General features: G+C 37.6%; 15 protein-coding genes, 5 long non-coding RNA genes and 3 pseudogenes across 23 annotated transcripts; 9 read left to right on the top strand and 14 right to left on the bottom strand.

Moving 5' to 3' along the window:
* Positions 1–2,327: 2,327 nt before the first annotated feature.
* LOC141350877 (interferon-induced very large GTPase 1-like) lies at positions 2,328–3,889 on the bottom strand. Its single transcript, XM_073856716.1, has one exon. It carries the CDS (start codon positions 3,813–3,815, stop codon positions 2,328–2,330), a length of 1,488 nt encoding a protein of 495 aa, XP_073712817.1. The 5' UTR covers positions 3,816–3,889.
* Positions 3,890–15,826: 11,937 nt separating this feature from the next.
* LOC129436781 (interferon-induced very large GTPase 1-like) lies at positions 15,827–41,156 on the bottom strand. The gene is made up of 2 exons (XM_073857803.1): positions 41,091–41,156; positions 15,827–20,818 (listed from the first exon to the last, which is right to left on the bottom strand). The coding sequence occupies exons 1-2, from the start codon at positions 41,127–41,129 to the stop codon at positions 16,106–16,108; spliced, it is 4,752 nt and encodes a 1,583-aa protein (XP_073713904.1). The 5' UTR covers positions 41,130–41,156; the 3' UTR covers positions 15,827–16,105.
* Positions 41,157–41,351: 195 nt separating this feature from the next.
* Positions 41,352–41,987, bottom strand: LOC141350876 (GTPase IMAP family member 6-like). Its single transcript, XM_073856715.1, has one exon. The coding sequence runs from the start codon at positions 41,985–41,987 to the stop codon at positions 41,352–41,354; it is 636 nt and encodes a 211-aa protein (XP_073712816.1).
* A 9,113-nt stretch (positions 41,988–51,100) lies between these two features.
* Positions 51,101–52,223, bottom strand: LOC129436775 (GTPase IMAP family member 6-like). Its single transcript, XM_055195028.2, has 2 exons — positions 51,966–52,223; positions 51,101–51,857 (listed from the first exon to the last, which is right to left on the bottom strand). The coding sequence occupies exons 1-2, from the start codon at positions 51,967–51,969 to the stop codon at positions 51,232–51,234; spliced, it is 630 nt and encodes a 209-aa protein (XP_055051003.2). The 5' UTR covers positions 51,970–52,223; the 3' UTR covers positions 51,101–51,231.
* Positions 52,224–55,417: 3,194 nt separating this feature from the next.
* tmem220 (transmembrane protein 220) lies at positions 55,418–58,242 on the bottom strand. The gene is made up of 6 exons (XM_073857808.1): positions 58,047–58,242; positions 57,871–57,903; positions 57,727–57,787; positions 57,152–57,275; positions 56,954–57,013; positions 55,418–56,830 (listed from the first exon to the last, which is right to left on the bottom strand). Exons 1-6 carry the CDS (start codon positions 58,137–58,139, stop codon positions 56,698–56,700), a joined length of 504 nt encoding a protein of 167 aa, XP_073713909.1. The 5' UTR covers positions 58,140–58,242; the 3' UTR covers positions 55,418–56,697.
* Positions 58,243–63,083: 4,841 nt separating this feature from the next.
* On the bottom strand, positions 63,084–67,252 carry LOC141351215 (uncharacterized). The gene is made up of 6 exons (XR_012359451.1): positions 66,991–67,252; positions 65,000–65,146; positions 64,590–64,685; positions 64,329–64,449; positions 64,134–64,248; positions 63,084–63,992 (listed from the first exon to the last, which is right to left on the bottom strand). It is a non-coding gene; the product is annotated as an uncharacterized lncRNA (long non-coding RNA).
* Positions 67,253–79,258: 12,006 nt separating this feature from the next.
* Positions 79,259–86,094, bottom strand: cygb1 (cytoglobin 1). Its single transcript, XM_055195030.2, has 3 exons — positions 85,791–86,094; positions 80,214–80,445; positions 79,259–80,037 (listed from the first exon to the last, which is right to left on the bottom strand). Exons 1-3 carry the CDS (start codon positions 85,916–85,918, stop codon positions 79,873–79,875), a joined length of 525 nt encoding a protein of 174 aa, XP_055051005.1. The 5' UTR covers positions 85,919–86,094; the 3' UTR covers positions 79,259–79,872.
* Positions 86,095–97,725: 11,631 nt separating this feature from the next.
* On the top strand, positions 97,726–149,222 carry LOC129436760 (sterile alpha motif domain-containing protein 9-like). Of its 3 annotated transcripts, XR_012359449.1 has the most exons (5): positions 97,726–98,052; positions 98,347–98,405; positions 98,509–98,564; positions 107,541–112,152; positions 149,168–149,222. XR_012359449.1 is itself a non-coding variant. In XM_055195005.2 (4 exons), the coding sequence occupies exons 3-4, from the start codon at positions 98,547–98,549 to the stop codon at positions 111,948–111,950; spliced, it is 4,428 nt and encodes a 1,475-aa protein (XP_055050980.2). In that variant the 5' UTR covers positions 97,726–98,052; positions 98,347–98,405; positions 98,509–98,546; the 3' UTR covers positions 111,951–113,918. The 3 variants fall into 3 exon arrangements, 2 of the variants coding, with proteins under 2 accessions (XP_055050980.2, XP_073713905.1); XM_055195005.2 differs by lacking the exon at positions 149,168–149,222 and having other exon boundaries at positions 107,541–113,918; XM_073857804.1 differs by lacking the exons at positions 98,347–98,405; positions 149,168–149,222 and having other exon boundaries at positions 107,541–113,918.
* Positions 99,483–102,038, bottom strand: LOC141351218 (uncharacterized). The gene is made up of 2 exons (XR_012359454.1): positions 101,673–102,038; positions 99,483–101,594 (listed from the first exon to the last, which is right to left on the bottom strand). It is a non-coding gene; the product is annotated as an uncharacterized lncRNA (long non-coding RNA).
* On the top strand, positions 119,318–121,268 carry LOC141350875 (sterile alpha motif domain-containing protein 9-like; annotated as a pseudogene).
* On the bottom strand, positions 125,265–128,087 carry LOC141349062 (histone lysine acetyltransferase CREBBP-like). The gene is made up of 4 exons (XM_073857810.1): positions 127,995–128,087; positions 127,788–127,905; positions 127,574–127,697; positions 125,265–126,239 (listed from the first exon to the last, which is right to left on the bottom strand). Exons 1-4 carry the CDS (start codon positions 128,054–128,056, stop codon positions 126,157–126,159), a joined length of 387 nt encoding a protein of 128 aa, XP_073713911.1. The 5' UTR covers positions 128,057–128,087; the 3' UTR covers positions 125,265–126,156.
* On the bottom strand, positions 128,102–140,164 carry LOC141351216 (uncharacterized). Its single transcript, XR_012359452.1, has 3 exons — positions 139,614–140,164; positions 131,176–131,266; positions 128,102–128,124 (listed from the first exon to the last, which is right to left on the bottom strand). It is a non-coding gene; the product is annotated as an uncharacterized lncRNA (long non-coding RNA).
* LOC141351217 (uncharacterized) lies at positions 131,277–137,901 on the bottom strand. The gene is made up of 5 exons (XR_012359453.1): positions 134,100–137,901; positions 133,839–133,920; positions 133,686–133,721; positions 133,410–133,500; positions 131,277–133,272 (listed from the first exon to the last, which is right to left on the bottom strand). It is a non-coding gene; the product is annotated as an uncharacterized lncRNA (long non-coding RNA).
* Positions 142,876–146,984, top strand: LOC141350874 (sterile alpha motif domain-containing protein 9-like; annotated as a pseudogene).
* On the top strand, positions 147,519–149,010 carry LOC141350873 (sterile alpha motif domain-containing protein 9-like; annotated as a pseudogene).
* Positions 149,223–155,814: 6,592 nt separating the features above from the next.
* Positions 155,815–172,737, top strand: LOC129436763 (ADP-ribosylation factor-binding protein GGA3). 2 transcript variants are annotated; one of them, XM_073857805.1, is made up of 17 exons: positions 155,815–156,081; positions 157,416–157,500; positions 157,581–157,656; positions 157,737–157,835; positions 158,570–158,693; positions 161,257–161,366; positions 161,492–161,566; positions 162,146–162,283; positions 162,640–162,721; positions 164,658–164,774; positions 164,893–165,132; positions 165,360–165,433; positions 165,644–165,792; positions 168,217–168,500; positions 168,625–168,794; positions 170,534–170,644; positions 170,724–172,737. In XM_073857805.1, exons 1-17 carry the CDS (start codon positions 156,033–156,035, stop codon positions 170,832–170,834), a joined length of 2,094 nt encoding a protein of 697 aa, XP_073713906.1. In that variant the 5' UTR covers positions 155,815–156,032; the 3' UTR covers positions 170,835–172,737. The 2 variants fall into 2 exon arrangements, with proteins under 2 accessions (XP_073713906.1, XP_073713907.1); XM_073857806.1 differs by lacking the exon at positions 155,815–156,081 and adding an exon at positions 156,824–156,871.
* A 152-nt stretch (positions 172,738–172,889) lies between these two features.
* Positions 172,890–183,696, bottom strand: LOC129436766 (nuclear pore complex protein Nup85). The gene is made up of 19 exons (XM_073857807.1): positions 183,418–183,696; positions 183,171–183,264; positions 182,463–182,619; positions 182,301–182,371; positions 182,184–182,227; positions 181,950–182,019; positions 178,644–178,765; positions 178,417–178,551; positions 178,199–178,321; positions 177,988–178,119; positions 177,792–177,898; positions 177,626–177,709; positions 177,456–177,521; positions 177,228–177,379; positions 176,998–177,115; positions 176,821–176,921; positions 176,402–176,553; positions 174,145–174,234; positions 172,890–173,088 (listed from the first exon to the last, which is right to left on the bottom strand). The coding sequence occupies exons 1-19, from the start codon at positions 183,448–183,450 to the stop codon at positions 172,990–172,992; spliced, it is 1,950 nt and encodes a 649-aa protein (XP_073713908.1). The 5' UTR covers positions 183,451–183,696; the 3' UTR covers positions 172,890–172,989.
* Positions 183,697–184,264: 568 nt separating this feature from the next.
* Positions 184,265–191,977, top strand: LOC129436780 (small ubiquitin-related modifier 2). The gene is made up of 4 exons (XM_073857811.1): positions 184,265–184,554; positions 186,465–186,599; positions 189,106–189,174; positions 191,292–191,977. The coding sequence occupies exons 1-4, from the start codon at positions 184,534–184,536 to the stop codon at positions 191,352–191,354; spliced, it is 288 nt and encodes a 95-aa protein (XP_073713912.1). The 5' UTR covers positions 184,265–184,533; the 3' UTR covers positions 191,355–191,977.
* Positions 191,978–195,058: 3,081 nt separating this feature from the next.
* LOC129436750 (jupiter microtubule associated homolog 1) lies at positions 195,059–211,333 on the top strand. Its single transcript, XM_073857809.1, has 5 exons — positions 195,059–195,242; positions 198,841–198,980; positions 202,590–202,699; positions 204,805–204,835; positions 210,896–211,333. The coding sequence occupies exons 1-5, from the start codon at positions 195,187–195,189 to the stop codon at positions 211,012–211,014; spliced, it is 456 nt and encodes a 151-aa protein (XP_073713910.1). The 5' UTR covers positions 195,059–195,186; the 3' UTR covers positions 211,015–211,333.
* Positions 211,334–224,013: 12,680 nt separating this feature from the next.
* On the bottom strand, positions 224,014–246,399 carry LOC129436749 (uncharacterized). Its single transcript, XM_073856714.1, has 9 exons — positions 246,357–246,399; positions 246,156–246,263; positions 245,476–246,042; positions 241,785–242,695; positions 237,390–237,514; positions 236,535–237,181; positions 236,032–236,104; positions 235,426–235,580; positions 224,014–224,722 (listed from the first exon to the last, which is right to left on the bottom strand). Exons 1-9 carry the CDS (start codon positions 246,397–246,399, stop codon positions 224,079–224,081), a joined length of 3,273 nt encoding a protein of 1,090 aa, XP_073712815.1. The 3' UTR covers positions 224,014–224,078.
* A 24,691-nt stretch (positions 246,400–271,090) lies between these two features.
* On the bottom strand, positions 271,091–272,115 carry LOC141350937 (uncharacterized). The gene is made up of 3 exons (XR_012359032.1): positions 272,076–272,115; positions 271,474–271,504; positions 271,091–271,345 (listed from the first exon to the last, which is right to left on the bottom strand). It is a non-coding gene; the product is annotated as an uncharacterized lncRNA (long non-coding RNA).
* Positions 272,116–281,050: 8,935 nt separating this feature from the next.
* Positions 281,051–282,358, top strand: LOC129436755 (GTPase IMAP family member 8-like; the record flags this gene model as incomplete). Its single annotated transcript, XM_073856713.1, has 2 exons — positions 281,051–281,633; positions 281,859–282,358. Coding segments are annotated over 2 exons (1,083 nt in total), but the record flags the coding sequence as incomplete, so codon positions are not given.
* Positions 282,359–282,374: 16 nt separating this feature from the next.
* Positions 282,375–288,127, top strand: LOC141350872 (interferon-induced very large GTPase 1-like). The gene is made up of 3 exons (XM_073856712.1): positions 282,375–282,413; positions 282,699–284,524; positions 284,587–288,127. Exons 1-3 carry the CDS (start codon positions 282,375–282,377, stop codon positions 287,474–287,476), a joined length of 4,755 nt encoding a protein of 1,584 aa, XP_073712813.1. The 3' UTR covers positions 287,477–288,127.
* The last annotated feature ends 231 nt before the right edge of the window (positions 288,128–288,358 follow it).

The raw sequence follows: 288,358 nt of genomic DNA, 5'->3' as shown, positions 1-288,358 counted from the left end.
TTTCATCTTATTGTTGAAAAGCATTTTGATGGGATGGTTATAGGTGCATTTCCAGAATGCTAAATGTTCCTGTGAGCACTGTGGGGGCCATTATCCGGACATGGAAAGAGCATCACTTCACCATAAACTGGCCACAATCAGGTGCTCCACGTAAGATCCCTGTCCGAGGAGTCCAAAGAATAATAAGGAGAGTTCTCCAAGAACCACTTGGGGAGAACTTCAGGAAGACCTTGCATCAGCATGTACTGTTGTTTCAAAGAAAACTATAAGCAATGCACTGAACCGCCATGACATCCATGCACACTCACCATGCAAGACACCATTGCTGAACAAAAAGCATGTTGAGGCTCGGTTAAAGTTTGCCAAAGAGCATTTGGAGAAGCCTGTGGATTATTGGGAGAATATAGTATGGTCAGATGAAAGCAAAATTGAACTTTTTGGCAGTCATTCTACACACCATGTTTGGAGAAGAAATGGAACTGACCACCACCCCAAGAACACCATACCAACAATTATGTTTGGGGGTTGAAGCATCATGGTTTGGGGCTGCCAAACCCGACCATTTGTGTGGAAGAATGGGCCAGAATCACTCCTGAGCAATGCAAACGACTGGTCTCTCCATACAAGAGGTGTCTAAAGCTGTAATCATCAACAAAGGCTTTTCTACAAAGTATTAAATAAAGTGTGTTCAATACTTTATTTCCTGTGTCATTTAACTTTATTTATTATGAGTCAACTTGTATACTTAAATGTTTTGATTTCTTTGTATGAATTCAATATTTGGCTTGATGGCGACATCTGGTGGAAATTTTTGTGTCAATAGCCCACTTATAAATCCCCTTACTGATAAAATGCTGATGTGTCAAATATGTATTTTCCCCACTGTATTTATGTGTTTTCTTTTTAATTAGATGTATTTATCTAAACATTCAACAGCTTCCTGTCTTGTGATTTGTCTCCATTCATCTGGAATATTTCCACAATTCTGAAATGTTTTTTTATAATGCTTTTCAAGATCTTTTTGAAATCTGCACACAAACCACTTCCAGTAAGGCAGCTCAGTGAGGTCAGGGGTGATGCTCCACTTTTTTAAACGTTCTCCTGCTGATCTATATTCTCTCCAGAGGACTATCCTGTCTGTGGAATCTGGATAAAAAGATGCAGTGTTGCTTGCTACTTGTGTTGTGCATATTTCAACAGACAGGTTTGTTGTGCCCCTGTACTTTATCCCATTAATTCCATCCACTCTATGAAAAGGAACACTGTGATCTTCATCATGATTCTCTATGGTGTTGGTGCAGATGGCTCTACAGAAAGGACACTGAACCCAACAGCACTGACAGAAATGAACAATCAGAATCTCATCTGGTCTGTTGTTAAGATCCAGTTTGTTATCAAATGTATCTGTGCTGAACTCTCTCCAGATGTCAAACATAGATGGAAGTCTTGTTATTATCACATCTGCTAAGAGTTTGAAATCAACATTATCATGTTTGACTCCACTGAAGTCCTTCACAGAGAATATCAGAACATCTGAGAGCTTCTGTGTGAAAAACTTCAACCACAAATCAACATCTCCACTCTTCACTTGAACATCTTCAGTAGATTCATGAGCTGCTGTCAGGATCTTCTGCTGCAGGACTTCAATGTTATAATTCATCTTGGGTTGAACACTGATACTGAACTGATCACTGATGTACTGATGGACTTCATCTCTGATGAAACTCTTGAAGTGATCTCTGGGATTATGAATGTAGTTCATGTTTTTGTCAAGGTTGTCCTCTTCTGCCAATTTCTTCAGGATGTGTTTCTCACGATTTGATCTGTTTCCATTCAGTGATGGGCAATTTGATCTGATTTCATCTGCTAAATCTCTGGCATTGTTTTTATACAGACTCTGTTCAATGGGTTCTTTCAGTTTCTGACAGATGATCTCACCAAAAATAGCAGCTGATGTTGCTCCTTTACAGTATTTCTGGAAAATACTATAGTATTCATCTCTCTTCTTCTTCAGATAGAGAACAGGATCATTGGCCTCTCTGAACATTCTGTGTTGATCAGTGAATGTCTTTTCTGCTCTCTTAAATATAGAAAATACCAAATCTATGAAGAATTCCTTTTTGAACACACATGTCACAAGACCTTCCTCATTTTCTTGAATTTTTGCCTTGATGTAATCTATTAGCTGTTGAATGCAGCTATTGTTGTAGCCCATCTTTGAAATAATATATGACTGAATCATTATGTCTGTTTGCTGAACAATGTCATTAACTAAAGCTGTTATTCTGATTTCAGTTTTATCAGAAAATGAACCTGAACTTTGTTTTTTAACAGATTCTAAAAATATCACTGTCCTTCCATTGGTCTACATTGAGACTTTCATAGATATCATTGAGGAGTGTTCTCACAGCTTTTAGTATGTTAATGTCTTTGATTGGAGGAGCATCTGTTGTAATATTCTTTACACACTTTTCCCAAAACAAATCAAATTCTCTCTTCAGAGTTTCTTCCTCATTTCCTTTGTCTTTGAGTTGTAATGCAAGTTCTTTGCTCTTTTCTAAGAGAGTGTTTTCATGTTGTGTCCTCTGATCATCAATCTTTCTCATCAGGTCTCGCTGTTGAAGAATTTCATTTAATTTCCTCTTTGTTTCTCTTAAAATGTTTTCTTGAACATCTTTGATTTTGATTTCAAATGATGTTTTCCACTGAATCAGTATATCAGCATGTGGGTCTTCGTCAAAGAAATCTGACATTAGTTTATTTACTTCATCAGTTTTTTCATTTAGTTCCATCTGAAGTTCAGTTTCGTCAATCTCATTAATTGCTTCATTTTCTATTTTATTATGCAGTTTGGTCTGAATTTCCATCATGGCACTGCGAAGAGTCCAGGTCCACTTGCTGTACTTTGTCTCCAGTCTCCTGTATACTGAAATCTCCAGAGAATTTCTGAAGCTGAACACAAATCGTTCATTCAGTAAAGCCTCCCAGAGATCTTTAATTCGCTCACGCAGGTGTGTCAACCGCAAACTATCTGATTTTGAGGCTTGTGAATTTATAGTTGTCTTTAGTTCTTGAATATTCTCACAGTAGTTTGGGTTTGGTGGTGCCATGGGTGGGTTCCCCTCCCATAGCTGAGCAAAATACTTTACATCATTACGTATATCAAAATCAATGACATCACTGAAACATTCTGCATTATCAACTTCATCTTCAGCAGCGAGTTTTGTCATCTCATCCAGTGTCTCCTGAAGTCGTCTCTTTCCCTGCATGTTTTTTTCTCCAGCTGTGACGTCTGAAACGTTCTGATGTACAAACATGCAGCTGGGATTCAGTTTGACCTTCTTCATCCTCAGAAAGGCCTGAACAACAATCTGAAGAATATCCTGCATCTCAGCTGGGTTTTCTCCAAAGATGTTGATCAATGTCAGATTACCAAGACCCACAACAAATGTGGCCAATTCATTGTCATGTTGTCTTGTGGATTTTCCATCAAATTCTAGAGCCCGAAGACCTTCAGTATCAACAACCAGAATATAATCAAACTTCATCTGATATTTCATCTCCTCTGATAATCTGATCAGCTGCATGAAAGCTCCTCTGGTACATCGGCCAGCACTGATGGCAAACTGAAGTCCAAACATGGCATTGAGCATGGTGGATTTCCCAGAGCTCTGAAGTCCTAAAACTGACAGCACAAAGACTCTCTGGTCTCCCAGTTTCTGTATGAGTTCATCTAGAACAGCAGTGATCCAGATCAGAGGAACATGAGCAGCATCTCCATCCATCAGCTCCAGTGGAAATCCACTGATCATCATCTCTGCTGCAAGGTTCGGGAGAGAAGAGAAATGAATCTGCAGATCTGTCTTATTCTTTTTCACAGATTAACATGATTCATAAAGTTCTCTTTGTTCTTTGAGTTGGTTCCTTTTATCATTTCCTTTGAGTTTTAATACTTCTGACCACTTTTCATCATACTTCTGATGTAGAGCAGAAAGATCAGCTGAGGTAAATTCATTCAGGAGGAATCTGAGCCATGTGAGGAAAAAACTTCTATTTGAAGCATATGAGTTCATTTCTTTTATAAACAACTTTATGAACTCACTTATGTGGGATTCATGTTGCTGTTCACGAATTTTCTTCATTTCTGTTTGTTTTCTGCTTATTTCTTCTTCTATGTGATCACGTTGAGGTTGATAAAGTTCTTTGTTTTTTTGACACCAAAGATGCCAGAGTTCACCCTGACAGGGCAGAAATGATTCTTTGATTTCTCTCAGATTTTTATTCTCCAGTAAACTCATCATCTGCTGTGCTGCTTCTCTTCCTTTTCTGCAGTCTTCATCATCTTAAAATTTTTATTTTATAACCTAGAGAGAACATTCCCTGTATTTTTTTTTTTAGATATAACGAATACACTTTAATAATGAATAAAGCTTCCAGGGCAGCGCAGTGAATGCCCACTGCTCCGTTTGTGTTCACTGCTGCTGCTATCCATCCGATTTTTGAGGAAATGAAGTGAAAACATCTTTAAATCCATTGTATTCCTTTATTAGTGCGCTCGTCTGATGTGCGCGCTCCACTGCTGCAGCACGCGCTTCTCTGCTCCGCTCCTCCAGAATGCACTTGCGAACTCGTGTCACTCGCGGTCGTTAATTCGACCTCAAAGATAAACATTATTTTACATTTAGTAACTTAAATATCAGAGAACAAATATACATTTTATTGGTTTTCGATCGATTTTAACGTCTAAATGAAGACACTATGGTGTTAAAAGCTTTTGATTGATGTAAAAACAAGAGATATACTAGGCGGCTAACTGTGGTAAGATTCGTTAAAGTGAATGAAATCTTTTAATTGTCATTTCTTTTTACCTCAAACAAAGACTACATTATTTAGCAAATCATTTTTATCTTTTTCTTTATTTAGTAACTTAAACTTAAATATGTGTGAACAAAACTATATTTTAACGATTTACGATCGATTTGACAAGGCTTATGAAGAGAGTATGATGTAGGGAGAAGCTTTTAATATTGTAGGCCAGGGATGGGCAACTTCGGTCCTGGAGTGCCGGTGTCCTGCAGAGTTTAGCTCCAACCATAATTAAACACCTGAAGGAGCCAATTAAGGTCTTACTAGGCATACTAGAAACTTTTAGGCAGGACCGAAGTTGCCCATCCCTGTTGTAGCCTATCTGAAAACGGATTGGCGACTAACTGCAATGGTAAGATCTGTAAAGTGTTTATTTATCTGTCAAGAAATGTCTGTTTTAAGTCCTCTATATAGTGTTAAAGTCATTATTTATATATTTTATAAAATACAATGTTGTCTAAATACAATATGTGATGCTGAGGTATTTTTTTATTAAAAATAAGCTCCAGTTCTTTGAACAATAAACCAGTGGCGGATGCAGAACGTGACATATGGGTGGGCATGGATTAAGTCTGGGTGGGCCTGAATCTATGGGTGTCACTTTTGAATAAGAAACTATAACAAGTCTATAAAATTCGTCAAAACTTCAGAACACTAATTTAAACAGCATGCACACACACCCGAACTGCACGTCACATTTTTGACATTATTGATACTTTAAATTGTAATGCAACGTGACATTTATTAAGCCTTTTTGGTCATAGCCTACAAAAAAGAACCTGCACACAGTGACAGGAAATATAAATGAACCCAAAAAAACCTTATACTTTTTTAAATAGCCTATTAAAGTTTTTAAATAAATACGGCTACTAAATGCTTAAAATGAAGCTTCTAACATCATATTCTCTTCATGCAAATCACTAAAAATATATTATCGTTCTCACATATTTAAGTTAACATACTAAATAAAAAAAGAAAAAGGGAATTGCTAGAATAATGTTAGACTCTGAGGTTAAACGAAATGACAAATAAAGAAACATTTAATATACTTTTTGATGAGCACAAGAGCAAGCCTACTCGTGAAGAGCGGAGCCGAGGAGCGCGCATATCAGACGTGAACGAAAGGAATAATGGATTTAATGCTTTCACTTCATTTCCTGACAGTTTCACTTGTTAGTGAGGATACTAATGGCTAACAATATGACGCCGAATTACATACAACATAATTACCTAATCTGAGAGAATGAAAACACATTACAATATTTTTTCCTCCGACCGACGGCCAAGGCGCAGATACATTTTTGTAGCCTGACAGGAATACGCCATAGCCCGAAATGGACGTCGGGCAAGCGATTTTGCGAGGTTTGTGTAGTAGAAAGTCTTTCTTTAAAGTGAATCTCGTTTTGTATAAATTGTATCTTAATATTAATCAATGTTTGATCAAACAATTGCTTCGATTTAATAAATAAGAAGCAAACCAAGAACGTCTGTGGTGTGGATTGAAGTGAACCCACTATATTTCCCCAGCCTACACGTCTTTCTGCTTTTAATGCATTTCTTAAATTAATGTCTCAATTACACAGTAGGCTTATAGGTTGTTATGATAGGCTATTTGTTGCTTAAAAGCAATAGGCTATATTGTATAAAGTGTAGCAATAAGCTACCCAGTCTCCGTGGCGTGACTTATAGTGCTGCTATATCGCTATATCAAACAACATCACTGTGATCAGATGTTTTCTTTCTATTTTTTACCCCGCTGTCATATTTGTTGTGTGTTTATGTTATTGAGAGGAAAGCGTGCAGCACATATTTATAACGTGTTGTTATTCAAAATACGTTTCCCACTTGCTTGCAAAAAAGTTCTCAAAGTGATCATGGCTGAAAGCTGCTCGGGAATATTTTTCTGATTATAACGCAACATTCAACTGCTTTAATAGTTTTTAAATAGTTATCAGGCTTACTTATAATTTTACTGTTTTTAACATAACATGCAATAGATAAAATACACCACATAAAGTAGTATACATGTCTAACTATACACAGTAGTATTTTTTTACATTTCTCATTGGGCGGGCCAGCTATCAGGCCCGCCCATAGCTCCGCGCCTGCAATAAACACTGTTTAACACATGATCTTCAATCAGATTTTTGCATTCAGCCATATCACAATATGGTTGTTATTTATGTAGTTATGTACTTTAATTTAGCATTTTTAGTCTGAGTATTTGCATAACAATATAGAGGTTAGGGGAACGTTAGAGCAACGTTAGGAGAGTTATGGGAACAGCCACATCGGACTCTTGTGTTGGATAAAACCACAAAATTGTAATCAACTGTGTAACAGAGCAAAACAAGGCAGTGCCTATTTGATGCATGTAAACTCAGGAGGACAAAAATGTTTTGGTTCAATTAAATTCAATATGTTTATTTGGTAAAAGGCACAACAACTTTTTAATGCAAAGTTCAAAGTCAATCACATATGCATACAAAGTAAAAGAGAGTTGAATTAAGAGATACATGCAAGAATTCTTATTATATCACCTGTTAGATCAGGTCTCCACACCAGACAAAATATTTACGATCCAGCCCCGAACGCCAAATATAAATTTACTCGTTTAATAGTCTTCTGAGTTAAGATGTTGATCGATCAAAGCTAGAGAAGAACACAAGCAGGACATGAGACAAAGTTTACGATGATAAAATTGGAACTGAGTTTTATTGATGGACAGTCTCAGTCGCATATGTCTCAATGTTCAAACCTCGTCTAACCAGCATGAATTCAACATGCACTGTTATACCAAAACTGCTTAAAAGCAACATCCCACATACCTTGAGCTTCTTAAATGTTCTCTTTATCTATCTCTGTTTACACAGACAGGACAGCTCATGAGACTTCACAAATATAAGACTGAACAACAATGAAATCAATTAGACTTATGAAATATTGAAATATAATGAATTAATAAATGAAAAGACAATATAAATGAATAAACAATAATATAATGATAATAATGAAATTGATAATAATAAATAATCAAATAAACAATTATATGGATAACTAATGATTATAAAATGATTATGTGAATAAATGATTAACAATAAACTAAAGAACACAAAAATAGAAACATTCTCCACGTAAGGATCTAAGGTACACTGTTAGACATTTCTGTAATTTTTACAGTTATTTACTGTATATCACCCAGTATTATACTGTAAACAATTTATACAGTACATAACTGTAATTCGCGTTGCATTTTGGGAATTTTCTGACATCATACATCATATACAGTAATTTACTGTATTTTTGAAAATTGCTGTACGCTACTGTATATTTTCTAACAGTCTTTTGGCGGTATATTCCTTATTCACAAAAATCCTTATTTTATTTTTCTCAAAATCATCCTTTTTGACAATTGTATACACACAGGCGTTGACTTATTTTAGCTAAGGAACCATGTAGCAGCACAGGTGTTCAGAGGACCGATTTCAGGTGTGCACATAAACTGAAGAGTTTTCAAACAAGACTTTCCCTGGGACAGCACAGCAGCGCTCTTTAGTTGAAGATACACGAGAGGAGAGAATGAAAGAAGACCAGCAAGGTAAAATAATCTATATAAGTTATTTATTATCAGACCCGCAGTTGTTGTTTACACGAACGGGACATTTTAAAACCGTTAACCGGACGCGTTGCTTAACGTATAACAGTAATATTAGTTTACCAAAGTCAGTATAAACCTAATTAATAATCATACTATGTGTATGCAAGCCTACGAGCACGCGCGGTGCGTTAAATTACACGCTAGTGTTTTTCTTTTGTAAAACTATTATGAAGAAATGCTTAACGTATCCTAATGTATACGTCAATGATATGAAAAGATCAGATTTAGTATATAACGTTACCCGAGAGAATAATTTATTAATATAAAAGCATATTTAAAAAAGTACCCTAAATTACATGAAGCTGGGAGGAAAACTCTTAATGTGTAAGTTACCACGTTGTGTTTATATTCTCATCCGCTTGGCTTTACCTGTTACATAAATTATGCGTTATTAATAAGGTGTATAACTACATTTTATCTTTCAAATTCCTTAAACTACGTTAAGCATTTTAGAAAGTCCCATGTGAACATAATAAGAGTTTGCTTAACATTTAGTTTTTGCAAACGACTTCAACGTATGAGCGTATATGTTATGTGTGTGTTGTGGCCAATCGGAAAAACATTATATTTTAAATGTGAATATGTTAGGCTGAAACCTAATTGGCATAAAATAAAGTTTTAAAATGTGTTTTTGTTTTGTATTAAATTGCTTTTGAGGCCAAGGTAGCTGTACAGTAAATATTCATCCTCGATCAGAAAACCATGTCCCACTGTCATAACAGACATGTGGCGATGGTGCAGTGATTCGAGTACAGTACATCTACTCTGGTTATCAATTCAAAACAGTATTTACTGAAAAATATGAGTGTTTAGCATCATGTATTAAATGTGTTAAATATGTCCTTTTTCCCTGCATTTATTCTGCTGTCTAAAATTCTTTGGGAGGATAAATTAAGGAGGATGTAACAAAATACACTGCAAGAACTAGAATGAGAGACAGGTGAGGATGAAGAGGACAACAGAATATCCATCCTTTCTTCACCACCTCACAGAGTTTGAGTGAAACAACTTGTATTAGGTGAGACACTTCTCAATAAGATACAGTATGTGCTGCATATATGGGTTAGTTAGGTCTCCCTAATTAACTAACAGCTGTAACAAACAGTACTGTAAAAAACTGTGGTTCAAAATAATTATGACCATCTTTCTTTTGCTTACAGGACTCACAGGATTACTTTATACCAAGACTGATTATTTATACCAGAAGTATGGTATTTTTTTTTTTTTTGAAGCTACTGTATTATTTCTTATGACAAATTATTTTGATGTGCATTTAGAACTGTAAGTTGGTAAGTACATTTACTGTATTTACTGTAAGTAAAGGCTAAAGAGTATATCTCCTCTAGTTCTAAGTTCTAGTTCTAAGTTCTAACAACGTTCCCAAAGGTCCCAATAATGTTGAGCCAACATAAAAGTGTCCCGTTTTTAAATTGTTTAGGAATGTTTCTTGATTGTGCGAATGTTAGAGGAATGTTACATTTTATTTTCAGACAATATCATGTTTAAATGTACTCACAATGTTTAAAATACATGTTTAGTATATTTTATGAATGTTTATATGCAATATTTTAACAGAACATTAAGAAATAATGTTTTACAACAGGTTGTAAATAATAGAATGTAATGTTTTTTTTTATCATTACAAGCAAAAACATTCATAACGTTATTGGGAACTTTCAAGGAACGTTCTTAGAACCTTTCTCTGTGGTTGAGCATTGTGTTAGCATCATAAAACGCCATGGGTTCAAACAAGGGAATGCACATGCGGATAAAAAATGTATACTTTGCATTGCACTGTATGTTATTTGCCTTTTTCCGTAAATGTGAAGATAAATGTAAAGACAGACAGTCATTGTTTCATTTTAAACCAGTTCTATTTTAAGAGAACTTAACTAGACTAAATAAAAGTGTCACAAAATTTTTAATTTTGCTATTATGATGCTGATTTTGAGGTGTTATGGGTTTTCTGGTTACAGTGGTAGTGGATCATGATCACCTCTCTAGCTTCAAAAGTAGGATGCAAAATGTATAACACCAAATCATTATAGCATAACTCCATGTAACTTGACATAATTTAAAGTCGTCTAAAGGCAGACATGATTGCGTGTGAAGTCCTATGCCAAAGACTCTCCAAATATTGCATACACATTCTTTCTGATGTGTATATTTTGTTGGTATATCCTGGTTGTTGCAGACCTGACAGTAAACTTGACTGTGAGCATCCTATCCATCAGGTATAGCTGTTTACTTGCATTACTCATTTAGAGAAATGACAGGTCAAAATTGATTTTATGGATTATATTTTCATCACCCCTTTTTGTATGTCTTTGGGACACTTGAAATATATAGCACGTATAATGTGGAGCCATAATGCGGTCACAGACTACTCCCATTGTAACTGGAAAACCAAAGAAAATCACTGTTTAAATTATAAAATTATATTTTTTGTATTAACTAAACATGTAATCAGTGTTATACGTATGTATGTTTATAATTTGTGTTATTTTAAATGTATTACTGCAAATGATTTGAAATGTGTATGTTTTAAATGTAATTTCACACAACTTCTTAAAGTATTTGAATTGTTTTAAATAAAGGCTTCAATATTGTCTCTTTGAATTAAATGTTAGCAGTATCTGTAGGTTAAAATGTAAAAATTAATTTTATCTAAAAATTATAGCTAATTTAAATATAATAAAAATGAATGTATAAAAAAAGAATAGTAGTATAGTATACAGTAGTATACTGTAAACCTGGGTTTTTTACGGTAGCACACTGTATTACATATTTACAGTAGCATTTAAATACTGTAAAATGGAAATACAGTTTAGAACTGTAAATCTTATTTACAGTAGCCTACTGGCAACAGTGTTGCCAGTAGGTTACTGTAAAAATCCCTGAAAATGTCTAACAGTGTAGGATCCATTACACCTAAAGCAATACCTCTTAACTCCATTACTAAGAAACCATTCATTTGATCATGCCACACCCCGTCCGAGTTTCATACATTGACTGCCAATTCCTTTTTTACGTTTAAATTCTTACAACTTGTCTATAAATAACCAAATACCTTGCACCTTTTTAATTGTTTTCATTATATGTGCATAAACATCAACTAGAGAATTTCATGCTAAAATCAACAAACTTTCTTAAGAAACCCCCTAAACAGTGCTTGTTAATATATCATCAGATATGCAAATATTACCAGGTTTACAAGATTTAAACCATCACGACAACAAAGTGTGTCACTTATACTATTAACTACAACTGTATTGCCTGGACATGTTTACGTCCATTCTAAGTGCCTTGTAGAGTGTGGCTTTTATGAAACAGACAATATTATTATCAGTGGTATTCAACTTCATGCCACAATTTCTTTTTTAGATTTGTACTAAGCTCAGAACATTATTTTACATGAATGATGGTGCATCTCACAGCCAGTCACAGACTACACAATGCTAGTTGGTTGCCTTTGATGTCTTGAGTCAACCTGGATGTATTAGTGTTAAGCAGTCATAGATTTGCAATGTCTGCTCTTCACTGATGTTCTTGTAGAGTTTACACTTCTGAGATTCACTTCATTTCACTTCTCTACTAAAGACATATTTCATAGGGAATTTTAATCAGTATTTGTGTGTGGTGTATTTTAATGCCTAAAGGTGCGGTGAATTAAGGAATTTTGTTATATATGAGGTCCTTAAATGAACATCCTGTAAGTTTCAAACTGAAAACATCCTTGTCACTGAAATATCAACTGTTTTTGACACCAAGCCCGGCAAGTGCCAGGTCTTGGAATGTGTGGCTCTATGATGTAACTGAGCAGTTAAAGGCCTCCTCCGCAGAGGAATGGCAATGACTACTTTTGTAGCCTCGGCCACTGGTTCGCACATGACAATAGGGAAGTGTCACGAGGCAAACTGAATAGAGCGTCCAAGCAACAAACATGTCGTTGAAGACTGCAAAAATTGTGCAGTGCCTGGTTGTGGAAGATTACAGTTGCTGCATAACCTTCCCTTGGAGTCTGATAATAGGAATGCGTGGTAGAAATTATTTTTAAAGAAGTTCCAGCTCACGTGGGTAAAACATTAATGTTTGTTCCCTTCATTGTACCGAGGATTCATTTGTAAACCAGCCACAGGAATGGTGCAGCAATCTTATGTAAGTAAAACATTTTTGTACTATGTATCACTATTGGTTTGTAAGAGATCGCTTGACATGTCCTGATTGTGTGTAACGTCTGTGTCTAACCACGCTGGAGCAATTAAGATTCTGATGCGCATTTACAGTAGGTACGTTTACATGCAACCAAATAACTTGTTTGTAATCATATTGATGGCTCAATTGTATTGAAAAACACCTTAATCAATACGATTGAGGGCGGTCGGATGCAAATTTGGATCGTATTGGTTATGTTTACCTGCACAACATTTTGTCAATCCGATTGAATTTAATATGATTGAAGGTTATGACGATACAGTTTACATGCATCCTAAACATTGCCATCTGATTAAAATGTTCGTTTACATGTACATTATTAAAGGTGCTCTAAGCGAATTCACGCGTTTTAGACCAGTGCTTTAAGTGGCCCAAAAGAGGTGCCGGTACTCTTATTTTTATTTATTTATTTATTTATTTTGCTGACTCAAATCCTATCTGAGGTAACAACAACTATTGAAGGGGTTTTATATAAAGCAGTCAACAGACGACCTTGTAAAAAATAATACATATTTTTATTAGTTTGTGGATTTGCTTGAGCTCGAAAAAGCTACTGAACATAAATAAAATGTGCAAAAGGATTTTAAAAAAATACCCTTAGAAAGAGCTACTGTAGAAAGAGCTATTGAACATAAATAAAATGTGCAAAAGGTAGGTATGCGAGTAAAATTTTCAACATGGTTAAATGCTAAAACTAGCTTGAAAAAAACTTTAAAATGACACCAAGACCATTGGGCTCTATCTTACACCCGGTGCAATGCAGCGCAATGTGCGACGCCAGTGTCTTTAGCTAGTTTCGACCCTGCGCAATTATCATTTTCACGTTTAGCGCCATGTTGTTTAAATAGCCAATGCATTTGTGCCCCTTTTTGTGCCCATGGGCGTTCTGGTCTAAAACGAGGTGTGTTCAGGCACATTGTTGGCGCGTTGCTATTTTGAGGCAACTAAAATAGACTACGCCATTGACCAACTTAAACCTGCTCTAAAGTCAATAGCAATATGTTTTTTGTTATTTAAAGAGCGCATTAGTAATATGCGCCTATAAACGGGACGACAACGCAGGTTTGCTTATCACGTCAAATATGAAAGGTTAAAGGATTGAAATGTAAAAGATTATTATTGAGTCTCTTGGACATAAATGAGGACTAATTATGAGACGTTAGAAGGCGCAAAGAGCTGCTTCACCTGTAGCCTGGTAAGTAAATAAATGCTTTGCTTTAAACAAATGCATCTGTTTTTAAATGTTTTTAATGCTACCTCACGGATTTATTGTATATGATGACTCTGTACCTGTGGATATGGTAAGATGACAAACAATTTTAAGTAATGCTTAAAAAAACTTGTGACGCTGTCCAAGTGCTGAAACGTGCGAAGAGCCGTTTGTAAATTCTTTAAAAATACTTCATTTGTAACAAACAGGAGATAGAGTACAAACTTTTCTTAGATATGATATTGGATAGCCATACATTTAAAGCATTTTAAAGCCTGCTTTTACTTCCATGACTAAAAGAAAATGGGTTTTAAAGGTTTTAATAAAAAAAAACAATTTCAATACAAGTGAAAAACAACACAATTATTTAATATTAATCTTAAACTGGGGATCTTCTTCCTCCTCTTAGTTTTCAGTTTACAAAGTCCGTCGTCTAAATAGGGATTAGACATAGCGCCAGCGCAACTGGCTTTTAATGGGGATGAGAGCTGAGAAACTCATCATCACATTAGCTGTGTCCCTATTCAAAGGCTGCAACCTTTCAAGGACGTATTTTAAGACAGATTGCATCACAGTTACGCATCGAACGAATAAATCCTTAACAGCCGAGGCTATCTCAAGATTCATTGCGCGCCTGCACTGCTGCATATAACGGCTGGATATTCTAAAATAAAGAATTAAAACCTTATAAGGTTGCAGCCCTTGAATTCTCTGTGGGAAGAATTAGGAAGCTAGCATAAGGGTGCTCTGAAAAGCGGCAGGGCAGCCAAAGGATTAAAACCTGTGATATAAACAGCTGTGCAAATGAGCGTATCGGAACTCTAAAAGCACTGGGCAGCGGAGAGGTGGTGGTATGCTCAAGAGCTATATCTGGAAGTGGTGGTACTGAGTATCGGCACATACCGGCCCACTTAAAGCACTGTTTTAGACCATAAAACATTTTTTGTTAAATACAGCAAACATCTCCTCACTATCTGCTTGCTGCCTGTCCGCTGATCAAACTGTAAAAAAACGCGATCTCTGTAGACATCCTAAGCTCCACAAACTGCAAAAAAAAAAAAAAAAAAATTGTTGCCAAAACAGTGGGCAAACCTAGCACCAGAAATGATAACAAAGTGTTCCAGCCAATAAACAACAAGAGGATTAGGGGGTGGGGGATGGGCGTGTTCATGAAAGCACGGAAGGGAGGGGAGGAGCTAGCTACGCTCCGTTTGTTTGATGTTCAACATCAACAAAAAGTAACGTCACACAGATTTGCTTAAAGCGCCTTTAAGGTAGATTACTGGTGTCACGTGATGTACATTCTGCTGCGTTTATGTGTACTTTTAAAACATTAGGCTACTTAAAGCAATAAAATAGCATTGTGACTTTTGAAAAGTGTGTTTTCAACACCTATATCTGAACACAACTTAAGAACAACTTTCTTCAACTCGGTTTTTGACCTTTATCCAGAGAAAAAGCATGAACTCGACGAGAGATGCTGTCCGCAGCGAGGCGTTGCCAAGTCCTCTACTTTTTTTCCGAGTTTAGATTTGAGCTACTGTTTAAACTGTTTCCACCAGTTGTTTATTTCCTGCGGGTTCAAGATGAAAGTATTTCGTTCATTATTTATTAGTATTTGGGATGTGAATAGTCATTGAGATGCTTTTGGGCTAATTTTGAATGTCCATTTGGGATGGCTCTGATACGTGAATCTGGCAACCCTGGCTGTGCGCTTGCCAGACGTTTGGTTCGGATTCTATAGAATGTACATGTAAACCAACATTTTAATCAGATTGCAATCTTTAGGGTGCATGTAAACTGTATCGTCGTAACCTTCAATAATATTAAATTCAATCGGATTGACAAAATTTTATGCATGTAAACATAGCCAGTGTTGTTTACAGTAAAGCTAGTTTGCCAAGCAAAACTGTTATCCAGTCATAGCAGTGGGCATTTACCTCCAAGTCTTCAATGCGGCCTGTCCATCAAAACAGAGCGTTTCTCGAGCCAGCTTCAAATCCAGGGTACAAAACAGCCTTTATTTTTTGCTTTTGATGATTTAAATGTATAAACCATGCAAATGCCATAATAGACCTCAGACAACAGTATGAAGCAATAAAAATGCCAGATTCACCACACCTTTAACAAATTTACTAAAGTAATGTTTCATTTAATTAAATATACTTATCTAAACATTTGATAGCTTCTTGTCTTGTGATTTGTCTCCATTCATATGGAATACTATAATCAAATGTTTTATTGTAGTGGTTTGCCAGCTCTTGCTGGAATCTACACACAAACCACCTCCAGTAAGGCAGCTCAGAGAGGTCAGAGGTGATGCTCCACTTTGCATAAACTCCTCCTGCTCTTCTGTAGTTTTTCCATCTGATTGACTTCTCGTTTAGAAAAAAAGACTCACTGCTACTTACTGATGATGTGCAGATGTTAATACATAGATTTGTTGTTTCTCTGTAAAACCACCCATTAACACCAATAACACGATGGAAAGGAACACTGTGATCTCCATCATGATTCTCTATTGTGTTGGTGCAGGTGGCTGCACAGAACGGACACTGAACCCAACAGCACTGACAGAAATGATTAATCAAAATCTCATTTGGTCTGTCATTGAGATCCAGTTTATCATCAAATGTATCTGTACTGAACTCTCTGCTGATGTTAGACATTATAGATGAAAGTTCCTTTCTCATCACATCTTCTAAGAGTTTAAAATCATCAACATCATCATGTTTGACCCAACTGAAGTCCTTCATAGAGAATATCAGAACATCTGAGAGCTTCTGTGTAAAAAACTTCAACCACAAATCAGCATCTCCACTCTTCATTTGAACATTTTCAGTAGATTCATGAGCTGCTGTCAGGATCTTCTGCTGCAGGACTTTAATGTTCTGATTCATCTTGGGTTGAACACTGATACTGAACTGATCACTGATGTACTGACTGACTTCATCTATGATGAAATCCTTGAAGTGATCTTTTGGATCATTAATGTAGTTCATGTACTTGTCAAAGTTCTCCTCTTCTGCCAGTCTCTTCAGAATGTGTTTCTCTAGATTTGATCTGTTTCCATTCAGTGATGGACAGTTTGATCTGATTTCATCTGCTAAATCTCTGGCAGTCTGTTTATAGACACTCTGTTCAATGGGTTCTTTCAGTTTCTGACAGATGATCTCACCAAAAATAGCAGCTGATGTTGCTCCTTCACAGTATTTCTGGAAAATACTATAGTATTCATCTCTCTTCTTCTTCAGATAGAGAACAGGATCATTGGCCTCTCTGAACATTCTGTGTTGATCAGTGAATGTCTTTTCTGCTCTCTTAAATATAGAAAATACCAAATCCACTGAGAATTCCTTCTTGAAGGCATATTTCTCAGACTCTTCCTCATAATCTGTTATTTTTGTCTTGATGTGATCTGTGAGTTTCTGAATGCAGTTTATGTTGTAGCCCAACTTTGAAATATTAAAGGAATTAACCATTTTGTCTATCTGCTGTGTAATGTCATTGACTAAGGCTCTTATTTTTCTTTCATTTTTTTCAGAAAGAGAACCACCTGAAATTTGTTTGTATGTTTTTTTAACAGACCCTATAATGTTATGTGTTTTCTTTATGTATACATAACCTGAATAATTCTGTGTGGTGAAAATGTTTCTGTTCTCCTTCCATTGGTCTACAGGGAAACTTTCATAAATATCAGTGAGGATCTTTCTCACATCTCTCAGTATATCAATGGCTTCAATTGGAGTAGTATCTGTGATGATCTTCTTTACACACTCTTCCCAAAACAAATCAAAGTCTTTTTTCAATATTTCTTCATTGTTTGTTTTGTCTTTGAGTTTTAATGCAAGTTCTTTACTCTTTTCTAAGAGAGTGTTTTCATGTTGTGTCCTCTGATCATCAATCTTTCTCATCAGGTCTCGCTGTTGAAGAATTTCATTTAATTTCCTCTTTGTTTCTCTTAAAATGTTTTCTTGAACATTGTTAATTTTTATCTCAAATGATGTTTTCCATTGAATCAGTGAATCAGCATCTGGGTCTTTCTCAAAGAAATCTAACATTGATTTTTTCACTTCTTCACTTTTCTTCTTTAGCTCTCTTTGAAGATCTTCTTCCTCAATCTTTTGCATTGCTTCATTTTCTATTTGGTTGTGTAGTGTGTTCTCAATGTCCAGCATGGCACTGCGAAGAGTCCAGGTCCACTTGCTGTACTTTGTCTCCAGTCTCCTGTATACTGAAATCTCCAGAGAATTTCTGAAGCTGAACACAAATCGTTCATTCAGTAAAGCCTCCCAGAGATCTTTAATTCTCACTTGTAAGTGTGCCAGCCTCATACCAACTGATTTTGAGAATCGTGAAATTATAGTTTTCTTTAGTTCTTGAATATTCTCACAGTAGATTGGGTTTGGTGGTGCCATTGGTGGGCTTCCCTCCCACAGCTGAGCAAAATACTTCACATCCTTATGTACATCAAACTTAATGACATCACTGAAACATTCTGCATCACAAACTTCATCTTCAGCAGCGAGTTGTGTCATCTCATCCAGTGTTTTCTTTAATCGTCTCCTTCCCTCCATGTTTTTCTCTCCAGCTGTGACGTCTGAAACGTTCTGATGAACAAACATACAGCTGGGATTCAGTTTGACCTTCTTCATCCTCAGAAAGGCCTGAACAACAATCTGAAGAATATCCTGCATCTCAGCTGGAGTTTCTCCAAAGATGTTGATCAATGTCAGCTGTCCAAGACCCACAACAAATGTGGCCAATTCATTGTCATGATGTCTTGTGGACCTTACAGACTGTTCTGGAGCCCGAAGACCCTCAGTATCAACAACCAGAATATAATCAAACTTCATCTGATCTTTCATCTCCTCTGATACTCTGATCAGCTGCATGAAAGCTCCTCTGGTGCATCGTCCAGCACTGACTGCAAACTGAAGTCCAAACATGGCATTCAGCATTGTGGATTTCCCAGAGCTCTGAAGTCCTAAAACTGACAGCACAAAGACTCTCTGGTCTCCCAGTTTCTGTATGAGTTTATCTAGAACAGCAGTGATCCAGATCAGAGGAACATGAGCAGCATCTCCATCCATCAGCTCCAGTGGAAATCCACAGATCATCATCTCTGCTGCAAGACTCGGGAGAGAAGAGAAGTCAAACTTCAAATCTGTCTTATTCTTCTTCACAGATGAACATGATTCATAGATCTGACCGATCTCTCTCATGATGTGCTCCAAACCAATAGTTGCACTTTGAAGTTTTGTTTGTTCAGCTTTATCATGTTTTTTCAGTTTGAAGACTGTTGACCACTTTTCATCATACTTGCGATGTGGCTCAGAAAGATCAACTGATGTAAATTCATTTAGGAGGATTCTGAGCCATTTTAGAAAATATATATTAAAATTTTCTTCATGTGAGACCATTTGTTTAATAAAGATCTTTATAAACTCACTCATGTGAATTTCATGTTGCTGTTTACGAATTTTCTTCATTTCTGTTTGTTTTTTACTTATTTCTTGTTCTATGTCTTCCCCTCGAGGTCGATGAAGTTCTTTGTTCTTTTGACACCACAGATGCCAGAGTTCACCCTGAATGGGCAGAAATGATTCTTTGATTTCTCTCAGATTTTTATTCTTCAGTAAACTCATCATCTGCTGTGCTGCTTCTCTTCCTCTCCTGCAATCTTCATCATCTTCCTCATCTACTCTGATATCTGAGTGTTCAAACAAATTTTCAAGTCTGAACATGAAAGCTGATGCTGAAGATGAGAGACAATCATTTATAGCACTTCTGAGTTCTTCAGATACATCTGACTGATTTCTGTCTTTCAGACCAATTTTGTATTTTCCAATGTCTGTCTCCGTTATACTAGATTCATCCTCAGAAAAAAGGCAAATAAGTGGCTTTGAGTCACTGTAGAGATTTTCAAGTTTGATCATGTTTTTGTCATTCTCATCAATCTGTGACAGAAGAACAACATTGACTGAAGACATTTCAGTCAGAATCTGCAGTTGTTTCTCATGGACTCCTGCATCACCATGAAGATTACAGAAGGCAACACAGTTATTAAATTTATCAGTGTTTTTTCCAGATGGGCAGAACCAGGCGATCTCCACCACTCCATCCATCAGTAGTCTGGTTCTGCTGCTGCCTGGACAGTTCCTGTGGAAGAACGTGTTGTGTTTCTCATTGATCAGATTGTTCATCAGCTGAGACTTGGATGAAGACACAGAACTAAACCTGAAGAACGACACCATTGGAGTTTCTGCTTTGTACACTGGCTCTTCTTTACTGATAATGTCATTGTTAGTATTTCTCATCTTCCAGCTCTTGTTGATTTGTCTGAATGTCCAGAGAGGAAACTCAATCTGTTGTGTGAATGGATGAGGAACAAGAAGAGGAAGAGCAAACTGACACTGTGAGAGTTTAGTGACCATCAGCTGCTTTAGGAAACTATCAGCACAATTAAACACGGCCATCTGAACATCCATCAGGTGAACGGTGTCAGGTTTACTTACTCCCATATTAGACAAAGACATAGCTTTAAGAAAATTAACCTTTTGTTTTCTTGAGTCTTTGTCTGTTTGTTGTGTGTGATCCTGTGTTTTGGTCTCTTCAATTTTAATGTGTCTTGCCCTGTAGTTCATCATCAGTAGTTTCTGTAGATAATTCTTCACCAGCTCTTCTTCAGTACAAGACTCATGAGACTGTAATGAATGTATAGCTATCTGAAGAACATCTGCAGCTCTCAGTTTGTTCTGGTCTTTAAGTTGAAGTTTTTGAAGGAGATGCTCTAGTTTTTCTTTTGTAATTGTTTCTTGTTGTAGGTTTGGATCTGGATTGTTTGTTGCTGTTTCATTGCCTTCTCCCTGTTGAATACAAAAACAATATATATTTACAATATAAATTTATTCACACTTTAATTTTTCAAATCAAATCAGTTTTTAAATGAAGGTTTATAGTATGAAGGGAAAACAAATTCCAAACTCACATGGCCCTGTGTAAAAAAAGTGCTTCCCCCCCAGTTTCTCTAGCCTCACCCAGGCCTGATTAATGCCACACCTGTTCGCAATCAAGAAATTACTTAAATAGGACCTGTCTGACAAAGTGAAGTAGACCAAAAGGTCCTTAAAACCTACACATTGGGGACAAAGTAAAGTAGACCAAAAGATCCTCAAAACCTACACATTGGGGTGGTTTCCCGGACAGGGATAATCTTAAACAAGGACTAGGCCTTAGTTTAATTAGGAAATATAACTTGATTTAACAAACATGCCTTACAAAAACATTACTTATGTGCTTTTTGAGGCAAAACAAGGGGCACTGATGTATTTTAACCTCTTGAAAAGCACCCCCACTCTGGCCCAAACCATGAAAAAACCTACTTTCACTAAAAGGGCTGTTTTTACTAAACCATTTAGAGTATAAGATTAACTGGTATCATTAGATAGAAGGCACTTTGAGCTTCATTTTTCATGTTTCAAAATTATTTTAAGATAAAAATTTAAAAAGTTAGAGAGGCTAAAGTACATTGTAATAAATAACTTTTTAATACTAAAAATCTTAATGATAAATATGTGTGTGAAACCTAGAAATGCAATGATGCCAATGCCATAAGTCTAAAGAAGATATATTTCACGTTTGAAGTCAATAGGCCCAAAAATGAGGTAACTAGTGCCTTTTCTGAGTGCCAGTCAGCCCCAAAATAAAAGTCTTTTGTTTACCTGCATACACGTTCGTTCTTATTATTGTTTATACTTATGTAAGCGTATAAAAATGCTGTTTCCACACCAGGAAATAAAACGTCACACAAAGATCGTTGGATTCGTTATCTAATTGGCTACACATTCTGTCTATTAATATTTTCCATGAAGTCATTGGAGGAACGAGCGAGTCACGAGATTTGACAGGACTGTTTGGATACTCCCGCCTACTTTTAGAAACAAGTTTGACCGCTGGTTTTGAACGCGAGTGTAATCTCATATACAAGTGTTACGACGTAAATAGTCCTCAGAATGTATATTATAATCTATAATCTACAAGACGTGCATGTGAAATCTGATGTAAACAATGGACAATATATCTATATTTTACGGATTATACGCATTTGTGGACAAAAATGGTCATCGGATGTACTTTATTGGAAAGTTTTTATGGGTTATTCACTAGGGGTGGCACGGTTCACAAGACCCTCGGTTCTGTTCGTATCACGGTTCTATGGTCACGGTTCTCGGTTCAGTACGGTTCTTGTTGTTATTTTTTTTAACACTCCAGAAATGTATTATCTTATTGATGTATTAATTATCCATAATTTAGGATACGGTATTAAAAAAAGTTATATCATGTAATCATGCACAAACTGAATTTGACTTTAAGCACATTATTGGGAACATCCCTGAGGAAAGCCAGGCAAGATTTTGACACAGCGGGAAGACATTGATGATTTCAACATGCTTTTTATTTATTTGCCAAAAAAGAACATGTGTATTGCCATCTACATGAACTTTGTGTGCATTTTTAGCACACAAAGATAACTTGCATTTATCAAAATGCCAACTTCAATGTAGCTTTAAGATTTATCATTAAGAGGCTGCTTAAATACTGCAGAGAGAATATGTGAACGAGAGAGAAACATAACGTTTACACCTGTAATATTTAAATCCGTTTCTTTTGTCCACTTTTGACCATTTCTGTCCTGATTACTTTAAGGGGCAGTTTATGAAATAAGATCGCACAACATTCACACGCTAGCAAAATGAAACTACGCGGAAATCAGCCGCTTTCGTTTTATCAACGAAAGGTTAAAAATAGCGCTGAATACGAAAAGACGTAAAACAGTGTTCATTACCTCAGATTAGATAAATGGTCGGAGAGAAGGCTGTCGCGTGTGGCTGTATCTATTGTTTTATTTCCGCTGTCATCATAGGTAACATGAAATAAAAAATGTTTCCACACACCAAACTTATACGACGCTGGCGCATCCTCCAACTGCGGGCAGACTTCTTTTTCTCTCCCTCTTGCCATTTCTACACGTAACATGACCGGCAGCACTCACTCTCCACACCGGTCACCTCTTCTTTCGCGCTTTTCGCGAAAGGGGAACACGCTATCTGAGGTCACATACAGGGCACGAGGCTACATACATTGCGCATGCCATGAACCGTTGAACCGTACGACACACACGCGCTCCGAACCGAGACAAGCGAACTGAACAGTTCGGATTTTTTTCATGAACCGTGCCACCCCTATTATTCACACATCTGAAACAGACTGCTGTAAGGTTTTGTTCTGTTATCTTGTGTTCTGTTTGAAACCAATAATAAACTCCAACACAACAGTGATGACTTCATGAACTTCTTTACTAACAAAATTATGTTTATTAGGGAAAACATAGAAACTACGCAAGCAGCCACCACTCTACCCAATAGTACATTTTCCACTAGATTACCAAACGAACATCTTGAGTCATTTAAACCTACTACAATAGAAGAGCTCTCTAAATTAGTAACGTCATCCAAATCATCGTCCTATATACTAGACCCTGTTCCCACAAAATTACTAAAAGAGGTATTTCATGTAGTGTCAGACACGGTACTAAATATCTTTAACTCATCTCTAGAATTAGGATATGTTCCAACAGCTTTCAAACTAGCAGTTATTAGACCGCTCGTTAAAAAAACCAAACCTTGACCAGGGAGATCTTAATAACTTTAGACCAATCTCAAATCTACCTTTTCTTTCTAAAATATTAGAAAAAGTAGTGGCAAGCCAGCTATGCACATTCATAGCGAATAATAATACATATGAAAAGTTCCAATCAGGATTCAGGCCCCACCATAGCACAGAGACAGCGCTGCTTAGAGTTACAAATGACCTCCTATTAACATCCGATCGTGGTGAAATCTGAATTTTTATATTACTAGACCTCAGTGCAGCTTTTGACACAATATATCACACAATCTTACTCAATAGACTAGAAAACTATGTTGGCATCAGTGACAGGCGTAAGCCTGGTTTAGATCGTATCTAACCAATCGATATCACTTTGTTTATGTAAATGAGGAAGAGTCATATCACTCTCCCGTTAAATACGACGTACCTCAGGGATCAGTTCTAGGCCCTATCCTATTCTCGTTATATATGTTACCTCTAGGAGACATTATCAGGAAACATAACATAAGTTTTCACTGCTATGCGGATGATACCCAGCTTTACATCTTGTCGCATCCTAGCGTCCTTCTAGGAGTTTTTCCCATTGGGTTTTTTCCTAGGGTTTTTTATCGTCCCAGGGAGAGTCAGCCAAATTTGGCTTAACTTAGCACTTTACTGTATACGTTACATTATTAATATGTTCGCTTGTACGGTTTAACCTTAGCCGCTATATCTACTTCTTATATTATCTATTGATTTTCTGTGTTCTCCTCTACATCTTCTCATGTAAAGCTGCTTTGCAACAATTAACAGTTGTGAAAAGCGCTATATAAATAAAATTGAATTGAATTGAATTGTTATTAGGACTTTTATTTTGACACCCTGTTCTGTTCCCACTTTTATTTTGATACCATGCCATGTCGCACTTCACTTCCCACTTCCTGTTTGTTTTGTATAAAGCCAGTTCAGTCCTGTTACTCACTGCTGATTATTACTTTGTAAGTTAAGCCTGTTTGTTTAGCCTGTTATGCCTGTGTGACCTGTGTTCTGTTTTCTGTCTGCTTGTTTTTGACCCTAGCCTGATTTTTGGATATTGTTTGTTTTGCTGCCTGCCCTGACCTATTGCCTGATTTGGATTACGATTTGGATTGCCCCTTATTGGATGTGTTTGCTGGCCCTTTTGGGAATTATTTAATAAACCTCTTTTGCACATGGATTCTACTCTCCTTCGCTTTCTTTAAAGCAGCACCCACGTTACAGAATAATCAGCCTAACCAGAATCCAGCTGAGGATTGTAAATTTCCAACCAGCAACATGAATCCACTCTTTGCTCTGCTTGGACTACGCCAGAACAACCAACCCATTAAGGATTACGTCAAGGACTTCCTGGATCTAAGCTATCAGGTACATTATGATGATGACACGCTTAAGAACGTTTTTTATAATGCACTTTAATGCTCTTTTGTTGAGTGGTTCTTCCTTCAGCGTGGGAATTGTAGATGAGGAACACTGCAGCTCAACCACAGCCACCTCACATAAACCAGCTAAAGTCATGCCTGTGTTACCCAAGCCTGTTCAAGCCATGCCTGTCTCTAAGATGGCCACCACCATGCCTGTCTCTGCACCCAAGATGGGTGTCATGTTACCTGCACCTGTGTTTAAGATGGCTACCACCATTCCTGCACCTGAGATCCTAAGAGCCATTGTCACCACCACACCTGCATTAATGAGGGCTGTTGTTAACCCTGCACCTGCCATCAAGATGGCCTTCATACCTGCACCTGAGCCACTGCACAAGATGGCTGTCACACCTGAACCACTGCATAAAATGGCTGCCTCACCTAACTCTCCAGTTCACCCCTTAACCCGACGAGTGAGATCGAGTCTACTGGATACCCACATGGTATTAGGACTGACGTCCCAGATCTCATGTCAAGTTGTGTCCAGTCCTTTGATTTCTGCTGCTACCGAGGTATGCCTTATGAACATTGTACTTCCTGCATTTTCCATGGCCCTGTGGTGTGTGTGGTCTGCCTTCTGCTCTTTTGTTTCCTGTGTTCCTCAAGACCCTGAACCTGAATATTCTGATGCACCTTCTGTTACGGCTTGATACCATGACTAGAAGGTCCGAACCTGTGCCCTCCGCACCTCCCATCAAAAATGAGCCGCCTGAATCGCCTAGCTTACCTGAACCGCCTGAATTGCCAACCTACCTGAACCGCCTGAATCACCGGGTTCACCTTAGTCGCCTGATTCGCCGGGTTCACCCGAGTCGCCTGATTCGCCGGGTTCACCCGAGTCACCTGATTCGCCGGGTTCATCCGAGTCGCCTGGTTCCCCTAAGTCACCCGAGTCGTCTGGTTCACCGGATTCACCGTCAAGTTATGTTTCAGTTAGAGGGTTTAAAACACCTCCAGTGCCACCCTGGTCAGCAGAAGCTTCCCCAAGTTTTTTTGGGGGGTAGTACCCGGACGCAGGAAGGTGGCAGAGGACACCGAGGAGGAGGCTGAGGTGTACCCAGATCCCAGCCTGCCTCACGACCCTGGTCTATTCCTGCCCCATGACCAAGTTCCACGTCTGCCTCATGACCCAGTTCCCTGTTTACCCCATGATTCAGCTCCACGTCTGCCCCATGATCCAGTTCCACATCTGCCCCATGACCCAGGTCCAAGCCTTATTCTACGTCCGTAACCTGGGGCATTTCTACCAATACTTAAAATTAACAACATCTTTAGTATTAATAAGCAGTAGTTGGATTATACTGAGGCAAAAGTAGTTAATAGTTAGTTAATAGAGAGAATTGGACACTAAAGTGGGACTAGAATTATTGATGTACTTTTATATATTATTTCTTCGAGCCATTTCAAGCATTTCTTGAATCATTTACTAAATAGGATTTAGAAAGTAATTAGTAATAAGTAATTAAATACTTTTTGGAGAGAGTAATTTGTAAAGTAATCTAATTACATGATTTAAGATGTAATTAGTAACTAGTAACTAATTACTTTTTTTGAGTAACTTACCCAACACTGCCCAGGACCTCCTCTGCCCTCTGGACTGCCCTGCCTAAGCCAAGAGGTCCTCTTTTGCACATGGATTCTACTTTCCTTCGCTTTCTTTATAGCAGCACCCACGTTACAACTGCATTTGATTTCGCGATCGTTATTCCAAGACAAAGGTAAGGAGTCCCTTTTATATTTCGCATGTTGTCATCTGGACTTCTGTTACAAAATACTATATTTATGATGATAGAGCATCTGTATCTCAAAACAGAGACCATACACTGATGCTAAACCCGTAGACCTTTTAAACGATGTATAGTAATGTTAATATTATTATTGTTTGTAGACAGTAGGCTATATAAATATTGTTAGCAGTGTTATAAACTGACGTCTTTCCACCCCCGAGCTAGTGCGCGTCGAGAGGTTAAGATATGTCAGTGCAAGTTGTTTTCAGTTCGGACAGCTCTTACATTTATTTTAGTCTAGGACTAGTCTAATTCCTGTCCGGGAAACCGCCACATTATTTTGAGATCTAAAGAAATCCAGAAACAAATGGGAAGGTAATTGAGATATTTCGTTCTGGAAAAGGATATAAAGCCATTTCTAAAGCTTTGGGACTCCAGCGAACCACAGTGAGAGCCATTATACACAAATAGCGAAAACATGGAACAGTGATTAACAAGTTCAAGTTCAGTTGATTTGTACAGTACATTTAAACATGACTGCAGGCCAACCAAAGTGCTGTACAAGTAAAAACAAATAATACACAATAAGCACTAAAATAAGAAAAAAATCTATTAAGAAAAAGCCTATATACCATAAAAAACTGTTCTCATCAATTTACTTGAAGGCAGAATGAAACAGATGGGTTTTGAGACAAGATTTAAAAACAGATAAAGACGCCAATATAATATGAAGTGGAAGGCTGTTCCATAAAATCGAGCCTGCACTTCAAATGCTCATTCCCCCTAGATTTCAAATGAGAACATGGGATTTAAAGCAGGTGTGTATATATGTAGGAGCTCAGACAAATACTGGGGTACCAGGTTATTTAAGGATTTATAAACCAGAAGGAGAATTTTGAACACAATCCTCAAGTTTATAGGAAGCCAATGTAAATGGACTGCATTTATGTAGCGCTTTTATAGACCAATGGCCATCCAAAGCACTTTACAAGTTGCCTCACATTCACACACCGATGGCGGTGTCAGCCATGCAATGCGCCATCCAGCTCGTCTGTATCAGGTGGGCTTAGGTGTCTTGCTCAAGGACACCTTGACACTTGGTCAGGTGGAGCCAGGGATTGAACCACCAACCTTCCGATTTGTAGACAACCTACATGAACCACTGAGCCACTGCCGCCCCCAGTGGCTAAAGATTTAAGCAGCGGGGTGACGAGGTCATTTTTCCTCTTACCTGTCAGGAATCTCGCCACAGCATTTGGGGTGATCTGTAAGCGTGCCGTTTGGGATTGCGGAATGCCAAAGTAGAGAGAATTGCTGTAGCCCAGACGTGACTTGATGAGGGCATAGACAGCTGTTTACAGAGAACGTTTGGGTAGACAAGATTTAATTTTTTGATAAATAGCAGAGATAAAAAAAACTGGAACCAACTACCGCACTGATTTGTTTATTGAATTTTAAAGCACTGTCTATTTTCACAGTAAAAAAAATTCTGTAGAAATTACAGTTTTACTGGGTATTACTGGCAACTAGCTGCCAGTAACTTACTGTAGATTTTACATTTATGTTATTTACTGGCAACAGTTTGTTTAAAGTTAAATGAACAAGAAACATTTTCAGTCTTTATCCAGTGGCGGAACTAGAATTTTTTAATGGGGTGTCCAGGGGGTGGCCAAAGCTACTTTAGGGGGTCCATAGTCCATAAAAGAAAATGACATGTAACCATGTAACAAGAAAGCATAAATGAATCTTTTAATCGCATTAGATGTAAACATAATAAGGGTGAATTTGAAATCTTTCTACTGTATTTCTTACATCTGATTTACTGTCTGTTAAAGGGATTCACCCAAAAATATATCCATTAAATTCCATTATGTTGTTTTTATTCCTACTATGGAAGTCAATGGTTAACAGCTGTGTGCATACCATCATTTATCAAAATATCTTATTTTGTGTTCATTGGAAAAAAGAAATTCGTACAGGTTTGGAACAACATGAGGATGTAAAAATGATGACAGTATTTTCATTTTGTGAACTATCCCTTTAATGAAGCAAAAGATCAGGAAATCTAAACTCCATGATAAACCTTAAACTTACTTCAAATAGCAGAGCTTCAACACAAAGGATGTTTCGATTAATCTTTCTTTACGAAGATACAGAAGATGCAAAAGTTTTCTTTTTTCTTTTGATATTTAATTAACTTTAATGACAGACTTCAACAGGTTAGGCTAAGACCGAATGCAATAAAATGTTTATTCGTTTAAGACGTACAGTAACCAAATGTTTAGTATGAAAATCACCAAGACAGCTATTTTGACATATGAGCATTTGTCCGATTCAGCAAAAAAGACGCGAATATGAAGTCGTTTAAGCTCTGGCTGTGCACGCGCACTATCGGATATGCGCGTCGCGCTTTCAAGTTCAATGTGGCAATCCAGTCGAATTAACAATCATACAGTAGCCCATAAAGATCACATCAAGAATGAAAACATGGTGCTGGGTTTTGTTGTAAAAAGAATTGGCAATCTTAGTTCAGTCCACAAGACAATTACCACACTTCCAGCATATACGGTGAAAATAAATCATGTAGTATTAGCAGAATGTGCGACTTCACTTACATCATTTTAAAGATTCCAAGCATTATGTAGACATGACATTTATCTTCTGATGGTATGAAAAGTATTCGTTAATTTACAGTAATTTTTCTGACGCGTTTTTGAAAAGACGCCACTGATGGAGAGATAACAGAACGCGCATTATGTATATTTTCTTAATTTTGTGAAAAGCACAACATAAGTAGAGATTAAGTAAAAGTAGCGTATTAAATTTGGGGTGGCACACGGGGTGGCCAGTGACATGTCAAGGGTGTCTAGTGCCACCCTGGACACCCCTCTGGCTCCGCCACTGTCTTTATCTTCTACAGTAAGTTACTGGCAACCAGCTGCATAATTACAGCAAATTTTTACAGTGTAGATTCTGAACTACTGGCGGAGAAAATTGCTCAAAAACACCAAGGTCAATATCGTTTCTTGGTCTGTTTTCAGAAGGGTTAAAAACAATTACTTCGATTTTGTCCGAGTTCACGAAAAGAAAATTCTTGTCAAACCAGGATCGTGTCTCCTCAACACATGCTGTCAGGCTGGTTTTGTCACGGTAGGATAAGTCTATCATGACTTTCTGTGTTTTGTTTGTCTGTGTGACTGAAGCAGGAGTGTGTGCATGTCTGATCGCTAATGATCTGAGTGATTGCAGGTGTGCGTGATTGCTTTGCTCCAGCTGGCGGTAGTTACCCAGCCCGCATATATACTCACCAGTTCTCTCTTCTCACTGCCAGATGATTTCACTCCGTGCCAGTTCATGCCGCCCTGTCTTCGTGTGTTCCAGTTGTCTCGTCTTCATGTGGATTTATGCCTGTTTGTGTATCCGGTTTGTCTCCGTCACACAGCATTCACCCACAAGCACCTGGATCTGCCACCGTAGCCTTTGTCTGTCCTTGGACTGCCCATCATATCATCTGTTTCATATTCATTAATAAACTGTTAACCCTTCACCTGCATTTGCCTCCTATCTTTTATACCTGTCGTCATAGAATCATCTGGCCACATCATGGAAGCAGCAGGAAAAGGATCCCCGGCTCAGTTCGAAGAATTCATCATTGCAGCCATACATCGTTTCACCACGCAGGACAACAGGATTGAGGAACTGAGCCGGGCGATGAAGGATATGACAGACAAAGTGCCCGAGCTCACCCAAGCGATCCAACAGCTGCCGCTACCCACTGCGCCACCCGCACCGTCTGTTCCTCCCACTCCACCGGCGAGCGTTTCCCGTCAGGAACCGAAGTTATCCACGCCTGAGAAATATGCAGGTGATCCTGAGTTCTGTAGACCATTTCTATCACAATGTGCTCTACATTTCTTTCTCCAGCCTCAGACCTACACGACAGAGGAGAGCAAGGTTGGTTTCGTTTTGTCACTGCTGACCGGGAAGGCGGTGCTATGGGGAACAGCGGTGTGGGAATATCATGACCCGTGCACTCAGTCATTCGAGGCTCTCTCCGCCATGATGAAGAGGGTGTTTGATCGATCCGCGGTGGGAAGAGATGCAGCGAGGAAGTTGGCCGATCTCCGGCAGGGTAATCGCTCAGTCTCGGATTATGCTATTGAATTTCGCACGCTGGCCGCCGACACACACTGGAATTAAGAGGCGCAGTGGGATACTTTCCTGCATGGGTTAACCGGCCGCATTCAACCCGAATTACAAAACTGCGAAATACCATCATCTCTCACCGGTGTGATCGACGCCGCCATCCTAGCAGATATCCGTTTGAGAACCATTCCAGTTTACGATGATGAGGTTATGCTTCCCAGTCTTCAGGAAAGACCGTCACCCGTGAGAGAGAAAGCGGCCGGTTCCTCCATGCCCGATCCGGAGCCCATGCAGATGGGTCGAGCTCGGCTTTCCCGGGAGGAGAGGATTCGCCGCAGATCACTGGGTCTTTGCCTCTACTGCGGGGAGGCCGGACATCTACTCCACCGGTGTCCGGTAAAAGGCTGCGCTCGGGAGTAAATCTGGGACTACTCTCGGGCGGAATCTCCACCACAAAGACCTCAGCAACATCTACCCTCCTCCCGGTGAAGCTACGGTGGCATAAGACACATCTCACCTGTGATGCACTGTTGGATTCGGGAGCCGAGGGGAATTTAATCAACCATCATTTCGCACCTAGGCTCAAAGTTCCATTGACTGTACTTTCCAAACCCATTTCACCTTTTGCACTTAATGGAAGTGAACTTTCTGGTATCACTCATATCACGGACCCTGTCACCATATGTGTTTCTGGCAATCATTCCGAAACTTTACAGTTTTACGTGACGGTTTCCCCTCTGGCTCCCGTTGTTCTTGGACATCCCTGGCTGTTGAAACACAACCCGTCTGTCAACTGGAAGCTGGGTACTCTCACTGGTTGGAGTGAAGTCGTGTCTTGTCTCTGCATGTATACCTGTCTCTGCGTCTGTGTTTCAGGAGGAGACGATAGACTTAACTAACGTGCCCGCGGAGTACCACGACTTGAAGGGAGTGTTCAGTAAGTCTAAGGCCGCTTCTCTTCCTCCACATCGTCCCTATGACTGTGCTATAGAGTTACTGCCAGGTACGTCTCCGCCTTAGGGCAAGCTTTACTCTCTTTCTGTTCCTGAGATGGAGGCCATGGAGAAATATATTTCTGATTCTCTAGCAACAGGGTTCATTCGTCCTTCCTCTTCTTCCTCTTGTTAGCAAAAAGGATGGATCCTTGCAGCCTTGCATTGATTACCGGGGGTTGAATAACATTACGGTAAAGAATACGTATCCTTTGCCGTTAATGTCTTCAGCCTTCGAGAGGTTGCAAGGAGCCTCCTTCACAAAATTGGATTTACGTAATGCTTATAATTTGGTCCGCATAAGGGAGGGGGATGAATGGAAAACTGCATTTAACACCCTAGAGGCCATTTTGAGTATTGCGTGATGCCTTTCGGTTTATCGAACTCGCCGGCAGTTTTCCAAGCACTCGTTAATGACGTGTTGCAAGACATGGTAGATCAGTTTCTGTATGTCTACCTGGATGACATACTGATTTTTTCGACGTTTCTCCAGGAACATGTGCAACACGTACGACGAGTGCTTCTCAGATTGCTAGAGAATGGGCTTTTTGTCAAGGCGGAGAAATGCGAATTTCATGCACAGTCTGTTTCCTTTCTAGGGCACATCTTTTCGACTGAGGGTGTCCGTATGGATCCGGAGAAGGTTAAGGCTGTGGTGGATTGGCCATCTCCAGAGTCTCGCAAGGACCTGCAGAGATTTCTGGGGTTCGCCAATTTTTACCGGCATTTTATTCGCAATATCAGCCAACTAGCCGCGCCTCTGACCGCCTTGACCTCCCCTAGTACTGCGTTCAGGTGGTCGGATGCAGCTCAGGCTGCATTCTCCAAACTGAAAGGTTGTTTCGTTTCAGCCCAGATTCTCGTGGCCCCTGATCGTAAACGTCAGTTCATAGTGGAGGTCGATGCGTCAGATGTGGGGGTAGGAGCCGTGTTATCCCAACGCACATCTTCAGACGGGAAGGTGCATCCCTGCGCATTTTATTCTCATCGTTTATCGCCTGCCGAACGTAATTATGACAACTAATCGGGAGTTGTTGGCAGTTAAACTAGCACTGGAAGAATGGCGTCATTGGCTAGAGGGGTCGGGTGTGCCTTTCATAGTTTACACTGATCACAAGAATACATCAAATCTGTCAAACGTTTGAACTCTAGGCAGGCTCGGTGGCCATTATTTTTCGGTCGTTTCGATTTCACATTGTCCTACCGTCCAGGTTCTAAAAACACCAAACCTGATGCTTTATCCCGTGTTTCCACTCCCGAGCCCATTTTACCGGAGACTCTATTCATCTCCGTGCTCTCATGGGAGATCGAATCGAAGGTGACTAAAGCCTTAGAAGGGGTAAGCCCCGGCTCGTTGCCCACCGAACCGTTTATTTGTGCCAGAGGGACTGAGATCAGATGTACTGAAATGGAGTCATAATTCAGTGTAGCTTGCCATCCAGGGGTCAGTCGAACCAAATTTTTGGTTAAGCAACGATTCTGGTGGCCAGGGATGGCTCGTGACACACATGATTTTGTATTGGCTTGGTCGGTTTGTGCTGTGGGTAAGTCATCTAATCGTCCTGCCGATGGGTTACTCAGACCGCTGCCTGTCCCTTCGAGACCCTGGTCCCATATTTCGCTAGACTTTATTACCGCCCTCCCACCCTCCTAGGGTAATACGGTGATTTTAACCGTAGTGGACCGGTTCTCGAAGGCGGCACATTTTATTCCCTTGCCCAAATTGCCTTCAGCCAAGGAGACAGCGGTCGCTATCATTGATCACGTATTCCGGTTACATGGCCTCCCGACAGACGTGGTCTCCGATAGGGGTCCCCAATTCATTTCCAAATTTTGGCGAGAGTTTTGCAGGTTGCTAGGGGCTACGGTTAGTTTGTCTTCAGGGTTTCATCCCCAAACCAATGGTCAAACCGAACGAGCCAATCAGGATGTGGAAAGAGTGTTGCGATGTTTGGTTTCCAAGAATCCTTCCTCCTGGAGCCAACAACTCTCTATGGTGAAGTACACGCACAATTCATTACCAGTGTCAGCTACGGGCCTATCTCCGTTTAAGTGTAGCTTAGGGTACCAACCACCTTTATTTCCCAGTCTGGAATCCGAGGTCGCGGTCCCCTCCGCACACTCTTTCGTCCAGAGGTGCCGTCGCGCTTGGAGTAGAGCATGTGAGGCTATACCCCAAGCGAGACAGCGCACCAAGGCTAAGGCTGATCGCCACCGGTCGAAGCCTCCCGTTTATGTCATGGGTCAAAAAGTGTGGCTTTCAACTCAGAATATTCGGATGGGTTCCGTCTTGAATAAGTTGACTCCCAAATTTATTGGCCCATTTTCTGTTGCTAAGATCATTAACCCAGTAACAGTCCGCCTTAATCTTCCTCCTGTGTACAGACGAATTCATCCGGTTTTTCACATTTCCAAAAATAAACCCGTGTTTAAATCTCGTCTTAATCCGCCTGTCCCGCCCCCCCTCCGCCTCGTCTCGTAGATGGGGAACCAACTTATTCGATAAATAGTATTCTGGACTCTAGACGGAGGAGACGCGGATTTCAGTACTTGGTGGATTGGGAAGGTTACGGTCCGGAGGAGAGAAGTTGGGTCCCTGCCCGGGACATATTGGATCACTCCCTTATTGATGAATTCCATCAACAGGTCAAGGAGCCCGAGAACGTCAGGTGACGTCCTTGGGGGAGGGGGTACTGTCACGGTAGGATAAGTCTATTGTGACTTTCTGTGTTGTGTTTGTCTGTGTGACTGAAGCAGGAGTGTGTGCATGTCTGATCGCTAATGATCTGAGTGATTGCAGGTGTGCGTGATTGCTTTGCTCCAGCTGGCGGTAGTTACCCAGCCTGCATATATACTCACCAGTTCTCTCCTCTCACTGCCAGATGATTTCACTACAAGCCTGTTCTAAGCCGCTCTGTCTTCGTGTGTTCCAGTGTCTCCTCTTCGTGTGGATTTATGCCCGTTTGTGTATCCGGTTTGTCTCCGTCACACAGCATTCACCCACAAGCACCTGGATCTGCCACCGTAGCCTTTGTCTGTGTCACAGGTCGGAGCGGACCCGAGATAGCTAAAGGGTCACGCCCCTCCCTAGTGTCCACCTCGAGGAGGTTCCCAAGACCACCCCAATGACCAGACAAAGACGAGTATACTACGTTTAAAACACAACTTTATTAAATATTTAAAAGCAAGGGGGAAGGGGGAAAGGCAATATTAAAACAAGCTTCTTCTTCTCGCCTCCAGGACTATTTCGACTGTGGAGCGGGGGCTAGGACTCCTATCCAGGGCTTTCTTTGATCCGTGGCACCCTCCGCTTCTTCCTGGAGGCAGAACAGGGAAAACACAATTAGTGGCTTGGTCCAGTACGTTGTCACTACTTGCCTAATCCTCTTGTCTCTCTCTCTCTCTCGCCCTTAGGTTCTCTCTGCTGGGACTGCACTGGGCACTTGGGGGGTCTTCCACAATCCACAGAGGTAAGGGATTCACACCACTGAGACTTTTCGTCCTCCTTCAGGGTAATGCTGTAAACAGAGGTAGGTGATGCACCACAAAGGTGAGTTACTCACACAACTGGGGCTTTTCATTCTCTTCAGGGCGTTTACTGGAGCAGAGGTAATGTACACGTCACAGAGGTAAGTTATTCACACTACTGAGACTTTTCGTTCTCTTTCAGGGTAATGCACCACAAAGGTAAGTTACTCACAAGATCTAGCTCACCCAACGCTCCTCCGGGTAGTGGACTTTCACAGTGGCAGTTGTGTACCGTATACCTTCACCCGATGGGCCTCTAGGCGACAAGGATACTTCCCAGGCTACCTGGGCTGCTTGGGTGTCGTAGGGACATTTGGTCAGACTGCGCGGAGCCGAACGCTTCCCTGGCTCCCCCTCCTTTCCGGTTTCAGGGGTCCTGAGCTGGGGCGAACCCTCGATGAGGCTCCGCACACGGATGGTTCTTCTATGCAGATACGTTCACAATAATGACCCTTGGTCCATACGATACACACCAACCACTACTCACTCTGATCTCCAGCTAAGCTTCACCACTGCCTGCTCTCGGAATCGGCGCGGGCTCTCGCTAGCACACAGGGAATCCAAATTTAGTTGCCTTCTCTCATGTGATCCAGGCCTCAACGTGCTGGTACCTCTTCACAATTCGTACTGGGCCAGGAGCGGCTTCAGTCGCTATAAGCACAGCACCACACAGCAAGCTTTAGTGTACACACATAATGAAAGTCACAACTCACCCACAGCACTCTGCACACACTTCACGTGAATTATGGACTTAGCCAGCTAGGCTCAGACCCCTCGTGAGGCTAGTAGGGCATTGTTCTCCTCACAGGGAAAGAAAATGGCACGTAGTTATAATCGACAGACCCCTATATGCTCCTCTCGCCCGTGGGGCCCGAACTCTGCTGGTTAGACTCACAGCACAGGTTTAATGGATATACCCGCTTTTTCAGTGTGTTACATTCAGTTACTCAGATATAGAGGATGCTTTACCGGCTGGTTTCCTCACTCGTGCTCCACTGTTCATCCACAGCTCACCCACGTTTCCTTCCGTAGTGGGGCCGGAACTCTTCAACACACTCACAACATATGACAGGTAACTCTTCTTCTGAATATTTCGTATCAATACATTTACTGTTACTCACGCTTCATTGTTAACACACTGCCGGTCTTCTCTTCCTATCCCAGTTCTTCCGTTGTCCTCGATCTTCAGAAGCGCCAGCTCTGGTAAGTAATCCTCAAAACGTTTGCATGAGTCAACACATCCATACGCCAATATATATATAAGTTCCTTGTATCCAGCCCAGCCAAGAGTAAATCGCCAAATATTTCCTTCACCCAGTCGCCTTCAACCTCTTTCCTTCTATTCAGACGCGAACAGGCTTCCGTTGTCTTCCCCAAGGGATCGGTGTGGACCAAACACTCACAAGTCTGCACAGCAGCAACAAAGCACACCAAGAAGCACTTTTCGGTGTGGTGCTCCTTTAATTTTCCACAGCTCCTTCCTTTTCGCCTCTTTCGGCTGCCACACTCTTTCCTTTCGCTCTAAGCGGTCCGCGGATCAACGGCGCCCTTCGGCTCCTCCAAGGATAAAGCGTGTGGTTTGGGCCGCCCTAGGCGTGAAAGGAGCTCACCCCCAAAAACAACTCCGTTGCTTTGTGCTTCTTTGGCCCTTTTTATGTGGCTTGTCTTCACCCTCTCCTCCAATCATGGGTTGCTCCATTAATTCGCCACACCTGTTGCTTATTCCCTCATAATCTGCGTTGTCAGGGAAACCAGGAAGTAAAATGGTGTTTTTAAAATCGAGTCCGGGCGGAAACCATCTTCAGGCGGAACCTTTCTCCGCCACTTTTGGTTCCGCCCTATCATAGTCACCCGGTGACATCTGTCCTTGGACTGCCCATCATATCATCTGTTTCATATTCATTAATAAACTGTTAACCTTTCACCTGCATTTGCCTCCTATCTTTTATACCTGTCGTCACAGGTTTGATCTCGACAGTGGGATATAGATCTGCATGTCATCAGCGTAACCGTGAAAAGATACATTATATTTGCTGAATATTGAACCCAAGGGAAGAAGATAAAGAGAGAAGAGAGTGGGATCTAGCACAGATCTCTGAGGCACACCACAATTCAGATTGCGGACTGATGAGGTAAAACCTCCCGATTTCACCATAAAACATCTATTTGTTAGGAATGACTTAAAACAACTTAGGACCACCCCTCCTAAACCAATATCGGACTCCAAACGTGAGATAATTGTTGGATGGTTGCCAGTATCAAAAGCAGTGTATTAGTATTTTGAACATGAACGACCGATATGAACGAGGCAAACTACTTCTTTCGTGTTTTGTTTTTTTGGGAGAGTGAGCATGAGAATAATTTAATTATAAATATATATAAATATATACACTCCTGAACAAAATCTTAAAACCAGGAAAAACATTACAAATATTCGCATTTTGCACTAGTGGATCATAACCAGGTTATAAGTACTTCTTTAAAATCTCAAAAGAAGAAACAGGAGCAAGAGACAAAAAGTATAGAGTATGCCATTTATTAAAAACTGCATTTAAACTCAAATAGGCTGTTTATCAGCTGATCAAAAGTTTAAGACCATAGCTTAAAAAAGTTTAAATATGCACAAAAAATGTCCTTTATGTCATTGTCCTTCAGACAGTCAAACTGCAATGGCAAAGGCAAAAAGGCTGTCTGACTTTGAGCGTGGCAGGATTGTTGAGCTGCACAGGCAAGGGTTGTCACAGCGTGCCATCGCTGCTGAGGTTGGATGCAGTAAGACCTTAATTTTAAATTTCTTAAAAGATCCTGAGAGTTACGGGACAAAAAAGTCAAGTGGTAGACCCAAAAAAACGTTCTCCTGCACTGAGCCGGAGGATCCGGCGGGCTGTTCGTGAAGACACAGGCCAATCCTCAACCCAAATTAAGACCCTTAATGATGCTGACTGCAGCTCAATAACCATAAGACGGCATCTGCGAGAGAAGGGCTTCAAAAACAAAAAGCGTCTTCATTTGCAAGGGAGCACCAAACATGGGACATTGAAAGGTGGAAGAAAGTTTTAATCTCTGAAGAGAAAAAATGTAACCTAGGTGGTCCTGATGGCTTCCAACGTTACTGGCATGACAAGGAGATCCCACTAGAGATGTTTTCTACGTGGCACATGGGAGGAGGCTCCATCATGATCTGGGGTGCTTTTTCCTTCAATGGGAAGATGGAGCTTCAGGTTGTAAAGGGGCGTCAAAGGGCGGCTGGCTATGTGGACATGTTGCAGCGGGCATCCCTCTTGACTGAGGGCCCTCGTCTGTGTGGTAATGACTGGGTTTTTCAACAGGACAATGCTACAGTTCACAATGCCCGCCTTACAAAGAGTTTTTTCTAGGAGAATAACGTCACTCTTTTAGACCATCCTGCATGTTCCCGTGATCTAAATCCCATTGAGAACATTTGGGGATGGATGACAAGGGAAGTTTACAAAAACGGACGTCAGTTCCCAACTGTAATGCCTTTCGTGAAGCTATCTTCACCACATGGAGCAATGTTCCCACAAGCCTCCTGGAAACAGTCGCATCAAGCATGCCGAATAGAGTTTTTAAATTGATCAACAAGAATGGTGGGGCTACTCACTACTGTGTCCCTTTTGACACTTTTAGTTTTGTTATGGGGTATTTTTGGGTTAGGTCTTAAACTTTTGATCAGCTTTTGATCAACTCAAACAGCCTGTTTGAGTTTAAATGCAGTTGTCAATAAATTGCTTACTCTTTACTTGTTTTCTCTTGCTCCTGTTTTTTCTTTTGGGATTTTGAAGCAGTAGTTACTACCTGGTTATGATCCACAAGCGTAAAATGCGAATACTTGTAATGTTTTCCCTGGTCTTAAGATTTTGTTCAGGAGTGTATATAGACAAGCAAAGGGAAAATGTCATTCGACCAGAGTGTTTTCTCTGATCGGATAGCTATCTGATTTGTTAAAACTGTTCCATTTACATTTGGCCACATAAATGCGTCTTGGCAAAACGGATATGAATCTGATCTTTTACCCCCGCCCAAAATGCAAATACACTATTTATTACTCCGCCTTAAAAAATTTAAGATGACGTTTATGCAACAATATGCAGCACTTACTGTATGTTGTACTGTATGTTGGGCAGGGGACGCGCGTCTCCTTGCTCGGCATGAGCTGAAGCTCGCAGTACAGCACAGCAGGAGAGTGACAGGGCGATGATTTAATGCATGTCCATGACGGGAAAAGCATTCACAAAACTCTCTCTTAAAGTTTTATTTCTTTGTTTAATATCATTTGAGTTTGTCATTAGACTCTTTTGTTGATTCCAGGAAGCTTTTTACCCGCTGTCATCACTCCATAAAGCAATAAGCGTGTTGTCTTTGTTTGTTTGGCGCTCTTCCAGCTTTCTTGCGAGTGACATGCTTACGTTCGGGAGGAGTAAAGCGCTGACGTACAGTATGTGGTTTCATCAACCAGATGCATTTATACTTCTCTAGTTTTGTCTGAAATGCGTCCCAGACCACCTCCTGAAGTGGTTTGAGCGATCGGATTTAAATCCGTCTCTAAAAGTTTCAGAGGGCATTTACACCTGGTCTTTTTACGATCAGATAGCTATCCGATCAGAGAAAACGCATGAAGTGACCAGGTGTAAAAAGCCCCTAACTATCTATAATCCTCTATAACGTATGCGGCCGACAAATATGATTTCCGGAAGACGCACCCGAAAACCTGGCCAGGACGTGTCCTGGTCACCCTAATATACTGTATATATTAGGTCTGAAGCTCTTTTTCTTTTCTTGGAATCTTCCATCAAGGGTTTTCGCTGCTTCTTCCCCGGCTCTGCCATTTGCAACAATCGCTCGCCGTGTTTCGTTCGCCTGCCTCTGTGTTGTTTGCCGTAAAGTGATCCTGCTTCTCGCGATATCTGAGACTTTGCAAGACTGAAGGATGGCGGGTCGGATACAGCGAACTTGCAAGTGGGGTATTCTTCCTACAGGCGGTAGGGGCAGGCGAAAGAGTCTTCGTCCGTCCTGTAATGAGTCATTTAACCATATACCGACTTACGAAGATGATTTATTAGCATAAAAATGCTCCCTTGTGTCCCTTTAAAATCATGAACTGCAAATATGCCCAATTGAAACGCAACAATTGATCAAAAACTCCCATATATCATAATACGTTTTTACATTTGCATAAGGTGGTTTTAGGCAATTCGAAAATGGAATATTTTGTAAAACTGCAAATGGAAATGTTTTTTTGTTGCATGCTACAGGTCACCTGTAGACAAAAAAAACATTTATTGAATGACTTTTTTTACAAATACTACAACCATTGGTTAATTTAGCTTTTTAGCGATATTTAGAAAATATCTAAAAGGTTTTGCGCAAATCTGTAATGGATCCACCCAAGTCATGCGCTGGAGGTTGGCAAATACCAATATGGCCACTTGATGGCTATACAGTTTCAGAAATGCAGTTTAATAGAAACCCCAGTGATTCAGTTATATTTACGCAAGCACTAATTTAAGCCCTGTAATCACTTTTATCATAAAGATTACAGTAAGGTAAATGAAAATAAAGGATATTAATTGGTATTATTAACACAGTATATGTGAAATGTGTGTTTTAAGCACTTACCCTGTGTTTTTCTTGAGTTTCTACTGTGGTGTGTGCCATTCTGTCTTTATTAATTGTGGGATTGTTTTCTAAAAAAAATTAAATTGTTCATATTACATACAGGCAAAGACATATTCAGCATTTTGGATTTTGAAAGCGTACATGTCATGTACCACTACAGTTTTTTTTATGGTGTCAGTGAATACTGAATCAAAATGTTATTACAAAAATCAGAGATAAATGAACATATCAAAAAATATGTGAAACATTAGAGAATCAAATCTAACCAAATCTCGGACACTCACTTTTTTTCTGATCTTCTCTCGCTCTTAACTGTGTGTTGTACATCTCTTCAGTGTAGCACTGCCCATGATTCTCATTAAACAGACTGTCAATCCTTATCATCAGTTCTCTCATCTCTGATTGGTTGTTCATGGTTTTGCTGCAGGTGTGATATCTTCCTCCACATTTCTTCAGCAGCTCCTCCAGAACAGTGTTTTTCTTCAGATCATCTATTATAGAGTCAGACTCTTCTTCTCTCTCATAAGTGAAGAGAATCATCACAAACTGAAGAACACCATCACCAAACACTGACTGTAGCCATTCAAGACCCATCTTATCACCATCTGTTAACTTACCCAGACACACAACAAAGATGAAGGCCCAAATTTGATTTTCTTGCATTAGTTGACCGATGAGATGATCCACAGAGTCCAGGTGAAACTCAGTCTCATGAAGGTCAATCATGTTGATGACTGAGACATGATGTTCTGATATCTTTATTTGTATGGGATCAATCCTAGACATTTTTGCATCTTTAAGAGGAGCAGGTTCTTCTCTGAGTAGAATGTTGTCATGACTAAAATGAACTGATATAGAGTTTCCAAATAATGCAGCTGTCAAATTGGGAATTTCCATATCTAAAAAAAACATCACAAAGTTTTTTTTATATATTAAATACTGGATTTGTAACTGGACATAGGATTATGTGCTGTATAGAAAATACATATTTTTGTAAATTGTTAAAGTCTCCGTGTAGCCAATTATTTTATCATTTAAAACGCATCTTTGAGCAGTTGTGGCAGGTGGCTTCTCTTGTGAGGGGAGCAAATTTAAAATGTGTGTTTGAAATGTGTCAAGTGAACCTATGTGGATTATGCTACACGCGTCAAAAGGGTTTATAATATGATGTGTAAGATGCAAATTATCAAACCTTTATAAGCAAATAATACACCTAATTTTATATGTAATTCTTCGGAGCAATATAAACATGTGGTTTGTTATTTTATACTCCTTTTGTTATGTTAAACTCCAGGCACGTGCACACATAGGCATCTAAGGGGGCTTGAGCACCTGCCCTTTTTATTCCTGGAGAGAAAGTGTCCTTTTTTCCTGGGATGCTTGTTATTTTTGAAAAAATATATATATTCCTGTTTCTGTTTGCGCACAGCTTACCTTTTAACATGAATTCATTCAGTAATCATTTAAATGAGATGTAAACTCTTATAAAAAGAAAAATAGCGCTATTTGTGGTACACAAACGGTTAACAGATGAGTCCCGCCTCTCTAACCTACTTTGCTTTATGATTGGTTTTGTCTTTACTTGTGTATTGTAGGCTGCATTCGCGCTTGTAAGAAGTGCCAAAGCTCAGCCCAAATGAGACGCGATGTGCATGATTATGCAGGCAGCATATTTGCAAATTATTTTATGAGATTACATTGATTATATAGGATATCAATACATTTACAGCAATTCAAAGCCTGCTATTTGTACTTCTATGACTAAAAGAAAAAGGCTTTTAAAGGTTTTAATTCAAAAAAGTAAAATTGCATTAAAAATTTCAAAAAAAATTTTTAACATTATTCTTAAACTGGTGGTCTTCTTCCTCCGCTTAGTTTTTCAGTTTACAAGGTCCATCATCTAAATCAGGATTAGACATAGCGCCAGCGCAACTGGCTTTTAAAGGGGATGAGAGATAAGACTCTCATTGGTTTATTGCACGTTACGCCCAAAACACACCCATTACTCATTAGGAAAATATGTATAACCCTTTTGGAACGTGCGCACGCACAAACCATTTTTCCCGTCGTTAAATTAGCAAAAGTGGCAGCGGACATGCCCATTTAGACGCTGTGTGTTTTAGACGATGCACTTAGATCGTTAAAATAGGGCCCCATATATTTAAATAATGCAAATTAGGCCCTGCCTCCACTGTTTTAAGTTTTTTTTTTTGCATATGGTTTGTTTTAAATCATATAAAAAAACACCTTAGCTGTGTCTGAAACCGTTCCCTCATTCACGCATTCACTATTCCCTATATGGGGAATGACAATTGAGTCCACTATATGGGGAAGAAGCAAATGAAAATGAGTGAGCAATTTCGGACACGGACGTAAATATCATGCGTCATAAAGCTCTTGCGTAGATTCGTAAACCCTTACACCTGTGTGGCTTTATTGATTGTACTGTGAAGTGGTAAAGTTTACTTTCTTACTGTTTTTCACATTTGTCGTGTTTATTGTATTAGTTGATAATAAAGAGAGCAAAACAACTGCTTATAATATGTATTTACTGCTGTTTATTTATTTATTGTTTAATAAAAATGTGTAGTAGATTTTTAATAAAAGATAGCACAATTATTTTTCATTTGTTTATTTTCAAAAAGTAGAAAATAACTGACAACAAGAACTTACAAAAGTGTATAAACCTAAATGTTTGTTGTTTACTGTCAGTATCCATCAGCTTATTCATGTTACGCGTTCGTCTTCTGTTGCATCGTGGGAAATATGAGTTAAGCGAGTGTTCATCGAATGTACCCTCAAAATCAGAGTGCATTGTGGCTAAAAAGTATTGAATGAATGTAGGGAATGAAGTTGTTCACTCAGGTTTCGGACACCACAACTAAATGGCCGACACCCGACATAATGCACTATAAAGTCCAGTGTTTCCCAACCCTGGTCCTCGGGCACCCCTCCCAGAAAGCTTTAGATGTCTCCTTATTTAGCACACCTGATTTAACTCATCAGCTTGTTAGGGACACATGTTTACCATTTTAGAAGGAGGCTGATGAGTCGAATCAGGTGTTTTAAATAAGGAGACATCTAAATCTTTCTGGGAGGGGGTGCCCGAGGACCAGGGTTGGGAAACACTGATATAGTGGATAGGGAGCGGTTTCAGACACAGCTATAAACAACAATAGAAACTTGACTTTCACCACAGTGGGACTTTAAAAAAAATTATTTTTCAGAAATGTGAACATTCTGTAAATAACAGAAACATCAACCTATAATGTGGTTATAAAGTAACAAAGACTATAAAGTAAAAAAAATACTTCAATTGGTAACACCTAAAAATATTAGCTTTTTCAACTTAAAATTTCCCTTAAAGTGAGAAAATGTAAGTTGAAAAAAACTTAAATCTGTATTTTTTAAGTAGATCCAACTTTAACTTTTTAAATTTTACATTACAATCCCACTTTGATCAGAATAATTAACATCTTAATACAAAGCTGATAAGACTCAAATGATGTAGAAATGAGCAAAAAATCCTCGTTTTTTAAAGGGTGAGCAATATCTGCAGTTATTTGAATTAATCCTGGTTTTGTCAAATTACTGTGATCAGATAATATTTAATAATTGTGCAGCTCAAAAAGCTCTTGTGACAAAAGAACAACCAAAAACATAAATATTATGGAAACATGTTTTTACTAACACATTAAAGCAAAGCATATAAATAAAACAAATTACAAGCATTTACAGCAAAACATAACCATATGGTCAAGTATCTAATGTGCTGAGACCTTTGCACAAAACTGTGTATTTAACATGCAGTACACACATATTTATTTGATATTTAGATTTTAATGAAATGCCGATGCCATACCTGAATATGGATGTCTTCCCTTATTTCTTTGCATGGCAAAATAAAGTTCTTTGCTAGTTCTTTCTGTATACTTAAATGATAAGATGATAAGAGTGTAGTAGGACTTTGTGAAGGACCAGTCTGTACATGTTCTGCATTCCTACAATCCCTACCATGGCAGTAAGAAGTGAAACTCAGAACCTCCTATTTTCTGTTCATTAAACTAAGAAAAGTTATGTAAATCTTTAAAATGCATGTTTAACTGACATGACTGAATAAGATGTACCTAGAACAAGTTTCAGAATTTTAGCAGCTGTTCTTTTTTCTATCAAGGGTGTTCTGTACAATAAAATTGCCTCACAACACTAAAAGTTTTGAAGTTTAAGAAATCATTACAATCACACTTTCTGATAGTAGACATTGTCTTTTTCAAGGTGTTTTGAAACAACATTTGTGAAAAAGTATATAAATGTAGTTTAAATACTGTGCGTCAGAAACTATAAATTACCTTTTTCTTTAATTCTTCGTTTGTTTTTAATTCTGTGGTATGAAATATGTTAGTATTGTATGTATTCACTGTATTTAAGTTGTATTTACGCTATATTTTGTAGAATTTGTATGAATCTTTACACATATTCAATTTATAAAATGTAACACATATTTTTCATCTCTTTTGTAAATTTTAGAATCTGTTTACAAAATGATATTAATAGTTATTATTATTAGCCTATTATTATTATTATTATTATTATTATTATTATTATTATTATTATTATGTTAAAGTAAGATTTTGTCATATAGTGTCCATAATAGCGTGTTCCCTGGGTTCAAACCCATAACTATTTGCACTGCTAATGCAATGCTTTATCACTGAGCTATACAGGAGCAGTTATATATAAATTCATTATTATAGTACACTAGCTAGCTCATCATTTTGAAAACAGTATGTTCAGTTAAGTTACTTTGCACTTGAAGGTTAAAAAATAGAGCTTGAAAACTGATTAACTAAACTAAAGGAAAGTATAAGCTTGGTTGTTTGTTTTATGATAACTAGTACCTGGGGTTAGTTACTGGGTTAATAAGTTAAGAATTTATCAAATATATTTAATTTATATTCTCATTTCACAAAACAAGATAATTGTGCTTTTTCAGATTTAAGAAAACTAACTGGAGCTTGCTTTGTCTAAAGTTTATTTAGTTTAAGCAGATGAAATATTCTCTTGTAGGTCCTGGATGTGTTTGTGGATTTCAGGAGAATATTGTTTGTTTGTTTGCTTAATATCATAAACACACAAGATGCTGAAAGTTCAGCTGTGTCTTGTGAGGTGTTTACATTTGTGTTATCCGAGTTTCCCAGATTCTTGTGGACACCTGGGATTGAGTGCGTGGATGAGTGTAGAGCAGGAGGGCAGCGGTTTAAGTTTCAAAGGCAGCTGTGTTTTCAATTCCTTCAATTTGATCAGAACTTTAATGAGAAATAAAGAGTAAACATGAGCTTTATTTCAGGTGGAGGGCACAGGAAACACAGGAAAAATATTCAGTATTTTTGAGCTTACATAAGTCAGAAACCAGATATACACCTTTTTTATATAATGCAAAACTGAGAAAATGAAACAAAAATAGATTGTCAAAAAAAAGAGTATTGCTCAAACTGCAGAAAATACTTTCTTACTTCCTTACATATTTTGTCTTGTTTTCAGCACAAATAATACATATAAATGCCAATGAATGCAAAAAAGCAAAATGACCCAGAAGTCTAGTTTTTAGACAATAAACTAAAAATTACACAAATTTGTGCTTAAAACAAGCAACAAATCTTGAAATTTTCTTAAGCACTTAAATCAAGAATAATTTGCTTACCCCTTTGGTAGAATTATTTACTTAAATTGTATGGGGTTTTTTTGTCTAAAAACTAGTCATTTTGCTCTTTAAGAAAATACCTCTTGATTTAAATGCGGGGTGCATGATCTCTGAAAGCCAAAGTTGACATTTGAAATCACCTAAACAAACACACTCCTACCCCAATAGAATCTGTGGCCAGTTGCATAAACATAGCCTTGACGTTAAGACTGCGTCTTAAGAATGATTCTGACTAACTAGCAATTACTTAGGGCTAATCGGTCTTATTATTTGGATTTAAATTAGACCAATCTACCTTTCTATGTAACATACTTTACACAGTTATGAACAGTCTTGAAGAAAAAAATTCATGACTAACTTTTAAGACTAGTCTTAAAGTTTTATGCAGCCGGCCACTGGATCTTCTTTTGATAGACCCACCCCACGCATACATAACCCAGGCACTGATGTCAGTTAGTAGACACGCCCCTTACTGCTGATTGGCTACAAGTGTTTGGTTTTCGACCGACTCCCTTTTCCAAAGTGTTTTTCAAAAATCATGCACCCCGCCTTTAAGAATTTTAGATATTTCTACTGAAAACAAGACAAAAATACTAAGAAAGTCATTTTGCAGTGCAATTCTCAATAATACCTCAAAAATGGCGTTTTCACTTATGTTTCATTTAAGTATTGACATTGTTTTTTAAAAATGTCTGTTTCTAAAGAGCTATAACATAGCTCAGATCTTTTGAATTTGATGATGTTTGTTTGTTTTTTATAGATGTTGTCAGTGTAGTTTCCTTTGAGCAGTTGTTGAAATTATTTATTTAGTTTTACACTGCAAAAAAAAAATATTTTCAAGAAAAAAATGTCTTAGTATTTTTTTCTTGTTTTTGGTAAAAATATCAAAAAATCTTAAATTAAGATGCTTTTTCTTAATAAGCAAAACGACCCAAGAAAATAAGTCTTAAGAGCAAAAATTTCAAATTTAAGTGATTTTGTATTTTTGTGCATAAAACAAGCAAAAAAATGTGCTAATGGGGTAAGCAATTTTTTCTTGAATTTAGTGTTTAAGAAAAATGTTCAAGATTTTTTGCTTACCCCATAGGCAGATTTTTTTGCCTGTTTTATGCACAAAATCACTTTAATTTGATATTTTTTCCTAAAAACTAGACTTATTTTCTTGGGTGATTTTTATGGAAGAAAAAGAATGCCAAATGTTTCTGAAATAAATCAGCCTGTTGAATTGTACTACTTGAAAAAAATATGCGTTGTATTAACCGTGCTTGAATTTTAATGCATTGCATTTTTAGGGCTTGCATTTTTAAGGGCTGAAATTCAATATGGTTGCATATTTTTTAGCTGTGAATATTTCACTTCAAAAAATGTCAAACTATATTAAAAATTCAATAGTTCATATGCACCTTTCAGATTTCACTTCAAAATATTCAGTCTGTTTAAAAATACAATATAAAATATTCAGCAGGCAATTTTCTGTCCATTTAAATTCGCATCCAAAAATTCATGTCCAAAAATTCAGTGGTACAGATTTCAACATTTAACATCTGGGAACTGCAGGAAAAGCAGTAGAGAACCGAGCATAATCTCCATCTGCTGTTAATCTACCTCACCAGCAGGTGGTGCAAGCGTGTGTTGACGAAGAGTAGAGTTATGATCTTCTGTGTCACTATATATATGTGGAAAAGGCTGATTAACACTAAACTTTTACGCAAGTGAAGTGTCTAGCAATTTTTCCTTACACCTTTGTACACGTATGATGCTTTATCCACTGTAACGAATCCAGATGAAACTCTGTCACCGTTGGTTTTTATATTCAGTTTTAGGAAAACAACTGTAATATGCTCGGACAGAGAGTGTATTGTTTGGTTATGTTACTGATAGGATACTAAACTAGGATTTTAAATGCCATAAATGTCATATAATTAAATAGGAGCATTCTATCTGCTATTGGGCTTCGCTTCTCAAAAGTTAAGTTGATTGTAGATTCCATTGGTGGCAATCTACCATTAGACCTACGTTACGAGGCATTTGAGAAACAAAAACTGTTTTGTAACCATACTTAATAAAACATATGCAGGAGTTAACAATCCATGCTATCAGATTTGCAAACCCTACCCTCAGTTTTTACAATCTGTACCCACAAATTCATAAACTGTGTGCACGCTTTCGCAATACGTCCCTACGGTTTTGCAAACTGTATGACTACTCACGGATTTCTAGCCCCACCCTCATTTTAAAAATCGCTTTGTCGCTTTTAATCGTGCTTTCCATGCTTCCCATTCCTGTTGGATATTTTCAGGAATTACTGAAGTTTATACTGTGCTAAGATTGTTGTATGTTCTTTCCTAACTGGAAAATGCTTTACGTTGTACGTAATATTTTATTAAAAAAATATAATAATTTTATTCGGCTGCTACTTTCATTTGTGCATTTAAACACAGCATGCAATTTTATTTAACCATTTAAAGACTTATTTGGTTAATATGTTATTATTAAATAACTATGTAAAATTGCATTCAGCCAAAGAAAAAAATCAAAGAATCTTTGCATTCTCCTCTTAAAAAGTTAATACAGTAACGTCATTCAACTCTCTATCATTTTTTTAAAAATAAAATTTAGGAAATTCTGCCCACTGTAAAAAAAAGGTCCCGTGGATCATCACAGTATGCATAGTCCCGTGTGTGGGCTTATGTGAGGTAGAGGTCTTCATAGGTCCAAAAACCAGAGGTCCGGTTCGGGTCTAAAAGTTTCACGCATGCCCCTGACACGGGTCATATACAATAATCTGGTCTCGGGTTATTTAAAATGAATGTGTTTTTGCCAAACGGACCCAAGAAGCCATGAACTATCTTGTGTTTGTGTGCCAATGTCCTTTTCAAACCTCTCCTCTGTTTGCCAAGCCACTGGTTCGGGTGACGGGTCGGACTCGGGACAGAGTTGCTCTCATCTCGGATTTGAAAAGTAAAATACTTGTTATTAACATTTTTTTAAATATAATTTGTTTTGAATTTTATTATTTATTTTTAATAATTTTGTTCTCTATACTACTCATTTTCATTCTTTGAATTTTACACCATGCTTTTTTGACATGGGACAGGTTCCCAAAGACCGCCCCTTTGCACCTTGATTTTATATTTGGCAACTATCTTTTTTTCTGCTTGTTTGATCTTCAAGTGCTCGTTCAGCTGTTCTGTTGGAGTTCCAATATATCATCTAGCTTGATTTCTGACTGCTCCATTATCAAAGTAATATAATCTGACCCAGTAGTCAAGCTACTTCCACAGTACGTACTGAATTATCATGAAATGTCAGAACAGAACACACTCACTTTGCTTGAGTAGTTAAGTCAGGAGAAAAAACACCTGCTGGAGTTATGTCTGATTTATAGTCGTGCGTAAGCTCTACGCCGTAGGTTATCCGTAGCCTCTGAGTAGCTCTGCATAGCCTGACGTGCACCTCACAAAAATTTTAACAGCGCATCAGTTTTACGCGGAACGCAAGTGCTGTGATTGGTCCACCAGAATCCCTTCCATCAGGTAAAAAAACTGCGTCATAGGTATTTCCATTTGCAATGGTGAAAACAAAGATGGGTTAAGCTGAGGAGTGATTTAACTCGAACTGCAACAAAAGTCGCTGTTTATTTACTTCCATCACTTCTGGTCTTCTCAAATCATACACAAAAAGTTGCTGGGACATTCCACCATCTGGTTGGGCAAGAAAAAATCCTGACACCATTCTTACGAATGGAGATAACAGCAGTGTTATTCCATCCTGCCGACAACGCCAAAATGTTAGATCAGGTCTCCAAGCCAGAATCCCGCCCGAAAATATCAGTTACTCAGCAGAGCTGTTAATACCAAAATTAGTGTTTATCAGTCTACTGTCAGTCAAGAGGTTGATCGGTTAAAGCCAAAGAAGAGCAGAAGCAGGAGACAAAGTGTTATGATGGTAAAAAGTAACAGTTTATTGAACAATCTCAGTTGTGTATGTCTCAATGTATGTCTTCAACATGCATTGTTATACCAAAACTGCAAACAGTTTGCAAAACAGCAACATCCCATAAACCTTGGGCTTCCATAAACATTCCCCTTATCTGTCTCTATTCATACTGACAAAACAGCTCATGAAACTCCACAAACATGAGATTGAAGGACAATAAAAAAAACATAAGCAAGGAAAAATTAATAAAAAATGAAAATATAGAAATATAATAAATGAATGTATAAATGAATAAACAATAATATAATGATTAAAATAATCAAATAATCAAATAATAAAATTATAAACATATTACCTAATAGTCCATTTAAACCAAAACAGTATATTACATTTAAAGCCCACATGTATCACATAATTTTATTGAATAGTTCGTAAAAACTAAATCAAATTTCAAAATGTTTCATCAGAGTAAGAGGTTAATAAACATCAGGAAAACTGATCTCACTGCTTTAAAAACTTTTTCTGGTCTTCTCTTTCTCTTAACTGTGTGTTGTACATTTCTTCAGTGTAACACTTCCCTTGATTCTCATTAAACAGACAGTCAATCTTCTTTATCAGTTCTCTCATCTCTGATCTGTTGTTCATGGTTTTGCTGCAGATGTGATATCTTTCTCCACATTTGTTTAGAAGTTGCTCTACAACTGTGTTTTTCTTTAGATCATCTATTATAGTGTCAGACTCTTCTTCTCTCTCATAAGTGAAGAGAATTGACACAAACTGAAAAACACCATCACCAAACACTGACTGTAGCCATTCAAGACTCATCTTATCAGCATCTGTTAACTGACCCAGACGCACAACAAAGATGAAGGCGAAGATTTTACTTTTATACATTAGTTTACCAATGAGATGATTCACAAAGTCTTTGTAACATTTATTGTCATGCAGGTCAATCATGTTGATGACTGAGACATCACGTTCTGATATCTTTGTATGTACACGAACAATCCTGTAAAATTCTCCTTCTTCTTCAGGAGGTTTCTCTGACAGTAGACTGTTGGCATAGCCAAACTGAATTGATGTTGAGTTTCCAAACAGAACAAAAGTCAATTTGGGGATCTCTTGAGCTAGAAAAAGCATCAAATTCAGTATCAAATAAGGCATTTGTAGTTATAAACAGGCTGAGCATGTATACATTTTACTAACTGATTGTTGTAGTTGTTGTTTTTTCTTACCCATGTTTTTGGAGCCAAACCTCTTCTTTTCTTCTTTTTATTATGTGCCGTAAGGAAAATAATCGTTAAATATATTGAGGTAAGTCAAATCTGAATATGACTTCCCAAATCTCATCTGAGTTTTATAACATTTCTCTGTCAGTTGTGTCTCTTTTTAAAGGGTAAAACATGTACCTGTTCCGCATTCCATGAGACCAAGTGAAACTATGTGTTAGTCTTCTTATCTGTGTTTTCCAAATAAGTATAAAGTTATGTGAATGTAATGCTTGTTTAACTGGAAAAATGTCAAAGTGCTCTTTGATATTTTTCCAGTTAAATAAGCATTCATTTCATTCAAAATGAAGGTTCTTTTTGCATTCGCTATATACGCAGAAGTTAGAAGTTTTTATGGCCTTAAATGCCTCCTGACACACGGACTGTAGGGAACAGTTTACTATATCGTCGCTGTCCGATGAAAACCAAGTATGTCCATTTTGCCGATTTTGAGATTTTTTGACGGATTGAATGTCCAGGTTCATTTCCATATACAGTATACAGCTTCACATATCTAAATGGCCAATGAAAAGTTGTGAAATCATGTCATCTGATTTTCACGTATATCCATTTGGTGTCAAAGCTGTCAATCACGCTAATTAGTCATTCAGAGAACTTCACATTTTAATTTTCATATGAAAAATGTACCAGACCTTAAAGGAACAGTATATAAGAAATGTATATCAATTAATCATAAAATGGCCCTAATATGTCACTAGACATTAAGAAATCATTTTCATTTCAAATACTTATATCACTCACAAAAGTGGTCTGGCCAGGATATTGTCATTTAAAAAGCGGAGTTGCAGCCCTCAACTGATGTTTATGTTGTCATTTTGTGTATTGGCCACCAGTTGTGTGATTGCAGTACCAGTTTTAGCCACAAGTTTTGTGATTGCAATACTAGTTTTGGCCACAATCCTACATACTGTTCCTTTAAAGGCGCTCTAACGAATTCGAGCGTTTTAGGCCATAAAACATTTTTTGTTACATACAGTAAACATCTCCTTACTATCTGCTAGCTGCCTGTCCCCTGAACACACTGTAAAAAATGCACCTAGGCTCCACAAACGACAACAAAAACAAAGTGGCACAGCCTACAACCATGAAACATTACAAATGTGTTTTAGCCGATAAACGACAAGAAGGATCTGGGAGTGGGGTTTGGGGGGTTAGTACGTGAGGAAGCACGGAAGGGAGGGGCAAGGGGGAGAGAAAGGGGTGAGATAGAGGGAGGAGTTAGCTACACCCCGTTTTGTTTGACAACACTTGGAACGTCAACAAGAAGTGACGTCACACAGATTCGCTTAGAGCACTTGAATTAAAAATTACTCCTAGATTTTTCCCCAGAGCCATGTATGCTTAGAAATCTTGAACCAGCTTCACGAAGCTGGTGAGGGGTACCATTAAGCAAGACCTCTGTCTTATCACTATTGAGACACACAAAAAGTTTTGGGACATCCATGTTTTTATCTCAGCAATACAGTGTGTTATTAAAGGAAGATCCAAATTTTGATTAGGCTTAGAGTGAATATAAATATGAGTGTCTTCTGCATAAAAGTAATAATTAAGCCCAAGTGATCTTAAAAGCAATCCAAGTGGAAATATGTAAATGTTAAAAAGTAAGGGGGCCTAAGATTGAACCTTGAGGAACACCCATACATACAAAACCAGACCGGAATCCACTCATACATACAAACTGTTGACAATCAGAAAGGTATGATGTAAACCATGTAAAACAGTCCCACCAAAGACAGTTTCAGATGCTTAAGTAACAGATTGTGGTTGACGGTATCAAAAGCTAAGATACAGGAGGATCAAAATAGAAAGAGAACCAGAATGAAACAGAAACCAGACTAAAGCCGTTGGAAAAGATTATTTACTGTGAGATGACTATGTAGCTGCAAAGCCACAAGACGTTCCAGAATTTTTGCAAAAAATGTAGATTTGAAATAATTGTTTAAGTTGACCAAGTTGCCATTATGTTTTTTTTAAGACAGGTATTAAGCAGCAGATTTCAATATTGCTGGTACAACACTAGTATGCAGGGAGTCGTTAACAATGCTGAGGACAGCAGGACACAATGAATCCAAACAAGATTTAAACAAGCTTGTAGGGAGGGAATCAAGTAAGCAAGTAGTAACTTTCATACGCGATACCTCCCTAGTGAGCAGCTCAGAATCGATTTGAGAAAGGGTAGAAAGGGATGTGCCAGAGAAATTAGATGAGCAAAATGTGGAAGAGGAAACAGGTGCAGCATGAATAAGTTTATAAACATTGTCAATTTTAGAACTGAAAAATTAAGAAAATCATTACACAACTGATTTGAGACAAGTAGAGAAGTGCTAACATTAACTTTAAGAAGTTGGTTTATAGTGTGAAAAAGATGTCTAGGATTACTTTGATTGGCAGGGCATTTCCGTGTTCAAGGTCCAGGGTTCCCACGGGTCCTTGAAATTCTTGAAAGTTTGTGAATCTGAGGAAAAGATTCAAGGCCCTGGGAAGTTTTTGAAAATATACATACATGGATACAGATCATTGAAAGTGCTTGAATCTATTTTATGCAAGATGTTTTCTGGAAAAAAAGAGACGTTTTTTGACACATGAAAACGTCTCGGGTTACGTATGTAACTGTTGCTCTCTGAGAAGGGAATGAGACACTGCGTCTCTCTTGCCATACTTCCTGCGTCCCTGTAATGCCGTCATTGGAAATATTTCAGATAGCGATATACTTCCTGGCTCCCGCATCACCCTGTCTTTGTCGTTAAGCCTCACCATTGGTTGAATTTGATATACACATTCAGACGCACTTACCCCTAGTGTCACCGTAGTGACGCAGCGCGAGTTCCCTCGAAAGGGAACTGTAAAAATGTATCTTAAAAGGTAACACGATGAAACCTTGCTCTCACTTGAAATGTGTCACCACATTTAGTCCTTGAATTTGAGGGTATTGGACCTGGAAGTCCTTGAAATGTCCTTGAATTTGTAGTTAACTAAGGTGTGGGAAACCTGAAGGTCAGATATTATATTTCATAAAAGTCTAGTCAAAAAATTGCATAGCATTTTTTGTGCTTTCAAAAAAAAGAGTAAAAACCGAGAATCGAATCGTGACCTTAGAATCGAAAATTTTATCGAACCGAGGATTTGGAGAATCGTGACACCCCTAATAAACACATGTTAGCATGCTAAAATTATTACAATATGAGCAAGAGACTCATCTACACATAATACCTCATTATACCTCACATCAAACCTTACACACAAATTTAAGTACAGACAGGTTCAGTCAAAAAAACCTGTTGTATTAAGTTGTTTCAGTTACATAATTTTGACAATGTGCAAATATATTATATATTTATAACTAGGTAATATACATAAAACATTTGATCAGTACTTTACATTAAACTTACATATAAACAATGTTGATATTAGCTATGAAGTAAGGTGCAACATGAGTATTGACACCAGGGGCGTAGCTAGAATTTTATTTTTGGGGGGTCCCATCTTAAAATGAGGAGCAACTCACATATATGCATAACACCTATAAATAAAACAGTTTTAACACCTGTACACATTTAAAACAGCATATTTACTTCACCATTTCAGCAGAACATAAAGTAGACTCAGATGATGTAGATGGCACATTTTCTCCACCTTGCTCATCTTTCAGTGCTTTTTTGAAAAAGCGTAATATTGTACTTTACGCACCAACTGCCATTGGCACCGAATATTAATGAACTCTCATGCAAAGATGACAGCATGTGTAAATGAGGGGGCCAAGGCCCACCCAGGCCCCCCTCGTGGCTACACCCCTGATTGACACCATCTCATATATCTTTTGAGTTTTAAATGAAACTTCAGTTGTTTGTCTTTTTAAACAGTAAAGTTTGGACATGTTCTGCATTCTTACAATAACCTTACAGGAGAGCAATGAAAATGAAAGCATTCTTGTATCTGTTATAAGAAACTTTGTGTGAATAAAAAAAAGAATTTTTAACTGGAAAAGATGTAGAAGAACAAGCTTAAGATATGTTTTATGATTTAGAAATTTGTCTTTAGGCTTTTATCACATTCTCAAACCAATAGTTCCTGTTACAATGCCTTGCTTTGAAAATGTTTTTTTATACAACCCAGTGAAATGTCCAAGTATACTTAATTCACTTGAAACCACACTCTATCCTGAACCTCCTATGAGTCAATACATTACTGCCTTATGAATTTGTTTAAACAGCATATCAAAGTTTCCACAATCATTTTATCCTATAATGAAGTGTTATCACATCTGCATTTCACATTAAAGCTATCAAAACAGTGAGCACAACCATTGAAACTGACTTTGAATTGCACATGTGTTCAGTGTGAGTGGGTGATTTTCGTAACGTAGGCTCCTCCTGACTGACTGAAGATCAGACATGCTCAGAATCAGAGAATCATGTGAAATCCCTTTCCCTAAAACATAATACACATTGTTTCAGACAACATGATTCAAAATATAATAATCCAAAAAGTTGCTTTCTAAGTTAAATACTGTATGTTTAATTTCTGCATCACTTCAAAAATCTAGCTTTGATCTATAAAGTTTGTAAAGTCATTTTGATTTATAGAGCTCTTTTAAAACACTTTCACAGAGATAATACAGTGCTCAGGTTTTTTTGTTTTGTTTTTGGTCCATATAATGTGATTTATTCAGGGTTAAGGTTTAAATTGCAGTTGTACAGTGTTCAGGCCAATCTGATCTCAGTTCTGTGTTTATGTAGTAATACATCCATGTGATGAATGGAAACACAGTGATTCCCACAGCAGTGAACAGCCTGAGAGAGCCGACAGCGCCCCTACAGGACAAACACATTAATACAGCACATAATACAGCTGAAACTGCATGTGTTTGAATGATAAACTGTTATCATAGATCATAGATGAACATAAAATATACTGTAGATTAAAACTACATTTACCTTCCTGAATGTCTGCACACCAGCAACCAGAAAACTGTTAGCAGAAGTCCAGAAAATTCTCTGAGAGAGATTCAATTACCACAATAAGAGTTTCATTTCAATTATTCCTCAAACACAAACACCACATCAAACCAAGCACATCTTACAAATATTATTCAAGTTTAATATATGAAAACAACTCTGAATGATGAATGTTACCTTCCTTCCTCTTGTTGGAAGATGTTTGTAATTTCCTCTTTATGAAGATTCCAGCCCAGTAAAAACACAAATACAGTGGATACAAGCACATGAAGATCAGCAATTCTACTCCATAATAATGTCTCTGAAAAATAACACAAAACTATGTGACCCTGTTTGTAAAATCTAGACTAATATGTCTCATAATCTAAAAATGAGTTTCGAGCATGGTGTGAGCTCGAGGCCGGGCTTAGTTTTCCCCAAGTAGATTGTGGGATTGATGGCAACATTGGGCAGGAATTTTGTGGAAACTGGTGGTAACGCTTTCTCAAAATCTATATGAATAAGGTCTGGACATGATTTTTGGGGGGAATCACTGGTAGGTGTTTTATTATCTAAATCTCAATGTTAGAAAGCCACGCCCCCTTTGGAGCTAATTTAGCAGTTTCCGGCTCATATTTTAGAGATCTCTGTACTGCAGGTATTTTTGTTTTATTTTACTGCAGGTATGTCTTTGTAGCTGTGACCGACTATGTAATTCCTCCTTCTGTCCACTAGACGGCAGCGTTAACTAACTTTCTTTTCAAACTTCTTACCTGTTATTTGTTGTTGACAGCAAATCAGAAAACACAATCCAGCTGGAATAGCATAAGCAATCTGCATAAATGAAAACAATTTAACTATATGACTCGATTTACATAAGAAATGAGTCATATTTAGAGTAAAAACTGAAGAATTACCATCCACAAAACAGCGTCTGGATCATTTATCTGAAACAACAACGAGATCACGTGCTTATCAGAGAGCATTTAAACAAACACGCAAGTACTGTTAATTATAACTAAGTTACCTTTCATCTTAAATCACTGCTCACATTAACTGTTTATCTGCAGTAAATAAAATCATGATTTATCTGCACGTAAGATGCCAATGCGAAAAACAGAGACATGAATAAATTACAAACTCTCCAGACGATCTGAGAAAACTGAATGATCTTCTTGTTCGTCATTTTAATTCTTGTATATTTACGCTAATAATTTGTGTAAAACTGTTGCAAGCACAGTGAACTTTATAACTGTACGCCTTCCGCATATGACCGGAATGATGCATTGTGGGAAATGTAGTTTAAATACTGTGCGTCAGACACTAGATGACTTTTTTCTTTAATTCTTCGTTTGTTTTTAATCCTGTGGTGTGAAATATGTTAGTATTGTATTTATCTACTTTATTTAAGTTGTACATACGCTGTATTTTGTAGAACTTGTATGAATCTTTACACATATTCAATTTATAAAATGTAACGTATATTTTTCTTCTCTTTTGTAACTTTTACAAAAAATCTGTTTGCAATCTGTTTACAAAATTATATTAATAGTTGCTATTATTATTATTATTATTATTATATTAAAGTAAGATTTTGTCATAGTGTCCATAATAGGAGGGACCCCAGCAATTTTCTGTCAAGATTTCGTTGTTGTGTAAGTAAATAAATGAATTAATGTAGTGATTAAATATTATATTTAAACAAATGTGTTATTATGAACTGAAACAATTCATGATAACAACCAGCAGGTGGCGACAGCTGTCCAATTTTTAACCAGTTTCTTTGTCATTTCCTATAGATCATGTGTGTATGTGCAGTGTTTTTGTCAAATTGAGATTACTGTTATTCTTATAGATCCAGAAATTAATGTGATGAGAATTTGATAATGCAATTCATACTCACTTTATAATTATTACAAATGCAAAGAATATACCCATTTAAAATAAACAGAATAAATGTAATGATCACAAAATAACGTTTTATTTAGATATTTATTATGTAATCAAGATAAGAATGTAATTTGTGTACCAAATACACATTTTCTCTATAATGTACCATGTAATGCATAATGCACCACAAATAAATAATTACCATTATTAAAACCTTTGTTGAATTAAGGCTATACATCCTTGTCTGAGATATTTCTCAGCTAGATATTTCTCTTAAAAGTCGTTTGATGAATAAAGAAACAACATAAATAAGACAGTTGTTGATACACATTGAGTATATAAAGCAATATAATAAATAACATAACTTTGATAATTTTGTCTAGTAAGAGTTTTATTTAACTTTGGCAGATTGGTGTCTAAGCAAATCACAGTTTGAGACATGTATGGCCCATTTCAATTTGCTAAATTATTGCTGCCAGTGACAAGCAGTTACAAGTCTGTGTCTAAAATTAGATTTGTGAATAAGGCTTTTTTGTTAGAATAAAATTGAAGTTTGTCCTCTAGTTATATTTACATTTATGCATTTGGCAGATGCTTTTATCCAAAGCGACTTGCATTGCATTACATTTTTATTAGTATGTGTGTTCCCTGGGTTCAAACCCATAACTATTTGCACTGCCAATGCAATGCTTTAGCACTGAGCAATACAGGAGCAGCTATATAAAGCATTATTATAGAGATAGCTCATCATTTTGAAAACAATATGTTCAATTGAGCTTGAAGGTTACAAAATAGAGCTTGAAAACTGATTTACTATAAACTAAAGGAAAGTATAAGCTTGGTTATTTGTTTTAACTTTGGATAAATTAAGAATTTATCAAATAATTTATATTCTCATTCCACAAAACAAGATAATTGTGCTTTTTCGGATTTAAGAAAACTAACTGGATGCTTGCTTTGTCTAAAGTTTATTTAGTTTAAGCAGATGAAATATTCTCTTGTAGGTCCTGGATGTGTTTGTGGATTTCAGGAGAAGATTGTTTGTTTGTTTGTTTGTTTGATATCATAAACACACAAGATGCTGAAAGTTCAGCTGTGTCTTGTGAGGCGTTTACATTTGTGTTATCCGAGCTTCCCGGATTCTTGTGGACACCTGGGATTGAGTGCATGGATGAGTGTAGCGCAGGAGGGCAGCGGTTTAAGTTTCAAAGGCAGCTGTGTTTTCAATTCCTTCTGCAGAACTTCAATGAGAAATAAAATGTAAACATGAGCTTTATTTCCTGTGGAGGGCACCTATCAGGAAACACAGGAAATACATTCTGTATTTTCGAGCTTACATAAGTCAGAAACCAGATATACACCTTTTTTATATGCAAAATTGAGGAAATGAAACAAAAATAGATTGTCAAGAAAGAGTACTGCTCACACTGCAAAAAATGACTTCCTTACTTACATATTACATATTTTTGTCTTGTTTTCAGCACGTATAATAAAAATATAACTCCAGATGACTGCAAAAAAGCAAAAGGACCCAAAAAGAAAAGTCTAGTTTTTAGACAAAAAAACACCCCACCCATAAACACGCAACAATGTCGGTTAGTAGACACACCCCTTACTGCTGATTGGCTACAAGTGTGTTTTGGTACTCGGCCCAATTCCCTTTTCCAAAGTGTTTCTCAAAAATCATGCACCCCGCCTTTAAGAATTTTTTGAAATTTTTACTGACAAGACAAAAATACTAAGAAATTCATGTTTGCAGTGCAATTCACTTTCATACCTCTAGAAATGGCTTTTTTACTTATGTTTCATTTAAGTATTGAAATATTTTTAAAAAATATTTTTTGAGAGGAATAAAATTAAAATGTCTGTTTCTAAAGCTCTATAACATCAGTAACATAGCTCAGATCTTGTTTGTTTGTTTTTTACAGATGTTGTCAGTTTAGTTTTCTTTGAGCAGTTGTTGAAATTATTTCTTTAGTTGAAAAATGAAAAATGATTTTCAAATTTTTTTTGCCTTTTTTCGGTAAAAAACGAGAATTCTTAAATTAAGATGCTTTTTCTTGATGAGCAAAACGACCCAAGAAAATAAGTCTAGTTTTAAGAGCAAAACTATCAAATTTAAGGGATTTTGTGTATAAAACAAGCAAAAAAAACTTCCAATGGGGTAAGCTAATTTTTCTTGAATTTTTCTGGAATTTAGTGTTTGAGAAAAATGTTCAAGATTTTTTTGCTTACCCCATTGGCATATTTTTTTGCTTGTTTTCAGTAAACTTTTTCTTAACGCGCAAAAATTTTTTTTTTTCTTGAAAATCATTTTTTGCAGTGTATAATGGTGAACATGTCAAATAATCAGTGTTGGGCAGTACCTAAAACAAGCAAAAATATCCTTCAATGAGGTGAGAAAAAAAAATCTAGAATAAGTTAACTTTTTTCTTAAACCTTTAATTTAAGAAAAATGATCTCACCCCATTGGCAGATAATTTTGCCTGTTTTAAGCACAAATTGACTTAAATGGTATAATTTTTGGCTAAAAACTAGATTTTTTTCTTAGTTATTTTGGTCATCAAAAAACACATCTTCATTTAAGATTTTTTTAGATATATCTACTGAAAACAAGACAAAAATACTAAGTAAGAAAGTCATTTTTGCAATGTGTGCATCACGCTTCATGTAAAAATAAGTGCCTGCTGCAGACGCGTCTAAAAGGTTTATGATAAAAGAGACGCTCGCAGATACTCGCTGAATCTCATGTGTAATCAGAGTTTACTGTTAAGTGAGTGTCTTGCATGTATTTTGTGAACGAGAGCGTTTCTTTTATCATAAACTCTTTCGACGCATGTGCAGCAGGCACCTACCCTGACAAGACACATGATGCACATGCTTCACATGACGCAACAAACACATATTTCGAATTCGCGGCCCTCAGAAGAGAAGTCAACGGCCGCCAATGAGTTTAAGCCAATTGTACTCTTTATATACTTCTAACTTTCATCGATTTACAGATTGCCAAAATTACCCAATTACCAATTTTTTGAGTGTTATGGAAAAGTAATGCAACTGGTAGTGTAACTGATTGGCTGGGAGTAATAAGTAAATGAGTAGTAAAATATAAATAAGTAACTAGCCTAACACTGCAAATAATACATCATTACAGTTCACAAACAGGAATAGTTTGTCCCTGTGTCTGTTTTTATCATTTTGACATATTTTTATTAGTTTTTAGTAAATCGTTTCTAACATTTCTTTGGCTTTCATTGGATTTTCTGATCCATATCACAATAACATTGGTCATTCTGTCATGTTAAGCTGTGTCACTTTCAAACATGATCTGTCTGTCTGTATCTGTCTAACACTATGAGAAACTAATGCATTTTGATCTTAAGGTTGAGATATAAACACACTTACAGATAAAAGCAGTATGTAAAAGCATCGATCATTCACGAGATGAACTTTTTTTGTATAGACATTATCTGATATAAATACCATTAAGATGTTTTTTGAGTAACATATGTGTCAGTATCACACACCAGGATGCTGTGGTTTGTCTGGATGAAGATGATGATGATGGTGTGTGCTGGTCCTGTGTGCAGCCGATGATTCTTTTGTATGAATGATACAGGACTCTGCATCTGTATGCAGCACCTTTACTTCAAATATGAACCGGCCCTGGTCCTGAAATACATGGAGATCCTTTAAAAGTTGAAGGGTTTTTCTCAGGAATATATCAGCCAGTTCAAACCAGCCTGACTCAGTCAAATGTCAGATCTCTTGCAAACACATCTCTCCTCTCTCAGCTTTCTCTCTTTCTTGTGTGTTGCACGTTGGTCATCTTGTATCAGACTTGACAGTGTTATTAAATATTTCAGAAGGCTCGGTCGGCCTCCCAGAATCCCCTCGGAGAGTCTCAGATGTTTGAAGAAGATTTCCTCTTGTTATTGTTTGGAAGATGTTGCATCATTTTCATATGGCTTCTCTTTCGCGACGCTTGCGTCTGGCTGTCTGGAGATATTGAAGGAGAAAAACAAGGGTGTTATAACTCTAAAACAACATTTTTCAGGCCAAGGACCCCTTAATGGGTAGAGATGAGTGACCCTATTACATGTATTAAATTATTATTAACCTATTAATGCATAAACTTCATTTTAAAAAGAAATGCATTCAAACAGTATTTGGAGGACCCCTAGTAACACTACCACGGACCCCCTGTTAAAACCCATGCATACACAGCAAAATCACTGGTGTTAAAATAACACCCACGGTGTCAAATTTAACACCGGCAAAGTGTGTATATGTGTCCACACTACACTGTGTTAATTTAGTCAAAAGTGTAGTCTTAATTTAACAACACCCATTATATGTTAATTCAACACTCAATATTGTTAAATTTTACACTTTGTTCAACACTATTCATTGTTGTTTCCACACTACACTGGTGTTGGCACACAAATACAGTGTTAAAAATTAACACTCCTAATTTAAAGTCAACACCAGTGTAATGTGAATTCAACAATGTTAAGTGTTAAAATACTGATTAATAGCCACTTTTTTTGCTAATGGGTTGTTTCTATAAAAGACAAATGACAAGAAATATTGCAAAACCTCTTTTTATTAAAGTACATCACATTTAATATTTACATTGATACACGCAACACTTTGCATTTAACACTGCTTATTTAAATACCTCAGCTACAATTAGAAACAGAACACAGTATGGAATAATGAAAGTTATCTTATACCACAGCGCAGTGACATGAAAACCACTTATTATAAGGTCTTTAATAAATCAAATGAGAGTTAAAAAAAATTAGCCACCCTACCCTACTTGAATATTAAAATACACTGCAATTACCTTACTGGCAGGCAGAAATGCTTATCCTTCACAATACTAAAGATTTTTCCATAACAAAACAGACATTTCAATTCAAAAGACTTTTCATTTTTCTTAAATACGTTCCAACCTGGTATTTAGTTCTGTAGTTGTTTTACTCATGATGTAGTGGAAGGCTGCATCAGTGGTCTTCATCATGCAGGGAATGGCTTTTTGGTCCAGAATGATGCAAAAACTCTGGATGAAACTTCTGTTCCCAACGCAGAGCAGGCAGGGCTGTGCTGATCCATCCCCCTCAAAGCATGGATTGATGCTCATCACCTAAGAGTGTTTTAAAAGAGTGTATTTGATGAATGTATTTGATGTGTATTTATGAACTTGTATGCATTTACATGGGGTGAACAATGCAAGCAAACTAACTGCTGAATAAACAACTAGAACAAAATACCAAAAAAAACTTACACAGCACAATCAGTAGCTTCAGTTGCACATTGACCCTCTCCAGTCTTTCCTCCTTTCACAAATGAAGGCAAGAGGTGAATGAGTCAGGGAAGAGCTGCCACATCACTGTCCTATCCTAGCAAAACAGAATTTAAACACCATGAGTATACAGTTAAACTTTAAAACCGTAAAAGCAGCAAACCCATGTACACTTACCATATTTAAACTATTGTTGACCAGACAGAGGGTCATCCATATCTTCATCAGGATGTAGTCTGCAATTATCCTTTAATTGTTGTATGTTGGCTATTTTGCAATACATCACCTCAGCATATTTCTGCAGATTTTCAAAGACAAAAAGAGTCAAGAAAATACCAAAAAGGGTGCAGTTTTAACCGTTATTTGAATCAAAATCATCTCAGTATAACAAATCATGTTAGAGACAGTGTACAGTATTAATGTACTGTGTGTGCTCACATAACTAGTAGTAAGCTCTTATCCTCCAAACTGGGTTAAGGAATAACAGTTCAGAATTCATGGGTATGCCGTATTCAAATATAGTCTGGTAGGGTCCTATCACAAAAAAATGACAATAAAGACTCTGAAAACTCAACATTCTTTTTATATTAAAAACAGCACTCAAGACAATATGAATCTTCATTTATACATTTTCAAATTAGTAATCAATTTGATTGCCATTTAATATGATATCAATAGCAAAACGATGAATGAGAAGATAATATATTTTTATTAAAGTTGGCAGCAGGTCATGTGACTTTCTTGCCAGATTAATAACCATAATATGTACAAAACTATACAAAAAAGATTGGTTAACTGTTCAGTTATGTTAAATAAAATGATTTATATGTATAAATATATAAACTTACCTTCTGTAATGAATTTATATAAGTATTAGCAGTCGTTTCTCATTGGAAGTCATCCATGTCAGGTCTTCTTTAATAAACTGCCCTTAAAAACAGCATCTCTTCTGAATGATTTTAAGCACTCAGTGTGTACTTTCACCAAACTAGCATCTATAACAGGGGTCTCAAACTCAAATTGGCTTGGGGCCATTTCTGAGATTGACATTTAATCGGAGGGCCGCAGAGCTATTTTAAGGTTAAAAAAGTACAATATTTCTGTAAATTGACTGATAAAATTCTATTATTTAATGTATAATAAAAGCAGTGTTTTTTTTAAAATATACATTATTTTATGTAAGTAAATGATTTCTTAACCTTCTCTTTATAAAAAATTACCATCAGTAAGGGTTTGTGTTTTGATTTATTTTGGATTGTTTACAGTCATAGTATTGACTTTATTATGTTCCATCTTTGTTATTCCACAGTTTTAATGAATTTGCTATTTTATGTGGAAAAATATGAATAAGGAAAAGTGATCCTAAAACTTCTGAATGGGTAGTCAATGTTAAGCTAGTTAAACAGAATAAAATATATAATACTGCTAGGTGTAATTGCATAGCAAGCTACATAATAATATATTATACTTCATTAATATATAGCAGTATACATACTTTTATCCTCTGTATGTTTCTCCTCATCTTTCCTCTTTTAATCTGGGCACTTTGATGGCAATTTTTCTTATCTGTAGTTTGTGTGTTGCATTCTCTGCCTCATATTATGCGGTGTCTCCATTAGAAGCTGTGGCTTCTTGATGTGAGCCCCACCGCAGCTCTTCTCTGAGTAACAGCTGATATTCACCCGGAAGTAACAAATCTTCTCTGGACAAACACTACAAAGTCCCAAACAGATTAACTGATCGGATGGTGAAAATGATATGATTGACGCGAGGTTCAGATGAGGAATTAAAGTCCGATCACGCATTCCGTTATCCTCGCAATCACGGAGCGCGCGCGGCTCATGGCTGCGTAGCAACCATGTAGCAACGGGTGACGCGCCCCACGCCACGGAACGCAACTTCCGCTCCCGAGCACTTTAGAAAGTAAGAAACGCCTTGACTCGTTTTAACGCGCGTTGTTAGACGCGACATGTGAACGAACCCTTAAACGTTTAAATTAAAAATTGAATAAATATGAAACAAAGTGAATAAAAATCTTTCTGCGGGCCAGATTATGTTATATTGTTGAAAGGTGCCGCGGGCCGCAGAGAGGGGGAGGGCGGGCCGCAAATGGCCCGCGGGCCGGGAGTTTGAGACCACTGATCTATAATGACAGAAAAACAAATGTTCGCCATACACGTTTTACACTTTCGTATGTATTTGCCATTTGCATCTGTCTGACATCTGCGCCACGAAAAGCTTACAACACACAATGCATCCAATCCAGCAATATACAAATGATGATATATAGTGAGGTTTTGGTAAAATGAATGGTTGGTTTGGTGATATTTCCCCTGTTTGCATACATCTTTGAAAAACACATGGCAATGCGGTTGCGGTTTTCTCCGTGTTTTTCAGTAATTTGAATAATTAACCGATATCCGTGCACTCACGTGCATGTAAACGACCTCGTTAACTCACGGTATCTAGCCTATATGATTACCTCATAACGAGCATCATATGGTGAATAAACGAGCTTTCATTAAACTTAATTTCATACCTTCAATTTGTAGTGCATGTCGCGTTTTATCATGGTTCAATCAATTCTTTCATTTATATCTCCTGTTAATATTATCCTACTTGGTTCAAACTTTTAGCTAGCAGTTTAACTTTATACTAAACTAACAAGGGAACAACGTAACACAAGGTAGCTCTGATTAAACTGAACCAAATAACGAACAAAGGGGAAATAAAATGGGAAAAATATCTTATTTAGGTTTTTTGGCATATGGCTGCGTAGAGTCAGACAGAGAAATAACAGTTTAATTTAGCTAAACCAAGTGAATATTATGAGATTTACCTGCTCTCTTCAGTCCTCCTTTGAAAGAAAATGGCGGTAAAATCCCTGACAGGAAATGTTTAGTGGAGGCGTGGCTTGATTTACACCGCTCAGAGTGAAATCTGATAACACCCTTGTTTTACACTGACACTGTCGTGGATATAACACTGGCCTAGCAATGGCAGTGTTATTTTATTACCAGATAGTGTTAAAACAGCATCAACACTGTGTATTTAACACCATCCCTGAAAATTTAACACTGGTGATTTTGCTGTGTAAATGCTGTTTCAATCCAGCCTTTTATATTCCCTTCTTATGACCAAATTTTAAGGCAACATGCCATTTATTCTAGTCTGAAAAGTATCCATATGCTACTAATGTAATAAATCATTGACTATATAAACCAATTGTTGTGTATGTTACACATTTTTATGCATTAATATTAAGAATTATGCAAAACACTAACATCAGTCTGTGTTGTGTCTCATACATAATAATTTGCCTAACAGTGTTGAATAATAAGTTAGTTTGGTACAGTGCTGTGATTAGGTTGAGAGTGAATGATGTACTCACGGGTTGACGCGGTTGATGAACATCCGTTTCAGCAGAAGAGCGATGGTGCTCAGAACCATGATGGTAGTGCACGTCTTCACTGTTATAATGTCATAAACATAATATTCAACACATTCTCATGGCCTACAGAATCTCTCTCTCTCTCTTTCTTTCTTTGTGTGAGCTGCACGTGAATGAGATTATGTGAGAGGATTAAGGCTAATCTCATCTGTGTGAGATGTTTAGGGGCTTGAAACTGTCACCAAATCAAATTTTTACATTTATGCATTTAGCAGATGATTTTATCTAAAGTAACTTTAAAATATTTCACCTGAAAGCTTAATCTCAGTTTGGCTGGTTGCTAAGATGTTGCTATGGTATTACTGTAGTTGCTGTGGTGTTATAAGTGGATGCTGGGATGTTGCAATAGTGTTGTGGGAAATTGCTGTATTGTTCTAGTTCAGAGGTTTTCAATAGGTGAGGCGCGCCTCCCCAGGGGGGCGCCAAAGAGCCACAAGGGAGGCGCGACACGCAAAGAAAAAATAACGGCACACACCTGTACACATCTGTATTCAGCTCTATTGATTTCTGTAATTGTGCGTGCGTGTATTATCTTTAAAATGCATCGTTTCCTTGTCCCAATTCAACAGAAGTCAGCATTAAGGGAGGAGACAGGACCCAGCAAAAAACGTAGGAAATATGATCCTGAATACTTAAAGTTAGGTTTTACCTGGTCGGGGTCTGAGGCTGCACCGCTGCCGCAGTGTGTGGTCTGCAAGGAGGTGCTAGCGAATGATAGCATGAGACCATGCAAACTTCGGCGTCACATTGAAACTAAGCACACAAATCTAGTGAACAAGCCTGTTGAGTTTTTTGAGAGGAAGCGTGATTATTTGCAGTTACAAAAAAGCATGATCCAGTCATTTGGCACTATTAACATGAAGGCGACAGAAGCATCTTATCGTGTTGCGCTACGTATAGCAAAGGCAGGCAAAGCCCATAACATTGGCGAAACATTGCTACTCCCTGCAGCTAGAGATGTGTGTTCAGTGATGCTGGGAGAAGCAGCTGCTGCTAAACTTGACTCGATCCCTATGTCTGATAATACCATCCAGCGACGAATATCAGACATGGCTTGTGATGTCAAAGAGCAGGTCCTGGACGGTGTTCGTGAAAGCCCCTTTCACGCCATTCAGCTGGATGAGTCCACTGACGTCGCACACTGTGCTCAATTGATGGTGTACGTTCGGTTTATCAGAGAGCTCAGTGTGCAGGAAGATTTTTTGTTTTGCGTTTCCCTACCCACCCGCACAACAGCTGACGAACTTTTCAAAGCCTTGAACAACTTTTACCAGGCTAATTTCCTTGACTGGGGTCGGTGTTGTGGGATATGCACTGATGGCGCAAGATTAATGACTGGCCGTCACAGCGGTCTCGTACAACGGGTTCAGGCAGTTGCCCACGCGGCTGTGTGGAAGCACTGCATTATACATCGCCAGGCATTAGCAACAAAAAAGATGCCCCACGAATTGCGTGCCGTTCTTGATGATGCTGTCAAAATTTTATTTTAATTAAATCGCGTGCCTTAAACGCCCGTCTGTTCTCAATCCTCTGCAATGAGATGGGCGCTAACTTCCAGCAGCTGCTCCTGCACTCCGAGGTCAGGTGTCTCGCTCGGGGCAAAGTCCTCGCCAGGCTGTGCGATTTGTGTGAAGAAGTCCTCGTCTTTCTCACCGAGATTAACTCCCCACTGGCAAAACATCTGGCAGACATGAACTGGCTTGTATGTTGGCCTATCTCTCCGACATCTTCGATAGGATCAACTCCCTCAACACCTCTCTCCAGGGCAAAGAGTGCCACGTCTTTTCGGCACACGACCAAGTGTCTGGGTTCAGGAAAAAGCTGGACTTGTGGTGTGCTCGTGTTGAACGAGGTTCGTTGGAAATGTTTTCAACCCTGGAGGATTTCGCGGAGAAGACAGGGCTGCCCCTTAACTCTGTACAACCGATCATCGCTGCGCATTTAAATGGGTTGCGTGACCAGTTTGGCGAGTATTTCGGAGAGGACGCATTGGGAAATCAGTGGGTAAGAAATCCGTTCTCTTCCCCCACACACCCGGTGATGGACTGAGCCTGCAAGAGGAGGAGGCCCTGATCGAGCTCAGCGCGAATATGGACTTGAAGCAGAGACTGGGAGAAATGCCGATCACGCGTTTCTGGTTGTCTGTGGAGAGCGAGTTCCCCCAGATCTCCACGAAGGCTATGAAAGTCCTAATCCCCTTCACCTCCACCTACTTGTGTGAATGTGGGTTTTCCGCACTGACACTGATTAAAAACAAATACAGATCAAGGCTGCAGGTGGAGGACGACTTGCGTTTATTTCTCTCTGCAGTGCAGCCCCGCATCGAACACCTCTGCGCATCAAAAGCGAGGCATCATTGTTCCCACTGATAATGACGATAAAATTGAAAGTCAAAGTTATGTTGTGTTGAATGCATAAATTGGTTGGGCCATGGGGTTGATGCCGCTCGTAGCACACATTATATGAATGGCATTTTGTTTGTTTTTTAAGGTTTTATGTGGCTGAAATCGTTAAAAAAATTTGATAACCTATGTTAAGCTGTTCGATCTGATATACCTGCAATGCAGTTGACTGTTAGAAGTTATGTGTTCCGTGAACAAACAGCGTTGTTTTTTTATTGATCAGAGACATGTCCATTGTGCGGATTTTGTTTGAGACAATCTCTGTCAAATATGCGCAGAAACACGCACCGATTGCAGCCGTGGAGTGCCGTTAGTTGTATTTTTGGCACTTGTTGTATTGTTGTATTTTTAAGCATGTTTTGTTGACTTGTCAACTGATGCTCAGTGATTTTAAGCCTCAATTAGGCCTGCATGAAGTTGGAAATTATTTGCTGTTGCAAAGAATCATTTATGAATGCACTTTTTAAAAAAGTTGTGGAAATAAAATGTTTTCAATCAGATATTGAATGTCATCATTGCATGGAACACACAAAAGATGGCATTACTGAAGAGGTGTGTGCACTCAAAAAAATAACTAATTGGATGAGTTATGTCAAAGAGTTACCTATGTATGTCAGTATTATGCATTGCAATTGCAACAAAACAAACAACCTTTAAAAATCTTTTTTTTTTAATGTGTGGGTTAGGGCAGGCGGACGGGATTTTGGGGAGGGGGGGGGGGGGCTTGGCTGTCCTTACCTACTCTAAGGGGAGGCTCCCATTCACCCAATTTGAAAACCCCTGTTCTAGTTGGTTACTAGTTGGTTGCTAGAATGTTGCTATGGTATTTTGAGTAGTTGCTATGGTGTTTTAAGTGGATGCTAGGCTGTTGCTATGGTGTTTTGAGTAGTTGCTCTGGTGTTCTTGGTGGTTGCTATGATGTTGTTATGGTATAATGAGTAGTCGCTATGGTGTTATAAGTTGATGCTAGCCTGTTGCTATGGTGTTTTGTGTAGTTACTCTGGTGTTCTTGGTGGTTGCTAAAATGTTGTTATGGTATTATCGGTAGTTGCTATGGTGTTATAAATGGATGCTAGGATGTTGCTATGAGGTTATGTGCAGCTGCTGTGGTGTTCTTGGTGGTTGCTAAGATGTTGCTATGGTATTATGAGTAGTTGCTATGGTGTTTTAAGTGGATGCTAGGCTGTTGCTATGGTGTTTTGAGTAGTTGCTCTGGTGTTCTTGGTGGTTGCTAAGATGTTGCTATGGTGTTTTGAGTAGTTGCTCTGGTGTTCTTGGTGGTTGCTAAGATGTTGCTATGGTGTTTTGAGTAGTTGCTCTGGTGTTCTTGGTGGTTGCTAAGATGTTGCTATGGTATTTTGAGTAGTTGCTATGGTGTTATAAGTTGATGCTAGCCTGTTGCTATGGTGTTTTGAGTAGTTACTCTGGTGTTCTTGGTGGTTGCTAAGATGTTGTTATGGTATTATCGGTAGTTGCTATGGTGTTATAAATGGATGCTAGGATGTTGCTTTGAGGTTATGTGCAGCTGCTGTGGTGTTCTTGGTGGTTGCTAAGATGTTCCTATGGTATTTTGAGAAGTTGCTATGGTGTTTTAAGTGGATGCTAGGCTGTTGCTATGGTGTTTTGAGTAGTTGCTCTGGTGTTCTTGGTGGTTGCCAAGATGTTGTTATGGTATTATCGGTAGTTGCTATGGTGTTATAAATGGATGCTAGGATGTTGCTATGAGGTTATGTGCAGCTGCTGTGGTGTTCTTGGTGGTTGCTAAGATGTTGCTATGGTATTTTGAATAGTTGCTATGGTGTTATAAGTCGACACTAGCCTGTTGCTATGGTGTTTTGAGTAGTTGCTCTGGTGTTCTTGGTGGTTGCTAAAATGTTGCTATGGTATTTTGAGTAGTTGCTATGATGTTATAAGTGGATGCTAGGCTGTAGCTGTGGTGATTTTGGTGGTTTCTAAGATGTTTCTACAATGTAATGAGTAGTTGCTATAGTGTTCCTGGTGGCTGCTAGGCTGTTGCTATGATGTTATGAGCAGCTGATATGGTGTTCTTGGTGGTTGCTAAGATGTTGCTATGGTATTTTGAGTATTTGCTATGCTGGTGTTCTTGGTGGCTGCTAGGCTGTTGCTATGGCGTTTTAAGTAGTTGCTGTGGTGATTTTGGTGGTTGCTAGGATGTTTCTACAATGTAATGAGTAGTTGCTATAGTGTGGATGCTGTTGCTATAATAATATGAGACGTTGCTATAGTGTTCTTGGTGGCTGCTAGGCTGTTGCTATGATGTTATGAGCAGCTGATATGGTGTTCTTGGTGGTTGCTAAGATCTTGTTATGTTTTTTTAGTAGTTGCTATGGTGTTATACGTGGATAACAGGCTGTTGCTATGGTGTTTTGAGTAGTTGCTGTGATGATTTTGGTGGTTGCTAGGATGTTTCTACAATGTAATGAGTAGTTGCTATAGTGTGGATGCTGTTGCTATGATAATATGAGACGTTGCTATAGTGTTCTTGGTGGCTGCTAAGCTGTTGCTATGATGTTATGAGCAGCTGATATGGTGTTCTTGGTGGTTGCTAAGATGTTGTTATGGTATTTTAAGTAGTTGCTATGGTGTTATAAGTGGATGCCAGGCTGTTGCTATGGTGTTTTGAGTAGTTGCTGTGGTGATTTTGGTGGTTGCTAGGATGTTGCTACAGTGTAATTAGTAGTTGCTATAGTGTGGATGCTGTTGCTATGATAATATGAGAAGTTGCTATAGTGTTCTTGGTGGCTGCTAGGCTGTTGCTATGATGTTATGAGCAGCTGATATGGTGTTCTTGGTGGTTTCTAAGATGTTGTTATGGTATTTTAAGTAGTTGCTATGGTGTTATAAGTGGATGCCAGGCTGTTGCTATGATAATATGAGAAGTTGCTATAGTGTTCTTGGTGGCTGCTAGGCTGTTGCTATGATGTTATGAGCAGCTGATATGGTGTTCTTGGTGGTTGCTAAGATCTCATTATGTTTTTTTAGTAGTTGCTATGGTGTTATAAGTGGATAACAGGCTGTTGCTATGGTGTTTTGAATAGTTGATGTGGTGATTTTGGTGGTTGCTATGTTGCGACAACGTAATGAGTAGTTGCTATAGTGTGGATGCTGTTGCTATGATAATATGAGAAGTTGCTATAGTGTTCTTGGTGGCTGCTAGGCTGTTGCTATGATGTTAAGAGCAGCTGATATGGTGTTCTTGGTGGTTGCTAAGATGTTGCTATGGTATTTTAAGTAGTTGCTATGGTGTTATAAGTGGATGTGTGGCTGTTGCTATGGTGTTTTGAGTAGTTGCTCTGGTGATTTTTGGTGGTTGGTAGGATGTTGCTACTGTGTAATGAGTAGTTGCTCAGGTGTTATAAGTGGATGCTAGGCTGTTGCTATGGTGTTTTTGGTGGCTGCTAGGATGCTGCTATGGTATTATGAGTAGTTGCTATGGTGATCTGGGTGGTTGCTTTTTAGCTCGAGCTCACTAGATAAGACGAAGGTCCCTTTGTGCCCTAAATGCACACCTGCTATAATCTATTCAGGTGTGAGAGGTGCTTTTCTTTTTGAGAGGTGTTTTTCTGCATGGTTGAAGCATTCATCTGTCATTATATGAACCGCATTCAAGATGAGCGTTCAGGCTTTGTGAGTTATAAGTTTGGTGAATGTGAATGCACTTGAATGTAGACAGCCATTCCCTAAATCTCTACCCTGTAATCTCTATATTAATCTTTAATGAAATCTATATTCATTTGTAAAAATCTATAGCGTTATGAGATCTGCATTTCAAGTTTCAGCAGGTGAAAGTTAAACTGTGACACACAAACATCTTAAAACTGTCGAGTCACTTTAACTGAGTCACTTTATTTGTCTGCGCTCAGTTTTGTTGAGTCACTGTGACGAGTATAAAAATATATACAGATTAATGCTAAAGATCAGTGTGTTTAAGAGTAAAGTGATAAGAAATGTGTGTCTGCCATTCACCTCTGTACTGTTTACTGTAAAGAGAGAGAGAGAGAGAGAGAGAGAGAGAGAGAGAGATTAACTGCATTTTACGTCAGGAAAATAATACTAATTCTGATATCTTTAATATATATTACTTGCTTTTTCTAGACAGCATTTTTCTGAAATGAAAGCTTCATTGTTTTTTCTGAGCTACTTCTGAGTAAAACATAATTTCTTCTGAGTTAGATTTTAAACATCTTTCATGTGTTTTCTTTGTCGACAGCTGATGTGTTACAGAAGGTCTGGTGTTGAGATTTCAGTCTGTGTTTGGAGAGGACAATAATCCCACAATCCATTGTTTTCTTAAGTCAGCAGGACGACAGAAGTAATGAGAGAGGTCTAATCTCTATGTGATAAAGAAACAGAGCATGTCAGGACAGAAATATTTGTCAATGTCAATACTCATTTATTTCAAGTTTTTTATCATTTAAATGAAGATGCAAAATCCTGCATGTTTTAGGATTTTTTAGCCTCTTGTGTTTTGGTTCAGTAATTTGATTTTTAAGGCACTTTAAAGGTTATTAGTCATTCATTGAATTGCCTTATTTTCACAAATTTGCTAAACCCTTTAGTCTAAGTGTATGCAAAAATCACCCTTCACTGTCTTTTCTGAATAAACGTAAGGCTCAAAAATTTAATTTCCTAATATAATTAAGGAAAGCGGCATTAATCGGGTAAGAAAAAACTGTGCTGCACATTAATGTACGGGTGCCATCATTCATTCGTCTTTCGCACACTTAGAAGACTTGTCATGGGTCATGATAAAGGGTTGTGACGTTTAACAGATTCTGCGAACAAAGCGGTATTTTTGTCAATATCATTTTTTTTTGACATGAGTGATGTTCAGCAGCTTTTGCATCTAAGATATGTATCATTTTTCATTGAGATTTATACATCATGTTAAATGATGATATTTAGCAAAATTCCTACTGTAAACAAATCAATAATGTATTTATCATTAGTAATATGTGTTGCATTAGTAATGGACTTTAGCGATTTTCTCAATACAGTATTTTCCTTATATACTCCCCATGAATGAACAATGGCCCCCATACCTCACTGTGCAATAGTATTTTCTTATCCGATTAATGGCACTTTCCTAAATTATGTAAGGATATTTAATTTTTGAGCCTTTCCTTAATTTAGAAAGGACAGTGAAGGGTGAATTTTGCATGCACTTAGACTAGAGGATTTAGCACATTTGTGAAAATAAGGCATTTCAATGACTGACTAATAACCTTTTAAATGCATTTAAAGTGAAATTACTGAACCAAAACATACCAGCCTAAAAAATCCTAAAACATGCAGGATTTTGCATCTTCATTTAAATGATCAAAACCAAGAAATAAATGATTATTGGCAGGCATTGACAAATCTTTTTATTTTATTTGAATTTTTCTTTATCGATCCTGACATGTTTCTTTATGGTATGTATGTAAAGGTTCTAGCACAAAATACCATATAGATAGTTTATTATAACATGTTTTGGATGTGTCCTTTAAAATGCAAAGTAGTTGATCTCTGCACTTAATGGCAGTGTCGTGGTTGGATATAGAGCAGATTAAGGGGCGGTATTATCCCCATCTGACATCACAAAGGGAGACAAGTTTTAATGACCTATTTTTTCACATGCTTGCAGAGAATGGTTTACCAAAACTAAGTTACTGGGTTGATCTTTATCACATTTTCTAAGTTGATAAAAGCATTGGTAACCCATTTATAGCACTTAAACATGGACAAAAGTCTGAACCTTTAATATCCTAATCATTTTTGCCATGTAACAACGCTAATTTTGACCCATACAATGTATTGTTGGCTATTGCTACAAATATACTCTGGCTATATGACATAAAAAAGCATAATTTGGAATGTTTATTATCATTTTCTATGTGTTTGTGTGTTTGTTTGTGTACTGATGGCAGATTTTGTGTCATTGTTTAGTGCATAACTGCAGGCTGTAACTCTGTAGAAACATACACGCACACCATAAACTTGTATTGTTTTAATATACACATCTAATAATAATTAATATAGACTAACAAACCCCTAAAGCTGCAAGAAAAATGTTTCACAAAGCAGTATTTATGCTGTGTTAAAATGTTGTGATTTGCTGTCACTTCTTAGGTGAAGAATAGTAACTGTATGTACAGTATAAACACATTTCTGCAATGCTGATATTGAGAAAATTATTATTTATTTATTTTTTTGTTGATTTGTTCTGCATTGGCACGTAATGTTTATTAGATTCAGGTGTGTTATTATAATGTCGTAATATAATGTTTTTATTGTACAGTTTATCAGTTCAGAGGTTAAATATGTGTCTGATAACACGAGCTGTCTGGTGTTCCTCTGGATTTGTGCTAGATCAACACAGAGACCGGCACATATACAGCACATGAGATAAAAGTGAATGTTTACATTGATATCAAGCTCCTACTACAAGCACATTCCCTCATAAACATTTACCACAGCCAGTAACTATCTTTTTTTCACAGAGTTTTATATGTGAGTTTCAGAGATTTAGTTGTGCTTGTATCTCAGATGTGATTTTTTTCTGTGTTTCTGACATCAATTATTATTAATATGCATTTTTATTGAATGTATGAAGTCAGTTCTGCTTAGAGTTCAGGTGTAGTTGTTTGTACACTTTCAGGAAAAAGGTACAATAGTTGTCACTGGGATGGTATGTTTGGTAACACTTTACTTGAAGGGTGTTCATTAGAATGACATGACACCTTCATAATCATGACATGACACGTGCTATGAACATGAAGGAGATTTTATGCACATTTATGACAACTGCCATAAGTGTTCAATTATGTCATTTTTAATGCAAAGATGGCATTGTTTGAGATGTCTTTGTCATGACAAATTGACATAAACCAATACATCAGAACTTTTCATAAGTTTGTCATAAACATGACATAGCAAAATAATGATTAAACTTAAGAAGCTACCAAGCTTTATGGGTTAACATTACATTAAACTGTCATTTAAATGTTATTAAGTTAAGTTAAGTTATTAATACTATGTCAAATAATTTTAAATACCTTAATGAAATGCAACAGACATGTCAAAAGATTATACTTAACTTCATGTATGTGCACAATACATAAAAAACTGACAACTAACAGAACTTGTTCTTCCAAAACATTTAATTAATTTAATGTAACAATTGTATCAATTATTATTATTATTGTTATTATTATTATTAATATTATTATCATTGGATGATTGATTTTATTTCTCTAACACCTGGAGGAAACTTTAAAAAACATTATGAACTGAAGAATATTCATGACATTGTTATAAAACTATTTGACAGAGTATTAACACTTAATGACATTTTAATGACAAATTATATTTGTATCACTGGTAAAAAGTGGTCAGTTCTGATGTATTGGTTTATGTCAAGTTGTCACAACAAAGACACCCCAAACAATGTCATCTTTGCAATAAAAATGACATCGCTGCACGATTGACACTTAATGACAGTTGTCATAAACATGCATAAAATCTCCTTCATGTTTATGACACGTGTCATATCATGATTATGAAGGCGTCATGTCAGTCTTATGAACAGCCCTTCAAGTAAAGTGTTCCCTTATCTTTTAATACGTTTATACAATTTAGGTACAGATATGTACCTTTGAGGCACTAATATGCACTGCCCCAGTGACAACTTTTGTACCTTTATTCGGAGAGTGTACCATACAATCCTTGGAGAGAGATCAAAATATCTGTCTGAAGCTGAAGTGTACATTTTAGATGTAGCTGATATTAACAGCTGATATTGGTTAACACAGATCTTCTTATCATAGCAGATGTGGAAGCTTTGTGCTGATCGGATGAAAAAAATGCAATAAATATTTAGTATAAAGTACTGTATATGTGTTTTCAGTTTCCTAAAGCTACTATAATTGAGTTTGTATCAAGATAAAGGTTGCAGTTATCTTTTTAATCGTGGCTAAATGAGTGAATAGTACACTGCCTGAAAACATTTTCCAAAATGGTCCCTAACTGTCACTGGGGTGGGGTGGAATCTGGGAGTGGTATTTCAAAAATTACCCCTTTGTACCTAAAAACCCTGGAGCACAAAACCAGTCATAAGTAGCACAGATGTGTTTGTAGATAAAAGTAAAAAAGACATTTTATGGGTACAAATTATAATTTTTTAAATACCAAAAATCATTATGTACTTTAAAGTTCATGTTTCTTTAAGATATTTTGTATATTTCCTACTGTAAACATCAAAACTGTTTTTGTTTATTATGAGAAGATGCATTCTTTTCAATATTTTTATTTTTTGCACATTACTTTCGCAGATTCCAGATTTTCAAATAGTTGTATTTCTACCAAATATTGTCCTGTCCTAACAAACCATACATCAATAGAGAGATGATTTTCATTGATGATGTATAAATCTCAATTTCAATTGATCCAAATGACTACTTTTGAGGGCATATTAGTACCTCAAATAGTAATATCAAATGTATCTAAATGATAAATATTAGGACCATTTTAAAGGGTACTGTCCCAGTGAAAGCTATAGGAAGCAATTTTTTACCCTTTTATTAAAAATTAGCTGTAATTTTGCAGCTGGTTGCCAGTAACTTACTGTAGAAGATAAAATCTGAAAATGTTTCATGTTCATTTAACTTTGAACAAAATGTTGCCAGTAAATAACATAAATGTGAAATCTACAGTACGTTACTGGCAGCTAGTTGCCAGTAATACCCAGTAATACTGTAATTTCTACCGAAATTAGAGTGTAATTTTACACTGCAAAAGAAAAATGACTTTCTTACTTAGTATTTTTGTCTTGTTTTCAGTAGAAATATAAAAAAAATTCTTAAATTTAGATGCTTTTTCTTGATTAGCAAAATGACCTAAGAAATTAAGTCTAGTTTTTAGACAAAAATTTGTGCTTAAAACAAGCTAAATTATCTGCAAATGGAGTGAAAAGATTTAGCTTGAATTAAGTGTTTAAGAAAAAAGAAAACTTATTTCAATATTATTTTTCTCACCCCATTGGCAGATATTTTTGCTTTTTTAGGTGTCACATGCCTTATTAAAGTTTATTTGATAAAACCATTTAGCAGAAGAAGCATGCAGATGACATCACAAAGGGGGGTATATAATCTTTTACACTTTTACTACTAAGAAACGTTTGCTTGTCTTTCATATTAATGACACTGGAGTTTATATGACACAATGAATTGAAATACATTTAAGGTGACAGTATATGATTTTACATTAAATGGCTTTATTTCAATGTATTTTACAATCAGTTATTTTAACATAAAAAAATCATTTGAGAACAAAACAGAAATCAGTTCAGCTTGTGCACAACAGAACAGTTTTTTTAGGAATTATACCCAATCATTGCAAAATCCTTTGCTTTGGCTGAACTCAGTATTTATCTTACATGTTTACCAAGTATGAAATATGCAGACACACACATATCTGATAGTGTTTGTGAACCTGCTGTTGGTTCATCTGGAGAATGTGTAAATATTTAATGATGTATGTGGGAGATGTACTGATCTGGTTGTTAGTTTTGATTATAAACAGTTGCTAGATATTTCCCATGACACAATCCTGGCCGTCATGTAAGATTCATCTCTCATCGCCTTCATCACTCTTATCGTCTTATTTATTATCAAGCATACAAATGAATCGAAGTACATGAGATACTGTATCTGTGCTAATCTTTGGTGTACATCACATAATTATGCATATACACAGAATGAGATCATTTCCTGGGCGGGGCCTCGACAGAAAGCGGACCGCCCGTCCATCTGTCACTATGTTCTGTAATTATATCCAGTGTAACTTCTGGAGAGTCTCTCTTTCGGCTCTAAGCAGAGTTTTTGATGGATTCCCAGCCGACTTCAGTGTAGACTTTATTCAGCTCTGTGCACAGGATACCCATGAGTTTAGACCACGCCCCCTGCACCGCCGCTGCACTGAAGAATTGTGGGAAAGCTTCAACCAGAACCTCCAGAATGACAGAAGCTATTTTCTGTCAAGAAAAACACATGATTGCAAATGTTTAATATACTAGCATGATGAATGACATACAGTTTATTCATCACACTGGAAAATAAAAGGTGAAGAGTGCAGTTCATTGTAGGATACAGCACGTAGTGTGTACATTATGTAGTGTGTATTTTTCTGTTCTCTTCATGCAGTACTTACTTCAAAATAAACTGGGTCCACCTTGTGCTTGAGCGCGTGCGTTTTGCCCATCTGAGTAAAGATGTTATTGACTTTGTCTCCATCACGGAGGTTCGTCACGAGCATGTTGAGGGCGTTCATGATCCTCAGGGCGTGTTTCTTCAGCAGGGCGTTCTCTCGCATCTCATCTGGACCCTGCATGTCACCGAAGTGAGTAAAGTACTGCTTAGCTGATGGGTTGTTCATGAAAAACCTGTTGAAAACACATTTCAAAATGTCTTTGAAAGGACAAATAAATTAATGACATTAAATCTACACATTAAAAAATAGCTTGTTGGTCATCAGAACAAAAATGCGTAATGGTTTAAATTGTTCTTCCTCCGCTACCTTGGCCGCCCATGTTGCGGAGCATTGGCTGTCAGCCTTTCACTAGCTGTATCCTCGCGAACCTACGTGTCTGGCTCGGGCCCCACATTGCGTCCCTTAGCAGGGTTCCTTTGTGAGTATTTTTCCGTGGCTTTAATCCCACCAGCCCACGTTTCCCTTAGCAGAGCACAGCTTTGCTTACACAGCCACGGCTGTCATTTTACCTCAACTACGGTTGACTTTCGCCCACCATTAGCCCTTAAGAGGGGCGGTGGCTTCCGCAGCGTTCCTATCCCGCTCAGGTAGGGCGCTTCCCAGTCGCTGGCACTTCTGTGGGGTTAAAGGAACATCTAGTGCCCGGCCTTCTGCCTTTATCCTATTTCTCCATCTCCTTAAGTGGAATCGGAGGGTTTTTTTTGCAGACACTGGAAGAGGTTAGCTCCTAGTGGCGTTTTGGTAGGGATTCCCAATTCGTCGGTCATGACGTGACGTCGTAGTGACCGAGTGAAAGGGAACGTCTCGGTTACTGATGTAACCCTCGTTCCCTGAAGGAGGGAACGGAGACGTCACGTCCCGTCGCCACAGGTGCTGCTCCCTGCTGTCGGCCGGTCACATTCTCCCGGCTTTCTCAGCGAAAAGAAGCTAATTTCCATATTTGCACCTGCTGCTTATATACGCACCTGGTGGTGCGGCGCCACCATTATGCAAATACCTCAATGCCAAGTTCATTGGCGTTTTAGTAGTTATCGAAGCAGATTAGTCCCTCTAAGCGAGTTCCCAATTTGTCGGTCACGACGTGACGTCGTAGTGACCGACTGAAAGGGAACTTCAACATTACAGAATAACAAATAATAACATGTCCACATAACTTTAATCTTTCGTAATAGTTTCAAAGAATGCATTGAAATAATCTGTTTGTCTTCTGATATCTACATAGAAGGTTTGTGGCTTTATTAAGTGCAAAAATTATCAAGAGACAGTTTTACATGTCTATTTACAACCCTAGGATTTCCCCCCAGAATTAAATTGTCAATAATAAATAATAATGTTGAGCTCTGCTCTGATTGGTTGTTTCACAGAGCATCTCCTTCAGTAGCTCTGTGTGTGTGTAAACAGATCTTATGTTTGAGTCTGTATCAGATGAAGATACAGATTTTGAGGAATAATTAATTGTTTGGAGATTACCATGTGCAGAGCTCTCGTTACTCATCTTTGCCTAGATAAATTACATACTACAGCATCTTTAAAAACACAGTTTTTCTTAATTTAACATGTAATGTCATTTGTCATGCAAGCAAAGCATGCTGGGAACCCGATCCGCTGGATAGTTTCAGTTAGTCAATGAAAATGATTGATGTTGTCCCAACACAAATGAATTAAGTAAATTAAGTAACTTATCTTAATTAAGTAAACTAATCAAGCAGTTAAGCTTCTTAACTGAGTTGAGTATTTTCAAAAAGTTAAGACTAAGACTAAGTTAGGTCAAAGTGTTACTTAGTGTTGGGGAAAGTTACTTTAAAAAGTAATGCATTACAATATTGCATTACTTAGTTACTTTTCATGAAAAGTAATGCTTACGTTACTTTTAAGTTACGTTTTCGCTACTTGTTTCTACTTGGCTGTTGCATGCTCTTATGACTAAAGAATTCTGCATTTAGAAATTGCACATTTCATCACAAAAATATTGACATACATTTTTAAATTAAATAAAACTAAAAAAGTAACTTGCATTATACAAATATGAATGTGTACATTTAAAAAGTAATGTGTTACTTTACTTGTTACTTCAGAAAAGTAATTTTATAACGTAATGCATGTTACTTGTAATGCGTTACCCCCAACACTGGTTACTTATTTATGTAAGTATTATGCATTGCAATTGTGTTTGAAAAAACAAGCATTAAGCTATACTGCTTAAGCAAAATAACCTACCTTTAAAAATCTTTGTGTGTGTGTGTGTTAAACAGATTGGATAGCACATACAGAATAAAGTTCACAGTCTTATAAAGGTTTCAATATACACATGCTTTCTATGAAATGTCAAACAAAAGAGGGTCACATGTATGTGGGTGTGTTTGACCCGGGCTAGAGATAAGCATTCTTGAGATAGTATAGATGTAATATTTAACCTCTTTCTCCTGGAATTTCTTCTTTACTGACAAACTGAGCTCCATTTAAACATGTGATTTATCGTGTTTATGTATGTTTATGCTTTGATGTAACACAGTTCATGTTACAGTTGAAAGGTCATGCACTTGATCTGCAGGCTCAAAACTAATGGATGGTTTTCCTAATAACCGGTTGATTGTAAATGCTTCAGTCAGGAATGTTAAAACATCCGCAGAGAGCAAGTTTCAGACTTTTTATTTTAAACACACAAAGACATAGAGTGCTGGATTAAATGCTTTCTTATCACTCCTTTGCCTGTTGGGTGCTTGTTTTTTTACTAAAATATCATAATAGTGCCAAGTTTGAAAATGAAGATGTTAAAATAAGTAAAGGAAATTATTATTACACTGTAAAAAATTGCAAATGCACCAAGTCAATTCAACATACATTTTAAGTTTTGACCTGTAAACGTGGCGGCTGATGACTTCTTTTCCCAGGGACGTGAATTCAAAATATATGGTCGGCATGTCATGCATGTGGCTCGTCATGTCAAAATATGTTATTCGGTGCATCATTTAAACCTATGTGCGTCATGTCAAAAAAGTGCAGAAAGTGTTTATGATAAAAGAGACGCTCACATTCACCAAAAAATACAAAAAACTTTAATTACACATGATATTAAGCGAGTACCTGGCAAATGCGAACTCTTTTATCATAAACCCATTCGAACCGTCTGCAGCAGGCACATATTTTGACATGATGCATGATGCACGTTAGTTAATATGACGCGGCGAACACATAAAAACTTAAAGTAGCATAAAAACCTTAAAGTAGCATAAGAAATATGCTAATTTGACAAATATGGTGCGTATTTTTGTTAGAGATGCATCGATACAACCTTTCTGTGCCGATACCGATATTCGATTACTTAGAATGATGTCTACCGATCATGATAGATACCAATACTTTAATAAGTTTTTACTTCTTTTTTAAAATTATTATGTCATGAAATCATATAAGCGCAAACTGCGACTCTTTTGTCACCCAATTCAAAATAATCACTAGTGTTGGGGAAAGTTACTTTTTAAAGTATTGCATTACAATATTAATTAAGTTATTTGCATTACAATTATTAAGTTACTCCCCAAAAAAGTAACTAATTGCGTTACTTAGTTACTTTTCATGGAACTTAATGCTTACGTTACTTTTACTTTTGCGTAACTTTTTCTTATATGAGGCTTGATCTCTTTCAGGCCTTGCAGGTGTTTTTTATGACTGAGAAGTTCTGCATTCAGAAATTGCATATTTCATCACAAAAATGTCAAGCTGCGCACGAATACAGTATGTTCACACGGGGCGTAAGCGGTAACGCTTCCAATTCACTTTCAATGAGTTACGTCATGCGTTGCCGAACTGAATTGTGGATCTGTCGGCGCCGCGTCACTGCCGTTGCTTGCGGAAAAAGTTGAACATTTCTCAACTTTTCAAGCGGCAATGCGTACGTCAGCAAATCAGATCGCCTTATGCAAATAACCTAGGCAGAGTCAGCCAATTACATTTATGGAAGACCGCAGCATGTGTTGCGGCTACTGTGATTGGCTGTTGGCCATGCTTCAGACAAGCCTTTTGTCAAGCGTTAACGCTTCCGCCCCGTGTGAATGTATTGATAGAGTGCGTAAATCTACGTTAATACGTTCAGTTTAATGTAGTACATTGTTGTTTTTACATCAAATTAATTAAACATGAAAAGTAACTCACATTACTTTTTTAAAAAAGTAACTCAAATATAAATATGTACATTTATAAAGTAATGCTTTGCTTGTTACTTCAGAACAGTAATATTATTACGTAATGCACGTTACTTGTAATGCTTTACCCCCAACACTGATAATCACACAGTTTGAGTTCTTATCCATTTTCTGCCTCTTCAATTGAAAGGATAATCTGCCCTAATCATTGTCTTTAAAAAAAATCACTTGACAATAGTGAGAAAAATAATCTGCCGATTATAAATGTACACATTAAAAAGTCTTTATCTTTACAGAATAAATCTAAAATAACAGCCTCATGCAAAGCATTCTGGGAAACATAATCTGAAGAAAAAAAACAGAAATAGGTTGATGAGGATTTTTGGTTCCCCGAATGCTTTGCATGAACCCATCAGATGAATCAAACGCTGATGGTGAGCTTACAGACGGAGGAGATTCTCCTGTTTAAATAAAGGTGAGATGTAAATGATGCCCAAAGGACAGATGGAGTCCTGGCCTACATGCACCCGTCAAAATTGGGATAATAGGAAGTGCATTGCTGTCTTTGTAATGTGCTTTAAATTCATGCTTCAGTCTGCGGCTCTGTGATTCTTACATCAACCTCAAGAGCAGTTCAACTCTCGGGCTCGACACGTGACATCAGTCGTGTTTATATTAAACAGAGCTACATTCACAGAGACAGATAAAAAGAGAGATTGCACATATGGTTAGGCCTTCCAAGCACGCACACAATCACATGGGGTGTAAAGGTAAGAGATTACCTCTGAAGCTTTCATCTCTGAAAGCATAAACACAAGGAAAACTTCATTTGTGTGTGTGTGCGTGTGTATGTGTGTTGATAATCTCCCTGCAGACGGTGAATAAACCCCACTGCAACACTCCAGCAGCTCTCCTGCATCCAATTTACTCGCTTTACTTTCCATACAATCAAAAAAATCCATCTCGATTTACCGTCACACAAGCACAGGGATTTAGTTTCACAACCTTTTGTCCTCCTGGATTAACCTGAACTATACAATGTTTGGATCGAAAATTCAAAGCTGCAGGAATCAAACCTGCAACTCTCAGATATCAAACCACTGCACTTTTTTGAGTCCCTAACCGAAGGTCTGAATGTGAATGAATGAATACTGAAAGGATTTCTTAGTGTGTTTGTTAGGAGTTAGTTAAAGATTATAAACAATGAAAGTGGATGGAACGTTCTTGCAATGAAAAGAACACTGACGTGTTTGTGTTTTTAAGGGTTAAATGGTTCACTGGTGCCATGAGAATAACTACATTTCAAAAAACGGTTTAATGATTGTAAAGCGAAGGCTGCACACTGAAGAGAGAGAGAGAAAAAGAGAGAGAGTACCTGATGAGTACAGCGACACCAGCATCTTCTTTCTTCTCATAAACAGGCTTCCATGTGTCCTGGATCGTAGACACATCTTCATCTGTAATGGCCCCTGAACTCTGTGTGTGCTCCACTTTCGCGTCCATCTCGAACCCTCGTTCAGAAAACACTCTTCACACAGAGCTATGTGTGTCCTCTCTATTCACTCTCTCTCTCTCTTTAAGACTCTCTCACACACTTCACACAGAGCCGTGTGTGTTCCCTCTCTCTCTTTCTTCTGAATTGAAGAAGAGTTGCTGCTGAATGGAGAGAGGTCCGCCTCCTTACTCTCTTTTATCTTGCTTGCTCTCGCACGCACACACACACACACACACACACACACACACATACACACACACACACACATTCATGTTTTTATAACATTTATATGTTCACTTCCTCCCCCTTAAGTTTATTTTATGAGATCTCTTTGATAAATCTGATGTTACTCATTTTACATTTACATTCATGCATTTTGCTTCAATACAAAGTGACTTACAGTGCATTAAAAAGTGTGCACTTTATCAGTATGTGTGTTCCCTGCATTGCAAAATATTGCTTTCTTACTTATTTTAGTATTTTTGTATACTTGTTTTCAGTAAAAATATCTAAAAATACTCCAGTCAAGATGCATTTTCTTGATGACCAAAATGACAAAATAAGTCTAGTTTTTAGACAAAAAAAAAAACATTTAACCTCTTAGAGTTTCAATGTACCGTGGGAGCAACACTGCATTATTTCACTATTAACTCAAAAACAAAAAGCTAAACATGTCACATTTCTTGGGAAAGCTGCACTGCAAAAAAAAATTATTCTCAAGAAAAAAAATCTCAGTATATTTGTCTTGTTTTCAGCAAAAATATCCAAAAAAATTCAAATCAAGATGCTTTATCTTGATGAGCAAAACGACCCAAGAAAACAAGTCCAGTCTTTAGAGCAAAAATATCAAGTTTAGGCGATTTTGTACATAAAACAAGCAAAAAAAATCTGCCAATAGCAAAAAATCTTGAAAATTTTTCTTAAACACTAAATTCAAGAAAAATTCAAGTCTAAAAACTAGACTTATTTTCTTGGGTCGTTTTGCTCACCAAGAAAAAGCATCTTAATTTAAGAAAATTTTTAGATATTTTCACTGAAAACAAGACAAAAATACTGAGAATTTTTTTTCTTCAAAATCATTTTTTGCAGTGTGAGATTCTTTTTTTTCCAATGGTGTAAACTATTTTAAGATACACACTGCAAAAAAATTATTTTCAAGAAAAAAAATTCTTAGTATTTTTGTCGTCTTTTCAGTAAAAATATCAAAAAATTCTTAAATTAAGATGTATTTTCTTCAGCAAAACGACCCAAGAAAATAAGTCTAGTTTTTAGACCAAAAATATTAAATTTAAGTGATTTTGTAAAATCTGCCAACGGGGTCAGCTAATTTTTTCTTGAAATATGATCAAAGACTGTTGTCTCAGCTGTTTATCCAATACAGTGGGGGTTAAAGGTGGTCTTCTGATTGGTCAGTTTGAATGTATCATGTTGGGTTTAGTCACATGGTCAAGGGAGCCATTTCAATTGTAACTTTAAGTCAGTACTTTTATTAAACCTTTTCATTTATAAATCTGTTGTTTAGTTTTGATTTAATGTTAATACTTAAACGCTATATATTGCAATTCAATATATTTTTATTCTAGCAATGCTCTCCCACATATTTTGCTATTATAACTGCACTTATTTCCGTCATTGGTATAAGTTGCAGAAGGGTGATAATTGAACAAAAATATACAGTTTTACACCATCTTGCTGTTAACATTTCTCAGTCATTTTGGCATTCCTACAGATTGAACCACTGTACTGAATCCACCCTTACAACACGTTAATAACGTTTGTAAGAAACCAAACAATTTGTAAATCTGTTAAGATTTCGGCAAGATGCAGATCACTCCCCTTACATCAGGTATCATAGACCCACCTGAAAGCTTGCCTGTGACAAGATGGCCGCCGATGATGATGTTAGAGACTGTGCCGTAAGACATCTAGCCTTTATAATATATATATATGAATAAACCCTCCAAAGAAGAAGAAGAAGAAGCAGTTTGTTGTGTATGATTTGAGCAGATAGCTGTGATGGAGGTAAATGGACAAGGACTATTGTTGCAGCTTGAGTTTATCACTCCTCAACTTGACCCATCTTTTGTTTTTACCGTCGTTAGTGGAAATCGTATGAGGACCTGATGGGAGAGCTTCTAGCTGACCAATCACAGTGCTTGCTATCCGCGTGGAACAGACGCATTGTTACAAATTTGCAGAGGTGCACGTCAGGCTACGTAAAGCCTACACATAGCCTACGCCGTAGCTGGCATAGAACCTACGCACGAAGATAAATCGCACTTAAATGACACAATGCTTTACCACTGATAACGTTAATTACTTTAGTTTGGGAATTTTCTCGTAAGCTTACAGCAACCAATTTTGCGTTCAAAAGACAGCCTAGACGTCTTGGCTAAAACAAGGCAAAATTTGGGCTGCCAATAAAAATAAAAATAAAAACGTCTAACCATAGACCAAAAATAAATGACACAAAATAAATAAAAGTAATCACAGCTGACTTTGCTTACATAATGGTACATCTTACAAGTTATTTAGTCAAAAAGGACATGAAACCATTTTCATGTTTATTTTGTCTGTAAGTGGGTTACTCAGAACCGGACTATATCGGGTCTAACAGTGAAATGATGGCTATTGCTCTAGCATTTCAGCACAGATCTAAAAAAAAAACCTAGCTCACTGACAGAGTTTTTTCTTTAACATCTCAGTGAGTTTTTTCTCCTTCGGCTCACCCGGGGTTCGTTTGGGTGTTTTCTTTGTAGCTGCTTCGGTGAAAGGCAAATAAATGAAATTGAATTTTAATGATCTCCGTATGTCAACAACTTAAGTGCTTTTAAACAAAAGTCTCTCGAGTTACGAAAGAGCAACAGCTGAGACTTCCTAACTTTGTGCAAACACGCACGAGCACTTTAGTGGAAATATCTCATATCAAAACATTATCACGTTCACTTACTGAGTCTTGGCAAAGCTGTAAAGGTCTCTTCTGAAACTTAACAGAGGACACATTTGAGATTATTGAGGTCTTTTTTAAGAAACTTGTGAGAAACGGGACACTTCAGCAAAAGTCCCCATATGCCGAACAGATGTTTAGGTGGAGTTTGTTCCTCTAATCCTGTCAATCACAACACAGGTGTACCTCTCACCTATTACCTCTCTACCTAAGACACAATAACAGACATCACAGGTTAAAAACAGACACGAGTTATCAGCTTCATCGTGACTCATCACATACATTTCACCCACTGACACCAAACATTGTAAATAAATTGTTTATTCAGATCTACACACACAACTTTACTGTATTTAAAGTGGGTGAAAAGCATCTGTGTACGTGTGTGATGGTGCTGGAGCTCATGTAAATCCTTGACTTCACACTTTTTTATTTACACAGTCAGGGATTGAGTGACTCAGCTGCTTTACTCTCGAGGTTTAGGTGTTAATGTGTTATTAACATGTCTGTGCTTGTGTTGCTTTTTGTGTTTTAGTTGAGATCTCCAGCAGTTGCATTAATCATGCAGATTTTAGGTGTCATTATCTGTAATGCTTGATGATGTCTTTTTTTAAATTTCAGAATTAATCATGAGTTTACAACCCATGTGTTGTGTTCTCATGTACAAACAGAGAAACAGTGTGGGATTTCATTTGATCAATTCTACATATGTGACTTTGGACCACAAACTGTGCCAGTTCTAGGCATGGGCTAAGCCCACCCATCTTCTGTCTTGCCCACCCAATCAGAATTTAGTCAAAGACTTCATTCATATTTTACTAAAATGTATACATTGGTTAAAAGCAATCTGAGACGGGCTATGTTTTTCAATGGCTCTGGTTAGGATATCCCTTCTTCAAACCAATCAACACCAGGAAATATTTTCTGTTTTTATTAGCTGAAAGGTGCATCACTCAACAATCATGATCCATGAGGCGGGCGGCTGTAGCAGAGAATCTGACTGAAAATGACACGACACGAGATTTAAAAGCAGAATTACTTGTGTGCAAAATATTAACCTGTTGTTTCAGATGATCCAGAGAAAACTCAATTTTCCACAGCTTGGGGAAGTCTCTCTCTAAATTCCCCCAAAATCACATTACAGGACTTTACTGAAATTTAAATGCACCGTCCCAGTCATTTGAGTCCATTTAGAAGTCATTTAATGATGGATGGTCCGTTCACGTAACATGGAAGGAAATTACAGTACTTAAGGCTTTGGTGAAAACGCAACCAAGATAAATAAAAATGCCCCTTAATTCAAGACAAGGGGGGCAACCATGACCCTTTAGGCTTAAACCAAAAATTATTATGACTGTCATGATCAAAAATGAAATGTGAAAATGAAGTCAAGCGTTGATGACAGCATTTGATTTAGATCTGTTCACATTGAATCAGATTACATATGCATTATTTTTGCAGTGTTGAGAATTTTAACCAATCACAGTCGTGCCTGTTGAGGGGATGAATGCAATGGCCAATCAGTGGTGCATATTAAAGAATTTGATTAAAGTTAATCTGAATTTAATAAATTCATCATAAACAACTGTATATAAAAATAAAGATTATGTTCCATGAAGATATTTTGGACATTTCTTACTGTAAATATATAAAAAAATATTTAGCATTAAAAATATGTCTTACTAAGGACTTCATTTGGACAACTTTAAAGGCACCCCCAGATTCCAGATTTTCATACATCAAATCTTAATTTAAAAAAAGACTAGTTTTGTGGTACAGGGTCACATACATCTCAAAGTATTTCAGTATATTTACATGCACATACACACAAATCATGAGGATTATGTATAAAGGTCAAATGAGTTTGTGCATGTACAGTATGTGGTTAAATAAGATCAGGTGTCTGACGTTGAGGACACATCCCAACCCTGCAGCATGTGACCGATCATTATAGATTAGTTGCAGTATTTATTATAATCCTCCTTTTAAAACGTAATGTTTGAAGGGCAATTACGCAGTCAGTTATTTTCACACTTTGTACATTTACATTAAGTTTAAATGTTCTTGGCAGAAGTTATTTAGCAGAGGTTTTTTTAGAGATTAAATCTGTCTAGTTGATGGTTTTATGATTCATGACTCAATGTCGTCCGCAGTTTGTGATTTTTCTTTACTTTCTTTAAAGCTGTATTTAATAATTGTATTTGATTTCTGCTGCTCTCTAGTGGAAGCTTAATGTAGGCACACTTCAGGTTTATGAACCAAGTACAATGTGGTTGGTTTGCTGGAAAAAAACACACTTCTGTTGGCTGCTATTATATTGTAATTGTTTAGGATTTGTACTGCTAGATGAAATGAGAGGACTTTAATTGTGTAACTGTTGAGACAATGTACTACTTCATAAAGTGAAGGGACTTTTATTGTGTTAATGTTCAGGATTTGTACTGCTGGATGAAGTTGAATGACTTTTATTGTGTAATTGTTCAGGATAGTAGCCTAGACCTACTGCTGAATGAAGTAGTGGGACTTTTATTATGTTATTGTTCAGGATTTGTACTGCTGGATGAAGTGAAATTACTTTTATTGTGTAATTGTTCAGGATAGTACTGCTGAATGAAGTAGTGGGACTTTTATTGTGTTATTGTTCAGGATTTGTACTGCTGGATGGAGTGAAATTACTTTTATTGTGTAATTGTTCAGGATAGTACTGCTGAATGAAGTAGTGGGACTTTTAATGTGTTAATGTTCAGGATTTGTACTGGTGGAATGACTTTTATTGTGCAATTGTTCAGGATTTGTACTGTTGGATGAAGTGGAATGATTGTTTTGTGTAATTGTTCAGGATAGTAGGCTACTGCTGAATGAAGTAGTGGGACTTTTATTGTGTTATGTTCAGGATTTGTACTGCTGGATGAAGTAGTGGGACTTTTATTGTGTTATTGTTCAGGATTTGTACTGCTGGATGAAGTGGAATGATTGTTTTGTTTAATTGTTCAGGATCACTGCTGGAAAAAAACAGCATACCAGCAAGACCAACATATGTTGTGTTTTGGGGCTAGTGAACACCAGCTAAACCAGCACCAAACCAGCATTAGCACCAGCTAAACCAGCACCAAACCAGCATTAACACCAGCTAAACCAGCACCAAACCAGCATTAGCACCAGCTAAACCAGCACCAAACCAGCATTAGCACCAGCTAAACCAGCACCATACCAGCATTAGCACCAGCTAAACCAGCACCAAACCAGCATTAGCACCAGCTAAACCAGCACCAAACCAGAAATAGCACCAGCATCCTATGACACAGCATATGTTGTGTTTTGGTGCTGGTGTGCTGGTGACCACCAGCTAAACCAGCATCAAACCAGCATAGACCAGCATAATTCCCATGGTTTGATGCTGGATTTTTCAGCAGGGATAGGACTGCTGAATGAAGTAGTGAGACTTTTATTGTGTTATTGTTCAGGATTTGGATGTTGGATGAAGTGGAATGACTTTTATTGTGTAATTGTTCAGGATTTGTACTGCTGAATAAAGTAGTGGGACTTTTATTGTGTAATTGTTCAGGATAGTAGGCTACTGCTGAATTAAGTAGTGGGACTTTTATTGTGTTATTGTTCAGGATTTGTACTGCTGAATGAAGTAGTGGGACTTTTATTGTGTTATTGTTCATGATTTGGATGTTGGATGAAGTGGAATTAGTTTTTTTTGTGTAATTGTTCAGGATTTGTACTGCTGAATAAAGTAGTGGGACTTTTATTGTGTTATTGTTCAGGATTTGGATGTTGGATGAAGTGGAATGACTTTTATTGTGTAATTGTTCAGGATTTGTACTGCTGAATAAAGTAGTGGGACTTTTATTGTGTTTTCTTCAGGATTTGGATGTTGGATGTTTATCTATTAATTTTAAGGTTTTATTCAACATGGCCAACCCTTAATCTTATTAGAATAGTTTTCTCTTTGGTACTTCTTTTAGTTATCTTCACTGCTCCTACTTCTTGTTGTATTTCATAAAGTTGACATCCTGTATTTCCTGTATCACATTTTTGTTGCTACTGCTAAGTACAGCGATCACCTACCCGTCGATTGCAATATATAATAAAAACATTACTGAAAAAGTTTATTTGTAAAATCAGTCTCATTCTCTTCATTCTCATTTTATTCACCAGTGGATCTCACCAGTGTGCATTCTTCTGGCCACATTGCAGATGTTATGGTTGCCTGGTTAAATTTTGAGAAAGTTTCTTATTATTATGAGATACTTTGATAGGTAGATCTTGCCCTAGGTCATGGGCTTAAAACGATGGTGACCACTCTAGTTGATGGTTTTAGGTTATGACTCAACCAGTCAATATCATATGGAGTTTGTGATTTATTTTTCACGCTTTTCTTAGAGCTTTAACTGTATTTGAATTAATTTCTGCTGCTCTCTAGTGGAAGCATAACATAAGCACACTTCAGGTTTAATAAGCACATCAGTTATTACTGTAATTAAAATAAACACATTATACAGTATTGAATAAATGAACAATATACAATACAAAACATATTCAATCTTTAGGTTAAAATGTTGCTTTAAGCTGTGGTCCTTCTTGTTTCTCAAAGACGTAAAGGATGCGTATGTAAACTATTCCTTTAATACTTGGTGGTGAATTATATTGTAATTTTTTAGAATTTGTACTGCTAGATGAAATGAGGGGACTTTTAATGTGTGACTGTTCTAATGTACTACTTCATGGGCCTTTAACATTTTTCGGACCCCCTTAGATGAGAGAGGCATGGAGCAGGGACATCTTGATACTAAATGTGTAAAACAGATATTTATGTAAGCAGTAAGGTACGAGAGTCTGCTTTTTCATATGAGGCACAGAGGCATCAGAATCAAGGACTGGAATTAACTATTTTATAAATAGAAACATACAACTACATATTGTCACACAACCATTGCAGTGGCATAGCACTAGCAGTGGCGGCCGGTGACTTCTTTATCGAGGGCACACGATGCGAAGCTCATCATAACATGTAGCCCATCTTGTGTGTGGCCCGTCATTTCAAAATATGTGTTCAGCGCATTATGTAAACCAAACCAAACCAAAATAAGTGCCTGCTGCAGATGCTTCAAAGGGGTTTATGATAAAAGAGACACTTACATTTGGGAGAAACTCTTTTAATCTCATGTGTAATCAGAGGTTAGTGCCTTGCGAGTATTTCGTGAACATGAGCGTCTCTTTTATCATAAACCCTTTCGACGTTTGTGCAGCAGGTACTTATTTTAACAAGATGCATTATGCACATGATTCACATGATGCAATGAATACATATTATAAAACGGCTCGTTCTGGTTCTTCATTCTGATTGGTTGAAACGCGTTCTAAGCCGTGATAAAATACCCCGGTAAACCCACGGTTCAGACCGCATCACAAGTATCACTGCGCCACTGCTGCTGCGTATTGATTTATGAAAATAAACACCACAGTCTTTAATCATTTTTTAATTTTTCTACCTTTGCACAATTATGGCGATATCCAGATAAATGTCAATAAATAAAACATTTTATCAATAAAGAGAAAACGTTCTCTGAAGTTTTTTTTTGTCTTATTGATATTTCCGCTATTATCCACTAGAGGGCAATCTTATCCAACTTAAACACTGAGGCATTCACTTGACACAACAGCGTTGTGGTGGATTTAGCGTGTGTTTTGATCAGGCTCTGAATCTGATCTCTTACAAAGTTCTTCACAAAAATGGAATTATCTCCGCATTTAGCTGAGAATTTGAGAGGTGATAACTGATAAGACAACAAATGAAGGTAGGATGAAACGTTTTTTGATGTTGTTGGAAAGCGGATGGACTGTTCTTTCATTTGATATTTTATTTTTATTATGTTTATTTAAAGAAGATAATTTTTCTTCAACTAAAACTGGGTGGCAACTTAAAAAAAAAACGCTGACGGGGAAATAGTTAAGCATGCTTCCAAGCATATTTGATCATCACTTCAACAGTTGCACGATATAAATGTTAATGTATAAATTAGATGAATGTTGATTTATAAAAAAAATAAACAGCAGTCTTTAATCATATTTTCATTGTGCCTTTGCTGCGTCTGTGTTGTTTGTGAACTGCGCTCTGTTGCAGCCACACTTGATTCTGAGGAACTACTTTGTTTGGCGGAAGAGTACTATTTGTACTTATATAATTACAACTTATTTGTGTTTTATTTTATAAAATCCCGCTAACGTTCTGCATATGAAGTAACCGTTTTATAAACGCAATAAACCCCTCGAAGCGTCGGGCCACCAGTGCATTTTATAACAGCCAAGGGGGTTTAGGCACTCCGCTTCGCGTCGTGCCCAACAACGCCCCCTAGCTGTTATAAAATGCACTGGTAACCCACTGCTTCTTGGGGTTTATTGCTTTATTTGACTCCAAACACATATTTCGATTTCACACCCCTCGGAAGAGATGTCACCGGCTGCCACTGGTTACTAAGGTTTATTTTCTGCAAAGCATCATCAGACTCAGGAGAACAACATGCAACGAGTCCACAGCATCTCTTTGGGGCAACTTTTTGACAGGTGCTATAAATCTGGATTAATTTTCAAACCAACTATGAATCTTAAACCAAGCACCATCACGGGACGCGTTTTCATGATTTTAAAAACGAGCGATAGTTTTGTCACATTTTATTATGCAAATGCAGTGTGGTGTCATTAGCACTTTAGCAATAACAAAACTGAACATCTTGAAACAGACCAAGTTCAAGTTCAAAAGTATAGATGAAAACACAGGTCGCACTGATTAAAAAATAAAGAAAGAAAGACAAACGTGCCTGTTAGGATGTAATTTCTATAACAATGCCTATATGATTTACCTGTTTTATGATGCTTTTCCTGTCGCCACTGCTGCTTTCTGAGCTAATTCTTCAGATATTTTGTTTTTGTCCTCAGGCTAAAATTGTACTGAACACGTGTCCTTCAATAAGCCTATATGACCTTGCACATGCGCATCTTGGGTACATTGGTTGTAACTTTCTGTACATTATGTTTTACTTTTTATCCAAAAAAATTGCTTGGGATTAAGCATCATTTGCCGGACTTCCTGCAGTTCTGTCATGGACCCCCGTTGAAGACCCATGTTCTACTTCATAAAGTGAAGGGACTTTTATTGTGTAATTGTTCAGGATACTCGCAAAACACTAAACTTTGATTACTCATGAGATAAAGTGAGGATCTGGCAACCGCGTGCGTCTCTTTTATCATAAACCCTTTAGACACGTGTGCAGCAGGCAATTATTTTGACATCACATGTGATGCACATAAGTTTACATGACACCCTGAACACATATTATGTTCTTTTTTATTCTGATATCTGAATATACAGTATTGTGCTAAAGTTTTTTTTAATGTTATAGTGATCATATATAATTGTTTCTCAGTCTGTTTAATAGAATACATCCTGAAAATACAGGAAATGTGTAAATAGTATTAAAAACTGGATAAAAATGTAAACTGATGTGTCAAGTTTTTTCCACTTGAACAATAGCAGGAAACTGCAGGATCTCTTAAACCTAAATAAAGTCTTTTTACTTCATTTTGCTTAAAAACACTCAAGATGTGTTTAGTGCCAAGAGAGGTCACACTAAACACAGACGATGCCTAAAGAAGACATTTAGTACTGAAAAGGTTTTTTTTGTACATATTTCCTGTATTTTCTTTTTGTATCTTAATAAAATATATAAAAAATAAATATGGATGGAGATTAAAACAAAAAGTCAGGTGGTGGTGGCCTAAGACTTTGCACAGTACTGTATATGAGAAGAAAATGCCTTTGTTAAAAGCTATAAAGTAAAAAAAAGTTAGTCCCTTTTCTTTTACTTAGGTTTAAGATGTTAACAAGCATATCCACTGGAGATGCTCCTAAAGGCTTCATGTATGAAAACAGCACCATAACAGCTGGAAGCGATCTACTATGTTTAACCTCCTAAGACCTGGTGTGCCCCTATACGTGGACATCACATTTTTTGTTTTAATACTTAATTCTGTGTAACTGGAACCTGTTGTATACAAACATAGACAATTACACTGCTTCATGTTCAAATAAAAATCAAAGCTCGGGTCTTAGGAGGTTAACAGGAATGCGGAAGTAAGTTGCGCATACACCCTATTGTGATGAAAGCACAGCTGATTTTTTTTTTATGATTCACTGTAAAACGAAAGTTAACTAAGAAATGAGAGTCAACTAAGAAATGAAAGTTAACTGACTATTACTGACATATACTATTGTAATAATAAGTAACATACACAGTGCTTTTCAGTGATTTGTGAGACAGAATATATTTGTGGAAACAAGAATCCAGTGTAACAACATATATAACAACTTGACAACTGTTTTCTGAATTTGGGATATAAATATGAAGGTATTTTGGAGATCGCAGATTTAGAATTAGATTGTTTAAGCTTTTATAAAATTTTTGAAACTACAATAAATGTTATGCATTGTTAATCTATGTAACCATTTAGACTTATATCTTAAACGTGAAAAGTGATCTAAAAAAAATTGTCTTGTGCTGTACTCTGGTGGACAACATGAGTATTATGGCATGCGTACACTTGAATGAAGCAATGTGTGGGCTTCTACCCTAAAAAAGCATTTATCATTTGAACTGGACAGCAATATGCTGCATGTCATGGCTGAAATGTGTTTCAAATCATTTTTATTGATAAGTTAGTAGGTTTCAATCTGGCTGTATTGAGGAGGACCTTGTGTGTTTAGAAAGGCAGGATCAGTAATACCAAACAGATAACAAAGAAATACTTCCTTTTATGTTGGTTGTGTAAAAAGTGTGATTAGGGTGTAAAAGGTTTTTATTATATTGACGCATGTAGGTTGGGTATGTTGCTGTATAGAGGTGTAATGCCTGTATAGCTGAAATAAATCAGCTCCCAGCACCAGCGGCAACTGAGCTCGTGATTAACACAGAACATGTGATTTCCTAAAGCTTGTTTTTTTCACAAAACAGGATGTTGAAATACCAGTTAGAGTCCAAGGAAGGCTTTCATTTCTTACAGTGTTAAAAAACTTCTGGCATCTCACCAAGTCAGCTTTTTAAAGTTTTTCTTTAGTACGCCAGAGAAATCGACACCGCAGCGAATGTTACTAATTCATCAAGGACCTGTGCAGAAAACCCTTTGCAAAAGGTAAGAAAAAGTGTCTTAAGAGAAAATGAGTTAATGAAAAAGATTTTATACATTGATATTAACTACATTGTAAAGCCAATATAAAAGTTGTTTAATAGAGTTTGAGACTTTTATTGTTGATTCAGACAGACATTGCTGACAACAAAACATTAAATTTCATACATTTGACTACTACTCAATGTTTTTACACTAATAGTATTTTACCTTGAGACTGCAAATGAAATAATTGTAAAACTTTGACACATTAAAAAAATGTTGTTAATAGTCCTTTAAATAGTTTTTAATGCTTTACAGTACTCTCCTGATGTAAAACTCTGAACAACACAACAAATATGCAGGAAATTATGCATTAAGTAAACATTATTACCCTTACTCTCAAACTTGTTTTTTTATTTATACAAGCTGCATAATGTGTTAAATGTTCTGATACTATATTTCATTGTATTTTATCTTAAGATCCTGAGAATTACACCGGCAAGATTTTTTATTCCGTTATGGCAACCTCACAACAGGTAAGTAACAATGCAAACATTTTTTTTTTTGTTATTATTATTTGCTATGCTTCATATTGGGATTATAAACTTCTATTAACTAACGATGTGTCCCAAATCACAAACTATCCAAATAGCATAGTTTACCCCCCAAAAAAATATTCATACTAAGGTAGTGAATGAATTTGATTACAAACATTCCTCAAAATATCTTTCTTCATGTTCATCACCCCATAGAAATGTATAAAGGGTTGTAACAACATGAGAGTGAGTAAAGCATGACAGAATTTTCAATTTTGGGTGAACTATCTCTTAAACATGCAACCTGTATGCGGATATTGTCCACATACACATTGAAAAGACAAGTGTAAACACGTTTGTTATCGGAATGTTATCTGATCTGTGTGTCCTGATGCAGAGAGGACGCTTTGGGATCAGATCTCAGTGTTAATGTAAATGCAATCCAGCCATTGTACCTGCATTTACAGGTCAATGTCACACAAAACTCCACCCTCTATCATTTTTCCTCTCACTGACAGCTGTCAAAAAGAAAGGACGTTAGGTCATGGGGCAGGTGAGACACACAGATTTATTTTTGTGGAGCAATGCTAAAATTCAAGCTATGCTTAAACGTATCTTGAAATAAATTGATATACAAAGGCCTTTTAACACTGCTGATTTTAACTTATTCAGGCATATGTTTAATATGTCCCAACTATTCATAAAGTGATATAGGGGCGGTTTCCTGGATAGGGATTAGACTAGTCGTAGACTAAAATAAATGTAAGAGCTGTCCAAACTGAAATCAACTTGCACTGACATATCTTAAAATACATCAGTCCCCTATGTCTTGCCTTAAAATGCACACAAGTAATGTTTTAGTAAAGCATGTTTGTTCAAAGTATTTATATTTCCTAATTACACTAAGGTCTAGTCCTGTCTTAAAGGGACACAAGGCAGCATTTTTATGTTAATAAATCATCTTCGTAAGTCGGTATATGGTTAAATGACTCATTACCGGACGAATGAAGTCTCTCTCGCCCGCCCCTACCGTCTGTAGGAAGAATACCCCACTTGCAACTTCGCTGTATCCGACCCCGTGTCCTTCAGTCTCGCAAAGTCTCAGATATCACAAGAAGCAGGATCACTTTACAGCAAACAACACAGAGGCAGGCGAGCTAAACACGGCTAGGGATTGTTGCAAATGGCAGAGCCGGGGAAGAAGCATCGAAAACCCTTGACGGAAGGGAAACCTAACTAAATTGGAAAAAAGCTGATAAACTTGGTTCCGAGGGGGGAGGGACAACAGTTCGTTTTTACGACAGTGTGTTTGAAAGCATTTACTTTCAGACACTAGGGGGAGCTCGTAGAGAAATATTACGCAGACTTGCCTGGTTTCCCTTTAATTTAATCCCTGTCCGGGAAACCGCCCCTTAATATTTAATGGCAGAATTTAATTGATCGTTATAATTGTGGAGGCTAACCTCTCAAGGGGATCGCACACCGGCCGCGCAGCTCAGCGCCGCGCCGCGTCGCGCCTAGGAGAACTCAGAGGTATTGTAGACCGGAAGTGCACTTTAAATAGCGCGAGCTTCGTCAGATAGCGTCTGCTTCAAAATGTAAAATATACGTTACCAGCCAATGTTAATCATTAATGATGTGGGACACATATGATGTTATTTAATGTTAAACTATGTGAGTGGCGCTCTGTGGCGCGGCAGGGATTTGAACAACTTCCTGAGTCACAGCTGGGCAGCGCGGACAGGCGCCACCTGTCGGCGCCGGTGTGCGTACACTCATAGAAAACAATGTGTTACATTTTTTTAGAACGGCGCGGCGCTGCGCGGCGCTGAGCTGCGCGGCCGGTGTGCGATCCCCTTAAGCCTCAGCATGGATGGCATGGTGTTCTCAACGCGTAGCAGAAAGAAGTCCAGACTCTTTATCTCTCTTTGGGTGGTGTTCCCGTTTATTATAAATATATCAAAAGGAGGTATCATAAAATAGTTCTTTGCCCATTGTTGATTGATAAAGTGCTGTTGTGCTGATAAATAAATTATTGTGGCAGACTCACGACTACGGTAGGAAGCGTGTGTTCCCCACCATCCACACCTTTCTCACTAATTACCACACCTGTAGATATATCTACTTTCCAGTGACGTGCTACACCCGGTGCAATACTCCCCCATTGGCCAAAATAAGCAATAACTAAATTAACCAAAATAAAGGTGAATATAAATGGCTCCGACAATAATGTTTGAGCTTTCATGGCAACATACCATACATGAATGTTGCACTTCTGTCTAGTGATTTACAAAATTGTGATCATCATACTGCCATAGTGTGAAAAATATGTAATCATCATATACTGGAGTATATATGTGGCCTTAGCAGTCCAAAAGATGATCTCAATCTACCTAAATCATAGAACCATGATTATAAAACAGTCTGTTCAAAAATAACTACCTGATTTCATGCAAGCCACCCTAATTAAAGGACGCAGATGGAAGCTGGTGTGTTATAAAGAAAATATACATTTATTTATTTCACAATTTTCAATCATATAAACAATTTTTTTTAAAAAGACACTGTGATACCATGAGACTTTTCTCAATCAAAACACTAAATGGTTAAAGGTTTACTTAAAGTTTTCCTCCTGAGACGTGTTAAGATTTACAGCACACCACACGTCATTCTTAATAAATAATGTAAAATACACAAGTAAACCAACCCAATTAAATAGATTACACGTGATTCACAGCAATGGCACCCATTCACTTCACACCACTACAGGCGTTTGTCTCATTGGAAAACTACACACAACCAAAGTATTTCAATTAAAGCACCTCACATGGCATACACAGATTATCGGAAAGAGTCAACACCAAAACAAACAAACCAAACAAACAAACAAAAACAATAAAATACAAAATACAAGACCCTTCTCACTCTCTTCACATGCCCCTAGGGCGTCAGAAACGCTCAATATAAAATGTAGTAGGCAGTTTGTAAATGTAAAAACTAACTAGGAAAAACAGTGACTGGTCACACGTCCTATAACAATAATAAAATGTCATGAGATACATTTCTTTCATAAAGACATACAATCAATAGTCATAGGCATATTCGTACCTGAATAGCAAACAAGTGTTTGCACAATCTCACTGCATTACCATGACAATAGGATGTACGTTATCTTCGATACAATCTCAAACTGTATTACTGCGACAGAAAATACAAAATCAATATAAGAAGCTTTTACAAACAGTCACAACATTTCATAATCTGGCTTGGTACCTGCAAATCTCCGACCTCAAACAGTGGCAACAACACTGGTTTAAATGATAAATCCGGATACTTTCATTCCCCACGCTCTACAGACACGCTATGCTGAGACGCTACTTTGGCTTGTCGCTCTGTGACTACGTCACATTAAATAGCCAGCTAAGCGATGATGCGTTCTAGGATGACATCTACTGGGTCCTAATGTCCTACCCCTTACATATACATTATATTTTCAGGTCAAAATGAAGCTCTACACTCAAAACCATTCACTCTTACTGAAAAACCAACATCTTTCCCTCAGACATCACACACAAGCTTTCGAAAACACACACACTACAACATAGTCTTACACACTGGTGCAATAAATTCAAAACAATATATTAAAAACTGGTAAGTTGCTTGTGATTCTCCCCCTCAAAAACCTTTTCACATGACCACAAAAGACACAATCAATGTATGCATTAGGACATTTTTATTCATTCAAGTGCCAAACAGCACAACTGTAAAACTTTTTTTTTTATTATTCCTCCTCAACATCACGTCTTTATTCTGGGTCAGGCCAGAGAATGTCGTCCACATCACAGTCTATATTGGTCCTAGCCAAACAGCGAGGGTAATATCCTCTTGCCTGATCCACCCCTGGCATTCATCTACTGATATGTCTATCTGTATAGAAGGCAATTTGATGCATTTCTTTATTCCAGTAGCATAATCCAACAGTGTATGCACACTAAAGTTACTGTACAGAGCAGTCTTACTGTAAGTACATCTATCTGTTTTCCTCCCTGAAGGCTCTAAAGATGGAGGCAACAGTGAAGCGACTCAAATTAGGCTTTACTCGTTGCTCAGCCTCCCTCATAGTCATACCATGGACAAGGACATGGTCAACTAGAGTGACTTGAATTTCATTTGAGACTGCTTGTCACCTTGCCCTTCGTCTCCATCCTCCTCTTTCACCACGTCCTCCTCCTCTTCTTCCTCCACCTTCATCATGTCCTCTTTCTTCTCCTTCATCATGTCCTCCTCCTTCACCACGTCCTCCTTCTTTCCCTCCTCCTCTGCCTCCTCCTCTTCCTCTCCCTCCTCCTCCTTTACCTCAACCTATTACTTTATTTCTCTGTTGATGCATTGTTCTAAAGCTCAGTGAACTGATTCAGAAATTTTAGTTCAAATGCCTGGTTATAGTGTTTTAGCAATTGAGAAAAACTGTAATATGATTGTCAACCTGATCTCACGAATTTCTGTGGCATAGTCACGGAATTTTTTGCTCATTGTTCCGTGGCATTCTCACAGATCTCTGCATATTTCCGTGGCCCTGCCACAGACTTTCTTTTCCGTGGCATTCTCACGGATTGGTTACTCAACTGTTTTGTCCTATTTTCTTACCATTGTCGCTTTGGTTTGAGGTAAGATTTACATAAAATGACATCCCTACCCAAACCCAACTCTAACCCCAACGCCAAGCAACAATTGATTAAAGTTTAGAAAATATAAAAGAATACATCAGAAAAAAATAGTATAAACCATTTCTTAAAATGACATACTAACGCAAACACCAAATCTAACCCTAAACCATTTCAGACAATGGTTTGAAAATAGGAAAAAGCAGTTGAGTAACCAATCTGTGAGAATGCCACGGAAAAGAAAGTCCATGGCAGAGCCACGGAAATATGTGGAGATCCGTGAGAATGCCACGGAAAAATTAGCAAAAATTCCGTGACTATCCCAACTTTGTGAGATCATGTTGCGATTGTTATACAGTTGAACTACTAATGGCTGATGCGCTTGAGTTCAGCACCATGAACATCCCAGATAAAAATTCAGGGTGTAAAATCCCAGCTAACGAAGCCAAAGTACACTGAAAAAAACTGGAGGACAAAAAAAAATTACAAGAAGTTTTGAAACACCTGGTATTGTGTGAATTCTCCTCCTGTAACTCAAAAAACATAACATGGCTTGGCAAACAATATTTTTGAATAATATGATGTTCTGGCATTACAAATAAACTCTTACGTATGGAAAAAATCCTCTGCCTTGTACTGTCTCTGCCAAGCCTCCTCTTATCAGCTACAATTTCATAGGGTGACCATACGTGCCATTCTTCCCGGACGTGTCCTGGCCAGGATTTTGTGTGCGTCTTCTGGAAGTCGTATTTGTCGACCGCATATGTCATAGAGGATTATTATTGCAGAAAAGGAACCGTTACATTTTAAGGTAAAAATGAAACTACGATGTTTTTAAATGAATGGCGTATGCGGTCAACAAATATGACTTCCGGATGATGCGCCAGAAATCCTGGCCAGGAATAATGGCAAGTATGGTCACCCTACAATTGCAGCCATTTCAAGTGCAAAATTATTTGGGTGTTAAATAATGGCGTAATTACCAGTTATATCACATAAGTAAATGTAGGCACGATAAAACAAAATCAACAATGTTTTATTAATATGAAATTTACAGAATTTCCTCAAAAAGAACATTCGTTGATGCCCTTTTTTACACACAGCTTCACAGTTTCATTCAAAACGTAACTTTGAATCAATGATTTTCCCCAGGTATTTATATAATTGAACACACTCCACAGCTTTGACCCTTAATGGTTGTGACTTCATGCGTGTTAACATTCCTTCTAAAATCAATAACCATATCCTTAGTCTTCAACACATTCAGATGAAGCTGAGACTCTTCACACCACTCCACAAAGTCTGTAATAACTGGTCCATGACCCATCTCACCATTCTTAAGCAGAATGACATTGTCATATTTCAAAATAACACGATTCTCCCAATTGCTTTAACACATACTTGTATAAAGAAAAAACATTAAAGGTGACATAGAATGATTGAACGGGGTATTTATCCTTGTTCTGTGATGTGACATGTAGACAAAAAAAATTAGTTTGGGTCTGTAATGCCTTAGAAGCTTCCTAAAAACCTTTCTCTGATATCTCTATTAGGGTGGGAGATTTTAAACAAGTGGTTTTGCACCTATTTGGCTCCCTCTACTGGCTTAACTTGCAATCTAATTACTGATTGGTTGACTTTGTTGCCACTCAAAAAATTTAGCCAATTATTTTAAAGTGGAGGGGCAGTTAGATGCCTGTGATGTCATAAGCATCAGTTTTTCAGATTGGGCGGTTTTCTGGCTGACATTTCTAAAAGAGGAATTTCTATGAGACTGAGATGTTTAGCATGTCTAGAACTTTTTGTATGTTTGTGAATGCGGGTAGACTACCATTATTCAACAAAGACAAGGTAAAAATGGTTTTTCATTCTCTGTCCCCTTTAAGGGAGAGAGTACACAACCTTGTGGTGAACCAGTAGAGGATATAACTTGTAAAGAGAGACTCTCACTTATCCTCACTGTTTCTGCTCTGTTAGTTAAGAAATCTAAAATCCACCCCCTAAGTTATTACTTAATTTAAATTGTTCTGCCAGCCTTTTGACTAAAACATGTGGTTGTATTGTATTGAAGGCAGAAGAGAAATCAACAAATAACACTCTTGCATGAGTCCCTTTCCCCTCAAAATGTTTCATAAGTAAATGTATTAAAGTGGCTGTTGCATCCTCCACACCTCTTTTACATCTGTAAGCAAACTGCATTGGATCTATTAAGCACACTTCATATTTCACATTTCACAAATCTTTCCAGAATTTTCATTAAGACCAATGTGAGGGCCACTGGTCTAAAATCATTTAAAATCTTGGGACAGCTCACTTTTGGTACAGGAACAATCATTGCATCCTTCCACACACCAGGAACATGCTGTACCCTCAAAGACATATTAAAAATATGATGAAAAACAGGACTCAATTCTTTGGCATAGAACTTAAGAACCCGCCCACATATATTATCAGGCCCACAACTCTTGTTTACCTTAACAGAGAGAAAGGCCCTTTCCACATCTCTTTGATTGATACAAAAATGTTGGCTATCTTCAAGATTGTGCCGTAGGTCCTGAACTTCCCCATTAAAAGCAAATGTATCAAAACGATTATAAAAAACATTTAGGGCATTTGCAAGTTCTAAATCAGAATTATACCCACCCAAGGTAATCGGATTATCATGCTTTGAACTACCCTGCCCAATTATACTTTTCATACTAGACCAGGCCGAACCCAACTTATTAACAGCCATTTGACTCTCTAGTCTCACCTTATAATTCTTCCTTGCTTGTAAAATTTCTACCTTCAGCTCCCTTGTGGCTGGTTGTTTATTTAAATCAGTGGAATCACTTTGTTTATACACCCGTCTCTTATTTTCTATTTTTGATCTAACAGATTTGGTCACTCATGGTTTGTTATTTGGGTAGACTTTAACCCTCTTACAGGGAATTATCATGTCTCTGCAAAACGCAACATAAGAACAGGTCACATCAACCAGTTCATCACATAATTTTCTCTAAATACATTCCTTTCTGTGCATTCATAACACTTTTGTAAGCAGAGTACAGATTCTTTAGTCCAGACTTTTACGTCCTTCACTTGTACTTTCTCTTTTCTTAAAAAAGTCTTATATATGGGCAATAGGAACACACAACTGTGATCAGCCGAGCCCAATGGAGGTAGTATAAGCGATTTATAGGCCTCCGTCACTGATCCATAACACATGTCTAGTGTTTTATTCTGTCTGGTAGGAGAGGTGACGTACTGGTGATAGTGTGAAAGCACTTTCTTCAGCGACACATGGTTAAAATCACCCAGTATAAAACAGGCCACAGCATCTGCCTTTGGGTGGATATACACTACAGTTATAAAGATTTGAGGAAACTCTCTAGGCAGATAGAAGAGGTGTTGTGACAGTGCTAAAAGTTCGACATCGGACGTACAAATCCGCTCCCGAACAGTCACAGCACTGCAATATCATTCATTGACATACAGACAAACCCCACCACCTATTTTTTCCCCGTCACCTCAGCCTTTCTGTCCAGCCGGAATGGTGTACCGAATCCATCAATGTGCAGATCCGCGTCTGAGTCCTGCTCATTGAGCCACGTCTCCGTAAAAGCCAAAACGCCACAGTTTTTAAAATCCTTCTGGAATCGGACATTTCCCTGAAGTTCCTCAGGGAACGAACATTTCCCAGGATCACAGAGGGCAAACGCTGTTTCCTCAACCGCAACTTGACGCCACCTCGTTTTCCTCGCTTCCTTCTCTTTCCCCACATCTTCCCCTATTTTCCATGTGGCTGTCTCTAAATGATATCCGGAAGCTGTGGGGAAAAGTCCACAACATGCATAGAACTCATGCTATTAAACTGAAGCAGCTCCTCTCTCGAGTAACGTATCCAACCATGATCGGCGAGGTTTTTGGCATCACAACCGCACCAAAGCTTGAACAGAGTCCACAAGGCGATAAGGCAAAAAAGAACCATATTGTCAATACGCCAACTCAAATGTTAAAAACGACACTAATAACCAATTTAAAACAAAAATAAAACACATAAAAGCATGAAAGCACATAAAAAGACAAAGTGAAGGATGAGGACATGAGGACGCCAAAACTTCCACTGCAGGCTGCAGTCCAAATCGGCCGTTCTCTGTAGTCCTTGAAAAGCAAATTCTGTTAAAGCAACCTTACACACCAACTAAAGTTTGAAAAATGGGATCACAAAAAGTGGTTGTTTTAATCCTGATGTGAAGTAATGGCGAAATATAGAATTAATTTTACAACAATTGTATAAAACATTTATTTTTCATTGTTTGTTTTCTTTCAGAATAATGGAGATGAGAAAGATGTTTCATCTGAACTTCCTGTGGACATTAATGACTGGAATAAAGATCATGTGAGACAGTGGCTGCTCAACATAAAAGTAGATGAAGATGATGCTGAGATTTTATATAAAGAAAAGGTTAATGGAGCTGGTCTTCTCCTTTTAGAGACATCTGATCTCACAGAACTAGGGCTCTCATTTAATGCAAAAAAGCTGATTATTCACAACAGAGATCAATTAAAACAAGACTTGTCGACTAAGTCTTGTAGCTTGAAGCCGTACCCTTTCAAGAGATTTAATGCTGCCCACAGGTACAAGGAAAACAGCATTCTTGATGTAACAGAAACTGGTCCTGTAGACCTCATACAACCATGCCATGAATTCAAAGCATTCACCAACACAACAGAAGAAAATGCAATGAAAAAGTACACATTTGAAGTCATTCGATTTGCAGCAGCTTGTATGAACAGCCGCACAAATGGCACCATACATTTTGGAGTGGCGGATAAACCACATGGACAAATTCTGGGTATTAGTGTCCAGAAAAAAGAAAGGTTTGAAGAACAGCAGTCAAAAGCAATTGAAAAACATTTTCAGCAAAACTATGTTGATATAGCAAAGAGGTGTATTATGCCTCCTCGCTTTGTTGAAGTTCTCAAAGCTGACATGACATCCACAGACAAATGTGTTATTGAGGTAGACATAGAGCCATCCTTTATAGTCTGTAAAGAGTTTTATTTTAACACTCATAATTTAGACAAAGGACAGAAGATGAATGTTGGAAAATCTTTTCTTGTAAGAAAAGACAGTAGTAGTGCAAATCTGATTACGCCTGGTTCCTCCAGAGATTATGAATTGTATATTGCTGACATGCCAAAGTTGTCCCAGTTGAGGAAGGATGCCGAAGAAAAGCATCTCTCTGTTATCAGAAGCAGTGTTGAAGGATCAAAACTATGTGAGATGTTAACTGGAGGGACTCAGTCTTTAGACAAGTCACATTATATGTGGTATGTAGTGGTAGCTAACAAGTCCCATCCTGTTCAGCTAGAAAACTTGGGTTTTCTGACTTACATGGATCTTATGGCTGTTTTAGATTTTGATCCAGAATCTGCTGTGAATGGCTTGAATACACTTTTTGAAGACAGAAAAACAAATAATCACTTGCCGGCTGAATATAAAATTACATGGGCAGTTGGAGACATTATAGACAAGTTAAAACTGACCAGAAATACAAGTTGGGTTTTCTGTAATGGAGGCTACAAGGAGGAAAGCCCTTCGGATGTTCAGAACTGGTCAACTGAGAAAGGATCCTCGGTACGAGATGTTGTTTCTTTCCTGTGCCGAAAAGATGTGCTGCCCAACAAGAAATTTCTCATTATATTCTTGTTGTTAAGTCAAGTGACTGATGCCCAAGACCCATTGCTGGAGACCTTCAGTATGTTTTTGCAGGAGCTAAAGGGAACAAATCAAATCTTATGTATCTGTGACACTGAAACAACCTACACCTACTGGAAGGATCTCATTATGGGGCGATACAAAGATGACATCTCTAAAAGATGCATTTCTGAACTGAGTTTTGCTGAAATCAATGGAACCGTGCTCAGTCTCTGGTCAGAGAATCGTAAATCAGAAAGGTTTCTGCCTGGTGTTGGTGACAGTAAGGTTGTGTTGTCAAGAAAGTCTGAGGATACCTTAGAAATGTTGAGTATTCTCTGTGTAAACCAATGTGATGGAGGAAATGAGGACAAAAAAGAAGTTGAAGAGAGATTTTACAAAGGAGGGAAAGTGTCTTGGTGGAACTTCTATTTCTCTGAACAACCGGGGTCAATGCCATTCATCAAACGGGACAAACTTGTTTACATTGTTAATACCATCATTCCAGAACAGCTCAGTATGAGGAGAGCGTGCGTGTGCTTCAACGTCTTGCATCTTCCAGGCTGTGGTGGCACGACTCTTGCCATGCATGTTCTCTGGACGTTTAAAGATAAATACCGTTGTGCAGTGTTGAAGGACCAAACAGATGATTACACCAAAGTAGCTGAACAAGTAGTGCAGTTACTAACATATAAGACAGAAGAGCAATCAACACGACTTCCTGTTTTGCTCATGATTGATGATTTTGAAGACATCTGTGATGTTAAAAATCTTCAGCTGCAAATTGAGGAGGAATGTCTGAAACAAAAGATTTTTTCAAAGTCTCCACAAGTCATTCTTATCAACTGCATGAGAGTTGAGTCCCGTGAACAGGCTGAAGAAATGGACGACTCTGTTTTCATTGGTAACAGTTTATCTGAGAGGGAACAGGATCAGTTTGAAGAAAAGCTGAAAGAGTTTGGAACGACCAACACAAACACAGAAACATTTTATGGGTTCATGATTCTAAAGTCAAACTTTTCATCTAAGTACATTCAAGGTGTTGTTAAAAATACTCTGAAATGCTTCAACTTTCAACACAAACATGCTAAGCTGTTTGCCGTTCTTGTCCTCTTGGATGTATACTGCAGGAATGCATCACTGTCAGTTAGCGCATGTGAGGAGTTTCTTCATCTACAAACAACAGAAAACTGTCAGTCTTGCACGATTGAAGATGGATTTGAAAATCTTTCCTCTCTTTTGACCAGATGCACAATCTCTTCTAAAGTTATCTTCGATTGTGTGAGGGTGATTCATTCAAGTATTGCTCAACAATGTTTGAAGGAATTTGCAGCTTCCCATGGAGTGACAAAAGCAGACATCACTAACATTCTGCTCACAGCAGACTTATTTAATGATTGCTTTCTGGGGAAACAAAAACTAATGTCTGATGTGCACAGCATGTTGGTGAAGAGGCAACATTCAACCAAGGGTGGGAGTCTTTTTTCACCTCTTATCCATGATATCATGAAGGAGACCCCAGGGTTGGAGGAGAACATTTTAAACAATGCTGCAAAGTTCTACAGAAAGGATGCAGTAATATTTCAGCTCCTCGCCAGGTACTACTTAAAAAATAAAAACAAAGACTTTAAAATGGCTACGATATGGGCAAAGAAGGCAAAAGACCATTCAAAGGACAACTCGTATATATGTGACACAGTGGCACAGGTGCTTAAGAGTGAGCTGAAAATTAACTTTGACCAAGACAGAAATTATCCCATAAAGCCAGAAAGTCTCAAGATGTATCTTACATTGGCTGAGTCTGCAACAAAAGCCTGCAAGGAAACACAACAAATAGCACAAAAAGAGGCCTTGGCTCGATACCAAAGACCAAACAACTATAATACCTACAACACTGCTGGACGTCTTGGTGAACTTCAAGTTGCAGTGAGCGTCACAGAAATACTGCAGAAGACGCCACTGTTTAACTCAGATAACCAGCTTCTTGGTCAAGTCCTGTCAGGTAAAATAAAGCTTGATGATCTGGCAAGAAATCAAACTGAACACAAGCCATATTTTGATGTATTGCAGAAGCATATGCGCTATCTTCTTGACCTTAAGCAAACTATGAAGCAGCATTTTAATTTTCATGACAAATTTTTTGTCAATTTAGAGCCATTTCTACCTGAGAAAGACAAACAAAAGGAACTGACACATGACAAGGTGAAGAAATGTTTTCAACAATATATCCACCTCTTTGGTGAAATGAACTGGAGTGAGCTTGTCAATAACAATGGCATGAATGTTATGATAAAAGTTGAGAAGACACAGCAATGTCTGGAGAGGAACAAGGGTGATTCCTATACCGGTCTTTTAGAGTATTTGTACAGGGAAGACTCTGCATCAATTCTTGAAGAGATCATACAGCAGTATCATTTCATTTTGGAGTCAGAAAAGGGCAGAAATGTTAACAACGCTGTCAACTTTTTCTATGCCAATGTAGTTCTCGCTAACATCAACCCTGAATCTCAGTACATCAGACCTTACCAGAAACTTTGTCAATTACTCTTTAATATAATCAAACACAGCACAACCTTCAGTGAGAGCCTGCCACTGAACTACATTGCACTTTTATTGTTATGGAAATATCTTCTCCCTGAATTAACAACAATGGTCTCACAAATAAGGAATTTATACTCAAATGAGTGGAAAGCTGTAGGCAATGGAAGAAGGGCAGCCATACATTTTTTCCTGGGGAATGAGAAGGGTTACAAAGGCTTGATTTCTCAGAGGGATCTTAACAGGTGTTTAGGACCTAAGCAGAACATTGCAACTCAATCGGACAATGAAAAAACATGGAAGAAAGTGAGAGACACAGGTAAACTTTACAGAGCTTCTGGAGTAATACGCCACAACTGTATTGCGGTTGCAGATTCAGATCTAGTGGTTTATCCAATGTTCAGAAGTCAGTTACGCAAAGAATTTGGCACAAGAGTGACCTTCTTTATTGGGTTCTCCATGAATGGACCTTTTGCACTGGACATAGACTTTGAGTCATAAGATCATTTTAATGGTCTGATCTATGGATATGATTTGAATTCTCAAAAGAATAATAAATTCTATTCTCCAGTCTCTCACACATTAGGGAAATTTAAGGGACTTGGATAAGAGATGATAAACCAAAAAACTGTGGTTGTGTGGACGTTATTCTTGTTTCATCCTAAACAAAGACATGCTATTTTTATTGTTTTACATTATTAAGGTTTTCAGTTTGTATATTTACACTTAAGAAATTCCCAGATGTAGTTTCTATAATATTTTTGAAGTTGATATAAACTTGCTTATTAGGGGTCAAGCACCGAAGGTGCTGTGACACCTATTGGAATTGTTAGTATTATTATTATTATTATTATTCTGCTTCCTCTTCTTAGCCATTGGTGTCTATGGCAGCCCTATGAACCGTACATAGGAAAATGATGAAATTTGGCACAGTAGTAGAGGTGGTCCTGAAAAGTCAAGTGACCAAAAATGGGGTCTCTAGCAGTAACTCTATAGCGCCACCATCAGCTCAAAAATTCAATGTTCAAATGGTTATAACTGCTGATCCGCTTGATCTATGAAAATTCTAGTTAGTACACGTGATTGCTCTCCTCATGCTTGTTGTTTTTAATACCTTACAATAAAACTCCACCCATTACCGTAGCGGCCATTTTGAAATTTACAGTATTCCGTTTTTTTCGCTACTCCTCCTTCAAATGTGGTTCAATTCTTATGAAATGATCTTTGGAGTGAGCCGCACAGAAATGACCGAACAGAATTTTGATTTTTATCTTTGTTCAAAAGTAATAAATGTGCAAACTTAACAAGGTTGACGCAAAAATGCTTCTGAAGCTGTAGCTCAGTCATTCTTTGATCAATTGAAATGAAATTTGGTACACTTCATGTGGACCATGCACTTGGGGTTCATGCCAAATTTGGTGACAGCGCCACCTATGGGTCATGAGATAATAAAATAGGCTATTTTTGCCCATAACTTCTGAACTGTTTGTCAAAAAATTATGATCTTGATGTCTATGGATTGCTTACCTCATGCCGCATCTGTCGATGTGTATTATGCCGGGTTTGATCGAACCGCCTGTCCGCCATTTTGAAATTTCACATAATTTGTTATATTTTTTAACTATTGGACATATCCGCTCAAAAATTAGTAAGGAGCTTCCACATAATGTTCTGAAGGTACCTGGGAAGTCAGAGTACAGCGCCACCTAGGGGTTATAAACTATAACAGTTCTTATGGAACTGCTTATAACTTCTGAATATTTTGTCTGATATTATATTTTTGCCATCTTTTCTGTTGTTGCTCCGCACTGCAGTGGTTCTGCTCTGCATTTGCTTTGCTTCGGGTTCGGGCTCTGTATTGCGCGCTTTTTGCGCTTTGCGCATTTGCTGCGTCGTGCGGTTTTTGCTGTGCTTTGGGTGCTCATTGCGCTGAAGGTGCTTGACCCCGCAATTGCTGCTTGCAGCTATATTTGTGTATTGTAATGTGTGTAGGGGTTCCAGTGGTGAATTGTGTGCAAGTGTTTACTCATTTAACTAATTTCAGAGACAACACATATTGTACATTTTAATGATTGCATTTATACATTTTAATGATATTGTCATATATTAAAACACACATTCATAACAAATTCTATGTTTATTACTGAATTTCTTATTCCACAATTATAAGATAGGCCTCAAAAAGTTTAGAAGTTGCTTAACCTTCAGAAAGGTTTTATCATCAACCTTAAATAGAGCAAACAAATACTGAGTTTTTGGTTGTTTCAGTTTTCATTTATAAAGGGATTCCAATTTTAGGCTAGTTTGGGACATTGATGTGTGGACATTTGACAGACAGAAAGACACTTTATTTAAAAGACACTTTATTTAAAGACACACTATTTGTTTGATCATTTTCTTCTAATAATAACTTTGTTAACAATGTAAATGTGGGTTTTGTGACTTTATTGCTTTAAAAAATACAAACTGGACCAGAATGTGCCCTTAGTATTTTTTACTATTTTACTTTATCTGTGGATTTACGGTTTTATTGCTACTATTCTCTCAAGTCTTCATATGCATAAGATATTGTTAATAGTAATAAAGCAGTTTGATCAGAAGAATTCAGACAGAATGTTAATAAAGAAGTAACTATAATTCAATAAACTAGTATGTAATTACTCAATAAACGGTGACACCTTGTGTTACGTCCTGCAATGTACTGTGTGGTTAGACCGAATTTATTGCGTACCTATTTGTAACAACAGAGTACTTTACAGTATGTGCTTGAAGTAGGGTGACCAGACGTCCCGAAAAATTCGGGACAGTCCCGAAATCTAAGCTGCTGTCCCGAATCCCGAATCCTGCTCTTATTGTCCCGAAAATCATACTGAAGCTAAATCTTAATCCCAAATCCCGCTTTAATTTCCCCGAAAATTAAAGCAAAATCTTGAGTAGTAGTTGTCTGATAAAACTTGAGCGAGGAGGTTAAGTCATCCTGCAGCCAGCCCCCGCCGGCTGCTCATTGGCTGCAGCCCGCCGCCGCCGGCTGCTCATTGGCTGCAGCATCTTGTATTTATACTGTAGGCTCTCATTGTGCTCGCAGCAGTTAAAACCTCCGCGAAATATGCTGACGTTGTATTGTTTCTATTAATTTATCTAATTCATCTATATGCAGAAAGACAATAGGACCTTTTGTTTTTTGAGTTGACTAAGAGAGCGAAAGTTGCAGCAGCCGCGAGGAGAGTTGAAAGTGCAGGCAGTGACAGCCAGTCGCGTGAAGGAGTCTGATTCGTCGAGGGCAGGCAAGGCACTTTGTTAAAAATACTTCTATACTTATTATATAAAAAAATACTTCTATACGTATTATATAAATTTATACGCATATGTAGGCTACTTATATTAATAAAAATATGATTAGTTCAGTAACTTCAGTTTGAAATTCCTTATTTTTATTATTAAGTAAAATAAAGAAAACTATTATTGTATGAACTATTATTGTATAAAGTATAAAATGCTATACATATTATATAAATGTATTTATATGCATATGTACTTATATTAAAGGCGGAGTCCATGATGTCTGAAAGCCAATGTTGATATTTGAAATCACCTAAACAAACACGCCCCTACACCAATAGAATCTGGACCTTCTGTTGATAGACCCGCCCCACACATACGCAACCCGGCATTTGATTTGATTTGATTGGCTATAAGTGTGTTTTGGTAGTCGGCCCGTCTCCTTTTCCAACGCGTTTTTCAAACATCGTGGACTCCGCCTTTAATATGATTGATTCAGTTTGAAATTCATTTTCTTTTATTATTAAATAAAATTAATAAATAAAACTATTATTGGATGAAACCCCCCCCCACCGTTACGTCTGCCCCCCCCCCGTCCCGAATTTCAGCCAATCTCATCTGGTCACCCTAGCTTGAAGGTATGTGTTAAGTTTGGTGTAATCAGGGGGTAAAAATATGGAAAATTAGACATTATTTATACTTTAAGTATTTTATTACTACAGGGTATATTATAATATTAAGTGGTAAGTATGACTTAAAGTCTATGGGGAATTTATGTATTGATTTTTTTATTATTTTATTGTGAATTTATTGTGAATTATATTCGCTACTTACCTGATGAAAGTGTATTGTATTTAGTCGATATCTACGAGCCACGTTGGCAAATAAATATAACAACACATATTTTTTATTTTAGCCTATATTACTAATATGCTTGTAATAGCAGAAGTCCAGCTTATTTAATGTGGTTATATGTGTTATTTAAATTTATAATTTTCCATATTCTTACCTCCTTCTCAAACTTAACACATTGTATCCTGAAACCTACAAGTACGTACTGTAGAGGTACTCTGTTATTACAAATAGGTACACTGTAAATTATGTTTTGTTACATGGTACATTGCGGGTCGTAATATAAAGCGTTACCCTTGCCTGATAAAATAGTGACCCTGGTAAGTTGGGTTATTCATTCCAAGACAGGTTATATCATCACATACTATAGTATATACCAGCGGTGCCAAAACTTTTTCCTACCAAAGGACAAAAATCAAACCTGACTGAGGGCCGTAAGTAAATGCTGCCGTGTTATTTTAAAATTAAAGTTGCCCTGATTCTCCTCATTTATCATTTTCTAATATTTAAAAAACAAATAAGCAAACATTACTCTGTTTATGCATAACTAATGCAGTTTTATTTTCAAATGTAACTGTTGTAAAAAATTATATTGTAGAAAAATGTGTAATAATTTCGCCAATCAATTTTAAGTTTCCTTTTGTCTTTGTGCCACTGCCTGGACCTCTCCATTATTAGCCTATACACTCTAAAAAAACAAACGGTGCTATATAGAACCAAAACTGTTGCTTTGGATCGTAATCATAGAAGAACCGTTTTTAGTGCCATATAGCACCGGTGAAGCACCAGTGAAGCACCTGTGTAGAACCATATAGGGGCCATATAGAACCACTATAGCACCAAATATGGTTCTACATAGCACTATATGGTTCTACACAGGTGCTTCACTGGTGCTTCACCGGTGCTATATGGCACTAAAAACGGTTCTTCTATGATTACGAGCAAAGAACCACTTTTGGTGCTATATAGCACCGTTTGTTTTTAGAGTGTACAGTACCAGAGTTCATTGAGTTTCTTGATGCATGCTATACACCTTCAAGTATGTACATTTAAAAATGTATTTGCTTTAATTCCGTGCATTTAATTTCAATTTACATTTTTGTAATGTACAAAAAAAATTACATTTTAGAAAATGTTGAATTAGAAATATGAACATATGCGTCAATGACGTTTATTCTTTTTCCTTATCCCACGTGTCATGGGCCAAATTAAAGATCATTGCAGGGCTAGTTTGGGCACCTCTGGTATATACAGTAATCTGTACAAATTCACAATTTTCCTGATAATAAATCCAACATCAGATGACTTTTGTCCCATTAACACTTTTGCTTTTCAACAGTTTCATGGCCATCCAAAGCGGTTTACAATTTGCCTCAAATTCACCCATTCACTCACTCATTCACACACCAACAGCAGTGTCAGCCATGCAAGGCACCATCCAGCTCGTTGGGAGCAGCTGGGGGTTAGGTGCCTTGCTCAAGAACACCTCAACACTTGGTCATGTGGAGCCGAGGCTTGAACCACCAACGTTCCAGTTTGTAGACAACCTATATGAACCACTGCCACCCACAAAAACTTTCATAACACAACAGTTCAACTGTGAAGATAACAAGTTTTAATACTCATTCCCCTGGTTTCACAAACAAGGCTTAAGGCTAGTCCTAGACTAAAACACAATTTTGAGCTGTCTCAACTAAAAACTGATAGATTTTAAAATATGCCAGTTCCATTGATATGGCTCAAGAAACATACCAGTAACGTCTTTGTTTGTGGCATTTTTATAAAATACGCTTAAACATCTTAATTTAACTAACACCTTATCTTGGCTTTAGCTAAGCCTTGTCTGTGAAACCAGTGGTTGGTTGCATCAACTTCTTAGACTAGTCTTAAAAGTAAGTCATCTATGGTTTTTCTTCAAGACTGGTCATAACTGTTTTAAGTATGTTACATAAAATGGTAGCTTGCTCTAATTTAAATCCAAATAGTAGAACTGAGTAGGCCGAACTAACTGCTAGTTAAGGACTCTCTGTAGACCACTTCCTTCAGAGGATGGGTCCTCTTGAGAATACAACCTTTGAAATTAAATTAAATGAGACACAGCTATAGATTTGAACGATACAGAACAATTGAGCGGTTAAGGTAACTAAATAGTAGTTTGTAGTTTTAATATCTCTATAGCCTAAACTAAAACGGTGTGTTGAATAATGTACCACAAAATAATGCTTATGGATCTGTTTATTATTAATATAAACAATTTCATCATAGAGCATGAAACTGTCAAATGGGATATTTATTTACCCCAATAACTTTTAGGCAGAGGTGCCAAGTGTGTTTAAATTGGCTACAGTATGACCATGAGCAACTAGAGTTTATTAATCAAGTTTTGCTCTTCGAAGAGAATAGTGCTGGGCAAGGAATGTTAGAGCCATGTGAGAAATTGAGTAGGGATGTCTTAGTAGCTTGCTTGTTATGTAAAGTAGAAAACAGGGTGTTACCAGCTAGAGTGTCAACATAACAAGTCAAGAGCTTATGTTAAGGAAATGAATGACTATGGGAACCCTGTGTACTGAAGTTTAAGTAGGAGATAAAGACATTAACCCCTCTGAGTTATTGTAAGATCCCACAGAGCCGCCATGGACTGCTTATGTGCTGACGCAGCAATTGGGGTTAAACGATCGGGGTTTAGAATTAATTCAATTACAGGCCATTAATAAATTATTGAGTGATCACCTTCTTGTGTTTAATAGGAATGACTAAGACTTAGGATGAACCCATTAGACCTTTCATCAAATTGATATGGGTAATGCAAAGCCTATTAAAATTGCCCCCGCCAGGTATTGCTCCATCTACAACAGGATGTGGCCGATCATGTGAAACAGATGCAGGAGATGGGCATTATATAGCCATCCTGTAGTCTTTGGGCCGGTCCTGTTGTCCCGGTGAGGAAGAAAGATGGGGGTAAATTAAACAATGTCACTAGAAAGGATGCATACCCCCTTCCACGCATCGATGATACCGGCATGTTGAGGTAGATCCTGAAACTCGCCCTAAGACTGCGTTTATAACTAGGCAGGGGTTATTTGAATTTAGCGTTGTTCCCTTTGGTTTGTCTAATAGTCCAAGGACATTTCAGAGACTTATGAACTTAATTTTGGCTGACTTACAGTGGTCCACATGTCTACTGTATTTGGATGATATTATTGTTTTTGGACAGAATTTTGAGGAACATCCCCATCAGTTGAGTCAGGTTTAATCTAAATTAAAGGCTGCCACCCTTAAAGTAAAGCCATCAAAATGTAATCTTTTTGCGGCCAAGGTACAGTACCTTGGGCATGTGATTTCGGCTGATGAAGTTATGGCCAACCCTAATAAAGTAGAGGTGGTTCAAACTTGGCCAACCCCAAAAATTCAGCTTTTTGGGATTAGTGTCTTATTATAGGCGGTGTGTGAAGGGTTTCTAGTGGCTAGACCATTACATAGGTTGACTGAGAAAGGGAGGCGATTTCAGTTTATTCATCCAATGTTTAATAGCGGGTTGCAAAAAAATTTCATAGGTGCATACTGCCACCTACTGTAAATACAGAAACCACATGGACACATTTTTTTTTGTCCAAGACAAAGATAAGTTTGAGGAACAGCATTCAGTAGCAATTGAAAAACATTTTAACACCCAGGATGTTGAAATAGCAAATAGGTGTATTAAGCCCCCTCGCTTTGTTGAAGTTCTCAAAGCTGACATGACATCCACAGGAAAATTTGTTATTGAGGTGGACATAGAGCCATCTGAACTGAGTGAAAATAAACTTTTCCTCCTTCAAAATTTTTCTAAGAATCATAACAGACGAAAATACAGAAGTATTTTGAAGAGCTGCCAAAGTTATCCCAGTTGAGGAAGGATGCTGAAGAAAAGAATCTTTCTAATATCAAAAACAGTGTAGAGGGATCAAAACTATGTGAGATGTTAACAGGCGGAACACACTCTTTGGCAAGTCTTACTGTCAATGGTACATCTTGGTAGCTAACAAATCCCACACTGATCGATTAGAAAACCTTTTAGATTTTGACCCAGAATCTGCTGAGAATGGCTTGAATACACTGGGGCGGCCTAGTGGTTCATGTAGGTTGTCTACAAACCGGAAGGTTGGTGGTTCAATTCCCGACTCCACCGGACCAAGTGTCGAGGTGTCCTTGAGCAAACTGCTCCCGACGAGCTGGCTGGCGCCTTGCATGGCTGACACCACCATCGGTGTATGAATGTATGAGTGAATGGGTGAATGTGAGGCTAAAAGTAAAGTGCTTTGGATGGCCATAGGTCTGTTAAAAGCGCTATATAAGTGCAGTCCATTTACCATACACTCTTTAAAGACAGAAAAAATAAATCATCACTTGCCAGCTGGATATAAAATTTGATAAGCTGAGAAGTTAGAGCTGACCAGAAATACAAGTTGGGTTTTCTGTAATGGAGGCTATAATGAGGAAAAACCCTCCAATGTTCAGAACTGGTCAATTGAGAAAGGATCCTCTGTACTTGATGTTGTTTCTTTTTTGTGCCGAAAAGATGTGCTGCCCAACAAGATATTTCTCATCACATTCTTGCTGTTAAGTCAAGTGACTCATGGACAAAACCCATTGCTGGATACCTTCAGTATGTTTTTACCATACAGGGAACAAATCAAATCTTATGTATCTGTGACAATAAAACAACCTACACTTACTGGAAGGATCTCATTATGGGGCATTATGGAGTTTATATCTCTAAAAGATGCATTTCCGAACTGAGTTTTGCTGAAATCAATAAAATCGTACTCAGTCTCTGGTCAGGGAATCATAAATCAGAAAGGTTTCTGCCTGGTGTTGGTGGCAGTAAGGTTGTGTTGTCAAGAAAGACTGAGGATACTTTAGACATGTTGAGTATTCTCTGTGTAAACCAATGTGATGGAGGAAATGAGGACAAACAACAAATTGAAGTGAGATTCACAGAGGAGGGAAAGTTTCTTGGTGGATCTTCTATTTCTCTGAACAGCCGGGGTCAGTGTCACTCATCAAATAGGACAAACTTGATTCTATTGTTAATACCATCATTCCAGGCCACCTCCATAAGAAGACAACTTGTGTGTTCTTCCACATCTTGCATCTTCCACAACGTGGTGGCACGACTCTGGCCATGCATGTTCTCTGGACCAGAGTCCTGCACAAGTCTATTTTTGGAGACCCGCAAAGTTCAGCACCAGTTCCGACCCGTCACCCATGATAATATCAAAATTAAATCTGCACCCGCCCAGACCCGTTAATATTTGGCTCGTTATCCGACTCGTACCCGCACACACATAAATCACACACGCTAAAATCATTCCAATTAAAGTGCTTTATTTTTTTAATTTACACTTTTACAAAGTGGCTTTGTTTTGAGCCATTCAATTAGTCTACCATCGGCACCTAAATAGTAACTTTTAAATAATCTGGGGGGGGTACACCCTAGCCCCCCGTAGACCCGGCTTTGCGAAGCATTGTGGTTGTGTAGACATTTTTTTATTCTAATCAAACACAAATTTTTATATGCATCGTATACTGAAATTATTTTGAGGTTCATATAAACTAGTTAGCTCTGTATTGTATTGTGTGTAGTGGTTCGTTGTGTGCAGTGTTTACTCATTTTGCCCAACTTTTAGAGAGAAGCATGTACCTGTGTCATACTTCATTTATATTGTACCCATTTGCATTTGTTTATTTTACTATATGTTATAAAACATCAAACACAAGGACTTTAAATAGGGAGAAATTAATGAGACACACCTGAAAAGAATCACGAGTAAGGGATCAAGGAAAAAGGGATGAGACCCGGAAAATGTGTGGTCAGAATAAACCAATACTAAAACCACCAATCTCCCACATGAAACATTGCACTGTCAGAACCCTGTCATGTCGAACTAGAACTAAACACAAACAAGGATCCGGCAGGATCCTGACCCATAGGTGCTATATAGCAATAAAAATGGTTCCTCTATGATTACGAGCCAAGAACCACTTCTCGTGCTATTTAGCACAGTTTTTTTTAGAGGAAGGTGTGTACATTAACTGATGACATCTGCATATGTGTAGTTCTTTAATATAAAACATTTTACGTAATAGGATGTGGGACCGATACAAGACAATTTTATATCTATAGCCTGCGCATAGTTAAGTCCAATGTTCATTATTGAATGGTTATATGTTGTTGTCTGGTTACATCTTTCTGTTACTGAGGTACCCCTAAGGATCGCCCCCTGTTAAGTCATCAAAACTGAGTCAAGGCCCAAAACATTTAAAATAATGATCTCTATGTAAGCTCTTGGCTTAATCTGAAACCGCATACTGCTGTACTATATAGTAGGCAAAAAGCAGTAGGCGCACGAATAGTATGTCCGAAACCTCAGTATACGTAAAAGGGTAGGTGAGAATTAGCGGGATTTTGGACTATTTCTCGCGAGATTCAGAGGCACGTGTACTTGAGTATTGTCCAAAACCGCCTACTTACTGAAAATGTAGTAGGGGAAACAGCACGTGAACAGAGTAGTACGTCCGAATCCTCAGTATCCATAAAATCAGTAGGCGACAAATCCCCGGATGCCCTACTGAGTCCGCCCCGATTCTGAAGCGTGCATCGGATGGACACTTCTATCTCAGCTTTCCCATGATGCCACGGGAAAGCAAAGAAATCGACCGGAGACCAACCAATCGGGTGAATTCGATACGTTACACAGGACTGTTCCTCAGCACCCTGACTTCACGCACAGACCCAGGATATATCACAAAGTTATCAGCTGATTCATGAAAATAAAGCTGGAGAATTGTCACAGCTATGTTGAGCTGACAGTAAATATGTGATGGTTTGTTAGAAAAATACATTTGAATAAAGTTTTGTTTCATATGGGATTCACTTCAATACGTTTTCATTTATTGTGATGGTTTTATTCATTCATTTTTTTCATCAATACGTTTTCATGTTTCCTGTCGTTTTAAGTAAATACAAGAGATTGCTTCACTAAAATGTATATAATCACATTGCTTGCAATGTTTGTATTCAAGCACAGCTGTCATCTGACAATAGATATTAAATTACAATCTGCTTGTTTTACTTATTTTGTCCCCTACAAAATAATGTGTAATATATCTGTAACACTGTTACAGATCAAGTTACTGATGCAATCAGGTGTTAGTGCACCTGTTCCTCATACACACGCAAACGTTTTCATGTCTGTTCGAGTTTATGCACCGCTGTAAGAACCAACAGGTGGATGACATTAAAGTACCGTGAGAGCAATTCCAGAAATCACACGGAGAACTCTGATTTCGAGTTGCTCTCGCGGTATTGTGGTGTCAGCCTCCTGTCGGTTCTTGTGCTTCCGCATGAACTCGAACAAGTCTACTACGTCATATGTCACATGATAACGTCAACATGGCGAATGCTGTACATACTTAACGCGAACGTACATACTGCCTTAGCGCACGTTAAGTAGGTACCCAATGAAATTCAATACCTACACAGTAAGTATGCGATTTCGGATTCAGCCGTAGTCTGTAAAAAAAATGTAACAGCTTTTTTGCTAAATAAAGCAGATGTTTTGAGTAAAATGGTTAATGAATGGTCTACTAAATGAATAATAAACAAAGCCACTTGCCCCCATCTCTAATAATGTAACCTGCACTCAAATTGTTAAATAATCCACAACACCAGTAATACCACATTGACGTCCTATTTAGTCAAATTTTATATTTTGAAATGATTAATAAACTTATTTCCAGCCTTTAAACACAAATATGTTGTGAAAAATAGCATAAGTATTGCATAAATCAGTGGTTCTTAACGTTATTCCTGGAGGCCCACTGCCCTGCATATTTTGTATGTCTCTTTTATCTGACAGACTCAGTTCAGTTCATGGCAGGGGCGTTGCTAGACCCCTTTTACAGTGTAAATCTTTTGTGCCCCAGTGTAAATCTCAAGTTTAAATTTTAGCAGTTAACTAGTGCAATCCTTAAGACAATCGCGGCAAAAACGGATCTATATGCAATGTAGTTACCCAATTAACGTTTGTAAAAGTGACGAAGCAGTCGCATTGACGCGTGCACGCACGTATCCATGTCCGCGCGCGTCTTTGCGTTCATTCACATTTCCAAACATGTTATGCCATTTATGCCTCCAAACATGTTAATAATGTTAGGTATGATGAAGATTACACTTGTATTTATCTTTCGCAGTAACTGTTGCACTGTAGAATTGTGGGTTAAGCAAAGGACATTGTATAGAAGTGTTGCACACTTTTTGCACACAGCAGGCTTTCAAAAAAAGTCAGCAAAAAATGGGGGGCCTGTGCCCCCAGTACAGCTTTATGTCTAGCAACGCACCTGGTTCATGGAGATCCCTTCTAATGAGCTGATGATTTGAATCAGGTGTGTTAAATAAGGGAGACATACAAAATGTGCAGGGCAGTGGGCCTCCAGGAATAACGTTAAGAACCACTGGCATAAATCATCAGGTTGTGTTTTAAGTTAGTGATGTGTTGCCATTTTGGGCTTGCCGCTTTGTCATGGTGGGGACCCCACAAAAGACTCAGTTCAAGCACTGGTTTGCGTGGCCTCCTATCATGACTTGTATTTGTTGCCTCCTGGAGCATGACATACCCATCTGCAACCACCACCCCCCCCCAAAAAAAAAGATCAACATTCAGTTATACAATATCTAGTGAAATGTAGATCTAATAAACAGGAAAAAATGGTACACTATTACTGGTACTACAACCACAACTCTGAAATGCCTCAGCTCACTCTTGGTGATCAGGGTGTGTTATGGGATACAGTGCTCGTGGGGCTGAGACACAGTGGTGGAGCCAGGGGCCCAAGGGAAAAGTCTGGAATATCTTTTATTTTACTTTGATATTTTCAGTTCCTAATAAAATTTCATAATTAATGTCAGATTAAATGTCAAGTTAGTGTATTGGCTGAATAACTGTTTGACTGACTACATTTTGTATAAGTAAAAACTATCGAAAGTCTCACGGAACCAAATGGTTTAGACAATCTGCATGCACATTTTTTGTTTATGTTTTTGAGCGTCTGGTGGAGTGCAAATTTCTGAGTTGCGGTTGAATTGTCTTTCTCAAAGAAAGCTAAATCATGCCACTAAAAAGAAAGAAAGGAAAGACAGGAGAAGGAAACGAGGGGAAATGATTTGTGACTGACTTATTTTCAAAGAAAAGTGAGCACAAACTAGAACACAAAATCTATAGTGCTAAACTGTTTGAATATCCCCGGGATTATTAATGCTAAAAATAAACTGAGACAACCCATTAAAAAAGCAGAACATACACTTTCAGATGATAATTTGGTTATAGGCTACATGCAATTTGAGGTGAACGGCTAAATAAATAAACTGTATACTAACAATGCTGTTTACATACAAAACTCCGTTATAATAGGCTAATTTGAAATATGTTTATTTTTAAATGAATAGGCTATAGTATCTAAAATGAGCAATAATAGGCTAATCAGTGTCATAGCTTGGTACAAATCATGTCAACATTATATTATAAATGCCAGTGGGCATTTACTGTCTGGGAAATAAACTTCAATATAAGCTATACATCTGAGGAAGCTATAGCATTTGTTTCGTTTTGCCTTTTTTTCTCCAAATAAAAATGACTAGTGGCACAAGTTTTGTTTGTCTTTTATTATGAATGGAGCTTTTTGTTAATGTACAAAACTAAAATGGCATATTTAAAATTGTATTTATGCCTTAAAACAATAAAGCATAATAAAAATAAATGTTCTAAGTAATGTAAAAATGTAATGTCTTGTTCATTTAGTAAAATAAAATATGACTAAATCAAGTCTTGTTTGATTATCATACAGTTTGTTCATGTAGTGATTAAAAAACTAAAATGAAAAAATGGGGGGCCCATCAGGACTGCCTATGCATAGGGCCCGGGACCTTGTGCTTCACCCCTGTTTGTCCTATAAAGGTTGGATAATTTGCATCTTACACAACAATGATTATTAGGTTCACTGTGTTTCACTGGACTGCCGCCTTGAACTTTAAAATGCGCTGCACATCGTACCCACTGATAGCGCGTGTGCACAGCTACAACTTAAACAGCTTAAACAACATGTTATTTTTAAACGTCCAAATATATATGTATAATGTATAAATGTAAACAATGGGTTACTGTATGTCTTAAACAAATAAACATTGTATTGTATTCATTCTTATAATAAGCCAAACCTGTTGAAGTCTCTGTCTTTAAAGTTAATTAAATAACAAAAGAAGAAAAAAAATCATTCAATGCTCCTGTCTATCTTCTGTAACTTCGTTAAAAAGATTAATCCATAATTCTTTTTAAATAAATTACTTTTTGCCAAAAATCATTTATGTTGTGCACTGCTCTTTAAAATAAGTTTAAGGTTTATCGTAAAGTTTAGATTTCCAGAACAACTTTGACAGAAGTTATTGCAGTTAACATGAGATATTTTGCTTCATAACAGACAGGTTTAATGCAGGCAGTTATATGCATATTTGTCTAATGTGGGTTAATGAGAAGTTGGCCTAATCAGTGATCGTGAGATCCATTAATGCTTGCTGAGACATCTGTACGTCTGGCATTGTGACAGGATTAAACTGTCCCATCCCTGCAGAAGAAAATGGAAACACACATTATAAAAGGTACTCCTCAACACAGGTGTAATACATGTACAGCCAGTGGTTCCTGTCTGCTGGCCCTTATCTTTAAACCAAAAACACAAAAAGCACAAAGCACAAAAATGTTAGCTTTAACAATTAACATGTAAAATCAAAACAAACAGAATTTTCTGAATAAACGTTCCTGGTGTCATTATGCACACTTTCATCAGTCATCTCATGTTGTGTTTAACGTTTAACACAATACTGTACTTTAGGGACTATATGGGTGATTCTCACGAAACCATTGAAACACCACGGCACTAATGATTTTAGCTATAGAATGTGTAATATAGTAACATTAAAAAGCATCAGAATTAACACAATACTGTGTTCTACCTTGCACAATGTGTGATTTCAACATAAGAATTTATAATTTGTCAATTTTATCTCATTTTCTGCTAAAATTCTCATTACCGCAATGTGTCCGGTTGTGTTTGAACATGCGTTATGTTGTAGTTTAATCAAATTAACACAAAAATATTAAGAAAAAAAATAAATGGATGTTTGCTAGACTACTTTAGATGACAGAAAAAATATTTATTGAATATTCATGTATAATAATAATGAAGAAAAATGAGGAAAATGATGTGTCCATGCCTGATGTTCTCATCCTCCACAACACTTTTTGAGAACAGTTTAAGCACACATACAGAATATTAATAAAGTTTGATTTTGAGTGACCAAGCACATGGACCAGTTTCTTCAAGATGGCTACCAGGTAAGATCATTTTTTTACAGTTAATTTGAAATATTGTCTTGTCAGAATGCTTACACGACATTTTGATTATCATTACCGCAACATATGCTTATTAAATGTTAATTTAATTAATAGAAGCATAATACTTTGATTTTAAATGCATGTGCAGAATCTCCAAATTATGTTCTTTCAGGTTTGTCATGTCATTTTGAAAATATGTCAGTGTTGATGTTTTCTGACTGTTGCGGTAATGAGATTTTTTAGGACTAATTTTTTAAATTATGTTACAAAAAGTGTTAAATGATAAGTAAAGGTTTTTAAATTAATGTTCCCATTTACTCCAGATTTTGCTTTTTAATGTTCGGTGGGAAAAAAAGTTAATTTAAGCAGTTTTACATTTTCATGCTTGACATTTTTAAAACCAAGTTTTCGTAAGAATCACCCATGTGGGCCATATCAATGTAAATGGGTCCATCTATAAAAATTTGTGATATTTTGAGAATTTGACACTTCATTATTTTCCTCAAGTCACCCAAACACCAACATCTAATAATACAAAAAGGGCCGCAAAATAAAAACACCTACTTGGTGGTGTGATGGCTTGGTGGCCAGGCTGCTGTGGAACATGATTGCACCTGGACCTCCTCTTCTCCTCCAGCTCCTTTTGGATCTTGTAGATCTTCTCAGCCAGTACATGGTAATACTCATCCTTAATACAAAACTATATTAAGCCACAACTAAAAAACAAAAACACTGCAATAAAGAGTGTTTGATGCATGATGGTTTAGGCTAATTTTACCCTGCTGTTGGCAGACTCAAACATGTCCCCTTCGACCTTACGAGCGTAAGCGACCATGTTATCCATGCGTCTGTCTTTCGGTGCTGCAGGGTCTGGTGTGGGGATTATGGCTTGAACTCTGCAGGGTGTTTAAGAAAATATACAGCGTGAGAACCCGAATAAAGATTAACTTTATTATGATAAAAGATGACTTTCTGTTAGACTCACAGCTTGTGGACTAAGTGGTCCCTCAGGTCCTGAGTGACCTGTTCATGCCAGGGCTTCATCATGAGTGGTTCCGGGGTGGGAAGGTTCCCATTGTTGTAGGGGTGAGATGATATCATGCATTCATAAATCACTCCAAAGGATAGAAAATCATGTTTTACATACAGTATGTAAGAAAACTCCAGGCTAATATTAGCATGTTTTGTCTTTATGTTTTATCTGTTCACCCATGACCGACAGACCCAAATCTTGTATCTCTCTTATCTACTCTTATTTGACTAAATGTTCAACGTCACTGCCACAAAACAAAAAACATTGGATGGAGTATTGGAGTATGTACTGTGCAATGAGCCAGCAAACAAAATATGGACTTTTTGTTAGCTTCTACAAACATTGACACAATCCTATTGACTTTTATTTTTACAGTTAGTAATGTATTATTAACATCCCATTCATTTGTATTCTATGCCGTCTATCTGTTTGTGCTAAAATGTATACATCTGAATGTAATGTCATAATATGTTAATATTCAGTATTTATCATTTGCATGTTTTGATGTGGCATATGTCATGATTTTAATGATTTCATGTAATTGTTGTCTATTTAGAGTTATTGTCTTTGTTAAATTTTATTGTGTGTATATATATATATATATATATATATATATATATATATATATATATATATATATATATATATATATATATATATATATATATATATATATATATATATATATATATATATATATGGGTCAAAGACGAGACGTCACCATTTTGGTGTCCGCATCAAATATAATTTACAAAAGTGATTTTACATACAAAAAACACCTATAAAATGAAAGTAAAATGTCTACTTTTATGTTTCAAATAACTTTTGTGAAAATACAATGACCAAATATGAGTTTAATAATGATCCAAAGTGTAAAATCGTCATTCAGCGTAATGGTCCGGACTATGATTTTACTAATAGATTTTTAAATAAACGTATTAAAATACCATGTTAAAAAAATATTTTCTTCCTTGGCATGTTCACATAAGTGTTGGCTGTTTTATATTAATAGGACTATGTGTTATTTTTTTGTTAAATATTGAAACAACTAGGGGACTTTTGTCCCGAATATGCAGTTTGTCAGAGGTCATTCAGTGTAACGGGATCAGGAAACCATTTTGAAATTAAATAAACAAACAATAGTCATCAAGCAGTCTGTGACATCATCAAAAGGCCCCCTGAAGACCATGTGGTGATTCAGCAAGGTAAGTTTATTGCCCTTAATTATTTGATAATTTCACCTTTTCATAGTGTGGTATCTTGAGTTACAAAAACGTCATTCAGTGAAATGCAAAAAAACACTTTTATTGTTATATTTTTTGAAAAATAAGTAGATGTTGTGAATAATGATGATAAACCTTTCTGGTCAAGTTCACTGTTTGATATAGGTATCTAGTTGTTAACTTCTAATATTAGCTTAAGTAAAAGTTTCGTCATTCAGGGTAATGTTTTGTCATTCGGTGTAATGCAAATTGTATGTTACACCACAGTGTCATCCATTACACTGAATGATAGTGTCACTGTTTAGATAACATTTTTAGCATTTTATTTCTATTTCAGATAAATGAGGGATGTTTAGCACAAAAAAATATATCAAACTTTATCAATATTAATGTTTAAATGTATTTTTGTCGTTATGATACTGATTTCTTTTAGATGCCCACAAACAAAGAGAAAGTTTCTAGGCACTGGCAGAAAGTTAATGCAGACCCAGTAGCTAGGGCAATGCATTTAGCAAGGAGACGAGAAAGGTATTGAGGAGTGCAATGTAAAAATAATAGGGCAGGGTTTAAAAAGATAGATTTCTCGATTTTTAATCAATTCTAATTTTGAAGAAACAATAGTGATTTGTAAATCCCAATAATCAATCTTTCAGTCTATGCTGTTTTCAGATGATGTTAATCAATATCAAATTGATTTGAAATTGAATCAAATCGTGAAATGTGTGTCCAAGCCTAGCCCTACAGAATAATAGTTTACTGCTGTTTTTAGATAGAGACTCCACCCTACCTATACCACAAGTTAAAGGGATAGTTCACCCAAAAATGAAAATTTGGTCATTATTCACTATTCTCATGTTGGTAAAAACCTGTATGATTTTTTTTGTTCTGATAAACACAAAGGAAGATATTTTGAGTAATGTTTGTAACCAAACCGTTCGTGGACCCCATTTACTTCCATAGTATTATTTTTAGTATCACACAATTTTTACGAATATGATATGCATTATGGAATAAAAATGATTATTAATTTCAGCATCTACTTCTGTGATTTGTTAAGGAATAAAATGATACAGAATAATATTCAAAACATTGCAATAATGGAAACAATGACACTATTTTTGTCAAAAATGTCATTCAGTGTAACAAACCATGGTCATTCGGTGTAACACATATATTTATGTAGAAATGAAACAATATACCTATTCTGAGCTGTACTTATTAAAGTATGTATAATAATGTGTGATCCTTCAAAAATTTTATTTGATTTGAATTGATTTTCACTTCCTTACAAAAACTTCTTGCTGACAAATGGGTAAAACCTAATGGTTTAAAGGATATTGGCGAAGTAAAATGCTTTAAAATGACAAATAGTTAGTATTTGGTGTCTGCACTGTGATCTATAAATAGAGTCTTGTAATGTGTCATCAAATAATAGTTTTTCTAAAAATGTCTAATAATATTTTTTTGCATAAAAATATTGTTACACTGAATGACATTTTAGTTGGTGTCTTCTGTACAATTCCAGTAAAAATGTGTGGTAGTAATTATTTTTTGCTCAGAAAAACATATAGTGAAACAGGACATATTCTAATGTATGTGAAAAAGACTAAATTTAAAGCTCTTTTACACTTTTATTTTTTTTATGCTTTAAACCCCCTTTTCGTCTTTGACCCATATATATATAATCCTCCTGACTGATGATAAATGAAAGGGTTCTTTATAGCACCACTGAGGTTCTATGTAGCACTTTTTAAGGCAGGGTTCTATATAGTACCAAAAAGGGTGCTGCTATTGTTACAAGCTATAGAACCCTTATTTGGTACTATATAGAACCATTTTTCTTAAGAGTGTATATTATATGACTAAATGGTTGGGGTTGAAGGTGCAGGATGAAAGGTGAAAAGACTCACTTGGTATTGAGGGATGAAGGGAGAGAAGAATCAGTGTGAAGGGTCATCTGATCAGCCAAACCGTTTCCGCCTCTGTTCATCTTGTTAGTGCCTGAAGGATTCAATTTCAATATGAACACCACATGTTAAAGGAGCCCAATCAAGTGTGATGTTTCATGCGATGAAATTTACTGCTTACAGACCATGTCAGATGATCAATTTTGTGATGCATTAACTGCTTTCATATTTCAAGAGTATTACGTTAAATGTCTTTTCATTATGACAAACCGTACATTTAAAAACTTGTGTGTACATTTATTAAATCCTTCAATATGGTAATAATGTTAATTTATTAATGAACAAGAAAGATTTATCTGTTCAAAATATTTGCATATTGCTAAATCAACCACAGTTAAGCTGTGTTTCAATTCCAAATTTGCGCAAATCCTTAGCGTTATTTCCTAATGTCAACAAAAAACTATTGCGAAAGGACAGCATTTCCATTAATCGATGATATGTGATGAAACTTAGTTTTTCCTCTTGTGATTAGTCATTCCAAACATTACGTCGACTGATTTGATAGGTTAATATCACATCCACCGCACTAGGCATTATTTTTAATCGAAGTAGTGTAGGACAGGTGGACAAGTTTTGTTTTTGGAGCTGGACCATAAAACAATAAAAAACACATTCTGTGTCTATTTTTGAGAGACGTGTTGTCTCTCTCCACAGGGGTCACGGATACACAGGAACTGATCTGTATTTCACCCCCTCTCTCTTCTCCTTTAAGGTTTTGGTTACTGGAAATATACTAAACACATGTAACATTGGGTATATCATATGTTGTGATGCTACAAAGGTTTCATCTTCATGTTTGGTGTTGTTTTAAAGGTCATGGTGCGATGGTTTAAAAGGTCTAATTTCTATAATGCTAAGAGAAAGTACACTCTTAAGAAAAATGGTTCTATATAGTACCAAATAAGGGTTCTTCAGCTTGTAACAATAGCAGCACCCTTTCTGGTACTATATAGAACCCTTTTTTAGATGGTTCTATATAGAACCTTGCCTTGAAAAAGTGCTAAATAGAACCTCAGTGGTGCTATAAAGAACCCTTTCATTTATCAGCAGTCAGGAGGATTATTTTTTTATTTGTTTTTTCTTATTTAAAGCACTTTATAAGGTTTAAAAGTTTAAAAACAGAATTGCAAGACATCAGAACATACTTTTATTTTCACTTTTTTATTACATGAGGTGTCATACAATAATAAATATGTGCATTAAAATCACAATCAGAATAAATATATTAATTATTATGCAAATATAACAAATCACTACTCAAATAAGATATGGATGTTAAATAACAGCTTCAATATTAAATAAATTAACAATAAAATTTGGCAATTAAAATCATTTTAAATAGACAACAATTACATGAAATCAATAAAATCATGACATCAACATCAAAACATGCAAATGATAATAAATCCTGAATATTAACATATTATTGACATTCAGATGTAAACACTTTAGCACAAACAGATCGATGACATAGAATACAAATGAATGGGATGTTTATAATGCATTATTAACTGTAAAAATAAAAGTCAATAGGATTGTGTCAATCTTTGTAGAATCTCACCAAACAAGTCCATATTATTTTCTTTACGGGATCATCCAATACTCCAATACTCCATCCAATGTTCTTTGTTTTGTTGCAATGATGCTGAACATTTAGACAGATAAGAGTAAGATAAGAAATGGTCTGCTATTGTCATGTTGATCTTGAGGTGCAGGCTGTGATTAACACAGATCTCCATCACCTGGCTGTGGTCATCATCATACAAGGTTGAGCATCAGGATTTGGATCTGTTGGAGATGGGAGAAAGGATAAGACATGGAGACAAAACAAGTTAATATTAGACTGGAGTTTGCTTACATACTGTATGTAAAACATGATTTGACAGAAGTTTTAATATGACTCTGCTCAAGATACCCGTTTTGTCAGTAAATGGGTGAATGCTTGGTAAAAGATTTATTTATATTTTGAATTCACTCAATTCACATAAACCACTGTTATTTAGCCAATGGCTGACCTGCAGAGCTTCACTCATGATCCACCTACAACAGATAGACAAAAATAATTCTGTTATCACAAGTAAATGTGCCACAAGATCACACACATAATCTTCAAAATGTTTAAACAGTAAATAACTATTATTTTAATGCCAGCATTGCTAGTAACATGCATACATCACCTTTAAAAACAGGATGTGTCTTTCATATCAAGCGGTCATACGCACTGCCTTCACTCCCAGCATAAGCAAGATTACCTCGCATATGAAAACTCTGAAATATCAATAAAAAAAACTAAACACATGTTGTACCACATTCTTTTCATAATTAGTTTAATAAACTTAATGTAAAATATACATGTATATGCTTTATAACAAACACTATAACAAATCATTATCCTAAGTCATTGTTAAAGCAGAGTCCTCTAAATATATCATTTAAAACAATATGAAGATTACCTGCTTTAAAGGGAATGAAGCTTACAGTATGTTGACCTGTTATAAAATAAATAAAGTACATCAAAAACACGCAAAACCTCAATTTTGCAAAATGTTTAAACAGTAAATATTATTATTTTAATGCCAGGATTGAAAGTAACATGCATACATCACCTTTAAAAATAGAATGTGTCTATATCAAGTGGTCATACGCACTGCCTTCCTTCCCAGTAAGATTACCTCACATACAAAAACTCTGAAATATCAATAAAAAAACTAAACACATGATGTACCACATACTTCTGATAATTAGTTTAATAAACTTAATGTACAATACACATGTACAGTATATGCTTTATAACACTTTAACAAATCATTATCCTAAGTCATTGTTAAAGTAGAGTCTCCTATCATTTAAAACAGTATGAAGCTTACCTGCTTTAAAGTGAATGAAGCTTACAGTATAACGTTTACCTGTTATAAAATAAATAAATTACAATAAGAACACACAAAACTTCAATTTTCAAAATGTTTTTAACAGTAAATGATGATTATTTTACTCTCTTACCTGCTTGTGATGTTAATCTGCTGGCGGTTCAGCAGGACTGATGATTCAGGGCTTTTACAGGTGAAAATAATCAAGAGGCAGCTTGAAAATAACTGACTAAATTTAAAATAAAAAAGGAGGGAAATAAAGAACCTTTTGCCAAGACAAAGAACCATTTCAGCAAAAAATGGTTCTTCAGTAAGCTATGGTTCTATATAGAACCTTTACCATCGTTTCAGAACCTTTGAAGAACCTTTTTTCTTAAGAGTGTATATTAAAGTTTACAACTTAAGACATAATCTGTACTTCTGTGATGGGTGTCAACTCATGAGGAGATCTAGATTACAGATGGTTAACAGTCCCATTTGGTGCTCCTTCAGGTCATGAGAACCGACCAATCAAATTCTGATTTGAGATGTTATTATTCTTTGTCTCATTCTGGGTATATAAGGTGGCTTGGCAAGAGACTCTGGGAAGTATTCTTTAGCAAGAATCTTCCCCACACTTTGTGTGTGTATTCAGACATTATGTAAGAAATCTTTAACAAGAATCTTCCTGCACCATTTTGGGTATATTATATTCATGATGGAAGTACTCTGTAGCCAGAGTGTCTATTGCCAGGTATGACTTTGTAACTTTTGCAACTGTTGATCATTTTAATTAATTGGAATTGAATCAAATTCTGTATGATATTGTTTAATTTATGTTTGAAGCTGAAACCTGCCTGGAATAATAAATTGTTACATTTGATTCATCTGAATTCTTCAGAAATTGTTATGACCAGTAGATTAGAAGGAGTCTGATATTACCGCAAAATAAGTATGTCAGGATATGATCACACTAGTGTTTTGATGTTGAATGGAGCAGGTAGCACATTCACCAGGACTCTCAGATTTATGTTTATCACCTGCCTTAGCAAGTTGCATGAGCGCTAAACTAAAGTAACTATTTTTATGATCGGAGCAAGCATGGAGCGGCCAGACATAAAAATATTAGTTTACCCGGTAACCTCTGACTAAGATCAGACTGACAATTTTGTGTCCGTGAGATGTACGCAAACGGCCGGCGTATGCTCTGTGCGATACCGGGTCCCTAATGAACGAATAACTAAGACTATGGGAATTAATAAATAATCAAACATCTAAATTATGATCAACAGATAATTGGAATAATGAACTAAATTCTTAGTATATTAAATTGGAGTCAGATTATAATTTAAACACAGAGATCAAAGAAATTAATTTAATCATGATATGGAATTATTCTTCTAGAAGCGCTGAGGAAGGAACGAACACGAGTCCCCTTCACCCACTCCACTTGTATCCTTCGTTGGGCTTGTGGGTGGTACCTTACAGTAGACATAATAGTATTATCCAAACATTAATGCCAAAGCCCCTTATACTTAGGACCAGCAATGTAAAAGTGTATCTTGGAGGTAATAGTACATTATTTTAAATCAGAGGAAAGCCTCTTGGGAGCAGACACGTATTGAGGTGTTTCTTGGAGGTTTTGCTTCATACCGCGTAATCTTTTAATGTAATAATTATGTAATAATTATGTGACTTACTTGCATCAGGTGACCTGAAAATGCGGAAAAAAACCTCTTTCCATTGAAGTTCTGCAAAATACACATTTTCCAATTTGCCTAAAAAGGACCTCATGTGTAAAAACTTTTTGTGATATATGGACATTTTTGACATGTTTCCATTGGCTGTTTTTTTAATTCGCAATGTCAATCTGCACAATTTAAAGTGTTATGGAAAATGCAGCTACTGACAGGATTTTGCATCGGACCTTTCTTCAAAGTAAAGTTCATTCTCAATGCCATCATAGTGCACAGCAGGAGCGATTCTACTGCCTTTTCTCAATACCAAGAACGGCAAGTTTGAATCTGCGTCCTTCATAGTGGTGACGTGGCTGTATGTATTTGTGCTGCACATATCAGAGTGTTTTACAGTGACAGCTCAAGTTTCACATTACGGCGCATGTGTCCTGCCGCCGAATCAAAGCGAACTGTACTCGAGACCACCTCTGCAAAACGTACCCAGGTAGGTACAGTACGGAGCAATCACACTAGCCAAACGAACCATGCTTTGAGGTTAAGTATTCAGGTATGGTATGGTTCGGTTCACATAATATGGGCACATCCTTAGAAAATGTGGTTTCCAAGCATTGTGATGGTAGTAAATGGGGGCAGATATTTTGAAGCCCAAAAAAAGGGCATCCATTCTTCTCAAAGGTAATCCACACAGGTTCAGTCCAATAGTATCCACTTGCAGCCCCGCAGCACCACACATATCTCAGGCCGGAAGCAAGTGGCGGGCCTGCTTTACATTACTGTATACATTATTGCCGCGTCCTACTATATATTATGATAGTAGGCGGTTTTGGATGCAGCGGGTGATTTGTCTTTAGTTTCTATTATTGTATGAACAATTAATGCAGGCCTATACTTGGCTCACACCAAGGGCTCTATCTTACACCCGGCGCAATGCAGCGCAATGCGCGACGCAAGTGTCTTTCGCTAGTTTCCACCCTAATTTTCACGTTTAGCGCTGCGTTGTTTAAATAGCAAATGCATTTGCGCCCCCTTTGCGCCCATGGGCATTCTGGTCTGAAAAACGAGGTGTGTTCAGGCGCATTGTAGGCGTGTTGCTATTTTGAGGCAACTAAAATAGACTACGCCATTGACCAACAAAAACCTGGTCTAAAGTCTAAAGTCAATGGCGCAATGTGTTTTATGTTATTTAAAGAGCGCATTAGTAATATGCGCCTATAAACGGGAGGACAACGCGGGTTTGCTTATCACAAAGTACATGAATGCGCAGCAGCACAAAAATGCTTTTAAATATGAAAGATTAAAGGATTGAATGTAAAAGATTATGATTGAGTCTCTTGGACATAAATGAGGACTGATTATAAGACGTTAGAAGGCGCAAAGAGCTGCTTTACCTGCAGCCTGATAAGTAAATAAATGCTTTGCTTTAAACAAATGCATCTGTTTTTAAATGTTTTTTTAATGCGACCTCACGGATTTATTGTATATGATGTACCTGTGGATATGGCGAGATGAGAAACATTTGTAAGTAATGCTTAAAAAAACTCTTTGCTAAAAAAACCGCTGTCCAAAGTGCTGAAACGTGAGGAGAGCCGTTTGTAATTTCTTTATCTTTCTTACATACTTGTAAATTATGTTTTGATGATATTGGATAGCCATACATTTAAAGCAATTACAAGCCTGCTTTTTTACTTCCATGACTAAAAGAAATGGGTTTTAAAGGTTTTAATAAAAAAATAAAAATTTCAATATAAGGGAAAAACAACACAATTATTTAACATTAATCTTAAACTGGGGATCTTCTACCTCCGCTTAGTTTTTCAGTTTACAAAGTCCGTCATCTAAATAGGGATTAGACATAGCGCCAGCGCAACTTGCTTTTAAAGGGAATGAGAGCTGAGACTCTCATTGGTTTACTGCACGTTACGCCCAAAATACTCCCATTACAAAAGGACCTACCCTTTTTGACCATGCGCTCGGCGCAAAAACGATTTTTCCCGTCGTTAAATTAGCAAAAGTGGATTCGGACACGCCCATTTAGACGTTGCGCTGTGCGCTTTAGACAATGCGCTTAGATCGTTAAAATAGGGCCCCAAGTGTTTATCGTAACCCCAAAATAACGAATGTGTGCACATTTTATTATTAATCGTGTGTTTATCGTTTTGTGTGTGTGTGTGTGTGTGTGTGTGTGCGCGTGTGTGTGTGTGTGCGTGTGCGTGTGTGCGTGTGTGTGTTTTATTTCTGCTGACAGTTTGTTTATTTTTAGATTCAGTGTTGTAAATGGCCATTTGTGGGGCTTTGTTTTTTCTTTATTGTGCTTTTTAATGCATAGATCTAATATTTCAAATAATTATTGTTTATATTATTCTAGAGCACATAAGACGAACAAGCACCACACAGTTGCTGTAAGGTAGGCTATTTGTTGTTGTTGTAGATGTTGCAAATGTTAAATTTGTATGAAATATTAAAACTGAACTATTATCTAACGGAGGAGCTCCTAATAAATCACAACTTTCAAAGGTTCTAAAAAAAACCTCTCAGATTTTTAATTTCCATGAGTACTTGAGAGGAACATATTGATAGATATGTAAAATAAGCTTTTAGTTTTTTCTCTCACCCTAAACTTTGTATTGTGCCTTTCATAATATTTCTGCCCTCTGGTGAATCACTTTGGTGTCTTTCTTTCCTTGCTTTGGATAAAAGTGTCTGCTAAATGTAAATTGGATAAAATGTTCTATTTATTTATGTTGAAATGTTTGTTCATATGAAAAGTACAAGTATCACTTTTTAATGTTTAGCCTATCTGATTTTTTTAAAAAGAAAAGCTTGACATTAAACTTTTATACCCTGTGTCTTTAAGAATTTGTTACCTAATGAAGAGTAAGTAGACACTGATGATGAACATGGAGTAAATATTATATCTTAATACTCAAATGTGAAACACTATGCAATGATGTTGCATTAGTTAACTACATGAAATTAAATGATAATAAATTAACATATTCAATTATGTTTTAGTCAATTTAGATACACTGTATTAGAAATTACGGTATTACTGGGTATTACTGGCAACTAGCTGCCCATAACTTACTGTAGATTTTACATTTATGTTATTTACTGGCAACATTTTGTTCAAAGTTATGAACATGAAACATTTTCAGACTTTATCTTCTACAGTAAGTTACTGGCAACCAGATGCAAAATTACAGCAATTTTTTACAGTGTATTGTTTTCAAATATTATACATAAAAATTCCATTAAAATTGATCTTAAAAAAGGAACGCTACAAAATCCATGTATGGTTCGACATCATTTCCAGCCTGAGATGGGTGGCCTGAAATGTTGGGCACTGCAGGGCTGCAGCTGGATAAATCTCCTTCAGTGTGTTAATAAAGGCCTTCTGAGGCCAATCTGTGTGATTTTGTAAGAAAACATTTGGGTTGTGCTATTGACAAGCCAACCACAGACGATGAAAAGCAACCACAAGACCCTGACTGCTAAACCTCATTTCACACAGCGGTTATCCATGATTGCTGTCTGGCATTTCTCTATCAAACCAACTTCATATGCATAGAGATAAGAGTTTCAGTATATCTTGCTTGTAATTGACAACAAGCCGTTGAATTATTTGAAAAAATGCACACCCGATGTGGCACGACATGCTCTTACTTTCACATACTTAGGTTAAGACAAGATTATTACTCAAAAAGTATGTAAAAAGACAAAATGAACGACACATATTAATAAAATAACATTATACAAATGAATTTAAGTGAAAATATAACTATAAAAAAGATAATCAAGATAAAAATAAAGACAAAAGAGAGACAAAGAAGAAGCTTACCACGTCAGCCTTGTAGTGTCAACAAAGGAAGTTAAGTCAGCAAAGGAAATTACGTCAGCTAAAGAAGTTACGTCAGCTAGCCCACACAAACATCTGTCTTGCCTACGTAATCAGTATGGTCAAAGACATTATTCACATTTTCTTTTACTACAATTTATACATTGGTCAAAAGCAATCTGAGGTGGGCTATGTTTTTCAGTGGTTCTGGTTTGAGGCAAAGCCCTTTAGAAAGAGAGTTCAGATAATGGAGAGTCCATAAAGCTCGGCCGTCATGTGATTTATGGAGACTCACAGTGAGCCACTGAAATACACAGAGTTTGAGGCAAAGTGCTGTGATTTTTCTTAATTAATAGTCAAGAAATGCATTGATTTACAATATTTAAATAATCACATAAATGTGTGTATTGTATTTTTATGTAGTTCTATTGACAATGTCTCTTGATGAATAAAATTCACTAATATATGAAGTTAAGCGTGGTCAGCTGCTGGTATGTGCCTTGTTAACATGTTTTACACTGCCTCATACAACTTTAAAGCTTTAAAATGCATCACATTGGGTAGGATGTAAGCTTATGTTTATGCATGTTTATGTATGTTTATAATGTAGCCTACAATTGACTGTGTGCTGTTTATATATCTTGTGTCTGTTTGATTTATAAATATATAAAGAACAAGATTTAAAAAAAGACTCATAAAGCACTTTTTCATTTAATTTATTTTTAAATTATAATAATAGCCCTGGCTCACTGTCATTTTCTTTTTGTTGAACATCTGATGGGAGATGCCATCATCATCATCACTTTTAATTATTATTAATCCCTGAACATATTAATATATGCATTTTATAAATAAATAAAATTATTGCATTTAATTTAATTAACCAGCAGAATCACAGTACTATGGAGCCCCTAAGGGGACATGGAGCAAAAATTAAATAAAGTTTAGTTTCGTGTGCTATTCTTCTTCTTCTTGAATTATTAACAGGGGTTTGTGTGTACAGGGGAAGCTCACAGTTGTTTGACCGTGAAACATGACTGCGAACTTGATCTTTGCCACGATTATGTGAGATTTTTTTCGAGCATACACCGTTTTGGAATTCTGTTTAGCTGCACATGTGATATTATGTTCAGGATTGGTATGGACTATAAACTGTGGATGAATGAACAATGGAACTATGGTGACTGTATCAAATGCCTGTTCCAATACAAGACGCACAAGTCAGCATATAAGCATACAAGTCCTGCAACCGTGAAGGTCATCACACCACTGATCTACTGACCGTCCTTCTACGAGATGCCTAGCCGATGCTTGACCAGCGACCACCGGCGGAACCAGTTTAATTCGCTTATATATATAAATAAAGCGATAATATATATATATATAAATATATGTATATGTATATATATGTATATATATGTATATATGTATATATAATATGTATATATGTATATATAATATGTATATGTATATATATATATGTATATATATATATATATATATATATATATATATATATATATATATATATATATATATATATATATATATATATATGTATGTATATATATATATATATGTATATATATATATATATGTATATATGTATATATGTATATATAATATGTATATATGTATATATAATATATATATATATGTATATATAATATATATATATATATGTGTATATATATATATATATATATATATATATATATATATATATATATATATATATAATATATATATATAATATATATAATATATATATATATATATATATATATATATATATATATATATATATATATATATATATATATACACTGTAAAAAAAATCTGTAAAAAAACGGCAGCAAAGTCGCCAGAGAAATTCCGTCAAATTACGGTAAAAAATGTTTTTCAAAATTACATACAAAAACCGTAAAAATACAGAGAATCTTTTACAGTCCTAATTCATTAAATTACAGAATGTTACTGTTAATAATTGTTATAAAACTGTAGAAAAACAGATAAATTATGTGAAAATACATGAAATACAACTACTTTTCAGGTCAATCCCTGTAAATATACGGCTTTTATTAGTTATTTTATTAAATTGCTCTGTATTTATACAGTAATATTATTTTGAAATACAGTTTATCTTTGTAAAATAACTAAAAAACACCTGTATAAAAACATATTAAGTATGTAGGGTTTTTCCCCTCCTAGGAGTTTTCCCCCGGACTAGCCAGGAGGGTTTTTCTCCTAGGGGGGGTTTTCATCCCCTGGAGAGTCCGCCTTTACTGTATACGTTACAATATTACTATGCTCATTTTTCTATGCTTTTCATACATCTATTAATGTAAAGCTGCTTTGAAACAATTTACTATTGTGAAAAGCGCTATATAAAAAAAATTGAATATAAAGAACATTTGCCTTTATTGACACGAGTTAATTAATTCCTCACTGAACACGATTCGCCTCTGATTTTAGTGGAAAGTCATTACAATCTTTGTGCATTACCGCCATCTACTGGATTGAGTAACATAGTTCTTTGTTACCCTCTTCAATTTTTCTCTCTCTTCAGAGTACTGCCTACATATCAGAAGTACATGCTCCAAGGTTTCTATTTCCATTCAATATGGGCACATTCCTGTCTCATGTTTCCCCATTAGGCTATGTGTAAGCTGCTGTTCAGTCTTGTATGGGGAGCCAGGTTCCTCTTGTCCTGAAAGTGAGCTGATCATTTTAACTGTTACATTCTGTTGAATACTATATAAATGTCTACCTTTTTCCCTTTATCTTGCCAGAGTTTATGAATACCATTTAATTATTATTTTCAATTCTAATATGCCCTTAATAACTGTGTGCACTGGAACCCAAGTGAACTGTAATATTAGTTTCTGTTAATTTATCCTAAAAATCATCTGATGAACTTCATCTAAAAGATCCTGTCTACATGCAGATTACCCACTCTGGATACTGATTCCCATGTCATCTGCTTCAGTGACAGTGGTTCAAGTGTTGAGGTGTCCTTGAGCAAGACATCTAACCCCAGCCGCTCCCGGCGAGCTGGATGGCGCCTTGCATGGCTGACACCGCCGTCGGTGTATGAGTAAATGGGTGAATGTGAGGCAAATTGTAAAGCGCTTTAGATGGCCATTGGTCTATGAAAGCGCTATATAAATGCAGTCCATTTACCGTTTATTGCTGTTCCATCCAAAACTACTGTTCACAGTGCGACTATATTCCCAGCATTCTTTTAACACCAGTTTTGTAGGAAATGGCTGTTATTAAGGTCAGAGGTTACTTTCATACATATAGAATATCACCACCCAGTGGCTTAGAAATTAAGTAAGGGATAATGTAGAGGCAGCCGGTAGTTATCTTGAAATAAGCCCCGACAGTGTGATCAGGACCCCGCTTATTACACGGCTACTTGCCACATAAGAAAAAAACTGGACATGAATATGAATTTGAAACATTTTATTTGCAAATTTGTTTTAAATTAACATTTTTATCCTTCCGCGAAACTTTGCACAGATGCATAAAATGATCATAATACCTTAAGATCCTGTGCTTCATACTTGTCTGTCTCCATTTTTTTCTCTTTTAGCCAGTCTTTGAGAAGTTTTAATGCCCATTCTGTATTTCTTTGTGTGTTGACTTCGTAGCTGTCATGCTCTATTTTGTCAAGTTCAGTCTCAGTAAGCTCTCTCTTGTCGTTGTTCGTTCTTCTATCCACTGTTTAAATGTTTTGTTTTTTCCGTACATGTTAAAATTAATGTCAAAATTGTCCATTCTTAATTGTGGTTGTCCAGTGTTTGTCACAAGATGGCGCCAAACAGTAATCTTTATTGGTCTTTATTGGCGCGGAGCGATTTTAATCGTACAAGTAGTACCGGCTATGCGTTATTACTTTGGAGCGGTTATTATTTGAAAAGAACGAACCTGCAAATGTCTCAACTGACCAATCAGAATCAAGCATTCCAGAGAGCCGTGTAATAAACTAGACTAAACTACACTGGAAAGTAGTACTGAGTACAGAATTTCTACAGTGTATGTTGTCTCCCAAAACCAGTGTCATTTTTGTCACATCCAAAACGCATGCATGTTTCACTCATCTAAAATAGAAGACTTGAGCATAGAGACTGATATCTGTTGTCTGCAGGTCGCACGCCGGCCGTGCAGCTCAGCGTCGCGCCGCGTCACGCAGTGGCGTAGCGTCTGGGCATGCAGGGTATGCACGTGCAAATGGGCCCAGGCCAATAGGGGGCCCGCCCCAGCTTTTAATTAAAACATAAATATATTTTTGTATGCATATCATGTTTAGTGATTTCTTATTTCTCCATAATGTCTAATTTCTCCATCATTTCTTGTTTGCGTTTATTCTTTTTTTTGCACTCCGCGGCTGCTGTAGACTACTACGCTATCATTTTTTTACATGACGCATCGCCACGCCAAAAAAAAAAGAAAACACAGTGTGAGAGGTTAATATAGCGGCAATCTACATGAACATTAAGGATGGACAAATATAAACATAAAAGTGGGGCCTTAAAGAGAAAAGAGAAGGCGGAGAAGTTAGTCACGAGTCAAAAACTACCTAAAACATTTTGTTTTTCATTACTTAAATCTACCCTTTAAAGTAAAATAGTAAAGTAAAAATATTTGACTACCTTATTAAAAGTATATGTTGTGTATATGTATAACAGTATATGTATAATAGACCTGCGCGGCAACGGGCAAGGTTGGGGGGGGGGCTTTGGCTTAAGGGGGCCCGTAAATTTTTTTTGCATATGGGCCCGGGACTGACTTGCTACGCCACTGGCGTCGCGTCTAGGACAACTCGGAGGTATTGTACACCGGAAGTGTACATTAAATAGCGCAAGCTTAGTTAGATAGCGTCTACTTAAAAATGCAAAATATACGCTAGCAGCTAATGTTAATCGCTAAAGATTTGGAACAAATATAATGTTATTTAATGTTAAACTATGTGAGTGCCGCTGTGTAGCGCGACAGGTATTTGAGCAACTTCCTGAGTCAAAGCTGGGTGGCACCGGTGTGCGTTTATTCATAGAAAATAAAGTGTTGGATTTTTTTAGAATGGCACAGGACTGAGCTGCGCGGCCGGTGTGCGATTCCCTTTTTCATCAGGGGCCAGTTGCATAAAGCCGTGATGTTAAGACTGCGTCTTAAGAATGAGTCTGACTACATAGCAATTAGTTAAGGCTTATCAGTATTATTATTTGTATTTAAATTAAATCTACCTTTCTATATAACATAAACAGATATGATCAGTCTTTTTTCCCTTTGCTTGTCTATATATAATTTATTTATTTATAATTATATTATTCTCATGCCCACTCTCCCAATACAAAAACAAAACACGAAAGCAGAAGTTTGCCTCGTTCATATCGGTCGTTCACGGTAAAAATACTATTATGCATGACAACACAATAAAAATAAAAAATCAGTTGGAAAGGAAATATTACTTACGTAACTTAGACATAACTGGATTGGAAATAAGCTGATAAACTGGGTTGCGAGGGAGGATGGACAACAGTTCGTTTTAACGACAGTGTGTTTGAAAGCATTTACTTCCAGACACTAGGGGGAGCTCGTAAAGAAATAATACGCAGACTTGCCTGGTTTCCCTTAAATGACTAACTTTTAAGACGAGTCTTAAAGGTTTATGCAACCGGCCACAGGTGTTTAGAAAACTGCAAACCGTTTGTTCAATGTATTGGTAATGACTGCATTCTTGTGTCACATCCATAACTCTGAAACGACTCTTATGTTGTTGTTTTTTAGATTTAAATGCAAAATTCTGATTGTCTTAAATTATTGTGTTTACAGTTTTAATTCTAATATAAATTTATTTATTGTTTCATTTAATGTTCACATCTGAACATCACAACATAATGTTAACTTTATGAAATTAACATTGGTAGTTGAACATTGGAGAGTTGATATCTCTAAAAGATGCATTTCTGAACTGAGTTTTGCTGAAATCAATGGAACGGTGCTCAGTCTCTGCTCAAAGACTCATAAATCAGTAAAGGTTTCTGCCTGGTGTTGGTGACAGTAGGGTTGGGTTGTCAAGGAAGACTGAGGATACCTTAGATTTGCTAAGCATTCTCTCTGTACATGAATATGATGGAGGAAATGAGGACAAACAAGGAGTTGAGGAGAGATCTTGCAGAGGAGGGAAAGTGTCTTGGTGGAATTTTTATTTCTCTGAACCTGAGAAATAAGTGTCACTCATCGAATGGGATAAGGTTGATTACATTGTTAAAACCATCATTCCAGAACAGCTCAATAAGAAGACAACTTGTGTGTTCTTCCACATATTTCATCTTCCACAGCGAGGAGTAGCTGAACAGGTAGTGCAGTTACTAACATACAAGGCAAAAGAGCAACCAGGCCGACTTCCTGTTTTGCTCATGATTGATTTAAATTTTGAAGACCGTGATGTAGAAAATCTTGAGCAGAAAATTGAGGAGGAGTGTCTGAAACAAAACATTTCTTCAAAGTCTCCACAAGTCATTCTTATCAACTGTATGAGAGTTGAGTCCCGTGAACAGGCTGAAGAAAATAATGTCACTGTTTTCTTGGGTGACAGTTTATCTGAGAGGGAGCAGGAACAGTTTGATGCAATGCAGGAAAAGTTTGAGAGGACCAACACAAACACAGAAACATTTCATGGGTTCATGTTTCTAAAAACAAACTCTTCACATAAGTACATAGAGGATGTTGTGGAAAATACTCTGAAATGCTTCAACTTTCAACACAAACATGCTCAACTGTTTGCCGTTCTTGTCCTCTTGGATGTATACTGCAGGAATGCATCACTGTCAGTTAGCGCATGTGAGGAGTTTCTTCATCTACAAACAACAGAAAGCTGTCAGTCCTGCATTTGAGATTTGATCTCTCTTCTCAGTCTATTCTAAAGTTATCTTTGAGGGTGTGAGGGTGATTAATTCAAGTATAGCTCAACACTGCTTGGAAGAACTTACAGCTACTCATGGAGTAACAAAAGCAGAGATCATTAATATCCTGCTCACAGCAGACTTATTTAATGATTGCTTTCTGGGGAAACAAAAACTAATGTCTGATGTGCAAAGTGTCATGGTTCTGCCCTGTTGTCCTTGTTCTACCCTAGTTTTGAGGCAGGATCATGACAGGCCCATGTTTTGTGTGCTAGCACATGGTCTTTTGTTTGGGCTGTGTGCTTGCGTATCTAGTCTCCTGACCCCGCCCCCTCATCTCCTTGTTATGCTGCGTTCCAGGCAGGTTTTTAAACCCGTGAGTTACGACTTCAAAACCACGACTCACGACCCTATGCATTCCAGGCATCCTGTAACTCGTGTTTTCACAACCTTCTACCGGTGAAAGTGCACTGGAACGGCAGTCAAACCCGTGACTTCCCACCCGTGAACTCGTACTAGATCAATGTACTACCAGTTCAGAGTCGTGAGTCGTGGTTTTGAAGTCGTGAGTTAAGGGTTACAGGTTGCCTGGAACGCAGCATTAATCACCTTGTTATTGTTTGATTCATGTCACCTGTTCCCCTCTTGATTTGCTCCCCTATTTAATGCCCTTGTGTTTGCGGTCCTGTGCTCATTCGTTGTGTAAAATACCTTGTCTTTGTAAGCATTTGGGCATTGTATTCTTTGTAACAAGTCAAGTCAAGTCTTAAGTCAAGTTTATTTTCATCTAGTCTGTTTAAGGTTTTGTTAATATACTCTTGTTGTTTGCCCCCTCGTGGGTTTTTGTTTTCTATGTTTTAGTTTCTAATAAAAGTCTGTGTGTTCATCCACCACCTCCATCTGGGTTCTGACTTGCATTCCATGACAGCAAAGTTCTACAGGAAGGATATTCCAGCTACTCGCCAGGTACTATTACATAAACAAAAAAGACTTCAAAATGGCTGAGGAATGGGCAAAAATGGCAAAAGACAACTCGTATATATGTGACACAGTGGCACAGGTACTTATAAGTGAGCTGGAATATAACTTTGACGAAGACAGAGATGATCCCATAAAGCCAGACAGTTTCGAGATGTATCTTACATTGGCTGAGTCTGCAACAGATGCCTGCAATGAAACACAACAAACAGCACAAAACAGGCCCTGACTTCAAAAAGACCAAACAGTTATAATTTCTACAACACTGCTGGACATCTTGGTGAACTTCAAGTTGCAGTTAATGTCACAAATATACTGCAGAAGACGCCACTGTTTAACTCAGACGACCAGCTGCTTGGTCAAGTTCTGTCAGGTAAAATAAAGCTTGATGAATTGGAAAGGAAGCACACTAAACACAAGGCATATATTGATGTGTTTCAGAAGCATGTGTGCCATCTTCTTAATCTTAAAAAAAGAATGGAGGAGCATTTTGAATTTCTTGACAATTTAGCATGTTATCTAGAAGACAAACATGGACAAGGTGAAGGAATGTTTACAGCAGTATATCAGATTCTTCGGTGAAATGGAGCTGAGACATCTATAATATGCGTTATGATAAAAGTTGAGAAGACACAGCAATGTCTGGAGATGAACAAGGCTGTTTCTATTCTATGATTTTATTCTGTGGGCAGAAATGTAAACAACACTGTCAACCTTATCTATGCCAATGTAATTCTCATCAAAATCTACCCTGAATCTCAGTACCTTACCAGAAAGTTTGTCCAGTTCTACGTATATGTAATATTATCAAACACAGCACAACCTTCAGTGAGAGTCTGCTATTGAACTATCTTACACTTTTATTGTTATGGAAAGATCCCAACCCTAAATTAACAACTATTGCGTCACAAATAAGTAGTTTATACAATAGAAGAGTCAATAAAAGAAGGGCAGTAATCTATTTTTTCCTGGGGAATGAGAGGGGTTACAAAGGCTTGATTTCTCAGAGGGATCTACCCTACTGAAAAACCCAGCTAAAACCAGCATAAGCTGGTAGCTGGTTTTAGCTGGTTGTAGCTATGATACGGTATTCCAGCATGACCAGCTAAGTCCAGCTAGACCTGCTTAAAATGTGACCAAAACACAGCTAGACCAGCTTGCTACACCAGCAAAACCAGCTTCCTACACCATCAAAACCAGCTAAAACCAAGCTGGGGACCAGCTAAAACCAGCTTATGCTGGTCTTAGCTGGATTTTTCAGTAGGGTAAACACATGTTTAGGACCAAAGCAGAACATCGCAACTCAATGGGACAATGAAAAAACATGGAAGAAAGTGAGAGACACAGGAAAACTTTACAGAGCTTCTGGAGTAATACGCCACAACTGTATTGCGGTTGCAGATTCAGATCTAGTGGTTTATCCAATGTTTAAGAGTCAGTTACGCAAAGAATTTGGCACAAGAGTGACCTCCTTTATTGGATTGACCTTTCGCATTGGACATAGATTTTAAGTCATAAAATCATTTTAATGGTCTGATCTAATGGATTGGATTTAAATTCACAAAAGAATCATCAATTCTATTCTCCGGTCTCACACACATTAGGGCAATGGGACCAAAAAACTGTTGTTGTGTAGACATGCTATTTTTAATGTTTTACATTCTTAAGGTTTTCATTTTGTATATTTACACTGAAGAAATTCCTAGATGTAGTTTCTGAAATTATTTTGAGGTTCATATTAGGGATGGCCAGCTACCAATACTGGCATCGGGGATCAGGGCGATACTGCCCTGATATATTCATACTCTCAAAAATTTGCAGATACCACGCACCGATACCACATACATTTTGCTAAACGAAACTGGCCGCCGCGCTTGCTTTATCAGTTAGGAGGTGAACTGAGGAAAGCATAAAGTCGGCGGTTTGGGCTCATTTCATGATAAGGGAGGATGACAGCAGAAAGGCAGACTGTAACTTATTTTCAGCTAAGGTGTTGTTCACCGTTTAACATCAGCAATCTAATCAAACATCTAAAGACCCATCATAGCGCTGAATACACACAGTTTAGTAAAGCTAAAACAACTTAGCAACCAACATTAACGCAGGTTTTACAGAAGCACGAGAAGATGTCCAGAGATAATCCACGGGCACTAAAAATACTTGATGACCAGCCATTGTCGGTTGTTAAAAATATAGGATTTCGACATCATCTTGGAATACTGGAGCCGTGAGGAGAAATTCCCAGTCGGCATTACATGACAGACGCAATGCTACTGAAAGTATTTCACAAGGTGAAAAAGCACGTCAGTGGCCTATTTCGTGACGTTTCGGCTTTCGGTGTTACAACAGATATTTGGTCAAAGAGTGTCTGCCCAACGTCTCTGCTCAGTTTAACCGTACAGTGACTTGATGACATCTTTACTCTTCGCCAAGCCACCTTACAAGCAAAGCCATTCCGGGACTCACACACCAGCCAAGCTGTAGCAGGTGCATTAGATGGGATGCTTTAGACTTGGAGCATTCCAAAACCTCTGTCCAAGTTGTGCTACGAGACAACGCTAAAAATATGCTTAAGGGCATAAATAATGCTGGACTCTCCAGCCTACCTTGTGCCGCTCACACTCTCCAGCTGGTGGTCCATGAGGGTCTTTTGTCACAGAGAAGTGTTGCTGATGCATTGGCTATCGGACGCAAAATCGTCTGACATTTTAAACATTCTCCTCTAGCCTACTCCCGCCTCGAAGACATTCAATTACAGATCGGTCAGCCTGCAAAACGACTACAGCAGGACGTAAAGACACGCTGGAATAGTACGTTTTACATGAGCTCTGATTGAGCAGAAACGGCTCTGGGAATTTTTGTGTCCGAATATGAACTCCCTGATAATCTCATGGCTCACCAGTGGGCACTGCTGGAGAAGGTGGTGACTGTTTTGGGTTTGTTTGAGGAGTTAACACGAAAAGTTAGCTCTTCTGATGTTATGGCAGCAGATGTGATTCCTGCCGTCACTGTACTGCAGAGATTTCTGTCTAGAGAGAACGACGATGACCATGGCATCAAAACTATGAAAGGGACCTTTGCTGCAGCTGCCATAAGAGGCAAAACCTGCCTCTTATTCTCCCAAAAAGTTTGTGCCTTTATTGCTTAAAATATTTACAGTTTTCTTGCTACTCTTCTCTCAAGTCTTCATATGCATAAGACATTGTTAATGTTGATAAATCAGTTTGTTCAGAAGAATTCAGACTGAACGTTGATAAAGATATGATTCAATAAACTTATGTAATAACTTATGTAAACTCATGTTATTTTTATTATAGAACATTCTTATCATAAACTTTGTTTCCTGTTTGCATCTATCTCTTGGCTGAACAGTGGAGTTGAGTTATTTGCTCAAGATACCACATACTCACCGTCACCGACCACTTTATTAGGCACAACTTACTAGTACCGGGTTGGACCCCCTTTTGCCTTCAGAACTGCCTTAATCCTTCGTGGCACAGATTCAACAAGGTACTGGAAACATTCCTCAGAAGTTTTGGTCCATATTGACATTAAGCATCACGCAGTTAATGCAGATTTGCGCCCACAGAACTGCCGCTCACTGGATATTTTCTCTTTTTCTCACCATTCTCTGTAAACCCTTGAGATGGACGGTTATTTGTGAAAATCCTAGTAGATCAGTAGTTTTTTTTAATACTCAGACCAGCCCGTCTGGCACCAACAACCATGTTACGTTCAAAGTCATTTAAATCACCTTTCTTCCCCATTCTCACGCTCGGTTTGAACTGCAGCAGATCGTCTTGTATGGATCATGTCTACATGCCTAAATGCATCGAGTTGCTGCCATGTGATTGGCTGATTAGAAATTTGTGTTAACGAGCAGTTGGGCAGGTGTACCTAATAAATGGCCGGTGAGTGTATACATACAGTACTGTATAGTGATGGGAAAAACGAAGCTTTTCAAAGCTTCGAATCAATTGAACCATTTGCTTCGAAAATTTCTTCAGTTTTTCGAAGCAGTTCGAAACCCACACACGCTGGCGACCCCTGCTGGTCAAAATAGTGTAAAAGCAGATGTGTACAAACATTTTACACTTTTTTTTTACAAAATAATAGCAAGATTTGTATTAAAATATGTTTAAAAAATTATTTAACTTAATTAAGACAGTTAAAAGTGTATTCTGTGTTTTTAGTTTTATTTAGGGCAAACAAATGATTAAAACTAACTATCCTATAATTATGCACATTTTTGTCATTAAATCTTTCTATAAACAAAAAGTAAACAAAATGGTGTTATTAGTCAGAAGGATACATGTTTTATGAACTTTCATAATAAAACTGATCCGAGTTCACCTAAACATATTAGACACTGGTCATATGATCAACTCCCCCTAGTGGTGAACCATTGGATTTTCGAAACGTTTCGAAACAGTTTTGACGTAATGAAGCCTCGTTTGCTAAAATCACGTGACTTGGGCCAATTTGAAACAAGCTCCGAACCACTGATTCGAAACAAAAGATTCGTAAATGTTTCTCAGTGCTTCGAAAACGACCATCACTACTGTATACCCACATACCAGAGATGTTCACAAGTCTCTGAGCTCGAGTCAAGTCTGAAGTCTTTGAGCTTGAGTCCGAGTCAAGTCCGAAGTCTTTGAGCTTGAGTCCAAGTCAAGTCTGAAGTCTCTGGGCTCGAGTCCAAGTCAAGTCTCAAGTCTCGTTGTAACAAATAAGAATCTAATAACAAATAAAGAAATTATAAACATTTATAAAAAAGAACAAAGTTGCACATTAAGTAAGGTCTAAAATTAGCATTAGGTACAGAAATTAAATTAAATGGATAATAACACTGTCTTTATTGTACAAATTAAATATTATTATTATATTTTTGAGCAATAGATGTGATTTTCTGTTAGTCTTGGGTTGTTTGATCAACATAAATGACACAGACTTAAGTAGGTTAATTGAGGTTACTGTCTCTTTATTAAGAACAAATAAGCCCAGATTGGTTTCTGACTGGTTTCTTAAGACAAAAACAAAAATGTTTTTATTAGAAAAAGAATACTGTGAGATCATTTTGTGTGTGTGTGTGCCCTGTCAAGAAAAGAAAGATTTTATGTTGGCTTTACTTTTGAAACACTTCTCTCTGTATGTGCACTACTAAGGGCACTGAAACGCGTGTTCAAACACAGGTGGAGCGCTTCAGGAAGAAGATGCAGCAGTCGCTTCACATAAAAACGTTATATTGTTTTTCATTGCTCTATTCAGCAAATGTATGTTAATGGACTACAGTATGACACAAAGTAGCGCAACTCTGGACCTGACTGGAGCTGGACCGGACACACTTAACCGCATGTGCGTACAGAAATCTGCTCAATTGAGCGCCTTTTTGTGGTTAAATTGTTTAACCATTTAAAAAATTGCAAGCCTAAAGGCCGGGATACACTGCACGATAATTGGCTGTCCCAGACGAAAGATTGCCATCGTGAAACTATCGTCGTGATTTCTGTGATCGTGGCTCTCCATCGGTGGTCCTATGTCGTACAGTGAGAGAGGTTCAAAGACGGCCGTTTTCCCGGTCTTGCGTCCAAAGATAGCCTACGATAGTCTACATGCCTCTCGTACCCGAGTTTAAACTATACATGTCGCACAGTGTGATAAGGTAATGATCTTATAAGAGGACAAAAATCGTGCAGTGTATTCCGGGCTTTAGAAACAAGTTAATGATAAACTTACCCTATTTAAATTGCATATTAATCCGCGAATCGCATGCAAGCCGAACCGCGGATCTGTCACAGCACTACCCAAAGCTTCAGATGAGTGGGACAGCAGCAGCCGGTGCATTCGATTCGTGGCCGCGCGCGCGGAGCAGATACGTCACGTCACGTCGTGGGCAGGTTGTAGGTAACGGAGGGAGGGGTATGACAGCGAGCTCATCAGACGTTTCCTAAAAATTAACATTGTTCACGAGTCGCGCGGCTCGAGTCCGAGTTGAGTCTGAAGTCAATAGGTGTGTTCGACTTCATGCGGCGCTGCGCAGACCGATCGGTGGCTGACTTGAAGCAGTGCATTCCGGTTAGTATTTTTGTCCGACTACAGCTGGCGCTGCAGGCACGTGATTGTGTCATATGGTTTTTAAGTACCGCGAGAGCGGTTCGAGATCAGCCACCTGAGTAAGCCAGCGCAGTTCGCGAAGAGGAGCTGCACGGGCTGTAATGACGACACATCTGTTTCAAGATTGGTCGGATTCACCACATGACAACAATCACGTGTGTTTCGTGTGTCACGCCCTCAGTTCCACAAATGCTCACAAATCTTTTTATAACAGTTAAAGCTCTTTTCATGTAGTCGCGATGTTATATTGTGTCATCTTCATCAAAATAAAATGGATAAAAAACGTAGACCCCACTACATTGGTATTTAAATAATATATGCTTATGTTGAACTTTATTCTTGTAAAAACAGATGCTGTAAGCTTCTTCAGTTCCACTCATGCTCATACACGGACATTCAAAACAGTATAATTCACTTTTTATGTAGTTTACATCTTACAAATCATGTTTAATGCGATTAAATCTCGCCGATCGGTTACATCCAGCCACAGCCGATGTTGAACACACCTTTTGAGGGTCGAGTCTCAAGTCGAGTCTGAAGTCACTGTGTGTGCGAGTCCGAGTCTCAAACTCGAGTCCCCATCTCTGCCACATACACAGTTTTCCTGATAATAAAAGTAACATCAGATGATCATATGACCAGCTAAAAACAGGGTACCCATGAGTCAAAACACAATACTGGGGCACGTTCAATCTCACACCGGTGCACAACGTTTTGCTACGGTTTCCGGGTTGAACGACATGTTTCCTTGAAACGGTGTGCAACGGAATGCAACAGGTTTTAGAAGCGTTTTCTCTTGTTTGGTGGGTGTGTCCGAAATGTCAGCCCAATCAGCGGCAAGATGTATAAAACCACGCGATAGTAAAGAGACAGCTCGCTCAATGGTTTCAAGTTGGAATGTTGTCTTTCATTCTGGACGGCAAGGTCAGTGACTGTAACATCAAGGGTATTTTACAGTATTAAACACACATTTATAACGATTTCATCAGGCTTCAAAACATTTATAAAAGATAACAAAGAATGGCCTCTCAGCTACTGTAGTTGCAACTCTTGCGTCATCACAACAGGGTGTTCAATGCATCACCGTTTCAGTTTAATAAACGTTGTGCAACGTTTTGTCAGGGCTGAACGCAGCCCTGGTGTAGATACCCATATGACAAAAAAAATTATTTGGCCAAAAATATGTTTTAAATATATACACATTATGTAGAAAATAAAGCTTAAATAAATATATTTTTGAATTTGAAAATATGTAGTTTTAACCTTCATTAATACATATTTCAAATTGTATTTCAGGGGTAACAAATACATTTCTAATTTTACCCCCATATGGCAAAAAAATACTATTCCTGGCCAAAATATAAAAGTTTGTATAAAATAAAAAATTATAAGTATATTTTTGCAATTGAAAATATATTTCAATTTACATTTTTTCGAATCTGTCGTTTCCAGGTTTGTAACATAAAGTTTTTTTTACAATGCAATGTGAATATGCATGCTTTAAAATTTTAATTTTTTAACTTTAAAATATATTTGAAAATATAAAAAAGGGCCAAAAATATATTGGTGAAAAATACATTTTTAAACATATTTCAAAATATATTTCAGTATATAAATTTCTTGGCCATTTTTGAAATATATTTATGTTTGACAATATAATTTTTCTTTATGTGTAACATGAACTGTCTGTCTGCAAGTAACAACGTTTTATTTTTAAGGAATTTTCAAATTATTATTTTTTTCATATTATTTTGTGTGATACTTTGTATGTTTGTAACATGGAAAAATGTAATTTGGTGTTTTTTTTCAAATGGACATACAACGCAGCCATAAATGGGTGATTTAGTTTACTCCCCTAGTGAAATCCATAGGTGAAATCATTGTTAGATATTTTCATTTTTGCCATAACCGGTAATGCAATTTATTTATCTAATATGTCTTAGCTTTTTCGTTAGCATTTAGGAAAAATCGCATGCTTACGTGCTAATTTTACGCAATAGCGGCATCTGCCGGATTTATTCCACCGCAGTGAAACAAATAAAAAAATAAGCTCACCGCCATTGAAACTACTCGGTTTTTGGTTATTTTTCTGCTTTTCAATCTTGCTATTTTATTTGTCAGAGAAATAACTTCCATCGCCTAACTTTTATGTTGTAATGGTAAATGTCTCGTGATCTCGTAGTCATTCGTTTGTGCGTGACTTTTATTTTGTAATTACTTAGGCGTCTGAATCGAGGACCTTCACACAGGCAGCTGATGATACTGCCAGCAGGAACACTTAAGAATAAGAAAAGAAATAATAATAAGACAGTGTTTCGGCATTGGACGATGCTTGTTTTTATCGTAATAAGTTCAATTGAATGAATGTCAGTTTTATGATGTGGGAGAAATGTGCGGATCTATGAAGTCAGCGCTGTAAATGAAGATCATGGCGTTTCAGGAGGGAGAATCACTCGAATCCTGGCTCAGTACGTACAATATTATATGTTTTATGATTATTTACATTAAACAACGCATTAGGTTGAAAACGCTACACAATAACAGTCAATTGTGTGCAACAAAACCAGCCCGTCAATCTCTTGTTTTGATTGTTCTGTAAAATCGCAAATCTTACTATTACAAGGGTTTAACTCATGAATATTTATTCGCATATAGTGACGTTGCAGGCAAACGTCGTGCAGCGTCGCGATTTGTCAACGTTTATGAGACAAACCTTCAGAATAGTAGGATTTGTAAATTCGCCATCGCCCACAAAAAACGTAATTCACATTCACGAATCACGAGTGTCTTTCATTAAACTGTTTGAGTTCGTGTAGCTTTCTGCTGAATGAGTTAATACAGGGATTGCTAACTAACCACTAATTAGTCGTATATTATGTTTAAGAGTACATGTCATAGACATTCAGATAACAGCACTAACAAAAAACACCATGGTAATACAATGATTTATTGACATGACTTTACAGAGTGCTGCAGGGATTATGTAGGCCAACCCGGAAGTGAGCGCGACACTGGTTCTGTCTCAAGAAACACACATATTTTTCCCCATAGACTTTTTGCAGAAGGTAAGCTCCGTGTTTAACAAAAGTTAAGGACACTTCAAGTCATCTGTGAAAAACGTGTAAGTGCCATGAGCTTTGATTAAACACGGAGCTTATTTTTGGGGAAAATGGGAAAAATTAATGTTTTTTGCGAGGGAATCAGTATCCTGCTAACTTCCGGGTTAGCCTACAAAAATACGTCATGTCGTCATCCCTGGTATGTAAATACTATGGTACATTAATTTGCCAATTATTTATTTATTTCTATGCAGAGCTCAGCAATAAGGATGACCAATTGTCTGGGGTCACTGTTAAATGTCACTTGATCTTTGGGCCAAATCCAGATTATTATGTTTTCATTTGTGCTAAAGATTCAATGTTTTTGCAGGTTTTAGTAATTCAAAATGTTGTAAATGGCGCACGGTGGTTGAACGGATTTTTCAACATTGCAAAAATTATTTCTTATCGTTTCATAAGCATTATTATTTTATAGTTGTCATGTAGTTTTCAGCTATTACTGCAAATAAGAATAAAATTGATTTCATTGATTACTGATCAATGACATTTTCAAACACACATAATACTTTGCAACTTTTTAATGTGTTTTTGTTATTGCTCTGCTACTATTTGTGTATATATATAGAGGTACAAACCGGATAATTTTCTTTAAAATATGAATTGTATTGTTGATATGAATGGGGATATTGGCCACCAGTCTGTTGTGCCAGTGCATCACAGACACGATTGTTTCTTTTCCACAGACAAAGCCACACACCCGACAAACCGTCAGGAAGACTGGGAATACATAATCGGCTTTTGTGATCAGATCAATAAAGAGTTAGAGGGGTAAGAAGTCAAAATCACAAAAATATATGCCTTTGATTTCAACTATTTCCTCTTTCTAACTGTGTGTCTGTGTGCTTCAGTCCTCAGATCGCTATTAGACTTCTCGTTCATAAAATTCATTCGCCACAGGAATGGGAATCTCTTCAAGCTCTTTCTGTAAGTTTAGGTTTCACTTTCTTTTACGCTTCAGTAAGCGTTTGCTTTATAGATAACGTGATGTTGATGTGTTTGTACAGGTACTGGAAGCTTGTATGAAGAACTGTGGACGGAGATTTCACAATGAAATTGCCAAGTACAGGTTTTTAAATGAATTGATCAAAGTGGTTTCACCTAAGGTTTGTACATTACAAAACCCATTTTTGTACCAAAATATTGTTTGGCTTGTTGAGCAGATGTGTGCTGTTACTTTTCTAAGGCTGGATTTACACTGCAGATCTTGGTGCCCAATTCCTAGTATCTGATTTTTTTTGACGACCCGCTTAAATCATCTTTTAAAAAGCGACTCGTATCCAATATCTGCATTTACAATAAACACTAAGCAAAACAATTCAAGGTAGACATATTGACCCAGAACAGCTTAAACCACACAGAGGAAGTCAAATGTCGCAATATGCAATAGACACAGACAAAATGATTATACAAGATTATAGAGAGTTATTTCTGTAACAAGACCTACAACTTCAACATTACTTCACTAAGTGGAGCCGTCGTCCTGCATTGCGCTGCTAAGAAAAGTCGTAATTGCAGGTGGTGTCGACCTGAGTTGACGTCATTTGCCTGTGCTGCTTTCAGTGACGCATGGCACATCTTGACATAGGAATATCCGATCTGTCCACCTACATTGTGTACATGAATGCATGTATCCCATTTATATCAGATTTATTTCCACATATGAATGAGGCCTGAAACCGATCGGAGAATGTCAGAATCTATGCACGCTTTTCCTGCTTACACGTCCGTGGAATTGAGTCACTTCAATCAGGCAGTGTAAATGCAGCCTACGAGATTAAATTGACAAGTTTTATGTGGTGGAAGATAAAAGAGATTTTTTTGTGTTTGTGTGTTTCAGTACATGGGTAACCTCACCTCAGAAAAGGTGAAGACCAAGGTCATAGAGGTCTTGTATAGTTGGACAGTAGCGTTTCCTAATGAAACCAAGATATCAGACGCTTACCAAACACTGAAGAAACAAGGTAAGAATTTACCCATCGACCTTTGTTTTCACAACCAACTATTAAAGTCGCAATGAAAAACTGGTATTTTTTACAAATGACTTATTTGTGAGCTTCATTGTTTTAAAAAAATCATGTGCCCTCATAATCTTAAATCAAAAAGGCTCCTCAAAATCTCCTCCCCTCCTCAAAACCATCTCTCTTCTGGTCATATGGTATGGCAGGTGGGCGGGGTCCAGGAAAAGATTGCAGCGAATAGCAACATGAGCCAACTTCAAACGATCCATCAGTTCTTGAAAGGGATAAACAGATATGATTTTTGGGGGGTGATACAGATTAAAACAGACAACTATTGGCTGATACCCGTATTAAACACTTGTATACAGTATTATACAGTTGGCCTATTAGCTAGTTTATTTCTGCATCAAATTATTTTTACTGAACATGGATTGGATCAATTTAACATTCGACATAATAAAAGAGGCACAAAATAAGATAAAAAACAAGATTTTGAAAAAAAGCCAAGACTGCAGACATTTTCCCTAAGTACTCTAAAGGGCTCGTTATAGTCGTGCGTAGGTCCTACAGCGTAGCCGTGATGGCGTAGGTTCCGAGCCGGTTTTCATTTATACTTTTGTGTCGTCCTCCGCGTCGATGTGCAAACACACTTCAAACTGCTGGTAGGCAGTATACACACGTGAAACCACAGTAGCAGCGCGATCGTCAGAGAAGAAGAAGCTTGGCAAGTTAACCCAAAAACGAAGAAGAAACGGCAGCCTGTCATGTATAATTTGAGAAGACCAGCAATGATGGATGTAAATAAACAGCGACTTTTGTTGCAGTTTGAGTTAAATCACTCCTCAACTTGGCTCATCTTTGTTTTTACTGTCGCAAATGGAAATACCTATGACGCAGTTTTTTAACCTGACGGGAGGGGTTCTGGTGGACCAATCACAGCGCTTGCGGTCCGCGTAGAACTGACGCACTGTTAAAATTTTTGCGAGGTGCACGTCAGGCTACGGATAGCCTAAGCCGTAGAACTTACGCACGACTATAAATCGGGCTTTACTCTGACCGCATGGCTCACGTGAATGAGTAATCTTTTTTAACTACGTGATTTACTATTTACCCCATCACACGTCTGACAAACTAATTTGTACAGATTTTATTTTTGGAAATATTCAATTATTTGATTATTTTTTATGCAGCAGACATGCAATTTATTGCCTTCACACAGTTAATTTATAAACAATCTTGTGCCATTGCCAATATGCAGATGGTTTCAAATTCATCAAATATCGTCCGAAACATATCGGCGGCCAGTGCATACCGTGCATATCATACCAGAAGCCGTTTCACTCGGATATATGGATATATGAGGTCATATGAACTGATTGATAAGGATGAGTTATGGCGTTTGAAACATTACAAAAACTACTGTGGTAAACCAATCCGCTTGTTAAGTCTGACGCCATGCACCGCTTCTTGGTCCAATCACTCTCAAATGCCATAGGGAAATAACAAGAAAATCACACTCGTATTCTAATGCAAAACTACCAAATACACCCAATCCTAATTTTTATCTCCATAACAAAATCTGAGAGGACTCAAACATGTATTTTTTATGAATTATTAATATATTGTTGTCATGAGCCTGGAGACTACACTAAGTGTATATATTTTTTACGTAAATGTATGATATGAATAAAGAATGCTCATAAACGGCTATTTATATGATATTCTAGGGCTGTAAAAAGTAAAAAAAAGAATTGTGATTAATCGCATAATAAATGTTTTTGCATAATATATGTGTGTTTACTGGGTGTAATTATTTTGTATATAGGCTGTTTCATCGGACGCATGTGTGGTGACGCGATTCACGTCTGGTCTGAATTTTACTTCCGGTTTTATTTTTTTTAATGGTGTGACTAGTTGCCGAAAGTTATGTGTTGCCCACGAAAGCCGCTTGTTAATGCCGTTACTGCTGAAACCGACTATACAGTATAAATACACTCACACGTGTGTATATATATATTTAAGAAACATTTACACGTGTATGTGATATCATTTTTTTCTTAAATTTATACATGTATGTTTGATATATACATAATTACACACAAATATATTAAACATTGCAACCCAAACTTTTATTTTGTATGCGATTAATCACGATTAATATTTTGACAGCCCTATAATATCCGCAATTGAAATGAGGCTTGGACTCGAAAACAGTATTCCTTACGTCATGACATAACAAAGGATGGGATCAGAAAATAATGTTTTTGTGCTTTCAAATATTTGATATATAGTACTATATAAAGACATTTCTATCCTGAGTAAAAATAAAAGTGGTTTAGAAAATTACCATGGTGTCTAAAAACACAGCAATACTACAGAATATCTGGATAGCATCAGTTATATAACTCAAATGCCATCATTATTATTTTTGTATTTTATAATTCACCATTCTTGGATAACAGAAAACATAAATGTAAAAATTGTAAATATAAACATTTTTAAAAAAGTGCCAGTGTGAGTAGATTAAGAGGTTAAACTTTTGATGATTCGTCTCTTAATTTCTCAGGACTTGTGAAGACAGACCCAGAATTGACTGCAGATAAAGCTCTCATCCCGTCTCCTCCTGCACGCCCCAAAAACCCTGTGTTTGACAATGAGGATATGGGGAAGTTGCTGACATCATTTCCTGTGTTCGAAGCATTGGATTTTTATTGTAATAAAATATGAATAGTGGTCAACTAATAGTGAATTAAATAAAATAAGACAACATATATTTTTAAACTTTTTGTGTGCAGTTGCTGTCTGAACTCCTGAGGAGCAAAAACCCAGAAGATCTTCAGGAGGCGAACAGACTGATCAAAAACATGGTGAAAGAGGTAAACGTTTTTCTGACTGTACACGATTGTGAGCAAAGAAATTTTTTTTGAGAGGAACTTTCAAACCTGTTGGAAAAACGTGCTCAAACCAGCTTAAAGTTGTCAAGCTAGTCCACCAGGTCAAGCTGTGTTTGGCACATGGTTAACCAGCTTAGTCAGTTCCCTAAATTGTTAGAAAAGGTGCTCTACGGGGGCCCTGTAACATGAAAATTGTTAAACAAACTCAGGATCAGTTTCAGTTTGACAAAACCAAGCCAATGTGAACAGGCCTTGTTGGTACAAGCTATTTTCATGGTACCCAAAACTCAGGATTTGCACAAACTAATCCTAAACTTACCTGGCTAATGAACTAAACCGGCTTCATGGTATAGGCCCCAGGTTTAATCAGACTGACCTAGATGTTCTTCCAGGTTGACCTCATCTGATCTGATAGTTGAGCTGATCAGTCACCTAAACCAGCTTGTCCACCTAATGATCAGCTTCTATCAAAAACCATACAACTCAATAACATTATAAGCTGGTTTGTATCTGGAGAGGATTAAACCGAGTGATGATGATGATGATGATATCTGTGTGCAGGATGAAGTCAGAGTACAGAAGATAACCAAACGCATGAACACGCTGGAGGAGGTCGACAACAACGTGAAGCTCCTGGGAGAAATGTTGAGTCAGTACAACAAAGAGCGCTCGACAGATGCCGACCGTGAGCTCCTCAAGGTGAGATCAGACTCGACACAGCTGCCCACTGCTGAAGGAGATGACAGAAGTGCTGTCTGATTCAGTTTGTCCAACATACAAGTATATAAATAACCAGACCATGATAGTTAGTGTTTCACATGTGGCTTGTAGCTTAACCTGAGGTGACAACTGCTTAAAATCACATTAACAGTTTTAGGATCAGTACAGAGAGTCATTTGTGTCATGCCAAGTATTTAAAACCTCTAAGGTATTTTTTATGTACAGTACAGATGCTTCCCTGTTGTTACTATGATATGTTGTATAATTATGGTATGGGTATAAGCTGATGTAACCATGACAACAGCAGCCTTTCAAGTCCTTTTGTGTATTTTTAGGATCTGTATGACCGCTGTGATAAACTCAGACGCACGGCGTTTAAACTGGCCACTGAAGCGGAGGACAACGACAACAGTTTAGGTAAAGGTGTCACAGGAAACAGACCACAGCACAGACACATTTCTCAAACTGATCCTTAATAAGTTAACTGAAAGAGAAAATTTACTTTGGAGAAAGATACTAATGCACAATGTAAACGTTTACACAAATGATGATTATAAAAATAGTTTACACAAAGGCTCAAAGACATAAAAAAGGCTAAAACGTAAAAAAAAAGTTTACACAAAGGCTTATAGGCGTAACTGTAAAAAAAGTTTACATGAAGACTTATAGGTGTAAATCTAAAAAATGTTTATAAAAATGCCTATAGGCGTAAACGTAAAAAAAAGTTTACACTAAGGCTTATAGGCGTAAACATAAAACAAAATGTACACAAAAGCTTATAGGCGTAAACGTAAAAAAGTTTATAAAAAAATGTTTATAGGTGTAAACTTAAAAAAAAATTACACGAAAGCTTATAGGCGTAAACGTAAAAAAAGTTTATACAAAGGCTTATTAGGCGTTAACGTAAAAAATGTACACAAAAGCTAATAGGCATAAAGGTAAAAAAAATTACACGAAAGCTTATAGGCGTAAACGTAAAAAAAGTTTATACAAAGGCTTATAGGCGTAAAAGTAAAAAAAATACACAAAGGCTTATTGGTGCAAACATAAAAAAGTTTACACAAAGGCTTATTGCCGCAAATGTAAAAAAAGGTTAACACAAAGGCTTTTATGTGCAAACGTAAAAAAGTTAACACAAATGCTTATAGGCGTAAATGTAAAAAAGAGTTTACACAAAGGCTAATAGGCGTAAACGTAAAAAAGTTTACACAAATGCTTGTTGGCCCAAATGTAAAAAAATTTACGCAAAGGCTTATAGGCATAAACGTAAAAAAGTTTACACAAAGGCTTATAGGCGTAAATGTAAAAGAGTTTACACAAATGCTTGTTGGCGCAAATGAAAAAAATGTACGCAAAGGCTTATAGGTGTAAAAAAATTTACACAAAGGCTTGTAGGTCGTAAATGTAAGCAAAACGTTTACACAAAGGCTAACTGTAAAAACACTTTACACATTTTTTTACACTGTACAATATGGTTTACTGTAAAAAGTTTACATGAATATTCTCTGTAAAAGGCAGTTTACACTAAGGGGGCATACACACCAGAAGCAAGTTTAACTGGATGAGAAGATTACATACAAAGTCAATGCAAAGACACGAATAGACGCAAACTCGTGTGGGGCGATGCAAATGATGCAAATTGGGTGGCATTGATTGCCCCAAACACGTTATTGCTTTAAATTCATCTTTCACACTTGTTGAAAATATTCAACTCAAGCGGAAAATTCCATGAGACAAAGTTAAAGGGGACATTTCACAAGACTTTAAGATGTAAAATAAATCCCACAGTATGTGAAGTTTTAGCTCAAAATACGTTAATACCCCACAGATATTTTATTACAACGTGTTTAAATAGCCACCATCTAGGTGTAAGTAAAATAATGCCATTTTTGGGTGTGTCCTTTTGAATTCAAATGAGCTGATGGTACAAATACTGATCACCATAATGGTGGTTTGTTGAAATTGAAACTCAATTGTACTGTCAATATTTCTCTCTCTCTCTCAGTGCAAATTAAGGGGCAGAATTATTATAATAAGATCCCTTTCTGACATCACAAGGGAGCCAAATTTCAACGAGCTATTTTTCACATTCTTGCAGAGAATGGTTTACCAGAACTAAGTTACTGGGTTGATCTTTTTCACATTTTTTAGGTTAATAGAAGCACTGGGGACCCAATTATAGCACTTAAACATTATAGCTCACCAGTGCCTCTCGTGGCAATGCTGAGAATGCACAGTTCCTTTTGTCACTATCAAATACACTGTCAGACTGCAGTGGTTTGATGCATCAAGCTTGTCATTAGTGTGTTTAAATGATGAGGTAAAGCTAAATATTTCATTGTGTTTCATGCAGGTGACATTCTGAAGGCAAACGATGATTTGTCGAGAGTAATAAACTCATACAAACACATTGTAGAAGGACAGCCGGCTGACAATGAGATTGAACGGATCAGACCGGCAGCCAGTGAAGGTGATTTCTCACTTTGTGTTAAACTGATTTAAGAATAAATGTTTTTACTTTTTCTTCTTTGCATTATCCAGTGTGTTGTAAACAAGAAGCTATCTCCTTTTTTCTGTCTCTATTTCAGCACCCGAGACCACAGGCCCATTGATTGATCTGGCTGGTTTGGATGAAATTTCCTCTCCCCCCACAGTTCCTCCTCCTCATGTGTTCTTAACCGATCCCATTTCTGCTTCTATCCCTGTGCTGCCGCCTCCTCCTCGTCGATTGGTTGAAGGTCACGCCAGTGAAACCGGCAGCCCCAGTCACAAACCCCCTGATCAACAAACCTCTCTCTCCCTACTGGACGATGAACTCTTGTCTCTTGGTAATATATATGTTCTTGCATTATGCTTAAAGGATGACTCCACTTTCATATTTTGTTTGATCATTTACTCACCCCCATGTCATCCAAGATGACTCTAAACAATCCCAACTGAGGCACAAGGGTCTTATCTAGCGAAACCATTGTCATTTTTGCAAAAAGAATAAGTACTCTTAAATCACAACTTCTCGTCTTGCGCCAGCGTGACCTTACTTATGTCCTTTTTTTAGGGTTAAATGACCTGCCCCCTGTGCCAAATAGACCAAATTTGGATGAATTATCGAGTCAATGGACTTCCTTACAGGTGAGAAATCGCCACTTTACTTCAGTTTGTGAATTTATAAATGACTTTTTAAACACACATCAGACTTTAGTGTTTTTTTCATGTGTCACAGTGATGTGTGCCTATAAATTAAGCAATAATGACAAAGTTTTATTAATGTAGAAATGAGATAAACTGAAGTTGAAAGTCCATGGATAGGAATAATAGCTGTGACCTGTGTCTTCCTTACAGGCTCCTGAAACAGGTCTGGATCTGTTTGGAAGTTTCACAGCTTCGACCTCTCATACACCTGCACCTATACCTGCACCAACTTCACACACTCCTGCTGTCAATCAGTGTCTGGATGATCTCTCCATGCTGGACTTCGGAGCTGGAAAGTGGTAATGTTCCGCGCCTGTTTTTGTAAAACTTTCAAATGCTGGGTGTCCCGCAGAAAATATGTTTTTTATGGTGGTTGGGTTGGGGGGGGGTGGGGGCGTGACAATCAAAGGGGTGGGCGTACACTTTATGATGATAATTAAAATATTTTTATTTAAAACACTCAACTAAAACTTAATTTTGAAGAAACTATGACATAAAATAAGCACATACTATATTATTAATGAATTAAATGTTTTTACCTCTAACGGGAATAGCTGCGTGATGAAGTGAAACTAAAGGGTTAATAAACACAAACTGAAGCAGATGTTGTAAAACGTCTGGCGAACGATGATAGATGGCGCAAACGGATTATTTCCCACTATTAATTACATTATCTTAAAGGAGTATAACTACTGTAGCATATAAATAATGCACATAAATAACGTGAGCAAGTGCACTCAATGATTATATCGAATCAACAGGCACGTGAAAGCTAGCTAGCAGGTTGCTCAAACAACAAAAATCACCAGCTAACTTACTTTAAATTTGCAAGAACTATAGACGAATACAATAACAGGCTTAAATAACCCCAAAACATAAGTCCACGTCCGCGTTTTATCAACTGGCTATCCTCCAGACAGTGACGGACCACGTCTTTATCTCATTTCGGTCATGTGGCACGCGTGCCCGCTCGCGGTGTGACGAGGGTCCGCGTTATTCTCCGTTATGCACTTGACAGCCTTTTTTGCTGCTACTTTTTTTAACTACCTAGTTAAGGCGGGAGGGTTTCCCAGCTTAGGCGGGCCGTCCGAACTAAAAAGTGCTGCGGGAAACCCTGAAATTAATAGTCATAGTATACAGACTTCTGACATATTGGGACTGTGGTGTTTAAACTGGGTGATAAAACGGAGAATCTTAATAAGCTGCCTACTTAGTTCGCATCTTTAGACATTAGACAATTGGTGGGCCAATAAGGGAGCAAACAGCATCAAGGTAACATGTTTACCTTTGGCAAACATCACTTATTTTTTCTTTAGGTCAAGAGTTTTACCGTGTGCTGTGCATCAGGGATCTGTACTGGGACTTTATAAAGCCTTTCATATCATTGCTGCCTTAGGGTGTGTGTACAGCAAACCACTTAAACACAGCTGATGGTGGATGCCGACTGTAGCATTATTTCAGCTAAGCGCTTTGGTTGCTATGGCACTTATGCTTTGTTTATCAGTTGTTGAACAATGTGGCGGTTGGTTGATGTGATATTTTTCCTGCCCCTCCTCCATTGTGATTGTACGGCCAAGTGAAAAGTGACATGGACGAGCTGAGCTTTTCACCCAAAGTTGAATTTTTTTTAACTCAACGTTCAGTGTCGGCGCTCATTGCGGACAAATCACCCCAGCTGGTGTAAACGCTTTGGTGTGCACGCTACCTTAGAGCACATTCACACGGAGATGTGTTTAGCTGTATCCATTAAAAGTTTGTATCAGTATTTCGTCCAGACGGATTCTGCATTTTAGGAGTCCGAAATCGAGTGGCAAATCTGTATACCGTATTTTCCCGAAAAAATAAGTCGCACTTTTTTTCATAGTTTTGCTGGTCCTGCGACTTATAGTCAGGTGCGACTTATATGGCAAAATTAATTCATACTGACTAACATGAATCAAAAGAAAACATTACCATCTACAGCCTCGAGAGAGTGGCTCCTGTAGCCTACCCCTGAAAATAAACTAAAAAAAAACTGAAACATTAACTTTAAGACAACGGAAAAAGACTTAACAAACAAAATGCCCCCATAAAGAAAAATAATTTTCTAAATAAATGCGACTTGAAACTTAACATTTGCCCACATAGTTAGGCACTGTAGTTTAAAAACAAGTGAATACGTCAAATTTGCGTCAAAATGCCCGTCTTTGCAAGTGTGCTCATAAACACGGTCATTTTTCCCTATCTATTTATCTTCAGTGAGCTTGAGTAAATGTACTTATTCCATATAATATTTTGGTCATATCACCCACCCCTACCCTTAGTCTCGATCCTAATCAGACACCGCTATATCACAAAATAGCACCAACAATGGTGGACTACATGTTTGTGTTTTTCGACCTGCATGATGTAGTGAGCCTATTTGCTTTACTAAAGAAAAATCTTTTGCTCCTTCGCTACTACAGTGAGCCACAAATGATTTCGGACAACAACAAGGTTTATGCTCAAAGTGCTGAGACGTCACCGTGTTTACAGACTTTTTTTAAGAATGAGGAGAAAGGTTGGCTAGGGAAAGCTTTGGCTTCGTGTGGATGTGACCTTTATAAGACAATGTTATCCCTGTGTAGGGAACCGATCTGAGATGTAATCTAAAGTGATAAATACCACAGCTGGGTGTGCTGCTGACCCAGATAAAGTTTAGCACAACACTCATGTGTCTCTCTTCAATATTTCTGTGCGTATAGTGTCTCTGCTTTGAGTGGCATCACTGGTGGCACCTTTGGTCTTTCTGGAGGTGCTGTGGGTCCCACACCTGCTCCTCTACCAACCGCTAACCTGTTCGGGAGCGCTGCAGCATCCGCCTCACCCGCTGTGGCCCGGGCACCGGCTGCTACGGGTAGCTCGGCTCCGGGCAGTCCGTTCTTTCACCCGTTCTCGTCTTCATCTCAATCCCTCCAGAGCAGCCCGGCAAAGACCTCAGAGCCGAGCCTGGCCAACGTCTTCGTTCCCCTGGAATCAATTAGACCAAGTGAGTAAATAAAGTGTCCAGTTTTAGTCGATAATCTGAAGTTATACTTTGTTTCAGATATAACTGATGTATTCAGATGTTAAATCAATCTCAGTGTCATTTAATTCGGCTTTGATCTCCTCAGGTAAACTCTTGCCTGTTACGATGTATGATAAGGACGGAGTTCGGCTTATGATGCACTTTGCGATGGACTGTCCACCGGGTCGGCCGGATGTTCTGGTGATGGTCGTGTCGATGCTCAACACGGCACCTTTACCTGTGAGGAACAGCGTGTTGCAGGCGGCCGTGCCCAAGGTACGAGAACCTGTCTGATGTTTTTTAAATCACTAGTGAGAAATCGATAATGAAATTTGTGGTCAAAGAACAGCGTGGACACGCGCAAGCAGCTTGTGTAAAAGCTAGCCCACGTTGCCAGTTCTGAATATGTGTGTTGAAGAGGAAGAATTAGGTTCATTATTTGTTAGTATTTGGGCTGTGAATAGTCATTAGGATGCTTTTGGACTGATTTTGAATGGCCATTGGGCTGGTTTTGTTAAGGGGATCTGGCAACCCTGACAATGAAGGAAGCAAAAGTGCAAACAATCGCTGGTTACAAAAGGTTTAATTTCGTCCTTTAATATAAGAGTTTGTACCTATGGGTTCAGCAAATTTTTCTTAAATTTAGTGTTTAAGAACAATTTTCAAGATTTTTTGCTTACCCCATTGGCAGATTTTTTTGCTTTGTTATGCACAAAATCACTTAAATTTGATATTTTTGGTCTAAAAACTAAACTTGTTTTATTGGGTCGCAAAAAAATCTTGAACATTTTTATGAAACACTAAAGAAAAAATCTAGAAAAATGCAAGAAAAATTTGCCTACTCCATTGGCAGACTTTTTTTGCTTTGTTATGCAAAAAATCACTTAAATTTGATATTTTTGGTCTAAAAACTAAACTTGTTTTATTGGGTAGCAAAAAAATGTTGAACATTTTTATGAAACACTAAATTTAAGAAAAATCTAGAAAAATGCAAGAAAAAATGCTAACCCCATTGGCAGACTTTTTTGCTTGTGTTATGCAAAAAATCACTTAAATTTGATATTTTTGCTCTAAAAACTAAACTTTTATTGGGTCGCAAAAAAAAATCTTGAACATTTTTATGGAACACTTAATTCAAGAAAAAATCTAGAAAAATGCAAGAAAAAATGCTAACCCCATTGGCAGACTTTTTTGCTTGTGTTATGCAAAAAAATCACTTAAATTTGATATTTTTGGTCTAAAAACTAAACTTTTATTGGGTTGCAAAAAATCCTGGAACATTTTTATGAAACACTAAATTCAAGAAAAAATCTAGAAAAATGCAAGAAAAAATGCTAACCCCATTGGCAGACGTTTTTGCTTGTGTAATGCAAAAAATCACTTAAATTTGATATTTTTGGTCTAAAAACTAAACTTTTATTGGGTCGCAAAAAATCCTGGAACATTTTTATGAAACATTAAATTCAAGAAAAAATCTAGAAAAATGCTAACCCCATTGGCAGACTTTTTTGCTTGTGTTATGCAAAAAATCACTTAAATTTGATATTTTTGGTCTAAAAACTAAACTTTTATTGGGTCGCAAAAAAATCTTGAACATTTTTATGAAACACTAAATTCAAGAAAAAATCTAGAAAAATGCTAACCCCATTGGCAGACTTTTTTGCTTGTGTTATGCAAACAATCACTTCAATTTGGTATTTTTGGTCTAAAACTAGACTTGTTTTGTCGTTTATTGGGTCGTTTTGCTCATCAAGAAGAAGCATCTTAATTTAAGAATTTTTAGATATTTTTCCTGAAAACAAGACAGTAATGTTGTCTCTTGGTTTCTATGAAATAATTTTGACGTATAAGTCGCACCTGACTAGAAGTTCCAGTACCCGCCAAACTATGAATAAAGTGTGATTTTTAGTCCGGAAAATACGTTAAGTCGATTAATCTGAAAAATAATTGTTTGATTATGAAAATAATCGTTAATTGCAACCCTATTGACAAGAACTATATTGTGTGTGTATCAGACTATGAAAGTGAAGCTTCAGCCTCCGTCAGCAGCAGAGATCGCACCCTATAATCCCATCCTGCCTCCTGCATCCATTATTCAGGTCATGCTGCTCGCAAACCCACTGAAGGTGAGACACAGACACAAACTTCATCATCATTTAAACACAAAACAAATATTAGTGTTGTAACTGTGTGTGTGTTTTTCAGGAGCGTATCCGTATGCGCTATAAGCTGACGTATCTGCTGGGAGACCGTCAGTACAATGAATCTGGAGAAGTGGATGAGTTTCCTCCAGCCGATCGATGGGGTTCTCTATAGGAGATCTACGCTTCATAAACATTCATTCTCAAGTATTTGCATTCAGCTGTCCTGTTATTTATTATTTGAATCAGTGTTATACTGTAACGTGAATCGGCTTTCAACGCTTTATACTTTTGCAACAAATCAAGAGAGATAATAGCTGAAAGTCTTTGGGTGACGCACTGATTTGTGATGAATCTGACAGACGGAGGTTTTCGCTGATGCTTCTTCGTGCGAAACGTATTTTCCACCAACAATGTCTTAAGTTGCATATAAAACTTCATATAAAACACTCATAAGGTGCATATACTGTAAATAGCACATGGTGTGAAAAGTCGTGCAATGCATGCGACGAATTCATGCATATGATACGCCAATCCTTCCCGTTCATGTCGTTTAATGTATACATTTTTTTTTAAACCAATTGAGAAACAAATACATAAAACGACGTATTGAGTGAACGGGAAGGACTGGCGTATCATATGCATGCAAAATTGTATGCATTGCATGACTTTTCACACTGCGTGCTATTTATACGCACTTCATGAGAATCGTTTGAGTAAGTAGATGATTAAACCAAACATTTAGTATTTAGTTTGACCTCTTGTGCTTGATGTTTTTCTGAAAATGTTCTTTTTAAGTTTCACGCCATGATTTATAACCCTTAGTTATTTTGGTGGAAACTATGCTTATCGTGGTAAATTTCGAAGCTGAGATGATACTGATGATGTCACATTCGCCGCTGTTATTAGAAAGTTCTTGATTAAACGCTTTTAAAAAACAAACATGCTGTTGAATTAGTAGGCAATCTTTAAATCTTTAACCCTCGTGAGCTTGAAGATTGAATGTTATTACAGATGCTGTGAGTTCACACACATACAGTCGAAATAGCACGGTCATATACAGTTTATTCTCATTTATTTTGGGGTTTTATTTATTTCTGTTAAATAAAGATCTAAAGTTTACTGATGTTGAGTTTAAAACATTACAGTCTGTCTGTGTCGGATAGTGAATGATTATAACACATATTTAGGATGAAATGGTCAAATTTCATGCTAAATCAAAAAATAATTACATTTAAGTTTTGTTTTTTTAAGCAGTACAGTTATTTAAGGAAATCCAGACAGCAGACAACTCCGGGCCGGATTCGGCCTGAAATGATTACAATGATGGTTGTAACTTTAAAAGATCTTTTTATCTTATTGATTTTACCTGAAATATGACCCAGACCCAGATTGTTTGTCCAAATGTTGGATTATTATTATTAGGATTTGTTTACTGGGTGATCTTCACGTTTGACTTTAAAATAGATTTAGCAAATTTTCAAAAACAAAGTCGTCTTGACATGATTTGAGTCTTATTAAAAGTTAAAATAGCTGCGAGTACTGATGATACAGCACTGATCTGAGATCATTATGATCTGATATATGATCTCTGCACCTTTATAAAGAAATTATAATGGACTGTTAGTTACTCTAGTGGACTTTAGATGCATTGTTGCACCAATAATCTAATAATATTCTTAAATGTTAAATTGCAGCATCAGAACTAATACCAAAATAAAAGACAAGAGACATTTGTATCTAATCTGAGAGATTTGTGATGATGTAGCTCCTCTCACATGGTATCATGTGCTGCATTACGCCCACAAAAACAGTTTTAAAGTCTTTAGACGTCAACATACAGTTGGTCCGTAACGATAAACTTTTATCCTACAAACCTCCAAAAAAATCCGATTTCCGGTGTAAAATGATATTCCCACGCTGTTTCTGAAATCCTGATGTGGTTGTTTGTCGCAGTATTTGTGTCTTCTGACACAAATATCTGTGTGTGTGTGTTGAATATGAAATGTATGTCACATCTGTACAGTAAACAGAATAAACCTGTTGTTACTGCATGCAAAATAAAATATTGAAGCAGATGTGAAATGTTTGTTTTTGACCCAAACAACCAATCATGTTCCACCATCTCTGACACTAATTTAGCTACTGTACCTTTAAGATGTGTTACTGAAAATGTCCAACTGCTTTCCATCATACAAACTGTTTAAATAAAAGACAGAATGAATGCAAATACTGGAAAAGGTTTATTAATAAAGACATGTTTATCCAAATATTTTGAGGTATGTACAGTACACAAAAGCAAGAGGTTCAGATCTGATGTTGAAATGATTTCATGTTTCTATCGTTCCCTCCTTCACGATGGCCATGGCCAGATTTCGAGCCAGAGCGAGACGCAAGAGTTCAATCTTGGTGGACTCGATGTCATCTTCCTGAAACAAACAAACAACACTTCATTTATACCCAAACATTAAAGAAGGATTGCACCAATAAGGATTAAATTAAGCAGAGTTTAGATCTCAGTTTAAATTTAATTTGAGTTACACCACTTTGACTTTTTAATTTTAGATTAAAATTTTAAAAACCTTCATCTACGATTTATTTTGTCCGTCATGCTGAATTTGCCGGTGTAACTAAACATCAACAGTGTTGACGTTGTCATTCAAAAAGGAAATACATGGGCAAAGGAAATTTAGTTTTTGTATTATAAATCACATCAGTAATCTAAAGGATTCAAAATAAAAACATTTGACAATCTAATAGAAAATGTATTGCATTGATTAACGGAGCAGTGCGGCAGGATAAATTGCAAAGCTCGGATATTGTGACACAATGAACAAGATGTGTCGACGCAATTGTCAGGAAGCACCGCCGTGTCCGTTTAATCATAATCTAGGTTTACTGTAAAATTAAAACCTGGATCAAAATGACAGTTTAAAGAGGACATAGAAGATTTTTTTATGTAAAATAGGTCTTTGGTGTCCCCAGAGTACATATGTGAGGTTTAAGCGCAAAATACCATATAGAGCATTTATTATAACATGTTGAAATTGCCACTTTGTAGGTGCAAGGTGTGTCCTTTAAATGCAAATGAGCTGATGAAATGCAAACACTGATCACCATAATGGTGGTTTGTTGAAATTGTAGCTCAATTGTGCTGTTAATTTCTCTCTCAAATAGCAGTGCCGTGGTTGGATAGTGCAGATTAAGGGGTAATATTATTATAATAAGATCCCCTTTTGACATCACAAGGGGAACCAAATTTCAATGAGCTATTTTTTCACATGCTTGCAGAGAATGGTTTATCAAAACCAAGTTATTGGGTTGATCAAATGTAACGACACGCCTATAATCCCTCCAACTCTGAAGTGTTACTAAACTCAATGGAAAAGATAACCAGGCCAAAGTGAAGTGAGCTGACCCGACTTGACGAGTGGGGTACTATGCAATGGAGAAGCGCCATTAGTGTGTCTGGGCATGAGTGGTACCTGTGCTGTCTGCTGTGAGTCTTTGCTTCTGGATGTCAGTTCTTCAAGACAGGACATGAGCTCATATGTCTGCTCCACAGAAAATATCACCTACAAAACAAAAACAATACGCTGCAATTGAAGACAAGTCCACACCGGGAGAGATCAATGAGGTAGGTGACCAACTACTGTTTCATTGACACACCTACATTCAGTACTAATGTGAACTTTACATTCATGTCATGTGTTTGTAGGTCTTTAGAAAAGAGTGTCAGATAAACACAAGGCTCAAAATTGTGACCATTTTGGTCACACGTGCTCCTGAAATTAAATTGGCCAGCCTCAAAATATATTTGGAAGTGTTTGTTCGAGTGCAAATGATTGTTGTGGTGCGAGCGCGACCGGTTTTAATTTCTTTACGAAACGTTTGCATATACTATGGAACAATTATAAAATAATTGAAATTATTAAAATAATGAAACTTTACACCTACGACTCAGTTTATTGCTGTTTTAGCATCCAAGGACATAAATTCATTGAGAAATGCTATAGTCAAATACACAATGGCTGAGTCTGAAAACTCTAAATTGCTGCCTACTGAGGCAGCTTTCCGAGGCAGGAAGGCATCAAGGCATGTCCAAATTCAATGTTAGGTTTACTTCCTGTCTCCTGAGATACCTATGCGTGGGCGTACAATAAGAATGTGATTGGTCGAGCCTGGTCGAGTTCAAAAAAATAAAAGCACAAATTTAGTATAAGTAAAGATAGAGTTTCACTTTTTACACATTTTAATTGCATTTCTAGCGATAAATTAGTATTGTAGTTTTCAAATATGTGATTAGTTATCACAAAGGCGCTCTCTGTTTATATTTCTAGCACGCTGCCTTTGAAGTGTGTCCGAAAGTCTTTCTCTGAGCTGCCTTCATGCCTCCGAAATCATTTCCTCATGAGGCAGCGAGGCAACGAGTCACTGCCTTGAGTTTTCGGACGCAGCGAATGACAACTCATCAAAACAAAAGTCTGAAGTTGACAGAAGTATATTACTATTGTAAAGTAAAATCTGCTTTTAAAATATTAAAAATAATTTCTTAAATAACAATCACCCTTAAAAGATTTGTACTTTAATTTTTAATTTAAACAAAGTTTTGTTATGCAGCACTTTGACAAAAAATTTAAATGCAATGTTTTGATGAAAATTAATTGCATTTTTTATTTGATTATAAATATAAATCATTTATTAAAAAATATAAATTATAGTGCTGGGCAAAGATTAATCACATTCAAAATAAAAGTGATTTTTGCATAACGTGTGTGTACAGTGTGTAATTATTATGTATATTTAACCACACATACATACATAGTCATTTCAGATTTGTTTTATAATATAGAATATAAAAATATAAATTAATATATATATATACACACACATGAAAATGTTTCTTAAATACGTACGTGTGTGTGTGTGTGTGAGAGCTGGCCATAAATTTATCTAGATTAAATCTCATACAAAAATAAAAGAAATTTTGTGCATAAAATATGAGTTTGTGTGTGTGTAATTATTATGTATATATAAATACACACACATTCATGTATGTATTTAAGAAACATTTACATATAATTTAGAATATATAAAAATATGAATATATATTTATTTATATATAAATAAATGTATGTGTGTGCGCATTTAAATATACATAATATTTACACACATTACAAACTTATATATATGCTGCAAACAATAACTTTTATTTTGTATGAGATTAATCTATCTATCTATGCCCAGCCTGTATATATAAATTAAACACATATATTATGCAAAAAAATCACTTTTATTTTGTATGCGATTAATCTTTGTACAGTACTAACATTTTATGAATTCAGTTTATAAAACATGCTGTTTGATAAGTAAAATTTAATTAACCCATTAAAGAAAATGAAAGTGAAAATCCAGAAAAATTAAACAGAAAAAAAAATGGGATTTGTGAAAATAAAAACGGAATTTAAAATGAATAATTTAAAATAACCTTAAATGGTTTTTATAAGTCTCCATGAATCTACAACTTTTAAGCACACAAGAGCTGGTTTAAAGATGGGACAAGCACAAGTGTGTAGCAAATAATTTAAGCTCATATTTGATTGCTCAAGTTGTGGTGCTCCTATTATTTTCAATTGATGCTCCTAAATTTTTGCTCGTGCTCCTAACTTTTAAATTTGTGAAAAAGTTAATTTTGAGCCCTTAAACGCATGTTATGTTGAGTTTGGGAGGAGTGTGACGTACCTCTCTCTGCTCCAGCAGGGGAAGGGCGTCTATCAGCAGGGTCATCCACATACTGCGAGGGGCGATGTTTGCCGTCATGAGGGACAGCAGGAGTTTTGCGGCATCCGAGAAACGCTTTTCTCCATAAAGCCTGTGAAACTCACGGTACTTCCCTACAAACACACATCAGCACTATGATTATGACTATGCAGGTTGATATTAGCTTGGTGTTCACTGACTGGGTCACATCCAATAGCTCATGTGTTGTGGTGATGTCAGCTATCCGTGAAATCACATTTCCTGATAAATGACTTACAGTAAAGCCAAGAACAGTTTTACAGAGCCCCCGAGATACAGCTGGATGATTGATTTGTTCTGATTAATTAGTTAAACAGCTCAGAGACTGAAATATGAGACGCAGATCTTCGCTTATCTCATACCTAAAAACGTGAGTCTGTCACTGAGCAGCATAGCGGAACCGAGATTATCCAGTAAATCCAGATCTGTGAATGAGCCTTTATTCTTGTAATCCTGAAGAAACCTGTAAACACACAAGAGGTTATGAATACAAAAGTAATGTGATGATTATGTACTGAAGATGATACTGACAGACAGACCTCTCAGAGATGAGCGTAGCCAACGCTGCGTCTTTGGCACGGATGCTCCAGGACAAAGCAGATCCCAGTCTGTTATTCCTCAGAGATCGCTTAGCCATGATCTTACAGATACTTCGTACTGAACAAACACAAACACACAATCAGTTTTATCTTGTAGGTTAAATCTGAAAACAAGACGTGAAATGATCGACTGGTATATAAAAAGGAAACTGATGCTGCTGATGTCTCACCCTGTTCAGTCATCTGTCGGTCTTCACAGATCCGCAGGACTTTGACAGCTTTGCGTTCGGTGTCCAGTGGGATCCTCTCGATCTGTAACTCCAGATAGACTCGACCGAACTCAGGACAGTGATCGAAATAATCCACGGCCAGCTGCCACAGACTAATAAAACATAAACATACTGAAATGATACAGAGATCGAGATGTGTTAAGCTCTCGACTTGAAGGTTTGACTCACCTGTGATGTGTGAAGAGACCGGAGGCGTACTCCAAAACCAGAAACTCACGCAGGTTAGATCCAAAACTACAAACACACCAAAACATTTATTATTATTATTATTATTAAAGTTATATGCATGATACTTTTATTTCACAAGTCAAGCATATTGAAATGCAAGTGATACACACTCGAGGTTGTGCGACTGCAGGAGTTTACAATGATCCAACAGATCCGTCAGATGAGCCACAAACCACCAGTTATTCAGCACAAAACTGAGAAAACATCAACACGTGTTTGTTAGTGATGTGTGTTTATGTTTTTATGATGTGTGCGTGTTTATCCGTATCATCTCACCTGCTGTCTTTGATGACCTGATGCAGGTCAAACTCAAACGCTGACAGCACAATAGTGTCCAGAGGTTCAGGAGACGCCCGTGGGCCCAAAAACATGCTCATGCTGGACTACAACACAAACACACAATATTCAACACGTGTTGGTCATATTATAAAGATCAGTTCTGCAGCTTTATTAGTGTGCCATGTGTGTTTACTTGGGCGTAGTAGTGAAGGTCGGGCGGTTTGACTGTTGGGTGAGAAAAGAGCAGTCGGGTCACCAGGAAGTGATACCACGTGCTCAGTAACTCTCGGTGTTCCAGCAGAGCGTCTTCATCGCCAACCATAATCTGAGATGACAGTGATACAGCGTCTTTAGGTTTATACGGGTAATCAGTGGAGATCAGGAGATGTCAGTGGATGTCTTACCTTGCAGATGGCCTCCAGGTGGGGGTTGCTAGCAAAAGTGTTGTCCTGCAGACAGCGATCGCATTCCTCGTGCCAGTGCCTCCATTTGACATCAAACTCTGCTAGCGTTTGGGTGCCTGTAGGCTTTACATACATATACAAACAATGATTAATACATCGATTCAATAAGGTCACTTGATGAATGCTTACATTTTACTCATGCGTAATGATATACGTACGTTGAATATAGGCATGCTCTGGAACAGTGTGTCCATACGCTTAAACACAGAGTTGCTTTCTGGGCGCATAGACGCCTGTTTCGACAGCACCTGACGGGCTTCATCCATACGACCCTGCAGAACCAAACTAATCACCTGGAAAGAAAGAAAGAAAGAGAGAGAGAGCGTAAATATGAGGATGCAGGAGGTTGGTGATGTAAGGATGTCAGAGGTCACGAGCTTCATACCACATCCCAGTAGGAGTGATGTTGTGTGGGGCTGTCACTCTGTAGCACCTCTCTCGCTCTGGTATCCACATCAGACTTATGCAAACGTACCCAATCCAGCAGGTGCAGAAGTAAAGTGCCAGCTACAGATCACAGAAAACACAAAATTTTACTCTATTCTTGTCATTTTAGAGAATTGTTTGTAAACATGTTATAAATGTATTGCTGAAACACATGACAAAGACTGAACTGTGTAGGGGTGCACCGAAATTTCGGTCGCCGAAAACTTCGTCCGAAAATGGCATTATCGGTTTCAGGCCGAAATAAAAAATCCAGCCGAAAATGTAAACCGAAAATGAATGTCAACCGCGCCCCTTTCATCTGTGCGCTAGCGCTTGGTTTTCACTCAGCCTCACGGTGATCAGTCGTCTCCCACCCCTCCCCTTCGTGCTCAAGCAGGTTTCACTCAGGGTCCAGCTGTTTGGACGCGTCTGCAAAGATTAAGAATGTCTTGATGTGTAAACTTTAGAGAGAGTCGCGCTATGTGTCTCTTACTGTAATCCATTAACGTACATTTGGCGAATAAAGCAATGAAACACAACGTAACGTTTTTATGTGGAGCGACTGTTGCGCTGTTTGGGATTCACCATCAGTCTCTGTATATGCATGCGTTTAAGTGCCCTTAAAGCCGAAAGTATACTAGGGATGTCCGCGTATGCGCGCCATCATTTTCGTCATCAGGAGGGTCCGCGGCCGGCAGCCCAAAATTTGAGACCGCACGGACAGTGCGCGTACAGTCCGCGTACAACATCGCATGCGCGTGAAAATATTTAGACAGGACACTCCACACAAAGGAAACAAAGGAAATACAAAGGAAATAGACAGCATTTGCACACATACTATCGTTTTTCTTCTTTAATTTTATTTCATCCATAAACAGAAAGCTGTGGAGCATGTTTGTTACAATATTGTTTGATTCCTGTTCTTTGTTGTCTTTTTGTTTGTTCTAAACTGTGTTTGCAATGGTGGATCGGTTTCTTTTCTTCACCTATCCTAATGTTTTAATGTACTGTAAATGTCTCCAAATCAGTGCTGCACTAGAGTAATAATTTGAATAGAGACGCGTTTAAAAAAAAACAAGCAAACATAAATTCTCTCTGTTATTGACAGGGCACATATAAACAAAATTCTCTCCACAGTATTCTTTTTCTAATAAAAACATTTGTTTATGTCTGTATAGATTACAGTCAGATTAACCTACTGAAGTCTGTGTCATTAATGTTGATCAAACAACCCATGACAAAGAGACAAATAGCTCTAAAAAATAATAATATATTTAATTTATTGTGTTATGATTCATTTAATTTGATTTCTGTACCTAATGCTAATTTCAGACCTTATTAATGTACAACTTTGTTCTCTTTTATAAATGTTTGCAATTTCTTTATTGTTTATTAGATTTTTCCCACCTGCTTTTTGCTGATCCGAAAAATAATCTGATCTGTGCCTCAAAAACTGTAATGTGATCCGAACTGTGAGTTTTTTTTATCCGTCACACACCCCTAGTAAAGTTAGCACACAGTGATAGCCATAAATGCAATTGTACTAATAATTGGCATAATAATTTATTTCGGTGTTTCGGTTTCGGTTTTTCGGCCTTGGTTTCCTTTTTTCGGTTTTCGGTTTCGGCCAAGAATTTTCATTTCGGTGCATCACTAGAACTGTGTAGTACTGAATTGTGGAGTTATCGGTTTTTCCACATTTCTGTGATCAGGATTATTTGCGCAGGGCTAAAACTGTAACTCGATGACAGCCCTAACACAATCGCAAGCATCCATTCAGGTTGTAGCGATGTTTGAAAGTTGAGAGAGACGACAGCTTTACCACGAATAGAGTTGCAAAATTCCAGGAATTTTCAAGGCTGGAAAATTTCCATGGGAATAATGGGAATAAACTGGGAATTTGAGTTGCTTATAACAGGGAACTTGGATGTCGTAAAGAAAAATCTGAAGGGTCTTTGATCAAATAAATCCAGGCTTGATGAGCATAAGTATCAGGAATCGGGATTCTTCAAAATTTGTATTACCCCGCATGCATGTCTGCTTATGACGAAATGTTTATTTATGTTTGTATATGATATAGTTTATATAAATTTCCAAGTAATTTCCATAAATTCCCGTTAATTCCCATACATTTCCATGAAGGTTCCAATTTGGAATTTTCCAATTAATTAATTAAATCAAATAAATCAGTCAAGATGTCAATTTTTTATTTGTATTACCTTGCATGCATGTCAGCTTATGACCAAACAAAATTTTATTTTATTTTATGTTTGTATAGTCCGTTTCATCGGATGCATGTGCGGTGACGCGATTAAGCATCTGGTACCGGTTTCTGTTTGTTTAATGGTCTGACTAGTTGCTAAACTGAACCAATGAACAAATCAGTCCTTCCAGAAAAGCGCAAAGTTTTTTGGGGATTGTTGCAGGCAAAAATCCTTGATCTTGCAGAATGTTTTCTTAAAAAATCCGATTGACTATGTGGGATATTTATACAATTTTATGCGATGAAATTGTGTGAACTTGCAAAAAACTATGTGAACTTGCAAAAAACTGCGTGAACTAACTGCGTGAACTTGCCAAAAACCGGCGTGAACTTGCCAAAAACCGGCGTGAACTTGCCAAAAACCGGCGTGAACTTGCCAAAAACCGGCGTGAACTTGCCAAAAACCGGCGTGAACTTGCCAAAAACCGGCGTGAACTTGCCAAAAACCGGCGTGAACTTGCCAAAAACCGGCGTGAACTTGCCAAAAACTGTTTGCAGCTTTTCAATGATGTTCACGTCACTTCATAACGTTCCCAATGGCAACAGGGGACATGGCTGCGCTTGTGTGAAGTAAGTGCAACATTTTTCAACTTTCTGCTAAGATATATGTGACCTATTGCTATGAAAATGGGGGGATTATGAAATCATGCAAGCCCTGCATATTTTTTGGGCAGAAATCAGCAATTTATGCGGCGAAAAAGCGGCGTATTTGAAATGTCATATAGTTTGTTTATGATATATAGTTCCCTACATTTCTAAATAATTCCTATAAATTCCCGTAAATTCCTGTTAAGTTTCCAATTTGGAATATTTCCAAAATTCCACAGATCATGTTCCAATTGAAAAGTTCCCATATATGTACCAGATTTTTCCCAGTGGCCATAAATTTGACTGGGTGGATAATAAAACATGTTTATGTGGTGTGACAAACTCAGAACATATTTAATATCACTTTACACAGACTTTAATTCATACAGAACAGAAATTGCAGACAGTAATTACCTGGAGCCGCATCTATGAAAAGGACCTCGCACAAGTTCCAAATGAGCTCAATAGCCAGAAGAATAGAGACCTAAAGAGAAATGCGGTTAATTGATTTAAAGAGCAATTCATGCAAATAAATCCCATTCTTTTACTTAATGGAGTGAGACTGAATAACGTCCAATAAACAGGTTCAGTTACAAGTTTGTGTTGTCTTTAAAGCATGTGTCTTTCAGAGGACAGCTAAGTATGTACCTGATCTCCATACTGTGATGCTAAAGATTTGTCTTGAGTTAAAACTGTAAAGAAAAGAGAGACGATTTCAATCACTGCTGTTAATAAAATGAATCATTATGTGACATCATCACTTACCTGCGCCCTGCTGAAGTTCTTCCATGCAGGCTCTGATCACAGATCTGTAGTTCTTACTGATGCTCACGAACCTGCAGGACACAACCACATACATCAACCTTCACATTTCAGCAGGTCACATCATGTGTTTCAGAAGCGTCATAGTTGGTGGAGTTTTCATACTGTGACTTCTTGTTTTTGCTGGGTGCGTCCTCTTCAATCTTCTGCAGCCCCACGAAGATGTGATGGGACTCGTTGAAGAGCTTGCGCAGGATGGGAGAGCAGTTGTCTTCATCTTTCCTCACGACGTGGACGAATGGGGAACCTGCAGACCTCGGACCTGAGCAGAAACACGTGTGCCATTAAAGGGCACCTATTATGCAAAAGGTGAACACAATCACCCTACAATGAAAATACACCTGTTTTTTAATCCTCATTAAACCAAAGCGGTCTCATTAGACATGCCGTTTTGATTCTCTTATCAGTGTGAGGTCACAATAATAAAACCCCGCCCACTTACAGTCCATAGTTTCCACCCTCAGTAAGTTGTACAGTTCTCAGTCCACTAGATATTATTGTCTCAGAGTTAATCAGATCTTTTTTAACTAAAAGTGCTCACTGTCTGTTTGTAAGGGAGTGAGGAGCTGTAACTCATTTTTATTTAAGGGTACAAACATTAAAACAGTGCGTTTTTGCTCCCACCCAAATAGGGTCATTTTGGACATGACATAATAAATGATATATGGGGTATTTTGAACTGAAACTTCACAGACACATTCTGTGCACACTTCAGACCTATATAACATCTTGTAAAATGGCCATAATAGGTGTCCTTTAACAAAGCAGACTACATTTGGTTTCCAAGTTTTATTAGGGAGATGAAAAAGTTACCTTTCAGCTTGTAGTGTGTCTCGTAAACTAACAGATCACCAGGACCCCATTCAAAACCCAAGTGTGTCTGGTGATATCCAGCGCCACGAATGAGCTGCAGGAAAGAGAAATAAGTAAACTAAATGTCAATCATACTGCTAAGGTTTTATGACAAATAAGTTACACCGTTAACTACATGTGTATGTGAAGATGAGTCCTACAAAAGCATGTTGTACGAAAATATGAACAACTATAAATATGTACTTACGGTGGGCTCGGGCACCACATCTACCTCCTCCATTACACAGATATTAAATCCTCTCAAGTAAAGGTAAAATTATATTTTAATGTATTGATTTATGTCAGTACAGTGCGCACAGAGAGATCGCGCGCCACTGACAGAAGGACCCGCGACGCACTCGGGACAGGACGACTAAATAAACGCCTGATCAGAAATACAGTTGATTTTTTTTAAACATGCGAATAAAGATTTACATAAAAAAATAAAGCAAACACAGCACACAACGTCTTTATATATTATATTTGTATTTTGAGTAAGAAATAAGATTTAAATACGACGAAATGGGTAAAGATTTATTAGTAATGTTTGATCATGTATTAACAAATAAAATGTTTCTTCATACGTTTCCATAAATAATTAAACTAATAAGTTCAGTTTTAGTTTTAAAGTGTAACAATTTCATTTCACTTTTTCAGGACTTTATTTCATTTTATTAATTGTTTTAGTTAAGATATGTGTCAAGTGATGGATATCTTTATAATAATTTAACAACCATTTTGTCTATTTAATTATAAAATACATTTTATTATTTAAGATGTTAGGATTAAATCCTTTTCCTTAAGATCATTCTGTAGACTTTAGCTCAAAGCCACAAAACCACATCTGAACAAGCAAATGAAAGCCGTCAGGCGGGATGAGGTTTGAAACCCATGATCTTGATCTGTGAGGGACAAAATGGCTTCCCTTCTTCGCCACATTGTGAGGAACAATCCCTCAGGATCATCATCGGTGTTCAAATACTGAATGTTCATCTTTGTAATGGATGCCTCCGCCATATTTAAATGGATATATGATGCCTATTATGAAATAATCAACGTATTTGGTGAAGAAAAGACATTGTGGACAAATGCGCGTTCCCGTTTCCAGCAGCGCCATGCACGATGTCTGGTCTCGCGCATGACCTCACCACACCGCGTCACACACTGCCCCGTGACCGGCATCAGCAAATCGCAACAGATCGCGGTGAACGAGCGCCACTCTCGTGACCGCGCACGTCGTGTTCGCTTTTAATCGGGAGCGCGGACGTGCGCGTCCCCGCGGTGTCTTTGTGTGGCGGCGTAGAGAAGCGCAATTACAATAACCATGGCCGACGAGAAACCAAAGGTGAGTAACGTTGAAAAATTTGGAGATTATTTATTATAATTTACAGTTTGTATTGCGTGAGGGATTGGGGAAAATGTAAAGATGCGTACTGTTTGATATTTAATGTAAAAAAGATCACGCGTAGTGGATAAATCCTGTAACTGCCGCCTTGGATACACCGGAAGAAGACGTGTGAACGCGCTTAGCGAGCGAGCTCACACCGCGCGCGACACACACAGACGCATTCAAATAGTGCAAATAATTATGCAAGACATGAGGGCTAAAATATCACATTTATCACAATTCAAGCATGTACTGATAGTATTTTTGCATGTTTTCTTACTGAGGTGTAATGGAAACCTGTGGTTTTATATTTTAGGTTAATGTGAGCATCCATCATAAACCTCATACACCACACTGAGCATCATAAATAAATATTCACATTTCTGTTTTATTATTACATTTTTAAGTATGCAAAATGTTCTGAGTAATACTATTGCTTTTTTATTCTGTTTTATCCATACTTTATTTCTACTTTAGTTAGTGTTGTTCCTGTAGCTAATGGCATTACATTAGCAATGCAGAGGTTATGGGTTCAATCTCAATAAGCCCAAATGTACACTTAATGCACTGTAAGTTACTTTGTAATAAAATGTAAACAATACGTAAAGTATATTAATAAAATGTTATGGTTCCACTTGTGTAATTGTATTTTTAGTTATAAAATGTCATATAAACAACTTATAACGATTCACTTCACTTACGATTCCCAAAGTAAGTGAGTGAGTCTGATTCAATTGTTCAAATCGTGTGTCAGTTAAAGCATTACGGTGCATTCACACCAGCTGCGGTAGAGGCGGCAAAAACATGTGACACACACTTTTCAAAAACACCAAATTTTCGCATCATGGGAGGGGCTTCTGCGACTCTTTTAACATGCGTGTTCCCGCGGCAACGCTCAATTCGCACATACCATGCTCCAGGATGCCTATTGGTGTCTTTGCATTGACTTAACATTTAAATCACCTGCGCTTGCCGCCTCTTTTGTGTCTGGTGTGAATGCCAAATTAGGAGGCATGCACACCAAGACGTTTGCGCCAGCTTTTTTATTGTTTCCAATGGAAGCCCCACGCTTTTCAAAAACACCAGCAGCTCGTCAATGTAACTTCTTACTTAGCCGTCCAATCACAGTGAAGGAGGGGTGGGACCAATATCACATCAACCACCTGGTGCATCGTTTAACTACTAATAAACAAAGCAGAAGTATCATTGCAACCAAAGCGCTCAGCCGAAAAAAGTGCCTAAGCAAGTGCCTAAGGGGTTGTACACACCAAAACCTTTAAACGCAGCTGAAAAAAACGCCTGGAGGATGGGGAATGCCAGCTGTTTTTTTTTTAGCTGTGATACTTGAGCTGTGAGCCGGTTGGTTGTTGTGATACTTGTCCCGCCCCTCCTCTACAGTGATTGGACGGCCGTGTGAGAACTGACATTGACGAACTGAGCTTTTCACCCAAAGTTGAATCTCTTTCAACTCTCGACGCTCAGCGCGGAGTTCAACTCTCGACGCTTGAAAAACGCGGAGTTTCCTTAGGAATCAATTGAAAACATGCGCCAACCGCGGGCGTAAAAGTTTTGGTGTGCACGCCCCCTTAAGTCGCCACCCGCCTGCCGTTTCAGCCGGGTTTAAATGCTTTGGTGTACACTTCCCTTTAGTTCACAAAAAAAAAACATTTTCCTACACTTTAAATTGTTTTTATTTATTCATGTATTTACTTTTCGAGAAACATCTTCCAGCTCCTCAGCTTCCATGGCATCATGACTGATTCTTTAGAAAAACCTAGAAGGAGTCATTCCCTATCTTTCATGTTACATTTATTAGAGGTTTAATTCCTACAAAGTGTTCACATTTGCACGTGTGTGTGCTTTCTCAGGAGGGTGTAAAGACAGAGAACAATGACCACATCAACCTGAAGGTAGCAGGACAGGACGGATCGGTGGTCCAGTTTAAAATCAAGAGACACACACCCCTCAGCAAGCTCATGAAGGCCTACTGTGAGAGACAGGGAAGACACAGTAACACACACAGGGTAGAGACACACCCAACTGATGCTTACAATGTAGGGCCGACAATGATGTCGGCCTACATGGCCCACTTGCTGGCTGTGTCTGGGTCCAAAGTTGCACTGAAACACCAAATGGACAGCGGCCAAGTGGCACGTCCGTTCTTTGCCTGCAGGTAGCAGTAGTTGGTAATCATTACTCAAAATGGAAAACTATAACTGTGCGTTCACACCAAACGTGAATAAGGCAAATAAATTGCGCTATTCGCATGTAGTTGGAACATTTTGAGTCAACTCGCTTCATTCGCGTGTAAAATTTGTGTCATTCGCGCAAGAAATTCAGACACTCAATATGCCACCTTTAGTTAGCTTGTAGCCTCAATATATATGGTGATGGCGCAGTAGATAAGATACACGCCTTTGGTGTAAGAGACCCGGGTTCGAATCCACTGTGACACACCATTGTGTCCCTGAGCAAGACACTTAACCCCCAGTTGCTTTAGAGGCGTGCAACCTCTGACATATATAGCAATTGTTAGTCGCTTTGGATAAAAGCGTTAGCTAAATGAGTAAATAAATAAAAATAAATATTTTTAGTTATTTGCGTCTGGTGTGTAAACGCACCATAAGAGCAGGGACTGCTGTGACGCAAAACAGAAACAAGTTTCACACAAATCTCATTTACCACAGACAGATTTGTGATATATCCGTATTGTCTTTACTTAAATTGAGTTGTTTTTACAACTTACCAGTTTGTCCGTGTTCACTTTCTTCCAAGAAAGATCCTTTATATTCCTGTTTCTATAAAAGTACGAAGATGTGTCGTACAGCTCCGGGTGTCCACATACAGCAACAATGATTTTGTCCTCCATTGTTATTTTGTATTTCTGCCTCAACTCGCTACGTCGTAATCACGTCACATTTAGAGCAAGCTCCTGATTGGTTAACGTGGCGCGAATATCCGCCAAAGTTTTAAAAAATTTAACTTACGCGTTTTGTGCGAATCATGCGCTATGCCCATTAAAGCAACACCAAAGAGGTTTTTTTTACCTTAAAATAACGTTTCCAAAAAAGTTCAGTCGTTCATCCACTCAAAACAAGGTGAACGGCACTTTTACATTCGCTTTGCAGCCCTCTATCGGCCAAAACCGCACTAAAGAAGTTTCCAACCGTCGGGTCACGGTCCTGTAGTTCGAGTGAAAACTACAAAAACTTGCTTTATGGCAGACCTACAATCCAATCAGAGCCAGGTTTGCTGCAGAATGCTAAATTATTTACGACATTCCGCTTCCAACCTGTAGGGGGAGCAAAGAGCAAAAACTCTTTAGTGTTGCTTTAAACGACAGAAACGCTCAATTTGTGTCGTGTCATTCGCGGGAATCACACCACAGCATTTCTATAGAGTCTGTGCATTGACTTATGTAAATGACTCGCGATTCCATAATGCTTCATTAGCGTCTGGTGTGAACGCACATTAAGAGCTAGCGACTGAAGTTTCACAAAAATCTCATTTACCACAGATGGATTTGTGATTCGTATTGTCTTAAAAGCCATATCTTTATAAAATATTCACGTATTGGAATGAGAGATAATAAAATCAGCGTTCTGTTCACTCCCTCTTGACTTTGTCATTTGCTTGCTTTGTCACTTCTTTTTTTATATGGTCGGCTATGTCGAACAGCCAATCAGAATGATCTTATTCCCAGACGAGCAGCATTGCTGATTCGACATGATGATTTGGCCAAAAAAGGCAGCGATGACTTCATTATGCTCAAGGATGCAGATGCGAGCAGTTTTGGCATAACTGTGATCAGCTATTAAATCTAATACATCCAGAATGGATTGAAAGATCTCAAAGCAAGCACTATTGAGTATTGTTCACTTCACAATGCCTTCACAATCATTTGCACAAAAGCTCTTCAGTCGGATCAATAAACCTTTGTGTGTTCATGTATTTCCTCTTCAGTTTTACTGTCGGCAGACTGTATCGCTCCCTTATGTCCTGTTAATGGTCCTGAGTGTCCGGCTAAAGGTTTATTTCCTAAGAGAAGAGATGACACTGATGTTCATATACTGTATGCTTCATTAGCAATGTATACACACAAGGTTCAGATCCTACACAAAGTTCAGTCTGATTTGTGGGTCAGAAACATGTTTTGCTGGCACAGGCAACGGTTGTTAATCTCATTGTGGGCTTTCTGAATTACGCCAGGAGAAGTAGGACAACGTTCACTACCACACATTCACTGGGAAGGAAACTTCCCTGCCTTACAGTTGTTTCCATTCAAACAACAGGAAAACCTTGTCAAAATTGTTGCTGCGCGAAAAATTAACACAGAGGAGAGGTTTGAGTTGAGCTGGAGCCTTATCTGAGCTTAAAAACTGCACGAATGACAGATTCTTCCTGTCTAAGGGTGGGACGTCTGCAATGCCGCTGGATCTTTCTACAGCGTGACTTTGGAATGAGACGTTCTGACGTTCAGACTAACGTTTACGTTTGATTTTTCAGGGATTGACGATGAGGCAGATTCGATTTCGGTTTGATGGACAGCCCATTAATGAAACAGACACGCCCGCACAGGTATGACATAACAACATTCTCGCAATTCACTTTCTGTTTTGATTCACTCTTTGATGCATGCAAGTAACATTTAAGTAGTTCAAGTATTTAGCTGTATAAAATATTTAAACACATTTCAAAATGAACAGAAGTACTTATGCTTATAAACGAATCATCCTAACCCATCCCTAAAATTAAGCACTGTCCTACGTTATATCCTGCTGAATGTACTTTGACCTTACACAAGTTAAATGTGAATGCTGCTTTATGATGTTTTAAAAGATAACACTCTTTCCTTTATCGTAAAGCCCTTGTTATAGTTGTAAAATACATTAATGAATACAGTTATATAGGGGTGCACCGATATATCGGCCGATGATGGTTGCTATGCTTTTCAATGACTTACGGTGAAATGCCGCTACATCCAAAAGCCAGAGGGCGCTCTCATGCAGAAACTCAATATGCACTGTAGACGAATCATACAGATGCAGCTATTATACGCAGCTCCAGGAAATGTCTTAAGGATATATTTATATTGCAGTTCTTGAAACCTTTTCAGGTATTTTCGTGATAATAAAGAATATGTATAATTATTATGTTTGACAAGTGTTGCTTTTTCAAATGCATGTTATAAACGACTCAAACTAACCGTGATTTCAGATCGATAAGGATTTACTGATCAGAAGCCGTAGTACATGAAATAGCTGTGAATATTATCGTCTGTGCGATTCAGAATAGTTATCGGACACGTATTATTACTGTATATCGGCATTTATTGGTGCAACCCTACCTGTATCGTAGGACATCTCTTTCTTATATGATAACGATTTTCTCCGCCAGCGATACAGTGTGTGCTGATACCTTAAAAAACAGTTAGTGATATGATTTTGATTTGACACAGGGGTATATTTATTGATATTAGGGTTGTGATGATAAATTTTGTGATTATGCGTGCCATGCTTTTAAATTAATTATAATTAGGGATGCACCGATATGGAAATTTTGGCCATTACCGATAACCAATTACTCTTTATATTTGGGGGCTGATAAACGATATATATAGGCAGAAAAATATTCATATTATTTTCACAATGAAAAACTCCCAGACCGCGGACATCTTGTCTTTGCGCCAGACTAGCATACTCTTCTTAAGCCTGAAACAAGTGTCATCTTCGTGCTATGTCACAGAAAGCACCAATCAAAACTCCACATGGCCAGCAATGAGCAAGTGAAGTGGTTCAACAAACCAAAATAATCCATCATTTATCGGCTTTCATTTATCGGCCTAATTTTGCTATCAGACCGATATGTTGGCCGATATATCGTGCATCCCTAATTATAATGAAATGCCGCTACATCCATAAGCCAGAGGGCGCTCTCGTGCCGAGACATAATATGTGCTGCAGAAGAAGTCCCATTTACACTAGTGATGGAAAAACGAAGCTTCGAATCAATTGAACCAATTGCTACGAAAAATGATTCACTTAAATATGGCACCACCTGCTGGTGAAAATTTAAAAAGTAATGCGTTACTTTACTTGTTACTTAAGAAAAGTAATATTATTACGTAATGCACGTTTCTATAATGCATTACCCCCAACACTGTTAGATACTGGTCATCTGTGAACAACTCCCCCAGTGGTAAACCATTGGATTTTCAAAACCTTTTGAAACAATTATGACGTAATGAAGCCGTTAGCTAAAATCACGTGATTTGGCCAGTTTGAAACACGCTTCGATTCCAAACAAAGATTCATAAATGTTTCGAGGCTTCATGAAAGAGGGTTTTGTTTTTGTGTTATTAGTTTGTGTCATGATTTATCAATACAACCCCAATCAATATTTATAGACTGTCCGGCTGTCTACGGCTTTTTCTACATCTGTCATTTCATTTTTTTACTGCTGCCGCTACCGCAAATAAAATTTTCAATAAAAATGCACACTTTGTCATAAATGCATAAGGAGATTTTACCAGAACATGTGTCAATATTTTACGCGTGGCATTGGTGCTTAGTATCGTTAGACATTTGATTGATGGATTGATCCATATTGATGTTTTGTTACACCCCTACTGCATAATAGGATGGTTGTGAGCAATGATATTGATTAAAAAATAACCTTGTGTTCTTCTTCCACAGTTGGAAATGGAGGATGAAGACACAATTGACGTTTTCCAGCAACAGACGGGAGGACTCGTCTAAATCTGACTTTACCAACCACAAATCCTCCTTTTCTTCCCCCTCTCTCTGTTACCCCGAAGCTCTCATCTTGGTTATCTGTAACTGCTGTTGTATAGTGTTTCAGTTCATATTTTACTCTTTTGTTTTGTACATAAAGAATTCCTGCTACAGTAATTATTACATTGGGATTGTTTATTGCCTGTAACATCTGACATGTCAAGCCCAGAGTTTTGGAGAAAGATGTCAGTAGCTTTATAAGCACTCGTTTCACAGTTCACTATGTCATCTGTGTATAAACCAACTTTAAATATTTTACTATAAAAATAGAGCAAAGGTTATACGCTGTGTGTTTGGGTTCAGATTGTGTTCGGTATCTGAACCCAACATCTGGTTCAGATATGAACACGCACAGAGGCTTTTTCTAAGAAAACTTCTCTTCTGTTATACGTTGAACGGACGCTTCAGTTCTTGTCCGTTAAGATACATTGGTTTTGAAATGTTTTTGTTACTGTAGTGGTCAATTGTAGCTTGACGCTCGTCTTAAACATGTGTTGACTTGGGTGAATACATGTTTTAGATGAGTCAAACATCTGTCTGTATGTCTATAATCTCTTGTTAAAATAAAATATTCTCTTTTTATCAAACTGTAAACGTATCATGGCCATTTCATAATGTAAACTGTAAATATATATTTTTATATATTTTATTGGAAATTCAGAATGGAAAGTAAGATGAATCGTTTTATTGTTTTTCTCAGTTTTATATGTCTCTCTCTTTGGTTAAAAGCGCCTACTAAACGCTTAAATGTGCATGTAGTCAAATACGAAATGTGTTTATACAGGGAAATATAAGAAAAGGCTCATACATCCGTAATCCAAAAACATTGGTGAGTTTAACCCCATTATTTAAATTGAATGTACATAATTGGATACACAATACTCATGTTACGATGTAATTTCATTTATTAGGGTGCAATTTTGCATTTATGATGAAAGCATACATGAATTTGTATATTATTTTATTTCAGCAAGCTTAACTTGATTATTAGATCATTAGACTACACGACACAACACAATTATTATTTTTTAATTGATTCTACATAATTATAACAATTACATTATTATAATTATATACTTTATCTGGGTTACATGCAATTATAATTGTATGACTAACATAATTATAAATCATTTAAAGTACATTTACAGTTTCTCATTTCAAACAAGTCACGCATGTTCACCAAATTTTTTCCCACATGAAAAGTACTAAGGATGCACCCATATATCGGCCTGTAATTGGAATTAGCAGTAAAAGCATTTTCTCACTATCGGACATCGCCCAATGGTTTAAAAACTGACAATGATCAGGACAAATTACATCCTGACAATTGTATGTTCTGCACTTTTACGATTTCATGACATAATAATTTGAAACATGGAGTGAAAAGCTATCAGTATCACCACTGAAACTTTGTGTCAGTGCATGGCTAAAAATACAAAATGTTACCTTAGTGATTAGTATAGTAAACTTAATAAAATAGTATGAATAATAAAATAGTAAACCTAAGTAAAATTCTTATATTAAAGTCGCAATGAAATTGAAATGAAAAACTATATATATATTTTTTTAATATTGTGGTATTACTAACAAATGACTTATCTGTGAGCTTTATTATTTTTAAAAAATGTGTGTGTGCTCAAAATCTTTAATCAAAAATGCAAATCTCATCCCCTCCTCAAAACGATCTCTCTTCACTTCCGGTCATAAGTATGGCAGGTGGGCGGGGTCCGGGAGAAGATCGCAGCAATTAGCAACACGACCCAACTTCAAACGATCCAATCAGATCTCGATGGACAAATTCAAATCCAGCCCTGCCTTGTTTCATCTCAAAAGCCGTTTCATTCGGATATACGTCACCACGGGGAAAATAAGGCAATCGCTACTTCCGTCTCATGGCGACTTTAACCTTTTGCGACCATTTTGCATTAACTGTTGTATCAGCGTTGAAACAAGAACTGACATTATTTCAACCATATTTCAACTGTGATTTTTAAGCATTCTATTAACCTTTTGTGATCATTTTTTAGCATTAACTGTTGAATCTACATTGAAACAAAAACTGACATTATTTTAACCAAATTTCAATGTTGATTTTTTTAAGCATTCTATTAACCTTTTGTGACTATTTAGCATTAACTGTTGGATCAACGTTGAAACAAAAACTGACATTATTTCAACCATATTTCAACTGTAATTTTGTACGTTTTTAATTAACTTTTTGCTATTACATTAACTGTTGTATCAGCGTTGAAACAAGAACTGACATTATTTCAACCATATTTCAACTGTGATTTTTAAGCATTCTATTAACCTTTTGTGATCATTTTTAGCATTAACTGTTGAATCTACATTGAAACAAAAACTGACATTATTTCAACCAAATTTCAACGTTGATTTTTAAGCACTCTATTAACCTTTTGCAACCATCTAGCATTATCTGTTGTATCAACGTTGAAACAAAAACTGACATTATTTCAACCATATTTCAACTGTGATTTTGTAAGTTTTTAATGAACTTTTTGCAATTATTTAGAATTAACTGTTGTATCAACGTTGAAACAAGAACTGACATTATTTCAAGCATATTTCAAAGTTGATTTTTAGGCATTCTATTAACCTTTTGTGACTATTTAGCATTAACTGTTGGATCAACGTTGTTTTAAACGTTGAAACAAAAACTGACATTATTTCAACCAAATTTCAACGTTGATTTTTAAGCGTTCTATTAAAGTCGCCATGAAATTGAAGCGGCAATTGTCTTATGTTCCCCGTGGTGACGTATATCAGAGTGAAACCACCTTCTGAAATGAAATAAGTCAGGGCTGGACTTGATTTCGTCAATCGAGAACTGAAGTTGGGTCATGTTGCTAATTGCTAATCACTGCAAATTTCAGGGACCACGCCCACCTGCCATACCACATGACCAAAAGTAAAGAGAGATTATTTGGAGGAGGGGACGGGATTTCCTTTTTTTTTAATTAAAATTATGAGGAAACATTAATTTAAAAAAAAATAATGAAACTTACAGATAAGTCATTTGTAAAAAAAACCCCACAATATTCCAAAACAAATTGTAGTTTTTCATTTTAATTTCATTGCGACTTTAACCTTTTTGCGACCATTTAGCATTGAAACAAGAACTGACATTATTTCAACCAAATTTCAACATTGATTTTTAAGTATTATAATTAACCTTTTGCGACCATTTAGCATTGACTGTTGTATTAACATTGTTTTAACGTTAAAACAAGAACTGACATTATTTCAACCATATTTCAACGCTGAAGGTCGGCCTTAAGCCTGCTGGGATACCTTAACAAAGTGTAATAATGACTAAAATATACTACAATGCACAACACTTTACTACTTAAAGACTAAAGCATTGTTATCATGTTGATTGTGGGAGATATTTTGATTTCGAAGCTTTTGGAATTAATTCAGACATTCATCAGAATAAGTAAACAGCAATTTATTTGACAGAAGATGTTACGGTAAAGTATATAAAATGATTATGCAGCAAACCAAATCACAAAAACCCATAAGAATAGGGCGATCACGTCTATTGACTGACAGACACCCGACGCTCCAATCGCAATCCAGAGACGTCCTTCCGCCGTCCAATCACGTCGCGCCTCCCTTTGGTGGGCGGGGTTTGGTGGGCTGATCTAAAGGGCCGCTCCGCTACGCTCGGGTTTCAGCTGGTCCGGGCGGAGTCCATGCGGGATAAAGGAATTAGACCAATTCAGTCCAGCTGAAGGTTTTTCACGCCGTTTAGCGACGACATCAGCCGCTCAACATGACCACGACGACCACCTTTCAAGGCATGGAGCCCGGTGCCAAAAACAGTTCCAGGTAAATGAACGAAACCGCGCTTTTATTGGGTCGAGCGGGCAGAACAAAAGAAACGCGGATATCAGAGCTGGAGGCGAGGATGATGAGGGTGAATATGATGGATTGAGTCTTCCTCTCGATGTATGGATGCAGAATATGTGGATTTATCGGGTTTGAATGGATAAAGGGGGGAATTTACCCAGACTGTCTACCACCACCATCATCATCTCCATCATCCTCTTCCTCATGGCCATGAAGAGCCCATCCACCCTCATACAGATCTGAGATCAGCTCCAGGCAGATTATATAGTACAGGTTTGGCAGGAAAATGATCAGATGTCTGATGCATTAATGCGAATGTTGCCCAAACTTGAGCCATTATAAAAGAATCTGGCTGGCAGATGTCCAGTATGACATCTCAACTGGGCTTTCAAAGGATTTGCTTTAAAGTTTACCTTTGCATTGTCTGATGCATTGTTCTCGCTTATGATCTTTTCTGTGAATAGTTTCTTTACTTTCTTTATTTTCATAAGATTAATCCAAGTCATATGACTATTCGGTGTCTAACCTCAAGGTCTGGCCCAAATATACACGCTCCATTGTCCTTAAATTGCTGTTTATACTAAAGCTGAAGCTGTTGCATTGAATTTCTTCCAACCAAGCAGTGCATTTAACGGTCTGGCCGATGCACTTCATGATCCAACACACATTTTTGGATTTTTTGGGGGTGTGTTTGTCCAGATATGAGATCATCTACAACTTTCAGATGATTGGGATGCAGATGCATGAAATGTGATCAGTGTTGCATTTAAATGAAGACATCCTGACATGCATCTTTGTGCAACACGTTGCCACCCTAAATCTTTTCTCAGGGTCTCTCCTTGAAAATGAAACCAAAGCAGTCATTTTCCCAGATTTAACTGTCCGTGTGTGTCTGGGGTTTTCCTCAATAGGACTGAAAATGAAAGAAATGTAGGTCAAGGCAGGACTTGGTTGTTTATCGGTCTGATTTAATGATCTTTTTAGCATGGGGGATGGATTTTTAATGCCATGTGTCTCCTGTCGCTGTGTTTCATGGATGGGTGGGGTCTCGAGCAAAAGGCCTGCTCGGTTTGTCCCCCTGATGTGAGCTGGAGGTTTAGTCTGGTTAAGGCATTATCCGTTAAACCAGACAGCAGGTCAGCCGTGTGCTGGTTTATAATCTCACCGTACCGTCGATTTCTTTCACAATAGTAGAGGAGAGTCGCATGCGGACCGGGTTTGACCCTGACAGCTGCTGGGTGTCAGCTGGTCGCATCCTGCATTTCTGCGCGGGAGGGCGGGGTTGGGGGTGTTGGGTGCAGCGTTTTGGTTTTTGAATGCATTGATTTTGGGCTTCTCCACCACATCAATCACAGGTCGTCTGCTATCCACGCAGGTTCTGCTACACCACGCATCCGCTCGGATCTGTTTAATGAATTAACATATGTGGTGTGACTGCAAACCATCCAACAGAGGAATCTGCATTTGCTGCGAGGTCGACTGTAGTCAGCTGCACGTGTGTGTGTGTGTAGACCCTCCTGTTTTGTGGTAATTGTGTTTGCTGGACAGATTAAGTCGTCTGTTTTAGATCAGGGGTGGACGGTGTAACCACAATCTTACTGACTGTTGCAGAATCAGACTACCTTTTAATATCACAGTTTATTGAAATTCATGACATATTGTTTCTATTTTAATAAATTATTTTGATTTGTTAACACCAAGTACTTTCCTAATGGCCCTGCACAATATTGCATAGAAATGACATTGCAATAATTTGTCTACGGTATATATCACGATATGATGACTACTGGGTGACTTCACCGGATGACTTGAAAAGCTTTGTTTAACTTCACTAGGGCTGTGCAATTAATCGTATTTTATTTTCAATTTCAACTATAACAAAAGCAAGATAATAAATCGAGGTAAAACAATTATTGTGTGATTTTAAAATTTTAATTGCGTGCTGGACCAATGTGTTTGTAAGGCACTTCAAAGGCACCACTCCTTAGACACGTGTAGCCCATTGCAACACTTACTTAATAAAAATGTTAAATGAATGCATGAGTAATCATGTTAAATAATTGTGATTATGCTTTTCACCCAAATAACCGTGATTATGATTTTCCTCAAAATAATTGTAATTTGAGATTTTTCATTAAAATAATTGTGATTTGCGATTTTAACCGAAATAGTTATTGCGGTTTCGCCAAGAAAATTATTGCGGTTTCACTAAAGGGAAATTAATTGGTTGTTGCGGTTTCACCAAAATAATTGTGATTGTCGGCAAAATGATCGTGATTAGGATTTTCGCCAAAATAATCGTGATTGCGGTTTTCACAAAAGTAATTGAGATTTTTACTATTTTTTTGCATATAGTATAACACATATAGTATAACATTGGGGTGTAAATCATAACAGTTTATTGCAGTAAGATACAGTATCGCTTAACCCTGCCAGCAATGCAGGGCTCGAGAGGTAATTTCTCAATGGTGCGCCTTAAAATATTAGGTCACACCAGTTAGGTACACCAATGCAACCAGGAAAAAAAATGCCTGCGATGCGATATTTGCCGGTACATAAAAATTTCTGTAGTGCAGTTGCGATTAGATTAATTTATCGATACTTTGAAGGTGTAGCTGAGGTTTTTCTCGAATTTTAGAAAAGAACACCCTTCTCCACTTTAAAAAAAATGCAATTGGGCAACACTCCTGATTGACAACTAGGAGGACCAATAGTTTTGATGATCCACCCGGAAAAAGAAAGTCCTCTGCAATACCTTTAAATATTACCAGCCTAGTTGATCAGTTAGATATTAAATAACTTATGAATGCAACCAGAATATATAACATAAATGTTAAATTAAACTCTTTAAAAAAAAGGCACAATCTATGTCCCAATTGTGACATTTACAACAACAAATGAAGAAAAAAATTACACTCAATAAATAATTAATGAGGGAAAAGTCATATAATCAAGCTTATGATGGCAACAGTAAAAGTCTTTAGTGTTTCATTTGGGGCTGGCAAAGGTTTTCTGCCAATCTATTTATCCAATCCATTTTCCATATACAAAATATTTCCAGAGTCCAGTCCCACGGTTTGCATCCGATAGCAATCACAACGTCTTCTGCCTCTTTTGCTCTGTTATTCATTTGTTCGCTTTGGTGGAAATGCGTAGATGGCCATTACATAAAAAAAAATTCGTGGAGAGTATCAAAATAAAGTTACCTCATATTGATAGTTTATGTGGCATCATATCGCATTTTTTAAAATCGATGTATTGTTACACCCCTATTTAACATAGTATAAAATGATCTCCATATTCTGCAATGTTGATGCTAAAGCAATATATTTTGCAGCCCTATTTCCTAGTGGTTGATCTAGTTTGATTGATATAAATATTATTTATTTTGTGTTTTAATTTGAAACTGGATGGTCATAAAGATATTTATAACAAATGATTGTAGACACAATAGACATTAAATGTGTGTTATATTGTGGTACAACCGGTGTTATCTGCAATGTGCCAGTCATGCCACTTGTGCTTTGCTTGTGTGCGTTTGTTGACTTGTGTGTTTCTGTTGATGGATGGCTTGTAGGGTTTTGTGTCCTCCTGGAGGAGCCTCTAATATTTCCTTTGGAACAGAGGAAGAGAAGCCGGTGCGCAAAAACAAGATGGCCTCCAGTATCTTTGCTGAACCTGACGACCCTCACGCTCATCGAAGGAACAACCCACCAAGTAAATACATACACACACAAACATACACGCTCACACACACACAGAGATAAGCATGTAAATATACAGTTGTTTTTACGCTCACTACCCACATTCAACCACAGTTATGTCAGCGTGTTATTTGCATGGTCATTTCCTGGACAAATATCTTAACTGTCCAGAAATTCAGGAAATGACTCAAGTGTTCTGGTGTGTGAAGGCGCTGGACCACATGACATAGAGCACAAGAATGTGTGACATCATCATGATGCGTCCACTCCAGACAAACTCCTCTGAATTCATATCTGATGAGAGCTATAATAAAAGATACAGAATGTAATGAAAAAACTGTATAGCCCAATCTGATATGTTACATATATGAGCTTCTGTTTAGGGATCTTATAAGGGAGCTGCCTATGTAGACGGCAGTGAATCCCATTTAGATTTGTAACAGAGCCTCTGTGTTGGGTTATGACAGGACAGGTTTTATTTCTCAGATTGGACGTGTGTGATTTATATCTGTATTTTAAATGCAGGAATGCAATTACGCTTTTGCTTTGATTTTGAGATCTTAGACTCATCTCATGTTAAGACATTTTACAAAAACACACATGAAGGTTTTATTAAACGTCTTAAAGGTACAGTGTGTTAATTTTAGGAGGATCTTCTGACAGAAATGCAATATAATTTAAATAACTATGTTTTCAGGGGTGTATAAAGACCTTACATAAGGAATCGTTATGTTGTTAATACCTTAAAATAAGACATTTTATATACATACACCGCTGATCCCCTTGCATGGAAGTCGCCATTTTGCGCCGCCGTGTTTCTAAAGTAGCCCTAAACGAACAAATCGCTCTACAGAACACGTTTCATCACTGTTGTCTCATCTCAGACGATGACATGTTTGTCCTGTGTCTGCTACCGTAGCTTCACTGTGTGTTTTTGAAAGGGAGGGGTGAGTGGTGGACTGAGCCTTTGGTTGCAATTCCAAACCTCACCGCTAGTGGCCACTAAAATCTACACACTGCACCTTTAAGGTCATGTGACAACATTATAGCATACTGATGTTTTTAATATTTATCTTTATACAGTATACTTTTCATTACATATTTTATAGGGAAAAAATCATATTGTAGTAAGCTAGTCTGTGGTCATAAACCCATGCACACTGACTACTGAGAATTAGGAAAAACGGTCAATCAGATTGAAGATTGTAGTTTTGAGGTTGATTTGTGTGTGTATGAATCAGACGGTCTCTAGGGATAAGAGTCTCTCATAATTGTAAAAGTCTCACCCTGAAGTTTCCGCTCTCACCGATTGACAGGAAGTTCAGTGTGTCAGACGGGATGCAGTTGGGGTTCATGGAAGTGCTTTTGTCGTCTCTCTTGTGTATTAAACACGACAACAATGTAGTGAAAAACTGAAACGTTTACAGATGACAGATTACATGGTTATCTTATTTGATAAAGGTTTACATGGATCCATGAAGATATCCAGTAGGTGGCGACGTTACTTTATAAAGAAACACTATACACCTGCACACATACGCATTCTGCTAAAGAGCAATAACAATTAAGATGGTGAAATCATCAAGCAGTTTTATTTAGACGGACGATGAGATGGAGATATTACTGCAAGTGACCATAAATTATAAAGCGGCAAAATTTTGCAAACTTTGTTGGAGAAGCGTTAATAAACTCAGTATATTGAGCAGCACAAACACAGTCATGTTGTTATTTTAGTTATTCTTGCGCATGCCTATGAACTTACACATGCGCATGACGTCACTATCACAGATTCACTTTTACGTAGTTTACACAGAGACGTAGTTTCGTTGCGATACAATGCAGTTTCGATCATTTCCGCTAGTGATGCAATATTTGCCGGTACATCAAACGTTTCTTTGGTACAATTATGATTCGATTCATTTATTGATACTTTGATATGACGAGCCTAGTTAAGCAGTTACATTTTAATAACTCACGAATTCAACCAAAATATATAACAAACATTTAATTAAAACTCTGTCCCAACTGGGACATTTACAACAACAAACTTCTTTTTAAAATAAAGAAAAATAAATTATGAGAGAAAGAAGTCGCATAAAAATCAAGCTTAAGATGGCAACAGTCAAAGTCTTTAGTGTTTCAGCTGTGCTGCCAATCTGTTTCTCCAATACATTTTCAAAATGCAAAATATTTCCAAACCCATGATTTGTGTCCGATAGCAGTCACAACATCTTCTGCCGTTTTCGCTGCTACAGCCGCTTTGTTGCTGCATCGCATTCACTTGCTGACACTAGCACACGAAAATAAACGAAAATGCGCACTTTGGTGAAAATGTGTAGATGGACGTTACGTCAAGGAATGAGGATGCGGAGAGTGTCAAAATAAAGGTACCTTATATCGATGTGTTGTATCGTTAAAAATTTAAGCAATGCATCGATCCATATCAATGTATTGTTAGACCCCTCAGGGTTTCCCGCAGCACTTTGTAGTTTGGGTGGCCCGCCTAAGCTGGGAAACCATACCGCCTTAACTAGGTCGTCCAAAACATTAAAATAAAAATTTTGCTGCACAAAAGGCCTTAAGTGCATTTTGGAGAATAGCGCGGACGCGTTTCACACCGCGAGCGTGCACGTGCGCCACGTGGCTGAAATGGTCCATCATTGTCTGGAGGATAGTCAGTTGATAAAATGCGTGTCTGTGTAAGTGGACTTATGTTTTGGGTTTATATAAGCCTGTTATTGTATTAGTCAAGTTCTTGCAAATTTAAAGAAAGTTAGCTGGCGATTTTGTTGTTTCAGCAACCTGCTAGCTAGGTTTCATGTGCCTGTTGATTCGATATAATCGTTGAGCGCTCTTGCTCACGTTATTTATTTCCATTATTTAGATACTACAGTACATACACTCCTTTAAGATATTGCTATTATAGTGGGAAATAATACGTTTTTACAATCTCTGCGCCATCTATCATCGTTTGCCAGACGTTCTACAACATCTGCTTCAGTTTGTGTTTATTAACCCTTTAGTTTCACTTCATCACGCAGCTATTCCCATTACAGGTATCTGTTAAAAACATTTAATTCATTAAAAATCTAGTATGTGTTCATTTTCTGTCATAGTTTCTTCAAAATTAAGATTTAAAATATTTTTATTGAAAACACTCAAATAACTTTCATTATGACGCGTACCTTCCTTTGATTGCCACGCCCGGCCCCGCCCAACCCCTACCACCTTTACTAACACATTTTCTGCGGGAAACCCTGTCCCTATTAACTACACCAAAATGCCGTTATTGTGTAAACAAACTTTCCTGTTTGTGGTTAAAACCCTCAGTTTCTTTTGTAGTTGTATTGTTTTTATTGTAAAATGGGTGTGTATGTTGTCAAACTAAAGCACAAGCAAGATCTCTATTCATCGAAGAGGGTTGTTGATGGGCATATATTTGAGCACTCATGCACTTAATAAAACTGTGATTCTAAACAGACTGTCTGTCCGCAGATTTCATTCAGACTGCTGGCTTTGTTTTTTTGACTCACAATGAAATGAAAGTTTATGTGGTGTTATCTCTAGGTTAGGGGTGTATATAATCTTGGTAAGTGTATTGAATGTTGTGATGTCCTGACAGCTGGAGAAGCGTCTGGGGTTTTGTGTGGAGAACCGTCGGCTCCTCTCAGACGGTGCCAACCTGCCATCGTCTATGATAATGGAGTTCCTGGCGACCGTCAAGCCAACAACGTAAGTTCACCAACATCTCTGATTTATGGATCACTACTGACTTCAGGTCAGCTCATAGAGGTGTACAGCACTGTGTGGTTACAGTAAACCGTTAAAGTCATATTTAACTCATACAGGCGTTCGGTGTTTACTGTATCTGTGTCTAAAATAACACGGCTGGCTGGGTGGGGTAAAAACTAACAGCCGCTCACAAAACATTATATATGCCACAGCTGTTTTGGGGTCAGTTTAAGCTCATGTTGACAGACTGTTCATTTGTCCTTCAGGGGAAGTTCTTGATGATTTTCATCCTGTTTGGTTTTAGATGAGAATTTTTACCGGCTTTTGTTTTTCATGTATGTTAAACATCAAATTAAGTCATTTTAAAGCTGTCTGTTTTCTGACTTTGATTTATAGCTTAAAATTGAGTGGACTATTTCTCTAATAAATGTCTCTGGTCTTATTAAAGGGATAGTTTACCCCAAAATAAAATTGTGTCATTTACTCCCCCTTAAGTTGTTACAAATTTAAGAAAAAAATATTTTTCTGATGAAAGCAAATTAAGATATTTTAAGCAATGTTTGTAACCATAGTAGGAAAATAATACAATGGAAGTCAATGGTGCCCCAGATCTGTTTGATTACAAATATTGTTCCGATAAACACAAATGAAGATATTTTGAGTAATGTTTGTAATCAAGCAGATCTATGGCACCATTGACTTCCATAGTATGAAAAGTAATACCATGGTTGATTTCCATAGTAGGAAAAACAATACCATGGAAGTCAATGGTGCCCCAGATCTGTTTGATTACGAACATTATTCTGATGAACACAAATTAAGATATTTTGAGCAATTCTTGTAACCAAGCAGATCTGGGGCACAATTGACTTGCGTAGTAGGAAACATAATACAATGGAAGTCAATGGTGCCCCAGATCTGTTTGATTGCAAACATTATTCTGATGAACACAAATTAAGACTTTTTGAGCAAAGAAATTTGGAAGAACCTGAGGGTCATTAAATGAGGACAGAATTTTTATCTTTGGATGAAATATCCCTTCAAAAACTATTCATCAGTACATATTATTATAAAAGAGAAAAATCTGACTTTTTCCATGTTTTAGTGCTATATTTGTGTCCCCAGTGCTTCTATCAACCTAGAAAGTGTAAAAAAAACCCAGTAACTTAGTTTTGGTAAACCATTCTCTGCAAGCATGTGAAAAAATAAGTAATTTGCCGCCTCTTGTGATGTCAGAAGGGGATCTTATTACAATAATATTGATAGCATAACTGAGTTTCAATTTCAACAAACCATCATCATTGTGATCAGTGTTTGCATTTCATCAGCTCATTTGCATTTTAAAGGACACACCCAAAAAACAGCACATTTTTGCTCACCTACAAAGTGACAATTTTAACATAATAAATTATCTAGATAGTATTTTGAGCTAAAACTTCACATATGTACTCTGGGGACACCAAAGATTTATTTGACATCTTAAAAACGTCTTGTGAAATCTTCCCTTTAAAATGTTTGTTTTATGTATGTAATAATTTCTCTGCTGATGTTGTAATGACAGAAAACATTTATATGATTTAATAACATCTGAACCCAGCATGTAATTTTGCATTTAAAAGATGTCTAATAGACATTCAAACACAGTTCAGACATCTTTGATAAAATTTGGGCTTTCAGTGCAACTTAAATGGACGTCTAACCATAGCACAAAAATAAATAAATGAAAGCAAACACATTTTAATCACTGTTGACTTTGCTTACATGATTAGATATTAAACATCTCACGGTTTATTTAGGCAAAAATGACACGTAAACAAATTCCAAAGTTTATTTTGGATAGAAGTGGGTTACACCTAGCCTATATCGGGTGGGTCTATAGTTAATAGTTAAACTAGATGGTGAAATGTTGACTATTGCTTGCTGGGCACCTCTCTTCATCAAGTATAAGTTAATATCCAATTTCATTAATAAACGTGCTTTGTTGCATTGTAAATCACATTATTTTATGTTTTCAAGAAGTTTGCTACTTCAGTCAGGTTTACAAACTATGTGTGTGCTTGTTTATATAAAGATGTCTGATGATCTCGTCTGCTCTCGCTTTGCAGGATCAAAATGACCATGAAGAGGACAACATCGGTAAGAATCATTTTACTCCTTTAAATATATATCAGTATTTGGTTGTAATCGTCCTCAGAAATGCAGTACTTTAGATGCATCTCTCTCTCTCTCTCTATTGCATGACTTGTGTTTGTTAAAATGCTGCTGTTGAAACTTTGCATTAGTTCTGGAATTTTCCCTTTTAATGAGAATATTCCATGATTCCATGTCTGCTGGCCGGAACGCCGGTCTGCTCTTCTCATTGAGAACAGCTGTAGAAACACTGAATTCATATTTGAAATGACTGATTTCTTATGGAAATCTCTCATCATATCTCATCCCCGTGGAGAGCCGAGTTCAGGATGTGTTGTTAACGTACTGTCTTGTTAATACATGGAGTCGTGTTATTACTTTAAATAAAGAAGGGTTTGTTTAAGAGTCCTGCTCTAAAGTGCGCGTTTAGATACTGTAAATATATTTCTCACTGATCGGGTCTGAGGAGTTTGGCTCTTTACCAGTAAACAAGCAGTTTTTAACACAATCTTACTTCAGCTGAAATATACACACACATTGTGGATTAATGAAGTTTGTTTTTTTAATTGTTTGTAAAAAAGTCTTCTAAAGAAGTACCATATTGTCCCGAATATCAGACAAAAAATGTTTTTTTCACGGAAATTACTCTCAATATATAGAGGACTAAAACTTGACTTGTGTAAATAAATAAATGTAGAAATAAATAAATGCAGAGATAAGTATTTAATTAAATGCAGAAAGAAATAAAATGCAGACATAAATAAATATATTTTGTTTTGTCAGGAGCATGTGTCAATCAGTAGCACAGTCCACCATATGTAAAGATTGTATGTAGTGGAGTCACAGCCACAACGATCCTTTTTACAGTCTCTCCAGAAAAACACGATTATGCAATTGCATGATTCAATGCATAATAAGTCAAAGTTTGCATATTTATGCGGGGGTCGATTTTTTTTTTTTTTAAATGCCGCACTTTCCCAGCATAAATTGCAGATTTCCGTGCGCAAAATATGCAGGGCTTGCATGATTTCATAATCCCCGCATTTTCGTAGCAAAAATCATATATATCTTAGCAGAAAGTTAAATTTTTTTGCATTAACTTCACACAAACGTTATGAAGCGACATGATTATGTGACATGAACATCATTGAAAGCTGCAGTTTTTGCGAGTTCCTGCAATTTTTGTTCCTGCAAAGTTCACGCAATTTCATAGCATAAAATTGCATAAATATCATGCATGTTCCATTGCATTTTTTAAGAAAACAAGCAAGATCAAGGATTTTTGCCCCCAACAAGCACAAAAAGCCTCTGCATTTTTCTGGAAGGACTGTTTTTAACCAATCCTGCATTGAGAGAGGTTAGGACCGCCTACCTTATTAACATACGGACACAGAAATACAGAAATAAATCAATGTAGAAATGCGGTGCAAAAATAATAAAATTAAAAGTTGATATTTTGAGTTTTTTTATGTCTGCATTTATTTAATAATTTGTCTGCATTTATTTATTTCTGCATTTAATTAATTATTTATTTTTGCATTTATATATATATATATATTTATTTATTTATTTATTTATTTCTGTTTATTTATGCATTTATTAATTTATGTGCACTTATAAATAAATTAATAAATACATTTTTGTCCTCCATATCAATAAATGATGTCATCTTATATTCGCTCTCTAGACTGTACAACCGCAAAAATGCGGTAGGTGGCGCCAAATACACATAAACAAGTTCACCTGGATTGAAGCAAGCTGGTTTAGGTTTCCAGTAAGGCAGACTTCTACTGTTAATGAAATATTAATAGGCTACATGTTTTTCACAATGAGATGGACAGCCTGGGCTAATTGAAATACAGATGGACTGCAGATTATATATTGTATTGTATGTTTTATAAAAAGCATTAAAGAATGTGAGGAACCAAACTCTTCCCCTTTGACTTATAAAAAGTATTTTCAAATAAAAGCATTTTCTCTATAAAAGATGAGTTGGTCTTCAAAAAGTTGACTTTGAAAAGGGGTAGTCGTCTTATAATCAGTGTCAGTCTGATTTATGAACTACACTCTTAGATGTAATGGTATAAAAGCTGTTACTGGGACAATAACCTTTGTAGACATTTGGTACGGATATGTTTCTTTGAAGTATTAATATGTACACACAGGTGTAGTTTTGAAAGGTTACCGCCCCAGTTAAAGCTTTTGAATCTTTTATTCTGAGATAGCCATACAGTGTTTCTGAAGCGTTGCAATAATAGCAGGATAAAGGTTCAAATCAATTTTTATGATGGTTACATTCTTTTATTTGGCATAAACCTTTATCCAAAGTGATGTACAAATGAGGAAGAAGCAGTAAGTGTAGTCTGAAAGGTTGTTGAAAGATAAACGACACAGAAGAATAGTCTGTTTTTGTTTAGTAAGTTTAAACGGATGATGGGTATTAGTTCAGGTGAATGTGGAGCTGGTGTCACAGATCTGATGGAGTCTGATAGATTGATTTGGTGCTTGTTGTGATGAAATAACTGTACATCAGAATCACAGCCTGCCATAATCTGATATTACACAAGACATCTTAAACTTTTAGGATTTGTGTTACTATAAAGAGGCTTTAATATTCAAGATTAAGCCCTGATGGGACTGTGATGTGTCTACCAGTAATGGATGTTGTTTCTGGCACTGTTGATCTCTCTCTATCTTGAAGTATTATTTTATGTCTAATCTAATAATATTAATGGCGGTCTGTAGAGAGCCAGACTTGGTCTGAAGCGCTGACAGTCTTCATATGCTCTTCACATGTTTTATAGTCAAAAGCGCAAAGCCAAAATAATTTGGATTAGTGTATTAGGCTTTGCAATAATAAATATCAATGCTACTGTCATAAATATTTACAGATTGTATAATGTATAATATTCTTTCTTATGGTTTTACTTTAATAAATTAACACTGAATAAATATCCATATAAATACCCAAGGCAACCCTGATTCCCCACATTCTTCAATGCTTTTCATATGGCATACAATACCATATATAACCTACAGTCTGTCTGGATTTAATAACAATTAGCCCCGGCTGTCAATCTTATTGTATAAAAACATATACAATATTAATATTTTATTAACAGTAGAAGTCTCTTGCTGCTTTCTCTAAAATGATTTCTGTTTGCTTCTGGTTTTGTATGTACATTTTTTTCTGTGTGTTTACCATTAATCTGCCAGGGACTGCAGATGAAAATGAGCCAGAATGCACATTTACAAAAGGAGACTTGTTTCTTGTGTTAATTAATGTGCATTGTACTCTTTTAAAAAGGCAAATAAATAAAAAACGAAAGTCTGCCTTACTGTAAAGTACCGTAGTTTATCATGTTGCTTCAACCCAAGTGAACTTAATTGTGTATTTGGCTCCACCCACTGCATTTTTGCAAGTGTACAGTGTGATTGACTTAAAATTATCAAAGCTTGAATGTAAAACCACATTGTTTATTAAAAGGCATTTCAGTAAAAAAAATCGCCTTATATTCAATACGGACAATATGGGTATGTCTCTGTAGCTTAACTGGTAAAGCGTTGTACTGTAGTGATGGGCAATTTCCAAGCACGCTTCATGAGGCTTCGAAACATTTACGAATCTTGTTTCGAATCATTGGTTCGGAGCTTGTTTCAAACTGGCCAAAGTCACGTGATTTTAGCAAACAAAGCTTCATTGCATTACATCTGTTTCGAAACGTTTCAAAAATCCGACGATTCACCACTAGGGGGAGTTGATCACAAATGAGCAGTGTAGGTGAACTCGGGTCAGTTTTATTGTAAAAGTTTTTAAAACATTCATCCTTCTGACCAATAACACTACCATTTTTTCTACTTTTTGTTTATAGACAGATTTAATGACAAAAATGTGCATAATTAAAAAGGGAGTTCGTTTAAATGATTTTTGCCATAAATAAAACTAAAAACACATCATACACTTTTAATTATTTCTTAAAAATATATTTTTAGAACAATTTTGCTATTATTTTTTAAAGTGTAAAATGTTTGGACAGATCTTGCTGCTTTTACACTATTTTGACCAGCAGGTGTCGTCAGCGTGTATGCTGTTTCAAAATGCTTCGAAAAACTGAATCAATTTACGAAGTAATTGATTCAATTGATTCAAAGCTTTGAAAAGCTTCGTTTCTCCCACCACTATTGTACTAGCAGTGTAAAGGATGGGTTTGAATCAAAACTATAAATTGATGGGTTTGAAAACAAAATATAATTATTTAATAAAAACTTGAAATATTAAAGGTTAATGTAAAAAATGTAGTGATTGTTTGAATTGAATAATTGGTTTTGAGTCTTTGTGGTGTATGGCAGGGTTTCCCAAACTGGGTTTGCAAAGCCCTGGTGGTTCGCAGGGGGTTAGTGAGTTAATAAAATAATTACAAATAAATGTAAATAAATAATTTAAAAATCTAACAATTTAAATTAAATAAAGGGCTTATTAATAGAAACATTATTAGTTTAATCTGAATGTCATGTGATCATTACACAACACTACAGTATATCAGAAAACTGAGAACTCGTATACGTTTTAAATACTTCTGATAAAACCTTGAAAATGGATAAAAAATAAATGTTTTTGAGGTTACACATTAAATTTAATTATTGAAATATTTACTAAAAATCTCAGGAGGAAATTATAATTACAAATCCTACATTTGATCTCACATGATTTTTCAAAAATGTTTACGGGTTATTCATAAAACGAGTTGTGCGCAGCTGAGCAGTTTCAGATATCCGCTTTTAAACGATGTCTAATTAAAGGTGCATTGTGTAATTTTTAGAAAGATCTTTTGACAGAAATGTAAAATAATATACAAAACTATATTGTCAGGGGTGTATAAAGACCTTTTTATAATGAACCATTATGTGTTTATTACCTTAGAACGAGACCTTTTTATCTACATACACAGAGGATCACCTTACACGGAAGTCGCCATTTTGTGCTGCCATTTTTCTACAGAGGCCCTTAACGGACTATTTTTTTACTAAGTTGTCTCCGACAATGGCATGTTTGTCTCGTGGCAGCTACCGTAGGTTCTCTATGCATTTCAAAAGCGAGGGGTGAGCCGTGGACTAAAGGGCTTGTTATGGTCGTGCGTAGGTCCTACGGCGTAGCAGCAACGGCGTAGGTTCCGCGTCGGTTTTCATTTATACTTTTGCGTCATCGTCCGCGTCGACGTGCAAACACACGCGCGACCGCTGGTAGGCAGTATCCACGCGTGTAACCACAGTAGCAGCACAAACGTGAAAGAAGAAGAAACTTAGCAAGTTAACCCACAAACGAAGAAGAAACAGCAACTTGTTGTGTATAATTTGAGAAGACCAGCAATGATGGGAGTAAATAAACAGCGACTTTTGATGCAGTTTGAGTTAAATCACTCCTCAACTTGGCTCATCTTTGTTTTCACCGTCACAAACGGAAATACCTATGACGCAGTTTTTTTTTACCTGACGGGAGGGGTTCTTGTGGACCAATCACAGCGCTTGCGGTCCGCGTAGATCTGACGCGCTGTTAAATTTTTTGTGAGGTGCGCGTCAGGCTACGCAGAGCTACGCACAGGCTACGGATAGCCTACGCCGTAGCTACGCCCTAGGACCTACGCACGACTATAAATCGCCCTTAAGATGTTGGTTGCAATTCGCAACCTACCACAACTTGCCGCTAAAATGTACACACTGCACCATTAATGTCATTGACAAAAGAGCACCTGTCAATGTTTAAACCCTTTTTGATCAGCAAAAATGGCTTGTATTTTAAAAACCTGCAGCAATTGGACAAGCAAAAATGCGTACATCTGCTCAGACCCCGACGTGGCGCAAAGCACTTTTCCACGTACATTTTTATAAAGATGGACTTTGCCTTGGATTTTTGCGTACGCACACTTACGATCAAATCTGTGAAAATGCATATAAGTGTAAATTATATAAATTATAAGTGAGGCCCCTGGTGTATGGAAATAGCTGTTTTTTTACTTCTTACCCTCATTTTGTTCTAACCATTGTCACGCCTGTATGTGTTTGTTTCAGAAGAAGCCCCGGAGCAGAAAGACGCCGCCGCACAACCTTCTGCCCCCTCGGCACCCGCCGGCCTCCCCTCCGGCCGGAGGAACCCACCCGGTGGCAAATCCAGTCTGATCCTGGGCTGAAACGGCCTTCATTGAACTTTCTTTGCTCTATCTGTATTTCTCTCTCTTTTTTTAAGGAACTTCTTCCTTCACTCTTATCGTGAGCCATGGAAACTTTCGTCCTCCACCGTCTTTTCATTTTTCTATTGCGAAACAAGAGAAGTGATCGTTGACAGAAGCACTTTATGTAAGAAGTCCGTTTCAGTCGCTCCTGCAGGAATTCAAGGCATGAGAGATTCAGATCGACTTTTAATCTGCCCTGGTGTAAATCATTGAAGGACAAAAAAAAGATTTGTTGCGCAAAATTTCTAAGTACAAATAAAGATTGATATGAATTTCACTGTGCTTGTTTTATGTGAGATTGTGTTTGTATCATTGTGAAATGTATGGAGACTTTAAAGTTGGCATGATACAGAAATTAAATCAGATTCCCATGTTGACATTTTTCTGAGTGAAATAAAATATTGACTGACTTGACTTTATTCATTAGGATTTACCAGTTTATCAAATATGTAATAAATTTCATAAAAAGTAGTTGCAGTTTGATAGAGATGGAGACTGAAGTGTCAAAACTACACTGGAGGAGAAAAGAAAAAGAAAAGCTAAAGATTTTTTATTGCATAAATATATATGAAGATATACAGGCTCATCATTGGAGAATTGCAAATATGATTTCTGATACTCGATTAACCTTGTGTTAATAAATTCAGCAGTGGTTATTTCATGATCAGGGAATCTTACTTTGTCCATTTAGTTTGACATCATTTGTCGTTTTGCTGCTTTTCAAACATGCAGTATTTTAAACCCTTGTCCGTAGTCTAAAAAATATTTTTCTCTAAAATAGTGTGTTGAATGCTCTAGTACGTGAATTTTTAATATTTATGTAATTCCTATAAAACTTACCACATTTGTCAAACATGCAATAATGTCCTGCAATAATGATCGCGTAACTAGAACATCGCAGGTCTTGTTTTATTAGCATAAAGTTGCCATCCATATACGGCAAAAATAAATTTCTCTGACCAAAAATGTTTTAAATGTATGCTAAATACATTTTGCAGAATTGAAAGCTTAACCCTTTAACTGCCACACCAAAAAAAGGCATTTGAATTTTTTTTGGCATTTCTTATCTTCTTATACTGAAAAAAAATAGTCATTGAATGTAATCAATTTTTTTAAGGTAAGTGGTTGCAATCAATTTATTTAAGCTACATTTAAACAAATGTTTTATATTTTATTTGACTTTACTAATCTTTTTTGTTTAAATGTAGCTTAAATAAATTGATTGCAACCACTTACCTTAAAAAAATTGATTAAGTTCAATGAATAATTTTTTTCAGTGTATGTCGCTAGTTAACAAACTCAATGCATTTTTTTTCAACACATCCCATAATATTTTAAATCTCAGCCTCTACCAAATGGTTGATATGTCACGTAAAGGAATTCATACATGCTATCGAAATCAGAAAATATGAACTATAATACAATTTTTTTAAAAACATAATCAAAATAAAATAGTTTTGTATATTAAATATTTTTTATTTATTGAAGTTTAAAATATTTCAGGTTTTCATTTTAACTCCAGAAATTACGGAGCCCCTAAAAAAATTGTTTAGTTTCGTGTGCACACGTGAAAACAAAAGCTAATGAAACTAAACTATTGATTTTTTTACTCCAATGTCACCTTGGGGGCTTGGTAGGAAATGAAGCGTTTTCTTGTTTTTTGTAGCAATAAAAAATAACTAAAAGTAACAAAAATAAAGATATTACATTCTTTCTGCATTCAAAACCTAAAATAAAAGAAGGCAAAAGATAGTAATACAATGGCATTTTAGGTTAATTTATGATTCAAGAAACACATTGTCAAGTATGGTAGTGCAACAGGATTTTTTTCTTTTTTTGATAAATGAACATTTCTTTGTACACCAGCAATGCTGTGTAGAGTAAGCCAACATTAGAAACAATCCTTCAAACAATTTAAAACATCATTTAAGAAGTAATTATTTATTAATTAATCAGTAATTATGATTTCCATACATTAATTATATGAATTTGTTATTTATTTCAAACAATATCCAGAAGAGGCAATACATACTTAAGAAATTATCTCAATATATTCAATAAGAAATGACAATAGCTGTGTCATATTCATAGCTGTGAATGATCAGAAATGTATATTTCTCAGTAAATAGTACATTCTGACTGCCAGGGCCGGCCCTGGGCATAGGCGGAATAGGCAAATGCCCTGCTGACTGCAGAAATTGATGATTTGAAAACATTAGCTTTTCTACTTTTACCATAAAGTGACAAATCAACGGTTTGGTTGAGCATGTTTTTGAAAAATTATTAAAAATATACAAAAGTTTTTAATGGCACCAAGTAACACAATTTTGTAGTTAGGGCTCTTACAGTGTAATATGTCGAAATAATATGCTTTTCTTGCAAAATTCAACAAAAACATCACATGGCAGGAGTGATTTCGTTCTCTATATCATACAACATATAGGCCTATTTCAAAAGGTATTTCGGGGGCAGAGCCGGCCCAGCCACTAAACAACCCTTGCGATCGCAAAGGCCCCGTGGCCAGCAGAGGGCCCCATAGAGTCAGCTAGTGGTTGAAAAAAAATTATACATCAAAAGTAACATAAAATAAATAAAAAGAAATGGATCTACAGCGCTCTTTATCGGGCATCATAATAGGCACAGTTGTTTTTATTTAGTTCTTTATTATGGCGAGTTCCCCGCTAATCTTGACCCTGACTGACCCTATGATGTCACTCATCACCTGATCATTGTCTGTCAGACGCTTGTTTGAGATGCAGCTTGCCTTGCCTGGAATTTAGACGAGCGCAGACGGCTGCAGTAAGGTGAGGAGTGAAAAAACTGTAGGCAAGCCGGACGCTTCATGAATCTCGCTTTGTTGTGGACATCAAACATCAGCAATGGAAGAGATCGCGTGAATGTCATAAGTCAAGAACAAGTTGAAAAACGCATCTCGGGCTGATCACCGGTGATCGGTTATGCGCAGATTTAGCTCATATCAAACAAGCCTATTAACTTTTGTTATGCTATTTACGTAAGAGATAATATATAGTTAGGCGGTTGTTATAGTGAATGTTAGCTACTTTTAATCTTGTTTGTGGTGTTTTAGATATTATGGTTAATGTTGTTTATTTGAAAAATGTAAACATTTAAGTGTTCTATTTATTATTTTATATAATATTTTATTTAAATGTTATTCTATTTACTCTATTTCATTCAAATTATATATAGGCTGTTGTTTGTGCCTCTTAAACTCTGGTGTCAATTAAAAATGTTTCTTTGATGGTCAGTGAAAATGACTTTATCAGTCTTTTTATTCAGCAAGTTCATCAGGGTGTGTTCGTTGCACTGCACTGCTATTCAGTTCAGTCAGTGGTATTTTTCCTGTTAGACATCAAACATGGAACTCAAATCAAGATCTCAAGGGGTCAGTTTCCCTGACAGGAATTAAACTAGTCATGGACTAAAATAAAAGTAGGCTAAGAGCTGTCCAAATTGAAAAAAGCTTGCACTGACATTTCTTAAAATACACCAGTGCCCTTTGTTTTGCCTCAAAATGCACACAAATAATGTATTTAGTAAGGCATGTTTGTAAAAATTGGTTATGTTTTCTAATTAAACTAAGGCAGAGTCCTGGATTAAGATAATCCCTGTCCGGGACCACCCCAAGGTCTTTTTTTGTAGGCTACATGTTGCCACATAAGAACGTACTCAGGACCAGCAGCGTAAAAAAGATCATTAACATACAATATACATAGAATAGTTAAAAAAACATAATTTAAAAGACAAAATAAAAAATAACATGGTAGATATAATATGTACCGTATAGCTATAAGGTAGTCATTTCTTTTCTTTAGGCCTTACTTCGGTCAAATGGGCCCCCGACCAAATTGTGCTTAGGGCCCCCGAAGGTCTAGGGCCGGCTCTGTTCGGGGGCAACAAATACATTTCAAACTTTACAACCCATATTGCAAAAAAAAAAAAATTTCCTGGCCAAAATCTAGAAGTTTATAAAGCATATTTTTACAGTTGAATATATACTTTTAACCTTTTTAAACCTTTTATGTTTACTTTTTTAAATTTATGTTTATTTTTATTATTAAAATATATTCCAAAATATACAAAACATTGCAAAAAATATATTGGTGAAAAATACATTTTTGTAAACATATTTCTAAATATATTTTTTTGTCTTTTTTGTATATTTTGAAATATATTTAAAATTATATTTGTGTAAGGAATAATTGACGATGGGTCGTTGAAATAAATTGATATAACTGCCAGTTAGAAAAACTGTGTGTGTGTGTGCATGTGTGTGTGTGCGTGCGTGCGTGCGTGTGTGTGTAGGTCACAACAACAATGGCAGATGCAGAGACCACGCTTTCCATTGCTTCCACTCCAGGGCTGATCATGCTTGGTAAGATTCTTTAATACATACTTTGGGAACATTAAAAAGATTAATGTATTGTTAATGTTAATGTAAGCATTCTGCTTAAAGTTTTGCATTCTTCAAGGGTAATGAAATGATGATGGCTTTTTTAGGTAAACTTTCCCCCAAAAAATTGTATTCTGTAATCATTTACTTATGCAGGTTAAGAACAACACAAGAATGAGTTAAATTTCTTAAGTGAAAATAATATTTTGATAAATTGGTATTGAATAGTTTTTTTTTTTTTTTAATTTTTAAGGTAAGTGGTTGCAATCAATTTATTTTAGCTACATTTAAATAAAACACATTTCATTGACTAACTTTCAACATTTTTAAGGAAATTGTTTGCAATCACTAACCTTAAAAACAATATATAAAAATGACCCTTAAATGGCTTTGCAAATACACCAAGTGGTAAGTTTAATGTTATTTTTTAATGTCAGCAAATGTACAATAACAATTTCTTTGTGTGTACAAGTGTTTAAAACAAGTGCTCACTGCACATTCACAAAATATAAAATAAAAAAACACAGATGGAAAGAGGCCACAATGTTTGTGAATCAATAAAACAGCACAAAAGTAAAAAACAGTAGTGCTGACTTCACACATTGCACAATAATTATAAAAAAAAGTGTTACATTTTTACAGACAACAGTTATGAATCATTAAAAGCATTATTAAAATGTTTAAAACTACGGATTCGCAGGTCTTAAATGAAAAACAGAGTAGACTGTGACATCTGGACTAACATTTCATGCTGAGCATGCACATACATGTCTGCTACAAAATGTAGTGCAGTGTGTAATTTTTAGAAGGATCTTTTGACAGAAATGCAAAATAATATATAAAACTATATTATCAGGGGTGTATAAAGACCTTTCAAAATGAACTGTTATGTGTTTATTGCCTTAGAACAAGACCTTTTTATCTACACCGAGGGTCCCCTTACATGGAAGTCATCATTTTGTGCTGCCATTTTTTTACAGAAGCCCTTAAAGGACAACTTTTTGCTAAGTTGTCTCCAACGATGACATGTTTGTCCTTCTCTATGTGTTTCAAAAGCGAGGAGTGAGCCGTGGACTAAGCCGTTGGTTGCAACTCGCAACCTCGCCACTAGAATCCGCTAAAATTTACACACTGCACCTTTAAAACGTTTTTCAGTCCTTGAATTTTTGGGGAGAGCTTTAGAATCCATCTGCATAATGAATTTCTAAAAAATTTCAAAAAAGTAGTATTTTAGTTCTTTGAGGTACACCAAATTAAGCACATAGATTGTATCCAGCATCAATGCAGGCTTGTGCCACAGATTTGAGCTGCTCAAGAATCATCACTCCAACAACGATTCCAATATCGTCATAGTCGCCAAGAACACCTTCTTTCTTTTTGATTACACATATGCCCATGGTGATGTTTTCCAGGTCTTTTAATAAGTCATCTTGTTGACTGTCCTACATTTAAATAAAAATAAGCTGTTATTAGAGATTGTTCTGATTCATAACACTTTGACAAGTCTACAGGCAAGGGTAATTACAAAAACTATGACACCCCTGTTTCCCATATATTATACAGTGCCCTCCATTAATATTGGGACAGAGTGCACACTTTGAGCTGTATTTAGAGGGTATTCACAAATTCCAATTTGTCTTTAGGATTTAGGAATTACAGTCGTTTAAATGGGCCAAACGTAATGTGACAGTTGATTTAAAAGCTGGAATGGACATGAATTTTGTATTTGTTAAACAATTTCCTCATATATGAAGCATGTTGTGGTCTGAAGTTGAAGTTTGGCATTTGGACGCTGTGGCTGTGAACACAAATCATGTACACAATTCATGTCCATAAAACAGCTTTTAAGCGAACTGTCCCATTATATTTGGCCCTGAAATACACTGAAATACATTTTTACATATATAATAACATATCCCAATATTTATGAAGGGCACTGTGTGTGTGTGTGTGTATATATGTGTGTGTGTGTGTGTACATTATACAAGTATAGTTTTATTAACTTTTACCGCGCGCCAAAACAATAACAACACAAAAGACACTAAATATGAATAAGAAAACAAGTAAGAGTTTCATGACAGCAAATACTGCTGATTTGATCTAATTTTAGACCATCAAAAAAATAACAGACAAGGCCTTCATGAGAGCCAGGGAATCCCTGTCAGAGATGTAGCCCAGAGAGGGCGGTGGTCAGCGGGGCGAGTGAACACTGACGTCCGCTCTCTGGTTCTCACGTACCGAAGCTTCCTTAAGCAAACGTTCAAACAGGCGCTATCTTAACTAATCGACTGCCTATTTGAATATTATACATATATATTATCGACTGAACTAATCTTAAAACTACATCTTGTGACAAAGAAACGGTAATATTAAGAAACGGCTTGTTATGATGAGATTCGAAACAGCCGAGTGAAATCCGTGGCGGAAGAAAGTAGTTCCCAAACAAAGAGGCTTTTAAAATAACTCTGTTGTTGTTTTCTAGTTTTCGTTTTTCAAACGTGTGCCGTCGAACTGTTGTATAAAAGCAATTTCGCTCTCGGAGTCGTGTGGTATTTGGTTAACTTATATCGTCACGGCTGAGATTGCCTCCGGCACTCGGCCTGGAGGAGCTCTCTTATAAACGGCGTATTTTAAGTATATAAAAATATTCACGGTAAAAAAGGTGCTGTATTACATGAAATATTACTTACTGTGCAAATAGACCGACTGAGCAAAACTCTGAAGCTGAAATATCCCGTCTTCCTTTCCCACCGTCACCGTGAACCTGACTGGAAAGTTGGAAACTCCTTTTAGCGCCAGGGAAAATCTGCATTTGTGCTCATGCGCAAAGAACCAAACTATTTTTTTAAACTGAATTTAATTAATTAAAATGACTTGGATTTAAAGCACATGTAATTCGCTTAAAACCTATTAATATATACTAATTAAAATCAAAAACTTAAATAAAATAATTAAAACTAGCTAAATTGAATTATGCTTCATTTAATTGGGGTCATAATCATTTTTTTCAGTGTGGATGCTGTCCTCTTTCCTGCGATTGACCTACCATTTATGTCTTCAGCATTTGCAGTACTCTTTGGTTGCTACTACGTGCTCATCATCGAGTACCAAGTGGAAGCAGCCACTACTTTGGAGTTTATTCAGAGGTAAGTACATCTTTCGATATGCTATAACGTTTTGGTAAATATTGAAGAAAGACTTCTGTCTTCATTTACTTACGTATATGTCCTTCCTAACCTGTATGCTTTTTCTTCAGTGGAACACAAAATAATATATTTTAAAAAAAATTGTTTACCAAACATGTTTAGTTCCTTAACTTTCATTGGTTCCTTGTTGACTCCCATCATATGGAAAAAACAAAGCTGTTTGGTAACAAACATTCTTCAAAATATCTTCTCTTGATATTCACTAAAGGAAGTGCATACAGGTTAGGAAGGACACACTGAAAAAAATGATTCATTGAATTTAATAATTTTTTTTAAGGTAAGTGGTTGCAATCAATTTATTTAAGCTACATTTAAACAAAAGTTTTATATTTTATTTTACGTTACTAATATTTTTTGTTTAAATGTAGCTTAAATAAATTGATTGCAACCACTTACCTTAAAAAATGTATTAAATTCAATGAATCATTTTTTTCAGTGCATAAGGGCTTTTATATAGGATTTTAGATTTCAGGAAGTGGCAAAGTCTTATCATCTATTAGCAACTGCTGGTCCTTGTGGTAATTACAGAGCCGGCGCCAGACCATAACTAACAGGGGGGCACGCAATAGCAACAACAACTTGCAAAAACAAGACATTAAAACAACAAATACAGTGCAAGCACACACTCATACAACTGGTACAAACTGTCAGCTCATTTCCGGTATAAAGTGCAAAAGACCACAAACTATGCGCAAAACTAATTTGAACTTTGACCGCGGGGTGAGCGCAAGCTGCGCTCCTTTGCGCTCGCACTTTGCTCGATGCAACAACAGTCCTCGCGCAGCGCAAGCCATTGAAATGAATGGGTTTCATAGCGCAGCGCACACCGCGTCCTAAAAGCCGCTTTACCATAATCACGATGTAACGGTCTATAGCCACACTTCACATTTAAGCTTACGTAATTTAAAACAACGCTAACTTACCTTTAAAATAGCTGAAGACGTTGTGTACGAACATCAAACTTCCTTAAAACAGTGTCCTGTAGATTTGAAAATTCCACCTCGACCTCTAATCTCTGAGTTTGAGCCAGTCTGTGTTTGCATGAAGTCAGATGGAGCAGGCGGTGCTGGTTCGTTCTAAGTGTTCTAATATCCATATTTTACATGATCCATAAAATGCCGCGAAAAAACACGTTGCTAGTAATACATCCAATCAGAGAAACTGGGGCCTCATTTATAAAAGTGCGACGTAGGAACTGTCCTACATTTAATCTAAGACCATTTCTGAAATGATCGTAAGTGTGATTCAGAGAAAAGGAGCTTACGCCAGATGTGTGGTTTATAAATCACAAATGATCCTAACTCCGCCTTGTAAACGCCCCTAATTTAATTCATTAGCATATAAATATAAAATTTTCAAAGGCCAAATTCTCTGACTGCTACAATGGCGAGTGGTAAGAAAACATATTTGTTGTCGTTTGCTTAAGTTTTTAATATTTCTAAATTCTAACATGGAAACTTTATTGACATCACTCAAGTTAAGGCGATTACTAGTGGATCTTTCAATTCACGGGTTTCATTTAAATATAGTTTTACACGTAGGCTAAACATATATTATATATTATATTTGTGTCTTTAAAGTTTTGTTTCAGTTTACCATGCCTCCTGCGCGGCGGTGTTAAAATAAGTTATTTTCGACCTTAAAATTCAAAGATCGTATCTTAAACTGTCGGAATATATTCCATATGGATTCATTTGGATTTACAGATGTTTAACATAAAAATCAATGCATGGGAATAATTTATATTAATTTTTTGAAATACTCATTACTCTTAAATGTCGCATGTCCCTTATTGTAGGATACATTGAGGCTTCACAATTTAGTTCCTTTCACGTCGTTTTAATCATTACATTCGATCGGTTTTACTTTCATTCAATAAAGCACATGTTCTGTAACATTTACATGTGCGTTAAACACCGCGAAACAATTTTGCTATATTTTTACATATTTTTTGAAAAGATGACGAACTAGAAAATCATTTCTTAAACATATAGCTTGGGCGCCATCTTTTTGCATTAGAATAGGCCTACATTTTAAAATATCAAAATAGGCCAACATATTTTGTTTTAAAATATATTCTAAAACCTGGTTAAATTAGCCTAGTAGCCTAGTAGGCCTTCTCCACAGTTTGTTCATTTTCTGTGTGCATCATTGTTGCATGTTTTTACGTTTCTATTCTGAATAAACAAACAGCGCAGTTTACATGCTTCGTCCTTGTTGCATTAGCTCATTAAGATAATTCTAAACAGATTTCTGTAATTCAAAAAACTCTGAATTGTAGTTGAGAACGTCACGGCGCACTATTAAAACATTGTTGGTTATGTGTCGGTTGGGCCGGGCTCGGACACAACGTGCAGGAGCTTCGGTTATGGTTTTTTGCCCGATCTAAGCTCTAATACAGATGATGTTGACGTTGTAAAAGTTTCGAATATTTATTTATTTTTTATCAAACATATTCACACTTACATTAGCCAGGGGATGAAAGAGAAAAAGAATTAAATAAAAACATGGAAATGCTGACATACATTAATACATTAAGCAGCTTTCTTTGTTTATCAGATTATTAATAGATTTTGGGTAGCCTATTGCTTAACTTCTTATAGAAAATTACGGAATAATGGTTTATAATCACCATATTTATATTTAATTATAATAAACGTTGCAAACAAAAGTAACACATTAATCAAATAATATTTCTTATGTAATAAGCTATCATAAGAGAAAAAAACTAATTAAATATTTTCCAAACAAAGTCTTAAGCAAAATATATGAATTCTAACAAAAGAGCACAAATCTAACCAATTTTATTTTTGAATAAGGACAACTCCAAAACAAATGAAAAAATGTTTCTGTATGTTGACCACAAAAGGTACAAAACAAAAAGTTTCGAATATGCCTACCTGCAATATTGCCACAAGGAAACGTGCGTACGTCAAGTCGGAACCTGACGTGGAGGTAAGTACTTTTCCACGTCAAAGACAAGTTTAATAAATCTGAGCATTTGAGTGGATTTGAGCGTACGCACGGTCTAAGATCAAATCTGTGCGTAAAAACGCTTTATAAATGAGGCCCCTGGTCTATTTTAATTAAAGGCGGAGTCCATGATGTTTGAAAGCCAATGTTGATATTTGAAATCACCTAAACAAACACACCCCTACCCCAATACAATCTGGACCTTCTGCTGATAGAACCGCCCCACAAAATACGCAACCCGGCATTTGATTTGATTTGATTGGTTATAAGTGTGTTTTGGTAGTCGGCCCGTCTCCTTTTCCAAACCGTTTTTCAAACATCGTGGACTCCGCCTTTAAAGAAAACATATATCAACTATATTTCCTTTGATTCGATTACAAGTCATGAAACATTCAATGTTTAATTTATTTTAATTATTCTTGATATATATTAAAATAATAAAAAAACTTTGTAAGGGGGGGCACAACAACCTGTTTGGGGGGGCACGACCCGCGAATGCCCCCCCTTGACACCGGCCCTGGTTAATTACAGTGGGCCTGAGCAATATGAGGATATTATCGTATAGCAACGATTAGGAATGACACTATTTTCAAAAAGTGGAGTGTCCCTCTCTTACACATCAAATGATCTAATTAATTCTTTTTTTTATGTAAAGATTTATTGTGAGGATCAACCCCCGACAACAGCAAGTGCTCCTCTAAGTTCCAGGTGAGCAAAAGAAGTGGGAAGATGGTGCAAAGGAAGAACTCTGGCCTGAACCATCATGTATATATCCACCTTTATTAACTCTTTTGCCGCCATTGACGAGATATCTCGTCAATCAAGAGAAAACGCTTCCCTGCCAATGACGAGTATTTCCGGCTTTCCGTAATAGCGCTATTATCCACCAGATGGCTGCATGTCCGTGTCTGTTTTAAAGATTGCTCTGAATGGGATCTTTATGAAAAGGCTGTCACAAAAATGGAATTATCTCAGCTTTTTGCTCAAAATGTGGTGTTTTTGCAGAAACCTACCCATATTCAAAAGCTGATTACAAAAGAACTACTAAAGGTAGGATGAAACTTTTTTTTTTAAAGCAGAGGGTCTGTTCTTTCATTTGGTATATTGTATGTTTATATATTTAAAGAATAACATTTTCTGGAAGGCATTGTACTTTTGTGAAAATCATGAAAAACGCTGGCTTTGAAAAGGTTGTTGCTGCAAGAAATTACAATTTACTCAGGATAATATTTTGAATGTATAAGTTTTTGACATTGCTTATGACTGCATTTGAATGTATTGTTCATGAATTGATGCTGTGATATGTGTGTGTAAATGTTTTGTGTGTTACAGGATAAAATAAGTTGCTATAAGCAAATCTATTTTACTCAGGATAGTATTTTGTATTTGAACATTGTTTTGAACATTGTTATTATGACTGAATTAGTTCATGACTTGATTTAAAATTCTGTAATATGATATGAGTAAATGTTATTGCAGGTTTGAGAAAAACAGTTTGTGATGCAAGCTGAAAGTTCAATGTGCAAAAATATGAAAATCTGATTTCATGTATTTGAACAACTAAAACAAATTTAAAAAACATGTTGTCATTGCTTATTTTTGTTATTTACTAAGGGCTGTTTTAATACCTCTATTTAAATTTTGTGCAGTTTTGCAGTAAATAGAAATGGGACAATGAATCACAGGAAATTTTACAGTAAAAATACACATTGTAATATAAACATTGTAGTATATATTACTGGGAAACAGACTGTAAAATTATTGTATATTTTACAGTAAAAAAATATAAAATACTGTAAAAACAGTAAGAGCATGTTAAACAATACTGTAAAAAATTATACAGTATTTTAAATAGTACTGTAAAATGTATACAGTATTTTAAATAGTACTGTAAAACTTTATACAGTATTTTTACTGTAAGTTATTTTACAGTAAGTTGCTGGCAACCAGCTGCCAGTAAGTTACTGTAAATTCTACAGGAATTTTTTTACAGTGTATTTACTGGCAACATTTTGTTCAAAGTTAAATGAACATTAAACATTTACGAGTCTTTCTCTTTACAGAGTAAAACTAAAATAACAGAATCATGCAAAGCATTCTGGGAACCAGAAATCATCATTAACCTTCAGATTAAGTTTCCCAGAATGCTTTGCTTGATGCTGTTATTTTAGTTTTACTCTGTAAAGACAAAGACTTGTAAATGTTTAATGTTCATTTAACTTTGAATAAAATGTTGCGAGCAAATAACATAAATGTAAATTTACGGTAAGTTACCGGCAACCCGCTGCAAGTAAAACTGTAATTTGTACAGAATTTTTTTACAGTGAAGTATAATGATAGTATTAAAGTAGCTTATATGATTCTGTTGGAAATTACTTTGTAAAACTGTTGATTACTCCAGTGAAATATTTAACAACATCAATGAAAAACTAACGCAAGTAATGCAAAAACTTTTCAAATGTAGTCTTTTGTGCCCAATAAATCATCTCATGTGTGTAGTAACCATTGAGATCCAGAATCTTCTGCAGTAGTTCAGTCACCTGTCGTCTGTTATTCAGATCTCTGTTGTTTAAGATGTGATACCCACAACAGCTCTGTACGACTTTTTTCACAACGTGATTCTGATCTATCTCTGAGTCTACTGTCTTGTTGTCACATTCATCCCCGTATGTGAAGAGGATTATAACATGCTTCAGCACATCTCCCCCAAAAGCCTTCTTCATTCGATTCAATATTTCTGCCTCCTGCTCTGTGAATCTACCAAATGGCACAACTAACAAGAACGCGTTAACTCCTGGTTGGGACAGATACACACTCCTCGCAAACTCCATTGCCATTTTTTCTTTTGAAAGTGTGGTATCAAAAAAACCAGGAGTATCAATGACATTTACATTTCTGCCATCAATCTCTTTACACTCAGCACTAGACTCTTTTGTAACAGACGACAGACTTCTTCCACATCTAAATCTGTTTTCTCCCAGTATGGTGTTTCCTGTCGAACTTTTCCCAACGCCAGTCTTTCCCAGAAGGACGATATTGATCGGGTCTTTGTTCTGCACTGCTGCTGCTGCATCTAATTAAGAAGAGAGGTACAACTTTGAATGTTCATATTTTCATACAGTTCTCATTATTTACACAACCTGTGTGATCTTGATACATGTATCAACAAGTCTGTAGTTACGCTCAACAAAATCTCTGTGTTCAGCTAAATAGTATTTTTGTAAATTATCTTTTATATTTATGAAAGTAATATTATAGCTCCATAACAATTAACTTAACATAAAAATTACTGTTACCTGCGTATCTCTGTATAGCCTATATGAGATAGAGAGGGGGAGAGAGAGAGAGAGGGAGAGATGATCAAAAACACAAATTTAAGACAGCAATTACTAAATTGTTTAACATTGTTCTGAGGTTGGGATATTTTCCAGACACCTGGAAATAGGGCCTAATTACACCCATCTTTAAACATGGAGACAAATTTGAGCCATATAATTACAGGGGCATTTGTGTCAACAGCAACCTGGGGAAAATAATCATCGATACAAGACTACAACATTTTCTTAAAACAAATATAATCCTGGAAAAAGTCAAATTGGATTTCAGCCCAAACACAGAACATCAGACCACATTTACACCCTCCACGCTATCACTGACATCTACACACCAAGACAAAAGTAAAGTCTTTGCTTGCTTTGTAGATTTTGAGAAGGCTTTCAACTCAATCTGGCATGAAGGACCCTTCCTAAAACTCCTGGAAAATGGGATTGGGGGGAACATTTCATTTAAAGTGCTCTATTTTTGCACACTAATTTTGTACTTAATATACTAAAATTCATACTTTTTGAGATAATCTTAAGAACATCTTAGTGTACTTCACTGTGCTCTTTTGAGACACCATAAATATGAACTAAAATGTGTTAAAAATGTATTTAAAAAATTTTATTTAGGTACCCCTTGTAGTAAACTTGAACACATCTTTGTATGAAAGTTGAGTTTAACTCTTTCACCGCCAGCGTTTTTTTTTTAAAAGTTGCCAGCCAGCGCCAGCGTTCATGGAGGGTTCATACTCCTAAGAGAGCATGAACCTCTTGGATGGCGGAGACGGGCTTCGTACCTCCGGTAACGTCACCCCCTTTTTTCCATTGCGGAGCCCTGTTAAAGGTGCGGTGGCAAAACTCCGAAAATCTTATCTCTGTATAAACGGTGCTGAATCGGTTAGCTGGTTCGTCCAGTGACCCTCAGCACCCCCATCCACAGCCAGAGGTAACGTAAGAGACGGGTTGCGCGTGTTCTACGCACTCTCGTCCTCTTTCAGTCCTCACAAGGATTCTATGTCTGTCACAGCATCGGAGAGGGGGTCGTCTATTCGGTCGACGACTCGGACCCACTCCCGCCTTCGGGTTGGGTAGGGGCTCCCGTGCTCGACGCCGAGTGGCGGCCATGTACGCTCGGGAGCGCGGAGACGGTCTGTGTGGAGCGGAGAGCTCCTCCCCCACCCGCAGCGTCCCGCCTAGATGATTGGCACTTCAGGACTGCAAGAACAGCCCCAACCTTCTGTGCCTTTCTTCCTGGGGTGCATGTTGGTTGACACGGTCGTGGAAAACTTGTTTTCCTCCCGGAACCGACCGTTCAGCCATCACCTCTCCTGACGGCGGGGCCGCTAAGGGTTATGCTGCTCCAAGAGACCAGCCTCCCTCCCCTCACAGACCCACGGGCTTGTGAGAGGCGGCCTCTGCCGTGCGCGCCATGGCGTGATGCAGGTCCGCCAGGCTAAGGCACTGAAGGATCTGCACAGGCGAGGTCACGGTCCGGCAACTAAAGAATCCTGTGTGGCTCTGACCTGGCGCTACGAGCGACTGGGTTCACCCCACAGGCCGCCGGACGTGCTATGCCCACCCCCGGTGGTCCAGGAATGCCATCTCTGGTTGTGTCTTGCGGGCATTAAGTAGGTCGTTAATAATCGTCCTAATGTTCCATTTTAGACCAGCCATTTCAGCGACGCGGCTGAGAGTGTCCACCAATGATCGGCCGCTTTAGAGCAGACTGAGGCATCATGCCACGTCGGAACCTAGCTGCCCCCTCCATTACGTCAGAATTTTGGTCTGCTTGGAAAATGAAACTTAGCGGCTCTGAGTTGGGCGACCTGAAGATGGAGAGGATTGCTCTTCAGGAGATGGTGAAAACATCACTCTCCCCCCCACCCTGGAGGAGGGCCGGGTGGGGAATCCTTGGTTTTGTTTTGTGTTCCGCCGACTTCAATCGGCACTCACTAACCTCAAAGAGCAAATTCCTCTTCTTTCTCCAGATCCCCGGAGGCATATAGGAGTTTCGGACGGGCTCAAAACCCTACGTTCTCCTCTTCCTCATTCGCCAGCGGATGTATCGAGCGGGACATCTACAAAGGAGCTCCCTTTGCTCAGCATCCATCAGCGGTTTCGGGTGAGTGTTTCATTACACACAACATCTCACAATGCGGCCAAAGAGCACGCGTCGTTGAGTTCCCCGTCTCCGCTCGCCACGGGTACACATATCGTGCCGTTAATTTCCTCTCGCTCGGTATCTGGGGGCCTGGGAAGAGCTTCCCAGCCGTCGCATTGGCTTTTACGCACGATCCATCTCGGTTATGCATTCAATTTGCCCGGCTACCTCCCAAATATTCAGGCATTCGCTTCACCACGGTGAAGGCTGTCGATGCGCACGTACTGCGTGCAGATATTGCTGTCCTAATGGTGAAGGACGCGATCGAGCCGGTCCCTCCAGCCGAGATAAAGTCGGGGCTTTACAGCCCTTACTTCATTGTACCCAAGAAAAGCGGCGGGTTGCGTCCGATCCTAGATCTGCGTGTACTGAATCGGGAAGTCACAGAATGCACATTCACAGAATGCACATTCACAGAATGCTGTTCAAAATGTTAACGCAGAGGAGCATATGTTAATGCATCCGCCCACAGGATTGGTTTGCAGCCTTCAACCTGAAGGACGCGTACTTTCATGTCTCCATACTCCCCCGACACAGGCCGTTTCTAAGCTTTGTGTTCGAGGGGAGGGCATATCAGTACAAAGTCTCACCGTTCGGGCTTTCTCTCTCTCTCACCGTGTCTTCACGAAAGTTGCGTAGGGTGCACTGCAGCCCCTGAGAGAGAGAGCGGTGTTTGCGTTTTGGCGTATTGGCTCATAATAGCTCAGTTTCGTCAGATGCTGTGCACACACTTAGATTGTGTACTTAAGCACTTCGCTCGTCTCGGTCTTCAGGTCAACTGAGGAAAGAGTAAACTTTGCCCCGTGCAGAGGATCTCTTTTCTCGGAATGTAACGGGATTTGGTCAATTTAACAGCACGTCTCATAGAAGCATGTGTTCAGTCAAGTCTGACTTGCCTCAACATTTAAAGACAGGGTTGCGGTTCCACTGAAATAATTTTAGAAACTTCTGGGGCATATGGCAGCAGCTGCGGCTGTGACACCGCTCGGGCTGCTCCATATGAGACCGCTTCAGTGCTGGCTTTATGACCGAGTCCCGAGGAGAGCGTGGCTCACCGGCTTTCACAGTATTATAATTCAGCGTTTCCCCTAGGTTTACATCTTTGGGGGGGGGGTATGTATATACAGGGGTTAAATTGTGATTTGTTATGTGGGAGCTCTGTGGCGAGGGGTACTTCGAGGGGTAACATGTTTAATCCTGATGACAGCAAAGCCACTGGTGTGTTTCAATGACATTCTAGACTTCTGATAGGATTTGATAAGTTTCACCTTTAAATCTGTGTCAGAGGTTGACCCAAAATATTTTAAAAAGAGCGTCTTAAATGATGCAAGTCTATGAGTTTGACACCCTATATCCATTTGTTGCACATGTTATTATGCACAATTGATCAAACTTTGAAGTTAAAAGAATCAACCTCCTTGAATAATTCTAGGCATAAGATGCCCAAAAGACTTAATTATCAAGAAAAGGTACAACACACAGTACTGTATCAACAACATGTCTTAGAAATTAGCCATAGAGATTCCCTATGCTGGTCATCAGCTAGTAAAACAATCACTATAGGTTTGATTTGTGTAATCAAAATACATTATTTTACTAAACTATACAATGAGTTATATCCAGTGCTTTCCAGTTAACATACTGTAATTAGATGAGTGACATATATACTTTAGTCTTCTATTAAGTTTTCTCAACGTGTTACCTCTCTCTCTCCCTCTCTCCCTCTCTCCCTCCCTCTCTCTCTCTCTCTCTCTCTCTACAATGTCAAAAGATCCTGCGTGCTCGTTCTTGAAGCTGCTCTGGGTTTTTTCGCTTGAGCTGCATATTTTCAACTTGCGCGAAGACGTGTTTAAAGGGAAAAGCGCGTGTTTTCGCGGCAATTGCGCCGCCCGATTAGCGTCATTCGCAAATTCAGAAATATGACAGCATACAATGTTACTGTTACACAGAGTTACTACAAACACGTGCGCGGCGCGGGCATGTATAGCATGAGAGAGGGAGATAATGCGCGCGTGTGTGTGGGAAAGTCATGATAAACTCGATCAGTCGTCTTCTCTGTCAGTAACATCTGTGACTGTTGATGTTTACGCAGAAAAATCAAGTATTCGGAGGCGGACTTTCAAAACACCGTCACCAGTTATGGGAGAGAGAGGCGCGCGCTGCACAGAGAGAGAGCATGTGCAGTAAATTAAGCCGAACAGTAAAATATAAATGTGCGCACTCAATTGGATAATTGTAAGTAAACGCGCAAACACTGACAGAATCATGCCATCGTGGAAATAAGATAAATAACATAGGCTATTACTTGAGGGCTGTTTAGTTTGTTTAATAAAATAACAAATTGTTCTCTGGCACTTCAAAGAAAATCAAATTTACTTGACCTTCAAGGGGGGCGGGTGGAGCCGTAAGAAGGGCGGGGCGCCCCCCTTATATAATGGTAGGGGAAACACTGTAATTACATCGAGATTCCGTCTCACTTTCACCCCGTGGTCAGACCCAGCATTTCTCAGGGTGCGGATGCCACTGAGATAGGTCTCCGGGCATGCTATTACTGGCAAAGATGCTTCTACAACGGGGTGGAAAGCCACGTACGGCGGGCTCGGCGCTTCGGGGGTCTGGTCGACATTCCAGCGACATTGGCATAAATTGCCTCGAGCTGTGCACTCTATATCTTGCGCTCGTCTGTTTCATCAACGTGATTCGATGCTTAAGATGTAGTGCGCACCGACAACATTGCGGCTGTAGCGTATATCTATCGCCAAGGCGATCTGCGCTTTCGTCACCTGTCGCATCTCACCCGTCTCTCCTCTTCTGGAGTCAGAAGTATCTGAGGTCTCTTCGTGCCATTCACATGTCGGGGTCGCTGAACACAGCGGCAGACGCGCTCTCACGAGCAGCACGCCCCGGTGAGTGGCGACTCTCCCCCGGTCGGTTCAGCTGATTTGGAAATGTTTCGGCAGAGCGCAGTTACATCTGTTTGCTGCTTCAGAGACAACCCATTGTCGCCTGTTTTATTCATTATCCGAGGGAACACTCGGCGTGAATGCACTGGCACACAGCTGGCCGCGGGGTTTCCCCCAGTAAGCTTTATTGCGCAGACACTGTGCAAGTCAGGGTGGACAAGGAGCGCATTCTATTAGTTGTGCCGTACCGGACAACTAGGAATTGGTTTTACACAGTTCACTCTCCTCACGTCAGTCCCTCCCTGGCTGATTCCCTGGCACATTATGGCACTCGCACCCCGATCTGTGGAACCCCCATGTGTGGTCTCTGGACAGGGCGTGGAGGTTTTAGGTGATTTACCACACTCAGTATCTAACACCATCTCTGCAGCGTGAGCGCCGTCTACGAGACAGGCGTACTCGCTAAAATGGAATTTGTTCGTTGATTGGTGTGCTTCTCACGAGAAGACACCCGAGAATGCTCGATCAGACTCATGCTTATTTATCTCCTTTGCTTGGACAGAAGGCTGTCTCCCTATATCATTAAAATATATATCACTGCGATATCCGCGCACCGCGCTCCGATAAACAGTAGGACAGTGGGTCAGCACGACCTGGTTGTTAAGTTTTTGATAGGCGCACGAAGGCTGCATCCTTCTCATCCTTCCTCTATTCCTCCTTGGGAACTGTCCGTGGTGCTGAAAGCTTTAAATGACGTCCCCTTTTGAGCCTCTGCATTCTGTGAGTGTAAAGTTTCTAACTTTCAAAACTTTAACACTCCTTGCTTTGGCTTCGATAAAAAGGATAGGGGATCTTCATGCATTTTCGATCAACGATTCGTGCCTTCATTTCGGGCCCGCTGAATCCATTTTAATACTGAGACCCCGGCCCGGCTGCGTGCCCAAAATTCCCACTACTCCATTCAGAGACCAAGTGGTGAACTTGCAAGCGCTGCCCCCGGAGGAGGCAGACCCAGCCGTGGCTTTATTATGTCCAGTGCGTGCGCTACGTGTGTATGTAACATGGACGCAAAGCTTTAGAACCTCAGAACAGCTCTTTGTTTGTTATGGTGGTCAGCAGAAGGGGAATGCTGTCACCAAGCAGAGGATGTCCCATTGGATTGTGGACACTATTACCCTTGCGTATGAAAAGCAGGGTATTTCTTGCCCGTTTAATCTGCGTGCACATTCTACGAGAAGTGTAGCATCATCTTGGGCATTTGGCTCGTGATTCCTCGCTAACAGACATCTACAGAGCTGCTGGCTGGGCGACACCTAATACATTCACTTGATTTGTCGACCGACTGAAAGGGAACGTCTTGGTTACATATGTAACCCTCGTTCCCTGAAGGAAGGGAACGGAGACGTCACGTCCTGTCACCACAGATGGCTGTTCCACTGCTGATATCGGCCAGACTTTCCTTCTGTCCAGCTTTCTCAGCAAAAAATAGCTGATTTGATAACCACCTGCCGCTCATTAAATACCTGTGCGGCGGGGCGGCGCCGGCAGATGCAATTATCTGCATGCCAAGTTCATTGGCGTTTTAAAGGTTTCTCAAAGCAGATAGGTCACCCGCGAAACGGTTCCCAATTCGTCGGTCACAACGTGACGTCTCCGTTCCCTTCCTTCAGGGAACGAGGGTTACATATGTAACCAAGACGTTGTTTTGTATCCCAGTCTTGTCTAGTGATGGCGAAGTGAAGCTTTCTTGAAGCAGTGAAGCTTTCAACCCAATTGTATCAGAAAAGGGTTCATTACTCGAAGCTTTTCAAATCAGAGCTCGATGAGGACCTCTGCTGGTGAAAGTGCTGTATCACTGAATGTTTCACAACCAAACAACGTATTAATTATAAAAGCAAGAATTAATGGTTTGACAAATTAAGGATAGAATAATAAATAAATGTAACAATATATAAAATACATGACCAAAGCATGTTCCATTTCATACAAATAGTAACTCCAAACAAAAATAACAAATTAAGGATAAAGCTTGGTCTTAAAAGTATAAAGTGTGAGCCATTTAAAAAAATATAATGGTATTAAGTGGTGCAGAAAATACTTTTTACTACTATCCAATATATATTTTTTATATTATAAACTCACTATACAGTAATCGATTCCGTGTAACGCAATACTTCAAAACAACCCATGAGGGCGCGCCGCGCATCGCACAATTTAAAACGTGGGTGTGAGTGAAACGAAGATTCGGACGTCATTGGTAACGTGATTTTTCCAGAACGAATACGAATTTCGATACAAAGCTTCAATGAAAATCGGTTCATTTTTTTGACACACGCCTCGGAGCTTCTGTGTCACTGGTAACATCACTAGTCTTGTCCCTGTCTCAGTGTAGTGTAGTGTAGTCTTGTATGTTATCTGTCTTTGCCATTGCCTTGTTTTACCCCCTTGTGGGAGTTTGTTTTTCTGTCATAATAAAAGTCCTTAGTTTACCCGTATCCTGCATCTGGGTCCCTTTTCCTGTGAAACCATGACAATTTTTTTCCCTAAAGATTTTTGTTTTTGACTTTGTCTGTGTGCAAATATTAGTTTTACCAGTGATGTTAAGGTATTGATGCTATGATTTTGTTGTTGATCTCTCAAAAATCTTTAACTCGCCTTGACTTAACTTTGCTGACTCTGTCAACTTCAAACACGTGTAGCTCTCACGTGTCATTTTTAAATTTATTTTTTTAAATTTATTCTTTCAGATTCTAACAAATAATATGTTGTTTTGTAGTTGTGAATAGAGAATGTCAAAATATAAATAACAAATTTTGCCAGCACTGGTCACAAAAAATATCCGTTCCTCGCTTCTGGCAAAATCACGTCACTCCACTCACACTCCGCACCACTCACATACTCTGATAAACAGTTAAAATTAGAAAATTCACTTCCAGAGGAACTGCAAACGTGTGCTTGCTCTGGTGCGGTCACTAACATGATTTGTGAAATGTAAACCTTTAGAATGTTTTTTTATCTTGGTCATCCTCACATTGGAGTCCCAAGTTCATGTACAAATTTTGGTTTCAATACGTGAAGGCATTCCTGACACACACACACACACACACACACACACACACACACACGCGCACACACACGCACACGCCCGCACACGCACACGCACACACACACACACACACACACACACACACACACACACACACACACACACACACACACACACACACACACACACACACACAGAGAGAGAGAGAGAGTATATACAGTGCCATCCAAACACAAACAGTACAGATTAAAGAATACTTCAGAAAGTTTTTGCTAACCGTTTAATTTTACCTATTGTTTTGTAAAAAAACGTAAATGAGCCCCATTCACTTTTATAGTATTCTTTATTCTTTTTACTACTATGGAAGTGAATGGGGCTCATGATCAGTTTGGTTACAAATATTCTTCAAAAGATCTTCCTGCGTGTTCTTCAGAACAAAGACATTTATACAGGTTTGTAACAACTGTTTCTCTGAAGTTTTTACGATAAAAGAAAAGATTTCACTCAGTGGTTGACCGCATAATGCAATCAATCCTGTTCCCGTTAAACAGTAAGCATACGATTTAGATTTATCTTTTTCTCTAAAGATTATTTATATAGATGAGGATTCATTTAGTGGCAGAGAGTTAATTACAGCGCAGTCTTCTGGCAAACTGTGTTTTTAAATGTGTCATTGCTTTCTTTTAAATTTCTCAAGTCATATGACTGTTTAAATACACTTGGCATCACATGCACAATTTTATGGTAAAGTGACACTTTTTTGCATCAATCCACAATCATTTAAACCATAAACAATGCAGCTGACATAGAGCCAACGCCAAACCGATAACGACACTATTTCAGCACTGCCCCTGCTACATGAGCGAGGATGCGCTACTCACGCGTGCGGACCCATCTTTACAAACTAATATGTTTGCAATGTATTACATTGATAAAAAAGGGAATTAAACTTGTCATGCCATATATCATTAAAAAAAGAAAGGGTGAAAGGGTTTAACGTTAGATGTCTGAATCATTTCTACCTGTATTGTGAAACTGTGCGTTCTCCAGAAGAGCTCGCGTTGCTTTAAGTATTCAGAATATAACATCCATTTGCAGTTTTGTGCACAAACATATATTAGTCGGGGAGCCAAAGTCTCAAAAATGGGTTGAACCTGACTTGGTCTGCCATACTTTTTATTTGTGTTTTTTTCTGTTAACTTTGACCCCAAGAACCAATAATTGGAGGGTCTGCTCTGCTGGAAAATCGCGGAAAAAATTTGTGGCCATTTTAGTGTATGCACCCTTCACCTATTTTTATCAGAAAATTGTGAAAAAATATTTTTTTCCTCAAATTCTCAGTGGGTTGGGTAAACTGTCAATAAATGCATTCCTGATACACAGAACACATGTGCTGACAACATCCACTGAAAAAATAACTTTTAAAACACATTTCTGTATAATTTTGCATCAATTTAATGCAAAAAAGTAGGCGTTTTCTCACTTTTTCCCCATATTTTCATTTTTACTTCGTTGGCAATCAACTATTCCCCCAAGTTATAATATCAGTCAATATGCCATTCTTCACCAAACAGTATACTCATTACACAGAAAAAAATTATAAAAATCCAACCAAAATCAATGGATCTGTGATGATTTCACTACTAGTTGGCCATCAACAGGCTCAGAACCTTAATAGAATTTCTGGCTACTTTCAAAATTCCGAAAGACATACTGGATAACATGATTGTTAATGTCCACATTATTAAACATCATGGTCTAGGGATCTTTTTAATTTCAACATAACCCTGTTCTCCCAATGGAAATGTGTCACAAAATAAATATAATACAGCAAAATGACTTTAATTATTTTATTGCCTCAGATGACAACTATTACAACTTTAAAGAGATACTTCACCCATTTAGATTAAGCTTTGTAGCTTTAGAAACCCAGTCATGTTTTTGAATGGTCATGCATCATTTTCAGTTTCCCCTGAAATACAGATTTCAGGGTTGCACTTCCTTCTTTCAATGATGTAAAAATCGTCATTTTGCGTCATTGAAAGAAGGAATTGCTATATCGTTGTCGAGGGTTTAAGACTACAAACACTCATTTTTCCAGGGAGGGCTATGTATGGGACCCACTCACGCTACAGACCTATTACAGATCAGTGGGTGGGACTTAATACACTAAAATAAATGATACAGCTGCCATCTTTTTGGAATCTAAGCTAACAGATGCTGAGGAGCCAGGCTTGATGTTTTTCAACAATGGTGGAAGGTTATTAATATGATATGGAAGAGGGTGATTTCGAAAAAGTGATGCTCGAATCGGATGTTAATGGCTATCTTTATGAGCCACAATACAGGGAAGACCAGCTGAGGCAGATGGAGGAACAGGAGGTAGAAGACCTGCCTGTAGAAGGTAGAAGACGAGGTAGAAGACCTGACTGTAGCAAGGGAGGAGCCTGGACTGACTCGAGCTGGGAGGGACTGGTTGTGCCTGTGCTCTCGCCGTGCGCCTACGGACACAGAAATGGTGTCCGTCTGCTGCAGAGAATTTCAAAAATGCCAGTTTCTTCTGGATGAAATTTCTACATCAGATGAGGATATGGACGTTTGTGTGGTGAACCACCCAAGCTTCGGACCGCATATGGACAGCAGCATTCTGGATACATATTTTAGAATACCAAAAGTCAACTGGAAGTGACAGCCAAAGCCTGCAGGGACAAACAGACGTCTGACTATAAAGTAAATGTTTCTATTTTATTTGGGAGTGGCTTGCAAAGCTGTGCATTGTGGGAGTTGTTGTCTTCTATACAAATGCGCCCTAAAGTCACTTTCTGTTTTTTTGTCAGTCAAACAGGCACCACATTTGAAATGTATGTTACATTTCGACTACAAATATGACCCACTTTCAATAAAGATTAATGTTTCCATGGGTGAAATGTCCCTTTGACGGAAAAAAATAACATGTGAGGTGGGATAATCAGAAGGGTGGCACACTGCAGATACTGCTCTGGGAACAGACCTTCACCCTCACCACCTGAGGAGACAGCAAGCAAGAACGACAGGGTGGATTATACAGCAGCGTGATAAAAGATGCCACCCTCTCTCTCTCTAACACACACAAACAGCTGGGTAGGTTGGCTGAACCATGTGTGCCCGCTTATACACAGCCAACTGATGCAGGGATTGGCGAAGGTGTAATAGGAGGGCATCGTCAGTTAGTGGAAGGCAACGCATGTTTCCTTTGATGCTCACAAAGAGATGGGCTCGCAATGCATCTAGAGTACTATCAAAGTCACTCCTGTCATAGAGTGACACCTTGTATCGCCGTGCTGTTGTTATAACCTTTTCCTGAACATACAGGCTTTCCTCAGGATCACCGTACCTGCACAGTGGCAGAAGGTCTGTCAGGTGTTTGATAGCAGTTGTGTAGGCCCGCCTTTAGCTCAGATAGCTCCCTGTGTCACATCCGGTAAGTATGTTGGTGCTGAGGGATGTAAGATCTGAAGCAGCACCATTATAGTTCCCTGTCAGAGCTTCTGTGATGGCATGAAAAGGTAGGAAGATATCCATCGTCTTCACCCACAGCTCCTGCAGCCCATCCATGTGAGTGATGTAGTACATGCACATCATGATCACATCTGTGTCAGTTGCAACCACTACAGCCCGTTTGTGGTGCAGAATTTGTACTGAGTATGCAATGTGAGCAAACATCCAGGTATGTACCTCCTCATGTTTCTCACAGAGACAATCCAATGACAAGAGGACAGTGCGACCAGGATCAAAATAGATTCCACAAAGAATAAGTGTGCATACTTCAGGAAGTGACTTGTTCTGAGCTGCCCATGCTTCCCCCATGTAGTTCAACAGGTTAACTTTATTCAGTGAATTGTGAATGAAGCCTTTCCATACAGGTATAGGGAGACTATCATGTGGCTTGTACTCCTTCATTTTGCTGGAGCAGGTCTTCATCCTCTTCTCTCGTTCCTCACCTTTCAGACTTTCAGCAGGATAGACATCATATCGATCACTAACAAAGTGGATGCAGTCACACTTGTCTGGGAGGATTCCAAGGAGCTTCCTCGGGTACTTTCCTTGCAGTTCATGGAAGGTGCTGCTCCCAAGATGTTAGTAACCTTGAATGAATTCCATTGCATCTACTACCATTACAACAGGCTTGTCAGATGACGTTAGATTGTCCACTTCCCCCCATGAGCTGCCAAGGGCTGTCTTGATTGCAGCCAGGTAGTCTGCCTTGTTTCTTTCCTTCCTGCAGGATGCACACTTATTCTTGGTGGAATCTTTTGTGATCCTGGTCGCACTGTGCCCTTGTCATTGGATTGTCAGGTTGAGCTTCCAGAACTTGAGGAGGCAGATACCAGGATGTTTGCTCACATTGCATACTCCGTACAAATTCTGCACCACGAACGAGCTGTAGTTGTTGCAACTGACACAGATGTGATGTGCATGTACTACATCACACACATGGATGGGCTGCAGAAGCTGTGGGTGAAAACGATGGATATCTTCCTACCTGTTCATGCCACCACAGAAGCTCTGACAGGGAAGTATAATGCTGCTGTTTCAGAGGTTACTTCCCTTCTCCTCAGCACCTACATATTTACCGGATGTGACACAGTGAGCTATCCGTACAGAAGAGGAAAAAGGTGGGCCTACACAACATTAACAGACAGACAGACATTCTGCCGCTGTGTTGGTACAGTGATCTGAGGAAAGCCGGGATGTTCAGGAAAAGGTAATAACAGCAGCATGGCGATACATGGTGTCACTATGACAGGAGTGACTTTGGTGGTACTCTAGATGCACTTCAAGCCCATCTCTTTGTGAGCATCAAAGGAGACATGCGTTGCCTTCGACCAACTGAAGATGCCTTCCAATTACACCTTCGCAGATTCCTGGATCAATTGGCTGTGTGTAAGCGGGCACACATAGTTCAGCCAACCTACCCAGCTGCCACTGATTTTGGGAGACAACTTGTCAATGGAAAATTGGTGGCAACCATGATGCCTAAAGAGGCAAAACCTTCTGAACTCAAATACTGCCACTGCAAGAAAAGCATGCATGCCCGAGGATGCTTCTGTGCAAGAGCCAATGTGAAGTGTGGCATTGCATGTCTCTACACCGGGGATCTTTAAGGATTGAACTTGCGCTTGAAGACAGGGACATGTAAGAAGGCTGTGCGCGCGCGTGTGTGTGTGTGTGTTAGAAAGTGAGGGGGTTGTATCTTTTATCACGCTGCTGTATAACCCTCAAATTCTTGTTTGCTGTCTCCTCAGGTGGTGAGGGTGATGGTCTGTCCCCAGAGCAGTATCTGCAGTGTGCCACCCTTCTGATTATCCCACCTCACATGGACCTGCATCTAGTTAATAAGTTATGTTATTTTTTTCTGTTAAAGGGACATTTCACCCATGGAAACATTAATCCTTATTGAAAGTGGGTCATATTTGTAGTCAAAATGTAACATACATTTCAAATGTGGTGCCTATTTGACCGAAAAAAGACAGAAAGTGACTTTAGGGTGCATTTGTATGGAAGACAACTCCCACAATGCACAGCTCTGCAAGCCACTCCCAAATAAAATAGAAACACTTACTTTATAGTCAGACGTCAGTTTGTCCCTGCAGGCTTTGGCTGTCACTTCCAGTTGACCTTTGGTATTCTAAAATATGTATCCAGAATGCTGCTGTCCATATGCGGTGTGAAGCTTGGGTGGTTCACCACACAAACGTCCATATCGTCATCTGATGTAGAAATTTCATCCAGAAGAACTGGCATCTTTGAAATTCTCTGCAGCAGACAGACTCCATTTCTGTGTCTGTAGGTGTACAGTAAGAACACAGGCACAACCAGTCCATCCCAGCTCGAGTCAGTCCAGGCCCCTCGCCTGCGACAGGCAGGTCTTCTACCTCGTCTTCTACCTTCTACAAGCAGGTTTTCTACCTCGATCTTCTACCTCCTGTTCCTCCATCTGCCTCAGCTGCTTTTCCCTGTATTGTGGCTCATAAAGATAGCCTCCAAATCACCCTCTTCCATATCATATTGATAACCTTCCACCATTGTTGGAAAACATCAAGCCTGGCTCCACAGCATCTTTTAGCTTAGATTCCAAAAAGATGGCAGCCGTATCATTTATTTTCGTAAGTCCCACCTACTAATCTGTAATAGGTCTGTAGCGTCCCACCCATAGCCCCCCCCCCCCCTGGAAAAATAACGACAGAGGGTAGTCTTACACCCTCGACAAAGATATAGCAATTCCTTCTTTCAATGACGCAAAATGACGATTTTTACATCATTGAAAGAAGGAAGTGCAACACTGCAATCTGTATTTCTCCCATCTCAGGGGAAACTGAAAATGATGCATGACCCCTCAAAAACATGACTGGGTTTCTAAAGCTACAAAGCTTAATGCAAATGGGTGAAGTATCTCTTTAAAGTTGTAATAGTTTTCTCCTGAGGCAATAAAATAATTAAAGTCATTTTGCTGTATTATATTTATTGTGTGACACATTTCCATTGGGGAACAGGGTTATGTTGAAATTAAAAAGATCCCTAGACCATGATGTTTAATAATATGGACATTAACAATCATGTTATCCAGTATGTCTTTCGGAATTTTGAAAGTAGCCAGAAATTCTATTAAGGTTCTGAGCCTGTTGATGGCCAACTAGTAGTGAAATCATCACAGATCCATTGATTTTGGTTGGATTTTTATATATTTTTTCTGTGTAATGAGTATACTGTTTGGTGAAAAGGATGATAAATTGACTGATGTCATAACTTGGGGGAATAGTTGATTGCCAATTAAGTAAAGGTGAAAATATTGGAAAAAAGTGAAAAACGCCTACTTTTTTGCATTAAATTGATGCAAAATTATGCAGAAATGTGTTTTAAGAGTTATTTTTTCAGTGGATGTTGTCAACACATGTGTTCTGTGAATCTGGAATGCATTCATTGACAGTTTACCCAACCCACTGAGAATTTGAGGAAAAAAATAAATTTTCACAATTTTCTGATAAAAATAAAGGGTACGTACACTAAAATGGCCACAATTTTTTTTTTCGCGATATTTCCAGCAGAGCAGACCCTCCAATTATTGGTTCTTGGGGTCAAAGTTAACAGAAAAAACACAAATAAAAAGTATGGCAGACCATGTCAGGTTCAACCCATTTTATTGAGCTTTTGAGACTTTGGCTCCCGACTATATGAGAAATAATAATATTCCATCGGATTTAGTATCAAATAATACTCTCTCTCTCTCTCTCTCTCTCTCTCTCTCTCTCTCTCTCTCTCTGTTTTTTTATCTTGGGCATCCTCACATTGGAGTCCCAAGTTCATGTATAAAGTTTGGTTTCAATATGTGAAATAGTTCCTGAGATATGAACTACTTCCTGTTTGGCGACTACGCCACAGGTATCTTTTGGCCTGTGATGGGCAAACACTTCTGATAATCAAAAATCCTTCTAGTAGCTTTTGTGATGCTTGGTCCAAGGATCGAGTACGTCGAGTTTCGTGAAGTTCGGACAAAATTTGTGACCTGTGAATCTTTTTTGGGTTTTCTGTTCAATCCAATATGGAGGAAGAACAGCATGGATCCTTGACATCATGTCTTCAAGCAACTTAGACCGGCATTGCCCGAATGTTTTAAAGTTTAAATGGGGTCTCTGTGTCAAACGGCCTAGTCACAGGAGCTGGCCAAAAATTTTGGGCAGAATAATAATTAGAAAACTTATGAAGAACAATAAGTGTGCTTTTTGCAAGCACACTTAATGACAAATTTTACCTCTTTGCAAAAGGAAAAACCACCAACAATCAAAAATGCATGATAATAAGGTATCATGGCTCTGCATTAAAAAAATGTCGTTATAATAGACGTCAATGGGGCAAAAACCACAAACAATAAATGAGGAAGAAAAAATTAATCTGATGCTACGCAAAAACTAAAAATGCATCAAAGCCAATGTTTTTACTAATCTTTCACATGCCCAAGACTGTTTAAAAGGTCAAAAAATCCAGTCCACAATTACTTTTTTATATTGAAAATCAGTGTTTTTGTGTTTTTCCCAAATCAGTGATACCATGATCTTGGCAATTAAAGAGTTAAAATAATAAGATTTTGTTACGATTTGTTAGATTGGAACAGTACTGAGGTTGAAAATTTGAAAATAAATATTAATCTGATACATTTTTACAGCAGTTTAATTTAGTGGATTAAGAGAATGTTCAATTCCTTTTTTATTGTTATTGTAGTTCCAGAGAACAGCAACGAAATACGTTGGGGCATACAACAACAATCATGATAAATAAATTAAAGTGCATCATGATTGTTGTTGTATGCCCCAACGTAATTTTGTTGCGGTTCTCTGGAACTACAATGACAACAAAAAAAAAGGGGGGATGGGACATTCTCTTAATCCACTAAATTAAACTGCTGTAAAAATTTATTAGATTAATATTTATTTTCAAATTTTCAACATCAGTACTGTTCCAATCTAACAAATCTTAACAAAATCTTATTATTTTAATTCTTTAATTGCCAAGATCATGGTATCACTGATTTGGGAAAAAAATGTTGTGGCCAAATTAAGATAAAAAAAACCCTAGTGGATAAAAACATTCCCAACAACACATAAGGGTTAAGAATTAAAGTGTTATGAAAATAAAAATCAACAGATCTTCAGTTTTATCTTGTCACCCACCTGTAAAGTGCATAGTGACTGAGAGGAGATCTTCTTCCTCTCTTCTTTCGCCCTTTCAAATTCCTCTCTACACTCTGCAATTCTTCTCTTTAGTTCCTCTTCATACTCTTCTTTCATGAGTTTCAGTTTATCTTCAAATCTCTTTTGTTGCTCTTCTCTGATGTTTCTCTCCTCCTGTTGTTTTATCTTTTTAAACTTTTCTAGTTGATTTTGTTTTTCTTTTTCTATTCTCTCTTTCTCTCTGCTCATTTCTTCATTTCTATCCATCAGTTTCTTGATTTGTTGTTCATATTTTTCTTGTTGCATCTCTCTGAATATCTTAGATGAGTAGTAACTTCCTCCGTTTGCTTTCACCATGTCATCTATTTTCTCCAGTAGAAGAGAAACTTGTGTTTGATCTTCAGTCAGATTATTATTGAACACATGATATCTGTTTCCACACTCTTCTAGCAGGTTTCTAATCACAGATCCAGGTTTTCCCAAACACTCTTCAATAGTTTTGTTTCTCAGTTGATCTCCTCTGGTGAAGAGCACCATTGTGTACATTAAAGAGTTTTCACCAAACATCTCTTGAATGATCTTCACTGATCTTGACTCCTCTTCAGTGAACCGTTGTGCTAAACTCAACACAATAATAAACACATGAGGTCCTGGCAGAATCATTGAGATACAGTTCATTATTTCTCTCTTGATCTCTTCATGACTGCATTCAGTATCAAACAGTCCTGGAGTGTCGATCACAGTGATCAATCTGTTGTTGATTTCAGCTGTTTCTCTCTGACACTCTTTAGTCACTGACTCTTGAGATAAGTCTGATTTAAACGCTTGTCTGTTTAAGATTGTGTTTCCTGTAGAACTCTTCCCAACTCCAGTTTTACCCAGCAGCACAATCCTCACATCATCTCTCATCTCTGGATACAAATGATAGAAGACGTTTTCTTTTTAATAGATTCTCTAAAGTGTGATATCAAGTCAGATTAAACTGTGTTTTTTTACAATAATTATAACAGAAAGAAAAAGGGTTCAAGAGTTGTTATCTGTATGTCATTTTGTTTACCGCTATAAGATGATATAAATGGACTGCATTTGTATACCCTTACGAAAAAGAAGTTTATTGAAGTGTGCTATAAGTATACTTTTTTTAAACTTAAAATAAGAAAGTATACTTTCAGTTGACTTTTTATGTACTTCTCTAAAATGTACTTTAGGTACTTCTCAGAAATATACTTAAATTGTACTAAAGTATACTTGACCTATACTGACCGAAATGTCTAAGTATATTTGGCCTATACTTGTTTACTGACATATACTTAAAAGTATTAAGTAAAAATGCAACAACAAAAGCTACATCAAGAATGCTGCAAAAAGCCATATGATTAGCCCTGGTGAAAAATAAATATACTTTATTGTATTTCAAGTATATTTAACTTTGCAATAGTACATTACAAATATACTTAGAAAAAATGTACCATCTTTGAATATATTGAAAGTATGCTTACAACATATTTGTTTACAATTAAACATATTTCAAAATAATTATAATTTAGTATATTTTCTAAAAGTATACTTTAAAAAAATATATATACTTGGAGTTAAAGTTCTGTGCAATTTTTAAAGTATACTAATTTGAACTTATTTTAAAGTTTATTTTAGGTATACTTTATCTGTTAAAGTTATCATTATAATGCACTGACAGCATATTTATAAAATACATTATTAAACATCCTTTAGAAACAGTATATTTTAAGTAAATTTTGAAAGTATATGTAGTGTACAAATGTATATTATCTTTATGGAGAATCTTTAGTGTTAGTAAACTAGTAGGTTATTAATTTTGTGCTGCAGGTATACTTGCAAGTATTCTTTTACTACACTGTAAAAAATACTTTGCTGCCTTAACATTTTTAGTTGAATCAACTCGGATTTACAAGTCATTTCAACTTACTGTTATTTATCTTGATTAGAGACCAGTTGTTATAACTACAGGTGAGTTGTTATAACTTATAAAATTAAGTTGACTCAACTATATTTTATAAGTTGTGACAACTAATCTTTGTTGACATGACTTGTAAATCTGAGTTGATTTAACAAAAAATTTTAAGGCAGCAAAGTATTTTTACAGTGTAAACTTTTAGTTAACTAGTGTACTCATACTGAAAGTGTACATGCAAGTGTTCTGTTAGTGTACTCTTAGTAAACTAGTAAGTTACTAATTGTGTGCTGCAGGTATACTTGCAAGTATTCTTTTACTATACTTTTAGTTAACTAGTAGTTTACTACTCAACTTTACTTTAAGTGAACTTAACATCATACTATAAATATATATATATTGCACTGAAAGTACAATACAATGTTCCTGTGTATTAATTTTTATACTTGACATATACCTTTTAATTGTACTTTCAAATCTTTCGTATGCTATCAGTGAGCTAATCAAACAAAAATAATAAATACAAAAATTATAAATATATTATTTATATATTGTATACTCACTTTCAACATTTGATATGTTATCTATATTCTATTGTGAATAAAATATAAGTTTATGAGATTTGTAAATTATTCCATTCCTTTTTTACTCACAATTTCTACAGTGTCCCAACTTTTTCTGATTTGAGGTTGTATATATATATATCAATATATATGGCTGAATCCCCTGAATATTTACTTTTGTTCTGGACTCCATTTCCCATAATCCCGCATACCTGGACTAATTACTCTGCCACCTGAAACTCATTGGACAGCCTATATAAACTCTCTGAAAACATTCAGTTAGTGCAAAGTCTTGATTTGTACCGGCTGTCATTGCTGAGTGGTTTGCCTGCCTGACATTGCTGTTGTTTGACCTTGCCGGTTGGAATATGAGTGTTTAATAAAAACCTGCAGATGGATCCTCAGTGTCAAAGTGCTTTGTTACACAAGCAGTATACAATAAGTAACCTACTAGTTTACTAAGAGTACACTAACAGAACACTTGCATGTACACTTTCAGTATATGACTAGTAAACTACTAGTTAACTAAAAGTATATTAAAAGAACATTTGGAAGTATACCTGCAGCACAAAATGAGTAACCTACTAGTTTACTAAGAGTAATCTAACAAACATTTGCATGTACACTTGAAGTATAAGTCTAGAAAATTACTAGTATACTCATGAGTTCACTTGCAGTACAAATGAAGAACTAATTGTGCACTAGTTGTACACTTAAAGTTGACTACTGTTACACTTATAGTACACTTAGAAGTATACTTTTATATACTAAAAGTGGGCCAATTTAGTCCCAAGCGGTATTCAAGCAGTACACTTACAAGTTTACTACTAGAACATAAATGTTAGTACACTTACTACATAAAGTATACTTAAAACTATACTGCAACATTACTTAAGTATACTTAATAAAATGAACTTGAAGTGTACTTCTTTTTCGTAAGGGTAGCGCTTTCATAGACCAATGGCCATCCAAAGCGCTTTACATAATCACCCATTCACTCACTCATTCATACACCGACGGCGGTGTCAGCCATGCAAGGCGTCATCCAACTCGTCGGGAGCAGATGTGGTTAGGTGTTTTGCTCAAGGACACCTCAACACTTGGTCAGGTGGAGCCGGGGATCCACATATATTGGCTTTGATTATCTATCTCAATCATAATATTAGTAAAAAAGTAAATACTGTACGTTCACACTCACCTCTTTCATCTGTCTGCTGCTTCATTGTGAAACTCTGTGCATCTTCATATACATCACAAATCAGATAACGGCCATCATTTGATTTGACAATGTCTCTAAATGTCTCTATGAGCTGAGCAGCAGTGCTGTCTTTCTTCAGTCTGTAGTGTCTGTTGAAGCATTTTTTTATAATTTCCTTTATGTTGTCATTAACCTCGGTCTTATGTGTGTCGTGTGTTGTGAGCACCAGTGTGTGTTCATAAACATTGTCAGAGAAATAGTTAAGGACAATCTCCAGACGCTCTTGATCTTTTCTTGAACACTCATCATGTTTAAAGATGAGAAGGATGAGATGAGGTCCTGGATGAGACAGATTCACACACTCTCTCACTGTCTGTATGATCTGATGATCTGAGAGGTTCAGCTGGAGCAGATGAGGACAGTTGATGATCATCATGTCTTTTCCTCTGACTCTCTCAATCTGATGATCATCTGAAGGAGCTTCACTATCAAACGCTGATCTTCCCAACAAGAAGTGTTCCACTCGACTGTTTGTTGACACATCTTTACCCACCAGAATAATCCTCACTACAATAAAAAAAAATCACTTTTAACCTCGCTAGTAAAAAATCACACAATTAATGTAACGTGTTATGAAAGCTATAATGTTTATTAAAATAAAATCCTCCTGCAGGAGATGCCTTCAGGGTTCAGTGACTTCTGTTTCTCTATATGTAGAAACTTATTGTTAGGAGGAACAACATCTATGCTGTTTCTTCTCCTGCGAACAGGATTGTGGACAACAGAGTCTGCAGTAAACAAAAAAACATTACACTTACATTAAACTCTGAGATTCATAACAGTAAGACATCAATAGAAATCAACATTAACTGCTTTTATACATGCACTCTTTAATGGTAATTTGCAGTTAAAGGCGGAGTCCATGATGTTTGAAAGCCAATGTTGATATTTGAAATCACCTAAACAAACATGCCCCTACCCCAATAGAATCTGGACCTTCTGTTTATAGACCCGCCCCACACATACGCAACCCGGCATTTGATTTGATTTGATTGGCTATAAGTGTGTTTTGGTAGTCGGCCCGTCTTCTTTTCCAAAGCGTTTTTCAAACATCGTGGACTCCGCCTTTAAGAGATCATGTATAAACAGGACTTTTTTTAAATTACTGGTAAATCAGTGCTGGCAATTTACCAGTAAGAGAAGTTGTAGGATTACCAATAATTTATTGGTGCAATGCTACGTGTGAACAGATAATATTTCTGTGTTCCGTACAATTCAGGTTTAGTAAATTTCCAACCTCAACTTGGAAATAATGACTGAAATGGCACTCTTTTAATGTTAGTAAAACACATTAGGGCCTGGTGTCACAGAGAAGACTTAGGTAAAGCCAGGCCTTAGTTAAATTAAAATGTTTAAGCATCTGTAGTAACATCAGATAAACAGAATTCCAGACCCCTCCCCAATTGCTACATTTGGACTGGATTTTGGTGGGTTAACCCTTGTGGGTTGTTGAAATTCACTACCCTTTTGGGTTATTCATGTACAAAAACGGTCACTAAATTAAATGGCTGTAAAAACTTATCTTTTAATTTTTTTATATATTTTTTTCATAAATCTGTTAATCAACCTCAGTACTGGTCAAAACTACCAAATGTTTACAAAATTTCCATGATTTTAACTATTTAAATGACAAGTTCATAAGCGGTGTTACTGATTTGGGTGGAAAAACACACAAATTGACCAATTTTCAATATAAAAAGTGATTGTGGACTGGATTTTTTTTACCTTTTTCACAGGCTTGAGCATGCCAAAGATTGGTAGAAACATGGGTTTTTGTGCAGCATCAGATTTTTTTCCTCCTTCATTTACTGTTTTTGCCACATTGACTTCCATTATAACAACATTTTTTGATTGCAAAGCAATGACACCATATAATCAGCGCTTTAAGTGGCCCAAAAGAGGTGCCGGTACTCTATTTTTTATTTATTTATTTATTTTTTGCTGACTCGACTCCTATATTGAAGAGGTTTTATATACAGCAGTCAACAGACGACCTTGTATAAAATAATAAATCCTTTTATAAGTTTGTGGATTTACCTGAGCTAGAAATAGCTACTGAACATAAATAACATTTGCAAAAGGATTAAAAAAATACCCTTAGAAAGAGCTACTGTAGAAAGAGCTATTGAACATAAATAAAATGTGCAAAAGATATGCAAGTAAAATTTATTTAACATGATTAAATGCTAAAACTAGTTGTTCAGAGAGAGCTTGATTCTGACCTTGTTCTTTCACTACGCATAGTCTAAAACAAGGAGGGCATATTAAGTGTTTATTGTATTTTCCTTTTAACCGAGCAGCTATGGTTGCGCGTTTCACACACAAACACACCCTTCTCCAGACCATGTTGAGTTGACAGCAGAAAAGCGACGCACGCGCTATAAACTTATAAAACTCAATGGTGTATGGGTAATGTAGTCTCTGCTCTCGGTGGGATGAATTAGGAAGTGCACATTTAATTGTGAAAATTCTGAAAAGCGGCAGCACAGCCAAAGGATTAAATTAAACCTCTAATTTAAACGGATGTGCAAATGGCCGTTCCCGGTACGCTAAAAGCACGTTCTGGGCGCACTGAGAGGTGGTGGTACGCTCAAGAGCTATATTTGGAAGTGGCCCAATAAAAGCACTGCATATAATCATGCATTCTTGATTGTTGCTGGTTTTTCCTTTTGCTAAGAGAGACAGAGAGAGACAGAGAGAGAGAGAGAGAGAGAGAGAGAGAGAGAGAGAGAGAGTGCGTGCCTGCCTGCGTGTGTGTGTGTGTGTGTGAACAATGAAGCAAGAGTAGAGGATGGATGGAGAACTAAACAATCAAACTAACCTTTAGTATGAATGTGTGCACGTGTGTGTGTGTGTTCAGTCTTTCCAGCAGGACTTGCAGCAATACTGAGTCGCTTCTGACCCCGTCACGGGGGCTCTCAGGTAGGTCTTCGGAACTCTTCGTATTTTCCCTCACGTGACCTAAAGCAGTTTATTCACAGCTTGTCTTTGTTATGTGTTGCAGAAGGACTTCTGGTGGAGCCTTCCCTTCTTCCTGTACGTGAAGAAATGAGGGCTGTGAGTGACACTGACGAATTAGATGAAGTGAGTACCTTGTGCTGATAGCGGCGGGTTTCTGGGCTCAACACTGGAAGCGCCTAGAAGGTACACAGGTAAGTGTTTGGAGAGCAACTGGGCCGAGTATGATGAGCGGGCCGGTGAGTATACAAACAGGCGTACGGGATTCTTGAACTTCGTTGTGTAGGTAAGGATGCAAAGTGAATGCCCGGGATCTTGACTTGGGTCGTTCAGGTGACTATACAAGGGTGATCCACTGGATCTTAGCTCTTGGGGTACAGGTGAGTATACAGAATGGCAGAGAATGGGTACAACTCACAGACCCTAGAAGAGGTGGACGACAGGCTTAAGCCCTTTGAAGCCTTGGGGACTGGAGAGGATGTATTTGCCATGACACTTGTAGCCTTCCTCGCCGGGACAGACTTCGCAGACAAGACACTCAACACGGTCACTTCCAACCGTAGAAAACACTCCCACAACGACACAGAGCCTTAGGATTGAACCTGCAGAACTGGTAGCAGACAGACACACAGAATTCCTTCACAGATTTACTTGACTTCAGTTAATATATGGGAAAGATACACCACCCCTTGACTTCGAACAAGGTCAGATGGAGTTACAGGTCGAAACTGCTGCTCGTTGGGCCTAACGCGGGCTCAGCTGGTGTCACCACAGTGGGTGAGTTTAGGTAGGTTGTCACGCCAAGTATGTACCACAGGAATAGGTTGAACGCTTCCCTCTCCTCTCTTCCAACTGACACGACAAGAGACCTAGACAGGGGCGGGCCTCTGAAATCACTCCACAGACAGGTAACTATACACAGAGACAACACAGCTAGTTTTCCATGCAGCAGCCAATACTTCCCTCCGTTGACATTCCCCACAATATCCACACAGTTCCTTATTTGGTACCGTTGCCTCGCCACCACCAGGTGGGGAAAAGGGTATCAGAAGTCACAAGCGGGCCTATATAGAAAAATGGTCGTCCACCAGCACCAGTACACGTTCTCTCAAACAGGGTTTCCTTCCCGGCCTAGGGGGTAAATGCTGACAACAGGGACATGGCACAACACTGCAATTTTCAGGTGTACACGTCAAAGAAAAGACTCATCCACTGCCCTCCACACACTCACAGTGAAATAGGGTCAACACACCACGTTGGACCGGGGATTCGTCCTTGATAATTGAAGTCACTGATGCAGCGAATGCCAGATGAAACGTCACAGCCAAGATAATGTGACGGACTCCCTCCTTAGCTGGTCCCGGCTCGCCCACCAATCCTTTCTACGGTGGGGCCGCTTACACACTAAGCACAACTCACAAGAGGCACGCTAATACTCCACACTTGTACTGTAAACACTGACACGACGACAATTCAGCGTACTCTCAGTTCCGTTGACACTAGAGCTTCTCCTCTTCCTTCCAGATATCTGATGTAACCACGGCCGGCAGTACAATCTCCTCGTTCCTACCTCCTTTCACTGTAAGTCCGGCAGCTCTTCAATGTTTGCGATATCCTCCAAGGAAGTAACACATGTCAACACGACACTTCAATAAAAGTAGTTTTTATACTAAGCTCTGTGTGTGTTCACGCCCAATCCTCAGTTTCACTTCGCCCAATCCACAATATCCCCAATACATCCGTCTCTCCAATCGCCTCAACCGCTCCGTCTCACCCGCAGCATCTGCTGGAATAAACTTCACTTTCCTGTTCTTCCGATGCACTATTTATGTGCCTCCTCTTCATTGAATCGCCCAATCATCCATCGCCACACTCATCTGCACACCTGTTTCCAATAAAACCCAAATTTGGGTTGCCCGGAGTTCCAGGAAGTGACTGGTGTTTCAGGGACCGTTGTCTGGGCAGAACTAATTTCCACCACTTTAGGTTCCGCCATTCAAAAGTCACTCCGTGACACCTACTAAAGGGTTAATGGTGCAACATGGTGTTCAACAGTAAAAATTACAAATTTTAACTATTAGCAAAAAGAAAAACCACCAAAATTCAAGAATGCATGATAATAATGTGTCATTGATTTGCAATCAAAAATGTTGTTATAATGGAAGCCATGGGGCAAAAAAACCCCACAAACAACTAATAACTAATTAGGGAGAAAAAAAAACTGATGCTGCACAAAAACTAAAAATGCATCAAAGCCATTGTTTTTACCCATCTTTGGCATGCCCTAGACTGTGAAAAAAATCCAGTCCACAATCACTTTTTATATTGAAAATCTGTAATTTTGTGTTTTTTTAATCAAATCAGTGCCACCACTTGACACCACATGAACTTGGGAATTAAAGAGTTAAAATAATGGACATTTTTTATGCATTTTGTAGTTTTGATCAGTACTGAGGGTGATTAAGGGGTTGATCTAACTTGTTCCATTGAACTGGCCCTATTTAAGCAAATTATATTTTCCCTAACCCTGTCTTACATAGACACAGGTCAAATATGCTGCCACGAGTGTTACAGTTTTTTTTTTGATTGCTAAAACACTATAACCAGGCTTTTGAACTAAAATTTTAAAACCATAACACCATTTTTCAACAAGCACAATAATTTTGCTGAACTATAAACACTACTCCCCTGCTTTATCACATGAGTCAGATTTGGTGAACTTTTACTTTAAAACTCTACACACAAATCCCTACATTTCTCAGTGCTTACACCATCTGGTCATATGGAAAGCACTAGCATTCAATACTGTTCACTCAAGTCAGCACAGCTTAGGCTCAAATAGCAAACAATTACCAAAGTGGAAACACTAAGAGTCAAAATTGAACACACATCAATCAGATCCTTCAATAGTGAGATAAAAGGGCCTGAATCAGTTCACTGAGCTTTGGAACAATGGATTCACAGAAAAATGAAGGAATAGGTCGAGGAGAAGGAGGAGAGGAAGAGGAGGAGAGAAAGGAGGAGGACTTTTTGAAGGAGGAGGAAGAGGAGGAGGATGTGGTAAAGGAGAAGGAAGAGGACATGGTGAAGGAGGAGGAAGAGGACATGGTGAAGGAGGAGGAAAAGGAGGAGGACGTGGTGAAGGAGGAGGAGGAGGAGGAAGAGGAGGAGGATGTGGTGAAGGAGGAGGGAGAGGACATGGTGAAGGAGAAAGAAGAGAAGGAGGACGTGGTGAAAGAGGAGGAAGAGGACATTGTAAAGGAGGAGGAAGAGGATGTGGTGAAGGAGGAGGAAGATGAGGAGGATGTGGTGAAAGAGGAGGAGGGAGATGAAGGGCAAGGTGAGAAGCAGTCTCAGATGAAATTCGAGCCACTCTAGCTGACCATGTCCTTGTCCATGGTATGACTATGAGGGAGGCTGAGCAACGAGTAAAACGTATCATTCAAGAGGATTTTACCCTCGCTGTTTGGCTAGGACCAATATAGTCTGTGATGTGGATGAGGTTCTCTGGCCTGACCCAGAACAAAAATGGGATGCTGAGGCAAAATATGTTTTTACAGTTGTGTTGTGTAGCACTAGCCTGACGTTGTCATACTCAATTCTAGTCAGAATTTGAGTCTGATACCGTTCCATTGAGCTATAATTATGAGGCGTGTCTCAACCGAAAAATGCCTCTGCATTCAATTGGATAGACCTACGACCAATCAGAGCAACGGAGTGTGTGACGTATATTGAAATTACGTCTTTGCAGCCTGACCGAACTGCTAGTTATTTTGCTACAATGACACTAACATTGTGATTATACTGAGTTAGCGAATGTACATCAACACCTATTATGTTTACAACATTTCGTTTATATCACAACATGAAGTATTTACTAAGACATAGAGTAAGACTATCTCTTACCATTTGTACGTTAGGTGAACTTCATCCACGACGATACCCATTACGTTGGCTTGAAAATATTGGAGCCTAGCATGTCCCTCCACTTATTCAGCAACCACGATTCCGGGCTTCCAAAAAGAAGCTGGCAACGACCGCTAATTATATCCATCTCGTCGTTCACGCTGTTGCATCGCCGTGATAACGTTAGCCATTTCAGTTGCGACCAACTTTTGCCGAATAGGAAGGACGACAAAAACATCAACAAATGCCCTGCTCGCGTTTCTCTGTTCCTCTTTTAAAATCAATGCTCTGTCGATATATTTTAGAACAGACTCAATGTCAGAATCCACACATCTGAACTCTACAGCGGCAGCCATTCAACACACACGCTCTTTGGTGATGTGGTTCATTACGTTACTGTTGATTATCTGCAGAGGTGTCAAGTAACGAAGTACAAATACTTCGTTACCTTACTTAAGTAGATATTTTGGGTATCTATACTTTACTTGAGTAATTATTTTTCAGACGACTTTTTACTTCTACTCCTTACATTTTCACGCAATTATCTGTACTTTCTACTCCTTACATTTAAAAAATCGCCTCGTTACTTCTATTAATTTCAACTTGTTTTCTTTTTTACATTACGGCTTGTCATCGTTAAAAAACCTATCTTGATAAATTGCATCATCCAGATGAATGCGATTGTGATTGGTTGAGAAGTATAAACATACACCATTCCGACTCCCTATTGGTTTGTACGCATTACGCAATCCCCGCCCCCCCAGCTGACTGCAGATGATCAAAAGTTTGTTCGATAGCGCTGCACAGAGAAACATAAAAGAACCGCGAGAGCGATTAGAAAGCATGCAGAGTGTCTCCCCTCGCGATGCTTTGATATCATCCGCCATCTGTACAGTAACAGAACGCGGCAATCATTCTGTCTTCAAATGGAAAAGTACGAAATAAAACTCGCGGATCATTTTCAGGTCAGTTCACATTCACAAGCCTGTGAAAATATATAGCTGGCTGCTGACACCAACTCATCTGTGTGATTTAAATAGTGTAACAATACCAATTTATATCATGTCACTTCAGTTGTTCAACTTAAATGACATTGTGCTGCGTTGCGTTTTGAAGCATGGCAAAGATATCTATCCTAAAGACATTGTTGTTTTGTACATGCTAATAACTGCCCTAAATTTTATTTGCATTAACAAAACCTACTTAGCTGAATGCTTGAGTGTTAAATCAATGAAACACATAACCATACATACCAACTTTTGCTTTTGTTAATAGACATCAGCTGTTTCCTTAAACCTGACTTTTAATTTACTTACAATAAAGACATTTAGTAATTCTCCAAAATTGCTTGGATTTATACTGACTAAAGTAAAGTATACAAAAGTCCATTAGCTACACAAGTACAGATGCAGAAATATAGGCTATAATATATAATTGCATATTTGTAGTTTGTGTTGCTGTCAAAATACAATTATAAATGATAACAATAGCATATTTGTATTCTCACACATTCTATAGTTGTGTGTGATTTTCTTGTTTCTTAACTAAAGAGGGCACCACTGTAAAAGTTTGGCCACCAGCGGCACTGCTCTGAAGATTGACTTTTTGCACCATTACAATATTTATAGGCAACTAGTCATATCTTCCTCTCTATGGAACACATGTTAATGCTCAGTAGTACACATATATGGTTCTTTAATGCAGTTGTTATCAAACATTTTTTGCGGCCTGCCTTGTGTACAGTGGATTGACATAAACATTCTAAAACTTAAAATTTGAATTAAACAAAACATTTTAAATTATACAATTTATTGCTTTTGTTTAGTAGCCTTATTTTTCTGAGGTTTAATTACACAGAATTTATAATAAAGTAATGTATTTCATAAAATATTATAAAACTGGGGCCCCTGGCACCATCTGGCAACATCCAGTTTGAGAACCACTGCTTTAATGTATTTGTTTGCATTGTATTGAAATGTGTTCATTTTTAATGGGCATATACCGTATGTGGTTGAAACAGATAGCCTAGTGCAGGGGTAGGCAACATGGAGTGCCAATGTCCTGCAGTGTTTAGCTCCAGGTCTAATCAAGCAGACCTGAACAAACTAATAAAGGTTAAAGTCACCTGAAACTACAGGTAACCAAGGTTTTATAAGGGTTGGAGCTAATCAGCAGGACATCGACACTCCAGGACTGACGTTGCATACCCCTGGCCCTAGTGCATCCCAAATTTTTTAACATTAACATTTTAATAACACTATAGTTATTATGGCCTTTAGAAACATTTTTTAGAGGAGATAGGGTAGTGCCCAAAAGGCCCCTGTGGTGCGGCCTAGGCTTTTTTCTCTAATGACATTTTTTTCCATACATTACTTTTACTTTTATACTTTAAGTAGTTTTGAAACCAGTACTTTTTCACTTTTACTTGAGTAAAAAGCTTGAGTTGATACTTCAACTTCTACAAAAGTCTTTTAAAACCCTAGTATCTATACTTCTACTTGAGTAATGAATATGAATACTTTTGACACCACTGATTATCTGTCCATCATCGTATAAAGCCCGCCCTGACAATTTGATTGGTTCGACCAGCATTTGTCTTAGCATAGTAGCTCCTCAACGGAGAAACGCCAGACCGATCTTCCCGTTTTCAAATTCTTGTGGGCGGGGCTAAGATCGGCTGGCACCCAGGCTAGTGTAGCACATGAATGAATAAAAATGTGCTAATGCATACATTGATTGTGTCTTTTATGGTCATGTGAAAAGGTTTTTTAAGGGGGAGAACCACAAGCAACTTTTTTGTATATATTGTTTTGAATTTATTGCACCAGTGTGTAAGACTATGTTGTAGTGTGTGTGTTTTTAAATGCTTATGTGTGATGTCTGAGGGAAAAGTTTGGTTTTTCATGGTTTTGAGTGTAGAGCTTAATTTTGACCTGAAAATATGATGTTTGGAGTATTGAGTGAGATGTTATGCAATTGTGTTTACTGTTTTGAGAATATGAGGCATAGTTTCAATAAATGTGTTGAAGCAACTGAAAAAAAACTGTAAGCCTTGTCTGTGAAATGTTTTGGTGTTGCTGAACCATTTGTAACATTAATGTTTCAGTGTTACCAAATAGTTTAAATGTTATTTAATCCAGTCATTATTTCCATATAATCCAATTTTGAGGTAGAAAATATACCAAAACTGGGGATGCCCAAAATAGCCTCCTATACCCTTATATAGTTCACTCTATTGTGTACATTTATTTTTAGTGGTGTCCGAAATCATACTAGACATTATCAAGATTATTATTATTATTCTGTAAAAAAAATCCGTAGAAATTACAATGGTATTGCAGCTGGGTTGCCAGTAAATTGCCGTAGATTTAAATTTATGCAATCTACTGGCAAGAGTTTGTTCAAAGTTGAATAAATTTTAAATATTAACAAGTCTTTATCTTTACAGAATAAAACTATACAATAACAGCCTCATGCAAAGCATTCTGGGAACCAGAAATCATCATCAACCTTTTTCTGTTTTTTGCTTCAGATTTTGTTACCCAGAATGTTTTGCTTGATGCTGTGTTAGACAAAGACTTGTAAATGTTTAATGTTCATTTAACTTTGAACAAAATGTTGCCAGTAATAACATAAATTTAAATCTACGGTAAGTTACCAGCAACCCAGCTGCAAATTTCTACAGAATTTTTTTACAGTGTTATTCTTATTATTTTTACAATATTTTGTTGTTTTGCAAATAGATATTGCACTGTATTTACTCCATGTCTTTGCGAAGCCTTATGTGAAGTCACGGTGTTTGGTGAGGGACAACTGCATGACAGAAGTGTCAGCAACAGATATTTTTGCTACTGATGTGTAAATTATATCTTGCTATTAAAAAGAAGTAATGTCCTTGCGTGTGTGACCAACAGCACATTTTTATATTTACACATATTTTATATTTAAGTTATTCTGGTAAATGTATTGTAAAAGAGCGTATTGTCTGTGTATCTCACCTGTGTTGTCAGTGGTAGACATGATCCTGTTCTCAGTTTCTTTATTTAATCCTCAGATGATCTTAGCCAGAATAAAACTTCTCTTCCATCCAAAGATTGTTTCTCCTCTACTAACAAATTATAAAGTTTGGTATAAAAAAGGTTAAGGAAGTTTTATTTAACAGTTCGAAAGATTATATTTCCAAGTAAACACAAATACTGATGAACTACATACATAAATGTAGGTCTTAGTGCGTTGATTTAAGTACAATATAAAGTAATGTTTGTAAACAAACATTCATCTCTACATCAGAATTTGTTCAATAACTCTCAATGTATTCTGTTTATATTACAATTGTAAGATAAAAAATAATCAGAACAGTTCAGAACATTGATCAAAAGCTTTATCGCAGAAATGAAAGTGAAACTGTCTAATGTTACTTACACGCATTCATAAATTTATTACATTTATAACTAAACTCATTATTTTGTGTTGTGATTATTATTTACACACACACACACAAACACGCACACACAAACAAACACACTTTACAGACATAAAGAGTCTTTGGAAATACCTGTATGTTAAGGTTGCATCGTGCTTAGGTGAGTCTTCATATCAGGAAGAGATCTGAGTTTGTTAGGAAGTCACATGACTTCATTCTACCTGTCTGTACGTGTGACGGCATAGACAACAACACAACTTTCAAGGCTCAGAAAGGCAGTAAAGACATTTTGAAAAATGTTTCCAAGTGACAGTGATTCAGTTATCATTTCATTCTGACGTGTATTCACACAAGCAGCACATTTGTTCTCTGTGTGTGAAATGCTTCATATAATAAATTAATTTTCCAATTCAAGTGTGGCAATAAATTCCAGTATGAGATAATATTCATAATTAATGAAGAACCGTTTATTTGAATTATTCAAAAATAATGCACACCAGAGAGAAGACGAAACTCTACTGGTATTTTAACAAACTAAAACATAAAATATAAAGCGTTTCTAGCTTTTAAAAAAAAGATTATAAGCTTGTTTGACTTCATGCAGTGGTGCAAGAATCGACAGCCAGATGACGTCAAAATACTGCGAGAGCGATTCGCGAAATCATACGGAGGAGTTTGCTTTTAGATGTGGGGTGCTTCTCAATTCTTATTTATGCATCCTCCTTTCCTTTCCTTGCTTCCTTTCCTCGCGTCTTAGCTCCACCCTCCTAGGATGCAAGAATGATATTTGCTTACTCTCTTTATAATGTTTATTATCTGTTATCAAATAATCAAGTGCATTAAGACCCCCAAATATTTAATAAAATAAAGTTAAATACATACTTGAGTTATAGTTCATATCCTTACTACATTAAAATAAAGACATTCTTAAAAGTGCTGTACTACTGATCACTTATATAGATCGGTGGTTTATACATAAATATTAAATATATGAAATTAGTCTTTATTTACAATAATTGAATGATTAATAGCAAGAGGAATGTGTGTTTTAATGATGTCACGATGTGAAGGGGGAGGAGATTTATATGTGCGTCAGGGCATGCGTTCAGCCCCGACAAAACGTTGCACAACGTTTATTAAAGGCAGAGTAGGCAGGTTTAAGTCTAAAAAAGTCTAAAACACTTTTCCCAAATTACTTTAAACTGTCTTTATATACCAATACATAAGTAAAATGTAAGTACAAGTACAAGAGAGTATAAAAATCGAGTGTCTGTAAGACCTCTCACGACTGTTTTAAACACAGCTCATTATTTCCATTCACTCCAACCCCTCCCTTCTGGGTTTCTTCTAAAGCCATGCCCCAAAACACATGAACGCACGACGCCAACCGCTCTGCTGGAAGAAGCATTTACCTGAGACGAGCGGAGAGGAAGGAGCGCGGTGAATGTAGTAACATCATGTCACAATCACATGTAATAATACACATAACTTTATCACTATGAATATAAACTTACTCACTATCAAGCTAGCATATCAATACTGGTAAATATATTTTGTTTGATTCGGTAACAAACGAGCTAGTTATATTTATAAGACAAAGCTAAAAACAGGTTGCATTGATTCAAGTTTTTTCATTACCATCAGTTACACTGTAATGAAGGAGAATTTCGTGGAAGATTTATAACATATACGGTGATTTGCATGTAAGAGTTTCTGTGATGAAAGCATTGTTGACTCTGATAAGGACTACACTCCAGAGACAATACCGCATCGTCGACTCGAGGAAAAGCCACGCGATATTTACTCTCATTACTTCATTTATTTATTTTTTGCCTTGTTTCCCTTCGCTGACTGCATATGCACGTACTGTGAGTTCTGAATGCTGTAGTTTTGCTCTTCCTAGATTTTGTGCACTTTAAAATCAATCGGGTGTGCGCATGTGTGGGCAGATCCCGTAGCAACAGGGGTGGTGTCATGGTCGCGAGAGAGAGTAATAGTCGCGCAAGCTAATCATTTCTTTCGTCCCGTCATGAAAGGTATACAGACACTCGAGTTTTATACTCTCTTTTTCAGAGTACTTACATTTTACTTATGTATTGGTATATAAAGACGGTTTAAACTAATTTGTAAAAAAAGTTTTTTAGATAATTCCTGCCTATCCTGCCTTTAAACAGAAACGGTAATGTGTTGAACACTCTGGGCCCTATCTTGCACCCAGCGCAATTGACTTTGTCAGTGAAGCATGTATCATTCGTATTTTGCACCAGCACACAGCGGGTTTTTCCCTCCACAAATGCACGTCGGCAAACTAGGGAATGAACTTGTGCTCCCTGAGTGGTTCAGCGCAAAAAAGGAGGCGTGTTCAGGTGCAAACCATCCCTGATGCTATTTTCCAGTTTCAAAAAACAATTGCGCCACTGACCAAAAAAACTAGTCTAAAGTCAGTGGTGCGTTGCGTGTAGTTCATTATGCTATTTTAAGGGCGCATGTGTCATGAATCTGGTTTTCTCTGTCTGCCTTTTTGTCACATACACACAAACACATGCACATACACTCATTTATTCACATACACACGCTTTCTCTCACATACATCCCTTCATTTTTAGTAGAATTACAGACACTCTCTCTCCCTCTCTCTCTCCCCTCTCACCTGTCTGTCATTACAATCTGCGCTCGCGCTGATTGCTGTGACACCTGTTCCCACTCTGCCCTTAGCATTTATCTAGTGGCTGTTTTGGCAGTATCTTTGTCGGATTATTGAATTACACATGTTCTCTGTATGCTCTACAGCTTTACTCTGTCGTGTCGTGTATTGGATTAAGCTCACCTGTCTTGTCTGTCCTGTCCAGTATCTCCACAATCTCGTTTGATGTTCAGCTGTGTGTGAAGGCTGAGGAGTTTTTCTCCGTACCTGATTTGTCAACTGCTGCGCCCCGGGCCAGCTCCAGGGAATATCTCTTTCGTTTTCCCGGATTGGGAGTCAAGCATCTTTTTGTTACATTCCAGTGCTGTGTGATATCTCCAGACTGCCTTTGTTACCTTTTTTTCATTAAAGACTCATTCCCTGTGATTCCTGCCTTGGATTTATCATTTCGTTTGTAACAGAATAATCCGACCATAATTATGGATGCTGCTGAGGAGAAGTCTGTGTTTTCAGCAGTCGAGGTTCAGGGGGCCATGCTTGGCAGGCATGAGGAACAACTAGCCGCTGCACATCAGGCTGTGGGGAGCCTATCTGCTCAGGTGGCCGATCTGTCTGCTCGTCTACTCCATCTTCATCAGGAGGCGGCCGTGCCATCTAATCAGCACCATCCCGCGGAGCCCAGGGTTAACAACCCATCCAGTTATGCCGGTGAGCCCGCTGAGTGCAGAGCCTTTCTTATCCAATGCGAGGTTGTCTTTTCTCTTCAGCCTCAGACGTATGCGGAGGATCGGGCTCGTGTTGCCTTTGTGCTCTCCCTCTTGAAGGGTCGAGCACGCGAGTGGGGAACTTCTGTGTGGGAGGCGAACGCCATATGCTGTAGCAAGTACAGTCTCTTCAAGGAGGAGATGACCAAGGTTTTTGATCGGTCTGTATTTGGCAGTGAGGCTTCTCGTCTGCTCGCTACTCTACGTCAGGGAAGGAGATCTGTGGCTGACTTTGCTATTGAGTTTCGTACTCTTGCCTCTACCAGTGGGTGGAACGATCCTGCCCTGGTCGCCCGTTTCTTGGAGGGTTTGTGTTTGGAGCTCAGAGAGGAGATTTATGCTCGAGGCGCTCCTGCTGAGCTCGACCCATTGATTGACTTGGCTATCCGTCTGGATCGGTGTTTCGAGCAGAGAAGACGAGCTCGCACTCCCAGCTCTGTCGTTGACTCTTTATCTTCAGCTATCCCTTCACGTCACTCGGCTGAAGCCGAGCCCATGCAGTTGGGCAGCGTCCGCATCTCTTCGGAGGAGCGTCAACGTCGAATCATCAACCGCCTTTGTCTCTATTGTGGCACCGCTGGTCATTTCGCCTCCAACTGCCCTTTAAAAGCCAGGGCTCGCCAGTAGACGGAGGAGTACTGGTGAGCGCATCTGTCATCTCCTCCTCTCCCCGGTCCCGGACTATGATTCCTGCTAATCTCCGCTGGTTTGGGCACTCTGCCGCTGGTCTTGCTCTCATTGACTCGGGAGCCGAGGGCAATTTTGTCGATGAGGGGTGGGCCCGTCGGAACAGGATTCCATTGGTCGATTTGCCTCAACCCACCTCCGTCTTCGCTCTGGATGGCAGAGAGCTCACCACTGTTCACCGCTCTACCTGTCCGGTTAGTCTGATTGTTTCCGGTAATCATCAAGAGACTATTTCTTTTTTTATTTTTCAATCTCCCTTTACCCCTATTGTGTTAGGACACCCTTGGCTTGTTCTTCATAATCCTCAGATTGACTGGGTTAAGGGGGGGGTTCATTCATGGAAATTGTCTTGTCATGCTAATTGTTTAGTGTCTGCTGTGTCTCCCGTGACCTCTGTTTCTGTTTTCCAGGAGGAACCAGGTGATTTGTCTGGGGTACCGAAGGAGTACCATGATCTGCGATCTGTCTTCAGCCGTTCCCGGGCAGTTTCTCTACCGCCTCACCGTCCTTACGATTGCGCCATTGATCTCCATCCTAACACCACGCCCCCTTGCGGTAGACTTTATTCCCTTTCAGCGCCCGAACGAGAGGCTCTGGAGAAATATATCACAGAGTCTCTTGACGCGGGGATTATTGTTCCATCTTCGTCTCCCGCTGGCGCTGGTTTCTTTTTTGTCAAGAAGAAGGATGGGTCTTTGCGTCCGTGTATCGATTATCGAGGGCTGAACGAGCTAACGGTGAAGAATCGTTATCCTTTGCCTCTTATGTCATCAGCCTTCGAGATCTTACAGGGCGCAAAGATCTTCACTAAATTGGATTTGCGTAACGCCTACCATCTAGTGCGCATTAGAGAGGGGGACGAGTGGAAGACCGCTTTTAATACCCCTATCGGTCACTTTGAATACCGGGTCCTACCGTTCGGTCTCGTAAACGCTCCGTCCGTCTTTCAGGCTTTAGTTAACGACGTCCTGAGAGACATGCTGAACGTCTTTGTTTTCGTGTATATTGATGACATTCTTATTTTCTCACCGTCTCCCCAGGTACACGTACAACACGTTCGCCGGGTCTTACAGCGCTTGTTAGAGAATCGCCTTTTTGTTAAGGCTGAGAAATGTGTCTTTCACGCTCAATCAGTCACGTTTCTCGGTTCGGTGGTCTCTGCAGAGGGGATTCGTATGGATCCTGATAAGGTCCAGGCGGTTCTAAATTGGCCGGTTCCCGAGTCTCGAGTCGCGCTTCAGAGATTTCTGGGCTTTGCTAATTTTTACCGGCGCTTTATTCAAGGTTTTAGTCAGGTTGCCGCCCCCCTCACTGCCCTCACCTCATCCAAGACCCGATTTTCTTGGACCGAGGCTGCTCAATTTGCGTTCGATCAGCTTAAGAGACTTTTTACCTCCGCACCTATCCTGATCACGCCTGATCCTAAGCGTCAATTTATTGTGGAGGTCGATGCCTCTAATATTGGAGTCGGAGCTGTCTTATCGCAGCGCTCCTCTCAGGATGATCGCATTCATCCTTGCGCCTTTTATTCTCACCGTCTTTCTCCCGCGCAATGCAACTATGACGTTGGTAACCGAGAGCTTTTGGCGATCCGTCTCGCGCTCGGTGAATGGCGACATTGGCTCGAAGGAGCCAGTGTTCCATTCATTGTCTGGACGGATCATCGTAACTTGGAGTATATTCGTTCGGCTAAGCGTTTGAGCGCTCGTCAGGCTCGCTGGGCTTTATTTTTTGACCGGTTTGATTTTTCTATTTCTTTTAGACCCGGTTCGAAGAATCAGAAGCCCGACGCGCTTTCCCGGCAGTTCGACCCTCCAGAGGGAGTCCCGACCGATGAGGGGATCTTACCTCAACACTGTGTGGTCGGGGCAGCCGTCTGGGGGGTGGAGCGGACGGTTAAGCAAGCGCTCTCTCAGATTAGGAGACCCCTTCCTTCTCCCGAGGGAACTTTATATGTTCCCGAGTCCGTCCGTCCGTCTGTCCTTCGTTGGGGTCATGCGTCTAAGTTGGTCGCTCACCCGGGGGTCAGAGGTACGTTAGCCGCGATCCGTCAGAGATTTTGGTGGCCCACTCGTGAGCGTGACGTTCGGCGGTTTGTCGCTGCTTGCTCTATTTGTGCCCAGACTAAGTCCAGTAATAACCCTCCGGCGGGTCTTCTCAGACCTCTTCCTATTCCCACACGTCCTTGGTCTCATATAGCCATGGACTTTGTTACCGGTCTCCCTATCTCAGCTGGGAACACGGTCATTCTTACCGTCGTGGACCGTTTTTCTAAGGCTGCCCATTTTATTCCGCTTCCTAAATTACCATCTGCTAAGGAGACAGCTCAGATTATGGTGGATCACGTTTTTAAGATCCACGGTCTCCCCTTGGACATTGTGTCTGATAGAGGTCCGCAGTTTGCCTCTCAGTTTTGGAGGGAATTCTGTCGCCAGATTGGGGCTTCCCCCAGTCTGTCGTCGGGATTCCATCCTCAGACCAATGGTCAGGCCGAACGGACAAATCAGATTTTGGGTCGCATGTTGCGTAGTCTTACCGCCTCTAGTCCTGCGTCATGGTGTGATCAGCTGTCATGGGCTGAATATGCACATAATTCTCTCCCTTCGTCCGCTACCGGTTTCTCTCCGTTTGAGGGTTGTCTCGGTTACCAGCCGCCTATTTTTTCTGCTCAGGAGTCTCGAGTCTCGGTCCCGTCTGTCGAAGCGTTTATTAAGCGATGTAAGCGTACCTGGAGGAGGGTGAGATCTAGATTGTGTCAGACTAGAGAACGCACGCGTCGAGCTGCCAACCGCCGCAGAATTCGGTCCCCTAGATATATCTGCGGTCAGAAGGTTTGGTTGTCCACCCGAAATCTCCCTATTCAGGAGACGTCTCGCAAACTATTGCCCCGTTTTGTTGGTCCATTCTCCATTGTCAAAGTCATTAGTCCTGTCGCTGTTAAACTCAAACTATTCGGTCGGTTACGCCGCGTTCATCCAGTCTTTCACGTTTCGTGTATTAAACCGGTCATTCATGTGCCCACTCGTCCCCCCCTTCCCCCTCCTCCCCTTGATGAGGGGGACTCTATTTACAGAGTTCGGAGACTTCTCGATGTTCGTCCTCGGGGCCGTGGCCACCAGTTTTTGGTTGACTGGGAGGGCTACGGTCCAGAGGAGAGGCGGTGGATTCCAGCCCGGGACGTCCTGGATCGATCGCTTATTGATGACTTCTATCGGTCCCGTCAGCCCCCTTCCGCGAGCGCCTAGAGGCGCTCGTTGGAGGTGGGGTACTGTCATGAATCTGGTTTTCTCTGTCTGCCTTTTTGTCACATACACACAAACACATGCACATACACTCATTTATTCACATACACACGCTTTCTCTCACATACATCCCTTCATTTTTAGTAGAATTACAGACACTCTCTCTCCCTCTCTCTCTCCCCTCTCACCTGTCTGTCATTACAATCTGCGCTCGCGCTGATTGCTGTGACACCTGTTCCCACTCTGCCCTTAGCATTTATCTAGTGGCTGTTTTGGCAGTATCTTTGTCGGATTATTGAATTACACATGTTCTCTGTATGCTCTACAGCTTTACTCTGTCGTGTCGTGTATTGGATAAGCTCACCTTGTCTTGTCTGTCCTGTCCAGTATCTCCACAATCTCGTTCGATGTTCAGCTGTGTGTGAAGGCTGAGGAGTTTTTCTCCGTACCTGATTTGTCAACTGCTGCGCCCCGGGCCAGCTCCAGGGACTATCTCTTTCGTTTTCCCGGATTGGGAGTCAAGCATCTTTTTGTTACATTCCAGTGCTGTGTGATATCTCCAGACTGCCTTTGTTACCTTTTTTTCATTAAAGACTCATTCCCTGTGATTCCTGCCTTGGATTTATCATTTCGTTTGTAACAGCATGCTTGACCATAATGTATAGCGTGCACAACGCGCACACACTTTGCTTATCTAATCTACACAGATGCAACAGTTATTTTTGCAAATCATAAATTGTTACATTAAAAAATAGTAACACATGAGATAAGGGAAATCATAGTGGTGAGCATTGTGGTGATAGTTTTTATTTATTGTGTGGCTACGTTAAAAAATTATCATGCAAATAACAATTAAAATATTTTCATAAGTTTGTTGTGTGGCTGTATTACGTTTATTTTATGTAAATAATAATTAAAATGTTTTCATAAGAAACCTTAATGTATATGAACTTGATTTGTAAGTGTACTTTGGGGTTGGACCTTGCTTGCGTGTCTTGGGTCCGATTTCAAAGCCCCCAAACTACCAGCGGTGAGGGTGGACGCAGCGATGTCTTCTGCTGGCGTCAGGTCCTGTGTAGAGGCAGATCCACCTCCCGTTACACGGAGTGCTCGATTTATGCTGGCAATGTTGGGATTCCTCCGTCTCCTGACATCATTGTAGCGCTTGGCAAAACGATGGTGATGCCAGCTTATGAGACAATTGTGGCTATTTCCTCTCACGCCTGTTTAACCGACGCTGATTTGGCGGGTTTCTACTATCCTCATACAAAACAACTTCTCTGTCTTTGACTGCTCTTACAAGAACGTGGGTCTCCTCGGCTGTGAACCGCTCCTGGTGTGCGCCTGGTAAATCCGTCATAATAATAGCAACCCGCCATGGAACTTGCGCCCTTGCGTTTAAAGGGAATGTTGGATGACTTTCTAATTGGTTTATTTGACGTTACGCCCAAACCACACCTATGAATAATGAACCTACTTCAGAACCAACGCCTTATTGATTTGCGCCTGGCGCAAGACTTATTTCAGCGCCCAAGATCCGCCCACAAAGTCACTTGCGCTTTGCGCTTCGAAAAGTCTTGCATTTCAGATCGTTAAAATAGGGCCCTCTGTTGTGATGACGCAAGAGTTGCAACTACGGTAGCTGTGAGAGCTGTGTATCTCAAACCCTGTTGCACATCGCTGCACACTGTTTCAAGGAAACATGTTGTTCAACCCGGAAACTGTAGCAAAACGTTGCAGACAGTTTTGAACTTGAACGTGCCCCAGGTTTAATTGATAAAACAATGTTGCATAGGATACACTTATGTATCCTCACTTATGAATCCTCAGAAAGCCTCCTAACTCCTCGTTCCTCGCCTCCTTGCGGTGCAATATGGTCCTTGTCATTAAGTTCAGGGGCCTATACCATGAGGCTGGTTTAGGTGGTTTCCAGCCTGACCAGCTCATTCTGGCTAGATAAGCTAAAAAAAGACCAAAACAAAGCTAGACCAGGTTGCTACACCAGTAAAACCAAGCTGGGAGACCAGCTAAAACCAGCTCACCAGCTCATGCTGGTCAAAACATGTCGAAAAACAACATAATACTGTTGTTGAACACTTACACAAATATCACAAAAAAGCCCTTTTTTGACCCCTGCCTCTCCAAATGTTACTGAAGTATAACCATCAAACCCAAACAAAACTTTGGCCTATATCTATAATCAAGGTTATCATCAAAATGAATCCGTATTCTCCCAGAAACAATATAAAATATATTTAAACTTCAAAACACCTTTGTGTGTATTCAATGTAAGACATCTTATAAAGAATATTTGTTATTATAGATTTTTAGATTTTTTTATATTTTACACTGAAAAAAATAATATGCTGAACTTACTAAAAAATAAAATAAAGTGCAGCATTTTTACAAAAACGATTTATAAGAAAATAATGCACACCAAGGTGGTAATGTGGCACGACGCGAAGCAGAGTGCCGTTACACCACAGGTGTGCATTATTTTCAAATTATTCAAAGGATCGGAGTCAATTATTACACTTATACCACGGTTAACACAAACATTGCTCTGGTGCCTATTTTTAAGACATTTGACAAGTTAGGTGTGCGGTTTACAGAAAAATAATCAACACCCATAGAACATTTCTATGCAGCATTTAACAGACCCGTGGTATAATACTAAATAATGTGTTCATTTAGAATATCTCACCTTTTTGTGGTTTTTCTTTTACAAAAATTTGGTTAAAACAAGAATAATTTTTTTTAACAGAATTTACTATTTTATTTAGTTAAATTTATTAAGCCACAATTTTTTTTTTATTTCAAAGTCAGCAGAATCTACAGCTAACTAATAAAGTTGATAGTTTTTGTTAACAACAATAGCCGTTTGTTTGTATCATACCAAGACCTGATTAAACAAAAGTTGTCTAACTTAAAACTCTGAACTTAAGGTTCTATATTAAACTATTTTAATGTATAAAACAAAAGATCATGTAGCATTTAACTCATTCACCACCATTGACGAGTTATCTCGAACTAATTTATCAAAAACGGAAGTTAAAAAAATATAACGTTTTATTTTAACTCTCTTTATGTTTGATAGTCATTCTGAGTCTAATCTCTAACATAAATTTCTTTACAAAAACGCAATTTTTTTATCTTTTTGCTCAAAATGTTGTATTTTTGAAGAGAAATATCCATATTTCAGTGGTTAAATTAAGTAGAAAAAGTAAATATATAATGAAACGTTTTTTCCCCATTTTGTTTGTTTGTTTGTTTGTTTGTTTATTGCTTGTTTGAAAGCAGAGGGTGTGTTCTTTCATTTGATATAATTTGTATGTTTATATATTTATAGAAAATAATTTTTCCTGCAAGGAATTTTGTGAAAATTTTGTTAAAATCACAAAAATGCAGGTGGGCAACTTTTCTCAAAAAGGCTGGCGGTGAATGAGTTAAAGGCAGAGTCCACAATGTTTGAAAACGCATTGGAAAAGGAGATGGGCTGACTACCAAAACACACTTATAGCCAATCAGCAGCAAGTAGCGTGTCTACTAACCAACATCCTTGCCGGGTTGCGTATGTGTGGGGCGGGTCTATCAACAGAAGGTCCAGATTCTATCCCTATTTGTTTAGGTGATTTCAAATATAAACATTGGCTTCAAACATCGTGGACTCCGCCTTTAATTTAAACAGCGTCTTTATTTTGAACAAATTATTTACCCCAGACTGTATCTTTATTTTTTAACTTGTGAAAGTATACAGTTGGCATAAACTGTTAGATCAGGTCTCCACACCAGACAAAATAAAAAATATAAGATCCAACCCCGGACGTCAGATCACATCAGATAATATAAATGTAATTGTTTAACAGTCTTCCGTCAGTTAAGAGGTTGATCGATCGTTGCTAGAGAAGAGCAAAAGCAGGACATGAGACGAAGGTTTAGATGATAAAATAGAACAGAGTTTTATTGATGGATAGTTTCAGTTGCATATGTCTCAATGTTCAAACCTCGTCCAACAAGCATGAATTCAGCATGCTGTTATATCAAAAATTTATTAATAGCAACATCCCACAAACCTTGAGCTTCCATAAACATTCTCTTTAGCAACGTTTACACACAGACAGGACAGCTCATGAAACTTCACAAATGTGAGACAACTATAAGACTGAACAACAATGAAATCAATAAGACATATGAAATATAGAACTATAATGATGAATGAATAATATAATAAAATATAGAAATATAAGGATAAATGAATAAATGAAAAAACAGTAATATAATGATGAAAATGATTCTAATGAAATGGATAATAATAAAAATAATATTGAATAATCAAATAAAAAAATATCTGGATAACTAATGATTATAAAATGATTATGATGATTATGTAAATAAATGATTAGGAATAAAACAAACATTCTGCATGTGAGGATAGGGTAGGATCCTTCAAATACACAATAAAACCATGCACATTAATTCAGCCATGATTATCTTGTGTGAATGTGGCTTCAAGATAAAAAAGAAATAAAAAGAAAACTAAATGTAAAAAATCATGATCTATAAATCATGAAACCGTCTCGGTTACGTATGTAACCCTCGTTCCCTGAAGGAAGGGAACTGAGACGTCACGTCCCAATTCGTCGGTCATGACGTGATGTTCATGACATGACTATTTTGTGAAATTAACTGGAATATAGATTTAGATTTGTCACATACAAACAAGATGGCTAATTTCTAAAACTATTAAATCACATTTGATGTTGTATATATTTATTACTCATAAACACAGTTCGAAGGATATGACTACTAGTATTAGTAGTATAATGGAAGTATAACAACAGCACTAAAATAGCCTAAACACAAACCTTGTGGAAATGGGTAAAGGGTTATATTGTTGACTAATCCAGTGAAAAATTCAACAAGAGCCATGAAAAACTGCTTGAAGTGATGCCAAAACTTTTCAAATGGATTCTTTTGTGCCCAATCATACATCTCATTTGTGTAGTAACTATTGAGATCCAGGATCTTCTGCAGTAGTTCAGTCACCTGTCGTCTGTTATTCAGATCTCTGTTGTTAATTATGTAATACCCACGACAGCTCTGTATGACTTTTTTCACAACTTGATTCTGATCTATCTCTGAGTCTACTGTCCTGTAGTCACATTCATCCCCATATGTGAAGAGGATTATAACATGCTTCAGCACATCTCCCCCAAAAGCCTTCTTAACTCGATTCAATATTTCTGCCTCCTGCTCTGTGAATCTACCAAATGGCACAACTAACAAGAACGCATGAACTCCTGGTTGGGACTGATACACACTCTTCGCAAACAGAGTATGTGAGCGGAGTGGAAAGAATTTGCGCTCCGCGCTCAAAGCATTTCATAATTACTCCGCTCAGGGTATACAATTTTCCGCTCCTCGCTCACTCCCCGCGCCGTTCTTAATTACGTATCGCTCCGTTTTCGCTCTACGGAAATTTTTTATAAAAAAAAAAACCCGAATATGCAGTACTAAGAGAAGAACATCATATACTTTATTGGAATTTGAAACAGTAGCTAATATTAGCCCAAATTAGGCTATCATTTAGCTCACGTTTAAACAAAGCAAAACAAAAAATGTGTTGAAATTAAATAAATGATTAAATGAAAAACCTCATAGAAAATAAATTATCAAACGAAAAACATTACATTAAATCAAAGAAAGAAATCACAAACTAAAATATTCATTTAAACAAATAGCCAAACGAAAAAAATATTCACTTTATGCCAACTTTTATAGGCTATTAATTATAGAACTATTCTGAACAAAACAAATGCTGGCTGGTTGAACATATTTTTATTTTATACGCAGTTATTAAGTGAAGAACATCACATACTGAAACAGTAGCTAATATTAGCCCAAATTAACCTATCATTTACCTAACTTTTAAACAATAATGATTAAATTATTATTATTTTTAAATAAACGATTAAATGAAAAACCTCATATAAAATAAATTAAACGAAAAACATTACATTAAATAAAAGAAATAAATCACAAACTAAAATATTAATTTAGACAAATAGCCAAACGAAAAAATATAGATAGTCTACTGCCTTCACTTTAAGCCAACTTTTATATTAATACTAGAAATATTCTGAATCTGAACAAAACAAATGCTGGCTGGCTGAACATATTTTTAATTAAAGCTATATCTCTAATGCCGCATTCACTTTAAGAAAAACGAGCTTTTGCAGAGTGGCAGGTGCCAAGCACATGCGCTGAATTTCTCTCCGCTCTTGCCCTGAGAGTGTGCACGCAATTTATATCTCTTCAATCACTTCCATGCAATTGTTCTATATTTCCCGAAGTGTGTATGCGCTCAGACTGCGTCCTCTTGTGCATTCGCAAATCCATCAGCTCTCGCGCGCTCTCTGGAATGTGGGGCTTTGGTCCGAAACGCTCCGCTGATCACGCGGTCTCTGTGCGTTGCGCTTGGTGCAGAGTGCTCATGGGAGTTGTACTTTCCCAGTGTCGCATTGCGTATTGTTTAACATTTCGCATCTTTTAAGAAAACTACAATTAAAAAATTCTATTCAACCTGCCAAAGTGGCTAGTGGGATTGGCTGTCTTACCCGCCACAGCCGAAATGTACCCGCATTTGGCGGGTGTTAATGTCAAGCCCTGTATATTTATGTGCTACCCGTGAGACAACAATACAAATGCAAACTAATTCAAATTATGTTAAGAAACATTTTAAGTTCCCCTCTGTTTTCTCACAGTGGTTTGGTCCGGAGTCTGACGAGTCGTGACTCGTAACTGAGCGATAGTGGAGCGTTTTCGGAGCGAGAGAAAATCACAACGCTCCGACATAATAAAAAAACGCTCCTCGCTCCTGGCAAAATTACGCCACTCCTCGCTCCGCTCCCACTCCGCACCGCTCACATACTCCTCGCAAACTCCCTTGCCATTTTTTCTTTTGAAAGTGTGGTATCAAAAAAACCAGGAGTATCAATGACACGGAAATTTCTGCCATCAATCTCTTTACACTCAGCACTAGACTCTTTTGTAACAGATGACAGACTTCTTCCACATCTAAATCTGTTTTCTCCCAGTATGGTGTTTCCTGTCGAACTTTTCCCAACGCCAGTCTTTCCCAGAAGGACGATATTGATCGGGTCTTTGTTCTGCACTGCTGCTGCTGCTGTATCTCATTAAGAAGAGGGGTAAAACTTTGAATTGTTTAGTAGCAACAATTTTCATATTATTTACACAACCTGTGTGGTGAAGAGATCATTTTATGGTTGTTTATCCAGTGTTGGTCAACATTACCTTGATTTCCTCTGCGGCGCAGATCGTAAGACTGGAAGATTATTAAATGAAACATTAAATTACTATATAATACAGCCATAATGCGATTTTAAATTGTCTTTAAAGTTGCCTTAAAAGTGGAATGAGCAGGTATGTCTGGGTCAATCCTACTATTAAGTGCCATTTCAGGGTAGTTACGTTCTTTTTTTATTTGCATGATTTTATAATTTCAGCCGAAAGAGGGTTTATTAAAATGTAAGAAAAATATATTGGTACATCTCAAATCTTTGAATGTATAAAATAAAAAATGAATAAAATAAATATCAATACAGTGTATACAGCACAATCATTATTATTTAAAACAGTAACAGGGTGGACGGACAGGACGGAGGAGTGACATTTTATGCTAAATTTGGCCATTACTACTCATGTAGTAAACAACAGGCAAACACATATTGACCATAGAGGAAGATTTTTAACATTTACTACATATTAACATTATTTCTCAAAATTACAAAAAATATTGTTTCCTCTATGAATCAGTATAACAAGGGGGACAAGTTCCACATCAGTGAACTATTTTAAATTGTTAAATAAAAAGTTGATAAAAGAGTGATACCAACTTTGCTTCTTGTAAATGATTTCCATCCATAATTGTAAGCCAAAATCATTTATATTGAATATTTTAGTTTGTTAAAATACCAATAAAGTTTCGTCTTTCTCTCTGGTGTGCATTATTTTTGAATAATTCAAATAAACAGTTCTTCGTTAATTATGAATATTATCTCATACTGGAATTTATTGCCACATTTGAACGGGAAAATTAATTTATTATATATGAAGCATTTCAGACACAGAGAACAAATGTGCTGCTTGTGTGAATACGCGTCGGAATGAAATGATGACTGAATCGCTGTCACATTGATAACTTTTTAACAATGTCTTTACTTTCTGAGCCTTGAAAGTTGTGTTATTGTGTTGCTGTCTATGCCGTCACACACAAATGTGACTGGTCCAACTGGTCCAACCTACCAAACTCAGATCTCTTCCTGATATTAAGACTCACCTAAGCACGACGCAACCTTAAAATACAGGTATTTCTAAAGACTCTTTTTATGTCTGTAATATGTGTGTTTGTGTGTGTGTTTGTGTGTGTAAATAATAATCACAACACTAAATAATAAGTTTAGTTATAAATGTTATAGATTTATGAATGCATGCTAGTAACATTGGACAGTTTCACTTTCATTTCTGTGATAAACATTTGGTTACAAACATAACTTCATATTATATGTATGTAGTTCATCAGTATTTGTGTTTACTGGGAAATACAATTTTTGAATCTTTGAATCTTTAAAACTTTTATTAAAACTTTATATATCTTAAACTTTATAATATGTTAGTAGGGGAGAAACAAATCTTTGGATGGAAGAGAAGTTTTATTCTGGCTAAAAGATCATCTGAAGATTAAGTAAAGAGAATGTGAACAGGACCATGTCTACCACTGACAGCTCAGGTAAGAAACTCAGACAATAGCCTCTTTTACTATTCATTTACTAGAATAACAGTATATATTTGCAAAACAACAAAATATTGCAAAAAAATAAATAATAATAATAATAATAATAATAATGATCTCGATAATGTCTACTATGATTTCGGACACCACTAAAAATAAATGTACACAATAGAGTGAACTATATAAGGGTATAGGAGGCTATTTTGGGCAGGCTCAGATTTAGTATATTTTCCACCTCAAAACTGGAAATAATGTCTGGATTAAGTAACATTTAAAGTATTTGGTAACACTGAAACATTAATGTTACAAATGGTTCAGCAACACCAAAACATTTCACAGACAAGGCTTAAAGGGGTCCTTGACAATCTTACTTTTTTCATGTTTAAGTGTTGTAATTGGGTTCCCAGTGCGCTAGAAAAAATGAAAAAGAACAAACCAATAACCGTTCTGTGCAAGCATGTGGAAAAAATAGGTCATTTAGATACCGCCTCTTTTGCCATGTAGGTAGTCTCGCATAGCCAGACCTTCAATACTAAAGGTCTGGTGTTTTTTGCTGCTTTTTCTGGACAAAGCCCGCCCACGAGCTGTTTGACCGACATGTCAAACAACCAATCACAGTTTGTTTCGTCTAGCGTCACGTTTCAGACTCCCCACAATAACGAGCCAGCTGGCAACAAGTCAGTTATTGAAATAACCAGCCGCAACCGAATAGCATCTAAATAAACAACATTACTCATAGAACAACGTTGTGCACTTCATCAACAGCCACACCAATGAGACGATCCCGTTAAACGTCTGTTTGAAGCATATCTCTCCACTTTTTAACACCTAGAAGCAATTCAGGAGGGCCAAACTTTTTGACTCCACTAACTGCCTCAAGCAAAACTCTTGAATGTCTTTTAGAGAGTCTATGCCGCGAACTTTGCATATTTTTGAGAATCCAATGTTTAGCTGATCATGATAACTGCTCATTATTATCCACGTGAACATGACTGATTCTCTTTCTCAATGAAACGTCAGAGCTATGTTTTCCAGGGACCGAAACTAATTGCGACACTCGCGTCTCCTGGAAATCTGGTTTATTTCAACCAATTAAAGACAACTTTGACATTCTCACAGGGTTTCCAGAAAATTTTACGAAAAACATCAGATGTTTAGCCAACAGTCTGTGGGTGTGACGTCTGAGGCTGAGACTACCATGTAGGTAGCAAGGCCAATTACAATAATACCACCCCTTAATCTGCACTATCCAACCACAGCATTGCCATTTAGTGCTGAGAGAAAAGGAGAAAAAAATAATTGACAGCAGAAATTGAGTTTCAATTTCCATCATTGTGAACAGTGTTTCCATTTCATCAGCTCATTTACATTTAACAAACACACCCCAAAACTGCACATTTTGCTCACACCTACAAGTGGAAATTTTACTATGTTTAATACAGCATCTGTGGGGTATTTTAAGCTAAAACCTCACATCCACACTCTGGGGACACCAAAGACTCAAAGCGAGGAATGTCTAAAAAGAGTACTTTTCTAACATTTTAGTTGAGGAGGAGTTTGCATCTTGGCACTTTCCTGATGCAGAGCCGTGATTGGCTGTTGATGTCAGAGGAAGTCCACAGAAGGTGGTCCACCTCTCTTCACTGTGAGGAACTCATTTGCATTGCATAAAGTACAAAGTTTAAAGGAACAGTATGTAAGAAATGTATATCAATTAATCATAAAATGGCCCTGATATGTCACTAGACATTAAAAAAATCATTTTCATTTCAAATACTTATATCACTCACAACAGTGGTCTGGCCAGAATATTGTAATTTAAAAAGTGGAGTTGCAGCCCTCAACTGATGTTTATGTTGTCATTTTGTGTATTGGCCACCAGTTGTGTGATTGCAGTACCAGTTTTAGCCACAAGTGTTGTGATTGCAATACCAGTTTTGGCCACAATCCTACATACGGTTCCTTTAACTTTGTCTTTAGAATTTCACAGATATTTAATTCAGAATGTGTGAAGTACGTGTGCGTTATTCGCTGGCGCTACCCAAGCTGGCTATGTACTCCGGTAAGAGAGTCGCTGCAACCTTGGTTTTATTCAACAGATTTATTGACATCCCATTTTTGCTGGCAAATACAGTGCTTTGTGATAGTGCAATTGTCTGTGTGTGTGTGTGTGGTTTTCTGTAAATAAAGAAATACAGAATATATAAATATAACCTGTACATAACAATTACACATATACACAGATTAAAGATTAATAAGTAACTACTCACTCTGAAGTATAATAATTATATGCAATAAATAATTGCTATACAACCACTAAACAATACTGAGTAGTAATGGAAATTAACATAGTCCAATGTAGTAAAGAATTCAGTTATATCTATTGGCCACTAGATGTCAGTCTAAGACCACAAATGAACATATCGTCAATATGCAGGTGCAACAGTCACGTGACAGACTGGTGGCGCGAACGGCACAATGAAACGCGCTTCAACATTTAAATAAGCAAATACCATTGCTAGTGCAAAACTAAACTAATCCTAAACAGGATTATAATTAACAAATGTACAACACATGCATAAATCAAGATATTAACTATTGTTTCTAAATTATATATTAACAGCAAGTTATTATCATTACAGAAGACGTGAGCATGCTGAACTATAATTGAGAGAAACACTATTATGTTAACTAAACAAATAAAGATACATGCAATACCATCATAAACATAATATTGTGCACTTACGTTCTCAATAACGCACACGGCAACACAACAGAAAGTACACAAATAACACGCAACTCAGGAGCAGCTGTACTCGTGTCTGCAGCGAACCATAAAGTAAAATGGCGAAACTGCGCATGTGCACAAATACGTGAGTCTAGGGAGTGACGTCAGCTCATCAGTCCAGCAGGGAGTTTTCCACAGAATGCTAGTGTCTTTAAATGAGTATGAAGTCAATAGGTGATGATTTTAAGTCTATTTTATCGGTGATATGATGCAAAGATTTGTCCTTCGGTTAAGCCAATACTTTTGTAAAGCCATGGCTTAAGGAATTTATTTCGGATAAGGTTATGGGAGAATTTTAGTGGATGATAAGGAGAAATGCTGTGGACCAGTCAAAACGTATATTCTTCTCCGCTTTGGCACTGAGGTCAGTCATAAAAAGTTGTTCGTGCAGCCTTATCTGATTGAACTGAACCCTGCTGGACAAACCAGTATACCTGCAAGACCAGCATATGTTGTGTTTTGGTGGTGGTTTGCTAGTGAACACCAGCTAAACCAGCACCAAACCAGCATCAGCACCAACTTAACCAGCACTAGCACCAGCATCCCATGCTCGTCATACCAGCAAGACCAGCAAACCGGTATGTTGTGTTTTGGTGCTGGTATGCTGGTGACCACCAGCTGAACCAGCATCAAACCAGCATAATTGCCATGCTGGTCCATGCTGTTTTTTCCAGTCCAAATGTAGCAATTGGGGAGGGGTCTGGAATTCTTGTTATCTGCAATTCCTACAGATGCTTAAACATTTTAATTTAACTAAGGCCTAGTCCTGGCTTTACCTCAGTCTTGTCTGTGATGTGTTTTACTTACATTAAAAGAGTGCAATTTCAGACATTATTTCCAAGTTGAGGTTGGAAATATACTAAACCTGAGTTGTCCGGAACAAAGAAATATTATCTGTTCACACGTAGCATTGCACCAATAGATTACCTGTAATGCAGCTTTTTTTAGAGTCCTGGGGCCTCATTTATAAAGCGTGCATACACACAGATTTGATCTTAGACTGTGCGTACGCTTAAATCCACTCCAACGCTCAGATTTATAAAACACGTTTTTGACGTGGAAAAGTACTTACCTCCATGTCAGGTTCCGACTTGACTTATGCACGTTTTCTTGTGGCAGTATTGCAGGTAGGCATATCTGGAACTTTTAAAGTGCCAACATGCCGTTTCCATATCGTCATCTGTATTATAGCGTAGATTGGGCCCAAAAAAACCAAGCCCGCCCCTACCGAAGCCCTTGTATGTTGTGTTCATTAACTGTAATTATGAGCCCGAGCCCAAATTAAACCCAACAATGTTTTAATAGTGCGCAGTGATGTTCTTAATTACAATTCAGAGTTGATTGAACTACAGAAATCTGTTCAGAATTTTCTTAATGAACTAATCAGTGGTGTCAAAAGTATTCATATTCATTACTCAAGTAGAAGTATAGATACTAGGGTTTAAAAAGACTTTTGTAGAAGTTGAAGTATCAACTCAAGCTTTTTACTCAAGTAAAAGTGAAAAAGTACTGGTTTCAAAACTACTTAAAGTATAAAAGTAAAAGTAATGTATGGAAAAAAATGTCATTAGAGAAAAAAGCCTAGGCCGCACCACAGGGGCCTTTTGGGCACTACCCTATCTCCTCTAAAAAATGTTTCTAAAGGCCATAATAACTATAGTGTTATTAAAATGTTAATGTTAAAAAATGTGGGATGCACTAGGGCCAGGGGTAGGCAACGTCAGTCCTGGAGTGCCGATGTCCTGCAGATTAGCTCCAACCCTTATAAAACCTTGGTTACCTGTAGTTTCAGGTGACTTTAACCGTTATTAGTTTGTTCAGGTCTGCTTGATTAGACCTGGAGCTAAACACTGCAGGACATTGGCACTCCATGTTGCCTACCCCTGCACTAGGCTATCTGTTTCAACCACATACGGTATATGCCCATTAAAAATGAACACATTTCAATACAATGCAAACAAATACATTAAAGCAGTGGTTCTCAAACTGGATGTCGCCAGATGGTGCCAGGGGCCCCAGTTTTATAATATTTTATGAAATACATTACTTTATTATAAATTCTGTGTAATTAAACCTCAGAACAATAAGGCTACTAAACAAAAGCAATAAATTGTATAATTTAAAATGTTTTGTTTAATTCAAATTTTAAGTTTTAGAATGTTTATGTCAATCCACTGTACACAAGGCAGGCCGCAAAAAATGTTTGATAACAACTGCATTAAAGAACCATATATGTGTACTACTGAGCATTAACATGTGTTCCATAGAGAGGAAGATATGACTAGTTGCCTATAAATATTGTAATGGTGCAAAAAGTCAATCTTCAGAGCAGTGCCGCTGGTGGCCAAACTTTTACAGTGGTGCCCTCTTTAGTTAAAAAACAACAAAATCACACACAACTATAGAATGTGTGAGAATACAAATATGCTATTGTTATCATTTATAATTGTATTTTGACAGCAACACAAACTACAAATATGCAATTATATATTATAGCCTATATTTCTGCATCTGTACTTGTGTAGCTAATGGACTTTTGTATACTTTACTTTAGTCAGTATAAATCCAAGCAATTTTGGAGAATTACTAAATGTCTTTATTGTAAGTAAATTAAAAGTCAGGTTTAAGGAAACAGCTGATGTCTATTAACAAAAGCAAAAGTTGGTATGTATGGTTATGTGTTTCATTGATTTAACACTCAAGCATTCAGCTAAGTAGGTTTTGTTAATGCAAATAAAATTTAGGGCAGTTATTAGCATGTACAAAACAACAATGTCTTTAGGATAGATATCTTTGCCATGCTTCAAAACGCAACGCAGCACAATGTCATTTAAGTTGAACAACTGAAGTGACATGATATAAATTGGTATTGTTACACTATTTAAATCACACAGATGAGTTGGTGTCAGCAGCCAGCTATATATTTTCACAGGCTTGTGAATGTGAACTGACCTGAAAATGATCCGCGAGTTTTATTTCGTACTTTTCCATTTGAAGACAGAATGATTGCCGCGTTCTGTTACTGTACAGATGGCGGATGATATCAAAGCATCGCGAGGGGAGACACTCTGCATGCTTTCTAATCGCTCTCGCGGTTCTTTTATGTTTCTCTGTGCAGCGCTATCGAACAAACTTTTGATCGTCTGCAGTCAGCTGGGGGGCGGGGATAATTGCGTACAAACCAATAGGGAGTCGGAATGGTGTATGTTTATACTTCTCAACCAATCACAATCGCATTCATCTGGATGATGCAATTTATCAAGATAGGTTTTTTAACGATGACAAGCCGTAATGTAAAAAAGAAAACAAGTTGAAATTAATAGAAGTAACGAGGCGATTTTTTAAATGTAAGGAGTAGAAAGTACAGATAATTGCGTGAAAATGTAAGGAGTAGAAGTAAAAAGTCGTCTGAAAAATAATTACTCAAGTAAAGTATAGATACCCAAAATATCTACTTAAGTAAGGTAACGAAGTATTTGTACTTCGTTACTTGACACCTCTGGAACTAATGCAACAAGGAAGAAGCATGTAAACTGTGCTGTTTGTTTATTCAGAATGAAAAAAAAAAACGTGTAAAAACATGCAACAATAATGCACACAGAAAATTAACAAGAATGAACTGTGGATGGCATATAGAGAATGCCTACTACTCTAAAAAAATTTTAACAAGGTTTTAGAATATATTTTAAACAAAATATGTTGGCCTACTTGATATTTTAAAATGTATGGCAATTCTGAAGTGCAAAAAAAAAAAAATGTGTCCATTGGTTCAGGAAACAATTTTCTAGTTTGTCATCTTTTCAAAAAATATAAAAAATATAGCAAAATTGTTTCGCTGTGTTTAACGCATATGTAAATGTTACAAAACGTGCTTATTAAATGAAAGTAAAAATGAATTAAATGATTAAAACGACACGAAAGGAACTACATTTTAAAGCCTATAACCTACAATAAGGTACATGCGACATTTAAGAGTGATGGGTATTTCAAAAATGTATATAAATTATTCCCAGGCATCGATTTTAATTTTAAACATCTATCAACAATTAATCAATTAATCCATATATGGAATATATTCCGACAGTTTATGATACAATCTTTGAATTTTAAAGTCAAGATCTGTTATTTTTACACCGCCGTGCAGGATGCATGGCAATCTGAAACAAAACTTTTAAGACACAAATATTATGGTTACGTGTAAAAAATATATTTAAATGGGTAACAGTTTACAATAAGGATCATTAGTTAACATTAGTTAACATTAACTAATAATGAACTGCACTTATACAGCATTTATTAATCTTTGTTAATGTTAATTTCAACAATTACTAATACTTTATTAAATCTTGTTAATGTTAGTTAATGCACTGTGAATGCAAATTCAATCGTTTTAACATAAACAAATAATTAAACCTTTATTTCTATTAACTAACATTAACAAAGATAAATAAATGCTTTAACAAATGTATTGCTCATGGTTTGTTCATGTAAGTTAATACATTAACTTATGTTAACTAAATAATCTTATTGTAAAGTAAAATAAAACCCGTGAATTGAAAGGTCCACTAATAATCGCCTGAACTCAAGTGATGTCAATAAAGTTTCCATGTTAGAATTTAGAAATATTAAAAACTTAAGCAATCAACAACAAAGATGTTTTTTGACCACTTGTAGCAGTCAGAGAATTTGACCTTTGATCATTGATTATTTATATGCTAATGAGTTAAATTAGGGGCGTTTACAAGGCGGAGTTCTAAGAGCATTCACCTGCACACGATTTCAAGATCATTTGTGATTTATTAACCGCACATCTGGAAAAGAGGTGTAAGCATGTTTTTTTTTGTGCGTACGTTCCTTTTCTCTGAATCACACGTCATTTTAGAAATTATCTTATGAAATGTAGGATAGTTCCTACGTCGCCCTTTAATAAATGAGGCCCCTGATCTCTTAACTCCAAATTACCAGTAAAGACTGCATGTATAAAAGCAGTTAATGATGATTTTGATTGATATTTCTTACTGTTATGAATCTCAGAGTTTAATATAAGTTTAATGTTTTTGCTTACTGCAGTGTCTGCTGTTCACAATCCTGCTCGCAGGAGAAGAAACAGCATTGAATTGGTACCTCCTGATAGTAAGTTTCTCTCTATAGAAAAACAGACAGATGAAGTCACTAAACCGTGAAGGCAGCTCTTGCTGGAAGATTTTGTTTTAATAAACATTACAGCTTTCATAACACATAACATTAAATGTCAGAATTTTTTACTATAGCAAGGTTAAAAGTGATTTTTTATTGTAGTGAGGATTGTTCTGCTGGGTAAAGATGCATCAGCAAACAGTCGAGTGGGAAACTTCATATTAGGAAGATCAGCGTTTGATAGTGAAGCTGCTCCAGATGATCATCAGATTGAGAGAGTCAGAGAAAAAGACATGATGATCATCAACTGTCCTCATCTGCTCCAGCTGAACCTCTCATATCATCAGATCATACAGACAGTGAGAGAGTGTGTGGATCTGTCTCATCCAGGACCTCATATCATCCTTCTCATCTTTAAACATGATGAGTGTTCAAGAGAAGATCAAGAGCATGTGGAGATGATCCTCAACTATTTCTCTGATAGTGTTTATCAACACACACTTGTGCTCACAACACACGACTCACACAGTCTTCATCAGACTAAAGTCAATGACAACATAAAGAAAATTATTAAAAAATGCTTCAGCAGACACTACAGACTGGAGGGAAACAGCTCTCCTGATGATCTTAAAGAGATATTTAGAGACATTGTCAAATCAAATGATGGCAGTTATCTGATTTGTGATGAATATGAAGATGCACAGAGATTCACAATGAAGCAGCAGACAGATGAAAGAGGTGAGTGTTTCATGTATTATATATTGTGATGGTTAACAGTGATAACTGTATATCATCTCATAGCTGTAAACAAGATGACATGCAGATCACAACAGTTGAGCCTATTTTTCTCTATTATAATCACTGTTAAAAAACAGTTAACATGTAAAATTTTACTTGAATCACTTGATGTCACCCTTTGGAGGATTTATTAACAAGAAAACTGCTTATATCATTTGTATACAGTGATGAGAGATGATGTGAGGATTGTGCTGCTGGGTAAACCTGGAGTTGGGAAGAGTGCCACAGGAAACACAATCTTAAACAGACAAGCGTTTATATCAGACTTATCTCAAGAGTCAGTGACTAAAGAGTGTCAGAGAGAAACAGCTGAAATCAACAACAGATTGATCACTGTGATCGACACTCCAGGACTGTTTGATACTGAACGCAGTCATGAAGAGATCAAGAAAGAAATGATGAACTGTATCTCAATGATTCTGCCAGGACCTCATGTGTTTATTATTGTGTTGAGTTTAACACAACGTTTCACTGAAGAGGAGTCAAGATCAGTGAAGATCATTCAAGAGATGTTTGGTGAAAACTCTTTAATGTACACAATGGTGCTCTTCACCAGAGGAGATCAACTGAGAAACAAAACTATTGATCAGTGTTTGGGAAAACCTGGATCTGTGATTAGAAACCTGCTAGAAGAGAAAAACAGCAGAGCTGACAGAGGAATATAAAAGAGAGAAAGAAGAGATGAAGAAGATCTGGACTCAGTCACAACACACTTTACAGGTGGGTGATAAGAAAAAATGTAAGAACTTTTCATAACACTTTAATCCTTCATAGGCATCAGTCTGCTGTTTGAGCAACACTGTATGCATTGACCATTTGTTTCTTTTTCAGCACAGAAACTCATGACTAATTTTAGTGTAAAACCTAATAGATATTTCTTGTTGGTAGCTGTGATGATACAGTACACATATCTATATCAGTGATATAAAAATATATTTGTGACCATTGCTACTGCCTGTTATTACTCCAAAGTCCCTGAACATAAAAAATAATTGTATTTTACAGGACACTGCAGAAGCATGGGCATCAAATGAGAGACTGGTTCTTCACAAAGAAGAAAATCTTAAAAGAGAAGAAATGCAGCATCTCTTTCACAGGCTTCATCTTCAATTTCATCTCGAATACAACATCCACAATAAACTAAAAGCTGCAGATGTTCTTCAGATATCTGTAAATTCATTAGAGTCTCACGAGTCTTGTGATGAAGAAGATCTGGTGAAGAATTATCTACAGAAACTACTGATGATGAACTACAGAGCAAGATACATTGATGTTAATAAAACCAATGAGCAACATCACACACAACAAAGAGGCAATGATACATCTGAAGATGAGGTGGACATTTTTGCTGATATGTCTTCATCTAATAAGAAAACAAGTACATATGACCATGTTCACCCGATGGATGTTCAGATGGCTGTGTTTCATTGTGCTGATAGTTTCCTAAAGCAGCTGATGGTCACTAAACTCTCACAGTGTCAGTTTGCTCTTCCTCTTCTTGTTCCTCATCCATTCACACAACAGATTGAGTTTCCTCTCTGGACATTCAGACAAATTAACAAGAGCTGGAAGATGAGAAATACTAACAATGACATCATCAGTAAAGAAGAGCCAGTGTACAAAGCAGAAACTCCAATGGTGTCGTTCTTCAGGTTTGGTTCTGTGTCTTCATCCAAGTCTCAGCTGATGAACAATCTGATCAATGAGAAACACAACACGTTCTTCCACAGGAACTGTCCAGGCAGCAGCAGAACCAGACTACTGATGGATGGAGTGGTGGAGATCGCCTGGTTCTGCCCATCTGGAAAAGACACAGATAAATTTACTGACTGTGTTGCCTTCTGTAATCTTCATGGTGATGCAGGAGTCCATGAGAAACAACTGCAGATTCTGACTGAAATGTCTTCAGTCAATGTTGTTCTTGTGTCACAGATTGAAAAAAATGACAAAAACGCAACGAAGATTCAAATCCTGTACACAGAAAAAAACCCACTTATTTGTCTTACTGAAGATAAATCTGTTCTCACTAAGACACGAATAGGGAAATACAAAATTGGTCTAAAAGACAGAAATCAGTCAGATGTATCAGAAGAACTCAGAAGAGCTATAAATGATTGTCTCTCATCTTCAGCATCAGCTTCCATGTTCAGACTTGAAGATTTGTCCAAACACTCAGATATCAGAGTAGATGAGGAAGATGATGAAGACTGCAGGAGAGGAAGAGAAGCAGCACAGCAGATGATGAGTTTACTGAAGAATAAAGATCTGAGAGAAATCAAAGAAACATTTCTGCCCTGTCAGGGGAAACTCTGGCATCAGTGGTGTCAGAAGAACAAAGAACTTCATCGACCTCAAGGGGAAGACATAGATAAAGAAATAAGTAGAACAAGATCAGAAATGATGAAAATACGTGAAGATCAATTTAAATATAATTTGAGTGAGTCTATAAAGTTTTTTATTGTACAAATGGACTCACATGATGTAAATATCAATACATATTTTATTAAATGGCTCACAATCTTACTGAATCAATTTCCATCAGTTGATCTTTCTGATCTACATCGCAAGTATGATGTAAAGTGGTCAACAGTCTTCAAACTAAAAGAAAAAGATAAACCAGAACAACTCAAAGCTAAACAAACAGAACTTGAGAAAATATCTGAAGAACTTCAAGCAGCAAGCTTTGGTTTGGAGCACATCATGAGAGAGATCGGTCAGATCTATGAATCATGTTCATCTGTGAAGAAGAATAAGACAGATCTGCCGTTTCATTACACTTCTCTCCCGAGGTTTGCAGCAGAGATGATGATCAGTGGATTTCCACTGCTCATGTTCCTCTGATCTGGATCACTGCTGTTCTAGATAAACTCATACAGAAACTGGGAGACCAGAGAGTCTTTGTGCTGTCAGTTTTAGGACTTCAGAGCTCTGGGAAATCCACCATGCTGAATGCCATGTTTGGACTTCAGTTTGCAGTCAGTGCTGGCCGATGCACCAGAGGAGCTTTCATGCAGCTGATCAGAGTATCAGAGGAGATGAAACAACAGCTGAAGTTTGATTATATTCTGGTTGTTGATACTGAGGGTCTTCGGGCTCTAGATTCTGATGGAAGATCCACAAGACATCATGACAATGAACTGGCCACATTTGTTGTTGGTCTTGGTAATCTGACATTGATCAACATCTTTGGAGAAAACCCAGCTGAGATGCAGGATATTCTTCAGATTGTTGTTCAGGCCTTTCTGAGGATGAAGAAGGTCAAACTGAATCCCAGCTGTATGTTTGTACATCAGAACGTTTCAGACGTCACAGCTGGAGAGAAAAACATGGAGGGAAGAAGACGACTGCTGAAGACACTGGATGAGATGACAAAACTCGCTGCTAAAGAGGAAGACTCTGATGCTGAATGTTTCAGTGATGTCATTAATTTTGATGTACAGAATGATGTGAAGTATTTTGCTCAGCTGTGGGAGGGAAGCCCACCAATGGCACCACCAAACCCAAACTACTGTGAGAATATTCAAGAACTAAAGAAAACTATCATTTCACAATCCTCAAAATCAGATGGTATGAAGCTGACACACCTGCGTGAGCGAATTAAAGATCTCTGGGAGGCTTTACTGAAAGAACAATTTGTGTTCAGCTTTAGAAATGCTTTGGAGATTTCAGCATACAGAAGACTGGAGACAAAATACAGCAAGTGGACCTGGACTCTACGCAGTGCCATGCTGGACATTGAGAACAAACTACACAACCAAATAGAAAATGAAGCAATTTATGAGATTGAGGAAACAGATCTTCAGAGAGACCTGAAGGAGAAAAGTGAAGAAGTGAAAAACTCAATGTCAGAATTCTTTGAAAGAGACCCAGATAAAGGTATACTGATTCAGTGGAAAACATCATTTGAATTAAAAATCAAAGACCTTGAGGAGAACATTGTGAGAGAAACTAAGAGGACATTAAATGAAATTCTTCCGCAGCGAGACCTGAAGAGAAAGATTGATGCTCAGAGAACACAACATGAAAACACTCTCTTAGAAAAGAGTAAAGAACTTGCATTAAAACTCAGAGAAGAAACAAATAGTGATGAAATACTGAAGAGAGAGTTTGATTTGTTTTGGGAAGAGTGTGTGAAGATCATCACCACAGATTCTCCTCCAATCAAAGACATTGACATACTAAGAGATGTGAGAAGACTCCTCACTGACATCTATGAAAGTCTCAATGTAGAACATAGAAATGTGAACACAGATATTTTCTCTGTTACAAAATATTCAGATTTTGTAACAGTAAAGAAATCCAGTAGGTTTACAGGAGAGGTTAAAAATGTGTACAAAGTGGCAAAAGAGAAGCTTGGTTACACTCCATCTAAAGATGATGAAATCCAAATAACAAACTTGATCACAGATGTTGTTCAGCAAACAGACACAATGATCAAGTCATTTAATATTTCAAAGTTGGGATACAACATCAGTTACATTCAACAACTCACAGATTACATCAAGACAAGAATAACAGAATTTGAGAAAGATCCAATAAAATATGAGTTCAAGAATGAATTTGTTACAGACTTGGTATTTTCTATATTGAACAGAGCAGAGAAGACATTTATTAAACAACACAGAAGGTTCAGAGAAGCCAATGATCCTATTCTCTATGTAGAGAAAAAGAGAGATGAATACTATAGTATTTTCCAGAAATACTGTCAAGGAGCAACATCAGCTGCTATTTTTGGTGAGATCATCTGTCAGAAACTGAAGAGACCCATTGAACAGAGTGTCTATAAACAGACTGCCAGAGATTTAGCAGATGAAATCAGATCAAACTGTCCATCACTGAATGGAAACAAATCAAATCTGGAGAAACACATACTGAAGAGACTGGCAGAAGAGGAGAACTTTTCAGCATTCAATGACTACATTCTGTATCCCAAAGAACACTTCAAAGATTTCATCATAGGTGAAGTCAGTCAGTACATCAGAGATCAGTTCAGTATCAGTGTTCAACCCAAGATGAATCATAACATTGAAGTCCTGCAGCAGAAGATCCTGACAGCAGCTCATGAATCTACTGAAGATGTTCAAGTGAAGAGTGGAGATGTTGATTTGTGGTTGAAGTTTTTCACACAGAAGCTCTCAGATGTTCTGATATTCTCTGTGAAGGACTTCAGTGGAGTCAGTCATGATGATGTTGATGATTTCAAACTCTTAGAAGATGTGATAAACACAGAACTTCCATCTATAATGTCTGACATCAGCAGAGAGTTCAGCACAGATACATTCAATAACAAACTGGATCTCAACTACAGACCAGATGAGATTCTGATTAATCATTTCTGTCAGTGCTGTTGGGTTCAGTGTCCATTCTGTAAAGCCACCTGCACCAACACAATAGAGAATCATGATGGAGATCACAGTGTTCCTTTTCATAGAGTGAATGGAATTAATGGATTCTTTGATGATAAAACAAAGACTCTCTGTACAGATTTTTGCTCAACTGCAGTAAAAGGTTGTAAAAGTTTTAAATTATCTGATGAGTGGATTCCATTTAATGAATACAGAAGAGCAGGAGGAGATTATGCTGAGTGGAGCATCACCCCTGACTCCTCTGAGATGCCCTACTGGAAGTGGTTTGTGTGCAGATTCCAGAAAGCTCTTGAGGCGTATTATGAGAAAACATTCCAGGACAAGATTCCAGATGAATGGCAGAAATACACAAAAGAGGACGCAATTGAGAGTTTAGATAAATACGACATCCCAAAACGTTCATTGAGTGACTTCTAAATATGTGTTGTGATATCTGATGTGAAATTCCTTAATCAGACATCATATACTTTTATACAACAGTTCTTTCTGGTTCTCGAATCTGATTGGCTAGCTGCTACCAGTTGTGCAATATTGTACTGATAACACCACAGTAACCACTTCACTGTTTGTATCATTACACCACCTCTGGGCATTTTAGTATTAGTGAGTGGGGTTTCTTTAAATGTGCGTGAGTCATTCGCTCATCTCTAACTGGGAAAACTGCACGCACACACAGACACACACAGACGCTTAAAATCTTTCTGACACTTATAAAAACAGTTTTATGTACTGACAAGAACAAAGTCCATAGTAAGCGAGTGCTTGTAATAGTAACTTTATATAAATATAGTTTTATTAACTTTTACCAAAACAATAACAACACAAGACACTAAATATGAATAAGAAAAGAAATAATAGTTTCATGACACCAAATACTACTGGTTTCATCTTATTTTTGACCATCAAACACAGATAGGGCCTACATTAGAGCCAGGGAATCCCTGTCAGAGATGTAGCCCAGATCAGACGCTGGTCAGCGTCACTTATGTCCATTGGTGTGTCTGGATCTCTGGGTCCGAATCTTTCTAAGCAAATGTTTAAATAGGCGTTATCTTTACTAATCGACTGCAGATTTGATTATTATACATATATAGTCTTGACTGAACTAATCTTAAAATATCACTTTGTGACCAAGAAATGGTAATAATAAGAAACGGCTATTCCGTCTATTGAGTTATTATGACATTCAAAACAAACAACCTAAAGGTGCCTTCAAATCCGTGGCAGAAGAAAGTATTTTCCAAATAAAGAGACTTTTAAAATCACTCTTTTGTTGTTTTCTAGTTTTCTTTTTTGAAA

This window comes from Misgurnus anguillicaudatus, chromosome 19, assembly GCF_027580225.2.
Source record: "Misgurnus anguillicaudatus chromosome 19, ASM2758022v2, whole genome shotgun sequence".
NCBI classification, from domain to species: domain Eukaryota; kingdom Metazoa; phylum Chordata; class Actinopteri; order Cypriniformes; family Cobitidae; genus Misgurnus; species Misgurnus anguillicaudatus.
Note: the sequence above shows the minus strand (reverse complement) of the source record. Positions and strands in the feature narration are given on the sequence as shown.

Bases quoted from the DNA above. Each gene is read 5' to 3' on its own strand.
- LOC129436781 (XM_073857803.1), bottom strand. From the start codon at position 41,129: ATGGCACACACCACAGTAGAAACTCAAGAAAAACACAGG. The intron at 20,819-41,090 runs GTAAGTGCTTAA...TGTATTCAACAG, and splicing joins AAACTCAAGAAAAACACAGG to GGAGAAGGCAATGAAACAGC.
- LOC129436766 (XM_073857807.1), bottom strand. From the start codon at position 183,450: ATGGAGGAGGTAGATGTGGTGCCCGAGCCCACC. The intron at 178,766-181,949 runs GTAATTACTGTC...TGTGATCTGTAG, and splicing joins TTTCATAGATGCGGCTCCAG to CTGGCACTTTACTTCTGCAC. The intron at 177,899-177,987 runs GTAAACACACAT...TTTGTGTTGTAG, and splicing joins ACCTTCACTACTACGCCCAA to TCCAGCATGAGCATGTTTTT.
- LOC129436750 (XM_073857809.1), top strand. From the start codon at position 195,187: ATGACCACGACGACCACCTTTCAAGGCATGGAGCCCGGTGCCAAAAAC. The intron at 195,243-198,840 runs GTAAATGAACGA...GATGGCTTGTAG, and splicing joins GGTGCCAAAAACAGTTCCAG to GGTTTTGTGTCCTCCTGGAG. The intron at 204,836-210,895 runs GTAAGAATCATT...TGTTTGTTTCAG, and splicing joins CCATGAAGAGGACAACATCG to AAGAAGCCCCGGAGCAGAAA.
- LOC129436763 (XM_073857805.1), top strand. From the start codon at position 156,033: ATGAAGATCATGGCGTTTCAGGAGGGAGAATCACTCGAATCCTGGCTC. The intron at 164,775-164,892 runs GTGATTTCTCAC...TCTCTATTTCAG, and splicing joins CAGACCGGCAGCCAGTGAAG to CACCCGAGACCACAGGCCCA. The intron at 168,501-168,624 runs GTGAGTAAATAA...TGATCTCCTCAG, and splicing joins CCTGGAATCAATTAGACCAA to GTAAACTCTTGCCTGTTACG.
- LOC141350876 (XM_073856715.1), bottom strand. From the start codon at position 41,987: ATGGAAATTCCCAATTTGACAGCTGCATTATTTGGAAACTCTATATCA.
- LOC129436780 (XM_073857811.1), top strand. From the start codon at position 184,534: ATGGCCGACGAGAAACCAAAG. The intron at 184,555-186,464 runs GTGAGTAACGTT...GTGCTTTCTCAG, and splicing joins TGGCCGACGAGAAACCAAAG to GAGGGTGTAAAGACAGAGAA. The intron at 189,175-191,291 runs GTATGACATAAC...CTTCTTCCACAG, and splicing joins AAACAGACACGCCCGCACAG to TTGGAAATGGAGGATGAAGA.
- LOC141349062 (XM_073857810.1), bottom strand. From the start codon at position 128,056: ATGATGAAGCCCTGGCATGAACAGGTCACTCAGGACCTGAGGGACCAC. The intron at 127,906-127,994 runs GTGAGTCTAACA...AACACCCTGCAG, and splicing joins GACCACTTAGTCCACAAGCT to AGTTCAAGCCATAATCCCCA. The intron at 126,240-127,573 runs GTAGGTGTTTTT...TTTCTTCTGCAG, and splicing joins CCAAGCCATCACACCACCAA to GGATGGGACAGTTTAATCCT.
- tmem220 (XM_073857808.1), bottom strand. From the start codon at position 58,139: ATGACGAACAAGAAGATCATTCAGTTTTCTCAGATCGTCTGGAGAGTT. The intron at 57,788-57,870 runs GTAATTCTTCAG...TCATTTATGCAG, and splicing joins CAGACGCTGTTTTGTGGATG to ATTGCTTATGCTATTCCAGC. The intron at 57,276-57,726 runs GTAAGAAGTTTG...GTTATTTTTCAG, and splicing joins CTGTCAACAACAAATAACAG to AGACATTATTATGGAGTAGA.
- LOC141350872 (XM_073856712.1), top strand. From the start codon at position 282,375: ATGAAGAAGATCTGGACTCAGTCACAACACACTTTACAG. The intron at 282,414-282,698 runs GTGGGTGATAAG...TGTATTTTACAG, and splicing joins AGTCACAACACACTTTACAG to GACACTGCAGAAGCATGGGC. The intron at 284,525-284,586 runs GTTCCTCTGATC...GGGAGACCAGAG, and splicing joins AGTGGATTTCCACTGCTCAT to AGTCTTTGTGCTGTCAGTTT.
- LOC141350877 (XM_073856716.1), bottom strand. From the start codon at position 3,815: ATGATGATCAGTGGATTTCCACTGGAGCTGATGGATGGAGATGCTGCT.
- cygb1 (XM_055195030.2), bottom strand. From the start codon at position 85,918: ATGGACGCGAAAGTGGAGCACACACAGAGTTCAGGGGCCATTACAGAT. The intron at 80,446-85,790 runs GTACTCTCTCTC...TGTTTTCAACAG, and splicing joins GGTGTCGCTGTACTCATCAG to GTTTTTCATGAACAACCCAT. The intron at 80,038-80,213 runs GTAAGTACTGCA...TTTTCTTGACAG, and splicing joins TGGACCCAGTTTATTTTGAA to AAAATAGCTTCTGTCATTCT.
- LOC129436749 (XM_073856714.1), bottom strand. From the start codon at position 246,399: ATGGACTCCGCCTTTAACTGCAAATTACCATTAAAGAGTGCAT. The intron at 246,043-246,155 runs GCATCTCCTGCA...TTTTTATTGTAG, and splicing joins GAAGTCACTGAACCCTGAAG to TGAGGATTATTCTGGTGGGT. The intron at 236,105-236,534 runs GTGACACAGGGA...CTGTCTCCTCAG, and splicing joins CACCAACATACTTACCGGAT to GTGGTGAGGGTGAAGGTCTG.